We start from the raw sequence: 262,175 nt of genomic DNA, 5'->3' as shown, positions 1-262,175 counted from the left end.
ACCTGGTGTACTGGAGATATTGTTATGTGTGGCATAATTTCGAAATAAACGCATTTTTCTTTCTTTCTTTCTTTTCTGTGCTGCTTCATCAGTGTAAATGGAATCGCAAGGAAAGCTCGAGACGTTTGAGATGTGCGTGGATGCTGCGAATATCAAGGAGGGATCGTGTATGCAATAATACTGTGCTGCAAACAATGGGAAAGCCAACAGAGGTTCTGCAGCAAGTCCAAAGGAGGAAGCTCGAATACCTGGGTCGCATAATGCGAAACTACAAATAAGTATGACGTGCTCAAGCTTATAAGAAAATAAAGGCCTGGCTGTAGACGGATATATATATCTTGGCTCAAGAAAAATTAACCTTAATGATTCTTAAACTTCGATAGGAGATGGTACTATCAGAAGAAGAGATGGGAATATCGGGATAAAAGGTAATCTATGTGCTATTAAAGACAATAATCTAACTCTGTGGCAAATTTCATCCAGAAATTCGCACGTTCAGCATTTCTGATGTGTTTGACTAACAAGCATCCATCCATCCAAACTTTAATAGTATCAGTTAGATTCCATGCTAATCATTTTATTGTTTTACAAACATAATGATGGTATGTACAAATAAATTCAATTTAACAAATGAAATAAAAATCTTTCTAACTATTTGGGTTACAATTTGATCTTAATCTATGTATACAGCCAAACTCTGTTATCAGCATGCAATATCGTTAGGTACAAGTAAAGAGAATACAAAACTAGATGTAAGAAACCTTAGCGAATACGGCATTTTCAATACCTTATCTATTTGTAGGTACTATAATGACCTCTGCCTTCGATCCAGGAGGGTGTGGGTTCGAATCCGGTCCGGGGCATGCACTTCCTAACTTTTCAGTTATGTGCATTTAAAGAAATTAAATATCACGTGTCTCAAACGGTGAAGGAAAACATCGTGAGGAAACCGGCCAGAGAATTTTCTTAATTCTCTTCGTGTGTGAAGTCTGCCAATCCGCATTAGGCCAGCGTGGTGGACTTCTGGCCTAACCCCTCTCATTCTGACAGGAGACTCGAGCTCAGCAGTGAGCCGAATATGGGTTGATAACGACGACGAGAGTATACAATATAATTTGAGAATTCGTTGTCTGAGAGTTTTGCTTTCGAAGTTCTGAGTAAAGAGATTATTTTATAATTTGTAGGGTAGGTAGAAACCTTTCTTTCTAGAAAGAAAACTGCAATATTTAATATCTTACCTAATGTATTAATGGCACAATACCTTTTTTATAATAGAAATTAAAAAAAGTCCTAATTCATTTTGCTTGTAAAACAACGGCTTTGATATCTTTATATCAGCAATATAAACAACCTTTAATGAAAATTCTCCTTTCAACCACAGAACAGCAAAACGCCGTGGATGGTGGCGTCCTTACGTGGTAGTTATCCAGGCATCTTGAAACCTCATAATTGAAAGTAAAACAAATATAGGATAAGCATCAGCCCTAAGCCTCAGGTCGCCAAAGGCGTTAGCTGCGTCCGCGCCTCTCTCTTCGCTCTTTGATCGATCGCCGTACACGACAATTAGTATATCACCTACATGCGAGCTTTATTTCGTTGTGTTTAATTAAGCTGTAAAACAGCTTTTAAAACTTAATCAGGGCACGACGGGTTTGCAATACCACAGAATACAATAATAGTACAAGAAAACATGCTGGAAGAAATATAGGACAGCAAAATAATTCATGAAGTGACACCATAATCATCAGTCTATTTTTAATTAGCCTCTTTCCTTTATTATGGGTAGGATATTTGGAGCTCAGAACGGGGATTTTTGCTACATAGGCTAAATGGATACTGGGTGAGGTATTTGGGTACCGAGGTAAACTGACCACTCTGCTTTTTTATTCCTCCAAAAATGAAATTTTTTAACCTTGAAAAATCATTGTACATTGAACATACGTATTGCACGGAAGCAAACAGTCAAGAGTAGGTTAATAGGGATTAAACTATAACAACAAAATTCCATATCCATAACATATATCTTAGACATATTTTTAACAAGAAAATAGCATAATGTTCTTGTATGAAAAGCAAATAAAGGCTGCAAACTAAAATTCACCCCATCCAAATGTAAACATACAAACAGCATTAGAGGTAAATTGGCCATTTTACTAAAAGCGAACAAACCTCAATTAGGTACAATTGTAACAGTGACGCCGAAGAAATAAATAAGAGTTGCCTCCATTAGACGAGAGTTAATCTCGATGACGGAACACATTACCGGCGGCGGTAATGAGAGGAGCGTGAACTCGGAACAATTTACAAACTCCTAAAGGCATTTGGAAGTACGGATAGGCACCGATTCCGTTGGGTTGGCCCTTGCGCATAATAACTAAACAACACGCTGCCATTGTGACGGATATGCGAGCCTTTTGATTGTTCGGGCGAATTGTGCCGCCGCAACTGCAAACTATGTGCGCATTCGTCAAGATGTAACGGTTCTGTTTGGATTCATTAGGAGGATCCTGTTTATTCGAACTTAGGTTGGTACTATGAGTAAATCATCTTAGAACTGTTGTGACAGAACTCGTTGCGGGATAGTGTTTCAGGCCACGAAGGAGCATAGCTTGCAAGCATAGGTACTTGTGCATAGTACATAATTTTGGGACAGAGTTCTTCCGGAGAAATTCTACCTCTATCTATGCGTATTTCTGTCAGCTAGGTAAGGTAGGTAAGCGCGCTCCAACTTAGACCGCAATCATGCTTACCATCAGGCTTAATTGTAGTCAAGCGCTGGCCTATATTGCATAAAAAAAAAAGCTAGGAATGTTGCTGTGTGTTCCGATCTGTGTATGGTTGTCGATGTATTTACAGGCACTTGAGGCTTAACCACCATGATTGACGGGCAAAGCACTGCATTGTATGATGTGTGCCCAGAATGACCATCATGTTGTTCATCTGCTTGCTCCGCCAATCAGTCTAAAAACACAGCGTAATCTTTATGATTCCTACGTTCGATCCATCAGATATTATCCTCGTTTCAAGTAAGTATATATTATATTAACAAAAAGTAAGAATTAAGTACAACTTGCGTCGGAATTCAAAGTCATACTTCACACACTCCTATAGCTTGGCAACTTCGTTCGTAACATTCTTGATGTTCCGATGAATGAAAAACCCACGACTGATGTACGTCACTTCCCCGCACGCACAATTTCACACCCGCACGCACAATGTTACACAGTCTTTCCACCTGTCGCCCGCATATCATAGGAGTGTTATCAACGAACTTGCCAGACTATAACAGAGTCTTTTTTGTCTAGTTGAAGGGGAATGAGAATATCGGTCATATTTAAAAGATATGGTATGCATTCTTTTAAAAAAATACGATATGGCAACACTTTATAAAATAAAGTGTTCCTTTGAACTGAGGAGGGTAGTTTATCGTTAAATAAATTGTTACGAAAGAAGATAATGGTAACCGTTGCCTCTGGGTGCGATTAGCGATATTATGAGAGCTGTTTTGTTTTGTGGCGCTCTAGTCGGAGTTGTGGTCATAAATACGATGCACTGACACCTCGGTTTCAAAATCTTAACGTCTATTAGAGTTTCCCAAAGACTTGTTGAACCAATAATCATTTTTTTTTTAGTTTCGAACCAATCGTGAGCTTGTTTTTATGCAATGCTTATTTTACGGTGCATACTCGTACGATACTGGTCGGCCATATTTTAACAAAATTTTTAGCTGTTTTTTTGTTTAATGACTTGACTAGAATCACGCCTGATGTTAAGTGACGAGATAGCCCTACATAATAGCGGGTAAACATGGAAGAGATGAGATGTAGCTCTAGAGTCTACTCATATCTATTTGTAACGCGCCATAATATTGCGGTGTTGCATGGCTATTGGAATATGGAATGGTAGCGGTTTTTACCGGCAATATTGAAATTACTATTACGCGTTTAATAATGTTTACATTAAGATACCTAGTTCAAATTTCAAAAGATCTTGTAGTAAATTTTGGCTGACTTGGAATATCTCATGGAATAATATGGCCAACTACTTAATTGGTCCAGCGGTTAGCCAATGAATATCTTGGGTTCAAGTCTTTGATTAAACTATGAGGTAGGTAATTAGCTTTTCTTTCTTCTAAAAAAAATTCGGTAAATTCTCAGCTTCACAGAGCACGTTAGCATCACAGCAGCGTAGTGGATTCAAGTTCCATATGCCTTCCTTTAGAATGAAGGCCTGACCCAGTCGTATTCCGCAAAAATAGGCTAATAATTATGAAGATGATGTAATAAGATTGGCAAACAGTTTGAGAACCTCTGCTCTATAAAGTCGACGTGACCACAACGATAGAAAATTAGCAACATCGCATAGACTTATTTTGAAGTATGGGACGCCGGCGGCGTTGGCCGTGCACTATTGGAACAAAGACCACATCGTCGCAGTGCCGTGACAAATCCCGGGATGCCTCGAGCGGTGTGCATTAGGGCGATCGAAATTAGATACTTCCCTCGCGAGATTTTGATTTATCCCTAATAACCTGCTTTGCATCCCCAGTTAGCGTAATTCGTTCGTCCAACCCAATAATCAGAATCGTGAATAAGTTTGTCATGTCTTAAGAGTTTTATAATGTAAAGAAGAGTTTTGTTAGAAGAATTGCGCTCCGTATCATAAAAGAAATAAAACGGAACTCTCATGTTTACTTTATCGACTGTCTGTCTGTCATTCTGCTTATCTTCCTGTTAAAGCCTTTTATTTTGGGAACTCGGTGAGGTATCTTGCTGAAATTAAAACCAATCTACAGTTCCTTGAAGCTATGAAGAAATGAAACTTTCAAGTTTAAAAAAAACGGCTGTTTGTATTTGTCTGTTTTTTTATGACCGTACACCAATGCGCTGGACTGACTGAGTGAAAACTGCTCTCCATGGTTCAATCCACGAATGTGCTAGGAGAGCTACCCTACGGCAGAAATGGTGACGGCTCGTAAGGATTGTATTGGATTGAAGATTGATTGATCATTCTGTCAAAAGTATAGCGACGAGGAAGAAAACCTTTCGGCTAAGATCAAAAAATCAAAATCAAAAATCATTTATTTCAAGTAGGCTCAGTTTACAAGCACTTTTGACACGTCAGTTGACTATTTGTAAAGATTCTACCACCGGTTCGGAAGGCAGGTTCTGCTGAGAAGATACCGGCAAGAAACTCAACAGTTGCTCTTTTGAAAAAGTCATACAGTATTATAATTTACAATTAATAACAATTACTGTTTACATTTCTTATAGTTTTACTTTCTGTGTGAAGGTGGAAGCTGATCCAACGGCCTCCAAGCATCTTTATCATTAAGGAACTCATCAATGTTGTAGTACCCTCGACTAAGTAAATGTTTTTTAACACATTGCTTAAAGCTATGCATTGGCAGGTCCATCACAGTCTTGGGGATCTTATTATAGAAGAGTACACCCAAACCTACAAAAGATTTTTTTACTCTTTGGAGACGATATGCAGAAATAACTAATTTATGCCCGTGTCTAGTAAGACGTGGGTTTAAATCTCCTTTTCGTGATCGTGATTGTTCCAGATTCTAATAGAGTAATCTGGTGAATATACAACATTTTTAGTTCACTTTTAATTTCTGTATCGTTCTGAAAAGTGGGCCCAGTTTCGAACAGAAATTACCCCGAAAAGGTAACAGAGTCACAGATTGACCGACTTAGTTACTTTCGAATTCGTAACTGCCTCTATGGTCTGGTAAGTCTACGTGAGCTGTTGTATAACTAAATTTCACATACCTAACTTAATCCAGGATTTATTTTTAGTTGGTTTAATTGTTTCCATTTAGCACTGTTCTAGCTTGCAGTATCTAACTAAACACAAGTCCGTGAATTGGACATTTCACTCGCGAGAATTTGATTTATCATCGGTAATTATTACAATAACCTGTTTTGCATCCCCGGCCCTCGGCCCGATAATTCATCCTATTACACCAGGTTCTAAGCGGTGACCGTTCGCTGGCAACGATTGATAATAATCGCTGGCGAAGTATAATGGCGTACACCCACGGGTAATTATTGTTGTGCGGTCGTGAGTTCGTGCACCGGTGGAATGCATCTCCTTCGGGGGTTGCTGTAAACCAACACGGCTCACTCGCCCGCAAATAACTGATCGCCTTCCGCGCTAATGATAGTGCGCCTCGGCCTCTTTAGTCTTAGTCTACGCCAGATTAAATAATTACGTGCAGATTTTAGACTTTCGCAAATTCATCAAGTTAGGGATTAAATTTTCGCGATTCTTCTAACATACACACAGCTTAAAAATATTGCCGGACCGGAAGAGTTTTCTACACATGACCGCCAAACTTCAGATGGAAGAAGGCACCTAATGATGATGGTGAATTCTTCTAAGGTGTTTAAAACATATTTGGTTTGTAATAATTTAAAATTAATGACAGCAAGAAAAGAGATTTTTAACCGACTTAAAAAAAAATGAGGAGGTACTCAATTCGACGCGTATGTTTTTTTTAATGTTTGTTATCTTTAACTTCGACCAACCAATTTTGAAACTTTTTTTTTCAAAGATTTTATTATTAAAGTGGTGTTATTGGAAGAGATGTATCCATCGATGCTAATCTATAGTACTTATAACCTTTTACATTTAATCATCATTATCAGCTAATAGACGTCTACTGTTGGACATAGGCGCCTTATGCACGCCATTGACGATCAATTATTCTCACGTTTCTTCAGCACCCACGACTATAACTGATTGTGTATTGGTCGCTGCGTGCATGACGGTTCGACTTATGAAACGTCTTCGCTGCCGTTTGCGCTGCAGAAACGTGAGAATAATTGACCGTTAATGGCTGACTTTATATGTTCTACCAAACGCCACAGTAACCCGCTTGATGTCAGTCCACCTGGTTCCGGGGGGTCAACCAACACTGCGCTTTACCGGTGCGGGGTCGCCATTTCAGTACCTTGGGACCCCAACGCTCATCGGCTCTTCTAACAACATATGCGTATAATTATAACATCATGATTTATGATAATTTATTTAAGGCCATAGACCCTGTAGTTAAAGTCCAATATGATGTTTTATACCTAGTTGCAATAGATATATTAAAAACGTAGACAATGAAAAAAGTCAATTATTTGCGTAAGCACAGTCAGACAAACAACGACCGTAAATGAAAAAATAATACACCAGTTTTATCTCTGATATCAACAACATAAACATAAAAAATTATACTTGGTAGGTAGGTATACTGCGGGCTTAGTTATTTTTTTACTTGACGGCTTTTGGTTAATTACGCTGTAAAAATTTCTACGAACAACAGTAAAAGTTTTAGCTTTTAGCCGTCAATGTTACAATGAAGTCATTCCTTTGTACAGATCACCTCCCGCCTCGGGGGTTCGTTGCAAAGCGCAGCCAACATCTGAAGTTGCATTGACGTTTGGTCACGGGCCATCTTCGAGGCCTGTCTTAATGTTAGGCCCAGTACACAGTGGCGTAGCTAGGTATCCAAGTCATCGGGTGCAAAAACTCGGTTAAAAAAAAATTCTTTCTCTCTGGCTGAGGATGGTGACCACACCAATGCTAAGTAATCATATGATATACCGACTATGTTACTCTATTGTGAATGGTCTATTTAAAGGCATTGTGGTAGATACAAGCACCTGTCTCTTTGAGTTGATACGACCTTCGGTTTGAAGAGTTACCTCGTGACCTTTTGCCTTCATCATCAATTCAATCAATTTAAAAATTCAAACAGGGTAATATCTAATACAGGGTACCTCAAGTAAGAAATTGAAGTTACATACTTTAACATTTCTTTCTGATAGTGTATTTGCTGAGAAAACGCAACCGCATCACTTGAGGGTATACTAGGTAGGTCTATTTAGAGGGACATTCAGAACGATGGTGTTTGAGAACTGATCAATTCCTATCTCATCATCTATTCAAATCCACACATTAACCACTAGACCAACGATGTCGTTAGCGTGAGATATGAAGGAAATATCTCGTTAGCTATATTAGATATATGGCTGGCGTATGATAAACGCCACTCAAGTCTGCAGCGCGTATGAACGTAGGCAGTGAAAAATATATTCAAAATATCGTTATGGTATGGTTTTTATATATTTCACATTCAAGTATGCACATCCGTATAAGCGCGCTGCAGACTTGATAGCATATTTATTGACCGATGTGTAATGGTTAGTTGAATAAGTCAAGATACTCGTGCCTTGACCAGCCGCGAGTGTGCACTGGCCTTTAATGGGCACTGGCCGACGGGCCCGTTATCCCTCGTAGCTAATGATTGGCCGGCATTAAGTCCCGACTGTTCCGAGCGATTATTGGATCTAACAGATAATTTTATATCGCATTGTCCCGAAGCGCAAAATTTTCTCTTATTATTACAGAGCGCGATCCCTTCGTTGGTATTTCGTGATCTTTTAAAAGGATTAGAGTGAGCACGGTAAATAATTAGAGGCCAGTATACCGCTTATTACCGAACATTCTACTTACATACTACGCCAAAGTTTATATAAAAGTAATAAAAACCTAGATATAAGATTAGTCTTGTAGATATTTGAAAACGGGTTAGGTGATTTGGGTACTATACTTATAGATTAGGTTAGGATAAGGTTTGTGTTTGGTAATCTAAGTATATACGTATTTTTCGTTCTAGCAAAAAAGTCGTTTTTAGGGTTCCGAACGTATGTATAAAAATGGAACCCTTATAAGATCACTCGCGCACATCCGAATGTCCGTCTGTCACAGTCAATTTTCTCCAAATCTACTAAACCAATTTAGTTGTGGTGCACATATAAATTCAGGTGACCCAAACGCAGAGGTGTTAATAAATGAAATCTAAATATGGCTGGCAAGATGGAAAGTTCTAAAAGAAGCTTTTGCAAACTGCATCAAATAAAATAACTTTATATGAGGATCTTAAGTATACCTTTATATTTTTTAAACATATTAGTAACGCAGCCTCGAAAATCTAACCTTTGTACCTAATCTATTATAAAATGGTATTGTACTTTAAATCTTCAGAAAACAACACGATAAATTAATGAAGCACGAAATGTTTTTCCAAAAAAGAAACCAGATATTCATGAAAAAAAAAGAAAATAAACATTATGATTTGTATAGTATTTTGACTTTTATTACGTACTTACAATATAGGCGATCGGCTATCCTTTACCGGTATAACAAACTGCTCACGAGCACGTAATTATCGAAATAAACATCGCATCAAAATGATGTTGAAAGGATAGCGATGAGAAATTACGAATAGAATTATCAAGAGACTCGCTAAGGTCGGGTTCGCACCTCACGAGCGCCGTTCCCGCAGTAATGAGCACTCTAAATCAAACAATGGCATTAAAGTGTCAATACTAACTCGATAACGCCTAGCCGTTTTCTTTTGGTATTGCGGCTATAAATCCGCGCGGTTCAGTTTAGAGGCTGGCGAATAGCGTTTCATTTGTGCATTGTTATTTGACAGCGTGTCTCGCTGTGTTAGCATAGCATTGTGAGTTCAATGTGTCTTCAGTATTCGATATTGCTTATTCGGTCGGTACCATTTTATATACTGCAGCTATACTTAACATCAGGCGAATTTTCAGTTATGACTAATTTGTTGTAAGTCTATGTCATGACAAGTTAGCACTTACTGGCATTTGCTTAAATGACGATGCATAAATTATTATATTTTTATTATATATTATTTGATAACCTCTGTGGCGCAGTGGTATGCGCTGTGGTATGATTTACATGACGGAGATCCTGGGTTCAATCCCCGGCTGGGCCGATTGAGGTTTTCTTAAGTGGTCCAGGTCTGGCTGGGGGGAGGCTTCGGCCGGTGCTAGTTACCACCCTACCGACAAAGACGTACTGCCAAGCGATTTAGCGTTCCGGTACGATGTCGTGTAGAAACCGAAAGGGGTGTGAAATTTCATTCTCCTCCTAACAAGTTAGCCCGCTTCCATCTTCGATTGCATCATCACTTAGGTGAGATTGTAGTCAAGGGCTAACTTGTAAATAATAAAAATAAAAATGTAAACATACGAAATAATTTGTTATTAATTCCTGTCGAAATGCAGTTAAGAACATTTAGTTAGAAGGTAAGAAAGGTATAATAGATATGTTTTTTCTTGTGCCAAGCTGTGTTTGAAACTTTCCTTTAGTTATTGGTCAAATTTATTTATCACGATCATTGTATGAAACCTAATAAAAATATATATCCTATCGCTTCAAAAGTAACTTACCTATTGAACAAAAATAAAACATGTTGAATGCCTGAATAATCGCAAACGAATAAAAAATAGTTACAATGCGTAAGACACAACGGCAGTGATCGGAGAGTTAGATAGAGTCACAAGTAACTAAGTCAATCGTAACGCAAGGGTTGGAGATAAACACGAGCGGGCGTGGGGGTCAGATAAACGCTGCACAATTTGTAACTACACAAGTGCACAACCCCTTCGCACTGGGGTGCGTGATATGTACCTACGTTGTTTGTCTTGGGCTATTCTGTGTGTTCTTTTTGCGTTATTTCTGTTATATTTTCTTAATTTCTTTAATAAATTGTCCTTTCAGTCTTGTAAGTGTCATCATCATCATCATCATCATTATCAGCCGATGGACGTCCACTGTTGGACATAGGCATCTTGTATATCTTGTATAGGCATCTTGTATATTATATATTATATTATATATTGTATATTATACTTCCAAACATCACGGTCTCGAACCACCAGCATGCCACGGCTCCTTGCAGCCCGCTTGATGTCCTCTATCTAGTAGGAGGTCGATCTACACTGCGCTTTCCGGTACGGGGTTACCATTCCAGCACCATGGGACCCCAATGTCCAACGGGTCTTTGAAGTATGTAACTTCTAACTTGTAAGTGTATAACTAATCAATACTTGCATTTTACCAACGACATATAATATTGTATGATTCTATTTACGAATAAAACCACCTTCGTTATAAAGTAGGCTAGTAGGTACTTGGCTAGTACTCGTAACAGACATAAATTAAAAAAACAAAAATACTTTAGCCCCTAGAGGATGAAATGCTTGTTTAGCCCCGCTGTGGAGTGGTAATATGACAGTGTTTTTAAGAAAGAGTAGTGAAAAATCTATTTCCATTTCAAATTTCAGCCAAATCGCTTCAGTAGCCGTTGCACAATGGATTTTTTTTTATTCTTTACAAGTTAGTCCTTGACTACAATCTCACCTGATGGTAAGTGATGACGCAGTCAAAAATGGAAGCGGGCTAACTTGTTAGGAGGAGGATGAAAATCCACACCCCTTTCGGTTTCTACAAGGCGTCGTACAGGAACGCTAAATCGCTTGGCGGTACGTCTTTACCGGTAGGGTGGTAACTAGCCACGGCCGAAGCCTCCCACCAGCCAGACCTGGACAAATTAAGAAAATCTCAATCTGCCCAGCCGGGGATCGAACCCAGGACCTCCGTCTTGTAAATCCACCGCGCATACCACTGCGCCACGAACGCCGTCAAAAGATGAACAAACATACACGCTTACACACAAACTTTTGCATTTATATATTAGTGTAAAGTATGATGTGATAAGAATTCATTACGAGTATACACAGAAGCACTCATTGCTATATTCACTATATATAGTGAAGTTACGTAGTGAGTGTCGGTGTCAAGACGACCTCGCAGGCGGCGTTGCCTCTAATCCTCATTGAGAATGCTGAGTATAAACAGCGGCTCTCATTAATCACCCGCAAACTTTGTCTATTCACCAGACTCCACCTGACTGGGGTATTTTCTTTTAACTTTTAAGCTTTGTTGGAAACTTTTGATGGACTTTGAGTTTTAAGTAAGTTGAATAGTAATATATCTTTGCCGGTAGCGAGCTTGTATTGTGTTATCGTGCGCATTTTATATAGAACAACTTTTAAAACTATTTTCATAATGGTTGTATTCTGTGTGCGAGTTTTATTCTGAAGTTTTGTAAATTGCATACATTATGCACAGTGCACGTGATTTGATCAAGGAACTACTCGCAACTGCAAGAATTCTGACTGAATGTGATTAAACTGCATTTTTAAAGATTCTCTGCTGAACAGTGAACGTGCCCTCAAGTCATATTTTGAAACATTGAGAGCCGTGATAGCCCAGTGGATTCCGGAAGGTGTAACTTTTCAGTTGTGTGCATTTTAAAAAATAAACATCACGTGTCTCGTGAGGAACCCTGCATGTCTTTCAATTCTCTGCGTGTGTGATGTCTGCCAATCCGCATTGGGTCAACGAGATGGACTATTGGCCTAACCCCTCACACTCTGAAAGGAGACTCGAGCTTAGCAGTGAGCCGAATATGAGCCGAATTTGACAAACTACTTCATATAAAGTTGTAAATAGGCCCGTAATTTCTTAGCTGAACGAAGATAGAAGTCTCAACTTATTAGGCTATCACGCAGCTTCATCTTTAGGATCGTAACTTGCCACGCTCTTCCTCCAGAAAATACTGAACTTTATAATACTGAATACACCAACCAGCCTTCCGAACCGGTGGTAGAATCTTTACAAATAGTCAACTGACGTGTCATAAGTGCATGTAAACTGAGCCTACTTGAAATAAATGATTTTTTGATTTGATTTGATGTGATACATCTACAGCGCCTGGAAGCAGTGTGGTGCATCGAAGAAGTTCATAGTATATAAAGTATTAATTCGAATAGCTTAATAATAATTTTATATTTACGATTTCTTTTCGAAACAATTATAACACAATGTATAAATTACGTTTTAAAAATAACAGTTGTACCTACCTATGTTATATTATTACACTTGAATATAATTTTAATTGGAACTTTTCAGCGCTGTTATCAGTTGACTTGTATTATTGAATATTGATTAATTAAAAGGAAAATTTAAAAAATATCAAGTACCTATATATACGAATACAAGCAATTGTAATTTGCTTTTCGTAGAAAATTAAAAAAAATATTTAATGGATCGACAAAAGGAATTTGAGGATTGTCCGGTGGAAATATCAATTTTATAGAGGAAAACACGATAGTTAGGTGGATACTACTTTGAAATTTTGATACCATAGTTATTAATTTAGTTCTTTATCTTAATTGTACAAGTAATATGATTTTCTATTTATTATAGGTACATATATATTTTATACATTAAGAAATAAATACACATCACATTATAAATTCTTATATAAATCACATTATATATCTTTACATCTGTATTTTTTTAAACATATGCTGCTTCTAATTCAATTTAATTCTCTTGAATTTGTTCACATTTTTTATTTTTTATGTTAGATGTGGCGTCACACGGGTCTCAGCTGAAAATCAGCGCTGTGTATTATGCTTGTATATAGTACACGGCATATGCTGAGCTGTACACCCTTTCTTTTTTAAGGGTTACAGACAGACATGCTGTCTTTAGGAAAGGATACTGTTTGTAACTTTTAAATTTGAATAAATTAATTTTCTTTCTTTCTTTCTTTCTAATTTTCTGATTGTATGTTGTAGATTCTAGGTAGGTAGTTTAGCTTACAATCTAGAAATAGATCTGGCTTTTTACCTTGCTGTTTTTCGACTTAGCAAAGAACAAAACCATTAGATAAGGCCCATTTCAATCCAACTCGGAATTAGTTCCACCTTATTGCCAACTTGAGAATTTTTATCACAGCTAAAGCAATCAGAGCGCCAATAATTTCCCTCATAATGACTCTTTGCTCGTAAAATTTGAGCATTGCGCCAAAATGGTGGCACATTAAAATTCTCTCCCCATCGTTATAACGGGAGTTATCGGTTCGGTGCGCGGTTCGGGACATTCTGCATTAGGCCGCCTATGCAATGGGCGGCGGGTTTATTGACCGACACTTTATTGAATGAACAATCTTAGGATAAGAAGCTAAAGTTTTTGTTTGTCATCGAAAGCTGCGGCGAAGGCAATGGGTTGGTTGCGTAACTGTACTAGTCAATGGGAAGGAGTTAGAGCCTCATTAGCTCAACGGTAATGAGACTTGAATGAAACCCGAAAGGAGTACGATCCTCGCCCGTTGAACTCTTAAGACATTCTTATTCTTAGAAAAAGGGGATTATTGGTCATATTAAAAAGTGACATGTCTAATATTTTTTTAAAGAAAACTTTGTGATTATAATGAAAAAATATATTTGGAGCTTTTTGAAGTTAATTTTTCTATTCTTTACATGTAGGTACATTATCTGTATTAAAAGTTTTACTTCCTTTTCCTAACCTAAGTTTTAGGTAGGTAATTTTTAAGGGTTAGGAGGACTTACTTAGGAGTTTTAAGGGTTCAGCTCCTCTACCGACATAAACTTACTTATGTAGTTGTAAGTACTAATGTCTCATGTATTGATAAATGTTTTCATTTAAATCACACTAATATTATAAAGGTTTGTATGTGTTGTAATATTATAAAGGTTGTTGTTGTTGTTTGTTCCTTCTTTACGCTGCGACTTGCAAACCGATTGGCTGAAATTTGGAATGAAAATAGATTTTACTCTGGATGCTACTTTTATCTTTTTATTTGTGATAAACAATTTTCACGCGAACGGAGTCGCGGGCGTCCGCAAGTTATTTATAATATTTAAGCCATTAGATCCCATTTCAATCTTACTCGGAATTAGTTTTACCTTTTTGCTACTAATAAGTTAGCTTTATCGTTTTATTTCTTTTGTGAAAATTACGACCATTAAGAAAACGCTTAAACAGCACGCCTAGCGTGTCGCCGCCCTTATATCACGGAACGGTTCGCCAGCGTTCGTCAGTTTTCTTTTTTAAATCGCGCGTAAGGATTCGGCGTAAATGCGTGAAGGGTTGCTCGTCCCGCCCTCTCGTGCTCCGGCCTTCGCTTGCCAATTTGCGTATTTGATTGTTCTTTGTTTTCGAACCAGCCAGCCAATATGGTAAACAGGCATGTCAAAAAATGCTTCTGTTGTATTGTCGCTTAGTGTAGCCTAGCTGTGAAAAAGTATACGTACCTAAGTTGATACGCAAAATACGTAAATACGAAGATATAAATATGAATACTAAAATCATAAAATATTGTCAGCTATGATTTGCGGATTTGAGACTTGGTCTATTAGGCCTCAACGGGTAATTTAGGGAGCTATATGCTTGGAATATCTGCGTGACTGAAGCAGATATGAGGAGATCCGCATAAGAGCCAAGCTCACCGATTTACGCTCAACGAATTGCGAAGCTCGAACGAGGAACGTAGTTCGAAGAGCCAATGGACTTTGTGATCCTGCAGTGCTGGAATGGAAATCGCGGTGATGGTCGATAAATAATGTTTTATGTGTATATAGTTTTGTTTGAATTTACTCTACCTAAGAATATGACATGTTTTAGACGTTGTTCAAATTCCCTAGATACTGTACTACGCGCATAAAAAGAAAACAACAAAAGTTTCAATCATCTAATACCTAAATAACTCATAAAACAAACAATATATTTTATTATTATGTAAGCCTAACCAACTGCATATAATATCAATTGCAACGTAGTGCGAATGAACCATATCGAATGCATAAAAGTTCAATTTTTATACGAACATCAACATTCGTATTTTATAACCAAAACTGCATTCACAATACGGGGTCCTCACTTGAAATCTGCAAGTATGTCTCATGTATGTAAAATAATGCGGCCGACTCGAGCCTCCCGGGAGGGGTGGGCGACCCCCGCGACTTATTCCGATATAATCAATAACTTAGTGAGATCCCCTTTGCATCCGGCCGTGTGACAGTTCGATCGAACGGGTGATGGCGCGTGCAGACGTTAGACAGAATTGTCTTACGACCAAGATTTCTCTATGCTTTTCGCCCGTTTATAATCCGTGACCGTGGATACGTCGTCCAGGCTATAATAATCTATCTAAAGTTCATTCAGATCCGTTCAGTTATTTAATAAAAAAATAAAAAAGAAATAAAAAGGCCTTTTATTTCCAGTACTAATATACAATTTTGTAAGAATGACATAGTTTTTAAAAATTAGTATGTACTATTTCTCTGGTATTTATTTAAAAAATCGATATATTGCTGGAACCCCCCCGTTCAGTTATTGCATAGTTATAAATAGTGTAACCATAACACGATTTTTGATTCTACCATCATCATCATTAAAACTCATATTCGGCTCTCTGTTGAGCACGATAGTCCTTTCCAAATGAGAGGGGTTAGGCCTTAGTCCACCGCGCTGGCACAATGCGGATTGGCAGACTTCACACACGTATAGAATTAAGAAAATTCTCAGGTATACAGGTTTCCTCACGATGTTTACCTTCACCGAGACACGTGGTGAATTTTCAAAATGCACATAACTGAGAAGTTGGAGATGCATGCCTCGGACCGGATTTGAACCTACGCCAAATCGAAGGCTGAGGTCATATCCACTGCGCTATCACGTGTCTGGTTCTGAGTTTTCGAATAGATACTCGTAATAAGATCATTTCAGAAAATGGGAATATTATTATTATCTATCTTTTGCAGTGTTTTAAAAGAAAATGTATTTACAACACAGCCATTGTAAATGCATTATTTTCATTAATAAAGTTTTGTTTTCAATGTCTCTCTCTAGCTTTATAACTAAGTATAACCACAGAATACCTAATAATCCAAAAAAATATATACTTTTACAGAAGTATGTGTGAATGTGTAATGAAGGACTTTGAATCTGACTAAACTTTTTGTAGGTATTTGCAATTTTGGTAAAATAAAGAATTTAAAAATTGTACCTAAGGCCTAGTTCGGACTACTTTAGTATTTTTGTCGAGTACGAACAATTTTTGTTTTTGCCGCCCAAAAATCGCTCATACTCGACTAAAATACTAAATTAGTCCGAAGTAGGTCTAAGTTTGATTTTGTGTAAATTGTTAAAACTTGTCTGATGTCTGCGCTGACTTTAAGATTATACTCGTAGGTACTTTTTGTGCAAACAGTGCTTGATTAGAGAAAGGTTGCAGATATTTCGATGTTGTCGTTTATTCACGAATGGCCAATTTTACAGAGAGGCAAGCACCTAACCATTAGGCAGAGGATTTTGCTTTGATGTTGCCAATTTTTGTGACGTATGTAGACTAGGGTTATTCAAATGGACGTATGTTTTAAAATTAAGGGAATCGATTTGCTTTCCAATCAATACTGTTTCTAATCTTGATTTATTGATATTTTTAAGTACAAAACTGAATTTAGAATATGTAGGTACATAACAGACCTAGTTTGAATTAAATAAAAATAAATTGTGTAAATTACGTGAAAAAATAATATGCAAAGTCAGTATTGTATTATTCTAAGATATTTTTAGTAAAAAATCTAAGCTATGGAGTTTGGAAGTTGGTGGTAGGTATTATTACACTCCCTCGGTGCCTCGGGGAGCACGTTAAGCTGTCGGTCCCGGATACTGTCATTAACATCTGTTAGTAGCCGTCCATCATTATAAACCCATATATTTGGCTCACTGCTGAGCTCGAGTCTCCTCTCAGAATGAGAGGGGTTAGGCCAATAGTTCACTACGCTGGCCCAATGCGAATTGCCACGCCGCCTTGCAATTGCCGCACAACTAAAAAGTTGGAGGTGCATGCCCCGGACCGGATTCGAACCCACGCTCTCCGGAATCGGATACGGAGGTCATATACACTGGGCAATCACGGCTCTTTCTCAGTAACTCAACGAAAACATTAATAAATACTCATACTCTGATTATTTCTTTTCGGCAGTTCCTTAATCTGGGTAGTTAAAATAATTACCAATTTGAAGGTAGTTATAGAATAGAATAGAAACGCCATCTTACAGGCTCGAACAGGCACGCCGCCGCCATCCACCGACACTGGTTATGCTAGCCACAAACGGTCAATTATTCTCACGTTTCTGTAGCACCCACGACTATAACTGATCGTGTGTTGGTCACTGCGTCCATGACTTGTATAGTATGCTCCGTGGGTACTGCCGTTTGCTTTTCAGAAACGTGGGAATAATTGATCGTCAATGGCCTGCATAAGTACAACGCGGGCTAGTTTCCTATGCAATGTTTCGACTGCAATTCGACAAACAACGTGGACACCACGCGGTATATGTGTAGTTATTGTGACGAAGCAGCTTATATAAGCTATGCTTTATATTCTTGCTTTATATTCTTTACTAGCGGACGGCCTCGGCTTCGTCCGCCTTTAGACTTCTTTAATCCAGTCCAATCGCAAGATCCGTTCTCTGTGGATACCTACTAACTATAAACTACCTCCCTGCCAAATTTTAGCTTTGTATGTTTAAACTACCTCCCTGCCAAATTTTAGCTTTGTATGTTAAGCGGTTTTTGAGATTTCGTGATGATTTTTTTTTCGTCGTGACTTTTTACATTTATATATTACTTACGGTCGCCCGCGACTTCGTTCGCGTGGAATTCAGTTTTTCACAAATCCCGCGGGCACCATGAATTATTCTGGGATGAATAGCCCATGCGTTTATCCAGAGTAGAATCTATTTCCATTCCAAATTTCAGCCAAATCGCATCAGTAGCCGCAGCGTAAAAGAGAAACAAACATACTTACACACTTTCACACTTACGCACTTACACACACACAAACTTGCGCCTTCATAGATAATATTAGTGTGAAGTGAGAAGTGTGATTTTATTGCCTACTATAAATTATACTTACTCTATTTTCTCGATAACTCAGCCAAAATATTCGTAAATATCCCTACTCTACAGTTCCTTAATTAGTAGGTAGATTAATTACCAATTTGAAGGTAGTTATAAAAACCATATCGGCTCGACCGCCGCCGTTAAATCATTATTCGCTAGTTCCCTAAAACATTGCCATAAGGTCGTCCCCGACCGAATCGACCTCGTACTAAGTAAGCGCAGTGTTGGTCGACCCCTCACCAGGTGGACTGACGACATCAAGCGAGTCGTAGGGATTCGCTGGATGCAGGTGGCTCAGTATCATGATGTTTGGAAGTCCCTACAAAAGGCGCCTATGTCCTGCAGTAAACGTCCATCGGCTGATATGATGATGATGATGATGATGGTCGTCAACCCATGGCATAGCATAGCATGGCATTCATCAACCTTCATGTTCCTGTAATTTCACCGGCAACTTTTCAGATCAAAATGCTGATCTTGCATGATGGACCCCAAACTGTCTCTCTCTCACTCTTAAGGTACCTAACTTACTCACTTTCTATTTCACTCACAAATAAGGCTACCCATTGATAAAAGAAGTTGCTAAATCGGTTTAGTTGATCTAGAGATTACCCCTAAAACCTCACAAAGTATATCTTTTTATAATACTTACTATCGGATAACTGTGACTTCGTCCGCGCTTAGACCTCCTTACTCAAGTCTTCTCGCAAAATCCCTTCTTAGCAGACCTGTACTACCTATAAACTACCTCCTTGCCAAATTTCATCTTTGTACGTCATAAGCAGTTTTTGAAATTTCGTGATTGACCTTTTACATTTATATATTATATCTATACTACTATTATAAAGCTGAAGAGTTAGTTTGTTTAATTGAACACGCTAATCTCAGGAACTACTGGTCCGATGTGAAAAATTCTTTCAGTGTTAGATAGCCCATTTATCGAGGAAGGCTATAGGCTATATATTATCCCCGTATTCCTACGGGAACGGGAACCACGCGAGTGAAACCGCACGGCTTCAGCTAGTATAATATAAGATTAGTATAAATACTAGTAGCAAAAATTCTATTTTTCGTAATTTCCGTTTAACATTTATGGTTCACATAAATTTTCTGGAATGAAATGTGTTATTCCAGGGTATAATCTTTCTCCAATATAAATTTCAGGAAAATTGGTTTAGTAGCTGCGGCGTAAAGGAGTAACAAACATATACATACACTTACTCACTAACTCTCGCCTTACAATATTAGTGTAACTAGCGGACGCCAGCGACTTCGTCCGCAATACCAATTATCGTGAATATAATTTGAAAAAAGGCGGATTTTCATAAACAAATTAAATCCCTTTTTAACCTGGTAGAGGTGAAATTTTAAAACACATTTGGTTTTATACTTAATCGATCTTTTTTCTGAAATATAACATACTAGCGGACGCTCGCGACTACGCCCGCGTGAAATTTAGTTTTTCACAAATCCCCCGAGAATCATGGATTTTTTCAGAATGAAAAGTAGCCTATGTGTTAATCCAGAGTAAAATTTATTTCCATTCCAAATTTCAGCTGAATAGTTTCAGTAGTTGGACCGTTAAAGAGTAACAAACATCCAAACAAACATCCATACAAACTTTCGCGTTTATAATATTAATAGGATATTAATAGGAAAATATAGCTGGTTTATATTGTTGAACAAATTTCAACCTTAGGGGTGGATTATTCTGTTATATTTAGATAGGTGTATTGTTTACCTTCCTTACTTTATCAGCCGATAGACGTCCACTGTTGGACATAGGCCTCATGCATGGACCTTCCAGCACAACGGTCTCGAGCTGCCAGCATCCAGCGGCTCACGTGTATTGTTTAATTTTCACAAATATAACTTAAATAATAAATGATATTTCCACAAACTTTTAACCTCTGTTTCACCCTCTTATATTTTCGTGACAAAGAGTAGTCTATGATCTTTAGATTTCTTCTGAAGATCTAACTTATCACTGATTAAAAAAAAACAAGTATCAAAATCAGTGCAGTAGTTTAGTCGTGAAAGTAAACAGACAGGCAAACTTTTTTTTTTATAATATTAATTAACTAAACAAATAGAAATAACTCAGTTGGTGTTAATTTGAAATCCATTCCAATATATTACAGAGTAACAAATCCATTAAAATATTCTTCATTTCCAAAAAATGCAGTGGTTATATTCGATAGAAAAGATCCTCGAAAACTTTTAAATTTTTCTTGTTCTTATATTATTTTATTTTATTAAAGGATATTTTTGACGGCCTCCGTGGCGCAGTAGTATGCGCAGTGGACTTACAAGACGGAGGTCCTGGGTTCGATCCGGGGCTGGACCGATTGAGGTTTTCTTAATTGGTCTAGGTCTGCCTGGTGGGAGGCTTTGGCCGTGGCTAGTTACCACCCTACCGACAAAGACGTACTCCCTAGCGATTTATCGTTCCGGTACGACGTCGTGTAGTAACCGAAAGGGGTGTGGATCTCATCCTCCTCCTAACAAATTAGCCCGATTCCATCTTATTGCATCATCACTTACCATCAGGTGAGATTGTAGTCAAGGGCTAACTTGTAGAGAATAATAAAAAATTGCTATATCTTTGAAATATGAGTATTGACTGATATTCACATTTCTCTTCAATTAATCGGATATTACTGTGTTGTTCAGCAGGCGGGGATCGAACCACGACCCCTCGGGTATAGTTAACAGGGAACTACAATAAATAAAACACAATACTCTGATAAACTAACTTTGAGTTTATTTTTACCATTTACACTTGACAATGTAATCATAATCTGTTGTCGGCTACGGGCGGGTCGTAGCGCCGTAGCACACGTCTACGCGCATCGACCACCAGGCGCAAACTGACATGGCGGGCAAATAAACAGGGCTCCAACAAACATAAACCGCATTAACATCACATGATCTATTACCAAATTCACATAAAATTTTTGTTACACAATACAATTATTAGGAACGGTATAATTTCACTATGAAAGATTTTTCAAAATAATTTAGCATTTATAGGAACTATGATAGACGCGAGTGCTACCTTTCACGATCGGGAACATATATCGCGACCGTTTACATCTAGGGGATGATATATAATTTTCACAATAACATAATTTCGATACACAGATAATAACGCAAGTGTGCGGATATACAATAATATATAAACGAAACAAGCCAGGACAAACGAACCAAACAACCGCCGTGGCAGCCAGCAGCGGAAACAACAGACTAATCCGAATTAATCTTAAATATTAAAATTTGTATTCGGAAAGTATAGTGAAACTCTAGATGCGATAATATTGAAATATACATAGGAACCATGATTCGTTCCGCGGGCTGTCGTCCGCGGAGACACAACTACCGACTCCGTACCGTGGTACGCTAACGCAACTTACGAGTACTGCATACTCCCGAGTACAAACCGACTAAATAAATATCTCCGAGTTACGCGGTGGAGCTTGCGAACGCCTCAACAAACAATAGGGGTCACTTTAATAAATACACTATAATCTTAGTAACGCAATAAACAAAATAATCATGTAGTATAAACGCGCGCCGTCGCGTCGGACTTGCGTGCGCGCGTTGCGTCCCAACCGATACGCTCACTAGTAATGTTCAAATATCGCTTTTACCTTATCCGCCATAATTGTCTTGTTAAGTTGTTGTGAAACAGTATTTTAACTATAATGAAATCCGAGACGGTTTTTATTGACTCGTATACGGTTATTGAATGAACGAGAATGATGAAGTTTTCCGCCAAACTATGTAGTCTGTAGAGTTGTAGCGATCGAGGAACGCATCGCGCGCAAGCACGCCCCATTGCACATAGCATAACAAGGACCGCCGGCAACCGGTGGAATAAAACATTGCACTTCATAAAAGAACAAACTCAATGTTGTAGTAGGATTCGCTCGTAGATAAAATATCGTATTACACTCCACTAGATAAAATGTAAATATGTAAAATATTTTTAATAACGTGATCTGTGCCTTCGAAAATATTAGGGACTCCACGCACACGCTAAAGTGATGAACGTACATGCGAGTGGGCGACCGCAGGCGTCGCGCCGCGCCGCCGCCGCACGTACCCCACGCCTTTACTCACTTACGCCACTACGAATAATCGTTACAATATCAATAAAAATTCAAGAATCACACTTAGTTCCAAAATAAACTCACTTGTATGCGAGGTAGGCTGAGCGCTGGCGCGCAGCCCGAGTTTCGAGTTCGTTCGTTTTGGAAAAGTTTGCTACGACAATATAATTATAATTAACCGTTACCGATAAGCCTACGCGGTGTCGTCGCGTCTCCACGGGCGGCTCTGGCGTGTGCGAGCGAGGGCCCGACGAGATCCGGCACTTCACCCGCAAGAGAGGACGACCGCACTACCTGCCTAACATACGTACCTAACTTCCTCTCACGTTTAAAAAATCATATATACGTATATATATCTTCATACATTTACGATGCATCAGGAACTTCTTACGAGAACGTATCTATGCCTAAAATTAGAACGATTATATGTATGTATTACATAGCTTTAAACAATAATTAAATCGTAATTATCAATATCGATAATATTATATGCCATAAAGATAGGAACTTGTTTACCTGGGAGACGATGTTATAGAATCATTCGCCGGCTCGGCCGCGGCGCTCGAGCGCCGCAACGATAAACGTATATAATAAAACCTGTCTAACGTATGATATGAAGTGCGGCGCGAGTCGCGGCCGAGCGGGCCGTCGCCGCCGCCCCCCAGTGCGCGGCGGCGGCGCGGGAGCCGGCGCGCCAGAAGCGGGCGCGGCTCCCCACATTAACCTACACTTACACGACTACAAGCTTTAAACGTACAACTAGGAGCGCGCAGAGACACTCGTCAACGAAAAGAAGCATTAAGAGCTAATAGTGAACTGTTGCGTTGTTGAACAACGGAGAGAGCGAGGGGCTCTAGTAGTAGTAACTATACATTTCTTAGTTAGGATTAGTGGCCGGCGCTCGCGAGCGGCAGCTCGCCGGGCTGCGGGAAGCGCGGGCCGGGCGCACAGAAGTTGACGTTGGCGTCCTTGGGCGAGGAGTCCTGCGCCGCGCGCGCCGCCAGCAGCGTGATCTGGTTGACGACGTCCTCCATCTCGTGCGACAGCGGCTCGGGCGGCGGCGGCGCGGTACGGCGCGCGTGCGGCTCGCCGTCGGCGTGCCGGCGGTAGTCTGCCGCCGAGCGGAAGCGCTCGCCGGGGCACGTGCGGCACTCCAGCGCGGGCTGCACCACGCGGATGACGCCGCGCGCCGCCTCGCGCCCCGCGTAGCACGCGCGCGCCTGGTGCGCCTGCAGCGGCCCGGCCGAGGGGAACGCCACTTTGCAGTGTTTGCACACGTAGCACAGGTCGAAGTCCGCCTCGCGCGCGCCCGGCGGCGGCTCGCTGGCCGGCGGCGGCAGGCGCAGGGTGGAGGCGCCGGGGTCGGCCGCGATGTGGCGGATCTGCTCCAGCGTGGTCGCCGGCAGCTGGAGCACGCTCGCGCCGTTCCCCGTCTCCACTATTAGCCCTTGCGGTTGCGGCTGCGGCTGCGGCTGGGGCTGCATCATGTTGGGGTTTCCACCTGCAACAACAACGGTCACGTTAACATAGATTCCAATGACACATTAATACACATACCAAAGTTATCATTTCATTTTATTGGTATCTTGTATCGAGATAGCTACTAAACATACGTTATAGTTATAATTGTACAAACAAGTAGTGTGAAGAGTTAGCGCCGAGCGTAAGACGCGCAGTAAATAACAAGGTTGATCCAATTACACACTCGCGCAACCGTGAACTGACATTCTTATTTTAACGTGTACGAGTAGGTGTTTAATCAGTTAATATTTCTGACGTCAATATAATCCTTCATAATATGTCATTCTAGATCGTTGTGTTTGGAGGCCCATGCAAGAGGCCTAAGTCCAGCAGTGGACGTCTATCGGCTGATAAGATAAGGGAAAGATGTCATTTTGTGCAAAAATTATGCCAAATAAATGGATATAATAATTTGCACTCACATAGTTTAAATCAAACTCGTAGAATAGTTGTTGTTTTACATTAATCTATTTCCCAAGTGTAGATTGAGCTCATTCAATAATTTTCATTTTCAAAAGTACCTATTGCATTTATAAACAAAAACTCGCAGAAGAAGCACAATATAAATAGGTAAACATTAGTCAATACGTAACTCAACTTAATCAACTGTCAACAAAGTCAACTTATTACTGGAATAGAAGAATAAGCAGCCAGAAGAGATGTAGAATAGTTATAGTAAGCGACATAGCTTTAGTCCGTATGGTCTGCACTAAAACAACTGAATTATCATCAGAAACTCATCAGCGTATATCAAACCGAAAAGATAACGAACAGGCATCAATCAGTCGTAAGAGTACGTCTCCTAATTTGGGCGTTCCATTGTTTTCCCTTCCCTAACACCAGATAAGAGCAGTTTACCTGCCTGCGACCTATTGAAGATGCGTGATGCGTTCCCAACGAGTCGACCCGCCTCGGTAATTGATTCTGGCTCTGGTTTATGCGTTTTATATTCAAGAATGCATAATATATCTCTCGGATGTCGAATAATCAATAGATTGGTAACTTGACCGGCTAGCAAAGCAACCCTTAGCGGGGACCGAAAATGTTAATTCTCCTTCCTTGTGTTTATTTTTGCAACCGCAAGTTTTGAGATTTCGTTTCTACGATAAAATTGTGTTTATGCCTCAAAGAAAATTCAAGTTAATATACTTATCGGGATAAAACTGGTCTCGAGGACTCTTCGCCGAATGCATTGATTGAAATTCTAAACAGACTGTACCTAATGCGGTACAGTGATGTGAACAAAGTTTTCTTTTTAATAGCTTCGCTGTCGCTTAGCTGTGATTTCAATTGATATTATGTGACGTTAGAAAGTTAATAGTGTTCATCTAACACCTCCGTTCTTCGGCAAGCACGTTGCACAGATCATCAGTCATCATCAACATCTGATAATGATCGTATCGTTAACGAGTCAAACACCACCTTAAGCCTACCTGCCGCCCTAAGTTTAGTCTTTATCAATTACTGGGCCTGTATCCATGTGGAAAATGATTCACTTTCTACAAACGCTAACGCTTCGAAAATTAAAAAATGTGTGTGAATGACATGCGACAGGTCACGTGATTAAGTTGTCGATCGGATCTGTCATTCTTATACATTCTGTTAGTTTTTGAAGGGTTAGCGTTTGTAGAAAGAAAATCGACATGCCTACCTGCCTGGCTTCCTGGTTTCAACTCAACATCATCGGACATATAAAATGAAATTATAACTAATAAAGTCTTAGCCAAATTATCTACCTAAACTAATATTATAAATTCAGTTGTGTTGTAGGGGTAATCTCTGGATCTACTGAAGTGATTTTGAACATTATTTTACCACTAGAATACCACGTTATTTGTGAGTGTCATAGGCTATATTTTATCACCTTATTCGTACGGGAACGTACATAAAAACATATTTGAAATATTACATACGTAATATTTCAAATATTACATATTACGTATACAAATCAACAAATTGTTTGCATAAATATTATATTTTTATATACGCAGACGGTAGTGTAAGCTCCAATTTCAGCCAATTTAATAGCAATGCAGTGGAATCTGTTTGAATAATATTGTGCGAAACGGAGCGTAGCTCTCGAGCGCCTAACAATCGTTCGCTTGATTGAACGATCGTGTTCGCAGTAATGAGCCTTACCTATTGAGATTGTTCGTACTCTGCGTTTAACAATGTTCGTAATGAATCCAACATGTCCAAAAGGATTGAAAATGAACGCCGGGGCGCGGTTGACGTGGATTGAATAGATTTGCATTAACTGGGTCAGTCATAACGATGTGACTAATATGTAACTGTTAAATAACCCTGTTTTTTTGTTTTATAATAATTACTTGAAAAAACAACTTTTATTTTTACCCTCTAATTGGTTTCAATTAATTTTTGTGTGTGTGTATCCAATTTAATTGCATAAAGGAGGTCTTAAAGTAAGCTTAATTTTTCTATTTACGAATATAATATTATCGTCAGTTCACTAGATCTTACGATAAGGCCCTGATAGCCCAGTCAAGGGGAAAGAGTTAATATGATTCCGGAGGGTGTGGGTTCGAATCCGGTCCGGGGCATGCACCTTAACTTTTCAGTAATGTGCATTTTAAGAAATTAAATATCACGTGTCTCAAACGGTGAAGGAAAACCATCGTTAGGAAACCTGTATACCAGAGAATTTTCTTAATTATCTGCGTGTGTGAAGTCTGCCAATTCGCATTGGGCCAGCGTGGTGGACTATTGGCCTATCTCATTCTGAGAGGAGACTTGGTTATGCAGTTAGCCGAATATGGGTTGATAATAACTGATCCCAAACCTCGGTGTGCTTCTGGTGTGGATTGAGACCAGTCGAAGACCTTATTGATATGCCACATAATTCCGTTTACTGTATAATTGGAAGTAAACAACTATTCATCTGGCTCAGAAGGCACAAAGCCGGTTACCACGCTCGCCGTGGCCGCGCTTAATTCGCAACCCTTTCTGCCAATTAGTTTCAAAATATCCACACTATTGTGCTGCTAACACCGCCGCACATCGCACTTAGTATTAAAGATCCCATTTACGAAAATGAACCTTAATGTGTTAAGTTATAAAGCATATTATATAGTGCAGAAGATAGTTAAACGTTGGCGATTTTCCTCGATGCCTAGGTTTAAGTCAAAGGGCTTCTTAATCCAGACTTGTAGGTCGTTACGCGTTATTATAACGCGACTGGAGTCGGCTACTTCTTCGCTCATTTACATCTCATTAAGGACGCTATTATTGGACTAGGGACGCATTATGCACGTTTCGTTTCTGCCTTTCAGCATTCATGCTATTTTCTCGGAATAGATCACAATGCTCGAGTTAAGCGGCTTAAGGTAATCAATTAGGTTTCACGTTTCTCCGTACGTTTTCTTTTTTAATACAAATTAAATTAGCACAAATATAGAAATATATTGTGTATTACATACAATTCGATACACTAAGAGCTGGCAGTTATGCCATTATAATGCTGATTAGTTTGAACGGGTATTCAAAAGAATTTTAGTAATTAACCTGGTTTTTAAATACATATAATATATTTTTTAATATGTTAAATTTTAGAATTGGAATTATCATGCTTGGACTAGAACGCTCAAGTAAAGCTCAGAAAAGGTTGGCAAGAACATATCGGGGCAAAATATATTGTTAATAGGAGCGTAATAAAATACTAGTAGTTTTTTAAAGAAAATATTAGCCAGGTTTTCATAACGCTAAATAGTAACTTTAAGATTTTTAATGTCGCAAATTATCAACAAAGAATGAATTAATAGAATGCACCAATAACTCCTAGACACGAGCGTCTTGTACCACCACTTCCCTACAACTAAAACTAAATAAAAGCTCCATTTATCTCCAATCTTACCGTGAGCTTTCACGACGTACATCCGAATGTCTCAAAAGACGCTTACATTAGCGACATCAATTACTAGGCCCGTCCGTATTCGGCGAGACGAGAGTACGCATCGATGTGGGGACGCGATACCCGAGTGATGGATGGTAATTAAAGTGGATCGCCAAACAAGTGATGGGAAACTATTGACCTGACTAACTGACTGACAGGTTCGGGAGTATCGTTGACTTTGTTTGGTACAAACATTGAGAGTTAATTGATATTTATTCTAATCTATACTAATATTATAAAGCTGAAGAGTTTGTTTGTTTGATTGAACGCGCTAATATCAGGAACTACTGTTCCGATTTGAAAAATTCGTTCTGTGTAGATAGCCTATTAATCGAGGAAGGAGGAGGCTATATATTATCCTCGTACTCCTACGGAAACGAGAATCACGCGGGTGAAACCGCGCGGCGTCAGCTAGTTCGCTTATAAAATTATTAGCCTTCCTCGATAAATGGGCTATCTAACACTAAAATAATTTTTCAAATCGGACTAGTAGTTACTGAGATTAGCGCGTTCAATCAAAAAAACAAACAAACAAACTCTTCAGCGTTATATATTAGTATAGAGTATAGATTCGTATTGGTATGCTTCCAAGTGAAATGCGGGAGTATTTTGATGCCTTTACTGTTTTAAGGAACTACCTCACTGTCTTCCAAGGTCTTAGAGTCATATTCTAGGTCACGCTATGAGAAGCTGAGCTTTTTTTGTCCGAAAAGGCTAATTCTCTAAATATTTAAAAGGTTTGTAATACAGGATCTTCTGAGAACAGACAGCAATAAACTTAACAGTTGCTTTGTTTTAAAAATCAAATATTAATAAAAATGTTAAAAAGCTGACCCTTTGGCCTAGTAATTCGAAAATTGTAGAGTAGCGACTTGGTAAAAATCGATCGGTCGGTTTAGATTTAAATACCCATTATAAATGTACTATTATTCGCAATTATTAAAAGTGTTGGTTAGACAAAATTGTTTTGTCTAACAATCACTTTGAGAAACATTTCTTATATTTCTGAAACACCGATATTTCGTTGTATAGTATTCAGTTCCTTTATTAAGTTGTTTAAAAGTTGTTTTCTATATATTGTATACCGAGCGATTCTTCAATTTCAATCATACTACTTTTTATAAAACTGACATAATATATCACAATTAGGCCCGCGGGTTATATATCTGGCCGTCACCAAAGACGCTTGCATTAGTGACTTCAATTACGTGTCTCGTCCTTATTAGGTAAGACTACCCATTGATGTTGAGTCGATACAATACCGTCATTGATGGATAGTAATTAATGTGGTTCACTAAACAAGTGCTGAGAGTCTCCTAATTGACTGACAGGGTTATTAGTTACACCAAATGTCTGTCGCGCTTTTCTGTGACGACGAACTACTGGGTCTCCTTGACTTAAGCTACTGTTACACATGCTTATTTGAAGCACGAAAACATGCTACTATTAGCATGTTACTACAACTACTATTAGCAGTTGTTACTTATTAGCATGTGTATCGTAACATTGCTAATAATGACCATGCTTACGGTCGGTTATGCTATGCTCGGGCTTGCTCAAGAATCAACAGCCGTGCGATTTATGAGCATGCCACTTGCTGCGCGGGTGGAAGGGGGCGTGCTTTTAGCATTGCTATTCTGTATTATCTTCACCTTCATCTCTCCCTGTCTAAAACGATACTATAGGCAGAGAGTGATAGATACAAATTAACATGTGTAATTGGAATGTTTGCTTTGAGCATGCTTATTCAGGAGCATACTAAAAAATAGCATAAACATGCTCGTATGGAGCATACTTAATAGCACGTTTTTAGCATGCTATTTTAGAGCATGTGTAAAAGTACACTTATACTAGAAGTAAACGTAACATTGATCTCTCGTTTCATCAGGTCCGTTGAAGAATTGATTGCGATAACATGAATGCTTATACATCGCAATCAAAGATGCATACCTTGGGCACAGGAACAAAATATTTATTCATGACCATACAGGTAAATTTTTTTGTATGTGATATTCATGGTGGAAAGGTAGACACCTTCCAAGCAATTTTCCAGGGCTTTGCGCGTCTCTTAACAACTGTGCCTCATGAAAATTGTCCCACAAGGTTATCACTTTGATGTCTTTCTTGTCTTTGTCTATTCTGTAAAAATCGGCTTTGATAATGTGAGTTTTTTTTATTTTATAAGAAGAAAGAATGTAATAATAATAATAATAATAATAATTTATTTATTCATGAGAAAGTACAGAAGGTTTACAGAACTTGCTATAGACATACATACTTTCTACCTTGACAGGTGTATGAATATTAAAAATAATATTATACTAACTAATAATTCCAAAATTCCAATAATTAAATATTCAATCGGTGAACATGGTATAAATAAATAAAAAAATACAAGTACAATTAGCATAATTTGACGAAGCATTCTTAACATCAAATATAAATAATTAATATACTATTAGAATCCATTAAAATTAAACAATGTCAATATAAATGCTATGTCAGGTGTAATGCAACATTAAATCAATCAATGTCATATAATTAAAAAAATGAAGTCAAAAATTAAAAATTAATGTCAGAAATTAAAATTAAAATTGTCAATAATTTATACGAAAATCATAACTGATTATATTTATTGTTGCATTCAGAATTTAAGAAAGAATTTATTTGTAAGGTTGTTATTTAATTTTAGTGGTAGGTCCCAAGGTGCTTGAGTGGCAACCCCGTACTGAAAAGCGCAGTGTTGGGCGACCCCCCACTAGGTGGACCGAGGACATCAAGCGGATCGCAGGAAACCGCTGCATGCTGGCGGCTCGGGACCGTTATGCTTGGAGGTCCATGCAAGATGCCTATGTCCAGCAGTAGACGTCCATCGGCTGATAATGATGATGATGATTATGATGACTTGATATAAACAAATTAGAATTTTGGATTTCGTCTCATATCAGAACACAAGTAATTCAAGTATAAACCAAACATGTAACTCTTAATTCTCTAAACTTAAGAGTTAATTTGCAACAAACGTTCTAGTCAATCGCAGTAAAAGACGTAGGAGCCCACTGTCTCATCAGTGTCGACGCAAGTCCGAGCAATTAGGTTGAAGGAACCAGAAAAGGATTTAGCTGGAATTGGATTTAGTTTGTTCAGATTCGATAAGTTCACGTCTAATTTAAAACATCTAATGGGTTAGCTTCTTCTCTTTTAGGGGAGACGTGGTTCGTGCCCTATACCATACCATATACCTATACCATAGCATACCATACCTACATAATTATAACTAATGCTACAATTAGTAGGTATACTTACCTATACTTGGAAATGAAATGTATTATATGTCTGGTTACATATATACCTATTTTTAATTTGTAATAAACTAAAAGTGTGTAAGTATGTTTGTTCCTCTTTTACGCTGCGGCTACTGAAGCGATTTGGCTGATATTTGGAATGGAAATAGATTTTACTCTGGATTAACACATAGGCTACTTTTGATCCCGGAAAAATCCATAGTTCCCGCGGGGTTTGTGAAAAACTGAATTCCACGCGGACGAAGTCGCGGACGTCTGCTAGTGCAATATAAATTCGAGTTTACGTTGACACGATAGTAACAGAATGAAAATATTGAAAACTCCACTAGGCACATGTGTAACTTGTATATGAACAATACGTAAAGTAGAATGTAGGTATATCGGCGTAGGTAGGTTTGACGGCCTCCGTGGCGCAGTGGTTTGCGCGGTGGATTCACAAAACGGAGGTCCTGGGTTCGATCCCCGGCTGGGCAGATTGAGATTTTCTTAATTTGTCCAGGTCTGGCTGGTGGGAGGCTTCGGTCGTGGCTAGTTACCACCCTACCGGCAAAGACATACCGCCAAGCGATTTAGCGTTCCGGTACGATGCCGTGTAGAAACCGAAAGGGGTGTGGATTTTCATCCTCCTCCTAACAAGTTAGCCTGCTTCCATCTTAGACTGCATCATCACTTACCATAAGGTGAGATTGTAGTCAAGGGCTAACTTGTAAAGAATAAAAAAAAAAAGAAAAAAAAAAGGTAAACGTGGGAGTTAATTCTAATGCAACGTTGTATTGCATTACGGAAATAATTACACTGTTTGAGGATAGTAGCTAATGCCTCACATTAACAGTTAATGCCATTACACCAGTTCAACCGCACGCGGTCACGCCACTGTCTGCAACCATCTTATGTTGCACGAACAAGCTTCATACAAATAGGCTTTCAAAGCTCTTTAGTATTGAGGCTTAATGATAAACATCCTACTTCCTACTAATATTAAAAACGCGAAAGTTTGTATGTTTGTTACTCTTTAACGCCGCAACTACGAAAACGATTTGGCTGAAATTTGGAATGAAAATAGATTTTCTCTCCTACCAATGGAAAGCTACATTATCAGCCAGTAACAATTTTATTCCCGGAAGTACGTTTGTAATTGAATCATAAAAATAAAGTCGTCATTTAAAGTACGCGATCCTACTAGTTTGTACAAAACACTCTACGAGTGAGTTTGACTCGAACTTTCTGATTTTTTTTAAACTAAATAGACTTTTTTTATAAGGATTATTCCTTGCTCGCGCTTGACCATGATCTCACTTGATGGTAAGTGTAAATGTGGCCTAAGGTGCTTTTGTTAGGCTAGATGCTAACAAAAAGCAAGCAAAGTGGTGGAAAGCAATAATAAGGTCTATGTTGAAGCCCCCTTTTTTTTATTCTTTACAAGTTAGCCCTTGACTACAATATCACCTGATGGTAAGTGATGATGTAATCTAAGATGGAAGCGGACTAACTTGTTAGGAGGAGGATGAAAATCCACACTCCTTTCGGTTTGTACACGACATCGTACCGGAACGCTAAATCGCTTGGCAGTACGTCTTTGTCGGTAGGGTGGTAACTAGCCACGGCCGAAGCCTCCCACCAGCTAGACCTGGACCAATTAAGAAAACCTCATTCGGCCCAGCCGGGGATCGAACCCAGGATCTCATTAAATTCACCGCGCATACCACTGCGTCACGGAGGTCGTCAAAAGTGTCGAGAGTGGTGCGGATTTGGTCTTATCAAACCCATTTAAAAAACAAGCAAAGTGGTGGAAAGCAATGATGAGCTCTAGATTGAAGCGTCCTGCTCAGAAGATACCATTACTCCATTCCAAAAGCGCTAATACAAAATTGTGGCAAACACAAAGTGTGTACGAACAATCTAGCACCATCTTTGCATAGTAACCTCTCGTCACGCGAGCATTATACGCACACTGTATCTGTTAATACTATTAGTATTAAGCGGATTGGAATATTTACACGGGTAGTGGGAAGCGAGCGAGCGGCTGAACGACTGACACCTAGGGTTTCCTTCATGTTCCACCGCGCTTCGAGTACAACTATGTTTTACGTAATGTTTGTAGCCATGCATGGGAAGTCTGACATGATATTTAATACTTTAACATCTACCGTTTGTCTGTTCTATCGTGGTGCTTCTAAATCTATAATTCTACTTTGCTTTTATTTATACTAATAGTCGACGATGACGACTCAATCATGAGGGATACCTATAACATGAGAGCCGTGATAGCCCAGTGGATATGACCTCTGCCTCCTATTCCGGAGGGTGTGGGTTCGAATCCGGCCCGGGGCATGCACCTCCAACTTTTCAGTTTAAGAAATTAAATATCACGTGTCTCAAACGGTGAAGGAAAACATCGTGAGGAAACCTGCATACTTGAGAATTTTCCTAATATTCTGCGTGTGTGAAGTTTGCCAATCCGCATTGGGCCAGCGTGGTGGAGTATTGGCCTAACCTTTCTCATTCTAAGAGGAGACTCGAGCTCAGAAGTGAGCCGAATATGGGTTGATAATGATGATGATGATGATGACCTATAACATGTTGAGAGACTGAGCTAGACTGGAGAACTTATAAAAGTTGAATGTTTGTTTCATGCCTCTACAAAGTAATTGTGGAAGAGACCGAGGTGGTATTCAAGGATCTTTAGTTTTTTTGACTAATTGGAGAAGAAAAGGGATAATAATAAATGAGAAACTCAGTCTATATACAAACTCTCGAAATAGTTTAAGTATACCAATTTTAAGATAGACCAAACAGAAATTAAGCACTTGCTTAGTTATGTATATTGTCAACAGCATAAGATTTACAAAGTTACTTAATGTTACGGTATATGATGAGCTATCACAAAAGCAATACACGAACGCACTTCGTTCCCCATAGTAATTTGAGCAACCATTAAGCAATAATTTGATCGAATTTTATATCCATCATGGCACCGCGAGTAGCTCGAAACCTCCATTATCTCAGCTTCCTTCCGACTCCCCGTGGAAATCTCACCGCATTCAAATATTTAATTACTTTGGCTCTCGATCATTTATAAACTCGGGCGGGAGTGCTATCATAAAACGCGCTAATGCCTTATAATTAAAATATTCTCAACAAGCCGTGGCGTAATGGCACCTCCGGCGACGGTTTCCTCCGATGGAAAAAAACGCATAAAAAATTACATTCACCCCAGAGCACTCACCCCTTGTGTCGGGAAAATCGATTAAAAAGAGGAGTCGCGGGTGAAGCGGGGCGGGCGGGGGGAGTTTAATATGTACGAAAAAATGCACGACGCCACGGGAGCGAGGGAGAGCTCCTTGAGTGGGTCTCGAGTTGGCTTCAATTTTTATAATTACGTTCATACGTGAGCGCGGCCGGCGGCCGCACCGCATCGCACCGCGCCGCATCGCGTCTATTCGACAGCCTCCCTCTGTTTAAAACAGTGTGCCTAGTGGGAGTTTTCAATATTTTCATACTGCTACTATCGCGTCAACGTAAACGCTAATTTTTATGGAATTGAAACAGTTGTGCAGTAGTGCCACTAGATGTCGCTTTTTCAATTCCTTAGAAATTCGCGTTTACGTTAACGCGATAGTAACAGTATCAAACTGCCACTAGCCCCTCTGTACACATTGCGTTACGCTACCTAAAATATAATTTTAGACACATTTTTTACGTACTTAATATCACATAAATAAGACTAAAACCCACGCTTTCTTCAAGAATTAAATTGTAGTTAATTTCAACTTGGGTAGCTTTCTCAAATATAATCATGTTCTTGTTAAAATGTTCTCCGCAACTTAATCTAATATCAGAATGATATAACCGAAACTTTTTACATACGTAGCAATCATGTGAGGAGGCAATAGGAGCGGGATAACTGGCTACGGGCCGGAGGACGTTATCTCAGGAGACGGTTTGCAAATGAGCGGGCGACGCACACTAGCGCGCGCACACATACGCTAATCCGCGTCCGTACGTACGTACATTTTATAAATAGATATCGCTTTTTTATCCCGGTACAAGAATACGGGGGGGCGCCACCCGGGGCGGGGGGACCCCTACGGGGGACGTGTTGGATTTCAGATTGCTACGAACTGCAAAAATGAGGGATGAAAGAAATATAGCTTAAAACGCAGATATTTCCCGGCGTCTTAAGGCGCGGGCGGGAAAGGGGAGGTCGGGGTGTGTGTGGAACAAAGTAGAGTGGCGATATTGAACCAAAATGAAATGGTAAACGAACCGTGCGCGTCCGTTCTAATGCGAATTTATAATTTGGACATCGCCCCGGCGCACTCTTTGAATTCCGGGGGTGGGTTGCTGAGGTGGACGTACAAAGACGGAGGATGTGATTTATAAACAGGGGAGCAAAGTTTAGCGCCGGTCAGATTTTTCCTCTGTGAGGTTATTAATGCAAGAGTTTTGTCACAACGAGGAGTGTTTAGGCGTATCCTCATTGCAGGTTAACGCGTATGTCCGCCGACCTAATTGCCGTCGCGCCGTCTAATCGGGATATGCGCCACGCGATAATTGCGACAGATTACTGTTACGCCACAAACACCAGCCACGCAGCGTAGAAACGGCACTTCTTTAAGAAGGTCATTTAAGGTAACTTTGTCATATAACTGCCTATTGTTGAAACTTACAAAGTAAAAAAACAGTTATTGTTCTTTCAAAAACACGTCAAATTGTCAAGTAGTGAAAGAATAAATATTGCACAAGAATTTCGTTTGAAAGACAATAAACGGAGTGTCGCATCTACAGAGTTTTGTTATCTTTGAGTTTATTACCGACACAATTGCGAGTCTTGCTAATTCACTAATGAGTTATGTAGGTGTAGCGCGGGCGACATGAACGTTTTGCTAACAATTGCCTCACATTAGTACTAATCAGACAAAAACTTTACATAGCGAAGCATGACTTCAGAGCTAAATTAGAATTCAATGAGTAAGACCGAGCGGAAGAGAAATCCTCGTAAGAAAACGCAATGTGAGAGGGAAAGTGAAAATTGTGTACGTGAACGGACGAAAAAATATTAAAAATTAATCAAGGATCGAGTCGGGCTGGGGAAGGGAGCACATGTGTCGACAAAAAACCGTCTCCCTCAACAGGGCACGTGCGAAAAGCCGTTACGGCGTCGTCCCGTGCCGAGTTAAAAGTTCTTTCGGACAAACAGAGGATTTGTCACAATTACGGCGGGGCGGCGTGTCCCTACTTGATTAAAACCTAAATCACGTGACGTGTTTACAGCCTAGCCGGAGGTGTTTTCAATTTAGCGACGAAACTGACCATTGGCGTTCCGGACACGTATCGACCTATCTTGGGGCAATCAAGTTTTGAATTTGTTGCGAATCAAATTATTGCCTGATCTAATCGATCTAGCGATCTCAACGGAGCCCCCGGTGGGTTCCGAAGGGTGCAGAGTACACAGTTTACCCAAATGGTCACGTTTTTTAATTATTTTTAAACGTTTCCCAGTAACCCGTGAACGATAGGCACCCCGGCACGGTAACGTTCCAGCAGTAAAAAAGCGAGGTGAAAAGAGATTAACATTTGAATTAATCGGGAGATTAAACATAATGAAAGAAAATCTCATTACGATCCGTATAATGGCGGTGAGAAATATCTCTCCGGGAACGGAAAGAAAAAACGTGCCGCATAAAAGAAAGGCGAGCGCAGAGAAAATTAAAACCTCGAACGGAATTAAAAAATGTTTGAAAAAAAAAATGTAATCGACGCCGGGGTTTTGGGGGAGGGGGAAAGCAAACTGAAGTGAGGGGAGGGGCGTCAAAAGTTCTCAATTAAAGAGCAGCTACGGAAAGTCTTGTTGTAATTAAATTTTTCTCATCTCCTTAAATCAGCTCTTCGCGCCGGACTGACACCGGCCTGTGTAATTTGTAATCGAGACTTGTTAGCTTCCGTTTTTAGTTTAATTTCGTTGACAATTTCGTTTGCCCGCCGGTAATGTATTTAAGTGATCTGTTCGTATATTTCTGTTTGTTTGTACCGTATCGCATACCTATATGTATTTGCATTTTGATTTTACAAGTAATTTGAGTTCATCTATTGATATAATAATTACAACTAACACCATTGATGAGTGCCTTAATGATAAAGATGCTTGGAGGCCGTTGTATCGGCTTCCACCGCACAGGAAGTAAAACTATAAGAAATTGTAAATTATAATATTGTATGATTTTTTTTCAAGAGAGCAACTGTTGAGTTTCTTGCCGGTTTCTTCTCAGCAGAACATGACTTCCGAACCGGTGGTAGAATCTCTACAAATAGTCAACTGACGTATCAAAAGTGCTTGTAAACTGAGCCTACTTGAAACAAATTAATTTTGAATTTTTAATTACTAATATTTTAATATCTTTACTAGTTTTCACTCCAATATTTTCTTATGACCTAGGATGTAATATGTCAACAGGACTTTAGAGACCTTAAGATATACACACTAACCCAAAAAATACTGGTAAACCTATCCTGAACACATCAAAAATTTTACATTCTGGGAATCGAACCCACGGCCATCAATAAGCCAGAGCAACCAACCATTGCTCCAGAAGCTCCACAACTACTTATTAAAAACTGAAAAACCATTAAAAACTTTTTAATAATATGTAAGTATTCGTTTCCAAACGAAGTTTAATTCACTCAAACTCTAAAAGCTAAAGGTTCAAACTGCAAAAGTAGTCTATAAAATTCAAAGAAAATCCCGCATAAATGTAAAGTTATCCCACTTTCACAGTCAACCCTCGCTCCCCGTTTCAACTTTAGACTCCTAATTAATTCCATGGTTGTCCAAGCGACGGAGCGTAATTAAACATTTCGCCTTGTAATTACAGACGCTTAAACTTGTAGGAAGTTGTCGGAAATTGTCGGGAATTGCCAGGAATTGCCGGGAATTGTCGCATTTAAGCGGTCGGTCAGTGGGCAATTAAGCCCGTAGTAGACGATTAAGCAATTAACGAAGTAGGGGCGGACTTTCATTTGGCTCGCCTCTGATTTTCCTTGAGTTTAAAATTTCAGAGGTTTTCCGCACAGACGCCTACGGGGATGTTCTGTTTGTTTTTCTTTGGTATTGTTTCTTTGGGGGTTGAGATTTTGTATTGCGGCTTTGAGCTTTTGATATTGTTTTCTTTCTGGTTTGGAATATTTTATTACTGTTTAATATTTTTGTACACATTATTTTAATTTCTGATTGTATTATTAAGTTATGTTCGGCGTACCATATCCATCATGTAACGTGTCATACCTAACGTCGTGCGCTAGGTTTTAAACTATAGGTTTTGCATAATAAGTATGCATTATCATACAAAATAGAAAATTCCTGCCCCAAGACATAAGGTTCGTTATGAGTCCTGAGGGTAGGCAAGGCATTTTTGGCTGTTTTACGTGCATGGCCGTGTATATTGTTTGACTGTGTGATGATAACTATTATAAGTTGTTTATGATAATAACACTATATTCAGTTGTTTATGAAAGCCGTGACAGCCCAATGAATATAGCCCCTGTCTTTCATTTGAAGGGCGAAGATTCGAATCTAGTCAGGGGCATGCACATTCAACTTTTCAGCATTTTAAGAAAATATCACGTGTCTCAAGCGGTGAAGGAAAACATCGTAAAGAAACCTGCAAACCTGAGAATTTTCTAAATTCTCTCCGTGTGTGAAGTCTCCCAATCCCAAATCCGCATTAGGCTAACGTGGTGGTCTATTAGCCAAACCCCTCACATTCTGCGAGGACACTCATGCTCAACAGTGAGCCGAATATGGGTTGCCAATGATGATGATAATAACCGAAACCGAAGGCTTAAAACGCTTTCTGGACGTAACATCACCAACTTCCCACTGCTGCTAAGAATTTCTTAGAAGAAAAGCTCAAAATTTCAAGATTCGAATCCAAGTCTGGAACCTCATGATTAACAGCTAACCTTTCGCATTCGTCATTGATTTCGTTGATACGAAGATAGACTGGATCTTAACGACAAAGTTTCTCTTGGCCGTTTCGCTTACGGATGTTATGAAGTTTGCCAAAACAGTGTAGTAGGTATATATAGAAAAGGAGACGCTTTCGCTTTTATTCCGCTATGAGTGTACTTATGTCTAGACGATGGAAAAGGATGAATAAAGAAGTCACATGTTTTTGTTTTTTGATGATCGTACAAGTTCAAAAAGACATTTTAACTATTAGGTATGATAGTTTAAATCTCTTTTTGAACTACTGATATAATTATGATATGAAAACTTATTTTTTAGAGTTAACAACTTGAAGATATTATGAAGATGAAGAAATATTATCAAGATGGTTTTATTGAGTTTATTTTACTACTAGCTGACGCTGCGCGGTTTCACCCTCGTGGTTCCCGTTCCCTTGAGAATACGGGTATAATATAAAGCCTATACCTTCTTCAATAAATGGGCTATCTAACACTGAAACAATTTTTCAAATCGAACCAGTAGTTCCTGAGATTAGCGCGTTTAACCAAACAAACTAATAAACTCTTCAGCTTTATAATATTAGTATGATTATACATATGAACATAATTTAGATAAGTTTATAAATATCTACTTTATCCACATTACAAATTCAAATATTGTCAGTTACGTTCTCATGCCTATAAATTCAATGAAGCTATATTTTGATATAGTGATGTATTAAGATAGATGGTACTTTGGAGAATGACGTCATAGGTTAATTTAAGCTTGTGTTTGTTACTTCACAGACTACGTTCTTGCGGCAGCAATGCTCTTGTAAGCTGAAATGAGCATGGCTTAGCATGTCATAGGCTCTACTACATCTAAAGATCAAAAATGAAGACGGTGTACACTAAAGACGTTTAACATATATCTGAAACAAAACGTTATTATTCTGAACCCTTGTTTAACTCAATTATCACCGATTAACCCATTAACACCCTAGCCTGCTAACGCTAACTCAGCGCTATTTATCATCAAAGATAGCTAATGACAGAGCAGAAGGGTTAAGTCATTAATTAAAAGTCGGGATCTCCTTACAAACAAGATATCATCCCTTCAACCCTTTATTAAGTCGAGGTTGCGGTGCGCTTTAATTCAATAAAGCTTTGTAAACAGGCAGAGAAAGGGTTAATTTGCATGTCGGTATTTTCAGTAGGGCTGCCAACTTTACGTACCTAATACTTTAAAACTTTGACAAGGTAACTTCGTCAGCGTGTTCTAGATTAATTGTAAATTAATTTCCTTTAATAATAATAATTGATGGAATAATCACATAACATCGCCCAAAGCAAAGGTACTTTTAATAGAACATGCTAGGAACACATCCTGCAATACATAAACCTTACGTCTATTTGAAGCCTAAGCCTTTTAAGTTAAGCCTTATAGGCTTACCTAAGTGTTGATGGACACAGGACGATATTAACTTGGTAAGTCAATGATTACTACAAAAAAGCAAAATTTGCTCTTTAAATACTATAAAAGTGAAGTAAAAAATACAAAACTTAAGCTTTATCACTTTGTTATGGATCAAGAGTCAGATAAAAATAAATATTACATTTTAATTTTGAAACGGCACGTAATGTGAGGAGGATTCACTCACTACAAGTATAAAGCTCTAGCTACTTGGTTTATCCTGCAACTCTGATGATCAGGTTTTTAAAAATATTCTCATTAAAACATTTTTTTGAATTTTCTTGAAGCAGCAACCCTACTTTGTTGGGTTAACCGAGCCTTCGTTAGGGTTTGCAATTAAGGGGGAAACATGGGAAAGTTGAGGCAGGTCACTGGTGGTAATTAAGGCATTAAAGCGCTCAGCGGTTATTGCTACGATTGTTTTCGTGTAGTAAATAGGGAGGGCTTTTCATTTTATATTCAGATATTGAATGTTGAAGTTTTTTCATTTCTTTCCTTGCCTTTTTTATTCATGATATTATCAAATAACATTTTTTTTATGGTTGTTTGTTGTTTGCTATATTTTTGCTGGTTATCCTTGAACTTTTATATTTAATTTGTATGGATATTTATAATATTTTTTTTATTAAAAATATTAAGAATGTAGTCTCGAGACTTTCGAGTTCAGAAGTATTTAGAAATGTCTTCTTGAGAGGTTCTATTTTTAAATCAATTTGCGATACTATTTTGTCTAAATGGGCTCAGATTTAGTTAGGCTTCGGCATTGGCTATTTACCACACCACTCTACCGACGAAGACGTACCTACCACCAAGCGATTTAGTGTTCCAGTATGATGCCGTGTAGAAACCGAAAGGGGTGTGAATTTTCATCGTCCTCCAAACAAGTTACCCGCTTCCACCTTAGATTGCATCATCACTTACCATCAGGTGAGATTGTAGTTAAGGGCTAACTTAAACGTAAATAATAAAATAAAAGACATCGTTGTTAGGCGTTAACTTGTGAGATGGTTAAAAAAAATAAAAAAAAAACAAGAAAAATAATTATTATATTTTGACTGAATAGGAACGAAAGTCCTGACGTAACTACCAAAAATTTCCTACTTTAAAATTAAATATTAAGCACTCTTGTCAAATAGGGTTATACCATAAACTATAATTATGGTAAAGTTGGTAAAATTAAAAAAAAAAAGTCAAGAACAATAAAAACCTTGGGGCACAAAAAGACAAATGAAGAAATGTTCGGAACACGCGGAGGGCGTGCCCCATGCATCCATAATGTACTAATTTGTTGTTTCTACGGCACGAAATTATAGCGTACCAATTACATTAGTATTAATAAAGCTACTGGAGTATGTTTTTTTTGACGTTTTAATTTTATACTGTCTGTATTTACGTTGGACAGGTTTTAATATATTTCAACTTATCTAGCTTGTTTGATTGAAATATTAACCAGACAAGGATTTACTCGGTATTTTTTTTACTTTTTTGTGGATATTTTGTAATATATTGTAAGTAGTTAAGTAAGTATATCATTATCAATTTTCAGCCCATTTTTAGTAACCCACGTGCAAGACATACTCCTCTCTGTCACTACGAGTACGTACTTATTTTAGAATTTAAACTATCGTGAGTGTAATTCATATTAGCTTCGCAGTTTGGATCGTACCGCGTTGCAAGAACCAGCTCATGACTAAGGGCCCCGTATGGTTTTGAAACTAGTCGGGCATACTCCGACCTAATATCACGTGAGTTTTGGCCGAGTTTCATAATCAATTAGTACTTACTTAGTTTATGAAAGAAGCTTTCTATGGGTTAGAGTTGGATCCTCCACATTGCTTGATGTAGGTTATATATGAATAGTTTTAATTTCATTTATATTATATATCCACTCAATATTCGATATCATTTTTGTATCAACTATTTTAAAATTTAAACTATCGGGAATTTTATCAAGTGTCTGTTTAGATCGTGTCGCGTTGCAAGAACCAGCGCATGACTAAGGGCCCCGTGTGGGTTCGAAACCAATCGAGCATACTCCGTCGTTAATTGATTTGCATCAACTATGTAATACTCGATGTGCATCTCAAATAAATTGTATTAAATATTTCTTAATATATTTTCATAAAGTTACTGCAGTACTACTCACTTAAACGTGGTCCCTAAAGATGTAAATTGTCATTCACACGTATCATTCTAATACAATAAACATGTAAGTATATTGAGAAACTTTTCCATTAACAATAATTGTTAATTTCATGAATAATATAGTTAACACGCTACAAATTTGCTTGAGAGCAATTAGTGCCAGTCGCCAGAAGGCCGATCGGTTGCTGCGAGTTATTAAAATACATATTATTGTGTACTGGAACAAATTATTTCAATTGATTTTATATTGGATGTAATCAAATTAAATTAAACATCAAATCAATTTTAGCATTTGTTTATAAATAATACGTTTTAAACCATGCGAATATTACATTTTTATATACAATATTATAGCTAGCAAACATTTTAATAGTTACAATATTTGTATATTGTTTAGTCAGAAAATCTACCTACTAATATAATAAAAGAGAAAGTTTGTGTGGATGTTTGGATGTTTGTTACGCTTTAACGCCGCTACTACTGAAGCGATTTGGCTAAAATTTGGAATAGAAATGGATTTTGCTCTGGATTAACACATAGACTACTTTTTATCCCGAAAAAATCCATGGTTTCCTGAGATTTGCGAAAACTTATGATATTAATGATATGAATATTTGTTACTCTTTCAGGTCTCGACTACTTAACTGAATTAGCTCAAATTTAATGATTTTTTAATAAAGTGTTTTACCCTTTACCACCCACCTCCTATTTAAAATTAATTACTTTTATGTAATTTACTGTTAGTTTTTTGTTACATATTTTTGTTTTAAGATTTTGCAATAATTTCGATATATATATTATATATACATATATAAGTTGTTTGAGTTATCCTGTTATGGATAAAATTTTCATTTTTGAGTAATATATTTAATGATTTGTATTTTAATTTATATTAAGTAAAATCATCAATTAAAATCAATTAAATTTTTTTTTTATTTATTGTATTTTATAAGTTGTATTTGTTGATTGTAACCGAAGTATAGGTGACAATGAGTTATTTCAGGTTAAAATTAGACATATTGTGTGCTACGTACGCGAATACACGTACAATAAATAAATTGCCATCAACCTAATGTATGCTGACTGGCATTAAATTGTTAAAGAAATACCAATTAGAGTGTGTTATTACAAACGATGTTATTACAAAGCGCAGCTATTATAGCATACCTACATGTGTGTATTATAGCATAGCTACATACGGCGTGAACACTCCTCTTTTTGTTAACATTTCATGGTCCGTTTACCACGAGATACTTTCATTAATTGCTGTAATAAATTAACACTTGTTTCACACATCAATGATATTTACAAAAGAAAGTGATGAAGAACTTCGTTGACGGATTTATTAACATGAATGAATAACTCTATGAAATGATTGATGAAACACCTGCCACTGTCAAATTAGGATTTATCGTAGTATGATAATAATAATCATTTATATCATTGTGTCACATTTATTTAATTCTCCTTTTTTTTTTTAATTTTTTAACAATGTTATACATAAATATACAAAACACTATTAAAAGTTATAAAAAAAAACCCTCCCGCTGCGGGACATTTGAGTGCCCAAGCAACCGGTGGCCAGGGCTCCAGAGTGAGGAACCCATATTAGGCTCACTATTGAGTCTCCTCTCAGAAAGGGTTAAGCCAATAGTCTACCACGCTGGCCCAATGCGGATTGGCAGACTTCACATACCTATTCAGGTTTCCTCACGCTGTTTTCCTTCACCGTTTGGGACACCTGATATTTAATCTCTTAAAATGCACATAACTGAAAAGTTGGAGGTGCATGCCCGAGGCCGGATTCGGACTTACGCCCTTACGAATCGAAGGCAGAGGTCATATCCATTGCGCTATTATGGCTTATAATAATAATTACTAATATTTTTCTATGTGTTTTTTACCTAATTACCAGGGAAGCCAAAAGGGTTGATACTTTAAGGATTTCAGTAGTCTATGTTTGTATGTATGTATGTTTTCATTTACGTATATACCTCTCAGAGAATTGATTCTGGCCCTGGCCATAGACTAGTTGTGATCGGACGTAAGCAAAAAATTTATCCAAAAAACAAAAATAGAATCCCGTACCAATAGATGTAGTAGCGTTCACGGTGGACGTTGTCACGTAATTCAATTGGTTAATACAAAAATATACTGAGAATAATTTGCATTTATATTCCACTTTCCTAAAGCTTTGCCTCAGACACTCTAGTTCTAAAACACAAAAAAATATAATAAACAATGATTTGGACAACGCGTGTGCACGCGTGGGTACAGGGTAGGGCTGGCCGATCGAGCGATGCAATTTTGATTGATTGCGATGCTTAGTGTAGTGTAACCAATCTTATTGAAAACTTTGTATTGTACGCGATCGGAAAGGCCACTGCGATCGACGCTTGCCTTGTCAAATGGTTTAAATTGAAAAAACAGGGGGCAACCCTAAATGGCGACGCGTAACGTCCGTGACATTTTATATTTTGGGGAGTTGTTATATTTTTGCCAAAAAAAAAACCATCGGTGTCGAGTTTTACAATGGATATCGTCGCAAAAAGCTTTTAGAGACTTTGTAATGTTATAGTTTTCTATAACGATAAGTGATGTTTGCGGTTTTAATATAGATACACTAAATTGCTTAATTTACGCCATTTTATCATATAGTAGTACCGTTAACATTTTTAATATTATTATAGTAAGCATCAAATTTTATATCTAAGCATAAATAATTTATATGCAGCATATAAATATTATGATGGTTTGTACAACAAATAACTTTATTTGTCCGCTTAGAGAACAATCTCTAAGTCTATGAAGACAACTTAATTCCAGAAGCACGCCTGGTAAAAATGCGTATTACCGTTGATAGATTTGTGAGTGACCGAAATTGGTTAAAACTTAAAAAATACATAAAATTGGCATTGGAATGGCAATCCGTTTAAGCACAATGTCTTTAGGATAATCTCTTTGCACATAGCTTGTTACGGGTAACCAAAGATCATACAACAGGCCTACCTATGCTATGTCCAGCACTCATACATCCCTGGGTTTTTAAAAAGATTTATAAAGGTACTGAAATTGTTAGCTAGAACTGTTTTTTTGTACAAGTGATAGGTATATAAGGAACTACTACAAGGGTAATTGAAAACATCTAAACAAATACACGCGACTCAATAAACAGTCGATAGTTTTCAATGGATAAAAATAAATTAAATCAATCCTTAGCAAATAGGTATTGCAAACGACACGGGGCGGCGGCTTAAAAGCATGTCAAACTCAACTATCGATGCATTTCCAATTTTAATTGATAGAGGGCTTTTACTAACCAAAGAGGGTTACTATCGATTTTTATACTTCAAACACGATTAATCAGATAGGATTTCACCTCTCAAATTGGTTTAAGAACATCATAGAGACTCTATAAGTAAGGACAAATAAGATATATTCTAAATGATTTAGAATTTTTTACCACACAATAAAAATAGGTAAGTAATAAACAAATTGACATGAGAGGAAAGAAAATATTTATATCAAACATTAAATTTATTAATTAAATAGCGGACCCGGATCTTCGCGTTGACTTATGTGCACTTCTTCCCTACCCCTACCCTACCCGTACACTACCCGTACCTACCCCTACCCTGAAATAATCACAAACAGTCTGCATACAAATTTTTAGCTTTCTACCTTGAAAATTGCGGAATACTCCATACAAACTTACACCCTCTATTAGGGAAGTGGGGGGTTAGAAAGAGACAAAAAGTAGCCTATGTCACTCTCCATCCTTTCAACTATCTCCACTTAAAAAAACTCATCAATTCGTCGCTCCGTTTTGACATGAAAGACGGACAAACAAACAGACAGACACCACTGACGTGCACACCATAGATGCAAAAACGCCCTGCCTACCCTGAGAACTCATTACGAACCTGTATTCCGAAGGGAATTTTCCATTTTGTACTTATAATGCATACCCTAGTTAAAAATTAGTTTGCACGCCACTGACAGACACACACACACACACACACACACACACACTTTCACATTTATAATATTAATATAAAAGATATCTATCGAAAATCACATGTCGCAATCAAATTAATCATTGTGTGAAACATATTCGTGTATGAAACAAAATTTCCTTTTGTGGTTTGGTAGCAAATTATTTTTAACTTTCAACTTGAAAACAGAGGAAAATTAAACAGGGAATACACAAGATTTGCGAAAACAATAATTATAATAGCCGATATTGAAGCATCGCCGCGAGCCCTGCGCCGCTTCACCCCAGCCTCCCCATTATTCTATCTAATCAAAAAGTTTTAAAAGAAAAAATTATACTCGCCTTTATTACGAGTCAACTTTGTTGGGAGGGAGGTATGTTTTAATAACGATTGTGCTAAACAAAGTCACCGCGAGAATGGGACGCTTAAATCTTATTATTGTACGAGACGAGAAAATTATCTCTGGCTTTTTTTGTGGATTTATTTTCAGACAACTTTTTCAGGCGTATTTATTTAGTTACACCGATTCCTCTGATGTATTGTGGGATTTGCATGATTGATTTATTTTAATTTATCAACAGGTATATTTTGTTTTTGGAAAACGGTTTGGCATAGTTTGTAGTAGTAAGGTTACAGTTTGTTTCATATAGGATGGTGCGGGTGACAGTTCGTTTCACTTTTGAAAGTTTGCCGCGATTCGCGATAATAGTCCGTATTATGAACGTCATACAGACTGTCACCGTACCCATGCTATCTATAAAACACTATAGTGTGTCAACTTACGGACTGTTAGAGAAACAGAAACGCATTGTTAAATTATTAGGTGTCACATAATTGTAGACAATAAACGTTTGGAAGATCTTATTAATAACTAACAAATGTACCGCGGTTTCACCCGCGTAAAGTTTTCTTTAGATGCATGGGTACGGTGACAGTCGCTTGTATGACGTTCATAATACGTACTGTTATCGTGAATCGCGGCAAACTTTCAAGAGTGAAACTGTCACCCGAACCATCCTACATGAAACGAACTGTAGTTAACGTTCCCATGAGAATATTAAGAATTTATCAAATGCTTTTTAATTTTAATTGGACACAATGATTGTTTTTTAAATCGTGGCGAAAAATTTAACTATGAAAAAATAAATCTAGGATTTCATTTAATAAATTGTCTCTTAAAGCCTAACTTATTATTAATCTTATATTCAACCCTGTCTGAATTAACCCTGGATTTCTGATCCAAACGAGAAAAGTTCTTTATTACGATTCCAATTAGAATTCTATCTTCGTGTTCTTATTAGAAAAATTTATTCTCTTTCCAACACAAAAGATGCAAGAGGCTTTTTATGCAGCGTTTTAAATTTCACTCAGCCAGCGATCAAAGGCGTCGCGGTGCAAACCATTTCTATATAATTAAAGATAGAAAAATTGGTGCCGAAAAAACGAGGGTTCCAGAGAGGCGAAGACTCCCCAAACAGTTTCTTTACACAACGCTTTTTCCTGTAAATACTCCACTTACCGCCTGTCATTTGAAAATAAACTCAATCGTCCACACGTAAGATACAATTTTCTATGACGTGTGTGGTGAGTACAATATTTTCTGAGGCGGCTTTATTATTGCACACCTTGTATGCGTAAATCAGAGCTTGGGGCGAAATATTTTTTAGAGAGAAAGATGCAATTATATGCAGAGGGTGGAAGCCACTTTCGTAATAACACTGTTTTGCGGATCTCAGCATTTTCTTTCTATTCTTTAGCTTAATCTTATTTATTATATCTCTTTGATATACATCTTAGTTTTTTTTTTAATCTTAATTTGATTGGCCTCTCTTGAACTGCGGCAAGTTTTATATTAGAACGGGTCTTCAAGCAGCTCTTTAGTAAGTAGCGGCGGTGAAAAGTCCGGGTGGACTCCCGCCGGGTTACCTTTTAAAAATCCATACATCGTCGTCATCAACCCATATTCGGCTCACTGCTGAGCTCAAGTCTTCTCTCAGAAAGAGAGGGGTAAGGCCAATAGTCCACCACGCTGGCCCAATGCGGATTGGCAGTCTTCACACACGCAGAGAATTAAGATAATTCTCTGGTATGCAGGTTTCCTCACGATGTTTTCCTTCACCGATTGAGACACGTGATATTTAATTTCTTAAAATGCACACAACTGAAAAGTTGAAGGTTCATGCCCCGGACCAGATTCGAACCCACACCCTCCAGAATCGGAGGCAGATGTCATATCCACTGGGCTATCACAGTTAATTTTTTTTTTTTTTATCCATACATATTAATACATACATATTTATTATATATAAATGTATGGATGTTTGAGAAACCGGAGTTTCTATCAAGCGGAATGAATTTCCTTTTGGGACGGCTTACGTTCGTCAAAATTACTTCCTTCGCCACTGGTAAGTATCGAAGCAAATTTGGCTGGGCAAGGAGAATAACAGAATGAAGAGTGTAAGCATGTCATTAGGTATTCCTTAAACCTACCCCCGGGTCACAAGTCCCGGGCTTAGCACAGAAGTTTTCTCTCTGCTACACAATAACCGAATAAATTAATCTGATACTAATATTACCTATACTTTTTGATGACTGGTTCCATTTTCTGGGCTATGCCAAACATCGCAGGGTATTGTCCTGGTTATTATGGAGATATTGTGATGTGTGGCATAATATTAAAATAAACATCATTTTTCATTCTTTCTCTACACTACCATTAATAATAAGAGGTAAAGTTTGTGGTAACTATTCGAGTAATCTATGGTTCTATTGAAGTTATTTTGATAATTTCTTTTACCACTAGAAAGCCTCATTCTATGTGAGTGTCCTAGGCTATGTTATATCCCAGCTATCTCACGGGAACAGAACCTACGCGGGTGAAACCATGGGACGTTGGCTAGTAAGTTATATTCAACTTTATTGTTGTTAACTCTTAAGCTGACTAACACAGTCAATAAGCAGTGGAAAATTTTGTAACTGCTAGAGTTATTCAAGTTGTCACCCACCAATATCTGAGATTCTAAAGAGTTTTTTTTCAAATAAAAATAAAAATATACGAATATAAACAAAAAGCTAAAAACAGAATCAGTAATCCACGTGGTTGACCACTTGGCCAGCGTAAGGGTAAATTTTTATACCATCCGATCGGATATTGTTTATGTTAAATCGATCCGATATTTTTTTTAATTTACTTTTGTTTCTTATTTTGCTTGTCAATGGTGTCATTTGATAGTGATCGTTACAAAAAACCATAAGCCCACCAACTCACAACAAAACCTACCTACATATAGGCATCTTCTACGCAACAGCGTTCCACCTTAGGCCACATCAACACTTACCATCAGGTGAGATAGTGGTCAAGCGCGAGCTTATTCCATATGAAAAAAAAATGAAAATAGGAACTGCTTGGTAAGTCTGAGCTCCACCAACGCTGCCCGAATGACGAAGGCCTGCGTAGTTAGGTCGTTAAAATAGGCATAGGCATATTTTAATCAATAATGATCATAAATTTATAATGTTGATAAGGTACGAGTAAGTGTAGTAAGCCTAGTAAGCCTCATAAACCAGTCTATCAATGATTTCACACATAAAACTTCTCGTATATCCTTCAAGCCAACGAAACGGAGTAGTTTTGGGTAGAAGAATTTTTTCAAGTTTTTATATCTCTCTATCTATAATATTGTGATAAATAGAGTGATATAGATATTACTTATAGACTCACCCCGTCGTGTTGTGAGAACATCGTTAATGAATAGCGCTACTGTACAATTTTTGCAGGAATCTAACTAGAAAAAATATAAACATAATTTGTAAAACTTCAGATATCGGATCGGTTGACGAAAAAAATTCTTCGATCGTATGATGAGAAAAACATTCAAAATTCAGCGAATTATGTTAAACATTGGGTCAAGGCTCCTACGCTTTCAATGTCGTGTAACGGGACCCGCGAAAAACATCGAATTGTTCACATATGAAAATAACTATAAGTGAGGTTTCTACGAGGTAATCTAGATACTTCTTGGAAGTTACTATATTAACGTTTATTAGATTCAAAGAGCGACGTGCACTATGTTACGAGTGCTTGATTAGTTATAGCTCTTCATTGGTATGATTATCAACCTAATGATGATCCAAAACCACTTAGATTAACCAAAGGCCCAATGATGCAGGTAAATCATACACGGGATCTGTTTTGTACTTAGTTACTTAGAATGTATTTAATCTCGTAGAATGTATTTATACTCGTTTATGAATCCCATTTCTTTCTTGCTTTTGATGTAAGTAATGTACCTCCGTCTGATGACAAGGTATAGGATAAAGTTCTGAAATTACAAAATTATGGCGAGAAATACGGTTGTAAAATATTACCTTTACCTCGACTTAACGTCTAAGAATAATGTCTTCAGTAGGTGTCTCGCATGATTTTTTCAAATCTTCCGCAGGAGTTTTTTCGGATCGCTCGTACCTAACTAGCATAACATAAATATGAATCGTCGTTCAAGGACATGTTACGTGACTACATCGCATCATTTGTGTTGTAGGTGCAAAGGAAAAAGAACACTGACAGGCTAACTGCGCAGTTGACGATTTTCATTAGGTACCTAGTTGTGAATAAGTGGTAATTTGATAGCTACGTCAGAAAGCTCAACTTTGAAAGAATAAATCTTACGTTAAAAAGGCGTCTTGTGAGTTTTACAAACAGATAAACCCCAGAGCAGTTTTGAATTGAAATATTTATCCACTAAAGAATATTGCTGATGAAACGCTGCTATTGAGAAATGAAATTACGAGTACGTGTTATTAATGACTTATAACAATTAAACCTAAAACTCTCTCTCTCACTCAAGATAAATACTTAAGAAAATAAGGGTATTTGTATGGGATATTTTGTTGTTGTAAAGTTGGTGAGCTTTGGAGTAACAGTCTCATTTGATAATATTTATGTATAAGTTTAATAACCAAGTAATACTAAATAAATTGTTATTTTATAGTTCATAGGATGTATTAAGTTCAATAACAATTTAATTTTCTAATGTACAAGTAATAAGGTACATAAATTGAAATAAATGAAAGAATGATTTTCACGATTATTTACAAAAATAACTTTTATCCATCAGCGTTCTTTTTGCATGACAGCTACAATCCTGTATTTATGTTGAATTCAAATTTCTAAGCAGCCATTTAATTTACATTGAATTCAAAATTGGATAAGACAGATGAAAAATTTTATCCTTGTACGTTCTGCAATAGGGAAATATTGATATGGATGATTTAAATTCATGCGTTCTACTGTTGCCAGAACTATATGTAAACTAACGTTTGAATTTTTGTTCGTGGGACCTCGAAACCTGTTACATCTCAAAGCCACCATACTCTAAACTCTTTATCTATGGTAGCTATTATCAGCTTTTATTTTCTAAAGTGTATGGATGGGTGTGATTATGGAATTACCCTTCAGACCTAAACACAGCATTGCTGCTTTAGGTGAAGACATAAGAAAGAAAGGAAGAAAAGAAATTTATTACAGAATTATGCCACACAACTCAATTTGCTTATATTATCATATAATATTGTCATATTATATAAAATGTCAAGACAATATCCTGCGATGTGTGGCATAACCCAATAAAGGTTAAATAAAACCCCATAAGCATTCTTTACTTTAATTATAATTCTGTTCTTGAATCTTTTCTCAGCAGAACCTATCTTTCGAACCGGTGGTAGTCTTTGCTTAAAGTGCTTGACCAAGCATGTATAAACAATATCATTTTAAATATTGGAAAGAAGCAGGCGTTACTTTGCGGAAGTTCATCATGATTATATAATGATTTATTTATTTTGCTATCATCCGCGGAAAGTCGACGAACCCATGCGACAACGTCAGCCAGGTCCAACGTGCAATTGCACGTTGTAGAGTCAACATCTCCGGTTTCGGGGTGAAACGTACGTAGAGAGTATTTTGTCGGACCTGGGTGACGTTGTCGCATGGGTTCGTCGACTTTTCGCGGATGATAGCAAAATAAATAAATCATTATATAATATCATTTTGATATTTTCAATTATATCGATATATATACCGTACAGTAAAAGAAAATGAAAGTCTCTTATAAAAAATATTCTTGTTTGTTTATCATTTTTTGCCGCACCCGTGAGCAGAGGTAGGTACGTGCGGGCCCCCACGCTGTGCTCTTTTACGTCCACAAAACACATTTCCGTAATCACCTTATAAAGGGATTACTATAAATAAAGAGGAAAAAGGAAATTAACCGCATTAGGCGAGGAAAAAATCCAACCCCCTTGCAATATGTGAGCTCCCACTGCTAAAACACTTTATGTACGGACTTACGCGACAATGAAACAATGTTGTATTTATTATATTTACCATTAGCTGTGCCCCGCAGTTTCACCCACGAAGATACTTGTGTATGTGTGTGTTAAAAAGTAGCCAATGTTTTATTTATCTACCTCTATGCCAAATTTTGCTCAGATCCGTTCAGGCGTTGTCGTGAAAATGTATGTAACTTATTTATTTCAATTCTTTTCTTTTCAAGGATTTTTCGCTTTTGATCAAGTAGATATTGACTTATCATTTAATCTTCTGGAATAAAATTGTTTGTAGATAAAAATTAAATGAAAATAAAATGTTCGATGTATTTTAGTAGCTACTTACACACTGACTTTTAGAAAACATTGGGGGATCTGCTAGCAAAAATTGACTATTTACTACTTACACATTGATTTTTCGGAAACATTGGGAGCTGGTTACTACGATGGTTTGCCTCAAATTGTTATGTTTAACAAAGAAGGAATTACATAAATCTAATAACTAGAAAACAAATATCACACAGTGACGACAACAATATACAATATACAAACTGAGCAATACTAATCATTGCAAGCAGGATTTAGTGCAACATTAAGTAAAATGTTAAAATTATCACTAATATACATTACGCAGAAAATGTTCCTGAATTTATTCGACTAGCAACACTTTAACAAGAGTCTACGAAACTTTAAACAAGCTTTTAACTCGAAAACGACGTCATTATATACTAAGGGTTGCTCAGATGAGGCGAAATCCTCAAGGATACATAAAAATATGCAGTAGGCAACCCCTGCGTAGGTTTATACCCGGGAGGCGCAGCGCGTAGGGGATAAAAAAAGAAAATGAGGAGTTATGTTTTCGGTAATAAAGGCCGGACGAGAGAAATCGTTTAAGACGCCGCCAAATGAGATGGAACGAATATATTTGATTATTTTTATGGCGCGGAATGGCGATACGGAACGGTCCGAGTTAATGTCTATTTGTTTTACTAGAATTTTATTTTTTTATATTGTTTACGGTCCGTTATAGGCACCTGTTTAATTCTATGTAATAAGCCTTATGTTCAGTTGAAGGTTTTTATAGGTTTAATATACACAGTCATATTTCTTCTTATTGGAATTTTTCTTTTGGAAATAGATAGCGCTGGTGAGTTTAATTTTTTCAGGGATATTTTTACTCGATTTAAACTACCTATACAAAATGTTTAAAATGGTTACATTAAATTAATGAATTATTATTTTTAATAATGGAGTTAATATTCAAATTAATTGTCTTCAAACGGATAAAAGTTTAGTTTGAGTAAACAATAAATGATTTGTGAATAAAAAAATACCATAACATACATTCGAACAAGAAACGGTCTTCAACCTTCTGTTTAAAAGATAAAAAGTATTTAACATCAAAATTATTTAAAAAATATTGGCCAAACTATTAAGTACTATCAAGGGGCCCGCCCGATTTTCATGTACCTCCAAAGGTACATGAAAATACATTTAATACTTATGTGTGTAGCTGTAAGTATCGTTTTCATATTTGTCTACTTGGCTAACGTACGAAATTGAACTATTGTATTAAGCGTGTTTATAGACTAAGTAGTTTTTCTAATGTAACGCCTACGTGCGTTTGGGTACATTATCGCCTACGGCTTATTTGTGTATGGTGATTTATTTCAATAAGGATTTCAAAGAATTAACTTTCTTATAATGTTTAATGATTCAGTAAATTTATCAACAGAGAAACATATTTACCTACATACAGACGCGAAATATCATTGTCATAATTTTGTCATAAAATAATCTATACTAATATTATAAAGCTGAAGAGTTTGTTTGTTTGTTTGATTGATTGAACGCGCTAATGTCAGGAACTACTGGTCCGATTTAAAAAATTCTTTCAGTGTTAGACAGCCCATTTATCGAGGAAGGCTATAGGCTATATATTATCCCCATATTCCATATACATAGTCCCCAACGGGAACAGGAACCACGCGAGTGAAACTGCGCGGCGTCAGCTAGTCCCTAATAAGAGAACATATAGTGGAGCCGTGATACCCTAGTGGATATGACATCTGCTTTAGCTTTAGAGGGCGTAGGTTCGAATCTTGTCCAGGGCATGCATCTTCAACTTTCTCTTATTTTTGAAATTAAATAATACGTGTTTCAAACGATGAAGGAGACACATCGTGAGAAAACCTACCTGGGATTTATAAGGATGGTCTATTCTTATTGGACTTCCCTTTGAGACTTTAGACCCATGGTCAACAGATACTAAAAAAAAATTCAATGCTATGTTTGACAAATTGATCCATGCGTCAGGTGACCCAAGAGCTGGTGATTATTTGGTCCAAAGGTTAAACCTTGCTATCAAGAGGGGTAATAGTGAACAATTAGATGGTGTGTATTTCTTAGTACCTATTAATATACCTACTGTTAATTCTTAGTTTCAATTTATTTTAATTAATATGTTGTTCTGTAAAATAAAGTTATTCTTGCAAGGTTCTGTACCTACTAATAAATTATTTTTTTCAATATTTTTATTACTTAGCAAACCGATCACCTTAATGATAATAGTTTAAAGTCTGTCGGTTTCTACGTAACATCATACACTTACAATTATCTTGTAAATATAGAGCTAAAGTAAAAAACGAACATGATATTTGACCGTTCTATTAATGTGAGAATTGTATCAGAAGGAATCAATACATCGGTGTCCCCTTTCGATTTATGATTATAATAATTGAGAGACAGTCGTTATTTTTATGGCTTCTGTAAAAAGGGCATGAATCAATGGGACACAAAGCGTAATTTATGTCACTATGGCCACTCGTTTAATTGCTACGAGAAAAAATAAAAAAAATACATATCGACGCAACTTGTGAAGCATCCGCTTTATTGTAGTATTTTTTGCTTTAGCATACTAATACAGTTATTTATCTTGTATTGTCTTTGTATATGTTTATATTTAAGTATATATAGATGGGTATAATAAATATCCTTCCAAAAAAAGTGGTCCGTGAAACGGATCCCAAAACAGCTGTTTGTATATGTTTCAAGCATATCTTTGCCTATTTATTGTTTCAAGCAATTCAAAATATACTAATGGACTGGTTTTTATGCAGCTTGCGGGTATATTTAGATAAACAAGACGTAAGAAAATGGTATCCGATAAGACATAGACGAAACCACGAGTGTACGCATATAAGTATGGGTAAAGTATGAGCTAAACTTCTGGTCCATATTAGTATTGATGATAATGATTATAATATGTAGGTCCTTACTTCTGAAATCTCTTCTTTGGTTATTTAGGAATTACAATTTCAATTTATTAACTCATGCTTTTATGTTTTGAAAACCCTAATTTATTTGTTTTTTAAATGTATGAATAAGTAATCAATGTTAGGTGAGTACTTTTTGTTAGACCCCTTGCATAGACCCCTAGGAATCGATATAGACCACTTTGGGAATTACTGATCTATATCATCTAGTTGGTTTACGAGTATGTATTTTTTGATGAAAATAATATCCGATAACTGAATACGAAATTTCACTCTAAAAGAACTCAGTGGATCGATTTTTAAATGAATTTAAAAACAAAACACTAAATAGATCTTACCAAAAAAAATGTTACGCATACATTCTCATTCTACCCCCACATTCGCACTCTACCCCCACGACACAAATGAAGGGAGGGTACGATGATATAATGCACTTTTTTATTGCTTACTCCGTACCCACATGGAAAAAAAATACTGACTGCGCGTGTATTATACGTACATTTTAACTATTAGGACAAGAAGGGTTCGGGGTTAGACGGACATGGGGTCGCTTGGCTTGGTTAATAAAAAATTCACGTCCATTGAATTTTGCGTGGAGGAAACTTAGAGGGTCATGTGAGATCATAAGATGTTATTCTGAACTTATTTACTGATGTTGCCGTGCGTCCAACATGCTTAGCAATCGTCTAAATTTTGTTGAGTAATTCTAAATACACAAGCAGGTCTAAATATACAAGATGTATGTAATTATTTAAATGTACGTAAGCACGATTTTGAATTAATTATTTAATAAAATATATTTAATTGAAAGGAAAAGTTTAAAAATATTAACAACTACTTAATAGACATATGGAACAACTATATGTAAAGACATTGCTCTTGAATCACATCTAGTTATGAAAACTCCATTAAAATTCGTTAAGTAGTTTAATAGATCTAAACGTAGATATAAGCGACGAGCAAATTTGGTTTAAACTATTATAAGCCTACGCGAAACAAACATAGATTCAATTTTTATATATTGAAATTAGAAAAAAGCATGAGTTGTCAAACTTTCTTTTCGGTTAAAACAAATATTATACATAGACTAAGAGCTCGTGAACTCCAGACCTTCGTCTTTCATTTTAATTGTCCAATTACATAAGCTGAAAGTTAGTAAGCTCATGCTCCTACCATAAGTAAGTAGTATGATATCCACAATTGCCAGATACTTGGCTTCATGACAACCTTCGCTAGAGACCCTTGAAGTTTCAAATTAAGTAGTGTTATTTGAAGGGTTGCCATGAAGCCAAATGTCTGGCAAAACCTGCTACTTCCCAAAGCCACTAATCCAAACTTCATAATTGGCAATCGTACTTTTTATGGTAGGAGCATTAGCTGACAAACTTTCAGATTTACAAAATTACGAAGGTCTGGGGTCACAGGCTCTCCGTCTCTTAGATAAAACGTCACAGACACTGATGAATATATTTAATGTAATGCCTTTTCACCGTTCCTGTCGTCTGTGTTTTATCGCCAGGTAGCCTTCTTGTTTCTAAGAAAAAAAAATATTTATATCTCCTTCTATTAGAAGTCCCATTGTTCGTGCGGGGGCCCGTCAGCACGCGACAAAAGGAACATTAATTATAATATCCGATTAAAAAACGCCATTTAGCCGCGCGAGGCCTCCTTTGTTTGAGATGATTGAATTTGGAATTACCAACATTAGCTATCGTCTAGGGGGAAAAATAACAAAAACTTCCTTATTTGCATACGCAGCGGTCTATTTTTTTTTTTGGTGATCATATTTTTTTTATCTCAGTCATGTCCAGAGCTCGTTCGTATAAATAAATAGGTTTCAAAAAAGCTCGCGTCTTCATCCATTTCATCATTTTTCAAAATTGGAGTAAATTAATTTCTGGGATAGATAATGTCTTTGTCTTTAGGATGCATATAAATAGGTTTCAAAATGAAAGCTCGCAACTTCATCCGCATGGATTTTTCAAAATTGGAGTACCTAAATTAATTTCTAGGATAGATAATGTATTTGTTTTTAGGATGCATATAAATAGGTTTCAAAATGAAAGCTCGCAACTTCATCCGCATGGATTTTTCAAAATTGGAGTACCAAAATTAATTTCTAGGATAGATAATGTCATTGTCTTTAGCATGCAAATCTAAGCCAAATTTTGTCGGTATGTTACTGTGGTACAACCGTAAATAGATAAAAAAAATACTCACTTTCGCATATAAAAGTCAAAGTCCCACAGCTACTTATAGGGATTGCAAGAGGGACACAGACAGTATAATAACAAAAGTAAAACTAAATCTGGCGTAGAATTGATCTAAATTATCCAAGTCTCTTTTGACGACATCTTTAATACCTTAGTTGCAATGCATTTTTATATTAGATTCCCAGATCATGTCAATTTAGGAATCTATGGTTTATATTTTGGTGTCGGCATACGAATACCCATATGAGGAGACTTACCACCAAGTGGCTTAGCAGACAGTACGTATTAACACAGGATACATATTAAGTATATTTTAAGAAATTATATTTAAATTCTTCACGTGTCTCAAACGGTGAAGGAAAACATCGTGAGGAAACCTGCATACCAGAGATTTTTCTTAATTCTCTGCGTGTGTGAAGTCTGCCAACCCGCATTGTTCCAGCATGGTGGACTATTGGCCTAACCCCTCTCATTCTGAGAGGAGATTGGAGCTCAGCAGTGAACCGAATATGGGTTGATAACGAACGAACATATTAAGTCAGTCTGAAATATGTGTTCAATAAACCATACTCCTTTCTACTTATCGCACTACCATCTTAGATTGCATATAAATAAGTATACATAAAAAAGAATTAAAAGGAGGAAACTGTAGATACATTAGTTCATTCGATATTAGATATCGCATTACGTAAGTCCTGCTAAGAGTGTTAAGACAGTGAGTAACATCCTATAAACAACGAAAAACTGCCGAAATATGAGCATCCAATTCCATAAACCACATCGGTAGGAGGAAACGCGAGTTATGCTCGTACGTGCCGGGACATAGTAATTAGATATTACGTTTCCCAACTAATCGTAACTCGCACGGGTGTTGTTTTTAAAGGGAGAGTAAATCACGCGCGCATTTGATACCGACAGCGTAAAAAAAAACACAAAAAGAAACAATATCAGACCGGGGAACAAAAGAAATTATACCGACGCGGATACGTCGCGAAAAAAATCGTTATGATAATAATAAATGGTTAAATAAAAGGCGAAATATAAATGAGAACAATGCCCGCGTTTTACGCATTCGGAAATGATTCGAGGATTGTTTGAGCTTCGTAGATAAACTTTTCGACGGTGCGCGGCCGAGCGGCAGCTGTCGCGAATTTTTGGATTAAATTCGTACGCGCGAAGTACTTTGTTATAATGATCCACTTTATTTTGTTTGTCAGTGCGTAAATATTTTTTTTTCTGGTATTTGTAGCTTGCGTGTACTATTTGTTTAATGTCACTTCTTATTAGTGTACGTTTAAATTTTTCAGATTTTGCTGTTTCGTATATCGTATATAATATTAGTAAAATAATACACATACCATCACATCTTATTCCCATAGGGGAAGCAGAGACCATGTCTTACCATTTGCTACTATCCTTGCATATCTCCCTTGCTTCTTCCATTATAATCAGTCCTTTCATACAAGTTCGTAGCTTTAAGATACTTATGACCTGGTCTTTATTGAGGATGTCCTGGATTTGGTTCACGAACGTTCGCCTTGCCATTCCCGTCCAATATTTCCATTCACACTCACTTTAGTAAGACTTCTTTCTTTCATTGTCTCTGCCCAAACCATTTAATAAGCATACCTTTCTCATGTTGGTTACCTCATCTTTTCTTAGCCCACAACGTTCTTTAATAATCGTGGTTACGAAATTGGCTTTAAAATATGTACAATCTACTATATACATTGTTGATTAAATATTTGCACTTGTTTTTCCACAGTGACTAGTGAATCCGTCAAAATCCTTTGCATGACTCAAGCGTAATCTTGTGATCGATAATAAAAAAGCTTGGCGTAATATTACGTTTTAAAGTTATTGGAAAGTTGCGGTGAGATTAGGTCCAGCGTAATAGAAACGCGGTGTAATGGAGCAACGGTACCGTCATATTTTTATAATAACGCACGCCACAGATGCACTATTAATCTCGTACGATGTGTAGTTATTAAATCTTGGACGAGCGGACGATGTCGTCCGACGTATTATTAATGGAAGTGTATCACGGGAGCCATTAGATACATAATTAACATCGATAGCGGTTAAAAAAAAAGAAAAAAGAAACGATTCGAGTGCTCTAGAGAGGCGAGTCGTCACTCCTCCGACGAATAAAAACGTCATTAAAGATTGATCGCTCGGAGGAAGTATCATTAATATTATTCAATTAATAAAATGTAATTTCGCGAGGTAGAATGCTCACCCCGAGGAGGAAAAGCAATTAGTGGCTAGATTGCGATCCGTCAAAACAACTGCGTCGGCCATAAAGAAAAAACGCCGCGGAGCGTTCATTAAAAAAATAGGAATCCGCTGGGGTGAATAAGTAAAAAGTTTTTTGCATAAGACGGTGGCACCCTCGATTTTTCAAGTTTTTTTTTCTATTCAAAACAAACTATGTGGGTGCTCCGTAAGCGGTTTTCGTCACACTCGCCCGGTATTAGTGTATGCGAAGTTTTTTTTTTAATTGTGCGCGTAATTACTGTTGTTATGGTTTTATGGGAGCGTAATGAGCGGAGTCGCGTGGTGACATTTGCATGTGATCGCGGGGCTTTTTTTTTAATGATACTTTTGTTGATGAAGTTTTTTAACCGTTTTTTCTTCTTGTTTACGGCGTGCGATACGGCTTTATTTGGAGTTTGTGGTTAAACATTTCAGCAGCTACTTGTTTATAGCTATGGGGTGCTGCATTGTTTTTTTTTAAGTGTTCTGAAGTTTAATTTGTGCTTTTTGGTAATTACTTACGCATTTGTTTTGTTTTTTAATTTATGATTGTTTGTTTTCTGATTGTGTTTTCTTCTATTCTTCTTCGCTAGTATTGCTATATGTGTGATAGTTACTATACCTAATAACAATTTCATTTCGTTTTCAAGAAGTAAAGGAGTGTCTATATTCTTACGTGTACCTAATACAAATTAGAAAATGCACTGTTTATCAGCATTTGCAGCGGATTTGGCGTGCTGTACCATAGATCAGATATTCAGAACCATCTATATAGAAATGTCTCACGCTATTCCTGTTCTATATCGATGTTCAGAACGTTATGTAGGTACTTTTATTTGGTAGTCTAGCTACTTGTATCAATCAAATAAATTCGACAATTTGAATCGATAATCGACGATCGACTGACGTGCCGCCATGGCCGATTTGGGTATTAGCAATCATTAAATTGGAAATAACGCTATATCGGCGATACACCGCTTTCTTTTATAAATATCTCTCACGTGATCCCGGTGCCGTGTCGTGTCACGAACCTTACGGAACGATGGAAATATTCAAATGGCGATATAAAAAAGACAAGTTAGGTAGCATTTAAAAACCTTGTTTGTTTAGCGACGAATCGCTTTTAGACATGACACGCAGTGCATCGAGCATCTGAACATACGAACCGAGTTGTCAGTGTAATACTTTCCACCTTTATTACAGTGGCTTAAGAGTTCAGTTTGCTAAGAACTGATTGTAAATTTAAGTTGGCAATGCAACATTACGATATGGAATTGATCTAAAATTCGAAAGTTCTTCAGAATATAATAAGAAGAAAAACTGAAAGAGAATCTTTTCATGGCTTGTAAGCACGTTAATTTTACAAAAGAGTTTAGTATTTCAATGGGAATTCTAGATTTGAATTTTCTGGCTCGTACAATGGGATAGGGTATAGATTTGACTAGAAAATATTTACCGAATTCTAATAAGAATATTTAAGTTGTAACTTCATAACATGAAATAGGCGTCTAACTAAATATTTTACCTTAAACAAATTAAATAGAAAGTGAAGTAAAGTTTGAAAACTACGAACGGTGGTGGGTCAAAGTGCCTGTGACTATAATTTATCATTATGAGGATTGACTTTGACTTTTACATATAAATGTAGAAGTTATTTGGGCAAATCTCCAGGAATAAGAGTTCGATTGAGCATTTGATGGTTCTGTGTTAGGAGGAAAAGAAAAAGTCTAGAGGATTAGGTGGTAAAGAATAGGTCTGAAGAATAGGAAAACAAAAAAGTCTAAATTTCTTATTTGATGAAAAAGTGGTGAAAAAGACACGGCTGGGGTGTTATAACAACAACTAACTCTTCAAATGAAAAGGCATTAATAGTAAAACATTCTTACCTAATAAATAAGAACATCTTTGTATAACTAAATTTAATTTCTTGCAAATAAACGATTCTGATTTTGATTCTTATTCTATACTCGAATAAGCACACAAATTCTGTCAAGAGTGCACGATTAGCAAGAAGATAAAGAGTGAATCTAAGACTTTGATTTGAATCTAACCACTGAAGTATTAAGCTAGAAATAAACAAGACATAGTTAAACAAATTACCAACACGTGCACTACCACCATACCCGTTTATGTCATGCCATTTTATATCAATTCAATGCATTCAATTTAAATATAATAAGAATGCCATATTGAAAAAATTATACCTACATAATCTACATTATGAATATTCATATAAATCAACATTACCCACTGTTAACAATGGAACATTTATCGAAACGCAATTTATTTGCTTGCTTATAGAAATTTGTAACGCATGTTAATATTTTTTTATCACTTTTTTTTTACTGATAGAAATCTAACTCTATTTGTTGTTTTTTTTCTAAAACTGTACGAGTTAGAAAGGGATAGCCAAACATTTGATGGTGCCTTTAAAATGTAATCGATAGATTTTGTCGACGCAATGAAAGTCATTGATAGGTTTTTTAATGGTTTGAAAAAAATAGCGACAATGGCGTGCAGTAGATTCGGAGCTTATTATTTATTGCCGGTCGTAAATTTTCAAAATTAAATCGCCTACAAATCCCGATTTCCTCTTCCCTCTATAATGACTTGTGTGTTATATTATTTTCAATAATTGCTATAAATCAATTTGTAACTCTTTGATAGGAGAAAAAAATTGCCCGTTTGAAATTATAACAATAATTATATGGAACGCTTAACGGATATGTATTATACCTACATCTGTTAAAGTAAAATTACAACATCTTAATATATAAATGCGAAAGGTTGACGTACAAAGATTGAAATAGGCAGGGAGGTAGTTTACAGTTAATAGACACTCGTTAAGAAGGTGTAATGCAAGAGTGCCGGATTAAGGAGGTCTAAGAGCGGACGAAGTCGCGGGGGTCCACTAGTATATAGGAATAGAGTACTTATATATAATATTATTTTTTATCTAACTGAAAAAATCGTATACTAAATTACCACTTTTAACTTTAGCTGAAATTCATTCGTTCCCGGATATTTATCACTCAAAGTATTTCAAAGCAGTTTATAATATTTTATGTTGATATTTACCAATTAGTTATTTAGGAAATGTATCGACCTCTGTGACTCAGTAAACGGGAAACCAATGGGTTCCTAGTTGGTAAATTTAGGAATTCATAATTTTCTTGACTGCTTCAGCCCTCAACCCTGAGGCTTTGAGGCCTATAGCTTGGCAAATTCGTTCATAACACTGCCGATGGTCCGCGCGTGTAGCGATGAATGAAAAACCCACGACTGATGCGCCTCACTTCCCCGCCCACGATTTCACACCCGCGCAGTCTTTCCCCCCGTCGCCCGCATACCATGGGAGTGTCATCAACGAACTTCCCAAGCTATAATGTCTTACTTGAAGATTCAGCATTTATTGTTTTTAAATTAAATGTAGTATCGACGCAATTCTGTCCATTAAATAGTAGCTAATAATATACGAACAGGTATTTGATAAAACGCTACTAAAATAAAAAATAAATCACATTAATTTGTGCAATTTCCTTTATCGCGAACATTATCGCGTACCGTGTATCGGGGACGTTTTGTCATCGGTGTCGATTTTACACTGCGATGGGCAAAGGCAGCTGGATATGGTAACAAATGGCTTCCCGTTTAATCCCCTATTCAGAGATTTTATTGTTTTTTTTTTAATAGAAATAAATTAATTAGGGTGCATTAGACTAGGTTCATCTTCTACAGAATTTGAGCCTAAAGACTGAAATAATAGTTAAAATAGGTACTCAAAATTTTAATTTCTTCTCTCTTTAAGTCTCTCTCTGAGATTTTCAAAATTTTCCAGTTTTTTCACCCGCGTAATTTCCGTTCCCGTAAGGAATACGTGAATAAAGTATACCCTATGTTTATCAGGGATAAGGTATTGATTTTTCAAACCGGTTTAGTAGTTTCAAACAAACAAACGAACAATCAAATCATTCCTCTTTAAATTATAATTATACTTTATTAACCGACTTCAAAAAAGGAGGAGGTTCTCAATTTGGTGCCAACACAGTGATGCACTGAAGTCGATTAAATCATAATGTTTTAGGACAGTTTTTCTCGTGGTTTTTTCAAAAACGGCTTTAATTAATACGTCACTGGCTCGGCACCGCCTTCCAAGTCATTAGAAGGTAGGAAGGTAGGACACAAGATGTATTGTACGCTTTTTAGTTTACTTTTGTTATTTTTGAAGTCGGTTATTTTTTTGTTAAAAAGATTTAATAATATATGTACCTTAATTTTAGGTGTGTCAATTATACACAGTAACATCAAAATATAAACAAATACCTAATATCAAACATTTTTCATTTGCAAGAAATAAAAATACTTTAACAAAACTACATTATACTCAAGTCATGCATATGACCATCACTCCTCGTAATTAATGGACTGCTTTCCTATGCCTAATATTTTTTACATTAAAAAAAAAATACATATTCGTATCGTCCATTGATACAATCCATTGTCCGCGCCCACCCTACGGACCCACCTGTAGTGAATGAGCCGATGCTTACAAAGAAAAATGTAATTTTTTTCTCTATGCTCCTTTTGTCGGTGGCAACACTATATTTCACGAGGAACAATTATCTTTGTCTTTGGCACCTCGGAGCACTGCGGTTACGTTTCTCTAAGGAGTCTTTTGTGTTCCTCGAGATTTTTATAGCCGGCCATTGTTTTTCTTTGTACTGGATAAAGGAAATTGCACAAATTAATGTGATTTATTTTTTATTTTAGTAGCGTTTTATCAAATACCTGTTCGTATATTATTAGCTACTATTTAATGGACAGAATTGCGTCGATACTACATTTAATTTAAAAACAATAAATGCTGAATCTTCAAGTAAGACATTATAGCTTGGGAAGTTCGTTGATGACACTCCCATGGTATGCGGGCGACGGGGGGAAAGACTGCGCGGGTGTGAACCACTAGAGAGCAATGGTGTGCACAAGGTTACAACTACGGTAAGCACTATACTCGTACTTTAACTAAATGAAAAATGTTTTGTCCAATACAGGTTCAACAGAACCCTCAAGGTAGACAGTGTGTTTTTGAATCTATGATGTGCACGCTAGGAGAGCTATAACTTGGCAACTTCGTTCGTAACACTCCCGATGATGCGCGCGGGCCGGGATGAATGAAAATCCCACGACTGATGCTCGTCACTTTTTTTCACACCCGCGCAGTCTTTCCCCCTGTCTCCCGCATATCAAGGGAGTGTTAGTGGGAGTGAACTTGCCAGACTATAGTTTTGGTATTTATGTTATACTATTGAAAGCAATAGATACCTATAGGCACAGGTCTCTCAAGAAGTTTTAATTTCCTTTTCAAAATTTCTGGTTTAACCTCTTTCCATAATATGAAAATGCTGCAAATGAAAATTTCTTAAAAGAAATCATTTCAGCATGGCTAGTGCCTCAATTGGTGACAGAAGGGCTGGCTCATTTTTTGCGTAAAGGATCACCCTGGCTGTCCAGCGCGGAAATGCAGCCTTACCACTATTTCACGTGGGCATGATTTGTATTGTTATTGGGATAAGTTACCTTAAGTTCCTTATTGTATTTTTTCTCAATAAAAAAAAGACGACATCACCACCCGAATTGAACCAATGACCTCGTCATCCCAAGCCAGATACATTTACAATTGGACCATAGAGTTTAGAAAAAAATAAATATAGACACATAATGTCTTATCTTTTTTAGAATTCACCCATACACGTGCCTAGACGTTTGAGCAAACTTTACAAAATTTATTACCACTCGAAATTCTAAAGCTATGCGCCCAGGTAGTTTAGAGAGCTCCGCGAAACAACAAAGGATCTGTTATTGTTCTATCACAAACAAAAAACACTGAAGCCTAATCCAAAAACAAAAGTCGGTTTACGTCACGGCTTTAAAATAAAAGGTGCCGTTCGTCAAGGGATTACGTCCCTTGTGACTAAACCACAATATTGAGCTAGACAAAGCATTCAGGTAGCAATTTCTGTTCAAGAAAATTACCAATTCATCGCTGCTCCTCTAATTGATATCCTCATTTGAATTTAAACCTTAAGCACTTAACATAAAGTCGTCGTTAATAAATTGAAACGGAATTGCGTGTTGGTTAATTTGCACATAGTTGGCAATTTCTTAGAAAAAGCTGCATATGAAATAAGCTCGTATAGCACGATAACTTTGTACAGCCACATTATTACAATGTTAAATGAAAGGTGTTAATCGCCTTTTGTTTTCTATAATCTAAGGCTTCCGATGATAAAAGTCACAGCATACGGAACGGGTTTAGGACTTGGACGGAGCGACGACTGGACGTTATACTCGTATTATGTTAATATCGCAACAGTATAAATTAACTCATTTGACTTGTATTGGCCGTTCACTAAAAAGCCGGCATTGAATGAATTCGTTAAAAAAGAGTTTCTTTGTTTTATAAAAGAACAAAATATTGACCATAACGTTGAACTAGATGACTTAACGTAGCTGGATTGATGATTTTTTGACATTTAGTTATTAGGGTGACCATGCGTTCAAAAAATACACACCTGAAAATAGGATTATTTTTTAACATTTTATATAACATTTAAATCGAAAATTCATCACCAGATCTCAAAAACCGCTAGACGTACAAAGATGAAATTTGGCAGGGATGTAGTTAATAGTCAGTCAGTGGCGTGCACAAGATTTTTAACTAGGGTATGCACTATATGTAAAAATTGGAAAATTTCTTGTCCAACTATGTATTCCGTGGTTTTAGGGTAGGCAGTGCATTTTTGCATCTATGAAGTGCACGCCATTGTTGTTAGTAGACTTCCGCTAAGAACCGAGTTTGATATAGTGCTGGGCTAAGGAACTCTAAGCGCGGATGAAGTCGCGGACATCTGCTAATTTTGTATACAATGGCATTTCTTATCAACTCGTTCCGTCCGACATAAAACATGTTACATATGCAGCGACCTTAAGGAATACTGTACCAGAGAGTTCTCCAAATATTTTATTACTCGTTCGATATCGAAAACGTTTCAAAGCAAACAGATAACTGACCCTTGTCTTTACACCAAATAACCGGATATTGTGAGGCATCGTGAAGGTTCGAAAATAAATAATTACCGTGAGGTTAGATTCCGCGAAGCTATTTGGTTTAGATAAACCGGTGATGTTGGTTCTACATATCGGCGGACAAACTTGGCGACCAATGGCCATAAATAGGAGACTAATGGAAGAATGTGACTTTGTCTATGAAATAGGCTGACAATGATTGTATACTCCGCGCTACGGAATAAGTCCCGTAGACATGGCGCTAATGCCGCTCATTGTCATTATTGTCATTTGTGTAAGGCGCTGTCAATTTTAGTTCAGGTTTTAGCCGCGGGACTTCTTTCGCGGTGCGAAGTTTAGTTGTAATACAATCATCGGTAAAGAATCAAAGAGTCTATGCGATAACTTTTTTCTGATCGAGAATTGCTATAGGTTCCTTAGCGAAACAGAAACGCAATGAGTTAAGATGAGGAGGGTTGAATACAGAAACTGCCTGAGTTGAGCCTAAACAACGTTGATGAACGAATCGTCTTTCTAAAGGTGTGAGACTCGTACCTCAGCTGAAAGACGTTAGAATTGATGGAATTTGAAAGTTGAGTAGTTGAATCCTGAATTTGTGGAGCTAGTTTTAGATAATCTAATAAAAACAACAGGTAAACTATTCAGTTTAGTTGTCAAACAATTTACACTAAACATAACGAATTACTTTGTACAAGTTTTTGAAATATCTATCATCCGAAACGAAACTTTCATCTAGATCTGTTTAGGCAAGATCTATCGTGATAGACTAACAAACATCTGTCCATCCAAAAGTTATATTATAAGGACAGACATGTTTTACATATTTATAATACACAAAGCGTGTATAAAAATTACATTTTTATCTTTGACACGGCGTAAAAATGGTAAGAAACTATTGACGCTCCGGCAAACCGAGATAAAATAAATATTTTTAGGGTGCGCGCGCCCTAAACAAACATATCCGAGATTTGCTGACCGCCGATATACTTTCAATTTATTACCAAATTTCATCACTTATAATACGCCCAGTCAGACCTCGTTCCGTCTTATGTAAAGGGGAAAAGTGTATGTAAATTGGAATTTATATTATGACAGTACCTTCGTTGTTTATGTTTATACATTGGATTTTTTTTTCAAGGAAACATTGTTTGTATCTCAGAATTATCAAATAATGTACAAATTCATATAATACCTACATTCATGAAGCAATTCTTTGTTACATGTACTGATTTATATTTCATTATCTCAAGGTTATGATTTTATTTTTAATTTAAATACTTATTATTTCATGCGTTATATCATAGATAATTGACTATATCTTAGAAATCTTTATCCACATAAAGATAAGTGATTTTCTTTTTAAACCTTCAACTTCATGAACATGAGAAACCTCTCGAGTGTAGGCAAAACAGACCAGTCACTTATTTTTCGCCAACACTCTCCAGTCTCTATCAGTCATCAAAACATCTATTGAATCAATGGTAAGTGATAATTTATATTAATGGACTATCATTTTAATTATCATTTATTGGTCTAATACTTGGAAAAGGTTGACCAAATCCTTTTATAAAAGTTGCAACTATCAGATCAAAACATACCATGGAAAAGTATGAAGCAACTTTACATGTAATTAATATTGGTAAGCGAGGCGCGAGCACGGGCGTTATCTCGAGAATTATCAAAGCCGGCAATATTTCTTCATTAACGACGTGAGCCAGCTCGTCATACTGCAGGACTGTCCGCTGTAAGTACGTGAATTATGGTCGTCTTATTGTATTCACACGTGTGGATTAAATACAAGTAATATAATGTTTTTGAGAACAGTAGGGCATGCCACGTATAAATTTTATGTTTTATATTTAGATTCTGATAATGTATAAAATCATGTTTAATGTCATGTTTTTAAAAATAGTTGTCTGCATTAAAGGTTTCTCAATTAAGCCTATTTTGTAGGTATATTCGATTAGCTAAATCATTTTTAAAATTAGTTTCATAGTTTTCTGGCTTTATTATTGTTTTAAAGCCTTCTACCATGTTTTGCTAGTGTCGATGTACAGACACTTGATTATCATTATTCTGTACCTATAGAGCTTACTTAAAATTTTGGGTTTAAATTGTTGCAAGGTCTTGATTTATTTATATGATTTAATATTTCATTACTCCTCTGTTTGTCACAACAATAAGTATGATAACTGTAATTAACTATTGCCTTTTAATCGAAAACAAAAAATAAAATAATAGAGAGACAATTTATTTTCATCTTTAGTACCTAAATGGCTATTAAATAAATAACTCTTTAAAAGTATTTACGTTAGATGGTTATTCGATGTATTTGGTTTGTTAAACAGTAAATGTTTAGATATTCACTCTTCAATACCTTTGATCCAGGATTTAAGATCCGAGAAGACATAATTTCACACCGGGCACGTATATCGAGATCCGTGAGACTTAACTTTCAATAAGAACTTCCAAGAAACAGAAAACGGTAGCTAACTCATAAACACGGAAAGCGAAACAAATGTACGGTCAAAAGTTGTTTTTTACCAAACAGTAGTCCCAACAGAAACCGTTGGCGATTTATCAAATAATATGACAGCATTCAAAGAACATAATTTTACAGAAATTGAAAAGAGTATTGTGTTTCATAATTAATGAAGCAAAAGGCTTTCTCGGTAACGAAATATCACCGATCTTAGATTCGGATCGTCATTACTTGTCTCTTTGTGCGACATTCTTTGCGCCCAGGTGTTCCAATAATTATACTGCACGGTGCTGGAAGAGGACAAATAGATACAGAATTATACGGTGCAGAAAGAGAGGATACGGCGGCCCTTACGTTGATTGATAACTGTGACAAAAATGCAGCGGATGAAAAATAATAATTATGAAATCTTTTGTTACAACCATATGAGCTTAAACAGGGGTGCGTGTTGGGTTTATTTTTAATTACAGCTTTCATACACCATACCGGATACACTAAATATTATATTTGATTAATAAGTATTACATTTGATTTTTTATAATTACCTACTCTAGTAATTTTATTTTGCGCTTTCGTGCTCAAACCTGCATGAAATTAAATTATAGAAGTATCAAATATATACGTAGGTACTCGTAGGTAAGTTATTTGTTTCTTTTTAATTTTGTTTAAAACAAAACGTTGCGATATACTTTCCTTTACAATAAGTATTCTTACTCAAAATTAACTTAGTGTTAATCAATTAGATTGTTGTATATACACTTACGAAGCGGAGTGTAAGTTTAATTTAAATTAATTATTCGATTAATTTTAATAAAATTTGAAATCGATAGGCAACCCTAATAAGACGCATCGCCGGCTGTGCAGTTTGCATTCAGCGAAGCTGGGTAGACAATGAGCTTCACAGCAAACGCAGGTAGATGCATCGGACCACTTTATATTTATCACTCCACGAAATCTCGTCAACAGCAAACTAGTAACTATATCCATATGTATTAGATGCATAATTTAAAAAATCGATGTTGTCTAATGGAATACAAACATTTGTTGAGGTGTACTTGTATTTTTTCGGTTTTCATTAGCTAAGTTCGCGCTTTACGGATCACGATCGAGGGTTGAGACGTGTCTTATTGTTTCGTCAAATACATGAGAAACTTTGTCAATAAAACTGGGTGGTATTGTTTTTTTTTTTGCGGGTTTATATATCCTTAGATAAATTTTTGCTTAAGTTTACTTTTGCGTTTCGGATATCACATGGACATTTAAAGATGGCTGAATAAGAAGATATTTGGTTCTTCTATGTAATATATTTTTGTTATCCAAAATCTACTATTTTTGAATCGTGTTCATCCTTAGATACATTGTCGGCGAGTACAAAGTCTAACCGGTGGTTATGGTTTGTTTAACAAATGAATGTTAATTATTCCTTTCGCATTGCAGATTTCAAATTACGTCTAACAAAAAAGAAAAGGGCAAGGAAGATTTGCGTTTACCTGAATAATGAAAGTCAATAACCATGTAAGTATTAAGTTCCTTTGAGACGAAAATCCAATTCTAAGATGTTGAATATAATGAGGACTGTAAATGGCTCAAATTCCAAATTAGTATTGAAAGATAACTTCAGTTATCCACGCGTAACCTTGGAGTTGTTTATCTACACGTGGCGAAGGCCTACCAACTAAATTAATTCCACTTGTTTTTCTGAGTAAGGATTGCGCCTTGGATGAGAATTTACACATAACAGACGTACTGCTTTTACATACTAGATTAAGTTCGCATTTTACTGCTATCAATTACGTAGGTATTGATTCATATCATATATTGCTATAATTTTAACAAATGAATGGTTTCAATTGAAGCAAGCAACAAATTCGTAAATATGTTGTATAATCCATGGAGCCTTGAAGAAATGAAGTACCTATTTGGAGTTTATTATGACATGTAGGGCTTAAATGGTTTTTTTAAACAATATTTGCCACATCCTTTAAATATGACCAATTCCTCTAACTAGTCGGAAAAGACTGTGTTAGGAGTGGGCACGATCCCACAAGGATCCCACAACATAAATGTTTTTAAGTTGAAAATACCTACGTTTTAGTTGGGTGGAAAAACGAGTGAAGCTGAAAGAGCATTTAAATTTCCAGATGTTTTTTTTATACCTTAACAAGTTAGTCGTTGACGGCGATTACTTAAGCAGGCTTAAGTATAGTAATAGGACGTTGCATCAACACGTGCTTTTTGAAATCTAATCATCTTTCTACCAAAATAATAAAAATAATGCTTACGGCTTTAAGATTCTCATTATTATCTAAAGTATTTTATTTCAACAATGGCCTATCAAATGTTCGTTACGGTCATTATTTGCAGACATTAATTACATCGCCAGTAGGGTTACCAAGTGTATAAGTTAAATTGGAAAGTCTCGATTTCCTGTTTGCGTGTACTACTGTCACGGAAAGGTTGACAGCGAGATGTTATTTGACTAGACGTTTAAAAGTATTGTGCGGCCTTTAAAATAATGCTTCACGAACGCGAATATATTATTTTTTCGTTTAGTTGCAGTTGTTTTGTATATTTTATCATGAATTTGATATACCATTTATATTTTAGCATGCTAAATTTTCAATTTCGTCGGTCTACATTCATTTTTAGGGAAGGGCAACAAAGAATAACGTTTTTTGTTTTTTATTTTCAAGAAATTGACAGTCGTATATGAGCTGTAAAGACGTCGTTTCTGAACCTTTTTGATTGCGTCAATCTACTTGTACGAGTAAATCGGCGAGTAGAAGAATAGCGAGTGCACAAGTGAGTATCTAAACTAATATTATAAAGCTGAAGAGTTTGTTTGGTTGAACGCGCTAATCTCGAGATCTACTGGTCCGATTTGAAAAATTCTTTTAGTGTTAGATAGCCTATTTATCGAAAAAGGTTATAGGTTACATATTATCCCCGTATTACTACGTGAACGGGACCCACGCGGGTGAAACCGCGCGGCGTTAGCTAGTGTGTTAGTATATTCAAATTCAAATTAATTGTATGATGTATAATTTGTATGTCAGATTGTGGTAAAGTAACCCTTGGTTTTATTTCAAATTCCATAAGAATTATTTTTGTACAGTCCTAAAAAAATTTTGAAAGTTGGAAAACCTACTCACAACCGTTGTTATCTCAACATTCGATCGGTATAGTATAAATCAATTTAATCTAATTAAAAGCATTACATGTTTTTTGTTGCGGCGAAACAAGATGAGGTATTAGGAGATGAATCGTGGAGATTAGGAGGTGAGGCCGAGCCGGGTCACCGATCATATCTCTCTACGTCAAGCCGTCCATCCACTGTCGAGCTGTACTAACTATTGTATTTATACTACGTGGCGGTAATAGAAGAGGCGGGTCCACTGTCTATGTTGATTGGAAATTTTGAACAATGTTACGTGCTTGGGGTTCGAGGATTTGGAATAAGACCCGTGAGACTAATCCGCCGTGATAGCCCAGTGGATATGACCTCTGATTCCGGAGGATGTGGATTCGAATCCGGTCCGGTACATGCATCTCCAACTTTTCACTTGTGTGCATTTTAAGAAATTAAATATCACGTGTCTCAAACGGTGAAAGAAAAACATCGTCGCCTAACCCCTCTCATTCTGAGAGGAGACTCGCGTTTAACAGTGAGCCAATATGGGTTGATATAGAAAAGACCAATCCACTCCTTTGCACGAGTTCAAAATTTACACTTCCCATTCGTAGGTAATCGTAATCCGAAATGGTATACCCATTAGCTGACCCGAACGACCCGACGTCTGGTGGTAAGCACCAAACATCTGGCGAAGACCTACTGCCAAGGGATTTACGAGTAACGTTAAATTAAATACATATTTCTATATATTCGCAAAAAGGGTTCAATTATTAAACAAAAAAAAAAAAATTTATAATCTTATTATAGATGTACGAGTAGATACGTAGCTTTTAAAAGTACACAACCCTCAAAACAAAGCTGAAGGCATCAGAGAGCACCTAATTAAATTAAAGACCCCCTGACCTTCCAAATTGCACTTGGCTCTGGAAAAAACCTCTCGAACCGTTCCACGTGACTCATGCAACATTCATGCCTCTTATTGTATTACGCCAGGGAGCGTATTATGCGATACAAGATGCGATGCCGACGATTCTAGTCGATTTCAGTATTACAAATGAACGTCGTCTAGAAACGAATTGCTAACTAAATCTAGGCGGTTCCGAAATGAATTAATGATTGCTTGGTGCGATGTTGTATGCTGCGCTTCGGGACTAACTTGTTATATTGTATGCGTTTGATTAGTTTACATCTTGCACTATATTCGAACTATCAGATATTATGAGATATTTGAATAATTTTATTGGGTACTGAACAGTGGCGTGCATAATGTTGTTAACTAGGGTAAGCACCGTTTGTAAAAAATGTACAAAATGGAAACTTCCTGCTCCAATACAGGTGTGTTTTGGGTCCTCGGGGTAGGCAGTGCATTTTTGCATCTATGAAGTTTAGCACCTTAAGACGCATTATGCAGCAATTTTTTTTTTAATGAATCAACCACATGTCCCCCATATTACGACAATCAATGGGTACTTTCGGAGTCATGGTAGGCAAACTTTGGAAACTTTTTGACATTTCAACAAAAATCTAGTTTATAGAAAAATTAGAAAACGAAAATTCTAATAGTACCTACCTAGTACCTACTTTAGATAAGTGTGAAATTATAGGTATAAATATACCATTACGTCTAACATCCAGACTATTTACATTTAAACTGGACAGTGAATTATAAAATTAATTTTCCATTTATTCACTAACTAGCTGACGCCGGTCGGATTTACCCGCGTGGTTCCCGTTCCCTTAGGAGTTCGGGGATAATATATATCCTTTAGCCTTCCTCGATAAATGGGCTATCTAACACTGAAAGCATTTTTCAAATCGGACCAGTAGATCCTGAGATTAGCGCGTTCAAACAAACTCTTTAGCTTTATAATATTAGGTATAGATATTAGAAAGTTTTACAAATGCTTTCATATTGTTATCTCTTTCAATCTTTAATAGGTGTTTATGGTTAAAAATATCACATGGTCTTAGTATTTTCATATAGTGCCATTTACCATTTGCTCAAATAATTTGCTGTCGACAAGAACATCGCGTCATAAGCACAACGGTCGACACACACTTGGTTAGCAACACAGCACAGTTAGGGTGGCCGTTCACTGACAATTTTTAGTTGTCCGACTTTTTAATTGTACGTGATTTAATTGGACAGATGTGCAGGCTGTCATCACTATACCTGTTCTATAATCGGCCGACTAAGTCGGCCAACTAAAAGTTGTAAGTGAGCGAGGGCTCTTACGAGTAGCTCGATGCTATTTACACTGTACGGTCTAAGTCTAAGTATTATTTAGTGGACAGGATGCCGGCCTTGCAGCGCGTCTCGCCACGCAGTCTCGGCCGAGTTTACGATCGACCGCCAGCCACTTTTATTGGCTACCTCACATCGGAGCCTCCGCAGCCTCCCATTCACTCCGAGAGAAATATACTTTTTTATTGCTCTGTCACTCTGGTAATTTATTGACAATGAACACACGTGCATTTCTATTAATATTTTATGTTGGTAGGTTATTTTTTTTTACGCAACGTTAGTCAGGGACTGCTGTTAATCTTGCGTCGTTTGTTTTATGTAAGGGTAGGTAATACTCAATTTGTTCTAACCAAATTAATATCTATTAATTCTAGTGGTCCATAATACAAACTCTTTGAGGTAAGTATGCAGGTTGTATATATGTACACCGTTCAAACGAGTGATATTTAATTTCGTAAAACGCACATTGCTATGATGATCACAGACCTCTCACAGACATCACAGACAGAAAATCGAGGTCTGAATTACATTATCGTTTTAATACTCGTGATATAAGAAGTCAATAGATATTTTTTCTAGGTAGGTATATCCTGTATTAATTAATTTTTTTTGTTGCTATTGTTGGCAGCAAATAAATAAATAAAAAAAATAGGTTAAGTGAAATTTCATTTGTAATGTTGCGTTATATGTAAATAATGAACTTTATAAAAAGACAAAAGTAACCGTGTACAATGTGTTCAAAATGTGTGCGTAAATAGATACACTAGAAGATGTAAAGATAATTACTAATTAGCCCTTTAACATGCCATTTACGGTACCTACCAACTAATCAACTACACGCAAGTGTTCATTGAATAAATAAATACTCATTTAAAGTATAATTTTTCACCGTTAATTACCGTTTTTAATGTAAATGATATGACCTGAGCGACAGGAGGCTCGTAAAGCATGGCCCGTCGCCGTAAAAGTCTTGTGCGGTTTTTTTACCGTCTGACGGTCGCGTTTCGAAATTATATTCCCGAATAACGACAGTTCTTTTGCTCTGCGTGGTTTCCACTGGTCGTAAAAATTGAAATCTGCCAAACGACAACTTAGGGTTCAAAAGCGATTTTACCTGTTAGGTATAACAATCGTTAAAGATATTCTCTTCAAGAAAATGTTGAAAAAAAAGCGTTTCAAGCGTTGAAAAAAAAATCAGGCTGTAAGGCGAAAGGTATTTTATATTTTTAATTTTTGTCAGTCAACAAAAAGAAAACATCTTAAACAAAATCTACACAAATAGAATAATCATGAATATATAAAGACTCGGCATATTACTGTTTTATAAGCCACATATTATTTTCAACTGGAGTTGGAAATTTAATTCGAATTGAAACTTATATTTGTAATCGGTCATTTTACTTGCAGTTTGTATATTAATCGTTTACTACGTTTTCGAGTTTTAGCTAGTGACTAACAACAAAGACTAACTGACACAGAGGTCATCGTAGCACCTAAAATCTATATCTATGTATCATCATATCAGCCGATGGACGTCCACTGCAGGACATAGGCCTTTTGTAGGGACTTCCAAACATCACGATACTGAGCCACCTGCATCCAGCGAGGCCCTGCGACTCGCTCGGTGTTTAAGTTTCGCAAGTCGCTGGGACTTGCGAAACACCGAGCGCATTAAAAGTACGATTGAAAATAATCCAGGCTCAAAAGTTTTCGCAAGAGATCTGTCTATTGGACAAAGGTAGCTGACGCGTTTGAAGACCGAGCAGGATATCTATCTATAGCACAAGAATTTTTTTTATGTAGTTAGTGAAAATTCCAAAGCTTACGCGAATCAAATCACGAACCGCAAAGCTTCAAGTAACGTTCGGCACTCCGGTACAGTGGTCAACCGCGCTCCTCATAAATAATGTGAGACAAAGTACAGGCGGCACCGCAGAACACTGCATAATTAACTTTTATATCACTCATGGGTTGGTAGTATTGATGTATAAGGTTGGTAGCATTGCAAAGTCAAAGTCAAGTTGATTATCTACCTAAGCTCAGCCGCAAACATCCAATAATATCATTTAAAATAGGGTAACGTAACCTAATGTTGATTGTACCATTATCTTGTGATAAAGGGAACACCTCGCGCAGGTCTTGTGACCTCGAGTAGGTTTAAGGTATCAATTTAGAATGCATTAACACTCACACTGCACAAAATCACTAACGCGACTGGCAGCGTGACGGTGTCTACGCTGCCTAACAAACAACTGAGCTCAAGTCATCAAAAACCGTCTTATTTAAACAAACACTGATACATCCCCTCTACAATAACATGAATGTTAATACGACCTGTAATCGTGGAACTTGTAACACTTATGTGGTACCTGCTTGTACGTTATATTGTTGTAAGTTATAAGTTATTTTTTGTAAGTTATATTTTGGCAATGTTACAGTATTATTTCCTTACGGGATATAACTTTAGGCAATTTTATGCGTGTGTGGAGACCTAATGATTTATGTACGTCTATTCATCAATTGTACATATAACTGCATAGGTAGATATTACATATATGTATTACGTATTTATATAAATAACATTATGTATTTACGTATTTATATAAATAAAGAGACTCATCGTATAAAGAGTTGAGGTACCTCAAGAATCTCGTGATTGGCCCAACGAAGCAGTTCAGCGATATTGTAACGTGTGGGAATCGAACCTTAGTCTTCTCAACCATAGAGGTGGTGTTAATATGTAGAGTTTATCATGATAATTTATGGATACAAGATACCAATAATTCAATAAAAACTATTACTTAACGATTTATTTACTTACTAAAGAACCTATGTGTGATGGTTGATGCTTACCTGTAAGAAAAGAAATTTATTAGTAAGTATAAAAAAAAATTGTGATTTAGGTACCTAAGTATCTATATAGATAGTAATATCTTTTTTTGTTCAAGACACATTATTAGTTAAGTACATAATACGTTACATTCTACTATCTACTAGATAAAGTTATTATTTATTTAAATGAACGTCAATTGCGTTGATTACGTCCCTAATTATAAAATAATAATCCATGCCAGACATCCATTCAGTCTTTCTAGCTTAAGTAACAAACATACATCATTCTAAAGTTACGACTTTACAGTAACAGTTAAATTAGATTAGTAGTAGTAGTAGATTTATAGGATATCGCAGTGTAAAAAATGTTAACTGTCTCTTTAACAGGCACAAGTGTGACAGTAACGCCGGCCACAGACGGTCGATTATGTATAGATTTTTTCACTGCTTATATCTCTATGCGCGCTGCAGTCAGCCCTGTATACTTGACCGTCTGTGGCCGGCGTTTATGTTTAATTGCACAAAAAACGTCCCAGACGATCGGCTCCAAGAATACCCCGCTATTAGCCCCGCCACTAACACCGGCAGATTACAGAATGCCTACAATACGTACTGCTAGGAAATCTCTATTAGACACGATTAGTCCGTCGGTATGTGTCTCGAACACGTATACTGCATTCCTCAGCTTTTTCAATACATTCTTGTGTTGAGTAAGAAAAAGAAAGCTCTTTCGATTGTATTTATGTTGCATTATTATTCTGTTTTAATAATTAATATTTAATTTCATTGTTTAAAATTTAATTTTTCAAAAGAGCAACTGTTGGTGGTAGAATCTTTACAAATAGTCAACTGACGTGTCAAAAGTGCTTGTAAACTGAGCCTACTTGAAATAAATGAATTTTGAATTTTTGAATTTTGTTTTTTTTGCACGTTTTTTAAAAGTATTTGTCGAAGTTATTTGTGTATAGTAAGATTCTACAAAGCTCACTAACCTACACTAGTCTACGCTTACCTAGAACGTGCCTAGACACTCTTGACTTGAAAATATCCATGGAGTAACCGTTAGGGAAATAGGAAGCTGAAATAACTGCTGAGCTCGAGTCTCCTCTCAGAATAAGAAATGTTAGGCCAATAGTTGGCCACCACGCTGGCCCAATGCGGATTGGCAGATTTCACACACGCAAAAAATTAAGAAAATTCTCTGGTATGCAGGTTTTCTCACGATGTTTTCCTTCACTGTGATATTTAATTTCTTAAAATGCACACAACTGAAAAGTTGGAGGTGCATGCCCCGGACCGGATTCGGATCCAAACCCTCCGGAATCGGAGGCAGTGGGAGATCATATCCACTGGGCTATCACGGCTCTTGAGGACTATTGTCGTACCTAGTCCTAACACAGTCTTTTCTGACTATTTGGAGGTCATATTTAAAAGACTGTATATTTGATGTATATTGATGTATATGCATATGGTATATATTCTTTAATGAAATTAATTAGGTATTATTTCACTTAAAATATTATATTTAATAAGTAACAACTTATATTTTAATATTAATTTACTAAAGTATCTCCCCGTTGGGCTCGCTGTGTATACTGCGGGCATTAAATCAGGACAATCGGGTAAGCGTGATCAATTAGTATCGTTGCTCGTGGTACAGAGAATTGAAACAATTTATGTTCTCCTGGTAAATTGCTTGATTCATACATCTCTTTGGTGTTTCCAAAGGGCAGCGTCTAAACTTTCGAACCTACTCTCTGAGATAAATAGCAGGTAGATAGACATTTAAGATGGCTCAATGCAATAAATATTAGGATTAAAACCTATATTTTACCTAAATATGTCACTGATTAGCGATATGTTAGTTATCGTTGGTATTTTTAAAGAAAAGGAAATAAAAATGTCGTCATCAAGAATCACTATAATTATATAAAAGCCAGGTCATAATACATCACAAAAACTCGAAAACAGCTTGATGTAGAGATATGACGTGTATATATGGTTGATTTACAACACGGAGGTCCTGGGTTCGATTCCTGGCTGGGTCGATTGAGGTTTTCTTAATTGGTCCAGGTCTGGCTGGTGGGAGGCTTCGGCCGTGGCTAGTTACCACCCTACCGGCAAAAACGTACCGCCAAGCGATTTAGCGTTCCAGTACGATTACGTGTAGAAACCGAAAGGAGTGTGGATTTTCATCCTCTTCCTAACAAGTTAGCCTGCTTCCATCTTAGATCGCATCGTCACTTACCATCTGGTGAGATTGTAGTCAAGGGCTAACTTGTAAAGAATAAAAAAAAATATATGAAATTCGGTAGAGTGGTAGTTTATAGTTAGTAGACGTTTGCGAAGAACGGATTTAGCGGAAAGGCCGGCTTAAGGAGGCCTAAGGGCGGACGAAATCGCGAGCTTTCGCTAGTCCTAGAAATATTATAAACGCGAAAGTTTATATGGTTGTTTGTTACTCTTTAACTCCGCTACTACTAAAGCGATTTGTCTGAAATTTATAATGAAAATAGATTTTACTAGCAATTATAGCAATTAACATTTGAAATAACCATTAAAGAAATCAGCTTCATGGTACAAAAAGCACGAAAGAGAAATTAAATGAAAATTAAGAGGGGTTTTACGATTAGGAATGTGGTGAAACTTTAGTAGAAAATCTCGAGAATTCGTTTGACGTGACAATACGTGTCTATGGATTAGCTCTATGGTAATTATTTATTATCGAACAACATTGAATTAAAATTAAGCGATACCGTCATAATTGTTCTTATTTTAGAGAAAATCACGCTATTCGAAGTTGGTAAAAATAAATATATACAATTATATACACATATAATTAAATTCGTCGGAAGATAAAAAATAAATTTATTATTAATAAATAAGTAATTGAATATTTCAAATTTTTTCAAATTTCCATGTCCACAATATCAAACAAAACAGAGCCAAGTGGCAAGACGATTTTCTTTCTACAAACGCTAACGCTTGAAATTAATAAAATATACGAGAATGACATTCACTATCGACAGGTCACGTGATCAAGTTGTCGACCGGATCAGTCATTCCGATACATTTGGTTAGTTTTAGAAGCGTTAGCGTCTGTAGAAAGAGGAACGACGTGCCACATGGCTGAGGATCCAGCAATGGTAGTAGAAAAATAATGAATGTAAAAAAGGATCTCTAACAAAGTATTACTATTGTCTGTGACGTTTATTACTATTGTCTGATTTTGGCTGGTGGGAGGCTTCGGTCGTGGCTAGTTACCACCCTACCGACAAAGACGTACCGCCAAGCGATATAGCGTACCGGTACGATGTCGTGTAGAAACCGAAAGGAGTGTGGATTTTCATTCTTCTCCTAACAAGTTAGCCCGCTGCCATCGTAGATTGCATCATCACTTACCACCAGGTGAGATTGTAGTCAAGGGCTAACTTGTAAAGAAGAATAAAAAAAAATGTGGTCATTGAGAGAAGTTAAGTAAATAGAACGAAACAACATAAAATAATAAGGGGTGTTAATAACAATGTCGGCTCCTTAATTCCGGGAGTCAGGAGTTATGAGCATGGGAACGGTTTAACAAGGCAAACCGATTGAGAGGCGAAGCGTAGAGAAACATCTCACGACGTTGTCTCATTACAAATTATGGACGCATTCTTGTTTCAGCCATTTTAAGCCTAGTGCAGACTGTGTAAGAAAAGTTACTAAAGAAATCGGATAGCGTAGAGATTCATAATGTGATATAAATATTATAAAGAGGTAAACTTTGTAGTATTGTTGGGGGTAATCTCTTTATCAACTGAACCGATTTTAAAAATTATTTTACTATTAAAAAGCCACGTTCTTTGTAACTGTCATAAGCTATATTTTATCCCCATATTGTCACGGGAACGGGAACTATGAAGGTGAAATCGCGGGGCGTCGGTGATATAATTTAACTCAGAAAAGTTCAACGAGCAAATTCAGAAATAGACGCTGTCATTTGTTTACGAAGAATATTTTTGATACTTAGGGTACGACTACGATGCTAGAAAGGTTAATATGCTATGCTAAATAATACGAATGTAAAATATGTAAAACATATAATTTACATATTTTCACTAATTGTCAAAATGTGTCACGTAAACATCGTTGATGGTCAATTATACACGATATTTGAAATTGAAAATTGTGTAGGTAGGTCTACTAGTAATAGAATTCTAGCAAGTTAAAGGCACGTGAAAATCATAATTTTTACATAACATTCATAATTGTTGACGTTACTTACATTCCATATTCTTTGTACTTTTATTCACAGAGATACCAAACAAAAATCTCTCGTTTCTTTTTGCTGCCAAAATGTTGTTTTGATAATTCAATACTCGCAGCAGTTCTCTCTATTCTTTACATAGTCTGTGCTGGCATTTACCTCACTGAACGCAATTAAAATCAGATAATATAACTTTGCAAAAACTGAAGCGGAATAAATGACAAATTGCATGCAATAAAAACATTAATAAATATTTTATTCTATGCAGATACAGTGAATCATTATGTTGTTCGTTGATTTGAAAAAAAGCTTTATTTTCTTTTGTTATAACGCGAGAGCAAATTGCTTGTGTGCCGATGTAATTATAACATTAATCAATAATTTTAATGATATTTTTAAGTGCGATATAATTTAATGTGTGAAATGTAATATGTATGTAGGTATTAGCGTAGTTGCAAAAGTAATTTTTCTTAAGTTATATTTAATTTTAGAAATACAGGAAGCCTTTATCATAATATTTATAAAAGTTGTTCACTTTTAGTTTTTCTATCTCAAGAATTCTCTTTTGTAGATGTACCTAGTAGTAAGTTTGGTTCACCATCATTCGACTGTCACCATCGTTATGGTTCACCATCTTTCGACTGTTCATAATCTCGCGAGATAGATTATAATCTAACGGTATTTACAATTTTACGGTGACATATAATATAACCGTCAGAACAACAGAAACTCGAAATATTTTGAGTGTTAAAGCAGGAACAGTATACCTACTAACAAACCGTTGCTTGGCAACCACTCACTGATAAATTATATTTTTTTTAAACACGTCTGTGCTTGGCTATCACTCTTTCAGTTACACACTACTGTGCTTGTCATAACTCCTCTAATACAGCCAAAGCCATTTTGTCTCACAAAAATAGAAGGACGTCCACTGCAGGACATAGTCCTTTTGTAAGGACTTCCAAACATCACGATCCAAATTTATTCCCGTATTATCACGGGAACGGGAACAACGCTACTGAAACCGCGAAGCACTAGCTAGGTGAATCCGTGAAGTGTCGGCTAGTTGTAAATAAAAATCGCCGTTACTTTTAGATACAGGTATAAGTATTATAAACATTGTAACTGGACTGGAGGACATAAAAAACGTTTACTACAATTAACTGACTAGAGATCGGCCATCCGTTACTATCCAGTACCTACACTCCGTTGACACGCCGTGGCCTCTCAAAACAACCTTTGTACTCTCGTTACCTCCGGAACGACCACCCGATAAGAATAGAGACAGAAATTCCACGAGCGCGCGCCGATTACATTCGTAGGTGAAAATAAAAGATTGTTTATAAAAGCCGAAGAAAACGACATGACAATAGACCACGCTGATGCCCTCGGACAGCGTCGAAGACATTTAGACATCGGCCACCCGCTTAATTCAATCAAATCTCGTATTTACAGCCAATGATTTAGAGTTCATTAATTTGAGGACGTCAAAAAACATGTGACTTTAGTATGATGATTATGAAAAGTGGGGGCGTGATGTGCGAGTGAGATGGCGCGCTACGAGAGAAAGAGAGGCGTGCACCGTGAGGGTCACAAGCGTGATGTCAGGTCAGCCAGTTTTGCACCTCGCCATAACAACGCGGCTCAAATTATTATGGACGTTTGATAAGTGTTGGGAGATTGCCCCGTCTTGGTACTTTATGATGTTAATTAAATGTTTACCTTAGATACAGATGTTAGCTCTTCAAACTGGTTAAATTCAATGCTGACTTTTATTTGTTCCGTTCAATTATATTAGACATGATTGGGCTTTGTCTTATTTAAAATGCGTTGCAATATTAACGTTATCAGAAAAGAATTTCATCTGAAGAACGTTGATTAGATACTAAATATTTTATCATGTTTTTGTGCTGAGAGTGATCCCCGGAATAGGTATAATAAAATAATGTAGGCGGTAATAACGATTTATAGCAATAAAAGCAGTTATGACGTCAGTCAATAAACCGACCAATCTGCGTTTTAAAATAGCTAGATTAAGAGTGAAAGACTACCAGAACCAGGGTACCAGAAGCGGCGAGGATGTACCTTAATGCATCTTAATGTGTATTTTATGATTGTTACACAAGACGCGAACAGTTTTACGTCGCTCTAAGCGATCTCTATCTGAGGTTATTAAATCCTCTGATGTACCGAAACATCAAATTATGAACGAGGGATAAATCAAGAGGGTCGTAAAACGCTTTATATTTTTGTTCTGGTGGTTATTACGATTACTCTTACAAATTGGCCCAGATCTGGTCCCGCGCAAATACGAGTTATGACTTTGTTGCCTTCGATTAGTCGTAAAAATTCTATTTTACCAGGTCACTAAGTGTACGCTCTTGTATTGGTATATGAAGAAGCAGTTTTATGGGTTCGGACTAAATGTTTGATCTTAATTCTTAATTTAATCTAAGACTAGAAACCATAGAAGTTGAGTCAGTAATAATAAAGAGATGTGTAATGAATTGGGATTAGAACAAATTCGGAAATTATCAATACATATTTTGAAATTCTCTGACCTTGAACACCAATCCAATCACCAATTTGATCCAAATGTCAAATAGCAGCATATATAAACTAAGATTTAAGACTTTTTCAAATGCCGACTATTTTTTCCTTTCCTTAACTCTTTTGCTTAGGGGAGACGGGGGAAATTGGAGCCTACTAAGGAAAAAGTTGAATAAAAGGCAAATTTATGGATATTTTAGGATTTTTCTATTAGAAATTAAATCCTTACTTATTTGGCTATCCTTTAATCACAGCTTTAACGTTAGATTATTAGACATTTGGCCACAGATAAACTTTAAACAAAAAAAGAGAATCGCTCCCATTACCCGAATTAGCGGGAAATAAGAGCCTATAAATTTCCATAAGTGTAATGGGAGCTACTTAATTATTAAATCAGTCTCATAAATTTTTATGTTATTCTGAAATGTCACATATTCATATACATTTTGATATAAACGTAAACGTACAACAATTAGGTTTAAAGATCCAAACAAAAAACGCAAATATAATCAACCGGACTGTCAGAACCAGAACATTCTTTATGAGCCCGTTTTCCGCAACCTCTACAACAGTACCACATTTCGTTATTTTTTCCAATGTCGTTAGCTAATAGCACACAAGGTCTCTTCTTCAGAATATTCTGACTCATCGTCGCAAAGATTCTCAAAGTCTTCTTCATCTGACGTATCAGTTTCATCCGCAAAAAGTTTCATTTTTACTCTTTTTTATTTTTTCTTTCTTGTTGGCTGCCATGCTTGTTCCATCCGCCTTTCGCTGAGGGACATTTTCTTTCTTTGTTGCTGGTTGCTCCCTTCTCCTTTGCAATGATTTTAGTTTTACATTTTTCTCTAAACGTTTCTTCTCCTTCTCTTCAAATGCTGTTTTCATTGGTGTGCTAGATAATATTACTGAATGTTTTCTTTGACGCGACATGTAATTCTTAACTTTCTCAAAATCTAATTTTCAGTTGCGGTTTTGGAACAAGCAGATGTTTGGACATTAAAGATTAAAGTAACTGATTGTAGAATTTTAGACGGTTGCTGTGTATCATTTCATAAAATTGGTTCTGTGTAGAGTGATTGTTTTTGAACGTCGTTTATTGTGGACGAGGTCATGGAAAATTTGACATTAGCTGGCTCCAGGAGTATTTTATCATTTGACATAAACGGGATTTTATAAGGGATTGTGTTTGGCGACATGTTTTGGGTACTATTTGTTGTAGATGCTTCCACTTGTAGCTCACTTAGTATAGATGGACTTACAGCATAGTGAATATCAGGGTTTTTTTTGACATCTGCAAAAACATATTATAATGTATATGGGGCAATTGGAGCTACTAAGGGTAATCAGAGCCTAATAAGCTCTGATTACCCGACTACCACCATTTCGAAATAAAATAAAATAATTTATTGGATCTAGCTTGTAATTAAATTATACGCGCAGATATTCAAAATTAATATCATTAGCTATAAAATAAAATAGATTTGATTGTAACAAGTGCATAACTTCACACTTACCTGGCCGATGAAATTTCGTATTTTTTATAAGCGCGGAGTAAAAAATCGACAAGCGGCCGTAGTCACACAACGCGTGGCACTGGCGAGTCTATAACAGTAGAGAAACGCGAACGCAGCATGCCGAAGGTGCCCGAGTGACAACCGAGTGAATACGAGGCCTAGTTTTGTCTCTAGTCGCACCGCTCCAATTACCCTCTGGCTCTCATTACCCTCTGTTCCCCTACAACTTAAGTGTTCTAATACAGATCTATATCCTTCATATTTATATCAACGTACGTACGTGATTCATTATCAACCCATATTCGACTCAGAATGAGAAGGGTTAGGTCAATAGTCCACCACTCTGGCCCAATGTGGATTGGCAAACATCACACACGCAGAGAATTAAGAAAATTCTCTGGTATGCAGGTTTCCTCATGATGTTTTTCCTTAACCGTTTAAAGCACTGCCAACTGAAAAGTTGGAGGTGCATGCCCCAGACCGGATTCGAACCCACACCCTCCGGGATCGGGGGTCATATCACGGCTCACCTACGTGATTATATCGATGTACGTAAATGGTCAACTGATAATGTAAATTCTCGATAAACGCCCACCATACATAATATAAAAGTATTATTCCATCAAGTCAATTACGTTAAAAGATAGGCAGTAGGTACATTTATTCAGCTAATGGTAGACACCTTTACTGTAGATCACGTATCATAAACGCCTTATACATCTAATGAATATTATGAAAGGCGGTATTAGCAAGGGTGCAGCCACGTCTATAATATGATGAATGTTCTCTCGATGACTGGCGCGAAGTCCCGACTTCGAATCCCATTTAACATTTAATGTTTATACGTCATTTCTAAATCGAATAAGTCAATAAATAATAATTTTACAATCCACTACAAAAGATCAAAACGTTTCTGTTTAACTCTACAAAACGTCTGTCTCTGTAGTCTATGGAGTAGAGACGAAATTTCATGTTTATGGTAGACATTTCGTGTTTTATAAAACTTGTCATATTAGTGTGCGAGTCAATGATCTCTAGTGTTTTTTATAAAAATAATGATGGTAAAGATAAACAATAAAATAAAGAACCATCAATTTTAATGCTTCAAGTTTGCGAAGGCATTGTTTGCATTGTAATCAAATGTAAAAAGGTACCTACATACATAGGTACTTTTAAATAAATGTCTGTTCATAAAATGCTTATAATTTAAATTTCAAATCCATCAGAATCATTAAGCATATAACTCAGACAAATTATATGGGGACTTGACTTGCTAGACGTTACCCCTCTGTCAAAGTATAAGATCAACGATCTAACGCGTTAATACGTTAAACACTATTTCTATAGAATCGATGTTTTATTGTTGTAATCGTCTTCGTCTTGTAAAGAGCTCCTTAAAAATGCAAATTTGTGTAGTTTGAAAACGCTCAACAACTTTTACTGTATTCAAATATGATATATTCAAATATGATGAATATACGTTTCATATTTTGTAAGTGAGAAACTGAATTACTATATGAAATTTGTAATTTTCGATTACAAATTTGATATTATCTTAAACAATAGATCAATATCTAAAAAGAATCAATTCTTCAGTCGGAACAACAAATTAACCGATCAAGTTATCGAATATTTTGTGTAACGAGTCTAAGCGATGTGATTGTTAGTCTGTGTAAAATTACACTTTATTGTATTGCTATTTAAATTTGTGTTAGGTGTGTGTAGTGTAACGATACAAAATGTATTTATTGGTGTTAAATATTTTAGTTTACCTCGTCCCTCTCAAAAAAACGACAGACAATTTTGTTGGTGAATTCGGGTGCGATACAGGTCCATATATGTTCGGTCTGAGGAACATAACATTACCATACCGACATAAAAAACGACGAGTCCAACTATTCCTTAAAACACACAAACAATCGGACGCGCCGAGAAAAAAACGTGATCAAAACCCGAACGAGCACAATGACAACTGCATGCTGAATCAATCACAAAAAACGGAATCCGAACAAAAACAACAATTAAAAACTGAACATCGGCTGCCCAAAGAAATATTTAGAATACGACGCTACAAGCATCAATTCATTTTTAGAGATCCCTAGACAGTAACAAATTTTTTTTTACATACCTACGTGGCCTTAAATATGTGACTAGGAGACGCCAGATTTCGGCGATGTAGTTTCCGTTTTCTTCAAAATTAAAGATCTGTTTTAAACTGTAATTCCTTTTATTATTCACATTATTAGGGGTTTCATTTCAAAAATAATTGCATAAAGAAATGATTTTTGTAAATGTAAAAAGAGCCCTAAACATGAACGAATGCCGGTTCAATGCAGATGCTAATAATGTTGAAGAAGACAAAAATGCTATAAGTAACTTAAAAGCTTCAAATAGGCTTTTTTTAACTTTAGTCATCCACTAATTTATTAAATTGTGATGGTAACTACTCTTAAATTCATTGTTTTTACTTCAATTGAAACTGAGAGAACTAACTCGTAGAGGACATCTAAAGAACCTTAGATTCTAAAGTGATATTTCGAGCACTGGTTGTTTTTTTAAAAGGCATTGTATCTAATACCAAATAATTGAAAGAAAAGTTCGCATCCAATCAATCCATCTGCATCGCGGAGGCAATGTTATCGTTGCTCCTATTTGCAAATGTTCAAATCGATATAAAGTGAGTGATTGAGACTGAGCTCCGCGCTATTGACGAAGCGCATTCTATGTAAAATATGAAGACCGGCTACCGGCCGCGATGGCCGATAACTGGCGAGATGGATGCGGTACTTCAACTAGGGGATAAACACTTGAAGCCTGTGTCATGTCAGACATAAATTGCTTAAGATATGCCTTTAAGTTTACTATCTCATTACGATGAATTTATGTTTGCCTCGGTTTACGTATTCTGTTAAAGGAATAAAGCGTATGGGAACTAGTGTGGGACCTCGTATGATTGGTTTGCCTCTGATTTCCCTTAAAAGTCATCTAGAGTGGTGTAATGGTGGTTTTTCGATCAGATGTGAGTAAAATACTAATAGTGAGATTTTCTTACTTTTAAAGTCCTTATAGGTTATTCATCAGGTACAGAACTATTGGCAAGCATATGATTAAATCTTTCAGTATTTTATAAATATATCTAAACCAACGGATTAGGTATCTCAATTGACTATTTTAGTTAACATATATATTATTAGCTTCTTTAATTTTCTCAATAGTTTCCTTGTTCTATATTATTTTTTAATCCAGTTTACCATCTACGAGTAGTTCGCTTTTAATATATAATGACAATGTAGATTATCGTAGTTGTCGTGAAAGTTAGATTACAATTTATTCAAGAACATAAATCATGACATTTTTCATTTTAAAAAGAACATTCTGAAATAATACGCGTACATACTAACATATTTTATATTTCGGCAGCTTATCCTTAACCTTTTGTTTACAAATTTAAACCTTATCACCAAAACTACTAATTGGATTGTAAAATCCTTGCTTGCTGTGTCAAACAGCCAGATTCATGAGAAGTAACATAGGATATTTAAGTTACTCGTATATACGCAAGTGAAAATGAGAAACGCAGCTAGTTTAAATACATATTATAGGGTAGGGTAAGGTATTGATAAAATTGGCGTATGGCAGGGAAGAAGTGCAAATAAGTCGAAGTGAACCTTGACCGGATCTACTAGTAAATAATAACTAAGCAACCAACATTATTTGTGAAACAAAAGCTTTGTATTAGCAGCCGTATCCACAGTAGTTGCATCTCATACATTGGTCATTCCATACATAAAACTGACCGCGATGCCTATATACTGATTGAATTATGGTTGCACCACACTGATTAATGCGACAACCCGCACTGACGTGCTGTTGTCTGGGCGAATCTGCATCGGACAATAAGAGGAAAAGAATAGCAGACCGGAATGTGTAAGTTTGTATCAAGGTTTGACCCTTTACGATTATAATTTACAAATGTTGGTAGGTTGGGATCGTCTATATTAAAATACCTTTGCCCCGCCGTTTCACCTGCATATATACTACAAGCCATTGAACAAAAATTACCTGTGAAATTAACCAACGTGAATAACGCTTACAACTCTGATATAAACAACTTTCTAAGCGTTATTCATGTTGGTTCATTTCACATGTAATTTTTGTTCAAGGGCTTGTAGTCTAATAGATCGGGAAAAAGCTCACGTGTTCTTCCATTTCTGTGTTAATTAACATTCAGATGCGTTATGTTCTGTTGTTTGGTGGTGATTTGACAAAGATACAAGTATAGATTAAATAATATTAACACATAATTTTTTTGTAGTATTGTATTATTGTTTAATTGAATTTTTAAGACAAATAAATGAATTATTGTGTTGATTTAGTTTTTCAGATTGAAGGTAAAACTTATATATACAAGTAGGTTTCGCTCGTTCATTCAATGGTATAAAATCCCACCGTGTATTCACGAGTTGTTTCAATTGTAAGAAGTTAGCTTTGATATTGAAATTAAGAAAATCGATTAAAAATCAAAAATATCAGATTCGATTTTTTAGATAAAATGCGTTTATGAAAAACGGAAAAGGGTTACTAAAATATATTTGCCATTTAATAATCAAATATTTGGAAAATTAAGTATTAGCTTGGAATTACGACAATTTACCTTAAATCATTGAGTAGGTACTATAAACTAAGAATTAAATCTGTAACTCATGGAATATTCAAGACAGTACAAAGTACATTTGTTATAAATTACTTACTTATTATTCATTAGGTTCAAGCATTCTCTGCTCGTTACAAATTCGAGCTTAGCGAGCAATGTAACATACTGCATATTTAAGGCTCTTTCTTAGACCACCCCTTAGCATACAGTGTCTAGGGTATTTTTTGCAGGCTTTGTTTTGAGAGATTGAAGGATTGTATAATCGCATCAATACTTATATAAATAAAATTATAGTGTCTGTGATTTTAAGCTATTTACTCGAAATTAAAATACAATCGAGTTTTTTTTTTTAAATTGTCTGTCTCTCTGTTTGTCGTTTCCGCCGTTTCAAAGGTTGTCACAACCTTTGAAACGGCTGAACCGATTTCAACGGCACTTTCACTGGAAGATAGAGCAGGCTATGCGGCAACATAAGTTATTTTTTAACCCGGAAAAATCCATGGTTACCTCGGGTTTATGCATACCAGAATTTCACGCTGACTTCACTAAATTTTTCAAAATTATTTTAAAAAATTCAGGCGTAAAAGGCGTCTTTTAATCTACAGTAAAATATGACAAAAGACATGTCCCAATTTTGTATGGAGGCTGGGCCTTTATTCCGAATGTCAACTAAGCAGAACAAATTATTTTTATCTTAAAAGAACATAAAATATTGGGCTTAAAACCCAAAATAAAAAAATTTTTGGAACCCACATTTTTTTTAATTAATTAAATAAAATGTATTTTTTTCATTATTACATTGATTAAGAATTTTTATCATGACAACATGCATGTAACTCACACCCTGACAGATTGTCAGTGATCTTCGGGTAGAAGCGTTCGTATATGGCAATTTAAAGTTTTGTATTGTTTAATGCTTCTCTGTCTACGATTTTATAATTAATCAGGAATAGAAACCTTTGTCCTATAAAAATACTTTACATTCTTATCTTATCTTGTAGAAAGATATTGTCCTTTTGCTTTTTCATTGTAATGCTATATTTTGTAGTTACTGAAAACTATTAACAGTGAAGCCGTGATAGCCCAGTGGATATGACCTCTGCCTCCAATTCCGGAGGGTGTGGGTTCGAATCCGATCCGGGGCATGCACCTCCGACTTTTCAGTTGTGTGCATTTTAAGAAATTAAATATCACGTGTCTTAATCGGTGAAGGAAAACATCGTGAGGAAACCTGCATACCAGAGAATTATCTTAATTATCTGAGTGTGTGAAGTCTGCTAATTCGCATTGGGCCAGCGTGGTGGACTATTGACCCCGAAAACTATTAGGTACCTACCTAGGTACCGCGTTCGACACTTCGTAGCTCAATATTAGTAAAGTAGCCCTGATACAATCAGAACAGACAGGCCTGTCTGTATAGAAATGTAACACCTTCGAATATAAATTCAAATGTTTGCAATGTTGATATTGAGACAGTGTGTTTCTTGTGACACGCTCGTTAGTTAAGCCTTTATTTGTATACTAACATCGAATATAGTCAAAGTCAAAATATCTTTATATTCATTAAAGGTTCATTTGAATCTTCAAGATTACATTGTTATAAAAGAAATGTTAGAATGATAGGTTAAAATTACTAATTTTAGAATTTAAACTGTCATGAGTGTTATTCATATTAATTGATAATAAAAACACGGCTAAAACTCACGTAATATAAGGTTGGAGTATGCCCGACTAGTTTCGAACCCACACGGGCCCTTAGTCATGAGCTGGATCTACCAACGCGGCACGATCCAAACTGCGAAGCGGCGGCGTTATTTGATGCTAACTGAGCAAAATTAAGCTTAACCGTAGTAGATATTACCCAATTGACAAAGACTGTTGCTATTTTTTTGATGTTAATTAGTTAGCTAAAGTGATTTTGTAAAAATTAGTGAATGAGCCGCCTGATCAAAGTGAGCCAGCCAACGTTATTTTTCTAACCAATCAATAAAACAGTCATCAATCGTCCAAATTCAGAAGACGTTTTCCTTAAACAAACGAAAATAAATGATTTTTCAAAGGCCAAAAATATAAAACGATAAGAGGATTAGGTGGAACGGAGATGACATTGGAAATTAAGGCTGTTTTCTTTTGTAATTCACCCCCCTCTTGCCCTATGCCACCCTCGGGGGAAACATTTTTAATGTATGTTTTCTGAGGCCTTCTCGAGGGGTGGTTTCGCTTGGACAACTTGTGTGTGTGCACATTCACAGCTGGTTTTGTGTTAGAGTTAACAGTTTAAGTTTTTAATTGTACGGGAAAATAACACTGTAAGTAGATATACTAAAATAAATAAACTTATTAATCGGCACTAACTTTGTAGTCTTATAATACATTCAACAGTCTAATGACTAGAGCTAATCTAGGTGATGTAAACAGTTAGGTATCTATAGTTTAAAGACTAGAGCTAATCTAGATGATGTGAAACAATTAAGTATCTTTAGTCTAAAGACTAGAACTAATCTAGATGATGTGAAACAATTAGGTATATTTAGTCTAAAGACTAGAGCTAATCTAGATGATGTGAAACAGTTAGATACGTATCTTTAGCCTAAATACTAGAGCTAATCTAGATGTTGCGAAACAGTTAAGTTTTTTAGTCTAAAGACTAGAGTCAATCTAGATGATCTGAAAAAGTTAGATAGGTACCTGTCTTTAGCCTAAAGACTAGAGCTAATCTAGATGATCTGAAAAAGTTAGATAGGTACCTGTCTTTAGTCTAAAGACTAGAGCTAATCTAGATGATGTGAAACAGTTAGATACGTATCTTTAGCCTAAATACTAGAGCTAATCTAGATGATGTGAAACAATTAGGTATATTTAGTCTAAAGACTAGAGCTAATCTAGATGATGTGAAACAGTTAGGTATCTTTAATCAGTGTAAATACACGTGATCCTAAAAAATCTTTGATACTAATTGACTACTATGTACCTAACTAAAACAGAACTAAGACCCTTAACGAGACTGGAATGTCTCTACTTAAAAGGCTGCGATGGACACCATAAGTATTAATATAGGTAAGGCAGTAAGATATATTAAGATAACTATGTCGCGGTGACCATAAATGTTGTCATTTCAACACCGAATAATGTGATCATAACTTAGCCGTGTAGCTCAGTCAGGAACAAAAACATCAAATAACTTATTTGACTCGCCGATTTTCTAAACAGCGACCTAACTGCTGCGCTCCAGAAAAGTAAGTAATTAAGTTCTTAAACACCGGACCTTTTTAGTAAGACTTTTGTGTGAACGGTGCCACATACCGAAATATCTCCGCGACGCGTTCCTGCACCCACGGGGTAATTAAAGCGATACGCAAGCAAAAACTCGCATGCGTCTCGCGAGCTCCTCGCTTCACAATCGCCTTTTTGTACTACAGAATTCCGACACGCGGCCGTAGAATACAAAACCTCACAGTACATCGAACGGTTAATATGATCGAGGACCAAAGAGCGATTTCGAACGGTCGATGGACGTTGAAAGACCAATTGTTTTCGTCAGCTCGCAAGTAGCTGCTCCTCTTCATTCGGGCGGTCTGGGCTCGACAAAAACCGCGGGGCGATCGCGAAGCAACGCCATAAATTAGGGCGAGCGGCGAAAGCAGACACCACTCAATACTCGGCGTTAAATAAAAACATTAAGAACTGGTTGAAATAATCGAAGGGAAAAAGCGATATTGGACCGATTTGGTGGCGACAATCGCCTGGGACTCTTCGCGCTTTTGTATTTCGTATTCTTTAGGGAATAAGAAAATAAATTTGGTCAGGGTCCATAGAATTTTACTTGCTCTCAATGTTTATGGTGGTTACGTATAAAATAATGTGTACAATGTCTGTCTGTGGACATCGATCCGGAGGTCGTACCTGTCGATTCTCATTTTAAAAATACAGTGTAAATTGAGAAAAACGATGGGTAAAAAGTGTATGCCTACATGGAAAAGCTGTGTCGTTTATAAATAAGCAACCCATTAGTAGCGAAAAGACGATCTCCGGTGATTCCGATCATGTATTATTTATACAGAATAACAAAACATAAGTACGAAAACAAGACTTTCAATAAGTACACCTTCATAATACATTACTTTATTATATTTTTAACTGAAGATAATGCTAGCCACTCATCATCCGATAAGTCTACATGACGGCAGTACATTCGATAAAACTGATCATGACATCATGCAAATCGCGACCATCATCCTGCATCATGCAGATATCGGATTCAGCGCTGCAGGCACGTGGACTTGGTGGATGGTGAGTGGCTAGCATTACGTCGTCGAAGAACGCTAGCCAGTTCATTTTATTTTTTTTTAATCTGAAATTTTATAAGGATAGCAAGTTTCATAGGTGGAGACCATTAATGAGGTAGTAGGTAGGTACATAAAAAAGGATGATATGGATGATATGATAAGAAATTATGTTGATAATCACAAGATTCTTCACATCGTTGCAACCCTTGAAAATTACTGTTAATGATTAAACTTTAAAGGTCTTAGGGGAAGGTTGTCATTGATCCTGAAGAAAATGTATAATAAAGCACAATAAAAAATGTTTGTGACTCCTGTTTATCAATGTAAAGTTGCTGTCATCTAAAGTGTAAGGTTACTGACAGCTGTCAAAATCATAGTAGCTGATAAACATTGTTGACGTGGTAACAGTGACGTAACAAAGCACCTACTATGACGTAGGCGCGTACAGTGGTAGTAAACGTAACCGTAACGTAGCGTAGGTCCTTGTGTTCAGTGTAAATCGATGAGCTCACCTGTTGGGCGTAAAAATAATCCTTGTCACAATAATAAAGTTTAGATACGCTTTTATGACGTCATTGCTGAATATGGGGTGTGTTACGTTTATAGACTAGTAGACTCCCGCGAACTACATCGAGTACCTACCTACGGATTTTCGTATAACAATCTAATTTCATCGAAATAAGTTAACAGGTTGCTCCAACCTTATTTTAAGCTACTTGCTAAAATAGCATTAAAATCAGTCCATTAGTTATCAAGAACAAAGAAACAAAAAGATAAATCGATGATGTTATTGTACCATACGTACGACTATGTTTAGGAATGGAATCTTATCTAAAATGAGAAAATTGGAACACAACTTTTTCATAGTGTTTCTACATTCAAACTACCACATGAAGCTACTGGAATGTCTCTCAAAAAGTTCAAAGTGTTTATTAAACGCAAGCTTTTGGAAAAGGCTTATTATAGTGTTAATGATTATATTAATGATAAAAAAGCTTGGCCTTAAACTGTAATATACGACTCAGTGTGCTTAGTTTTAAATAAGTTTGTAAAATGGTGGTAAACAAAAAAAAAACCTTGGCTGAGTTTGTTGTGGGCTCTTCTCGGACCAAGGCGCGTTTGGAACTATCGTAACTTTAGTTTTAAGTTTTCGACTATTATTACCAACATTAAATTAAATTAAATTATGACATAACCTTGACCTTTCAAAAGTGCTTGTAAACTAAGACTAATTGAAATAAATTAATTTTGACTTTGACTTTGACTCAAAACTTGCTCTATATTTTTTGAATACACGATTTATAGCTTCTGGATTTATATGCGAAAAACAAAATATAAAGAACCTTTAGAATCCAGCCAAGAATTGAAATTAAAAATGCAATCGCAAATAGAAAATTCAGTCACAAAAGCATAGTGGCAGCGACCAGGAGTGACATACGTAACAGTGAGGTGGAATTAGTATTCGAAAATGCAATTTCAGTGCAGTATTTCAGATGGCGAGAGGTGGGTACGGGGGGGTTGAGTACATATCCATCTTGTTAGGTATGCGCTCGGATGCGCTAGCTTCGGCAAACACAATAAGAGCCTTCTTCCCCCTTCCTTCCCCCGAGGGGGGTACGCTTATGGAAAACTTATTAGAGCGCGGCCCGCCGGGGAATCCTTTTTCCTTCGGTAAATATTTGAGGGAGAAATTAAAATTTGACAGCGCACATTCTCGTCGGCAGTCTATTCTATATGCTCGTATGTGATACGTGAAGCGTAAAATGAAATTTCGATTGAGTTTGGACAGTTAGTCGAGCCTACCTACCTACCTACCTACCTACCTCACCTACCTACTTGGGAGAGGCATACTTAATACTTCAGTAGGCGTGCTCCGTATTAGGGCATAGAGATAATGGCACTGTTTTAAATATTAATGGGGTAATTTCAGCCTTTTTCTTCCGCTAATGTATACATCGGACATGTTTATTGGTGTGCTTTTTATCAATTTGTAGGTAGTTATTGTGATCATAGTTATTAATATGTCTACAACATCACCTTTCACAGTTGCTTGTCAGTGAGATGTTATTATCTTTAGAGTTACTTATTGTTTGTAACCAGTAGATATGTTTGCTTATTTGATGCCTTACTTATGTCGTATATAGCTACGGAAATGCTACTGATGACAGATTGAAAATATTACTGAAATGATAGCTACTTACTTAACTAGCTATTACAATGATAAACATCTAGCTGAAGATTTTTACAGACAATTAAAATACAAATGAAAAATAGCTTAAAACAATGTGGTTTATTTAATATAAAGACGGCCGCGTGGCGCAGTGGGTAGTGACCCTGCTTTCTGCATCCATGGTCGTGGGTTCGATTCCCACAACTGGAAAATATTCGTGTGATGAACATGGGTTTTTTTCCAGTGTCTGTGTGTATTTATACATTATATAAGTATTTATATCAACTATCTTAGTACCCATAACACAAGCTGCTCTGTATGCTTACTTTGGGGCTAGATAGTGATGTGTATTGTTTAAGTATATTTATATTTATATTATTTATATTTAATATGCCTATTATTTCCGTTCACTTCCAATTAGTCGGAAATACTGTCTTAGAAGTGGGTACGTAAAGTGTCTAGCGAGTGGGGTCGAACCCACCCTTTTACCCCTTTTCTCCGATTATATACGTAACCAGTAATAATAAAGAGTACCTATCACAGAAAACAGCGAAATTACAAAACAAACAGCAACATTTAGCCGGTGGAAGCTGAGAGCAAACAATAATTCACACGTAAGGCCAATGTAGTGAAAAATGAGAAAGCAACGGACGTGCGCCGCATACCCACTACCCGCTACCTACCCCTACCTACCCACTACCCGGTACCCTACCCCGTAACAAACGAGAGTTTCCTACCCGCCTATGACTGCCTCTCAAACGTTGCTACTCGCTTTGCTCATGTTTATTGCATTTTTGTACGAGACTCTAAACATACCTACTCAAAGTACAACTGGCATGCCTAATACGTGATACTTACAACAAACCTTACTTAATAGGCCTTGCCTATAAGTACTTCTGTAACATAATATGTATCATAACTGTTATTAAAGTAATTTCATTAAAAGTCTATAGAACTACAGACTCAGGTCTTTATGAGAATAGTTCGACGCTCACCATGCTGTTTCAATACGGGTTGGTGGGATTTATGACTGATGATACCAAAATGGAAGGTCTATCGTATAAAGGTTTTGATTTATATGAACCGACTTCAAAAAAGGAGGAGGGTTTGAATTCAACGGATTCTTTTATTTTTCATGTTTCCTTTAAAATTTAGGTAAGTAGTTCGGAAAATTCGATGTCTTACAATTGAGTTGCCAATGTGATTATAATGTTATACCTGCCTTTTTAAATATTTTTTTTTTATTCTTGACAAGTTAGCCATTGAGTACAATATCACCTGATAAGTGGTAAGTGATGATGCATTCTAAGGTGGAAGCGGGCTAACTTGTTAGGAGGAGAATGAAAATCCACACTCCTTTCGGTTTCTACACGACATCGTACCGGAACGCTAATTCGCTTGGCGGAACGTCTTTGCCGGTAGGGTGGTAACTAGCCACGACCGAAGCCTCCCACCAGCCAGACCTGGACCAATTATTAAGAAAATCTCAATCTGCCCAGCTGGGGATCGAACCCAGGACCTCCGTTTTGAAAATCCACCGCGCATACCACTGCGCCACCGAGGCCGTCAAAATTATTCTATATCTTAAAATTATTATAAATCCCTCTAGTTAGTTCAGACATCCTTACAGATCTAGAAATAGACAGTAATACCTATTTAGATAAGTAAAGGTGTCGAAAGATAAGATAATTAGACGGCATCGTTAATAGATATGTACTTAGATAGAGCCTTTCTATCTACACTTTTCCATTTAGATAGCCTAAATGTGAAAGTAGGGTAATTGCATTACCCTTAGCGAAGGTTTATATAAGGTACGGAGGTAATGTCTTGGCAGTAATTAAAGGAGGGGTGGTGGGGGGTGCGGGGGGTGAGGCTGCGCGGGGCGTGGCCGACGCATGCGCGGTGCGTTTTAATTACGAAAACAAGACTCATCGACGCCTGCCTTCATTAGGGAACCTCTGATAGGTTGCGATTGTTTGGGGTGTGATTGCCAGAGTTTAGGTATTTTGGGGGAAATGTTGCTGGAAAACTCTGTCTTATTGTGTTAACTTAAGAGCTACTAACTATACTTAGGTTATGTAAGTAATTGAAAGTACATACATGGTTGAAAATTAAATTTTTAAGCTCAAACAGTTTCAAGTCCTGGGCTGTGCAGGTATGATTGTCATTAGTGAATCTAGAAGCTTAACTCAAATAGTTACAAGTGATTCAATACCTAACCCAATCTTGAATTCTTCTGTTTGGAGTGACCTACATGCATTTTAAATACCTATGTACCTGCCTCATTAAATAGCCACTGCTGGACTGTTTGACATATTACTTACTATACGAGTATTAAAGAGTTTGAATTAAATAAACTGTTGTCTTAATTGCTTTGCTCATAAAGCAATTTATTCAGCCAACAACAAATACATATTAATAATGAAATTAATTAAAAAAAATAAAAAATTAAATAATTATAACACACCATCCAATTGTTCACCAATAGGCAAGGTACCTAATACGCTGGTGTTGTTACTCATCTGAATGGCAAGACTTATCCTTTGGGCCAAATATGCGCCAGCTCTTTGCAAACAATTTGTCGGACATACAATTAAAAAATTTTTGGTGTCTGATGACCAAGGGCCTAATTGCTTTGCTTGATTATTAAATACCACTTCATGCACCCTGGTTTTCAATTGATGGTTAGATCAATCATAGTAACAACGATCAGAAAAGTTTGGTGGTTAAATTGATCCATGGTAACATCGATCAGAAGAATCGAAACAAAAGGTAAACAGACGCTACAAATATAAGCGCCACGAAAGAAGTCCCACGGCTAAAACCCGAAATTAAATTGCAAATGACAGTAAGACCACCATTACCAAATGACTCCGCGTCTGCGGGACTTGCTTCGTGGCGCGGAGTATAATACTCGCACAACCCAGAACTTGGTAGAACACAGACTATGTATTCCATTCACGGCATAACGAAACTGATATACCTCACAGCCTCTGCACAGAAAGGAGAAATGTCTTGCAACATGTATAAATAGAACGATTTAAATAAAAAATCGTGCCACGCGACGAGGTGAGGCCTCATGTAAATGGGAGCTCCGAAAACATGTCACGTACCGAAGGGTGCATATATTTTTGATTTGTTCTCGGCTAGGCAATTTTTTCGTCTATTCTTCATCTGCGTGCTGGTTCTAATGAAGACAGTCAACCCCCAGTTTGATGTTATTTGAATATATATTTGACGAACTACTTTATGGTAAAGTTGTTGGATGTTTGAATAAGGATCCTTGGGTACTGTAAGTTCACGGTAATAGGGACGGAGTTAAACTGAAACGATCTTAAGTTCGATCCCCGCTTTAAATAGTCACTTGTAGCACTCGTAATTTACAAAAAGGTGTAATTGGGTGCGATACTAAATCTAAATTGCACCAAAATCCCGGGTAAATTAATATTGTTTCTTTATTAGATAGCTAGCGGACGCTGGCGACTTTATCCGTGTGTATTCGCTCATTTTCAAAAAGAAATATGTCCACATTTGTCCAGATTCTGGAAAATTGAGACTGGCTAAACTTTAGTACCTGCTTCTTAGTTAAGTATGTTCGAGTGCTACTTGACAACAACTCTTTAATGTCTTTTACGTCTGTACATGTTAAATATCACATTTAAAAAAAATCAAAAACCTTTTGCAGGAGTGAATATAGAACACCTGTAAAACGTGAGGTGAGCTCAGGTCTTCGAAAAATCAATGTACTTCTATGAAATAATAGGTATAGTAGGTAATAACTCTTACGACATCTTAGGAAAGCCTATAAAAAACTGCACTTGCAACTACCTGTTCAAAACTACGGAAAATAAAAAAGAAAAAATACCCAACAATAAAATTTATTCAGCAAAGACCAAGCAATAACGTTACACACTTCTAACATTTAATAGCTATCGGAACCCAGTTTTCCTTCTTCAATCAAGTGGGGGACAGGAGGCAGGGGGGGGGGGGTGACCGATATACGCGGCCTTCATTTATCTACATGTCGCGCCCGAACCCAAATTATGCTACAAAAGAGATTTCGATCTCACAGAAATGTATCAGGGATGTAATTTTTCTAACGAACGTAGACCCTCGAATAAATTGTCTTAAGACAATTTGAATATTCGTGAAATCTTAGCTTGTTACGTAAAATCTGAAAACCTGAATTCTGATCAAAATTTCAATTAATTATCAACCAAACACATAAGCAATCTTATATTACTTTCGATTAAAAATAATTTTAGTCAGACATCCCCAATACCTACTACATAATTAGTAACTATTTGTTTTAAGAAGTCATCGTAATAATTAGAAGAAGACAAAGTCATCATCATTATTATCATGTCAACCGATAGACGTCCAATACTGAAGTACAATGGCTTTGAGCCGCCTGTAACCAGCGATTCCTTGTGATACGCCTAATTTGACAGTCCACGTGTTAGGGTGTCAACATTGTACATATTTTATCATAAAAAGTCACTGTAAATTTAAAAAGAAATAAGTATAAATGAAAAATAACCACAATCTGTAGTTTTACTATAAAATTTGGCGAGACGTAAAGGTATCGAATTAGACGCAAACGAGATCACAAACAAAAAATATATAGGCAAATGCGTTTTACACAAGAATCGACGATATCTGTGTACAAAATCCTGGCCGTTCCTTTATGTTAATGTCTTATCTAATGTCTGCGCCGACCTTTCTTAGTATTCACAACGCAAAGCCCGTCTAACATGCCTAATGTCCTTTATGTACCTACATAATAAGGAAAAACGGAGGGAAATGGAAAAAAATGTCCATGATTGAACCTCATACCTATGGGAATAAATTTATCGAATCCCACCCTACGCGTTATCTAACAGCTGAATTGGCAATTTTGTCTATATAGGATGAAACGTTATTACAAAAATATCATTTTAAAATTATTATATGCTTAGTTAATTAACTTTTCTTTTTTCTTACTAACTACGATCACGCCAGGCTGAAAGTAATGCAGAAAGTTAAAATGCGCATGTCTGTGCCAATTCCTATCCTATTCCTAATTGAATGAAGGCAAAGGTTATTAGATAGGTCAGCTTAGGTTAAAACTTTTATTACTTTTTAATCCAAACTACCCACACTGAGAAAAATAAGCTACTTACGTAAGGAGCAAATTACTATTTACTAAAGGTACAGCATACGTACAATAATGCCGTATACTTAGTAACGATGCAGCTTACTGAGCCGTTTAAAAGCACCATCATGTTACTTATAGAGCTTCTATACAACATAGTACCGGCTATAAGCGTAGTAGTGTCTGGTTTGCTAAGTATTTTAAGTATGGCGCACCAGGATATTTTTGTCAGTGCATACATATTACTAGTAATTATAAATGCAAAAGTTAGTCTGTATGTCTGTCTGCCTGCCTTTTCACTGCTGAACTAATTTTATATAAGGAACTAATCTCTTTCTTCTCTGAGATCGGGTAACTTGTATCACACTTGGTAAGCTTTGTTGACATTTAAATCTATTAACTGATTAACATATTAAGGCTCAGAAGAAACTACTGAAAATAGCTGAATTATTAGAAAGATTATTGGCAAATTCTAACTTTACCCTGCATTATGTTTGAGTAAAATGAGAGGGGAAATTTGTTTTATTTGTCTGTTTTATTTTCAAGTCTAAATGGTGAGGTTTAAATGGTCAAAGTCGGGGGCATTACTTAGTAAAGGTGCATTTCAATATCCCTCAATAGCGTTTTAAGTTATTGCACCGGGCATAATACATTGACGTTGGGAAATAAGTAGGACTCCTTCTCCACAATGAAATTAATTTCATGTTTCCTCTAGAATTATTTATGAGTTTGAATAAGCAATAAACGTATACCGGTATACCATGTACTTGCATGCGGTCGTTAAGACCGTGGATTTATCTAAAAAGGGAACAAAAAACACATCCCGGGTTAACCCCGCTCGACGTCGTAAAAGAGCCAGTACATCGAGCGACAACACAAAAATACTTTATTTATATGCTAATGTAATTTATAAGTCGCTTAATGTCTCGTGTCTGGTAACGCACGATTCCGTTCCATTCTTTTAGATGTTCCGACCGTGAGCCACGAATTTCAGTTCTGCGGTGTTAAAATTAAGGTGGTTTTTAGGTTGTTGCATGTCGTGTGTGCCGATACGATTATGAATGCGTGGTAGGAGGCATCTCCCTGCCCAGCTTCCTCGGAGGCGGTGGGTGGAAGCCGCTGCGGGAGAATCAATAAAAATACGCGAAGAAAGCGTTGATTATACAACGGGAATTTGGAAGGAAACAGCTCTTTCAATAACTGACTCGGGCTTATCTGTATTCGCTGGATAATGTTCGCTCGGGCGTCGCGGCTCTACGAAATGGATACTCTGGAGCTCTTTGATAAGGAAATAACTTAGTTAAGAAAACCTAAATTAGCTTAGGCAATGCTATAATTAGCAGTTTACTCTTAGTAGTTAAGTTATTGATCTATCTAAATTGTTTTCACTTGGCACCTAAATACTTACGCGTATACTTGTGCTGTCGGATGAACGCAAGATGTTACAGTACCTTTTTAGTACAAAGTTATGTCGTTTGTTTTATAGACACTACCACAAGCATATCATGTTCAACGTTGAGGAGTTATCTAAATATTTCATATTTTTCTCATGTTATGTTAGATGAATATCACGCGAGATTAAAATAGGCTGATGATGACGATGATGATGATGATGATTATGCTGATAAAAAGAACAAAAGAGATACACCAGACAAAGTAGTAGAACGTAGATTCAATATATCGTAACATGATAGCACTGAAAGTAATAAATTGTCATCTATGCAAATTCAGTGAATAGGTAATAACGCTATCAGCTTAAGTCCTGATAAGAGCGAATACTTGATTTTATATAGCAACTTTTTCTTATTCAACGACATACCTATAACTTAACTGAAACTTCATGGAGCTATTCTGTAAAGATGTTTTTATAACTCGACAAATTGAGTTTCGGATACGTTTGTCTATCTGTCTTTACCTTTAGTATCGTGTAAGACAGAGATAGAGAAGAATTCGAAGCTCATATTGTCGAGATATAAAACATATAATGATGTTTTTACAACTCGATAGTGTATAGGCTACAGGTGGGATTTTTGCCAACGCAGTATCGTTCAGAGGGTAGATTCAACTTTGTCTAGTTTGTCATTGCAACTTCTAGTCCGGGATCCGTAGAAAATTTGTTACATCTGATTACTATCAAGTTAATGTTTCGTGAGTAGCTTCATATCGATGTGACGATCAACTTTTTTATTTACGAAAATTCTTGATTCTGGTAGCTAACTGAGTTACCAGGAAATAAAAATTTCTGAGCGTCGGAACGAGATTATGTATCACGCAATTTGTAGGAAATTGTGGCTGTTTAGTTAGGTTTGTGTTGGACTATGGTTAGGCTTAATTTCAATGTGTTGTTTGTTGAATAATAAATAAATAAATAAATAATAAATAAATAAGTTGTTTAACTATTAATTAAGCAACAGTAAAACTGGTTAATTACCTCGTTATTGATACAAGTTGGGAGGATGGTAGTTTTTCGTATCATCGAGATGAAGCTACTCACGAAAAATTTACTTGATAGTAATCAGTTGTACAAAATGTTCTGCGGATCCCTGACTATTCATTAAGTGACACAATAAAATGTTTCTTAGCAAAACTAATATGGTAAATTTAACTGCCTCATTAGTCTATTTGATAAAAAAATCAACAAAGAAAAAGATATTTCAGAAACAATCCAGTTTAGCAAAACTATAATAAATTGAAGAGAATTAATATTAAAGTTGTATTTCCTTCAATTGAAATGATAATCTCCCGTTCTTCACAAGATTATGAATTAATGTAAACGGACAAAATAAATATGAATCACAGATTTTGTAAATGATACCGAAATGTATGTGCGTATAAATCGCTAGCTGTCCGCCCGCTCGAATATATTTCTAAATTGTTTTCTAAATGATGCAATGTTGTAAACGAAATGTGGGATATTATCTTTGTATGTTCATAATGTGTTATTTATTAGTTCTACACTACATTTGTTCTGCGGTTTTGATAATAATTTTCGTCATACAAATAGAAAACTTCATACAAAATATTCAAGCCTGTCTTCTTAAGTATTTTATCACTAGATGACGCTGTGCGGTTTTACCCGCCTGGTTCCCGATCCCGTAGTAATACAGGGATAAAATATAGTATATAGTAGCTTATAGCCTTCCTCAATAAATGGGCTATCTAACACTGAAAGAATTTTTCAAATCGGACCAGTAGTTCCTGAGATTAGCGAGTTCAAACAAACTCTTCAGCTTTATAATATTAGTACTATAGATTTAAGTACCTACTGAAAATTAAAATACCCTATTCTATAGATATCTCGAGAAGGTCGAGTCTTAATTTTGTCTGTGTATGGATTTGATGTTTGGATATGACCTCTGCCTCCGATTCCGGAGGGTGTGGGTTCGAATCCGGTTCGAATCCGGAGGGCATGTACCTCCAACTTTTCAGTTGTGTGCATTTTCAGAAATTAAATACCACATGTCTCAAAATAGTGAAGAATCGTGAGGAACCTGCATACCTGAGAATTTTCCTAATTATTATATAGAGAGACTCGAGCTCAGCAGTGAATATAGGTTGATAATGATGATGAGGATATAAAATTAAAACGCTTTACAAATTACGCATTTCTCGAACGAAAAAGTATATCCATATATCTACATGAATACACGAGGGAAACTATAATGTGTTGCATATATTAGACATTCAAATTAGACGAAAACAATCCGAGCCGACTAGTGATGGACAGTCAATCTCGTATTGTATGGGATTTGCATAAAAATCCGAGGATCGGCTGAATGTTTAAATGCAGATGCTCTGGCTACGATCAGGACAATGATATGAAACAACGCTAAATGTTCGTGGATATATACCATTGATAATTTTAATCTGTATTTATTTGCGGAGAGCTTTTGAATAAAATTAGCGTGTGATGGATGCGCGTCCTTACTGTTGTATAGTATTAAATTAAAGAGAGTAATGTTATTTTAAGAAGTTTGGCAGTACATACAGACAATGGAGTGCAAATTTTAGATGTAAAGAAGCACTGCTCCTCCTGACGATTCATTATGAAACTGTATTGAAGAAGAAACTTTTAACTTTACATGTTCGTTTAATGCATACCCTATTTAAAATCTTATGAACGTCACTACATACAATACTAAGGTGACATGAGAAATTAGTTTAAATTAAAGGAACGTTAGCACAAAAGAAATATACTTATGTATGGATTGGTCAAAAATATTATAATAGTGTGAAATCCTAAGTACCTTGTAGGTACTTAACGAAAGAAGACAAATATAATTATATCATATAGATATTACTTATATTAGGTAGGTATATAAGTAATATCTATATTATTAATATGAAAAATTAAAAATTAAATATTTGATATTTTACCATTTTTATATGAAATGCATCTTATATGCCAATTCATATAACAGAGAAGCATAATATGAAAAACACTAATTTACTTATTACTGGAAAAAATATATAGGTATGCTACGTTTAAAAATGACATACATATTTCATGTTCAGAATAACATACTACTTTTATATTTTGCATTATATACAAATTAACATACCTAAAGGTATATTCATGTGGCTTACATTAACTAATAACTTATGTATCGAGATGCAGAAATCTCGTTTTGTAATATTGTCGGTCTGATGATATCACCAAACTTGATGGTAAAGTCTCTCAAGAGTAAAATGAGATTCGGTCTTAAGGCAAAACGAGACTCAGTCTTAAGATATGCATCAGCATATTATGATAAAGCTGGTGACCAAGATTTGAAACGCCAAAAAATTATAAAGGAAAAAGTGTACATACAGTTGCTTTTGTCAATATATACTACGAGTAATATTATAAAGAGGTAAAGTCTTTGAATCTACTGAACCGATTTTGGAAATTCTTTTACCAATAGAAAGCCACTTTATTTGTTAGTGTTATAAGCTTATTTTTCTCCATATTCATACGGAAACAGGATGTTTGCTAGTGCTGAAGTAAAGAGCTGATTGTCAAATCCGGTTTTTTAATAGAACGCCAATTAAAACACACTTTATTATCGTAAAATTGTAATAGTAGAAGATTTGAATTAAGAGCGACCTACACCAACTATTCATGGGATGAAAATTTAAAAGGGTTTCAAATAAAATTTAGTATTTAAAAAAACTTTAAATACTAAATTTTTTTTATGAAAAATAATTTATGAAGTAGGTAAATTATTTTTCATAAAAAAAATATTTTATGAAAAATAAAAAAATTAAGTGAATTTTTGTCTTATTTATCAAGTTTTAGATACAAATTGTTATGTGATCGAAGGTTCTGTACAAATAAACTTAAATATGTATATATATATATACCTACCAAATATTTTAACCTACAAAAACCTACCAAATATAAAAATACCAATCTTATTTTAAACTTACCCTCATAAGGAGAACGTATTTTAAACGTAGAGTGACTTACCTGCAATAAAAAGAAGTAAATTTTATATGTTTGTTATTAGCGTCGTACAATTTTATTAGCGAATTAGTTTTATTAAAATAATGTTATTACTATTTACCCACATAAGTCCATTATTGTCCGTTTTTATGGCTCTGGTATTGGTTTGGAGGTAAAAATCGCATAAAACTGATCTCGTTTGAATATATTACAAACACGTAAAACCAATGAAATTTTAATCAGCTTTAAGTTTTGACTGCCACAAGTAGGTACCTACGGCGATTTAGGGTTTTCACTTGACGAAGCACAGCATTGCAGCAATTATTACACGAGTCTCCTTTCAGAATGGGGTTAGGCTAATAGGGGTTAGGCTAATAGTCCACCACGCTGGCCCAATGCGGATTGGCAGACTTCACACACGCAGATAATTATGAAAGTTCTCAGGTGTGCAGGTTTACTCGCGATATTTTTCCTTTACCGTTTGAGACACGTGATTTTTAAATTTCTTAAAATGCACACAACTGAAAAGTTGGAGGTCCCCGGACCGGATTCGAACACACACCCTCTGAAATCGAAGGTAGAGGTCATATCCACTGGGCTGTCACGGCTCTTTATATTTTGACTTATAATATCCCCGAATTCCCACGGAAATGGGCACTACGCGGGTAAAACCGCGGGGCGTCGCATCCAACGACGTTATCAAAATTTAAAAAGCAACCGAGCAGCCATTTTGTCGCGTAGATTTGAATATAATTAAATATTCCGCCGCTCGCGTTTATTTATTCGCTAATGTACATCCGATGTACTGCGATAGGAATGCTAATCAATTTCTTGCTAGCTTTTTCACATATATTTTATTCGTACATTATATTTATTAATACGTGACTGTTTTGTTTTATTAGATTCTAAATTGTTTAATTTTGTGAGATATCTCGTAATAGGTACCTATATGTAAGTAGATCTAGTTTCTTCGATTGGTGAGAGAAGGGCTGGATCATTTATGCGCAAATGATCACCCTGACATCGCGGAAATGCAGCCAGTATTGAACTTCAATCCTTTCCACAAATGTTTTGTACAGTTATTAAGATAAATTAGTTCTTATAGTATTCATTCATACTCACTCATTCTTCTATTTTTAATCCGATAATCGAATCAGAAATATATAAAAAAATGTATTAAAAAAATATTACGAGTAGGTAGGTTGCCTAAAACTGCTTTCTAACTGCTCACTAACATAAAAGTTTTTTAATATATTTTTATTATTTAAAACTCAAAAACTTGGCCCTAATGAAAGAATTGTAGCAGAAAACAAAAAACTTTTTTTTTAAATTCTTATCTCTAATAATTCAGAATCTACACGAAGGATTTTCATGTGGTTTTTACAGGTAGATTAACGCCTAGAGTTAAATATAGGCGACTACTGAAGCGATTTGGCTGAAATTTGAAATGGAAATAGATTTTACTCTGGATTAACATATAGGCTCCCGCAGGATTTGTGAAAAACTGAATTCCACGCGGACGAAGTCACGGGCGTCCGCTAGTATAAAATATGCGGCTAAAACTTGCTATTTTTTAAATAATAATGTCGGAGTACGCCCAACTACTTATTTCAGTAGTTTTGTAGTATAATATTAAACTCATTCAAGTATTGTACGGGAACTAAACTCACCATTACGTATAACATATGAACGTAGAACAAAAAGCTGGCAAAATGTCAGTAGACATGCGGCGTAGGCAGCGTGGCGAATCGTAACGACAGCCGGCGAAAGTCCCACGCTGATTTATAGCGCTGATCACTTATTTGATCACTTTATGATGGCGAAGAGTGCCAGGAAAGCTCATAAGGTACGCAAATCGCGAATTAAACCGCTCATAACGGGCAGCGTTATGTATGCGTGACCAAGTGCAGTGCACTTCCCAAGTGCAGCACTTATGCATCTTCATAACGGTAGTGAAATCGCGTAACTGCCGTGATGTGGGGACAATGAGGAAAACAGTCACAGAGGTAAATGACTTCTTAATTTATCTGACAAATATTAGTATGGCGAAACGTGTTGTAGACGGTGAGCAAATTTGGGTATGTACCTATATATTAAGGTGTATTACCTACCTACTGACAGGTGTTAATGTACCTATCATAGACCAGGCGCTCTGAGAAGTTGAGTGTGCGCAGTATTCTGGAGGATTATTTCGTTTTGAATGCAGAAAAGCATGCAGATTATGATTCTGGATGTTGCCAGGATGTTTTTTTTTATACCCTACCCCTTTTAATATCGAGTAAATTTGTTTATTCATTAACAACTTGGTTCAACTCTCTTATAGAAAAATCTCTATTCTTAAGCAGGCTCTTCGAAAATAACGATTCTAAGCTAGTTCTTTGCATTATATAGAAATAATTGCTTATTATTTAAGTCACATTTCTTTATTATACCCTTTTAGTTCTTTAGTTCGATATCTATGAATCACTCATCAAAAGGTGTAATAAACCCATTGATACATGACTCATTTAGGCGTAAAAATAGGCAGATATATATTTTAGCAGTTGGGCCCAGCGTCACGTTCATAATAAGAATAAGTTGATTTAAATAAAATGTCCAAATTAGCATGCAACTGGGCGCCTCGGATCTTTCCATTGTTTTCGCTAAATGACATCAAAGTTGTGTCGGCGAAGTGTATTTAGCATGTGAAATAAAATTGTTGGTCGTTCCTAGAAACGCGCTCCAACAGGTGCGTGGTTGTCTTGCTGTCACATGCCAATGCCTACGTACATTCTTGAGTAATTTACTTGTAAGATATACTCCTATGTAACCAAAAAGGTACAATGTTTTTTTCTGATAGTGTAAGTACCGTAGGCTCTGTAATGGGACTTCAGAGACGTCACCGCGGGTTTTTGACGAGCACAGAAGCATCGCGTGATGGGACCCGAAGGCAAATGCAGAAGAGATGGGCGGATTCTCTAAGGGAACTCCACTGAGCCTCCTAAGGGAACTCCTCTGCGACTCGGACCTTGGCTTAGAGGACTGTTCTGGAGTAAGTCATGAAATTATCATGTCATAATGGTATGTAAGGTATGTAAGTCTGCATGGAGGAAAACGAGACACCGCTACACGTTATGCTCAGTTGCAGAGGCGTAACGGAACAACGAGCAACCTACATTGGTTCCTCAGCGACACTCCATGAGGCTATCGGCGACCTGGGCGGCCTGCTAAGCTTCTGGAACGAGCTGCTGCTCTGGAACGGCTGGATGGAATAAATCCAACGGGAACCTACACCGAAGAACCCACGCACAACGGCCAATCACATGGCTAAGTGCGGAAACGGCCCAGACGAAAGAAGAAGAAGAAGAAAGTTATGTAAGTATGGAGTTTGGACCGTGGTAGTAGCAGGTGTTAAGGTTCTGTCGTTTTATATGGATCAGAATGTAGGACGCTAAAAGGTACGGATAGTAAAAGAATATTATTTCAATATATTGTCACACCAATAACGGTGTTGATGTTACAAGAAAGGGTAAGGAATATGTATAAAAGAGGAAGTCTGAAAGTGGCGCTAATGACAGTAAAGTTGAGAAGTAAAAGGTTAGCTTCGTAGGGACATCTAATGCGGAGTGACGTAAGTCATATTACTAGAAGAATGTGGAAATTGTAAGTGGAAAGACACAAGAGGAGAGGAAGGTCGAAGAGAAAGTTGGAGTGTGTGAAAGAGGACAAGTATGTAAAGAGTATCTATATGATAGGTTGATGATTGATAGAAGCGAATGGAAAAATTGACGTATTTTGCCGAACCCACTTAAGTGGGATAAGGTAAAGGATGATGAGTAGCAGGTTATACGGGTCCAGACCCTAAGTAGTACACACGAAAGTCAGTTAGCCGGTGTAGATAGGTCGTTTCAGATGAAGCAAGCACTTTTATGATACCAAAATCAGCCAGATACAAATGGTAGGTATAGCCAAAGAGATAAGACTTTAAGACATACAGACTTTTTCTCCAACCTATTAGACCAAATAAAATTTTTCAATCAGCCTCATTTAAATCAAAATTCATTTCTTAAACATAAAACAATAATAAATTTCCTGAAACTGCTTGATAAATCAATTATGTTTAACGTGCGTCTTGAGTCCCTTAGACGTCATGATTTAGGATATTACTAGTATAATGAATACTGGATTCAGTATAATGAATATTATTAGTTAACATATTCCAGACCGTCATCAATTTGTTGACTAGATTGCTCAGAACAAATCACCATAATCTAGAACTCGATGAGATATAACACAAGCAGTTATAGATATGTAGCGCTGGGGGAATATCATTAATCATTTATTCAGTAGGTTGAATTTTCAGTAGGTAAAGTGTAAGATGCTGGTAATATATCAGCTTCGGTGTACCTAACACATAACATTGTCTAGCGCGGTTTTTTAATGAATGTATTAAACGTTATGTAACTAAAGGTAGGTGTTATACGAATGTATAGATAAAAACTCCACCAACCTGCAATGGAGGAGACTAGTGGATCAAAGCTTTAAATCCCCTATCCTGTTAAATGGCCATTGAATAAGATTGATGCTAATAGATAAAAGTATAGACGCCCTTGGTTTCGTAAGCTTTCGCGTTTCGCGTGGATTTCGTTATTTTCTTTATGTCACTTTTATAAAACAATAACTGTATGCTTTAAACGCTAAGGATCGGTTTCACCACCTTCTGACAAGTGTCAGATGTTCTAACCGTAAGATTTTTTTGTTACTTTCAAACTTAAAATCAAACAAGTAAGACAGAACTTGTGATATAATTATCCGGCACTTATCAAAGGTGGTAAAACTAGCCTTTATTCTAAACTTATAGTTAGTTACGAGAAGTAAAGTTAGTCTACCTGTGTAAATTACAAAAAATATACGAGAACGATATAAGATCTTACTTAATAATTCAATTTAAATGACACTGAAGGTGCTAAGCAAACGAGTGTTTGACTGAATGATATTTTTCTTATAACGAGTGTCTATAAATAGGCTATAAAAATATATATAAATATAGGTCTTTATAGGTTTATAACTACCAAAATAAAGTAATCTTTATACCTTCCTTATACTAAAAGACATCAGGTATTGGTACATGAAACAAAAGATAAACATAAATGTAAATAAGTTGGATTAGTTAATACATAAGGAAAGGAAATGCCAGATCCTAACCCAGCAAACTTTTTTTTAAATATCAAATTGCAGAACATGTAAATTAAGTAGAAATACTCAATATTAGCCTTCTTAAAGAAGGCTCAAAATCATTCAGCGGGCGATGGAGCGAGCTATGCTTGGGCTTGCTTTATAATGTTTCTCTGCGTGATCGAATCAGAAATGAGGAGATCCGCAGACAAACTAAAGTCACTGATATAGCTCAGCAAGTCGCGAAGCTGAAATGGCAATGGGCAGGCCACATAGTTCGAAGAGCCGATGGACGTTGGTGTCCCAAGGTATACGTAACTATTGCAACACAAACATAACCTCAATTTTAGTTTTAGTACTAACAGTACAATACAGTACAGTAGGTACTATTGGTACTAAAACAAAAATTAAGGTTGTATTTGTACAACGATTGACTTTCAAGGTTTTATGCTTATGATAAGTAGTTAGTAGATTTGTCGGAAGGCTTCGCAAATGTCACCTGATTATTATTTATCGAGTTCAAGAAAAGGTACGAGGACATCACGTCGTGTTCTATAAAAAATATAAAACATGGAATATAGTAAAAAACCAGGGTGATATTAAAATAAACTAGATATGCGTGATATCCGACCGCCATTGGGTGCTAGTAGGGTGTCTACTTCTTAGAAGACTTAGGTAATAATTCTTATCATAATTATCAGCCTCAGACGAAATATATAGATACCTGCATCGCTAGACATTACCCCACTGTCAAAGTACAAAATCAACGATCTAACGCGTAAACTGTATTTTTAACCGACTTCCAAAAAGGAGGAGGTTCTACGTTCGGCTGTAAGTATGTTTTTTTTTATTTTTTATTTTTTTTTAATAAAATTTAAAAGGCTTGAATTAAAATATCACTGGCTTGGCACCGCCTTCAAACTGATCAGAAGGTAGCACAAAAGTAAGATGTTATTTTTTGCTTTTTAGTTTAGGTTAGTTTTTGAGTTGGAAGTCGGTTGAATTTTTTTATTAAAATTTTTTAATATCGATAATTCATTGTTATCCGATTGACGCCACTTTTTGATACTATCTGGTATATTTACATAAATCAGGTCGCGAGGTGCTTTATCCAACTAACTATCTATTTTTCATTCTATAGTATCGTGGTAAACAGAGAGAGAAAGCTAAATTCGAAACTCGCGCTTGCACGAAAAATATCGTTACAGAATAGCCGTGCTGATAGCAGTATCGTTGTGTTCAGTATCCCTACAAATGAAATACGGATTATCAAGTAGTTACGGCTTGTCATTTTCAGGAAGAAAAAATCCAGACTCCTACTGGCTAAAACAGCCCGTCCTGACTCCAAGGCGTTGGTGTTCCTGCTCTTTCTGCCTACCAACAAGCAGCTGCCGCCTTTTTTTTTTTTAATTTATTTTTTTGATAAGATATAACAATTATTTTACATATCGATACTCTCGCCAAACTGTACAGGCAGTTTGTTGGCGAGTTGACGCTCATTATTCTAGTTATTTTTTAAAAGTAATTGTTAAATCTAAAAACCTGGGACGGTAAAATATTTTAAATTTTTTATTTCCTAATTTAGCTTAAATTTTACTCACACGTCCGTACACCGGGTATACCTACGTCAATTTTATTACAAATATTTAGTAAGTTAAGTGCATGTAACGAGACATATCCGTAAAAGTGCCGAGATGTAGTGACACTACTCCGGAGTCACGTTCGGCGGTAATGACAAATTCGCGACCATTGTTATTGCTGAGTGACGATTTTTTTACCTCCAAGGTTTTCATTTTAAGTAACAATGGGAACGTGCCAATAGCATACTTTGCAGGTATTAATTACGAAAAAATATCGCTCCCGGTCGAGTCATAAGTTTTTTTTTTAAAGACAAATGATCGATTTTTGTCAGACGACATCGACAACCGAGTGGATTTTTAGACTCACCCGAGCGCGACATATGATTGTAATGGGCTTTGTGTACAAGCACACAAGTACTCTGATTTTATACTTGGCAGAGGTACTCACAGTGAGTACCTTTGCCAAGTATAAAATACTCAACCAGTACGACAGTTATGGTGAGTGAGTAGTTAAGAGCTAAAAGTCCAAGTCCGACTATTACTGAACCTACCACAGAGACCGTAAAAACTGATGCCTAGTGTTTTAGTCGCTTAGTTAATTTACAATGATCAGCTGTACGTTACAAGTCAGAAGAGAAATATGTGCTTTCTAAACAGGAACACCTATAAGAAGTCCATGATTTGAATAGGCAGGTCACTTTTATCAGGCAAAATAGAAAATACACGGCCTCATGGTCCGAAGAACGCTGAACCTACCGGAGAGTTCATAAAAAACAGAGGCCGAGTGTTTTAGTCGCTTAGTTAATCAATGATTAGGTTTGATTATGTTTACGTTTCAGGTCAGAAGAGAAATCTGCGCTCTGTTATCACGCGGTCGCCCTCGGAGCAACGGATGCGTGTAATTGCGACAATGGAGTAGTAATTAAACGTTTACTTGACGCAACGGTTGTTGGCTTAGAGGCGTGCTGTGGTAGACTGTAATTAGCCACTGCAGACGGACAATGCGTTTATTACGTGGATAATAGTGGACTCACACTGAGTACTCCGTGCGAAAGTAAAGTTGAATACCGCATCGTGCGTCAAAAACAGCATCATTTGTCTTATCAAATATTTGGTTTGTTGTGGGGATCTCAATGATACTTACTTTAATCATGAAAAAAAAATTTCAGATATTCAAGAAGCTAGACAAGATGTCTGATTTAGAGATGTTCTTTGATTGGCTGTATTTAGCCACTGCAGATGGACAATGCATTTTATTACGTGGCAAACTCACATTGAATGCATCTCCCTGCGAAAGTGAAGTATGTACGAAATACGCATCTCAAATGTTTTTTTTTTTTTTTTAAATATTCTCAGACATTCAGGAAGTTAGAAAACATATCTGGCTTAAAGGCGTGCTGTGGTGTGCTGTAGTTAACCACTGCAGACATACAATGCGTTTATTACGTGACTATTAGCTAAGAGTGGACTCACACTAGATAACGTGCTTTGTGAAAATCCTTTTTTGTTGCACACATCTTAGACGGGACGGCCGGACGCCAAGTTTCGGTAATATTGCTTCATACAAAATACATAAAAAATGCAAGATTTTAGTAATAAAAACACACATGCTTTTAAACACAAAAGTGTGTTTATGAGCTTAAAGAATTAATAGACCAGTTATTGGTTCTATAACGGAACTAATTCTACTGGAGCGACTGATTAAGAAGTAATTGCAAGTGAACATTTGAAGTTGGACGCCATTTAACGAATGCCCATTCTACACATTGGCCAGTATCGTGGCGAATGGTTATGACTAATACCTTGGCTAAAGAGATGCTATGGTTTCGTGGCCCAATGTAGCTTGTTCAATCTGACAAATGAGACGACGAAGTGTTTATCCGATAAGCATACGAGTAGATACGATCCAAATAAATTTAACAGCTTCCATTGCGTAATTAACACGCCTTGTACAGAATTTCCGTGCAAGTAAAACGCAATGTGTACAAAAATTTATAGGTGTAGTGGAAAAAATATTAATTATAGAGTCACGAAGTTTTATTAGTAGTCTCATTAAGTGAATAAAGACTGTGTAAACAATAAAGTGATGGTGGAATCACGCGACGCTGACTCGCATTGGAGCGTGTTCTTAGCTTTTGTTACGTAAAGCGAAACGTTGTAAAACGTGCAATTAATTTTGCACGTGCAATTGCGCTGTCCCGTCCATGTGTTTGTGTAATGATAGCTCGTAATGATCGGTTGTCGTCAATCTTTAATTATTTGTAAGTGGTGTTCGTATGTAATTAGAGGATTCTGAGTGGATTGATGAGGAAGATTTTGTTATTTATTTTGTACTAGCTGATGCCCTGTGGTTTTACACGCATAGTTCCTGTTCCCGTGAGAATACAGCCTCAATGATACCGTGGCTTTCTAGTGGTAAAAGAATTTTCGAAATCGGTTCAGTAGATCCAGACTAAAACACCACAAACTTTACCTCTTTATAATATTAGTATAGATTTTACAATTGAACGTCGACAAGTCAATATGAAACAATTTTATAATCTCTATATAATTAGTAGGTAGAAATTTTAGATATCAATCGTTTATTTCATTAGGCTTAGGTTAGGTTAGGTTAGGTTAGGCAGCCTAGCAGTGGATATGACCTCTGCCTCCAATTCCGGAGGGTGTGGGTTCGAATCCGGTCCGGGGCATGCACCTCTAACTTTTTAGTTGTGTAAATTAAAAAAAAAATATCACGTGTCTCAAACGGTAAAGGAAAAACATCGTGAGGAAACCGGCATACCAGAGAATTTTCTTAATTCTCTGCGTGTGTGAAGTCTGCCAATCCGCATTGGGCCAGTGTGGTGGACTATTGGCCTAACCCCTTTCATTCTGAGTGGAGACTCGAACTCAGCAGGGAGCCGAATATGGTTTGATAATGAAGAAATAAATAATAATAATAAGTAATTAAGAAAATAAACAGTAGGTATCTACTTTTTTAGAATTTAAACTATCGTGAGTGTTCAAGTTCAAACTCTCAGTGTAATAATAAAAAGACAGTCCAGTTTAATTAAAACTAAAATTAAAGTTAAGTCTCCATTCAGGGTGACTGCGCTTCGAGAGGTCATGAATAAAGAAACTGAAAGGGGACATTTTGATACACTTATTGAATGTCCCGTTGCTTTAGCAAAATAAAAGAGCCGAATAAAAGAACTGGTTCTTAGGACAAAGGGCCCTCATAATGAGGCCGGGGTATTGTGTGAAGGGCCCTTAAAACCGAGTCCGATATTGCGTCGCCAATATGTTTTTTATAATGGGAGAGTTCGTAAGTTTAACTTTTTTTGTTCTCCAAAGTATAGTTCGAACGCGCATTTTGTGAGAATTCGATTCCTATTCTCTCAAGACTTGGTCGCTAACTATGGGCCTCATAAGAAGGCTCAGAGTCACACAGCGGGCGATGGAACGAGCTATGTTAGGAGTATCTCTGCGTGATCGAATCAGAAATGAGGAGATCCGCAAAAGAACCAAAGTCACCGACATAGGTCAACGAGTTGCGAAGCTGAAGTGGCAATGGGTGGGTGGGGCACATAGTTCGAAGAGCCGATGGACGTTGGGGTCCCAAAGTGCTGGAATGGCGACCCCGCACTAGTAAGCGCAGAGTTGGCCGACCCCGCACCAGGTGGACTGACGTCATCAAGCGAGTCGCAGGGATTCGCTGGATGCAGGTGGCTCAGTGTCGTGATGTTTGGAAGTCCCTACAAAAGATCTATGTCCCGCAGTGGACGTCCATCGGCTGATATGATGATGATGACGATTCCTTTTCTGCTCCTGTAGCCAAGTGGCACGCACTTGACGATTCTCTTTCTACGATCGCTGACGCTTCGAAAACTAGAAAAATGTATGGGAATGACAGATCTTGATCACGTGACCTGTCGATAGCAAATGTCATTTCCAGGGGGGCTGGTATACCGCGTAAGTATAATAAAAGTTTTCAACTTAAATATTGTTTCTTTAGTCTTTTTAAGATCTAGTAGTAAAATTTTCAAGTGAGGCTAAACATGCATATGGTGCAATGGACAATAGAGCTTCGTTGCAGACTAAGACGAAGATAGTTAAATATTACTCTAGTCTAAGACAAGTCAATACTTGTTTGCAATCTCACCTGCTGGCCTATTCACTGATTTGGTCAACCAACCAAATCCAAATCAACCTACTAAAATCATAAAAAACATCAAATCAACTGAGAAAAGTCATCTACTATAATCATCTATGATGACCACGAAGGGTTCTCAGTAAGCACCGGATGATATTCGCGTTAAATTAAAATTTATTCTTCTACACGGCATTACGCAAAGTAACAAGCTTTAACAAGATTTTAGCCTTTACCCAATATACAAAATATAAATTCCTAAATTGACTCAAACAAAATCAAACCCTGAACCACTATGTTCGAAACCACGACCTGCGTCAGAGAGGTCATCAAAAGTAGATTGTATTAGTATGAGAAAACAATCGCACTAATTCCCAATATCCCTTGTCGGCGAGAGCTAGACAGGACTTCCTTATTGCATTAGATCTGGACGGCTCAATCAGATAAGTATCCCGGCCCAATCTCCACTATTTAGCGCGCGCGATGGGCTCAATTAGGACGGAGGATATGCGGGCCCCTAGCCGCGGGACGGCGGGCCGGTAAAATGACGCTTAGCTCACTCATTCACGCATAATAGTATCTTAACCTCGTAACAAATTAATTGTATAATAATATAAGTTGACGCGCGAAATTAAATTTGTCACTATGTACTTCCACGGGAAGCATGGTTTGCCCGGGATAAAATATATGTAGTTATATGTTGCTCAATAGCCTCCTCTGACCAATGAAAGTCCGGACGGAAATGATTAGCCCGGACAAACAGACAGACACAGACAAAACATTTAACGAAGCTTGATTGTGATTTAGTATCGTGTAAATAACTGTAAGCACTTAATAAAAACTCTGCTTCTGTTCTTGAAATCACAGACCGACATTTTAATTTTATTTATAAGTTAACGTGCAACTTTACGTTTTCACACCTAAAGCTATAAACCGATTTTCAAAATTCTTTCACTAAAAAAAGCTAAAGTAAAGAGCGAGCGAGTAGCATGGACAATATCTTATTCGCGTATTCCCAAAGGAACTGCTATACGCTAATTGTCAATAAAGCAGGGTTAGATTAATAATTTTGAGAAGAGAGAAGAAATCAAAGTTAAAATACAAAAGTAAAGTAAAGTATCTTACTTTTGTATTTTCAAGTACTGTACTTTAAAAAAATATTGTCATAACTAGCAACTAAGTTGAATGATATGCCTTATAAGGCACAAATAGGTACGGGAGAAAGGAAGTTGGAGCTTAGACCCACAACACCGAGAAGAGAATGGTAGGTATCTAAATGATTTCAATAACATGTAGGTATTTAAAATATTAGTAGGTGCTTGTGGAGAACATCCTCATGATTAAAAGTAAGAAGATGTTTCAAATTCCTATAAGATACTTATCATTTATTACAAATATCTGTATAGATCTTTATTATTTTAACACGTAATCAGGTACTTAACAATATTTATGTTTATAGGCATTCAGTTAAATTTAACACAAATGAAGGATGCAACATTTTAGCGGCGCGCGGTACTGATTCCCGCTGTTATTAGTGAACAAGTGATTTCAACTGCGCATTAACCGTCCGTTAAAACTTTGTTTGTGATTTACTGTGTTAATATTGAATAATGTACTACTTTGAAGCATTTATTTAATATCTATAGAGTATCTTTAACTGTCGATTGATATTGAAAACAAAGAGTGGGAAAGCTTAAAAACGCCAACTTTTTTACGATTACGACAAAAACAAAGGTTTCGTTTTTATTAGTCCGTGTTAGCTAGTAGTAACATATTACGTTACTACTAGCAGCACCTCGAAAATGGGGTCAACGTGTTACTCACTGATAATGTATCTTTCCATTAGTTGGTAGGCGTGAAAAAATCGTATCGCAGTCAATAGTCAATATTCATTAATTTCAATTAGGCTTTCGACTTTACAAGCACTTTCGAAACGTCAGTTAATAATATTATAAGATAATGATGATAATAAATAATACGAGTAAATCGAAAACTTAAAATTAAATTTACGAGGGTTCCAAAGTCTCAAAGCCCACAACAAACACTGTGCCTATTTTCCATAGAGTGAGAACAAGAAAGAACTAAAGTCACTGACATAGCTCAGCGAATTGCGAAGCTGAAGTGACAATGTGCAGACCTCATAGTTCGACCCGACCCGATGGACGTTGGGGACCTATGGTGCTGGACTGGCGACCTCTAGGTGAACCAAGCACATCAAGCGGGATGCAGGAAGCCGCTGGATGCTGGCGGCTCGAGACCGTTCTATTTGGAAGTCCGTGCAAGAGGCCTATGTCCAGCAGTGGACGTCTACGCTAAGAGCTGACTAAGAGCTGACGCGAAGAGCGTTCGTTGGGGACCCATGGTGCTGGCATGGCGACCTCGCATCGGAAAGCGCAGTGTTGGTTGACCCCCACTAGGTGAACCGAGGACATCAAGCGGGATGCAGGAAGCCGCGGGATGCAGGAAGCCGCTGGATGCTGGCGGCTCGAGACCGTTGTATTTGGAAGTCCATGCAAGAGGCCTAGGTCCAGCAGTGGACGTCCATCGGCTGATAATGATGATGATGATGATGACGACAATAGTCCAACGGGGCGGGGATCTAGTCCAACCACTTTACCGTTAAGCAATTGAGGCTCTAAACTTTAGATACTGCTCTAGAATATTGGTTTTAATTTTTTTTTTACCGTACTAATAAAACCGGAGTATATTATGTGCAGAGATTAAGTTCAAAGTTGGCAATGGCAGCAGAATTCAATGCGTACAGTATTATAAATTACTTTGGCACGTATCCCACAGATAAAGCACGCCTGCGAGCTGGCTCACTTAAAATACAGTGAAGACGTACTATAACTCCATAAATTGTTTAGAGTTTTAAAACAATTGTTGTGCATCTAGAATCTATGGCTGTTAAAAAGCAATATCTATTTAGAATAATATATAATTACTAAGTACCTTCTCGCGTGTAAGTTTTCTACGTTTAAAAGTCACTTGGAAAAAGTATTTTTTTAATGAAAGTTATCTTACGTGTATTGTGTGTACCTTATTACGCATTGTAATAAGCACCAACTATATCATATCATATAGCACCAACCTTAGGTATGTGTTGGTGCTATATGATAAGCATTTATTTCTTTTAAAAGTGTGAGCATATTTTTAATAACCCACTACGTTTTTCGTTTCAGTTTCGACATGCTAGTGCCATATCTATAGTATAAAATGTCGTTGACAGAAGAGGTTGCACCATTGCACGTTGGCAGACAGTGCTTGTTTGAGTATGTTACAATCACTATCTTAATGTTGTAGAGCAACGGAACAAGATCTCTTGGAAGAAAGAAAACCTCAATTTCTCATATTACATCACTAAGTGTCCAGGGCTTGAACTTAGAACCCAAAAGCTTCTATCTTAGTACCAACAACTAAGGCTATACCTACGCTTACCTTATACTGCGGGGCTGAGCTTGCATGCAGTTATGTGGATTTTAAGAAATTAAATATCATTTGTGTCTCAAACGATGAAGAAAAAACATCGTGAGGAAACCTGCATACCTCAGAATTTTCTTAATGCTCTGCGTGTATAGTCTGCCAATCCGCATTTGGCCAACTTGGTGGAATATTGGCCTAGCCCCTCTCATTCTGAGAGGAGATTTGAGCCGAATATGGGTTGATAATTAACGAATGAATGAATGAATTTTGAATATTATTAAAAAAAGCTTGCCTCCTAACAAACTTTTCCTCACACTGTAATGGTAGTCGGGTGCTATTACACTAGAGTGTAAAGTAAAGTTTACAGCCCTATTTAAGGTCAATAGTACCTCATTATTCTCGCTGAGTTCACCTCGCGTAATAATCAAACTGGCTATAATAACAGTGTGACAAAGTAAAAAATCAACGATAACAAACTATAAAAAACTCGGCGCAAATTAGAAAATCGGTAACAAAGTGGCACAATCCTCGCGCGCGGTTAGCGCAAACCGCGTTATACGCTAAGAGCTGACGGGTTTGAGAGAATAGGGATGTAAATATCGCTTTGACTTATGTAGAACTGAGTGCCTTATTAAAACGTATAAATAAAATTGAAGTATCTGTCTGTGATTTGAAAATAACTTTGTTTTTACAAATGATTATAGTTATTTGCACAATACTAAAACTAATTTACCTATGCGTTAGTTAAAGCAGTGGGTTAGCTAACAAAGAGGCCTGCTTTATTTCAAGAGAGGAGAGGTTAAGTCTGGACTGATTCAATGCTGGTTGGAGTTTATCTTAAAGCAATAATGTTTGACTCTAGTAACATTCATGAGAAAATGTTAATTATAATGATCGGGACCGAAGGCTTAGTGTTCTTTGAGACACAGGGGTATATTCGCTAACATCCCAACTTCAGTCTGAGAATGTTTACTAAATATTTCTTAGAATAATGAAAAGCTCATCATTTCTTACTCAGGACTCACTATCTCACAATCCAAAGTTACGTGGGCTAAAAACTGGACTGGTAGGCACAGATCCGCATCTTACATATCGGACGCATCGCAATTAACAGAATTTTTGGATTCGTGCGATCCGTACGATGCGAATTAGTAGATTAGGAGTAGCTAGCCATAAGCCGGCAGTCCCGGTCATTATCATTAACATCATATACCTAGTGAACGTTACAAAATCAAATATCATGACCCTAGCCCTAAGTCCACCAACCCACATTGACGCTACGTGGATAATTTTAACATCATATCCGCTATCCTATGACGAGGGAGTGCACTTCATAGATGTATAATTGCACTGTTTACCCTAAAGACTCATTACAAACTTAGATTGGAGCACGCCTTGGTCAAAGTCCAAATTCATTTATTTCAATTAGGCTTAGTAAACAAGCACTTTTAATCGTTATCAGCTTATTTTAACGTCCTAACTAGGCCAGGACTCCCTCTTTATAGTAGAGGAGATATGGAACTCAGACTCACCACGCTGCTCCAATTCGGGTTGGTGGGATAAATGTTAGGTTATGATTAGGATAATATGGTGATAAGTAAAGTCGAAAACTTGTGCATGTCACTAGGTATTTAATGGGTATAGGCTGATAATTATTGGTGAAATGCTAGCGAGAATTTCCCACTAGCTCGCGGTCCATTACCACGCCCGCGATATTTTCATTGCCACCATAAATACCGTGGAGTGGCGGAATGAAGCAATCTTCGCTTCGACTACCCATTGAGGTTGCAACTTAATTACATTTCACGGTATCCCCCTTCCTTTTAACACTAAAATGTAAGACGTGACATTAATGTGTTAAGTATGCATTGTTCTGGGAAGAATATTCCCGATTTACACTCTTGTCGCGGTCAACGGGGATTTTTTTATTCCATTAAATATATATGCAAGCGAAACTGTGGTCTTCTTCAAAATCGTTTTATTTTTCTTTCAATTTGTGTTTTTACCTTAATACTACCTATCTACTTATTTCATGCCTAACCCTTGTCCATATGTTTTCTGTGCCTAACCTAAGAATACCTTGGTTACTTATAACCAAAAAGTTAAGTATATATGTGTTGAATACTGCAGTGTACAAGTATATTGTCTGTGGTTTTGTATTAATCTATAATTATCATCTGTCAACTTAACTCTCTCTTTTCCTCTCTGTAGTAAGTAGTAACGTCAGAGCCGTTACTACAGTTAGTAGTAGTTAAATAAGAGTTACTGAACTAAAAGGGTTATTAACAGTATAAATAAAAATTTGGCGTATTATATAAATCCTCCAACTGCGAATAAAGAATATTAAGAGACTGCAACAAACACTGTCGTGTAACCTGATATAAGAACTAAATAAAATAAGAAAACCTAAGTACCTTTTACCTAATAGTGTCACCACTTTGTTATAACTTCTTTTACAAAAAAATACAAGGTAGACCGCGTAGTAGATTATCAGCGAATCGAATTGTAGTTATAGTATCAAATGGATTATACAACATTTACCAAATTTAGGTTTTTCAGATCAGCATTTTCTCGGTAATATAAGGTCCCAATGATTCGGTTGACGCAATACAAATTTTCATAGTGAGAAAAGATTATCTGTTGATATTCCGTGAAATAGAATTAGATATAGAGTGAATTGAAAAATTGCCATTTGATTGCACCTATTAACACCGGTGGTAGTTAAATTAGGAAGAATTGGAGTTTTTGTGGTAAAGTTTAGCTCAGAAAAGTTGAAAATAGTAGCACAAACATAACTTAAAGTTTGGTTACTTATCGAAAATGTAGAGAAATCTAGTGAATGTTACTGTGAGGTACACCAAAATATAAGTATAAGTTATAATAATAATAAGAGTGAGTGAATAATAAAACGATAAATAAGTTTGACAAACTTAGTTTTTCATTAAACAATATGACAAACACAGCCGAAAATTATCAAATTGTTTGACAAACAATTTTGGTTTAACAAAAAGGTGCTTAAGGCAATGCCACAAAAATTAACAGCTAGTCTATTCTGCAACGACATTTTTAAAACTCGCAAGTTCGAGTTTCGAATTCACCTCTATCTCTCTCCGTTTAATACGATACTTTAGAATGAGAAAGATAGCGGTGAATTCGGGTCTCGCACTCTCGAGTTATACAGAACACCGTTGGAGAATAGCCGTGCTGATCTCGGAATCAAAGTATACCTACATGTACTACCATTGTCAAGTGTCCCTACATAAGCTCTGAGTTGAGTATCTACACATAATAATTACAATAATGAATAGCAAACAGCAATATGTACCTACCTCCGTCCCCCAAAATGGCTGCCGCGCTTTGGGAGTCAGATTGGTGATTTGCAGCTGCATTATAATCAATTCTGTCTGTCTGTACTTTATATTCCTTGGATATTAAATGAGGTACAAAATCATCACAAATTACCTTAAGATTTGACTGTGAGATGTATTTATGACGTGTCGACGCGAGCAAAATGTTATATTTGATTAATTCATAGTGGAAAAGTTCTGGTTCCCTACGTAGGTACTTGGGCATAGAATGTTCTTCTCGCGATACTCGTGTATCGGTTTGCTTACCAATAAACATTAGAATGACGTCACGTTTCAATTCGGCAGGTCTAGTAGGTAGTCCGGATATAGAGCCTTTGATAGCCTTAAGAAGGCTGTAAGTTCATCATCCCATAGGTACTCCTACCATCAATCTAAAGTATCTAAAACGGTAGACAATTATGGAGTTTGAACCGTGATGGCTTTTAGGTAGTCTGAGCTTTGGAAGGTAACAAGTTTAAGGTAGACGGTATGTTTGGTAGAGTTGTGCAGTTTGATAGGTTCGATGTTTATTAAATTCTTAAAATATTTTAAATTACCTTAAGAAATTTCAAGGCATACTTTTATTATTGAAAATAAATAAATGTTGTTGGGTATATACAGTAAAAGCTCATTATTCGCTGGGGATACGTTCTCTAAATGTGTCGCGAATACAGAAACCGTGAATATGGAATGGTATGGGATATATTATATGGGATTATAAGGGATACGTTCTTGGGTGACAATATAAATAACAAATATATAAAGAAAAAACAATTAATTGAAGTTATTGATTAATTTCTACAATGGCTTGAAGTACCTACTTGTAATTTTTTCTTGCTTGACTGTTTTTAAAAGTTTCTTTAATTCAGAGTGATTTTAAGCAGTGGCATTCTTAAACCATCCATACGCAATTTCGGCAATAGGTATTAACTTAAAGTTAAAGTTTAAATCTGCAGATTTTATATCAGTTTCGTCAGTCAGATCCGCGAATAACGAAATATTTATCCGCGAATATAGGAATTGGGTCGCAATTTTTTAATCCGCGAATAAGGAGCTTTTACTGTACCTAACAAGTAGGTATAACTACCTTGAATTGTACCTTGAAAAACTAACGATGTATCTACCTATGAAGTATACCTACTTCCCACCTAATTTCTAGTTAGGTAAGTTCTAGCAATATCGCTCTGTTACCTAAACCCTGATGGTTAAAATAATAATCACGACTTGAATAATTTGAATAATCTCTAATGAGGCGATCTTTTCTTGACATTAAGGCTGTAGCATACTGAAAGAATTTCTAGATACATTGCTATTTGTATGATGTTATTTATCCAATGAAGATGTAGACATCAACCCATTATTCGGATCACTGCTGAACACGGAAATAATGAGAGAGGTTAGGCACACGTAGAGAATTAAGAAAATTCTCAGGTATGCAGGTTTCCTCACGATGTTTTTCCTTCACCGTTTGAGACATGTGATATTTAATTTATTAAAATGCACTTAACTGAAAGTTGGAGGTGCATGCCCCGGACTGGATTCCAATCTATGCCCTCCGGAATCGGAGGCGGAGATCATATCCACTGGAGTATCAAGGCTCTTTCTCGCTTTATTCAATGTTAGTACATACGAATAAATGTACTTACCTACATACCTACTGTATTTATTGTGTAGGTCATAGATAGACCTTGTTAATTGCTTAACCTACCAAGCCATATTCGAAATATGTCATGAAAAACCATTAATAAATTAAAAGTATTCTAGACAAGTAAGTACCTAAGTAGATTTCAATTCAGTTATTAACCATCCGGTGGGATCGCAGAACGTGAATCGAAAGAATAAATACATAATTATGATATTGTGTCATTTAAATTAATAGGAAAATCATCTTGCTTTCACTGTGTTTCAGGCTTTAATAATAACAAGGTGTCTAGCCTAGCTCGCTGCTTTGTCAACCTGTTATTTTGTAAATAAATGAGCGCTTTGCGGAAGTGCGCCGGTAATGAATGTTCTCTAAACTTTGAAGGCTCTATCGGTGGGGTCGCAAACCTTTTCTTTTATAAGCCAATTAAAAAAAAAATATAGGTTTTTGAAATTTTATATATTTTTTATATTTTAAGAAATTAAATATCACGTGTCTCAATCGGTGAAGGAAAACATCGTGAGGAAACCTGCATACCAGAGAATTTTCTTAATTCTCTGCGTGTGTGTAGTCTGCCAATCCGCATTGGGCCAGCGTGGTGGACTATTGGCCTAACCCCTCTCATTCTGAAAAGAGACTCGAGCTCAGCAGTGAGCCGAATATGGGTTGATGACGATATATTTCCGAAGAATAACTTAACTTTAAGATTAATGTGAGTTTTTCACTGTATTTACTGTATTCACTATATTCGTTCACCACAAACAGAGAAGTATGAAGCTTAAGGTTAAGGGGTTGCATGAGAACTCTGTAAGTGCGAGCCCCGAGGCGATTGCCCTCTTCACCATCCCCTAATCACAAGGGACAATCGTTCTGGTCTTTGAGCGGCTTCGTGCAACAAACAAAGAGAAAAACAATATTTTTTACGTACGTCGGTCTAGATTACACTGCATAACTATCAGCCTATTTTAAAGGCCCATTACAGGACTTTCCTAGGACTAGGACTATATGAAGCTTACAGTCACTACGTTGCTTCTATTTGGATTAGGTTTTGTATTTATTGTAGCCTCAGCTTTTGTATTTTTACAATAGACTAGCTCACGCCGCGCGGTTTCACTCGCGTGGTTGCCGTTCCCGTAGGAATAATTGGCTATCTAACACTGAAAGAATTTTTCAAATAGGACCAGTAGTACCTGAGATTAGCGCGTTCAAGCAAAAAAACTAACAGACAAACTCTTCAGCTTAATAATATTAATATCGATGTAAAGTAGGTACTTACCTACCTAAGCTACAGTGCCTTGGTATGGTTGGTATACCTACGTTTTACGAAGCAAGTAAACGTTTAATTCTGTGTGCCATTAGCATGCGTGCCACAGGTTGGCGTTCCCTGCCGTATCGCAATTACTTTGGTGTGTAATAAAATAAATCAAGCGGTTTTGTTGTTAATTTCTTTACTTACTTTAAAAGAATGTTAACTGTGATTTCACTGTGGGTTTAGTAGATGAGTAGATAACTAACAGACGCTATAACTCGGCTTTGTTTACAAAAATCATAATTTAGCTTTTTTGTTTGTTTGTTACGATTGTAGGCAATAGCGTTAGCGTGTCTTGGATCCCCTGATTGGATTTCTCAAATTACTAATTGAAGAGTACGTAAACATTTCTCAAAAATAAAAAAAAATAAGTATTTGTTTTATTTGCTTGCTTTAAATAAATATGAAAATGACCTAACTTATGTAGGATATTTCCAACTATTGGGCGCATGATTAATATAACCCAAAAAAAAGATTGCTTTTTCACTTTTGTCATTTCTAAAGTGAAACTCTATAGGCAGTTTTTTTATGTATATCTTTTTCAGGTAGCGCCAGATTCAGTGAAATTGTGGATTACCTACATTTTACAAATTTTTGCTTTTACACGTAAGGGGCCCCTGTTGTCCGGGGGCCCCGTATCATTGATACGGCTGATACAACGGTAGCTACGACCCTTACTACTACTACTACTAGCTGATTATAGGTACCCTGCTACTCGGAAACTACTAAACCGATTTGAAAAACGGTTACTTACTCTATAACGCCGCTACTATTGAAGCGATTTGGCTGAAATTTGGAATGGAAATAGATTCTACTCTGGATTAACACGTAGGCTACTTTTTATCCCGAAAAATCCAGGGTTACCCGAGACTTGCGAAAACTGATGATTTTGATGATATGAATGTTTGTTACTCTTTCACGCCTCAACTACTGAACCGAATTAGCTGAAATTTGGTATTAAGATATATTATAGACTGGATTAACACATAGACTACTTTTTATCCCGGAAAAATCCATGGTTCTCGAGGGATTTGTGACAAACTAAATTCCACGCGGAAGAAGTCGCGGGCGTCCGCTAGTAGGCTATATTTTGTCCCCGTATTTCTATGGGAACAGTAATTGCGTGAGTGAAGCCGCGCAGCATCTGCTATTTTCGAAACTCGCACTGGCGAGTTATAGATAGGTACAATAGGTACATCGTTACAGAATAGCTCTCCTGGTAGTGATCGCAACGAAATGCAGTGTCGTGTACTGAGATGCAAAAATGTCCCTACAGCCTACCCTACGTACTTACTCATTACGAACTTGTATTGGAGAAAAAAAAATTTTTTTGGTATAATTTCTACGCGCTTACCCTAGTTAGAAACCTTTTGCACGCCACTGGCTACATGATTTAGATCGTTTATTAACATCTACAGCCAGTTTTCATCAATGAACGGGAATCGCACTACGTTCACACCACAAATCAATTCCGCAAATGGAGACATGACACGTGTTTTTTTTTGCTGCTTCCCTTGATTGCGGTGAGTGAACTATGAATTGGCATTTGTCATTGATCTAATAATCATGCACTGTACGTATGGTCTAAGATCCGGTATTAAAATATATACCCTCATCTGTTATTTGTTAGTGATAAGAAATGAATGCTAGATAATATTCAGTGGCACATTGCAAATGGTTAACTTATGGCCAGAGACATTTTTCATAAAATCTAGGAAACCATAAACTAGATCAAAGGCAACTTAATACAGTTAAATTAAACCTAAAATAAGCTTTCATTTGACATATAAGACGACTAAGTTACTGATGAGGGTATATAAATAACCTAACTCAACCGTATATCTGGCAACGGCAACGCCACAGTTGCAGTGTGAAAGCAGGCAACAGTTACGTTTTCAGTTCTGTTGGTTATATTCTTTAACTAGTGTACGTTATTTTATTATTTAATCGTCATCATCATCATTATCATCAATATCAGCCGATGGACGTCCACTGCTGGACATAGGCCTCTTGCATGGACTTCCAAACAAAACGGTCTCGAGCCGCCAGCATCCAGCGGCTCCCTGCAACCCGCTTGATGTCTTTAATAATATCTATTAATATTTTAATTATTTCATACTATCTGGCCGCAATTTTACTAGACAACCTATTTGCAATTTGTGTCTATGTGAATATTTTCTATCATTTTTTTATTTTCACAAATTAATAACAGATGAGTAAATATTTCTTAGGCCGGATCTCATACTACTCGTAGTAGTATTATTAATATATATACTTGTATACATAAGTAGCTACGTACCTACTTTATTATTTTAGCAGACATTTAGGTATTATCTACGAGTATTTCTCGTGTAACCTGTAACTATTTTACGTTGATGTACCTACCTAATGTTCATATGTTTTGCATAATGTACACTTCAGGTACCTAATGACTTTTGTAAAATAAAGTTTCTTGTGCCTGGGGAGGTTGGCATAGATACTTACTTCTCTACCTACTCGTCTCGTGTATACAGTACAACAAGGGTATACAGTGTAAGTATATACTCTCTTTTTGGGCTTAACTAGATCATCATTATTCGGCACCCATATTCAGCTCACTGTTAAGCATAGGTAAGTTTCCTTTGAGAATAAAAGGAATTAGGCTAATAGTTCACCACGCTAGCCCAATGCGGATTGGCTGACTTCACACACGTAAAGAAACAAGATAAATCTCAGGTATGCAGATTTCCTCACGATGTTTTTCCTTCAACGTTTGAAATACGTGATATTTAATTTCTTAAAATACACATATCTAAAAATTTGGAGGTGTATGCCCCGGACCGGGTGAAATCCTACGCCTTCCGAATCGAAGGCAGAGGTCTTATACACTGGGCTATCGCGGGATTACCTATGTCATAAATGGTTTTTCCAAATCTATACTAATATTATAAAGCTGAAGAGTTTGTTTGTTTGTTTGATTGAACGCGCTAATCTCAGAAAGTACTTATCCGATTTCAAAAATTCTTTCAGTGTTAGATAGCCCATTTATTGAGGAAGGCTATAGGCTATATATTATCCCCGTATTTCTACGGGAACAGGAACCACGCGGGTGAAACAGCGCGGCGTCACCTAGTAAAGTATATGATTTGGTAGACAAATGTAGAGTATGGAAAAATATATTATAGACCCCCCGGGTTTGTGTCTCTTAAACCGTAGAGCCTGAGGTTTGATAATATAATCAAGCTGTAACACGAGTAGGTACCGATGAAGCCGTGAGCCAGTCACGTCGGATCCCTACCCATTACCCGCTCCGAACCGTATCGACAAATAACGACAATTATTGGTACAGGTACGCTCTACAATCTTTTTACAATTTCTCTCTCCGTTATTATATTTCTATTAAGCCTTTTTTTTGTAATCAAACTACTAATGATTCGATTCCATTTCCTAGACGGACGTGCCGTCGCGCGATGTTAATGACACTATGTAATTAGATCCGGATGGTTTGCGGCCGTTGACTCTATGCTCATCTGCTAGAGCTAGACGATAATGGCGAAGTGTCAATTTTACTAAAAATATGATAATTTACAAAGTTTTTGTTGTTGTGAGCTTGGTTGTCGAACAATTGAAAAAGTAAGGGCGATCGCACAGTAAACCGCTTCGAAGAAAGCTTTAGCTGCTGAACAATTGAACTAATGGTGATCGCATACTGGACTGTTTGAAAGGTTAAACGGAATGAGCCTATTAGAAAGAAGGGTTGAAATATGAACTTTAGGGAGTTATAAATGTCTATTAAGTACAGGAGGTTTTAAGGGTCTAGATACTGAATTGTACCAGATGCGTACTACCGCCGTATAAATGACTAGCTAACACTGCGCGGTTTCACCCGCGTAGTTCCCGTTCCCGTAGGAATATGGGGATGCTGTATAGCCTATAGCATTCCTCGATAAATGGGCTATCTAACACTGAAATAATTTTTCAAATCGGACCAGTAGTTCCTGAGATAAGCGCGTTCAATCAAACAAACCATTCAGCTTTATAATATTTAGTATAGATACGGGCCTCCCGAGCTATAGGTGAAATAGAGCTTGTGAAAGCAAAAATTAGTACAATTCAATCCACAACCTCTCTTAATTTGGTGTTTCCCGGAGAAAAAAAACTGCTAAAGAGAATTTTCGAAATTTACTGCTTTACCATTGCCCCCCCCCCCAACTAATTTTGATACAGGGCAAGCTACGTCATTACATACCTACCTACTTATAAAACGTACCTATCTATTTCATTGATATTTTCTTCAAGATATTATGTCTCCTGTCGCCAGCCTTTAGTTTCATGGCAACACTTCGCTAGAGACTCAAGGTTCTCTCTCTTCCTTAACTTTGTTTTTCGCAGGGTTACCGTAAAGCTAAGGGTGGCTGATGGTGGAGAGGTAGGTGTCATTACGCAATATGCAGTGCTTACCTTAGTTAAAAACCTTGCTCACCCCACTGTATCTCATAGGCGAATTTATATCGCAATATTCCTACTAGCAGTCTAATTCATTAACTTTGACGTATGTTGACATATACGAAATTCAGATTCTTTGTAACAAATGTCATCCGGTAGCTACTGACAACCCTTCGTGGATATCATACAGTAGGTAGATAACATTTCTCAGTTGATTTGATGTTTTTTAATAGGTTGTTAATAAAGACCAAATTAGTAAATAGACCAGCAGTACAAAAGCGGATGAAACCACGGGCACAACTAAGTGACAAATAAGTGGCGAGACGAAACAATAAAGTGTTGCGTTACGTTATGTTCAACTTAATTGAATTCATTCAGCTCACCCAAAACTAGTAAATTAACCGTTTCAGTTTCCAATTTTCTTCACGGTTTATTTTGAACGAGCTATTTTCTTTATTAAGAAAAGTTTATGCCAAGAGAATTTAAGACTAAATACAGAAGTCTATTTATTTTACTAGCCTTTATTTTACTAGCCTTATACTTAAATTCAAAATAATTTAGATTCTACCATTCAATTATAGTTTTTAATTGAGAATTCGTATGTCTTTATTGTCAGGTCGGGTAAATTTAGGAAATTATTTTTTCTAAATTTGCTCAGGTCTGGTCTTAAGCATTCACCATGGCTAGTTACCAGCCCACCAGTACAGTACCGCCAGTACGTACGAGTGCGTAAGTAGCGACTTAGCGCTCCGGTATGACGCCGCGTGGAAACCGTGTCTTCCAAGTAAACCTGCTTACCATATTAGATTGCGTCGTTATTTGTCACTCAACATCTGGTAAGATCGTAGTCTCATTGACTAGTCATTGAATAAAAAAGCGTATTTTTCTTTAAAGAATATTATCATGTCTTTTAATCATGACCATTTCTCCTTTCCCATCTAAGCCAAAGTCTGTGCTAAACATAACAACTGGACCTTTCAGTCATGAGTCTAGCCTCTGAGACATAGATCTATAGTTGTTTTTTATTTATTTATTTATTTATTTATTTATTATCATCATAACTTAAAACTAGCCTTACAGGTATCACCTAATTCGCTAGCTTAGTACTATATTATAAATCTAAAACTTATTTCTGCTGCAATCATTGTATGATTTCAACGACGTATTTGGCTGTAAGTATAAGTTACGTTAACTATATACAAAGTAAATGTCTGCCTACTGGAAAGATATAGTTTCATTTCAGCTCCTAGCACGTGTAAATTTTTCATTTTCCAAATTGTTTGGTTTGGTTTTAGTGAAGTGCTTCGATTCGGTTAGGTATTTTTACAGAGCTATTTGTCCATCATATCATCCATCAGACTCGTACTAGACATTGTAACTTGTGTAGGTACAAAAATGCACGCGTTGATGTCTTTTCTAGTCGCTTTTCTATACGCAAGAAATATAGAAAGAGACAAGTCAAATTGTTCATTTTAATAACATTTTACAACTATTTAGGATTATGTAGTTTCTAAGCAAGAACATATATATTTATGTACCTATACCATAAAAAGTTCCATTATGAATAATTAAGTTAGTAATCTAAGAATTCTATATCATAATTAAGATATCTATTTAGATCTAAGAACTTTAAATATTTATACTTCTTATTTTTGAAACAATAACAAATATTAAAAAATTACTTGAAAAAACTTTTATCAAAACGGCTCGACCGATTTTTATGTTTTTTAAAAAGTATTTGGTAGGATTGAGAATAGGCTGTGAAGTATTAATTGTCGACCTTTTATAATCATCATATATACATCTATTTTATAATCACGATTATTGTGATTTTGTGTGACAAATAGGTATGGGAAAAGTAAATTGCATTAGTGTTTAGTCTAATATAAAGTAAATATTTTTAGTTCAATTCCTTCGAGAAATACATAAAAAGCCCAATTTAGAAAATATGCCAACCCTGATCTACTTCAGTCAATGATACACCTACGTAGGTACCTACATTATGGTTAACGCCGTCATGATATCGGATCGATTCGTTAAAAAAACCCTTTTGTCATTTAACAAAAAGAGTTGTTTTCTCGAAAGCACGTCTTATATTATTGTGTTCTACAATGAAATAATTAGTTGGTTCGGTAACGGGAGATTTTTTTAGCAGCATTAGCTTTATTTTTCTTTGTTGGTTGTGTAATTTAATATTTTTTGTAATCTCTCGAATATTGAACGCCCAAAAAAATGTGCGTTTTGTTCAAACTAGAGAATTGTCGATGATAGCTATAATATTACGGTTTTATTATCTACCTAATATATGTAGGTACTTAGTTACTTCATCAGACTCCTGCCCTGATAGCCAAGTGGTTATGACCTCTGCCTCCGATTCCGGAGGGTGTGGGTTCGAATCCGGTCCGGGGAATGCATCACCAACTTTTCAGTTGTGTGCATTTTAAGAAATTAAATATCACGTGTCTCAATCGGTGAAGGAAAACAACGTGAGGAAACCTGCATACCAGAGAATTATCTTAATTCTCTGCGTGTGTGAAGTCTGCCAATCTGCATTAGGCCAGCGTGGTAGACTATTGGCCTAACCCCTCTCATTCTGAGAGGAGACTCGAGCTCAGCAGTGAGCCGAATATGGGTTGATGACGACGATGACGACTCCTTCCCTACTACTGACTTTAGTTTATAAACTTACAAAGGATAGATAGATATTAGAACTACTGGATCACAAGATTAAATAACGCTTTTAAAAGAGCAACTGTCAAGTTATAACTCTTCTCAACATCTTCCGAATCGGTGGTAGAGTCTCTTATTGACGTTACTGAAATGCTTGTTTACTTAGCCGACTTGAAATAAATGAATTTTGGCTTTGATTACCTATAAGTCTGGCTTTAGGCTGACCAAGCCATTTACATGCCTACTTCACCAGCACTGAGAAAGTCGATGCCTCTCGAACTGATATAAGCTAGAAGGCGGTAAATAATAACATCTAAATGCTAAAATTCAGTAATCAGGAAAATGACTAACAAGAAAGACCTATTTAACACATATTTCTGATGCTTGGGGAGTATGTAATAGTACTATTTGTAAGATAAGTAGGTACTCGTTAGTAGGTATAAAGATAATCAAAGTACTTTAAGGTATATAATATTTTTTCTGATTTCGTTAACTTTGTCAAGTAAGTTAAAATTAATAGTATATATCTGCTACTACTAGATCTATATGTGGTATTTATATTTGGTTGTTTGTTGAATATTGTGGTGTTTTTATTTATCACAGAAGTCATAGGTAGATACACTTCATAGATTTATCATCACCATAATTTCATCAGTCAATCAATCAGTCCTACAGATTTCCAATATTCATTAAGTAATAACTTCCTAACTGAGTAATGCTTACCTAGTCTAAATACTTACCACACTCTTGTTATATTGATGGTCACCGATGAGATGGTTCGTCATTTGACACCAGCCACTTAGACAGACATCCTATATGTACCATGTTTTCCGTGAGTTCAGAGTTAATAAAGTATTTATTGGCATTGAAAACATGTTTTAACACATAAATTGGTCATACCTCAGGTGGAGCAAAGTCCTCTTTTCTTATTAGTGTAAAATTATGCTGTGTAGCTCGTGTATGTCATATAATTGGTATGAACTTTTTAAATACAACTTAAATTATTATTAGGATGCTTAGTGCCGTCACGATCGTTCTTCATTTTAAGTTTCTCAAGTTTTTAATATCAAGAAAAAAATATGTAAAAAACTAGCAATCTGTTATTTTCTGCGTAAATAAGTAAAGTCAGAAAAACTAACAATTTAAATGACAGCACCACCCACTGAGTACAGAAAAATGGAATTCAAATAGCTTTTTGTCTTAAGCTCGAGTAAAGTCCTTCAATTTGAAAAGAGTCTACAATAGCTCCTTTGTTTTAACTCCTCAGGCAAGAACAAGGTTAAATATAAAGAGCTTATACAAAGGTAAGAATCAATTCATTAGTTTTTTTTTTCACCTTTCCTGGCTTCGTCTTTCTTACTCATAGCAGGAGATCACCAACAAATAACCAAAGAGCTTTACCCAATTTCTAATATATTTACTAAAAAAAAACAAAAAAATATATACATACAAACTAAGGATAAAGGAACCAAGGAAACAAAACAAAAAAAAACATAACTCAATAATATAAATATTGCATTTATTTCAACGAATTCGGCAAATATAATAACTGTAGATAATAATTATAATAATACTATTCAGTTTACAAGATATCTCATCTCTATCTAGTTCGATGACGATCGTTATCGTCAAACCAAAGATATTTTTCACTGGCTGGCACTGGACATCACTATTAAAAACTATTTCGAAAAATATCATCTGATTAACAGTAAATGCAGATCGCACATAATTAGGTAAACTTAAATAATACAAAATTAAAATAAAGTTATTGGAAGTCGTATTGGAGGCAAATTCAATATCAAGGCTACTGCCAGCTAGTTAGCCGACGCACCGAGGTACATAATCTAAACGAAACAAATAAAAATAATAAAACTCAAGAACAAAAATAAATACAAACATAACAATAAAGCAAAGAAATAATAACAAATAAAATAAGCGATATGCAAATAATTTAATACCTGTGAAATTGTTCAGCGGATCAAATATTTAAAACGTATGGATGACTTCAAAGTGCAGTATTTGCATTTGAAAGGGTCATAGGAAAGTATCTTGGCGTAAGACCGGAGGTGGGTTTCACACAATACATAGCAATGGAAGGCAACACCCGCGGCGCGTGCGTCGATTTGTTCGGCACAGAAGGCAGCACGAGCGGCTTTCCTATGTAGTGCATTTAAATTTGAAGAAAATATTTGCATATCGCCCAACTCCCCAATTTCCAACCGCTCTTATGTAAATGCTTTGGGAGAATATCAAAAACTGCAGCCGGCGACCCCACAAGTTACCCAAGTATTCATTATTATGTAAAATACGACAAACTTTCTATGTTACGTCTGTATTTATTTTTGTTCCCCTCGCAGTAGATATGCGTAGTACACTAATTAGATACAGTTATATCACAAGTTTTTAAGATGCCTCTATGAAACGAACAATATATTTATTTAAATCTATCTATACCACTAAACGCAGTAACCCTACATCGAACAGCGTTTCGGGACAAATTTTACAGCGACCTAACATTAAACTCTAATAGTATACTTTTACATGATCGATTCATTATTTACAGTGGAGCTCTGGGAAATAATTTACAAACACTTGGATCCTACAAGGCACCTTATTTAAATAGTTATAAAGACTTCAGGCTTCGCTTTGACTTTACATACTAACTAAATGTTTTAAATTCTCTATAATATATAAATTTGGTTTTCATTACAATCCTACAACAATCGACAAGTCTCTACAACCTAATAGGAGTTTTAAATATGAACAACTAGGAAGAATAATATTATGCAACAGATTACTAGTACGCTGCGCAGACCTAAGCGATGGTGATTCTCAATGCGACGAATTAAGTATTACATTATTTATATTTTAAAGTGAAACAAAACAATTCATATCGACATTTGCGGAGAGTTTCCGAGAAAGTCTTTTGATTGGCGTAATTTGAATAATTGATTATTCATGTGGAGAGACATGCATGTGCACCAGATCGGTCGCATTAGATATACGACGTCCTTCACGCGTCCTAACTCCTACCATTGTTGTGTTCGTTTGCATTTAAATAGCGGCGGCTCTCAGAGACGCCCACCGGCACGCCTCTCAGTCACCACGACACAACCGACCAACCTATTACTCTCTAGTCTCTACAAAAACTAAAACAAAGTTCAAATACTACTTCCACGATGACTGCCGAAAATTTGTTTCGAAGAAATGTTTATACATCCGTTTTAGTCACGCTATCACCACGCTTCGAGTGGCACTCGGTAATTATTTGCATTGCGAAATAATATTTCAGAGATTGATTGGTTGCGTACGTGTCGTTATTACGAAGCAGCACAAGTTGCGTCCGCAAAAACCGCCCGACGCGCACATTTGACACCGCTAATGTAATCTTAAAGAATTGTCGACATTGAAAATTAACATCACTTAGGCATTGCGCAACGTCATCGCGTAACATCTAAAATTATTTACAAAAGGACTCACTAGTAGGAAAACAGACCAACGACCGTCACGGCACATAATGAGCTTCGCTCTGCAATTGGATTGCTCACGTCAGTTTTCAGAGTAAAACTCCTTCAGAGAGCAAAGCTCGCCGCTGCGAGGTTCTACGTAAGGAAGTCCGTAGTCGCGTAGCACTCGGAAGCACTAAACGACGTGGACCACTGTCAAGTAGTGCACTCACCATTGCCGGCGAGTTGAGGCCGTAGGAACGCGTTGTGCAGCTCGCTTCCGAGCCCGCCCTCCAGCCGCGCCGCCATCTGCATGAGAGCGAGCGTGCTTTCGTCGCCGGCGCCGACGTTGTTCTCAATCCGCGCACGCACGGCCGCGATGTGACCGCGCGTAAACACGTGGTCTTGCACTGAGTACTTGTGACTGTATTTGAAATCACAAACTCTGCAGTCCTCCGGCGGTTGTGCGTCGGAAATCTCTGGTAAGCCAGCAGCCAGACGCGCCTTCTTCTCTTTAGCTCTCGCGTTTTGGAACCACACTTGAACGACTCGCTTCGGTAACCCAATCTCTCTCCCGAGTGACTCGCATTCCGCCATTGTCGGCGTTTTATAGTCGCCGAATAATGACTTCATGATTTTAACTTGAACAGAAGACATTTGAGTACGGAAACGTTTCCCCAGCGGTCTCGGCGTATGTTGCTGGCCCGGTATAGGTGACGTGGGTTCGTCTTCCTCGTAAAACTCCATAGTCTCGGATGCGGTGTCTGAACGTTCATCTGCGTCAGACCCCGGCCGCGACAAATCAACAGGTTTGCTGAGATCTAAAGGTATTTCTGATTTTCCATGTTCTGGTCGCCTCTCAGAGGGTTCGTTTCCACTAGTGCCGTTTTGTTGAGCGGCAGCGTGCGCTTGGAGCTCACTCACGTATCGCTTCATAGACTCCTCACTGTACTGCTTGATAAACTTCTCCATGTCTGAGTGGAAAGGCGGGAAAATAGGGGGCAACATGGGAGCCCCCGCTTGGGAAAAATTTTGCTGTCTGTCACTTTGCTGGGAGCCAAAACTCGGTGTCGATTCTGTGCTCAGTTCTTCATCTGGAAGTGCGTCAACATTAATTTCTCCTCGTGCACACTGGTCGGCATGTTTTGTACTCAAGTGGCTTTCTAGTGCGCTTTTAACTTTAAATAATGCTGGACAGAAAGGACACCGCTTGTTAATGACTTGAGCGTGCGCTCGGAATTGACCTTTTCTTTCCCGGGCTCGGGTATTTTGAAACCAAACTTGTACCACTCTTTTTTTTAATCCTACTTCGCGGGCAATATTTTCCAGCATTTTTCGTGAAGGATTTGATTCTATTTGGTACTTTTGGTATAAATAGTCCAATTGTTCGGGTAAAATGGTAGTTCTTAATCGTTTATCTTTTGGTTGTTCTCCTGTGTCCACATCTTCAAACTCATCAAATTTTCTTTTTGCGACTTGTTGGTTTAATGCTGCTACTAACGGATGGCGTGCTTCTTCATTTGTTAGTGACGCATTTAGTTGTTGTAATTGAGCGTGTTGTTGTAAGATTCCAAAAGGGGAGTCTGGTGGATATGTGGGGAATAAATTTGGGTTCATGATGTGCACTAATTGATGTTCTCGCCATAAGTCGAATCGTGGGAAGACTAGATTGCATTTATCACACTGAAAATTGCCATCTTTTTCCTCTTTGGGATGATGCGTAAGCGGAGTGACAGGTGTATGAGGAGTATGCGGGGCCTGTGGCGCCGGAGAAACGGGGTAGTTGGGGGCTGCAGGCGTGGGTGTTCGAGGTGGTGCCGGTGATACTGGCACATGCGGAACGTGATGTTCTACGGTACTTGAATTTGAATCTTCGCTGCTTAAAGTAGCAGCGACTTGAGCAGCAGCCGCCTGCGCCTGCGCCGATCGTTTCGCATCCTCTTCCTTAAAACAATGAGTCTTCTGATGTCTTATAAGTTCGTAATATCGTTGGAATACCAGTTGACATTTTTTACATTGATAATTCAGTCCGGGTGTTCGCTGAAATCTATTAGCGTCATCCATCGAGCCTGCCGGCGGATCTGCTGCCGGCTGGTTTTCATACACTTTTCTTGCTTTCTGACGCGCGTTTTGAAACCATACAACGATAACCCTCGGGCTTAGCCCCAATAACTTCGACAAGTATTCCAAGTCATCATCTTTTGGATATGCATTGTTTTCAAAAAATTCTTGCAAAACTTTTATTTGATAATCCGTAAATCTAGTTCTGTTGGCGCGTTTGCCAGAAGACCCCGAGCTGTTGGATCCGTTCGAGTTGCCCCCGGAAAGTCCGAAATCGGCCGGTCCTCTGCCAGGACTGAGGCTGCGATTTGGGGTCAAAGGTAGGACGTTCGGGGGCGCGGAGTTTGGGGACGTGAAATTAGGATTTAGCTTGGGTGGCAGCATCGATGGATGCGGAGGCTGAGGTATACTCGTAGCCGGTATTGAATCTAATTGGGACTGTATCAGAGAATTGAGCGACACATGGGTGGGAGTTTGTGGTCGCGAAATATTATGCATAGATTCTGAATTCATTAACGCAGGACTTTGGAGAGGCATTTGAGGAAAAGTATAACTTCTATCTTCTTGATGTCGATCGTCGTAGGAATTGTACTTCTCTTCCATTGTAGGCTCGTCGTTTGGCTCACATTTAACTTCTTGCTGGTTAATTATAGACAAATTGTCCTCAGTTTTTGCTTTTTTTTCAGGCGGTGGTTTGCCCTCGTCCGAGCTTGCAGAAGAGTCTAAAGGTGTAACTTTGGCTTCGCCGGTCTTCTCGTACTCCTCAAGGTTTAGAGTCGTAGATGGAGGGTTGTTGAAGTTGTAAGGTGAATCTTTATTGCGTTGCCGTTCTTTAAATAGCGTGTTCCGGAACCAATGTTTGATGACCTTTGTGGCTAGTCCAGATTGTTTAGCCATCTTCGCAATTGCTTCGTCACTCGGAGAGTTATTAATATCAAAGTGCGAGCGTAGTATTTTCAATTGGTCGTCAGTGATTCGCGTACGAGCTCTTTTCTGACCAGCAGCAGCGTTTGCCTGCAAAAGACATACCATAATTAGTTTCGTTTGTGGTTATTTAAGCAACTGACCCCAAGAAAATGCATAATAATAGCGATTGATAATAAGTATATAATATATAGTAGTAAGATAAAGATAATTAGCAAACAAAATTGTTCGTGGAAAAGTTTTAAATAAAAAAATTACCCGATTATGCGTCTTTTTGTGTGTTGTACAAAAATACAGGCATAAGTACATACATGTCTTACAATAATACAACCTTATAAGTTATTTTAATCGACTGTAAACTGTAAAGTATAACATGATGACGTTAACTTAAAAGGGAGAGTGACGGTTATCGCGAGGTTTCTACACATCATTGTCCACTTGGCTTAATTTTTTTTGTTGAGTGGTCTAGTCAGATTGCACAGATAAGGCACAGCGTACAAAGATGCGCCAATGAGATCGTTATTCATGTCAAATTTGCAATGAGGAGTTTAGATGAGGTTTAACAACTAAATCGATCTCAAAAAATCTTTTACCAGTGGAAAGTTATCAACTAGTAACATGGGCTTTGTTTTATGCCCACATTCCAAATGGAACTGGAAATTAGTATATTTTAAAGTAAATATATGTTACAAAGTGTAAAAAGATTTAACACACCGTGATTCTTTTTCGAGTATTAAAAGTACTCGCAGGTAACTGCGTATAGTAACGATTCTTTGTGAAAATAATAATACGTAGCCCCTAAGACGCCTAACAATGGACCCTCTGTTGGCTTGTACAAACAGATAGGTAAGGCTTATCATACCGTAGATATCCGTATTGCCTTACGATAGAATTTACTTAACACAGACAAAAATAATAATCGAATGTTTTGTATTTATGAAGCAAATATTAAATGCGAGGTAATGCGATAAAAATTCAACTACTCTGTGGCAACAGATAAATAGATATCAATTGAAGCTAATGTGTAGGTATGGGCTTATGTAAATTATTCTGAGTACACATTAAGTTAATAGTTAGAACACGCACAATTTACACACTATGATCAGAAGACGTACGTACTTAGTTCTATTTATATCTTGTTATCAGACCATCTGGGTTACTCGCTATCATCATAGTGTCTTTCGGAGGATAAAGACAACCAAGCCTGTTTGATATTAATTTAACATTGCAATGGTGGATTGTGATGCATTATTGTCAGGCTTAATTTCAATATGTATTAAATAACTTCACATAAAATGTTTTTCAGATAGCATGGGTACGGTGACAGTTCGTTTCACTCTTGAAAGTTTGTCGCGATTTACGATAATAGTACGTATTATGAATGTCATAAGGCAACTGTCACCTATGCTATCTGAAAAACACTTTAGTGAAATAAGTCTTAGCATCATTATCTTATTTGGAACCACTTAACGTCAAACGACTTCAGTGCCTTTAATTTTCCAGAAGAGACTGAGGTAGCAAATACAGCACTAGATCGTAATTAGGGCTTAGTTTGGTGCATACCTACTACGTAGATGCGAAAGTAATTGTCAGTTTTTAAGGGTATTACGCTAACCAATTTCACTTTAGTCTTAATGTTTGTTTATCCAGCTAATCTACGAAACTACTTAACAACTTTCTATGAGGTTTTACAAGTAGATTAGGCTTATTGAAGGTGTCAAGGAACACAAAGCTATTAGTAGGAAAAGAGAATCCAAAATGATGTTCATGTATCGTCAGGTATAAATATTGTAATTTATAATATAATACTATTAAGAGTTTAGTGGTAGTTTTTGGTTAGATACTTATCGTATTCGATTAGTGAATTATAAGATACGAAGAAGTTCATTTATATTACTCCATACTATACTTGTTTATTCAAGTAGTCATACTGACTAACGATAAATTTACAGGTAAATATTGTTCAAGGATTTAAACGAAAAAGATTATCTGAAACTATTTGTACATATTTTATCACACTATCGACTTCGCTTAAAAGTACATCAATTAGTTGGTAAATGCTGAAAGAAAAAATATTACAAGTAGTCCTTGACAATGCAACAACACTTAAATAAGGTAATGTATTTATTGCACAATAATAAGTTTTGATAACAGTGAAATGAACAATATGTATTTAGAGCACATAGACTTAAATAATAAACTAGGGGGTTAATGTTTGTGAAGCAAATTCAATGTCTTACCTGCTGTTGTTGCTGGATCAGCTGTTGTTGTTTCATCTGGGCGTCATGCGCGAAGGGCATGGCGTCGAACGGCGGCGGGGGCAGCATGAGCGAGACCAGCGGCGGCTGCAGGTTCATGGCGGCCAGCGCGCCCATGTTCAGGCCCAGCGGCAACCCCAGCGACAGCATCTGGGCCATCATCGGGTGCAGTTGCCCCAGTTGTTGCTGCAGCTGTAGCATGTTCAACGCAGCCTGCATCTCTTGCACTTGCGCAGCCAATAGAGCTCCGGCTTGTGCTTCGCCCGGACCGTTCGCAGTGTCGTTGAAACTCCCGCTGGTGTCTCGCGGCGACGGGGAACGGTCGCCCTGCGGCGCGGGAGATGCTGCGCGAGGCGAATTAGGAGCTCCAGATTTCCTCTCGTATTCCGATTTGAACTGTTCCGCGAACTGCTCCAAAAACTCCAGAGGAACTTTATCTTTATGCACTTCTTCACAGTGAGTCTTTAAAACAAAAACACTAGAAAACTCTTTGTTGCAATGTTGACACGTAGATTTAGTCTCACTGTCGGGCGGCTTTTCCTCGGGCGGAGGCGGCGGCGGACTCGGCGCTCGAGCCATCTCGCGCTCCTCTTGCAATTTGCGCCGCTGGTTTTCATTGTACTGCATCACGAGGTCAAATCCGAACGTCTCGAGTAGTTGTTTATACATTTGTGAGTTTCTTTTGGGCGGGTTGCCCTTGGCTACCATCTCGTCTATAGCAGCTTGTTCTGCGTCACCGAGCGGCGAGTGCGCCCGCGCATCGCCAAACGGGCATGAAGTAGCGCGATGTGCGTCGAGGAGCTCCCCAGTCGGGAATGACGCGTGGCAGCGCTCGCACGAGGCGCTACCTGCACGAGGGGACCGCGGACTACCTGGGCGAGCGGGGGGTGAGGAACGCGGCCCCCCGCTGCTCGTAGACGAAGGGGATGTATTTTTCGGCGACAACACGTCTTGTAAAATTTTGGCGGGGTCGTTTCTGTCCGGCTGCTCTACTAAAGGACGCGACAAGTCCACGTGGCCCGCGGCGGCGAGCTCTTGCAGTTTGCCCGCTCGCGTTTGATGTAGAACCGACCGCATGTGAATGTCGAGCGTACTGCCTTGCGTGTACGCGACTTTACAGATGTTGCATTTGTATCTCTTGCGATCATCTTCCTCGCTAGACGTACTTTTAGGTGTTAGAGTTAAATTAGAGGGAGCGGTGCCCGCGCCGGGTGATACGGGTGGATTATTGTTATTCTGTTGTTCTTGCATAGCACGTTTTAATTTGTGCAAATGACTAACACTATTGTAATGAACGAGCAATATGTTCTTTTGCGTGAAAGATTCCTTGCAAACGTCACACTTGAAAGGTCTGTTTGGATCGAGATATTTTTCCATGGGATAAGTGAGTTTTTCGCCTTTCCTGTGTAGGAGAGTCTTGTTGTGTGCTGTCAAATACGATTGACGTGTGAAAGCAACTTTGCATCGATGACATTTATATTTCCTGTTGGGGTCATTGTAGGAATCTTCTGCCATTGCTTGTGAATTCAAATAGTCCTCGAGAAACTGCTGATCCTTGTAAATAATTGAATCGTCAGAGTTCTCCGCATCGTTATGTCCGGACTCATCAGCCGCTGTCGCACTCGAGTCGCGGTCTTCCATCTCACAAAGGTCATCTTCTGGAGTTCGTAGCGCCTCTTTGCGTAACAAATCCGCAGTTGCACTGTCTAAAACGACTCCAGGTCCAGCTTGTAATAATGGATTTGTGGCAAGACTTCTTTTAAAAGCTGTTAAATCCTCCTCTGAAAGTTCAGGATGAGATGTTTCAACGTGTTTCTGAAGAGCCACAACAGATCTAAAGCTCCGTCCACACAGCACACATTTCGTAGCATCACGTATCACATGGTATTGCGAATGTAATTGTAATTTTTCAACTGTCTTGAATGCCAAGCTGCATTGATTGCAGCGGTATTTATACACGTGCTTCTCAGAAACTGACATATTCGCAATAGAATTACGAGCATGAGCTTCTCTAAAATGGTTTTGCAAAGCGTGCGCAGAATCAAAATATCGATTACATCCTTTTTTCCAGCAAACGTAACCTGGTCCTTGCGGTGTTTGTTTGAGCTCCAAATGGCCAGATTCATTTTGATGTTGGCATAACTCGTCGACATTACGAAATGTGCGATTACACGTTGAGCATCGTTCCATCTCACCATCGACACTGCCTTCTGAACGAGGTGATGAGATTTCTCTTTCATTCTCTTCTTGTCTCGACTCTTCCCTCTGCGCTTGGGCTCCACCATTTAGCCAATGGCTTTGGTCCACTAGAAGGAGCAGCCGTTGTAGTCCTTCTGAATTAACAGAATGAATCTGCATTACGTGTCTTTCTAGCGCTGGCCTATCTTTGAACGCATCTTGACACAGCGGACAAATGAAATGACGAATGGTGTCACCGTGAACTGAGTTGACATGAGCAGTAAGTCTGTGCTCGCCGTTACAACTAAAGTTGCAATACGGACAAACGTGCGGTCCAGGCGTTTCTTGTTCGTCGTCTTTATCACTACTACTTTGAGATTGCTGTGGGGCGACTTGTTGCGCGTGTTGTTGAAGTTGCTGCTGTTGTTGTTGCTGCACAACTTGTTGCTGGTGTTGTTCTAAAAATCGCATCATTTTCTGCTCTTGCGTTAATTCTGGTTTTTGGTCGATGGGCTCCTTAATATCTGTTGACAAAATAAAACATTTTTGATTCATCATCATTAGTGACAAGCAAAACAGAATGTTTGAATATGTATCCGACAAACCTCTCACTACACAATCTAAACACAGAATGGGACGGTGATCGGTAAACTAAGTTCATATATTACACACAATGTCTACCTACATCTACGTGAGATTTATCTGCAAAAAAGATTATTTTCTATAAATGAAGCTGACTATTGTTCGGTGTAGCGTTTGTTGCTTTTCTGAATTGAAGTTAAAAATAAAATTCTTCTCCTTTTATATTATTAGTAGGACTCGTTTTGTTTGCGACGTCCCGGCAAGACAAAGGTATCGCTCTATCCATCCCGTACGCACACATCCACAGCGGCATTAATGTTAACGTAACAAGTATATTGTAATTTCGCACACAAAGGAGATACAGGACGGGCAAACAATCATTGTTCATTATTACAAAAGGTTTCGAATATTTCGTTTCGCATCGGATCAAATGCATTCGGGTGATCGACATACGTGACGATGAGTGCGAGCGGGATGGGGACACGTAGTGTGTGTGCAATTATTATTTGACCAGGGATATGTCCGCCAGCGTGTGAAAGAAGCTGCCCGCATTGTTTACGCTCAAATAAGGAAGGTGAAAGAAACGACCGATGCGGAGCACATGAGATTCGTTAAGGAAACTTCACAATTAGGTGAATTCTATTAGAATAAATGATTTCGCAAGACCCCTTATAAACGTAAGAATTTGAAAGAGCAGATTTAATTTTTATATAATAATTACATAATAAGTATAAAATTGTAATAGTTTGACTGTTTAAATGTATCTATGCTCGCGAATCACGCAGAAAACATTAATCATAAGAAAGTTCAAGTTATTGTGTTATACGTCTGAATTTTGGTTAAATTTTTGAAAAAGGCTTAATGTATTTGCGACTCACGACTAACAATTAAATAAGGTAACCATTTCACTATTAAAATAACCCAAACAAAACAAAATTTGCATAGCCGAGTAGCTTGGTCATTAGATTCAATTGAAAGTATAAGAAAGAGTTAAGCAAAAAACTCAAAATAAAATCAAAGCAGTTTGTCGCACATATTTCACACAATAATTACACGTAAGTAAGTGGGCATGAGCACATTTTTTTTAACTTAATTAAAACTTGAAATTATCTCACAGTCGGCCGCAGCTGAAACCAGTCGGTCCCCTGTTTGGGAACCTGTTTCATAGTTTTAAGCAGTTAAAACCGTTACATCTAATGAAGGGGAGAGGGATAAGTAAGTACGAGTCAATGTAATAATAATCAAAACAGAACTGACCCTAATATTGGACTGTAGTGACCAGTATGGTCTGCTCTTTTAGAAATTTCCAAGTCTGAAAAGTCTCTTATATTCGACCTTGTGTATAAATCAACAATGTCTTCGTAACAATAATGCATTTAATTACACGCACCATTATATTCTGCAAAATTTAAAACAATAAAAGATTTTAGGAAATTAATTAGTAGTTTAGCTTAGAGATTTTAATAAATTGTACAATTAAGTATTAGTAATTATTGTGATTAGTAATTAATCTAATCCGCGAAAAACTGATGAATCCATTGTCTCTTCAAGTCCTCTTTCAAATCTATTCATCTAAATGTCGTATATTCACTATCATTTGAGGATTTGTACATTTAGATTTTTATATATTCAGAGCTTAATTGTTATTTATAATGTAACACCAAGTTGCCGACCCAAAGTCTGGTAGTAGCGTAGAACAATGGCCAGGTAAAGGGACTGTGTCTGCATAAAATGGCATCTCCAACGCTTTTTGTCAATGGACAAAGGGTCTTTTCTAAGGAAACACCACATCGTTATAGCGTCGTAAAGTAAGTATTGTGCATGAGTTTTGTTTTGCGAGATTTGGGTCAGGATTTTTACAATGTGGCGTCATGGACAACAATGAGATTTTTGAATATTTTATGAGCTTAGGTGTTGTAACTGAAGGATTTGGTAATGATTTCCGTTGCGTATACATTGTTTTAGAGGATTAGACTAAATTAAATACACATACTTACATATATGTATTTCCAATCCATTTTTATAAAAATGAGTTAATAGAATAAAGTTCGTATGAGTTAAGCAGATCTAATTGATAAAAACAGGCGCGTCTGTTATTAAAATTGTAGACCAACTAAACATGGTGTTTTAGGCTAACTAAAGGTAAATCCCGAAATCCTATGCTAATTTTCTGAAGAAATATTCCAAGTAGAAGTAAACAAATTTATTTTTAGGTAAGTATAGCAGTATTCGTTTGACTTGATTGAGGAAATCTATAAATCTATAGATTTGTTTGAATAAATATTAATTCTGAACACAGGATGGTTTGAAGATAAGAATAATTCATCGAATGCACCGTTCAAAGATTTGATTTATTACGTGTTTATCAGTAATTCGTAAAACATAAATAGGGCTTATTAATACTCATAGGTACACCTGCGCAAACAAATGCATATGTAAATATGTAAGTGGATATATTTATCATATTTTAAAGTGAGTTTATTTTTAGACTTGGTTCAGTCGTTAATTTGTGTATCACTAAAATGTTTTTGTATTATTTTAATAAAAAACTGAAATTTTCGCGGCCTAGAGCATTTACAAACATAATTTGAGACGTATTTTATATCAATTTTTTACTTTAGCAAAATGAAGGTGCCATAAAATATAAAGACAGTTTTTTAGTAACATAACAAAATTTTAATAGTCACTTAGCCTACGTATAATGGTGAATGCATACCTACTCATTTGTTGGTAAAGTACTCAATAAGGTGAAAATAAGTAATAAGCATAAACATGAGGGCACAATGGTGCAAAGCGGATTTCTTTCGCTTGTGCATTTCACTGGGAGTTTATCGTATTTCACCGCGGCCATAAAGACGCGACGGGCAATGCGGCCGGCGATGCGGCGACATTGTAAGATGATGTAGCAGCCTCATCACAAGGGGGCAATCATCCTTAATGCGCGACGGCCACATACGTAATGCGAGTCATTGTCCCGCGTGCGGTACTTATGGAAAATTCGCGTTCTCAATTCAAATCTTCTCTCCGTCTCCGTCGCTCGCGGGGCGGAGCCGCCTGCGGCCAATGACGAAGTTCGAATGTGGCGACAACGTGTAAGGCGTTCGTTATTAAAGAAACCTGTTCTAATGTTGCGCGCTTTAAATTAAATTTTGGTCCGTGTGTAATTATCTCATTATTGTTATTACGAATTCCTTGCTAAATGCTCATCGCTTTAAAAGGAGAATGCCTCTCGGATCAGATGCGAGGTCGTGGTCGCGTGAACGCAGCGATAAGGAGCACCTCAACACCGATTACATAAACAGTATTATTTAAAAAACTCTTACGCCAATTAACACCTAACAATCCTACGTTCTTTCACGTGGTCCACGAAAGAAGCTTTGTTTGAAAAAATGCAGTACAACATTGATTAAGGAACGAATCGGATTAAATTGGAAACCGATAGTGACGTTTCGAAATCACATTCATAAGTTGGTTCAGTATTACTATTTTATCGATACGCTGGTAATGGTTTTTGGTTGAATTAATTTTAATGGGATTTTCACGCCTTATAGAATAAAAGTTGCGAAATGTGTTTATCAGAAAAGTAATAAATAAGAAAACGTTTTCCCCATACAATTGGAAATGTTTGAGAGAGAATGTTTAGCGGTTAATAAAAAGAGAATTATTGGATAAGAAGCGCACGCGCATCTAATAGCGTATCGCGAGTTTTTATAGATGCTTTGTAGTTTAGACGTATTTTTTGTAGCAGTATTTTGTTCCCATCTTAGATATCATTAAAACTTGTTACTTAAAGAGACAATGACTCGAGGAAGTTAATTCACAATAATAATAACAATAGGATAGTCACGCTTGGAAAGGCATTAGTGGCAAACGCGAGTAGCAATTTCCTTATTACCACTCTGATAAACATGAAAGGAGACAACAGCGTACCTACTCCATAGTTAAGATGAATTATCATTTGTTTAATTACAAAATTATTTTTGGAAGTTTTACATAAGCTTGATGAAAATTTACAAAAAGATTCCAAGCAAATTTTTTTATAATTAAGAGAAAATCTTTATATCCTCTTATAAAATCTTAACTTAATTAAAAAAAACATAGTTAACAAATAAAATATTATTTAAAATCTACGCTTAAATGCCTCATTATGCACATACTCAGTATTATATATTTCAAAATAGACGCACTTTTGAAAAAAAAAATTAAATCTGTTCGCTGGTTCTGCCACCGGCCGTTACATTTCGATACATACTGATCTACCGAAAAATCAGAAAGGATACTTTAAGAATTTTCTAAAGTAGAGGTTTGTCGGGTATTTTTTTAAACTAACAACTAAAACTTACCATTGTCTTGTTGATCGAATGGGCTCGGTAACTCAGGAGGTTGAGGGATAACTTGAAACAACTCGGCGACATCCGGCGTGGGGTCTTTCCCCTCGGACCGTCGCTGGAGCTGGTGGATTTGTTCCATTTGTAGATGTTTGACCGAGCGCACGTGTTGCAGGAGAGAGAGTCTATGCGGTGCTCCGAAGCCACATAACGCACATCGGTACACTCGAGGCCGTTCCCGCGGTATCCTCGAAGCACAGTCTCTTAAATGTCTCAACAGCAAGGCAGCTGCTTCGTGTCTGGCTCCAGCGGCGTGCAATTGCAGTTTATGTGCTGAATTTGTATAATAATCACAGGCACAGCATCTGACCTGCACTCCACCGACACCCGCGCCACCGGTTCCTACTCCACCACAGAACTTCAGTTTCCATTCATTCCTTGGACCACCTTCTTTGACATGATTGACATGCTGTAGCCTCTGTAGATGTTTGTCAGTTTTGCAATGCAATTGAAAGTTAGCTTTTAAATTAGTTTTGTATGTGCATAATTTACAAACGTAGTGACCGGCTACTAATGCTAATATTTCTTGTTCTCTGATCTTTGTGCGATCTTGTGCGAGATGGTGACCCAACGCTTCCAAGGAGTCTGTTGAAAAGCAGTTGCATATACAGCAGTGGAAAGTTCTTTCTGGTTCTGGATCCGCTGGCTCCGGTGGTGGTTCCATAGCCTCTGGATTTAAGCCGACGTCTAAATGGGCCCCTAATTCAGGAGGCGATGGTCCAGGGCCACCAGTCATAAGTTGAATCATCAGGGCCTGGTTATATGCCATGTCCGCTAAAGCTGCTTCTGGATTCGGTGGAGGAGCATCGGTGCCATGAAAATGTAATAAGCTTTCTAATTGCTGGTGACTTTGCTGTCTATGGTGTAGAGCAGACAATGTTTGCATGTGCTTTACATTTTGCTGAAGGACAAGCATGTTATGTGTGTGCTTCTCTGATGTCATGTGTATCCTTAAATTACGTGCAACATTTGTTTCGTAATTGCAGACATCACATCGAAATGTTGGCTTTGGTTTCTGACCCAACGGCGAATGATGGGGTAGTGGTGGCTTATGTGCCCCAGGTGGAGTATGCTGGGCAGGTGGTAAATTTCCTTCAGATGGGTTGCCACCATTCTGTAGCTCCTGCATATTGTTAAGGTGTTTGTCAGATTGCATATGTATGCTTAGGTTTCCCTTTGTCGTGGTTGAATAATTGCACACTTCGCATCGGTAAGGTTTATATCCACAGGTATAAGTTTCGCCGCGTGCTAACCGTGGATGTGGTTGACCGGCAATACAATAAATACAACTCGTTTCTGCTTCTGGATGTTTCTCCTTCATGTGAATTTCTAAAGTTTCTTGATATTTGTAATGCCAGTTACACTTTGGACATTTCAATGTTTTACAAGAATTTCTGCTATGCATTCCAGCCAAGGGACCGCCTAGTCTTCCTGAATTTAAAATAAGCTCGCATTTTGGACAATCAGCTCCAGAGGGTCGACCTCCAAGATGATCTGGACAGACTCCTATCGTAGTTCCAGAAAGAAAAGCGGGCGGACCTGGTTGAAACGGTGGCGATGAATTAGGGCTACTACGATGTTGTACAGAGGCATTAATTGTGTGCGGGTGTGCGACTGAAATCATGGAATGTTGTGGGATCAATGATTCTGCCATCGATCTAGGTGGCCTCCATGATGGCGGACTTGGTCTTCTATCATCACATGATCCATTGGGTAACATTGTTTCATTTTCTCTGTCTGGCGTCATTACCTCCGGCCGTTTGTCCATAGAAGGACTGGATAATTCTGAAATATTAGCAGGACTGACAGACATTGAAACACGTGGTGGCGCTGCAGCTCCAACGGGTTCTAAAAATGAGACTAGTGGTTCTTTGTCTTTTCCAACACATTGAATAATTGCCGATGCATTTTCTCTTGATAAAGCATCTCTTTCTGTATCAAGTAAAGATAAACTGTGATCCGATTGGGCATGCGCTACAAAAGACTTAGCGTATCCAAAACTCAATTTACAAATAAAACACATAAGTATCGGTTTAACCGGTACGCTAATGGGGCACTCTGGCACTGGAGACGATGGTCTAGGAGCGTCTTTTCCCCCACGAAAACTAAACACTCGATAACTGTGCATCACTGGTGCGTCAGGCCTCGCTCGCGCTCTCTCAGCAGCCAATCGTCCGTACAAAGCACCATACAGAGACGGATTTCTCGATACGTAGAACGCACTGGCAATTTGCGGGAATTCTAGTTGCCTCTCGACCACATTTCGATCTCGACTGTCGACTATGCACCCGGGTTCTATTTTGGGCAAATCAGGCAAACTTGTCTCTCCCTCCGATATTTCTGGATCTTCGATGATGTAGGCAGATCCGTCAGGGTTGTACACGATCTTGCCATCAAAATGTTCAACATCGGAGGAGAGCGGTGGAGAATCTCGACGCGAAGTGAGGTCGACGGCGTCAGGCGCGGCTGGAGGAGACGTGGGCGCCGGAGCGGACGAGGGAGCCGGCGTGGGCGCCGCCGGGGCGGCGGGAGCGTTCCGCGGCTCCTCCTCGGGGCTCATGTCGCCGTCGTCTTCGTCCGGCTCGAGCGCTGCTGAGCTCTGGGGATCGTCGCGCTTGCGGCGCCGCTTGCGCTCCGGAGGCGGGCCGCTAGCGGGGCCGCCGGGCTGCAGCGGCGTGGGCATGGCGCCGGGCGTCAAAGGCCGGCATCACATGCTCTCCTGTAATTTAAAGACTTCAATTAGACCCTTAATTTCTGGAATCGAAGTTTTAAATTTTAAATGTGCTCGTTTTACAAACCATGGATATAGTTTTGTGTTTAAGTATGACGCAATATATATTTTTTCTCACGGACTAGTTTAACTTAATAAACAGATGCGACAATTCAATACGTTTGTAAAGGCCGACCATGTAAACGGAAATAGGTGGAGACGATCTTTTATACTCCACTGATTGTTTGTTTTATTATTTTAACGTAAATTTTGTTAAAACATTTAAAACAATAGTCTATCGAAGTAAAATTAAATTTTTAGATAAACAACAAAACTAAAAAATAAAATATTTTGAAAGTTTAATGAATTTATAGTTCTGAAGAAGCGATCGTTTACGCGGATGAAAACTTATCAAATGAACATATTGAATGATCAAATTAAAATATTTGATAATAAGCGCTTATCTAGCTGGCATTTACGCAAACAACTGTGATCAATTTATCCGAATGACAGCTGTCATCGCTGTCAAAAATGACATTTTCACAATTAAGCAACCAATATTACAGGAACTCGACAAACAGTCATTTTGCGTTTCAAAAGTAAAAAGTATTATACGAATATCTCCCTTAATTCATATAGTATTAGAAACATAAATGAATACACGAAAATAGATAGCGATGTAAGTAGGTAATCTATAGTAAAAATTTGTTAAAAAGCGAGATTAAGCCGTCATCTTTGTTATCTTGCGGGTTATCTAACAAATACATAGTTGTCCGACGAATTCTTACCTACATAACCAAAACTGACAGATTAGGTACATGACTGTTTATTTAATTGACAAAGTATAGATAGTGATACACGAGTAGGTACCTATCACTATCTAAAGTTAAACTAAGTAAATATTGGAATGTCATCTCATGGTAATCACGAGATTTATGAGCTTTATACCTCACTCTTTAAAGAGCAAGAATGTGCTAATGCAGGGATACCTTAGTAGTCTTTAATTTTAACATTTATCAGGTAGGTAGAGGAAGATCACTTCTTAATCGTTCGTTTAATAAAAACTTTATATTTTATATTTTAACCTTTATTTTTTTTATTAATTATACAATGATGATTAACTAGAATTGTAAGTAGGTCAGGTAGTAATAGTAAAGCCATAATATTTCTTCCTAAAGTATAAAAAAACTGAAAACCACTAATTTTTGACATATAGAAAATTGTGCATAATCTTTCGATACATATTTCAAAATGCTACAAAAATATAGTAAGCAATGAAAGTCACGTATAGAAGTCACCATGGACAATCCGCCTTTTAAAATTAACGGTCAAAAACGACTTCCGTCAAAACAACAGGAAAATACGACTACTGTGTTGATATAAAAATGAATACAATAATTAATAAGCTAGATAATAATTAATTTGCAGAATTTAAAACTCATTTTATTAAATATGAGTAATTCGCATATCTCACAATACACTAATCACTGACTAATGAGTGAATAACAGCAGGATGTGTCTCCGATAACTGAATATAGCCATTAAATATAATACCTATTTAAAATAACAAGACAGAACGTTTTTTCAACAAACATTCAAGATCTATACAATTTTGTGATTTTCTCTTTGAAATTTTTTGATACTTAATAGGCATTTCTTTCAATATTTTTAATAGGTACATAAGTAATATAATCTGTTTGTCTTTAAGCTAAGCTTAATTAACATACCAGTGAAAACTTTGCCATTTTTTACAGGTTATTTAGGTAAATTAGGTTTTCTTGTTCTTTAACTCTCTTTTCATCTTATATTTTTAGGGTTGTGAATAAATTAAAAAAATGGGATCATTTATATCATCACTCAGTTGTCAGTCTTACAAAACTTTCGTGGACCAAATAATATCATCATCAGTATTTCAACATGTGAATGTGGCCTAACTGACCGGATGTCCATATTAGATAAACTATGCAAATTTTGATAACTCAATTTTTTTAGCAATTATAAAGAAGAAGACCTTGGAAGATTTTAATTCTCGTTTGGGGCCGCACCCATTTTCTTGTTTACACTCCTAACGGTCAAGTATGGGCTCTTCAAAATGATTAAGCGATAAATTGTTATACGTATTACATGGGAACTTGATAACAATGTTTGTATTGAACCAAGCGACAGTTATTTCATGGTATGAAAGAAATTCGTTGTGGATTGGTAAGATACGGGGTTTAATATTATCATCAGTAGGTACTTATGAGTACTTAAGTATGCCGATGTTATATTATGTCTCGCAGTTTTACTTGCGTGTAATTTAATAAAGAAACCTCTGTTAATATTGACGTTCATAGTTTGTCGCGTCTTTGTATTATCCAATTTCGTCTAGTGGAGAGCTACGCATTGAAAGATCTGATTGTTAAATGAAATCCTTTATAATGTTTAAAGACATAGCTATTACTTGATATAACAAAAGAAGTTCAAATCTTAGAAAATCACTGGATAAATAATTAGTCCAATTTTTGGTTTTAAAATAATTCAAATAAGAGAACAGTGCTTTTTAATAGTTAATGGCACCTTTTATGCAAGATAATGTTCTATTATATTTGTTACTAGCTGACGCCATGCGATTTCACCTATGTGGTTCCCGTTCCTGAAGGAATACGAGGATAATATATAGCCTTCCTCGATAAATGGGCTATCTAACGCTGAAAGAATTTTTCAAATCAGACCAGTAGTTCCTGAGAATAACGCGTTCAATCAAACAAACAAACAATCTCTTCAGCATTATAATATTAGTCTAGATAGGCGATCTTAGCTGTACAATATGTATTATGCATCACTATAAAAAAAGTATATTTACAATCCTCAGTTAACTATAAAGCTTTTATAGATAAGCATTTCAAAAAAAGACGCTCTAGTAGTTTCACTGCAGAAATTCTCGGAGCAGCTACATTAAGTGACATAGTAAAAAGGATTTAATTATACAAGTAATTACTCAGACCAATTATAGAAGGACCTGTATCGCACTCATTGTCACGAACAAAATTGTCTGTCATTTTCTGAGGAAAATGAGCTTAGATTTGGTATATATCTTATACTAAACTAGAAGATTTTGCCCGTTTTTTACACAATTCAATTACACGAAAAGGTATTTTTACGGAGCTCTTTAACCGACGAACACGATTACAACTATTTAACATCGATTCTATAAAAACAGGTTTTTATAATCGCATTAGATCGTTGATCATATACTTTGACATAAAAGTAACGTATAGCGAGGCAGGTCCTATACAATAATTGGTCTGAGAGTAATTATAACGTGCGTCGTCTCTAAAGCTATTTGTAGATCACTCTCGGTGCTAATGTGTGTGCAAATTACAGAAAGAGCCAGTAATTAGAGTCGAGGTGAATGCACCGTAATGGTCATAATCTTGTGACGTTGGTTCCAGGATATAATATATTACTGATATAACTAGTTATTACTGTATGTTTAAAGCTTATATTAAGAGAAATTATTTATTTTTCAGATGAACACGCTCTTATTTTTACTAAGTATACTTTCGTGCACTTAAATTTTAGATAGCAGTATTTAGTGTGTTAGATATTTAAAGTTAATTGCTTGTTTCTGAACGATTATTATTTGCGTCTCGATTTTTAAATAGGGATGGAATACCACGAAAAGTATAAGATTGCTATAATTAATATCTATTTAGTGTTAGATTAAGGATATGATGAGTAATATTGATAGAGCCAATAGAGTCCTTTCCGAAGTAGTTTCTAAAGAATTAAAAGCGAGTCGAGCTTTTTGTTACGAAACTAGTATTTTAATTGCTATTGCAGCAGAGTTCTTTAAACCATAAAACATACCGAAGTTTAATAGGTTCCTAATGTGTAGATATAATTAGAATTGCAACAGGTATTGACATAATTATCTATCTGTAACTATAAAATAAATAAATCAAAATATTCACTATCATAGATCTAGATTTAATATAAATAAAGATTTCTATCAAATAATGACCATAGACTTCATACACATTGGAATAAGTGTACAGCAAAAAATAAATTATTTTTAATAATCAAGTTTTTTTTAAGATGTGTGAGAAAAACACTTAATATGTATTTTAAAAAGCTGGCATTCAACTATGTTCAGGTAATTTGAGCAAAGATTTATCTTATTAGAATATAACAGAAATGTTGTCTTGTTACTTATTGGAATCGTAATTCTTCTCGTAAATCTTAAGAAACTGGAGTTCCCCCGTTTTAGATCTTTGAGCTTAGTCTATTGAGCTTATTTCCTTATGATAAGAATCTAAATTATTCTTACCTGAGACCATCAACATTTCCACTTGAAAAGCACAGCATTACCAATTGCACCAAAAAGGGTGTCCAACTTATTGCTGTATTGTCTAAGAATGTACGCGTGATATAATTTTCAGTGACTTTTCAGAGTGACGTCATTGTATTGCATAAGACGCTAGCATGGCGTGTGAATGTATTAAGGTGCCAGGAAAAAATAATTTACTTATGTTATAATTTTACAACTCATTTAGCAAACTGGTTGATATTGACACCGATTATGCTAAATGTTTGATGAAACACATGTTTAGATTCCCATCACAACAGGCAAAGCAGTATCAATTTGCACTAGGTAAATAACCACCATGACGGCATTAACTAATTTTTCTAACACAAAGTAAAGTAGGTATGTCTGTGTGTGTGAGCGTGAGAATTTGTGAATGTAGTGTGCGAATATGCTGTCACGGTTTCATATGTTTGGTGACGATGTGTAAGTGTAAGGGTGTGTACACACTAGTCGGTTTTATGTGGTAATCGGTAAAAATTGGGACAAATTAGGCGACCTTAATCAGAATCAATATCCGTGCTACTTAAATATAACAAATTACTGAATTCACATGTTTATATATGTACGAGTAAATACATTCTTAATGTTATCGACCTATTCAAACGCCTCCCTCCTTATAGGAGAGGGGATATGGAGCTTAGACCCACTACACTGTTCCAATGCGGGTTGTCGAGTTTACAATAATATAGCGGACGCTGTTTATAATATCGATACTTATTGATAAATAATGTAGAAATAAATTATCATAATTATACTGGTAGGTACAACAATACGCCCTGTGTGGCGACACCATGGGACCCTGCACACTCACACATAGACACGGCCCGCATTAGATTAGCCTCCTACAATTTATACATTATCAAGTCCGTCATAATTAGGGTTGCCACCGACATGAATAATTGCGGATTAAAAAGTTTTTAATCTAGTTAGTTTTTTTAGTCTATTTTTTTTTCTACATAAAAACTAGTTGCAGTTGTCATTTATAACAAAAAAAAACTTTGTGTAAAAGTAATCTAAATTTTCTAAATGCAAATAGCCAATTCAGAAACTGACTGTCTCTTTGGCTGTCGGGATTAGTGTTGTATTAGGATATGACAATTTTACTGTCAAATGTATTAAATTAACTCAATAATGATTGTGTATACATTTGACAGTAAAAATGGCATATCCTTTTCGTAATGCGCCAGGCTTAAGTCAAAGTAAAAAAGTCGAATGTCCTATATTATACTGACGTATGGACACCCTAGTCATAATGAAGATGTGCGCTTTTCATTTCATTAATGAGGCTCCCACAATGTTATTGATAGGAACTAGTGAATGCTGTTTTATTCGATCACTCGATGTTCAATTACGACTAATAACAGTTTATTCGTACGTTTAATCCGGCTTATTATATGGGAATTTTTCAGTAGGTGAATTTACTTACGGATTTTTAAACGACATTGCGAATAAAACGCCGAACCGGTTAGGAAACTAAGGCCCTGTACACATAGGCTCGTGAAAAAATTGAGATGTGAATAAAGGCCAACGCAAACTGTTGTTATTTTTACTAAAGTAAGTAGGTACGTATCTAAATACTAATAACTCATAATAATTAAGTTAATGTTAATAATTAGGACGAAACCTTCAATATAAAAAGTGTAAGAAGATGAAATATTTTATTACACAGATAATAATTAGACGTAGCACCAATTATTCTCCACATCCAAATACCAGCTTAGATTTTTAATTAAAAAATTTTGTACATAAATTATTTATAGTCATGTTGACAGATATAGTTGTCGCAAATGCGTAGTAAAAATAATTATTGGTAAAATTAAACAAAAAAACCAAGCACTAAAGGTAAATTATAATTTATAAGGTCAATATAATGATGAAACCTATACTACAATAAAAGAGTAGACATTAATTAATAGCACATTTTAATGATTAAGTTTATCAGGTGTTTGAACTTTGATGGAACACTTAGAAAACCATTAGCAACAAGATAACATAACGTCTGGAGTTTTTAAAAACTTCAATAAAAATACAAAAAAAAATGTTTGCTTGCTGCTGCGAAGTAAATAGATTTAGCTGATCTGTAAATAGATTTCTTCAATGAACCAAGAAGTATTATGTATTTTTTACATATTCATCGAAACCAAATATATAATCCAGTAAGATTCACAAAGGAAGCCGAGTAACAAGACTGTAAGCGGTAAACTACATCCATATTAATAATCGTCGGTTATTATGCAGGCCCTCATTAAGTCGCCGGTCTCACGAAACCGCAGAACACAGCTAAATAATTACCAGCAACCAGCTTTCTTCACGAAAAGATCGTAAAAGCGCATTAAAGAACATCTACTAAATCTCGCAAGAATTACAATAAGTAGTAAAATTTGTGTTGTTGGACACTAATATGAAAATATCGGAAAAAGATCATTATGGGGAATGAAACTGAGTAAAGATGGAGCAAACGATTTACTTATTACATTAATATGTGGAGGGAACGGTAACTAAAATGTTGAATGTAATAGAGGCAGTATGATTACACGTGGGAAAGTAGATAAAGTATGGCTACTACATGGATAGTACATGGTTAACGTTGTCCAACTGATTCAGTTTAATTTGAGGCTTCATGTATGTATGGTAATGTATCATTTTAGTTCTCAGAATCTTCGAAAGGTTAAACATATTTTTAATCGGAGTTATTAAAAACTATTAAGAATTTAATTCAGATTCTATTTAGGATATTAAATAAAAAATAGTAATATCTTCTAAAACAAAATTACCATAAGGATTCGCAATCGAAGATTAGTCTACAAATTAGCATTCCGTCTCGTCTACACATAATGGTAATCGATCAGACAGAGAAACAAATAAAGAGGTGGACGCAATTTTGCTAGTGACTGTCTATTAGATGTAAATATCAGACATTTTCTTACAAGATCTCAAACAGATAAGTACAGAGAAAGTTGTAATTAAAATCTCTTACACGAAAACAGTGACTTTGCAGAATTGTCAAACGTGTTCTCGTGTAATTACAAACTTTGTAAGTGACGATAACTGTCTGGCAATTAGCGAAGTTTTAATTCAAAATTTTCCGTTGATTCGGTTTTTAATTAAAGGTGAAGTATGACACTAAGTTTGACAAGCCATTGTGTGATAAGTTAATTGGGCGGAGTACAAAATAAAATGAAACTGATTTTGTAAGACGTTACTTTACAGAATCTATTGTTCTAATAGTGATAAGACCTATATGACATTATTTAGTAAAAAAGTAATATTTGTATAATGTTTTATTAAATTAATTAATGACATTTGGTTTACAAGGTTCGTCGTCGTACGATTCTGCAGGTAATCTGGCAGGCGCCACTCGACCTTATATGCTCTTAGGAACCTTCAATTTGCGTCTGTAGGGGAGAGTCGGTTATATCGTACCACTTTTTACTTTAACTTAAATATTTCGACTATGACGAGTGTTACAATCATAAATGGATATGCAAAATAAACTTTCATATTTTACCTTGCTAAGACAGAGAAATCAGTTCCATGCGTTTACTGTAACATCCATAAAAATGCTTTTTTTAAGAGGACTCCCATCGGTACGATTTGGCCGACTAGTCGTTTTAATCGTACCACCAAGTTTTTAAATCGTACCATAGGTGTTTAAGTCGTACCACTAAATTAAAGACAGTTAAAATTTCAACCAAATTATTTATTTTTATCTCTTAGGAAATAAACAAACATAATTAATCCCTATTAGGTAATAGAAACATTATTTTTAACTCTTATGTGTTATAGGAATAACATGATTGTACTTTAATATTGAGATTAATCAACACAACTTTAATAATAATGAGAAAAAATACAGTAATAAACTATATTGATAAAGTAACGTAAGCATATAAACAATTTGTTAATAATGTTATTTGTAATAAAATGATTGTGCATAGTTCCTATTGGAAACAATCATCGCATATGTCTGGATTCGAAGTGCACGTCTCATGGAGCCACCGCTGACACCGAACGCATTTAACCCAATCAACTTTTGGACCCTTTTTATCATAGTAAGAACGATTGCACTTTCCACATATATTTTCGAGATCATCATCGCTGTCATCATCGTCATCTAATTCCATAACAAGTGTTTCATCTGATTCATCGCTAGTGATAGAATAGGATCGTTTTCTCTTATAACTTTTGCATTTTCCCTTGGATATAGCTGAAACCTTATTTTCTTTTTTCACTTTTTGGTATTTCTTTGGTTTGCAAAGTTTTCCTTTCTTTACTTTAACTTTCTTCTGCTTTATTTTCTCTTCTAATTGATTTTTATATGGGCTTGATGTAATTTCAATAGCTTTTTGTATAGTGTTCTTCTTTTTCAATGTATTTTTTGGCAGTGGTGATAAAACTTTTATGGTTTTTTTAATATCAGCGGGCGTAGTTTTCAGTTGAATATTTGTTGTTTTCGACGTTGACGGTTGTGCATATTCAGCGAGAGAAGAAATCAAATGTTCCTTTTCTTTATAGTCCTTTTCGTTATTGCCTTTTCCTTTATTGTAATTTTCTAAGTCATTATTTTCTTCTACCTTTTCTTCTTTCTTTCGGTCATCTTTTTTTTCTAATTCTGTAAAATTGTGTAACACTGATACGCTTTCGTTGCTCGAATTCATTATTTCAGTGCTTAGCAAATTGTCAGCGGCCTCAAACATATGCTCCGGAAAAATATGTCTATTTATGGGCCAAATTCCACTAGCTCTGAATCCACTTACAATATTGCCAATCACTGCTGCTCTTTCGTAGGATTCTCCAAATAATTGAGCAACTTGGTATTGTGTTACTTGTCGCCCAGGATTGGTTCTCAACCATTTTTCTGTGCTTTGGATATAATAAGTACTCAGCGGTTTGAAAAACGAAACGTCAAGAGGCTGAATTCGATTTGTCGTATGACCTGGTAGTCTGTAACAGTATTATTCCATTATCTTTTGCTAAACACAGAGCTTCAAAATTTTTCGAGTGTGTTGTATGTCCATCCATAAGCAGCAAAACTTTGTTTTCAAGTGTGGGCTTCACTATTTTAATAAAGTGCTTTAACCATTCAACAAAGAGCGCAGAGTTAATGTAACCGCTTTCAGAAACAGTAACAATACTGCCTAAAGGAGCACCATTTCCTAGTTCTGGGTTTTGTCTCATCCTTTTAAATATTAACATTGGAGGGATAAATTGGCCAGATACACTAGCGCAGCACACGGCAGTGGTATTGACACCTCGTTCTCCACTCGTAGCGGCGCCAATTTGCTTTTTTCCTTTTAACCCTACAATTTTTTGAGGTTTCTTTTGGACGGTTGAAAATCCACTTTCGTCTACGTTGAAGATATTGGTAGGTTCAATACCATTTTTATCTACAATATTCTCTAATAAATCAAAAAAGTGAAACACATTTTCTTTATTGAATCCTTTAATTCTGTTCAAAGATGTGTTTTCAGGTTGCCGAACACTTAACTGCGGGTGCCTTTTCATAAATTTGTAAAACCATGCTTTGCCAGCCATGCGTTTTTCTTTATTAAAGTTATTCTGAATGTTATGGATTTCAGCAATTTCAAATGCGAGACGTCGAATATCGCTTATTGTTAGGCCAAACATGTGTGTTTCGAGATAGAGAATACCAGAGTTCAGCCAACTTTTTTTCAGTTTCGACATCGAAAATAACCGGTCTCCCTTTTTGGATTTTCGAATCAACAGCAATCTTATTTTTCTTTTTTATATGCCGTAGAATTGTAGGTTTTGGAATGGAATAAGTCTTTGAAATTTTGTTCAAACTTAGTTCCTTGTTTTCATAAGCTACAATAGCTCTTTCCAGGTCCTCCTTATTCCAATTATAATATTTAATTTTAGCTTTAGGCTCCGTCATCTATAACAATATAAATCTATCTATAAAAATATATATCTATAACAATATAAATACAGTCTGTAAAATATAGGTAGGTAGGTACTTGTAGACTAGTCGGCTAATTCGTACCAGTACAATTTACCCAACTGTGAGTGGTACGATTTAGCGAACTAGGTCATTTTTAAAATAAAATCAACAGTCCGACATAACCTCAAAACTTAGACACGCATTAAATAGCACCAATAATCTAATATAAAATTGTAGTAGAATAAAAAAAACTGTGTATCTATATCTTACCCCGTCCACGAGTATTATCCTTATGAATTTACGACAATATTTGCACTAACTTCCGCAAAAAAATGTTTTTTTCACTCACACGCACAGTTGTCAACTCACATCAATTGCAAATGGCGGGTGGCGGGGGTTTGCGAAGGGCCATGATTTGGTGTTGCCAATTTAGAAAAAAATAATCATAAAGTGGGAAATTTAGAAGTGGTACGATTAAAATGGCAGTACGATATAACCAACTCTCCCCTAATTATTGCGGACCCTTCGATACTTATTTCTATTTTTTCCAAGCTTAATTGTTGCCACAGATGACTTTTTTGTCGAACCACCTCAAAGAGAGCGGAAAGGCATCAAACGGAGCGTCGAATTTGGAAATAATTATACATAAATAGTCCCTTGAGCGGCCGATTAAGACAATTTCCGAGGCAAATTGCTGCAGACGAGCATAATAGCACACGCGCTGCGCCGTCATAAATAAATCTGGATTACGTTTCTGTACAAGATTAAGATTGATTCGATCTCGATGCTTTCTGCTATTAATGGTTATGCTGGATAATGCCTCGATCGTGTTAAAATTTTTAAATCATTATATTCCGTTTTTGTGCGTCCGATTTGTGAGATAATTACGGTCGACAAATTGCCGGCCGTCATTAAAAGATAACGGCTGGACGGTATCGGAGTCTCGTACGTAATTAATGATCGATACATGTGAAATAATTAATTAGCGGCCGGGGTCGGATTGGATCCTAAGGCGCCCGAGGCTGCTACACAAAAAACAATGACGTGCGGTTTTTAGCTGCGCCGGCGCCGCTGAAGCCGGCGACATCCGCTCTGTATGTCTATAATTTGGAAGGCCACGAATTACTTTTAAACCTCTTTCCCAGCGATGAGCGTGACGCCGGCTCGCCAGAATGTGTCATTAATGATAATTTGAATGATTGTTATATTTTTCTACGATAATTATCTATAATACTACGAATTTAATCTAAAAACAATTCTGATAATATCGTCGAGTGATGTCCAATCGTTCGGTTGAATCTTGTGACGTGTGATGTTACAATGATTCTGCATTTGGCAATTAAAATTAATACAAACTTATGCTCATTAGAGCAACGTTTGTAAAACTAAAATATGTAGAGAGAATTTACGTCAAATTTTCGTTAAGTATTTTATTGTTATTACTAAACTAGGAACATTATTGTCTTCCCATTGGTACTCAAAAAGTATCTACGCCGATAAAGTCTTGGGCGTCTGCTAGATAAAGTAAGATAGTTAAATCTTGGCATTCCGTGGATTCGCCGCGCGGGTTACGGCCCTTTCATGTGGCAGAACTTAATATCCCAAATGCATTTTACATTTGTGATAAGAGTTGTACTAATGATTTTCGTTCTGAAAAATAGTTCTTTTGCTCCTAATTAACATGACGTCAAATATTAAGTGATATGTACCTCCAAATTACTAACTAACATAGCAGACATAAGGGTACATGCAGCAAGATATATAGGTACTCTAATATCCAAAAATCAAGATAACATTTATTTGCTTAACTACGCCAAGAACTGCGTTATCGGCAATATCTGGCCATCGGTTTCGTGAGCCGATAGCAATTAAAATTCCCACGGATTTACCACAATATTGTAATTTGTAGTTCCGAATCAATAAGAGCTAAGTCGCTATCGGGATGCGTGTGCGCAATTAAAATGAAACCTACAATCAGCCCCAGCGGCCATGTTTGTACACGGACGATGTTAATAGCATTCTGTAATTACATACCAGTATCATGGCATCGTTGCTTCTCGGAAGGCTGATCAAATTAATAGAACCTATTTAGGCGATGCTTTGTTGTAGCAACACTGGGACATTTGAATCAATCATTTAACTACCATGTTCTATCCCAGATTAATCACACTTTTTTAGTGCAGCAACCAGATGGCCCATATTATATGAAGTGGAAAACCATAGTCGGAAGCATGTTGTGTGTGTGTATTGTCCTTCGTCGATCAACCTGAGGCGTGGATTTCCTCTGCAATTACACTGGCAACCATAGTCCTTAAGATCGTATCACAACAACTTTGCATGGAGGTATTCTTCCCCCGTACTCTAAGGAGGACTGCTAGAAGAGAAATGAAAATTAAGAAGTCTAGCAGTCATATTACAAGATCCTTTGGTCTTATAACCATTTCTGTAAGATAATACTTATTGGGCTAACTTGAAAGAGGTAAAAATGTACTGACCATAAGTAGATATCTATGATGACTAAATTCTAATCGGCATCATACCAGAGAGTCATATTAAATAAAGTATGTTTTTGAAGGAAAATCCCAGAAGGTGCCCAGTCATTAAATTCCAAAAAAGTATTTGGAAAATACACTGCTTTATATCCAGTAAGATAGAGAAGAAAATAAAAAAAACATGAAACAAGAGAACTTATACATTGTTAGGTTCACATCATTCATATACCTATATCAAAGTACCCTAAAATGTGTGTAAGTTCTATAGCTAAGCCAAATTTACATGCAAAAATATCTAATAACGCACTCCAGTGTCACAATGTCCCAATATATTCATGTGTTTAGGCACGTACCTTCTCTGCGGAACTAGCACCCCACCTCCCTGTCGCTATACGGGGAAAGAATATCTAAATTCAATTACAAAAAAGGCTTCTCTCCGAGGTGTGCCGCTGCACCCGCGCCTCCTCCGCGAAGGGTGTATAACAACTCAATTTCTCCATATTATTAAGACGATGGGGTAAGTTGGGGTGGCGTGGAGCACAAAAAGAATGCTAATTTAAAATTCCTATTGCCGTGTTTGTATGCGCGCGCGCTTTTATATATATTATCTTTCCCGTAACAAAGGAGAATGCCACCCGTGTACGTAATTTCAATCTAATATTCAATATGAAGACGTAACTTGGTGCTTCTTATGCCATCTTTTATTTTTTTTTACTCCAATCTAAGCGTTATTCATGTATCATGGAAATTTGGAGCGTTATATTGACGTACAGTATGAAGCTTTATTTTTATAACCTACTTATACGAATGATACAAAATTCGAGGACTGCTGAAGTGAAAGCCCCTGGAATTATCTATTTATGTATTGTCTAAAACCAAACCATAAATATAATACTTTTTGGTAAACACAAACACTGAAATAGCTATTTTTTGTTCCGTCTAGATAAAGTTTTCTAATATAAATTATAAAGTTTGACTCATAATTTAGAATTCCGTGAAATAATGCCTGCCTATTTTTTCATTTAGATTTATTAACTTTGAAATAATGCCTTCAAAACGTAGTTTTATTATGCCAGTTAGATGATTAGTTACACCGACCGAATATGCATATAACTGTTCCGTGTATATAATAGGGCTGTCACTTTAAAGGTCTTATCAGATTTATTTATTTATTAAATAACCATATTTATTCGTAATTAATTTTTAAATTAGGTACTCTTTTATCAAAGGAACAAAATGTAAGTACATTTTTGACAATAACTGGCACATACCTATTGAAAAATATTTCTGTCAAAAAAGTACGTAAGAGATTTCAATTAAATTTGAATATTTTTCTAGGGAAAATTAATGGTCCTCATTACGTTCAATTCACATTTTTTTATATACTAAAATATTACCTATAGTCTTTCTAAACAAGTCCCTTTCCCCTCCACGAAATATTATACTAGTAAGCAGGACAATATATTATATTATTTCCCAGTTATGTATATAAAATGAATTAAAAGGACTATGCTTTAAAAAATGCAGTAGCATTTAAGGTAACTAATAAATTAGTAGTGTATTTAAATAAGACCTTTTTAACAACCATATTACCTGTCGTAAAAAACTAACAAAGGACTAAAAAATGCGTTTTTTGCGATGTTTTTTGACAGCCCTGTACAAATTAATCCAGTTACGTCGCGTGATACACACACAAATAGGCATCGAACTAAATAAAATTATTTAGTTTATTGTTTAGAACTTTTAAAACTTTTAAAGTCAAGGATGTCGATAGGTCTTCAATTCCGATATGTCACGATCACGATTTTAAACATCGTGAGAGTAAATTAAGGTAAGGTCATGGATTCTTTTTTTTTGGAGTCAACTCAAGGCAAAACGATTGTTTAAGTTATCCCTTGCGTATTATGACAAAATCAATGATGTGAAGTCTTAAAATAAGAAAGATATGCAGACACAATAGTATATTAGATACTTTTAGGACTTCTACAGGACCGATTTGATAAATTCTTTCACCGACAGAAAGCTACATTATCAAAGAGTAACATAAGCTATATTTTATCTCTATATTCCCATGGGAATGGGAACTACACGAGTGAAACTGCGAGGTTCTGCTAGATAATATAATAGTTAAATAGTATAATTATATAAAGTTGTACCAGCATGTGGGTACTATCGCACCACCATGCAAGGAGCTTGTAATAGGCGAATGAATTACGTCGATACGCGAAGTGTTGTGAAACTGACCTGAATACACCGCAATTTTATACCTACGTACAAATATAATACACAAATTCTAGTATTTTATAAACACTTCAATACCCTAAAAAAGGAGATGCTGTGACTAAGTGACATCATCTTTTGCATCAAAACCCATTAACTGGTTTCCGCATTGGGGAAGCGTTTGGTTCTAAGCTTTGGATCCTCCTCCTTCTTCTACTGGAAATAGGAGGCTTGTATTTTGAGTCCATTAAATACGCTACTGATTCTGCGAAATCCTCGAATGGTGAAATTACTAACACAAATATGTCAGCCACTGACGATCAAATAAACTCACATTACTGCAGCGCTAACGCAGCGCATGTCATGCACATCACGACCAACACACGATCAGTTTTATCGGCTGCCAAGCTGTTAGCGCTGCAGGCATGTGGGGTTATCAGATGGTGAGTGGCTAGCATTAAACGCTTTGCCTGATACGATAAGGACGCAGATGACGTAGGTATTAAAGTGCCACTAGCGACTGACCCCTGTAAGTTCCGTAAAAGTCGTAGGTTTTCCATACTTAAGTGCCTACTTCAGAAGTCTCAAACTTAGAATGGCCATCACCTGGTTGGTTCTCCAACTATTAACCAGGTAGGCATCGTGGTAGTTAGTTAGGAAGGTACTATATCTAGGTTAATAAATTTTAGGGTTAATAAATTGAAGCCAAGCATATTTGTTTGTATATGAATGAATGCTGAACGTAACTAAAGTACCTAACAACGCAATAACTAAATATAATTAGTACGTGTACCCATTTATTGAATAAGAAATATACAAGGTTAACGCTGTAGATAAAGCACATACTACTAGACCAGGTACTAGGAATACATTGGAATGAAACAAAAGGCTATTAAAACACTTCGATGATACTTTGCATAGCAGTGCGTAACTCATAATTGTTTTAAGGATGCAGTGTGTGTCCGATATCGAAACCGATGCATAGTTAATAGTTATGATTGCCTGGTAGGTAGGTTCATACTACTACATTATAAGGATCTTTTTTGCTGTTAACTGCTTTGCGTTAACACTACTGTACCTACAATATTATATCATTATTAAAGCAAATGCATATAAATCAACCTCCTATACTTTCTGTAACCCTGGTATTTTGTTTGACGCTTTTGCGTTACGTGACGATTTTGTTAGTTCTAATATAAGCTAGATGAAAGAACTTGATACAAAGGTGTTTTTTTTTTAAATCAATCAATGAATCTTGGTTTTTTGTATGACGACTAGTTAGTTCTTAACTGCAATTACACCTGGAGTTAGGGGTCGCTACAGATCTACTAAATAAATTTATAGTTATGAATATTATTTAAGTTACTGGTGGCAAGTGCATATAAATCAACCTCCTATACTTTCTGTAACCCTGGTATTTTGTTTGACGCTTTTGCGTTACGTGACGATTTTGTTGGTTCTAGTTAGTGTAAGCCACATGAAAGAACTTGGTAGAAAGGCTATTGACTAGATTATTTTAAATCAATCAATGAATCTTAGGTTTTTTATGACGACTAGTTAGGTTCTTGACTGCAATTACACTTGGAGTTAGGGGTCGCTACAGATCTATTCAATTAATGTATAGGTTTGTATATTATTTAAGTTATGTAATGATGTTCATATGATTAAATCTCAAACTTGTCATAATGTGATAGGTAGCTGGCAATCAACCAGTCACCGCTAAGTATTATTTTTAGTCTTTACCGTGTTCAGAAAGCGTGCACGAACGCTTAACGATAATACCTACTTGGTGACGTGTCTGCTACGCTTGTGCACTCACCATGACAGTATATTCGTTAGCAGGTACAAACAAATGAGTACTATTACTGTTCCACTCCGCACTTCAGCTGCGAAATCGTAAAAGGACGGCGGTACTATGACGAGTGTTGATATCATATGGGACACGCGTTTGGAGTTCCTTCGTAGTATTTTAAATGATTTTTGATATCAAACATAACTTTTCATTTGATAAGTATCACATGAGTGCGACTTTACCTGACTTTAACTTAACTGAAAACAGTTTGGTAGTAGACACATCATGGTTTCTGAGCTCCCATGAAATTACAGGCACTTGAGGCTTTAACGCCTGTGGCTATGGGGAACGGGCAGCTTATAGCAAGCGAGGAGGAATGGAGGCAGTATTCACAGATGCTCAGAGTTATTATAATTAGGAGAGAGCAAAGAGAATGGGCTGAAAAGAAAGAGAGATAAATGAGAAATATAAAGTCAGTAAGAAGAAATGCAAAGCGGTTCTGTACTGACTTACAGATAATAACTAAGTAGGTAACGCTAAATCGCAGATCGCTGATCCAATTAGCTACACTGGAAATATACGAGATTCAGAAAATAGCTAATCTGACCTGAGGATTATAAAAATTGAAATTCTTAAATTAGCCCTACCCAGGGCTAATTTCGAAATCAATATTTACTATATATTTTATAGACGATCGCAATAAAATTTATGAAATTTGTTAGGTAGATATCAGCATTTCATGAAACAGGTGTAAGCAATTTTATGTTGAACGTGCATTCAATAGACATTCTTAAATTCTTCACATAGATACTTTTTAAACACTTTTTGTCTTTTTTATCCTGTATGTCATTAAGCTCTTCTTCTTTGCGTTGGTTAAAAAAATAAAAATTAATATCTTTGTAAACATAGCCGTAACTTGTAATTCATCAGGCACCCACTCCCGAGTATAAAATTATAAACAACAAAAAAAGACCAACGAGATAAAACGACATTGTCGCATGATAAATGATCAGATTTAAATTTAGGACCAAAAGTTAAGGTCCCAGCACCTTATAACGAACGCGACGAGCCCCGTTTATAATTATAATTAATATTCTTACAGAATTAAAGTGGTCGACCGGGTGAAAAAAAATGAGATTCGACGCAAGAATTAATAACAAACAAATGGGCTACCTGCCGGGTTTTTTGTGGGCCCCCACAGGTAAGCCGTGATGATGAGAGGAAATCATATGCAACTGTTTTAGATTTTAAACAATATTGCCAGATTTTGACACGGTTGCACCTTTTTTTTTGCTACCCGGAACGGCGGTTCCATTCATAGAACATGTTTACGTGTAAACAAGGAAAGTTGCCACTACTTGCCAAAAGATGGCGATGCTAACGTACAGTTATTTGCGAAGGCTTTGATCAAACACGCGTAGGTACCTATAAGAAAGGTCGAGCGTCATATTTCTTTTCGGGTGTGACTGTGACTTGTTGGAAAATAAACAAAAAATAAACGGTCAGGTAAGTGTTACAACATCCACAATGTAAGGTTCCGTCGTAATTAAATACATGTTATTAGAACATAAATAGATTGGACTATATGTTATCAGGATTCCTACAGGGCCTTATTTTTACAGGCAATTATTTTTACCATTGCATTTTTTTTGTTTCTATTCAATTTGTATTTTGAAATTACATTTTACGTACTCGTTTCTTTGTCTAGCGCAATGGTAGATTTGAGGCTTTTGGAAATTGCCACACTTCATTTTTCCTTTACTAAGGGACCCTAAAAGCTACATTGGTAACAAGAAACCGGCGATTCGAAATTCGGGACAAAGGAGAGGAACTCTCTAAACGTGATACCATAATGACAAAACAGAAATATGATTTCGATTAAATTGTGCGGGCGAGAGGCATTGATTAGTCCACGTTGTGTGCGAGAGCGAGACAGATTGCTAGTTAATAATAAAAATATTTTATTTGTATAGTGGGGTAAAACACCCCCGCTGTGGGCTGTTTGGTCGGGACGGCATCCATCATCATTATATTAACCGATTTAACACTTTTGAACAGATTCCGATGTCGGTTGGTGGTAAATTTATATTGGGGACAAAAGTGCGGATGAAACACGAGTTTTTAGTTTACGATAAGGGGATCCGATTTTATTAACTCGAAGTAAAGCTCGATGTTCTGTAGGTATTAAAGCGTCGTTTGTTTTCTATATGTCTGTCTGATTGGTTTTAGTCAAATCGAAATTGTAAAGCTGAAGTAAACGTTAAGTTTTTGTAAGATTTTTGTAAACACAAATTACAATGATTTGATAATTGTTATGTAACAGCTTATTATAAGATTTCAAATAAAGCCTATTAAGTAATAGTTCAGATTTAAGTTATTTAGCGTCTCTATAGTTAGTTTAAATCGTAAATCACATTTGCTCATTTACATTTATACTTAAACGCCTTAGTACATTTAATAAGATGACTGTCGCATCTAACACAATTACATTCATAATGTTTTTATTACACACCTGAATGTCATTAATTAAATTAATGACGCTTGCTTTTACACATGTTCTCACTATTGCAAAAAAGTCATGACAATTCTCACAAGCGTGTTTTATATGAAAAGTAATTGATTTAATTAGATCTTTATATTGGTAGCCGTGTTAAGAAACATACTGATTACCGGCCCGGTCCATACAACACCGAGTATGGGCAGGAGGATGATTAATACAAGAGAGGAAACTGGGCCAAACTAATTTTCTAGTCAGTCAACATCGTCTCAACGTGAATCTGTCTTGAGTATTGAATCACCGCGTTCGTATCCTTCCTATTTATCAATATAAATGAACAAATCTGCTTGCTTATTTCTGTTTAGTAATTGAATTCTATTTGGTTTCGGACATCAATGAATTGTACAGTGAAACTTAACAATACGATTGATCTTACTTTATCTTATATAACTGTAAGGACTGTAAGTTTCTCACGTTCAATTGTAATGTTGTTAGAATTATCAACGGCATCATTGACTACTTTCGCAAATATAGAAGTCTTGGTAAAAAGGTTTTCCAATTATACTTGTAGGTACCCAATCATTTAATAAATACATTTTAATTTCTAACTTAGTAAAAGAAAATGATTTATATGAGTCAACATGTCGTTGCAAAAAAATAGCTTTTACAGATAACTGCAAATTCTTCGTGATCAACTGGCACAAAAAGTGCTACTGTTTTTGGTGTTCTGTCTCTAAGCAACTCGCTGTTCGTATATGGTGTGCGTCGGCCATTACTTCATTACATTTTTTATGTCAATTATTATTTTCCATTGCAACATTAATTGACATGTAACTAACTTGTACCTCATTCTTATACCACAAATCTTACCACAAATCTTACCATAGCGAAATTTCCGATAATAATGTTAGTGTGGGCATCGTTTTTTAGTCTTGATTGCCGAGAAACTACCAACAATGTGTTAGAATTACTATATTTTATTCACAGGAGATGAAGAGAATGAACTTCGTCATATAAAAATTACAACGTTACTCAAATAGCAAATAATAAGCATTATTGAAAAAATATACAATTAAAATTCAATTATTAAACGATTAAACCAAACAGATGTATGTGATATCAGTAAAGCTGTTAAAGCCAAAAGTTGCACCGTATTCAGGAAATGTAATTAAATTAAATGATCCATGTCATATTAAAATGGTATGTATTGATATGCAAAGCTGTTTGGTACAGTAGCGGCCGATCCCAGACTCTCCCATGCCGTTGTTCACAAATTTTTGTTCACTAATCAATAAGATTTGACCCTAATACCGATACATTCAGCTAACAATGGAAATTGCCTTCAATGGACCGTTTTGTTTCGACTATGTTACTATTTAGTACAGCAATAGTCAACTAACTAAATACGAGAATGTATTTCACTATCACTACCAACATTGTCAAATATTATGGTACCAACTAGTTTCAACGTAAACTAGTAGATATTGGGTATCCTAAATCGCCACTCTTAATGATGTATTATGAAAGTAATGAGCACAATTACTGCCTTTTCTTTTTTAGATGATCTTAAAGTAAAATTATATCCAAGTCATAAGTAATATTTATCTCTGTGCCTCAGAAAGCTGATTCATAAAACCCTAACATCGTTATTGGTTTTTCCTTAATAGTTTACGGAGATCGGATAACCTGTAAGTTAATACAGGTCAGAAAATTCAGAATAATAAGCTGTCCCAGGTGAAATCCCCCGAACGTTTCCTTTCGCAAACCAAGAGATAGTTGTTGTTACAGCAAATGTTATGGAAAATAGGCGGTAAATCTCGCAATGATAAAAGTTTACGGTCTCAATAAAAAAACCTCAAGTATAGACTCCGAACATATTAGTGTCATATAAAGCCACGAAGGGCATCAATTTCGCAACGTTCGAGTACTAAAGCCAATAATTAAGACGGTGATTAAATCTCGGGATAAAGCTCATTCCGTTAATTACTCCCTAAAGCTACAGGTTCGCCGGCCCCGGTTTTTGCCATCGACATAATTTAATAAGCATATTAACCGGGCCGATGCCATAGATAAGTAACTCGCTTCGGGCGATTCTTGCTATAATACACCGTATAAAGTTTATACATCTACCTAAAGAAATTAGTGTTACTTGAATTATGGATATCTTGTACTTTAGATGTAATTTCCGATAGACTGATTTCTTCTAATTCATTTAAAAATTGTTCTCGAAACGTTCTGTCTAATAATTCAAATGTTTTACACAAGTTTCTAAAAACATTAAGTTGATAAAACAATCTGAAATATTCTAGACGGTTGAAAACCTGCAGACATTAAAGAACTGTTAGTTTCTTTATGCAATCATATCTGTCTTTATGCAAAATAAACTATTGTGGTTTTATTTTAAACGTTAAGTTCAGCATTTGCGATATAAACATCGACGGTGCACACTTATTGTGGGGGTCAAAGAGGAATGACCATGTGAACGTCTAATGAAAAGCAAGAAGATGTTTCTGACTCCAATCACAGTTGTTCAAAACACATTCACATTACAATCAATTTAAGCCCTCACATCGTTCGGTTCGACACTACGTCTGGCCGGCTATCTCTGCGTGTGGCGTCGTATCTGACTCTTTAATAAGGATACTTTGTATGAATCGGTTTTCCTATTACGATGCAAGACTTTACTACCAACTTGCCATTAAGTTTAAATGAATAAAATTCTGCTTCTATTTGTTGCATTTTTAAATACTTAACCAAAGTAAGAATTAAATATGCTTTCTCGAATAAATTCTGAAGATATAAATTTTACTCGAGAACTTGAAGAATCTCAAGCAGGAAACGGAAGAAATAGTAGTGATTGTATAAACCGTAATATCCTGTTCATTAGGATGAGGCAAATCGAGGTGCGTTATGACATCGCCACAAAAGACTTCCATTAGCATCTCATAGGCTTAATTAGACGTCCACGTATCGGGCGGTCGCCCACGCCAGTGCGCGTCCGTCTGTGGCAATCAAATTAGAAGCCGGCAAACAATGCCGCCGACTCGACCGTGCCACCCTACGACAAAACGTTTTCTCGCAATCTTCGATCACAGGATTAAGGGTAAAGTCTCGTCTCGCACGTTTTATCTCCGATTGTTCGCACTTAACGCACACTTTACGCCGAGTGCCCCTCGAGAGGAAATTGAAAGCGATCGCTTTCCCCACTATCTTATCTATAGTGTTACACTAATTAATCGATGTACCGCGACGGTCGTCGTTAGAGGTAAATAATGCCTACATTGAAGCGGGTCGTGATTTATCGGTGTGAATAGACAAAAGTGTCGCGGGCGGAGCGGGCCCGGACAATGCGATGGAATGTCGTCGCGAGCCGGTCGCGAGCGCTCGTGCGGCTCGTGAATGCGGATTATTAATAACTCGCCCGCTCTTCGGGACGACACGGCTTGAGCGACTGCCATCCCACTCGCAGCCTGGAGCATCCACTCCACCTGTGCTATACAACCGAGACTTCACGATTAATTCACGCTTTTTAAATATTGAAGAACTTCATTATTGTTCCGTAGCTTATCCTCTGCTATTATGGAAATTACATTAACAACCTATACGAGTTCCCTGATATTCGTAAATAAGGATATTTCTACCGAATTCGATGATGCATTCGAATATGCACCCCTCGATTTCATCATTCCCGCTCCTGTGTCTGAACAATGCATGACAATAGCATCGGCGCGGATTATAACAAATTCCCCTGATTGTGTGGGTTCATATTTTCGCAACAATAAGACAAAATAGTTATAATGTCACATGTGTGTACATTTTACCGCATTTGGAACTAATTGGGATATTTCATAATACTTCGATTATTGAATGTAACATCTGCTCAATCTATCTCTTTCAGAAAAATACGTTAAACATAATCTATTATAGATGTAAGATATTAAATAAATCGATTCCAAGCTATACTAGGCATAATGTGAGAAAACTTGTTCATAATTATATCTTAATAAACACGTGAATTAGCGTATTATCTCCTAATAATTCTATGCTAATAAAAATGTGGCTTGATGATAGTAAGGAATATTTTAAAACTCAACTTTAATAGGCCAGTTACCGCTATCGAGGTAAATTAGCATAGAAAAGCTCAAAATGCAAACTAAAATAAAATTAATGTCTTATTTTACTACAAACTTACGAGCCTAATACAAGATATTTACATAAATAACAACGCAAGTATGATAAAGAACGAGTTAGGCAAAAAGATTCATTTACTTTTTTAAAAATGTTGAACTGATGGCATTACTAGAGAAAAAAATAATAACACAGGAAAGGGCAAACTATTAGTTGAGGCGTGTTGAAATGAAAATGCAGTATGAAATTACCTTTCACGTTCTGTAGTTATCAGTGAGGCAAATGAGATCAGTTTTTGTCGTCAGTGATAACTATGCAGGCTTGCTGGTCTTACATCGTTCCACAATGTAATACAAAAACGAAATCGTCCCAAATTTTTGGTGTTTCGAGGTGTAAGATAAAGGCATATTTATGGTTCCTTACGATCTTTTTACAATGCAAACGAATAAGGTTTAACGCTCTGAAAGTCACAAACAGCATTTATTTCAAATGTAACATGATTTTTATGCAAACCAAATAAAATTCTGCACTTGATAAAAGGCATCGATAAATTTTATATTTAACATGAACGATAAAACCAATGCAGGTACATATACCTACGCTTTTTTATTGTTTTGTTCCAAAAACATATCTATTTTTACGATACGTAAAAGTAGTTGTGACAAATTAGTCATATCGTGACAGTTGTTTTTTGCTCTCCAGCACATTTTGTGCCACTATAATTTTATCTGAATTCATCACCTTATATTTATTTTGATCGTAGAGCTGCGCTTATATATCGGATACTCGAATATTTTTTTTTGCGTATTTTATCATCAATTTGTAAGAGTCGTGAGCGATTTCATTCGCTGTAATTAGTTTTACCGTTGCGGAGTACTTTACATTTTGAATGGTTTAACTTATTGATTGCCACTTTAAGTGTCGTGATATAGGGCTTGTTTATTTTGAACTTACTTTCTCTACCTAATGTTGATTTAACTAAATGTATATATTTATCAAAATTAAAACAAATGAGTGATTTCATGCGATTTGTAGAATGTGTAAAATGTTTGTTTTCTAATTCAATGTTATTTTTCTTACTGGTTGTGATTGTTTGTATTTCGTTGGTAAATCTAGTACTTGAAATTATATTTAGAAGTCTTCGAGCATTGGTAACATTAACACATTCTAATGCTAATTGTCGTTGTCAAAAGCCACCGTTTCGTGTAACACTTATTAAGAGAAAACGAGGCACCACCGAAATTTAATTATCAACGTTACGATGACACCAAAACGAGCTGTCACAAGACATGGTTACATAAAGAATATGTAATATGAAGAATTGAAGAGTACTTAGTAGTACACTGAAACTTTTTTCGATGTGGTGAATTAGTTTCGATGGATAGACTGGATTTGGCTCTTTATTTACTGTAAAATCTTTAAAACTAGCTTCAATATCAAAATCAAAAGCTGATGGACGTCCACCGCAGACAATCGATTTTTTGTAAGGACTCTAAAGTTCTACTTTTCTGAGCTACCTCTGAGTTTACGGTGCCGGGTCGACGTTTCATTTCATTTCAAAGCATAGAGACTCTCAAGTTGGCAATTTAAAACTTGTAATTAACTGAAAAAGATGTAAACTAGTCTAATATAAATCAATAAACCATAAGCAAAGATGTGGCTATCACAAAATATTTCCAAGTGATTTAAGAAATATGATTATTTCTTGAATCACTTTGACTTGATGTGACTTTATTTATGTCATGATTGATATAAGTAAATTCAGATCACAAAGACAAACTACTGTGACTTTGTTCCCAAATATTCCCTTCTCGAAAATTACTGATCGATCACTATTGGTTAAACCCATTTGTAAAATAACCAATAAGTACAACGAAAAATTATGAAACGGAACATAATTTTGAAGGCCATTTTCACATTGCTATTCCATTCTTAAAGAATAATTATTTTATGTAAATCTTAGTAAATATTGAAGTACAAAGTCCAGTCGTTAACCATTGTTATGAAGGCAAATAATATTATTTTACCATTCAATTGGCAACCACGTGAAACTATCAAATTATGACTTTAACTATTTGAAAATACACTGATCGTGATTGTTAAGTTAATATCCAATCGACCAATAGGATTGTCCTGAAAATTCTACTTGTCTTAATAATAAAAACGTGCAAAGAAATTAACAAGTCCCCGCTAATTTAAACTTTATGTTTGGACCATAAGGTTTATATTTGTGTATCTGAAAACATGCGATAGACGTCAGTCAGCTAATAAGTCAAATAGCTTTTACCAGGTGTCCGATAAATGGAAAACTAGTAATTAAAGTACTTTACTCCGTCGCGACTTAAATGGAATAACGTATAGTTGGTCGTAAGAAATTTAATTAATCTGCCTTCTGACGCAACGAATGGATCGTTTTCTTCCTATTAGTGGCCGAAAGCAGTTTGTTCAATTGATTCGCCGTGTAGCAATAAACAGACAGTCTCTCCTGTGTTTGCGCTAAGAATTTAAAGAGTTAGAGTTTGTAAAGATCAAAGCGACGGATGATTAGCGGATCGCTTGTGGATATTGTTGTTATGTAAGTAGACACTAATGGTGCTGGTACGCATCATAGGTAATTGTGATACACGTTTTAGCACTTCTTTGTGAGCAAGGCCGCAAACATAACCATTTAATTGGGCATACAGTGGCAGTTGAAAAAGAATTAATTCACTTGATCACTGGAAATTGGTTATAATACAATTTTGAAGGTAGCACTATTAAAATAGACGGAGACAATGCGCTTTATATGAGGGTGGGGACGGCTAAAGAAATTATTTACGCTACGCACTATTCTAACGACGTCGCAACAATATAGGTACCTACACATAAAAGAGATGTAGATGACCAAGTAACGATGTAAAGTGAATGGACAACAATAATTACAGCGCGCAGTGGTGCCTTAGTGCGTATCGTCGCCACATTTCTCGAAGTGGAATGAACAAACTCTTTAGATCACATTCCATAGAGGCCATATATTATCGACATTAAACAAAATGTGTTGTGATACAATAATAGATCCAATAAATCCAGTTTAGTGAAGATTCTATTGTAATAAAGAAGGCGATATTTCGAAGACATTAAAGTTCTCCGGGTCGTAATAATTACGGACGACACATTTTAACATTAAGACACCCACGCGTTGTATGTTGTGGCTTTAAACTTGTATAATTTGTGTTAATGCCGTAATATATGAGGCTTCAGGGATCCCTCTCGCCCAGCGAGCCGTACATTCGATCGTTAATAAAATTATCAAAATCTAAACAGGTTTTATGAACGTCGTGAGGTATAAAGAGTCCGTAGTCTCGGACTTATGAATGAGAATGGATTTTGATATTTCTAAGTGTTTTAAGGTCGTAAATAATTTATCTCCGCGTGATATTTCCGTTGGTCGAATTTAAATGTTTGAATTGATCATCGCCGCGACTTGATTGCTACCGGATTTTTTAATCCGCATCACCATAATAAACGTTTTATTTTGTAATTCTGATCGAATATTTCATATGTAAAGAATATTACACGTGAACCTATTACGCGTATTGACCAGTTAGAATGCGCATTGATCAAAATTCATTTAAGCGAATGTTTGGGAGTATCGCGTATTATATTTAACCCGTATCCATACACTGATAGTATAACAAGAATAGCATTCTACATGACCAATGCTGAAAACATTAGATTACCTTTCGTTTTTTCATTCAAATACATATTCGCCGCTAAAACTCACTAATAGGTTAACCCTTTTACCTTTAACTGGAAAATTGCTAAATATGGTTTTGATTAATAATAATGTCTATAGTTTTTTATGAACCAATTTGTAGCATTATTGTAAATTGCTATGTCCTACACTTAAAACAGCACTATCATAAGTAATTATCCCATAGAAGCAGGTAGATACCTACTAAATGTATAAATAGTAAAAAATGGATAGATACCTATAAAAAAAAACAATAGTTAAATATTTTTTTGGGGTTTTGAATTGTCATTCTAATGTTGTGTTTCAATGAAACAATTATGTCATACCTAAAAGACCATTTCATTGTCTTTCAAAATTAATTCACTATGTATTGTCATACGTGATATATGTACAGATTGCTTGTTAAAGTTGATTCAAACACTTTTAAATGGATTGAAAATGAGGTTTTATTATTGACAGTCGAGGTGTCGAAGTTTTCCTTATGATTAAGTTCAACGTTTAATTTAAAATTATCACTCTTTTGTGATAATTTTAATGAAGCTAAACAAATACATTATTTTATTTGTTATTTTAGAAAAACGCAAGATTTTTAACAGATCTAAAACAGGTAGGTAAAAGAGGTAGAGGTCTTTTAGATCTGTTAAAATTCTCTAGAGATTATACTGGCTTGATTTACAATTTAGTCTTTTGACGATTGCAATATATTTGTATGTACAAATAGTAGTAGTAATAGATCCTGATACTATTTCTTTTAATTTTGACTAATTGGCGGACTTATACTTCACAAAATGTAGTTACATTTATTACAACAGTTATTTCAAGTACAGGTAAGTATTGTACAGGTATAGGTACAGTAAGGAACAGTTGTTAATCCAATGTTCCTTACTGTACCTATACCTGTACAATAATTATTCCGAGCACAAGTGGATTTACTTTATGCGGCACACGACGCGACTTGTTAACACACACCCTTCTTCTTTGTAGGTTAACGACTTAGACCCATTTTGCAGATCGATCGAAAGATTTCGGTTAGGTACACTTGAGACTTTTCCTTATTGGCATTCTTTGAGATGTCGATGGTCTTAATTTTAAGCAGAACTATTTAAATCATACATTTTCTTTTACCTTATAAGGCATACCTAATAAAGAATATAAAGGTTTTTCAATAGCACTTGGTTTTTCTGTAAGACTTCGGTTTCAACAAATTATTACTAAAACTCAAAGGAACAATCTAAGACTGATGTGTGTTTCCTTATAAAGCTTTAGGTAAATCTGAATTTTACTATAAAATTAAAAAATATTTAAATATTTTAATTACAAGTTTTCTTTTTTAGTAAATGGTCTCACAGTTATAGGTACAGAAGCAGTTGTTGTCACGATGGTTCATCAGAAAACTCTTTTGTTTTCTTCTAACATTCTTAAGTAAATGCCAACTCCATTACTACCTAATGAAGTACTTAAATGACAATGTGTAACAAATTTTTAACGGTTAATAAGTATGTCTTAAAAAATCCTCTCAGTTGGTGACCCTACGGATATCGGACCATGAAATCGTCGCAGGTTAATTTGTTTGCATTTATTTTGTTTGATCTCAAAAACTGTTTTGACGCGAGGGCCTCGTGTTTTGATAATGAAGCGACGGTTTGGGCGTAAAACCGGTAGCAGTTGCCACCAACGAAGGCGATAATCTATAGCGCTCTACATTGACTCATACAAACAGTAGACGGTACGTCTTTTGGAGATCAAAGTATAATAGGCGCCATTGCAAAATCGTCTTTATGCCGAATGTAATAAGGTTTATAAATTTACATAACAGAGAAGTTGTAGGCGTTCGTACCTACATTGATTAGAAAAAATTGATATCTCTACTTAGAGAAGCTATAGCATATGAAGTAGGTAGAGTATATACCTACTGCATTGACAATACTATTTGTTAGTCTCCAATATTTGTTTCTTCACTATGATTTGTTTAAAACAAAACCTATGTTTAGAAATGCTACGAAATTTGATGAAGTAGATACTACATGTTTATTAAATAAAAAATTTGATGAGATGGTAACGCTAAGAGTAGCTTCTTTAACATAATATTCTTCTTTTTACATAATATTCCTATCAGAATAGAAGGTATACTGAAATCATAATAATAAGCTATCTGTATCAAATGACAGCTGTCTGTATCTATGGATTCTATTACAGAGTTTACACTTATAGTTAGAAGTTTTGTTAAAACAGCAACAGGAAGAAGATTTTCGTCATCACACAAGTTTTCCGTAAACTAACGGCTGTTTTTATTCAATACAAGTTTACTATAACACATATGCTTCGCAACCACATAACACTGTCCTGTTCAACCTTGATAAACAATGACTGGTTTATCAATGAAATAGTAACTGAATATGAATGGCCACCGTTCACGTCGTTGTCTACAACAAACATACGCGTTCGATTCCGAGCATGACAGAACGTTATCAATATTCAGTGCTCATTTTCCTTACAGAAAAGTCAGTAGGTATTACCTATTAGATCCATGACGCCATGACTATATACGTGTTAAGGTAAAATAAGATGTTGTGAGAGAGATGTTAAGTTTTAAGGAAAATAAGTTCAAACAACGTGAATCTGATCCTATAAAGCGCAGGACATCAAACGGGTTGCAGGGATCCGTTGGATGCTGGCGGCTCGAGACTGTTGCTTTTGGAAGTTCATGTAAGAGGCCTATGTCGAGCAGTTGGACGTCTATCGGCTGATAATGATGATGAGTCTGATCCTAGAGAAAATATGGTTGCTGATGACACTTAAGTAGCAACTAAACAATTATTTTTAGAAAATTGTAAAATTTCTTTTTTCAAGACCAAGGTGTTTGTTAGAATTGATAGGTTTTATAAAAACACTTTTTTCTGTGATTGTCTGCGATAGGAAATCTGTACTAGTAAAATAACAAGAATGTGGCTTTGGTATTAATAATGTATTTAAAACAAAAAATGTTAATAAAGATAGGCACATAAAGGCATACTTTACTATCACTAAAATATTGACAACAATTACAATAGAAAATTTGTACCGGTAAATGTCCGTTACATTGTGTTTCAACGACTTGATGCTAAGTCAAAGGAAACTATTGGAAGACTAATGCAAAATCGATGAAGATTCTCAAAACCTCCATTAGACACAGCAAACGTAGCATACGTCGATGAATCAATAGCTGGTATGGGAATGAAATGAGATGGTAACACAGTAATGAGAAATTCATGGCTGTGTAAAACCGGTAGTGGCGTCCGTCACACCGTTACAACGAGCGCAAACATTAGACAGTAAAAAAGGAAAACTTAATCTATGACAATGTAAACTGTTGCTTTGGAGTTAGGTTCCGTATCAATTCATTATTTAGTTTCTGTTTTAGAATCACTTTGTGCATATTACACGTCAATTTTTCTTAGTGTCTGTCCAACTCCTGATGGGTTGCCTGTGAGATCGTTTTTAGCATTTATCCTTTGCATGCTCACATGTATTTTTGTATTAGTTTTCTTTTGTTTTTAATCATTTGTTTTGTGTGCAATAAACTTTTTCTTCATCTTCTTCTACTGCATCGTCACACACCTAGTCTTCGGGATCCAAAATATGAGTAACAAGTATTATCTTTTTCTTATTAGATCTGTAAAAGTGCGTAATATTACAAAATGTATATAAGTTAGATTATAAATATATTATTCTTTATGTACTTTGTAACAAATTTTGAGTTTTAAGTAAGTAATATGCTGAATTGAAATTAAACTGATAAAGAAACAAATGATTTATTTATATTTAATAGATGCTATGAAAGTTTTACTCATAATGAACGCATTTCACGAAGAGAGTACACTCATGAAAAGTTTGATGTGGATCCAGTAACAAATACCTAACCGATTGTGCTTTACGTACTTTGTAGAAAATAATAAAAGTTCTTGTATTAAGTCTGCGTAAGCTATCAATAAAAGTTGTTTAGCCGTCTTGACTTAACTCTACGTCGCCCTTACACGGCACATTCTGATGTGCTCCTACTGATTTCAATCGAAACTGCTTTTAATTAATTTCCTACTAGATTATAGATGCTATATCACTTATTAATATTTGATCATTCGGTCGATGATTCTTAATTTGAAAACAGATTTAAATTTTCGTTCTCATTGATTTCAATTAGTGAGTTTGTCTCACCTATAGGCGATATTTTATTTTTTATGTCAACTCTCGTCCTATTCGAATCCCTTTAGGTCATTACCTTCTTATTCAAAACCCTTTGAACATTATTGTTAATTAAAGTTAATATTTTAACTTCCGTTGTCATACATATTCTAAGGTTCTATAATTGTATGCCATTATGCCACACCTCGATAATATAATATGAAAATTTATATAATCACCATCATTAACATAGCCCAATCAAAATAAATTAAGAATCCGTGACAATATTCAAATGTCGCAACACTCAAGAATCCGAGTCAATTCTTTGTTATCTTCACAATGGTAATTTTGTCCGAGTTAAGCAGCCGGTTATTTCAACATAACTAATTAATAAACATCTTATTACAAAACCTTGAACTTTTGATTACTCAGAAACGGACAATAGAGCTCGTTATTTATATCTACAGCTCAAATACGCGAGTAACAATCAAAGCGACGGACGTATCTCAATAATTAATCGTGGCTTATGATTGATTAAACACATTAAAGCCAAACACGATTCCCATTTAAATATTAAATCTATTAGCCAAGTGACATAATACAGTTTTTATCTACGCTCCTGCATTAGAGTTTACTTTGGGAAACAATAACCTCACGGATTATTTATTCCACATTTGAAATATTGGATGCCATTATAGTGGACATACTTAATTGGTATCCACTGGCCCTTCATTTATTTAAAGTTATTTTAATCGTGAATAATAACAGTAGGTACTTTGCACGTTACTCAAACAAATCGAACGGTTACAATTTGAAAAAGGAATCTGGTTCTGAAGAATGAACATTGTAACCTTTTTTGTTGTTTCGGATAGAAAAAGAATCACCGAATTCCGATCACGTATAGCTACGTACCTACAGATTGGTGTTGTGAATAGGCGGACAAATTAACATGCGTGTAATTCTGTGTGGATACAAGCCACTTGGATATTACACATTTTATAGTAAACGCATTGCTTATTTTAACACATTTGAGACTTGAGAATTTTACGTCAGCATAGGTGATAGATCGACTGATAGGTACAAGTGGCTGCGTCACACCTCAGGGAACTGCTTCTAAGATGCAGCGCTAGGCCGTTGTTTGAAAGTCCCTACAAAAGATATTTGAAAGTCCCTCGTTGACGACCATCGGCTGATATAATATGACTAGCGGACGCCCGCGACGCTCGCCCTTAGACCTCCTTAATCAGGCCCTATCCCGAAATGCGTTCTTAGCGGATACCTACTAACTATAAACTACCTCCCTGCCAAATTTCTCAAGCTCATGAAGCTGTTTTCGAGTGAATGATGATGATCTAGGTACTTTGCAAAGATAGATTCATATGTTATTTTTAAGGTATAGGTATTAGGTACAATGCCTCAACTTCAGATTCGTTTTTGTTGACATATATAGGTATTTTTGTTCATATATATACAAATTATTAGGTACCTAATAACAATACAATTGAGTATATTCCCAAGTAGCACTTACTTCAAAGTCTACATTGTATTTGTTTTGTTTATGTAAAAAGTCATAATCGATTAGTACCAGCCTGCTTGTGATGTAAATCCAAACTGGTAGAGAGTGCTTAAAATCGCAAACCCTAGATGACAGTGTGGGTCGGCATAATGAAGTGCAATTTAGCTACTGCAAAAGGGAATGTATGCGAGCAAATGAACTCGCACTCGACAATATTTGTTAACGTAACAAGGTAAACGGGGATATTTATCGTCACGATGTTTTCAAGTGGGCAACCCTTTACCGCGATGTGCCACGCGGGCTCCACAAACACGCACTAGTGATGCGTAACGCAAACATCGATATTTGCTCGGCGACTGCAAACACTGACGCTCGATATTTGAACAACACAAGCTAATGGCGTTGAGGACAACTTGTTTGCGGGCGACAGATTCACACGATCGCTACGCTACTGTAATTAACGTGACTTTTGGATATTACATTACTGTCATAAACTTTAAACTTCGTAGTTCAGGATACAAAAGTATGGCACTTATTCATTTTTCAAGTTTTAAAAACGTACACAAACTTTTCATTTTTAAATATCCTCAAAACCATACATTTGGAGACCTTAAAGCCCTATTTCAAACTTAGGTGTATTCAAATTACAATGGCCATAATAAACGCATAAACGTGACCACGTATCCAAAATAAAATGAAAAAAAGGAGTGAAAAGCCATAACTTCATTTTGGATTCAGTTTTGTTCCCTCTCGCTCGGCTCGCAGCAGGGGGCGCCATCGTTCTCACCTCACGATGCGAGTGGTAGCCGGCCTTTAATAAGTATCGATAAAATATGAATATACATATAAATATTTTCGATACTTACGCCGTGAATGCACCACCAATATATTATTAAACGTTTGTACGATATTTACAGAACTCACTGATGTTCTATCGACATGCATGTCTCGAAGCTTTCTAGAGACTTAAAGAAATAATGTTGTATTGTACTTATTGAGGAGATTTTAATGAATATTTGTTCTATTTTTGTATGACAAGTTTCCTCGTTCTTTACTGCGATATCCCCAGATGCTAAGTAGACAGGGTATCTGTCTGATAATATGACGAAGTAGACCATCAATATTTCATTCTGTCGACAGTTTTGTAACTAGCCTTAACTAAAGTCCGCCAAAAAAAAATCATAAAAATGTAGAGCTTTTATTTACAATCTCTCTTTACATTAAATTCATGCATCTTATGTAGTTGTATTTAGTTCAAGTAGGTATTGAAAACTGCATTTAGGTATTTAACTAGACTTTCCGCTAATTTTCTCTCTTATCGAAATATCTTATCGTCGTTAGCGCGATTTAATTAAAAATCTCTAGTTTCAATGAACATTACAGGTAGGTGCCTATCTAATTAATACTTATCTAAACAGAGATCAGAAACGGGTTTAGCAATTCAATTTGTACCGATAGCTATTCGTTGTTGGATCGATAGCGGTAAAGTGTCGTACAACACTAATTAATCTTTCGATTGGTGTTTCATAGATTTAAATTAAATTAATTAATTTAGATTTTGTTTACTTCAATGTTTATAGGTTTTAGCGTTTCGTAATTATCATCTTCCATTTCATAATTTAACAAAATGAGAATTTAGGATTGAATTAATAAGCGTCCTGTTTCGTCAGTGTCGTTAAAATTTTCGTATGTTTATTTTATATTTATTATAGTTCAGTTATTGTATATGTTTAGTGTGTCCCCACCCTAAGCACGTTACATTTAACGAACAAAGTGGGAAAAATTTATGAAAATTAAATGTCATTCCGTAACAAAGGCCGATCATGTGCTATTGATGTAAAGCCCAGTTCACACGATACGATCGGCCGCTTTCGTGGGACACGAAATTGTGTTTTTTCAACACCAATTACGTAACTAAATGTGATGGAAAACAAAATCGTCGTCCAAACGAGCAGTAGTAAATACGAATCAAATTGTTATACGTTATTTTTGTGTGGATAAGACTTTTGTTGACATTTTTACTTTGACATATATCTGCGTATTGACCTTGAATAATGATCGGTCTCGCAGCATACATAATATACCTAGGTACCTATACTAATAAATATAAAGCGTCATTACTTTGACATTATTTAAGTGATGAGTGAAATAAAACAAAATTTATGAAAGTAAAAGAAGATCTGACATTTATTGCACTGTCAGGTGTTTTGAGTCACAATTGTTAATGTTGTGTTTAATTTAAAATGTTTATTTTTTTATATCAAATTCTATTATACGTAGAACAAAATATACTCGCACGTAGAAAGTATATATAATACGGTTTTACAGTCATCATCATCATCATCATCATCATTAACAACCGATGGACGTCCACTGGTGGACATAGGCCTATGTTTTACAGTACCTACATATATTCTATGGATATGACCTCGGCCTCCGATTCCGGAGGGTGTGGGTCCGAATCCGGTCGGGGCATGCACCTCCAACTTTTCAGTTGTGTGCATTTTAAGAAATTATATATTACGTGTCTCAAACGGTGAAGGAAAACATCATAAGGAAACCTGCATACCAGAGAATTTTCTTAATTCTCTGTGTTTGTGAAGTCAGCCAATCCGCATTGGGCCAGCGTGGTGGACAATTGGCCTAATCCCTCTCATTCTGAGAGGAGACTCAAGCTCAGCAGTGAGCCGTATATGGGTTGATAACGATGACGACATAGAATATACAGATACCTGATGCTACTGTATAAATAAAGCATCACAGTTGGTAAGTTTCTAACTGTAATACTCAGGTTTACCTACCACATTATTATCGTTTAGTGATAAAATTCCACAACAGATCATTTGAAAATATAACTTTCATAGTTGACAATGTTTAAAAGTACAAAACAACTAACAGTCTCGATTAAAATACGTAATTAACTTTACAAAAAAAGGCATCCCAATGCACAATGGCGGCGCAACACGTAGGTAGGTATAGAAAACGTAGCTGTGTCCACTTTTCTTACGACCGTAATCAAAACGTGATTGTCGCGCATTCCCAAAAAACTTTACTTAATTGTGTTGGGGCGATGATGATATAAACAGTAATTACCTCGACGACCAAAAATGTTATTAAAATACGCTTAACCGACACGCTTCGTGTATTCTCCGAGAGACGAGCAGGAATTTAAAAAGAAACCCGCACTCATGTTATAATGTAAGGTGACGATAGAAATTAGAGGCGTTTATGAAAATGATATTCTATTTTTTTCGTTTATTACTACTTTAAATACAGTAAGTCGAGCATTATAGCTAGCTAGCTACATTTTGTATTAAATATTCACCTGCGAACATGGGCTTTGTCGTCGCTATTATTGTTTTTAATGGCATACTGTATTTTTGATCGACTTTTTTAAACTTCAAGTTTTACAGCCATTAAAATTACTTAAGTAAATAAAATCAGTAAGTCCATAAATTAGTCCCATATCGATTAAAGAACCAGACTCCAGGTATACGATTATAGATTGACAGCTCGAACTTTTTACATGTACAAAGAATTTACAAAATTGGAACGGAGGTGAGACTAATTTGCAATTTAAGGATCCAACTCGAATTTCAAATTAAAGGTGTTAAATATAAATACGATAAGAATTTATAGATTAATAATTTGTAAGGTCTACATTATCGTAACGTGGACAAAAATACGAAAGAAAAAAAAAGATAAAGACCAAAACATGCAAAACTAAATTCAGACCGTAATATTATTAAAGTGAATGGGGGCCATTGAGAGATTTTAATGCAGTCCCCTGATCGCAAATCCGAAATCGTTAGTATTGGTATTAAAATATATTATACGAGAGTTTTAATGGTCATTAAAAGCCACACCTGTTCTGAGCAAGAAGCGTTTGAGGCGGTGCACTTTCGAGAATAATTATTAATAATTATTATGTAAAATTTTCGCGGCAGTCTCCGCCCGGGGGCGCTATTGTCTTAAGGTAATTTTTATTGGGCCTCAGATCCATGGACAATGGTGGCCGCGGGGTTAATTCTGTGCTTCGGATGCGAGCTTAGCTCGACGATGTGCAAACCCTTTTTGCGTTTATTGTGAATGGTGCACATGAATAACATGCACCACTAAAATTTCGACATATATTTTTAGTGACCCTGTGAGTGATATTTAAAAAGAAAACGAAAAAAATATGTCAAAGTAAAGTATTTTGCGCTTTGACTTATAATATTTTTTTTATAAATTTTTAACAGTTTTCAGCAACCATTTAAGGGAATCAAGATACCTGGGAATTTAGTACGAAATTACTCATGCTCAATGTCTTTGAACTAAACTCAGATGAAAATGGGAGTGTAAGTATGTCAGTTTATCCATTTTTTTTTAAAGGATGATAAATCTGTGTGTGTGAAATAGATTAATCTAAATTATTTGCTTTTCATCATCATGATCATCAACCAATTTTAATTGCTCACTACTGGACTCACGCTTTTTCTTCTGTAGGATGGCAACATTGACCTAACTAAAGATACACTGTTGCAACATAAAACTCGTTCTCGTCTACCTATTTTTTTTAAATACAGCACCGAATTAATATGACCATGCAATACCTATTATTTGCCCATAAGTAATTAAATAATAAAGTCCGATACAGATAAACAACATGAAAAACACCGACAACGAACTAATCCAGTCTGATTTACAATTACACGTAATTATAGGCCTTAACTATTAATTGCCTGCAATATTAATTATCACAAAGCGAAAATTCCGAAGATATGTGGGCAAATTAAACTGATTATTTTTTATACATAAAATAAATTGCGTTGTAAAATATTATTACACGGCACGTCGATTTTATTAGCGAATTTTGCTAGCTCACAGCCGCGACTTCATTTTTTATAAGTTTTAATATATTTTTTCGTGGGCATCTCTACTGATCTCACTGTGCTACAGAGATCAAGAATTAATTCTGCACCGAGACAATACGACCGTAATTTAGTATTCAATTAAAAAAATGTTTAGTAGTGTTAGTAGGTAGGTACTAATTACATTTTTTAACGTTAAGTAGTTTTTTTACGTAGGTACAATGTCAAAATTCATTAGTCATTTAGTGTAATCGTTCAATTTATCAAATGCAATTAGGTTGTGAATAATTAAACAAAAGCTGAATTTTAACAATTTAAATACTTGTCTACATACTTATTAGTATAAAATTTAACAGGTCATAAAATTAAATTTATTGTTGGTTTTGTAATCGCGAGCAATAAAATTATAATATTAATATTAATTGGCTCTCCAAGGACATTCATGCTATAAAATTTTCCGAAATTAATAAGTATCGTAATGTATAAACTATGTGTATACTACCTACAAAACTATGTATTTAGTTTGAAGAATAGCTATATACAATATGAATAGTTACATTGCTAAGAGTGTTAAATTCTAATGAAAATTTTCAGAACATGGAAACCATAGAGCTTTTAAAATGACAATGTATGTCCAATTATTATATAGTAAGCGATAAAATCGACAATGAAGTCAACGCTTCCATTAGTCGCTAAACAAAGTTATTAATGAACATGTCACTTTAGTCGAGATTGAATTAGCATGAACTGTGTTCTCGACACCTTGGTTATACATAGAGCAAACAGTAGTACTACGTCACATTTGTTTCCAACGCGACAAAGAGCTATTCTCGGTGCCTTTAAAAACTCAACCGCATCTGCAACCAAACTTAATTAAACTGACACTTGGAATTCATAATACAATTATTCACGCGCAATCGACTTGTACGCTGCAGTCTAGTGATGTAGCCAATTTGTATTGTCGTTATTCGACTACGAGACGACTACGTTTATTCTGACTTACGTAAATCTTCCTGCCTATATACTTTATTTTGTACGTTTAGTATTGTACGCACGAGTATTTCGGCTAATTTTAGTTATTAAGAAGAATGTTTTCTAGAATTCGTAGAATGTTTTTAATTTCATAACAAATCAAGTTTTTGCAATTTCGTATCATTCGTAAAATAGGTACTACTTTCAAGTTATAGTAAGATTTTAGCACAAACAACATCACTCGCCCATTTACTGGAACCAAGCTTTTAGAGAAATTAAAGAGTTTAATTATATTGTGAGATATAAAAAAAACATCAATAGGCAAATTTACTTATGTATTTACATGTTTTAGTGTTGTTCCTGGATACTAATCAAAACACTAAATATTTATCAGTGTTCCATTCTCCTAAAGTATTCGAATTTTAGGTACGTAATGTAATCATCTGATTAAAGTGTAATCGAATTTTATGCGGATAATCGATATTGGTAACATCACTAGAGCATTCTACATAACGCTTTGCGGAAAATAGTCCACTGTCTTCGGACTTGTTTAAAGGAAGTTTATAAATAAGGATAATATTAACATAAACAATGAAATCGAGCCTCTTAATTCTGCATTCTTATTCCTTTTCTGTATATAATAGAGCTGTTACAGCTGCTTGTTTCAACGATCCGAAATATTTTCTTTTAGTAGACTTTGGGTCGCATCCATTTAGTTCTTTATTTATATAACATGACTAGCTGACGCCGCGCGGTTTTACCCGCGTGGTTCTCGTTTCCGTAAGAATACGGGGATAATATATAGCCTATAGCCTTCCTCAATAAATGGGCTATCTAACACTGAAATAATTTACCAGTAGTTCCTTAGATTAGCGCGTTCAATCAAACAAACAAACTCTTCAGCTTTATAATATTAGTATAGATTTATAACACGAACAGGGTATATGAATAGCTTCTTTCATTTAAAATAAAAAAGTATTGCGTTCGGGAAATACCTGTATTTAAAACACCTAAAAATATATATTGAGGTCTTAAATTAAGGAATGTCAGATACGAGTAGGTACTTACTAGGTATGCTAAATTACTACTTTTTTCTTTTACATACTAGTTCCTATTTAATTATATTTTTATTTATATTGTTAACATAATTTACTCCCTACTCATAAGGTATTTTAGTTAATTTGATGGTAGGTGAGCAAAATTTAACGCATTTGAGATAAAGACGTATGCAGGCTGCAAGCAATTAGCATACTATCATCAGAACAGTAAGTATTCACTATTATAACACTATTATAAATTATATATTTACAGTTTTAAATTCAAATCAGATAGTTAGCAAAGACTATGAAACAATTGAACTAACGGTTACACCTTTTCTTCGTGTTGGTTATATTCCCATAATTGTCATGCAATGACCGCTTATCGCCATAGTGCGGTATCGATTATTTAATAGCAAATATTGATAACGTTTTGGGAGTTATCTACTATCACTAATTATTCTAAGATAACCCGCTATTACGGCAGTGAAGTGCCTTGACAATGTGTCCACTTGGCTAATCTGGATATATGTAGGTTACTTTTCAAATAAAAAATGTTAATGGATACTGGGCGTTTTGTAAAATGAAAATTTTACTTAAGAATGCTGAACTACCTACTAAGATTTTTTAATAGTAAGAGTTAACTTGATGGCTCACCTGATGTTATGTGGAAAACCATGGCTTATAATGGAGCAAAACTTCATGCATCAGCTAATACTCTTTGAAGGAATACCCTGTACACGTCAATATGAGGCACAGATATGGCAGAGGCACATGATGTGTGCACATTTAATTTCGCCGGCAACCATACTTCAAATTGAAACACAGCAATATTGGTTGCCAGCTAAAATAAACATGGCGGTGAGGTGGTACTTTCCCTAATAAGCTTTAATAAGACTATGACATATATCTATCTAAATTTTGGTTAGGGAAAATATCAAGATACCTACGTATTATCTGTTATAACAGTTTTATAGGTTCCGGCTTAAGCATCTAATTGGTGCACTATAAGTAGGTAGGTTCGAGAATATTATAAAAACAGTAGATTAGATTATATGGGAAATCTTTTAATTGCACTAGGTGTTAAATGTGTTTGGTCATACACAAAATGTATTTTTTTTAATGTATCTACAAACATTCATTAACTAATGTTATCTAATAACTTTGAATTAATGATAATAAAATACTTCTGCAATAACACTCTAGGTTCAGTAAGTTAAATTAGCATTCATAGTTAATTTTTATCAGATAAATGAATTCAAAGTTATCATAGCCAGTAGTAAGTAACATTTTGCTTTGTAACGCATGCGGTTGCTGCGGTAATATGAGATCAGCTTTACATCATATTTTAAGGATTGGCAAAATAATCACACATTTAGGGAATAATTTCTTTTTAATAACTACCTCCACTATAACCCACTTACCGTGACTTTGCTGTCTATCATTGAATGTAACTTCCTTTGGGAGATATTACAGGACAAACAAACATACTAGTCCACAAAAATCTCAAGAAGTTTCGTCGGCAATAGGCGGCTACAAAGGAAGCAATTAATGGGATTAGAGGCAATTAGTATCTACTTAACGTTTACTGTAATTATAAAAACGCCGATAGGTATTTATCTGAAAGATATAAGCAATATAAGGGGGATTATACGCGGCACATTATCTTTATTAATTTTTTGTTTTATAATTATATTGTATCTTTTATGATTTTATAATTATATTGTACCGAGCCATTATTATTGTTATAGGTAAGTAATTATATTGTGACGTAGGTACATTTACCTAATCTTACGGAATATACTCACCTTTTATTTCTTATAATACTTTATCAAAAATATTTTTAATCAATCTTACGTTTTAATAATTTTGTTTTTTACCTATCATCTAATATAGAAAATCAGTGATTCAAGGATTGAATCCAGGATCTCTCAGTTTGTAAAGAAACACATCAAAAAGTAAATTTAAAAACAAATAGATAAGTAGGTACGTAAGTATATAAAAAATAGACAAAATAATTTGAAGTAATCCTATCTGGGTAAATAATGAATGATAAATATCTTAATAAGATTATACCAAACTACTCATAAGATACTTATTTATATTATCAGGTTTAAAAATGAAAAATATAAAATTCTCTTTGCTCAATTATTTTATTGTTTTAAAGCTTTTGAGGCACACAAATGCTAATGTAAGAGTATTTAATCATAAAATCCTAGACATAAAAAGTAAGTAATAAGTATTTATTTTTAAGTCTAACAACAAAACAAACTATCACACATTATTTTAAGTAAGTAGATATTAAATGAGTGTATTAGCACATTTTATTGCAAATTTTAAAATTATAAACTAGTTTAAGTACCTACTTAGTGTGAAATTGCATTCACCTCTTAAGATTAATTTGTATCTAACTACAGCACACTTGATGTTAAGTGGAATCATAGAGTTTCACCTTAGGCAGGCACGAGCAATATCACCAATAACTTCACTCAAGAATGGAGTATGATTCCGCTATTCGATGTAATAACGCCTATAACAAGTTTTATTAGAACTTTTTTCCAATGGGATGCCAAAAATAAAATGTACGAAGTTACAACAACGAAGTGTAACAGCGAAGTTGCTATAGAAATCAGCGATGTGACATCGCTGCAAACTTTGCAGAATGCAGGGGCTGGAATCGAATCATTGACGTCTTAATAATAGACTCACAATCAGCGACCAAAAAACGTCCTCACTAAATGAGTAACTTTTGGGTGGACTTTTAGGTGATGAGTGCCAACGAATCATTTTCATTCGTCGAAGGTTTAATTTGCTCTGAATTTGGGGTTTTATTGGATAGTGCTTTAATATTGAACTTTAAGCAAAGGTTAAGATTAACTCGTAATTTCCATTAACTATTCTAAAACTGTCAAAACACACAGGTGAACAGTTTTTAATTGAAATTTTCTAAATGATTTTGTCTCTATCTTTATTAACATCTCGATCGAACCCATATTTGTCTAAAATTAAAGTGTGAAATAGATATTGTATATATTAAATTATTTTGTTAATAATTTTGAGTAAATATTTTTATAATTTGTTGTTTAAAGATACCTATTTAAATAATTTAAGTATATCAATTGTTTAGAAGTTAAGAAAATGCAAGTAGGTAAATGAAAATAAAGATAGAAAAATAAAAAGCAATTATACTTACATACCTATAGTCTATATAATAAATAAGGCGTAAATCTCTACGACATCAACATGTAATGGCTCCAAGATTCACATTTGCCGCGAGCACTTTTCAATAACCAAAATATTATTATTTAAGATTCGTGTAGCCGTTACGGAATCGTAAATTTATTTTACGCCACCTAAAGCGAGCAAGCCGACAAATTGGTAATAGATCGACACGATTTTAGATTTATGATCTCATCTAGTTCGTTTTACTCTTATTTTTAGGGATTAATCAAAAAGTGGTGAATAAATATCATGACCTAACAAATGAACTAACTAAAAATGGCTATGTACCTAGTTAGTCTGTACGCCGTAGAAGTAGGTACGAGCGGATTACCAGCAAAATCTCTCTATAACTTGCTTAAAGACCTTGGCCTCTCTAGAAGTGCAGCTAGTTCTATATTAGAACGAGTATCCAAAGCTGCTCTAATAGGATCTTACCAAATTTGGACAGGTAGGGAGAACAACACGAGCAGAGAAGGGGAGTGTTGATCGATTGTCAAGGAATTCCTTAACCCTACATCCAGTAGTCACAAGTCCTGGACTTTGCTTGGTGTTTTTCTCTCTACCACGCGATGGACCCGGCACCTGCACGGTGAATCCATGGAATGCTAACATATTCGTCTCAAAAGTATATCTGCGTCAAATTGTCTTTTGTATTTTAACACAGAACAACAAATATACCTACTCGTAGATACGAAATATTGGGAAGTTTCCAAACATTTATGGTAATAACTTATAATATTTAGTCTTCTTACTTACTTGTAGCGAATTTCTTTTATAGTTTATTCTTATAATCATATTTTTAATACCTGTATCGTTAATAAATGTTTATTAGGCATTTCATCGTACTTCTATGTAAGAATTATAATATTTACCAGCGTGCTATATTTAAATTTAAAATAATTTATTTTTAAGTTAACATTAGTGAGTAGTGACTCTACCGTCAGCCCCTTCATTCTGTAAAGTTATAGCGATGGTGATACCTACTCGTATCCATGGCAACTTCGTTGTTAGGCGAAAATTACATCGACGAGTAGAAAATAACAGAATCCCCAGTTCTGAAAGTATATTCATACGAGAGCCGGTAAGTAACGCACGTAAAGCTGTTGTTATTTTAAAAGTAGCTGCTGCTATAAGTTAATGCTATTAAACCCACTAAAGACTTTTTATACTAAAATTGTATTTTTTTTAATTTATCGTATCGTAGACTTTTTAATGAAAAAACAGTTTATAAGTCAGCCTGTCTAATTGTCCATAGAATTTAAATTAACATAAACTAAATTTTCATTATTAAGTGTAGTTATAAAAATTGCAAAGAGCAAAAAACAGTTAATTAATGACCAATATCATTATTTGCGGTATAATTAATGAAACACCAGTCGATGTTATTACAAAATTACTGGCTGCTAAAATTCCATGGTCCCTCATACTTGCGGAGTTATTAATATTGGCAAATAGCAAAAACTTCAACTTTATTGACTACATGTTCAGTGGCATAATTAATTTAACACCAGCCGATGTTATCACAATGGCGAATAGCATGAAGTTGTTTTTGTCAATAGTTATAGAAGCCTGCGAGAGTCAGACATACTTATCTCATTTTATGAAGGTTGAAAGTTTGCTAGCCTTTGCCCTAACCATAGGTAGTCATTTACGGAGTTTGAGCCGTGGTGGCTTTAGGGTCTAGTATAAAACGTAGGTATATTTAACGGCAATTGTCCAAGTATAAAACGTATTTTTTTGATATTTTTTACAGGATATAGAAAGAAAAAGAAAATTATTTTTATTCGGTCATTTAAACTTCAAACTAAGCTAAGCTACAAAAATTGCAAAAAGAAAATTATTTTTATTCGGTCATTTGAACTTTAAACTAAGCTAAGCTACAAAAATTGCAAAAAGAAAATTATTTTTATTCGGTCATTTAAACTTCAAACTAAGCTAAGCTACAAAAATTGCAGATATTGAAAAAGCTTACTGACCAAATAAAGGACTCCCACTCAGCGTAAATCTGCAGCTAGCTGCAGCGCTGTTTTTAGTGGAAGCGTTAAAAAGGATACCTACTTATCATGAGGAATTACGGCTCCAGTCGTTAAATCTTTAGATTTACCTTTAAAAAAAACTTAAACGATGTTTTTGAAGTGTTCGGCAGCCAAGCTAGTGACATAGTGATATAGTTGAGGACATAATGTCTCTCCTACTATGACCAGGAAATTGGAAAAAAAATACGCTGTATTAAAATACTTGGACGTTTGAAACCTTTTATATTCCAAAGTCACAGTCCAAATGCTATACATAATTGGCTACCATACTCACCTATGTTAGGTGCATAGACTGACGAACTTTCAGCGTTCTTAAAATGAGGTATGTGTTGCCACCGCAGGCTCTTGGTCCATTAAGTGCGCGAGTTGAAATCGATCGTCGAAAGAATAGCATCGGCCCGGCAAGTTCGACGGCTGGCCTTGGCGGAACCAGTTCGTCTCGTCCGAAACACCTCGGGGCAATTATTCAATAAAACAAAAGCATCTCCCCACCTTTACGTCACATCGAGAAATGCTGTCAGATTAATTTCGGTTTAATTAGCGAATTTCACCTGCTTCACCTCTGAATATGGTGAACTCACCTGTTTTGTGTGAATCGTCAAAGATTTTTGTACGTTTGTAATATGTAATTAGTAAGTGACAGTGGTCTTTCGAAGTAGCATTTTTGTGCTATTTTCGCCGCAATAAAAAAAAGAATAATAATATTATTTTGTTACTAGTTACTTTGCAATTGCACGTTGTAAAGTCAACTTCTCCTAAGGATGCTCCGGTTTCGGAGTGAAACGTACGTAGAAAGTATTTTTTCGGACCTAGGTGACTTTGTCGCATGGGTTCGTCGGCTTTTCGCGGATGATAGAAAAATAAATAAATTATTTTAAATTCATGATGTACTCCCGCAAAGTAACGCCTGCTTCTATCCATCTACTATTTCGTCAACGATTACTTAACTATGAAAAAAAATATGCATAGTAATTAATTTTGTAGAATCACAAGGTCGATTTGTGTACATATTATCTAATTGTACAATCAATTTGTATTTGTGTTTACCCGCGAAATATAGCATGAGCATACGTAAGCGTTATTGTCGACATGACAACAACAAAACTCGTTATTATTCGGTATCGCAATATTATGTTATTTATTAGTCATTCAATTTAAATTATTAAAAATACTAAAAACCATATTTGGTTTGTCTGTACATACCTAGGTGTAGTTTGAAAAAGCCGTATTACCTACATTGCATGCTATTTTAACCGCCTTATTCCTACTTTATTGATCTCCTAATGGTCTTTCTCTCCTTTCCCTTCTATCTACGAATTGGATAGCAAATTATATCTGGAGATACCCTCATCACACATAACATATAGTTCTAGTACCTACTTCATACTCACATTTTGAGTATGAAGTAGGTACTAGAACTATAGAAGATTTTTTTTATTTTTTTTTATTTTTATTGTTTACAAGTTGTTAGCCCTTGACTACAATCTCACCTGATGGTAAGTGATGATGCAATCAAAGATGTAAGCGGGCTAACTTGTAAGGAGGAGGATAAATATCCACACCCTTTTCGGTTTCTACGCGACATCGTACCGGAAATGCTAAATCGCTTGGCGGTACGTCTTTACCGGTAGGGTGGTTAACTAGCCACGGCCAAAGCCTCCCACCAGCTAGACCTGTACCAAATTAAGAAAACCTCAATAGGCCCAGCCGTGGATCGCACCCAGGACCTCCGTCTTGTAAATTCACCGCGCATACAACTGCGCCATGGAGGCCGTCAAAATTTCTTGTAAGGTTTTATTTCAAAAACAAGCTTTTGACACAAGACACTAAGGACAGGCACACTTCATTAACTTAACTCCTATTCTTATTAAAATTAGTAAAATACATAATATAAAGGAAACTCCGCAATTACCCTTGGAAATGTATTATTAGGAACCAGTAAAGTAGAACATACAATCAGTTACAAATAACCCTCCAAGCGGTACAATCTAAGGCTCTATACAGACACGTGTGTCACGAAACGGGTCCCATTATCAAGCGTTCCTACAAAAGAAACCTTCTGGCACGAGTCTGAAAAATAAACCACGAAATTTGATATGGCACAGGGCATTAGAGACGCCTCTCCGAGACTTCAACCATTGTGACTCCTAGGCGCGAGCCATACGAAATATTTCAAATGCAAATCGTGCTTACGCCATGAATGTAATAGTTCTTCGTGTCCCGCGCACGCGTCGCATACACCGGAAACAAATTATCATACCCTTATATGTGTATGAAAAAGAAAAAACTTATTGATGTTACCGGGCACAGATAAATTGAGCTAAACGAGAAAATGGAACCAGTGTGTGGACTGTAATCGTTTGAACACACAACCGTCGTCGGTGCCAACAATATAAATACCTATTTTGTCAAAACCGTTAGAATTATTATCTCCATACAAATTTTCTTATCCTTGACAGATGATTTCTAAACGTTAGTAAGCGTTACATGTTATTCACAATTTTAAATAAACGGTATTTTTTTTATTTAAATAACAGTTTTGTAGAACAAACATCAATGGATTTCGTAACAGTCGCCGTCAGTTGACGTCGAAATTTCGGTAATCGATTCCCTCAGCGCCATGTTTGTTGACATTTGCGTACAGTGCGACCGTTGTTGGACGAGAATTTATGATCTTACATGTGAATTTGAAAAAAGAATGTACGAACTTAGAACATTTATAAGTAGCCGATGCAGGTGACACGCGCCGTTCTAACGGTTACATGAATTTGAATTTGGAACTCATTGATAATTCTTTTTCAGCTTTATTTTTTCTCGTAGAGATGGCAAATGTATTACATCGTACAGCCAAACTCATTTATAATGCGAATTGTTTTGTCGGTTAAGTTGTGTGACCTCACAGTCGACCTATCCTGTTAGTGTTATAAAAACTTCTTGTAGAACACGCTTATAAGTTTCAGAGGTTTGTATCGAGATCGAACGAGTAGAGAGTCGTTGCGTATAATAATGCAATGTATCTAGGTGAAGTGCCGATGCCCTCAGGTCACCGACTTTAGGCATTATCAAGTAGGTATTTTGAATAAATACGCTATTTACGGTAGACATCTTTGCAGATGCCTATCTAATATCAAATATAAATTTAAATAAAATATCCTTTTTATATTGAGTAAATTATTCATATCTAAGTAAGTATAGTAAGTTTTTTTTTTTTTTTTTGGAGAAAGGTACTAACTAACTATACCAATTTTTATTTACAAAGATACCTATCTCTATTTTTTATTTATTAATAAACAAGTATTATAAGAAATTGAGTTTGACCCTAAATAGGTATGTCAATATAAAAAAAAGACAATAAAATTTTTAAAACTGCTGGATTGCATTGCAAAATAAGTTAATAAGAAAGCTTTTAGATTAATTAGGTACCAATGTTATTTCATTTGGAATCTTACTATAAATACGTTGTTCCGAAGACAAATAGGTACTAAAAAGTGTTATCTTCCTATCTTTGGTCCATCTCAACGAGCCGTCACGATGGTCCTTATCTGTGAAGTGTCTGTGCCGCACATTTCCCAGGCCGATAAACTCGGTTCCACTACCGGCCAATAGATGGCGTTGTGTGTCGCGGCAAAACACATCACGTGAAATACTTTAATAAAAACTTTATCATTTTTTAGCTTTTACATTGCTTTTAAATACCTATACTAAATAAAAAAACACTATTAAAAATTTATATTAGTTAATTAGGGCTCTAAAGTAAAAACCTCACTTTTTGTTGATTCATTACTGACTTAGCTTTAATTTGTATTATTATATTTCAGTATTTTTATAGTTAAAAATAAACAATTTAAAAATAATAAATTTAACACCTACTTACGTACCTACCTAGTTTCCCAGGCAATTATTATTATATCGGTGTCAGAACAAATTTATGTTAAATTAAAATATCTGTTAATTTATTATTAGATAGGTAGGTACCTAATCTGTTTATCAATTCAAAACACATCTTGTTAAACTTTATTAACTATTTTACATAAAATAAATTGTTTCATGAATGAATTTACAGCTTATGTGGGACAAATATGTCCCAATATGTTTTTTATTACATTTTAACGATATTTTTTCATAGTCTGTTAAAAACTTATATCCTACTCGTAGGTACCTATGTACCCAACCCTTTGTATGAGTGGGTATGGCAATAATACAATGAGCGGACATCGAATCCAAGACATTAAGCTCAACTTACGCTAACGAAAAAACCAAGTTTAGTTCATTTTAAGCTTTAAATTTATTTATGCTAAACAATCTAAATAAGACTCACACTTGTCACTTTCTTAACTTTTAAAAACTCTAATTATAAAACGGACGAAAGGGATATGAAGTACCATTTAATGTGAAAGAAAATCCACTTGTTAACGATAGGAAACTGTATTTTAAAATCCTACAAGAATACCGCTATCTTGTGTAAAAAGGGAATCATGAGCTTAAAAGTTGTAGAGCGAGCTATAGCCGCAACTTCACTCACGTGAATTTCAGTTTTTCTCAAATTCTACGTTAACTAGGTTTGGGTTTTTCCAAGAAAAATCCCGTGTCTATCCATCTATTCCAAATTGTAGTTAAATATTCAGCCAGATTCAAAAGTAGCAGCTTGAATCAAACAACATACACACACAAAATCTTTCACCTTAATGTGTAACAATATTCTTTATTTCTAACAAAATACTTAGTAAAAATCATAATCAAAATTCGTTATTTTCAAGTGAGCTTAGGGAAACTTTTGAAATGTGTTTGCCTATTTGACTCTACCACAGTTACGAAAGGCAGTTTCTGCTGAGAAGAACCAGAAATAAAGAATAATAACTCTACAGTTGCTCTTTTAAAATCATAATTCTTTGCAAATAGTATGGGAAGTAAATCGATTTTCATACCGTCGGTGGAGCTATTGTGTTATTCGCACCAGCCCATGCGCCTACGCAGTTATATCAATTATAGTCTGCTCTGTAATAAATTAAATATTGTTTGATCACTGATACGGATCTGAGGTCGTTTTGATTAATGACTATATCTGTCCCGAATATCGTCTGGCCGATATCGGGACGGGTCGGCGTGATCTCGCAAGATGGCCGCCCCGTTGCGCGGGGAATGCGCGCGCGCAAGGCGTTTGTATTAAAAAAGTAAAATTCTAAATTCGAACAATAGGATTTTTTTTAGTAAACAAAACCTTGAAAATACCACATATAAAATAACTACGTGCAGAATTTAAGTTTATTTAACCATATCGCATCAATTTATAAAAAAAAATCCAAAAAATTATGTTATTTTGTTGAGTTATTTAATTTAATAACGTGCCCAGAGGAAATATTATCAGAAATAATTAAATAAATTTGAAGTGAATATTAAACGTTTCTCACTAACACCCTCTAAAATTAAGATTAAAAATATGTAAAAATGCATATCTACTTTAGGTGGGTATTTATATCCCTATGAGAAGACGGTGCAGTTACCTCAAGCCTTACCATTGGTTATTTCAACAGAGCTTTACTTACACTACCTACTATAAGCACGTTTTCATTTTATTCATCATTTAAGTTAGGTTCATACCTATCTATATCTACTTATTTTATTACACTAGTGAGAAATTGTGAAACAGGAATAAAATTGATACCAAAAATATAATTAGTACCTATATGAATATAATGCGAAAGCCATAGTTTTGGACTATTAGGTCAACGAAAGTCACATAAATTTCTTAATGTGGGCCCTTAATTACGAATACGAAAAAGACAAGGTTTACTGTATTTTAAGCATGTGAGTTAAATTAATTAATTGTTAATGCTTTGTTAATGCTTTGAATGCAAAATATGTTAATTTGAAAAGGTTTCATTTCAAACAAGTTGTAACTTTGTTATACCGTCAATCTATCACTTTACTTGAGATAGGGTCAGATGACCGATTGATGAACACTTGTACAGTTATTGTAGGTATGTTTTATTATTATACAGAATAGGGATGGGCAGTTTTTTAAATAGTATAATAAATAAGAGTATGCTATAGTAAAGCATTTTCGTAGAAGTAACAGGGTATCTGAGATTATTACTTTAGGAGCTACAGGGATTTAAAGGGCATACTCGTATTTCCGGCGCAGCCACGGTTAAAAACGCTCTATAGTAAACGCACGAAAGAATGACATCGTCGATGCGTGAAATCGTTAGATTTGTATGGGCGTTCACACAAAATTACAAACATCTTTGTTATTTGTGCATTTATGTTTATACTTCATTTGATGAAAAATCTTGAATGCTTGAAGCTAAAAATGTAGGTATGATTATTCATCTAATTACGTTAATAGATTTTTGATTAATTTAATATTTTTTAATCTTAAGTAAAACATCCCGACAATTCATGTTTTTATGGATTAATTTTGCCTTGTTTAAGTATCTACCCAAATGTCTCATAAGAACCAATATATTCAAACCTAGTCATCATCCCTATTGTCTGTGGTAATTGTCATTGTGAAAACTGTAGCAAAATTGTACCTACATTAATATAGGTACTTAAATCCAAGAGTGTAGTTGCAGGAGGAGGGAGGAGCAAGTTGACAATACTAAGAAGGTTGAGAATATTAATTTGTATTGTAGGTAGAGTTAAGAGCATGCAGCTATAAACTACCTAAAGCACTATAGGTACCTCTATAACGATTGTTATTTGCAATGCAAGTCGACTGAACGGCCTTAGGACTTTGGTTGTTTTGCATTTGGCTGCATTTTTTTATATCTAAGTGGGCAGCTAAACCCCACTGCCCACCCTTATATTCTATTTTCTTGAAGAATTAGCTCCTAACAAGATAAATGATTTTGACCGTTAAAAAGTCTTAGAGGACAGTTTGAGAGAGCACTGTTCTTAATTTCCATTTTTGTCTATGCTTTGATTATTATTGACGTTTGGTTGAAAAAAGAATACTGTACAGAGCTGGCGCGATAAAATACCTATAAATATTTTCATTTATGTTCCTATTATTATGATGAAGCTTTTTAATGTGATTCCTTGTAAGATCTCATGAAGGTCGCATGCTGCAGGGAGTTTTTTTATAGAGAGGTAAGTAGTGTTTTTAAAATTAGTCATAAGAAAATCATTAGGTGTAAATTAACAGTGCTAATAGCCGGAAAACCCTGAAATTATACTTAATCATATAACAAATTAATTACGGTCTACATTATTTTTTCAAGGTAATGCCCCTTATTTAGAAAATCGACATAAAACCAATGATAATATTTATTTACTTAAGAACATAAATAACATAAATTAAATATGTAATTATACTTTAATATCATATCTACTTAATAATTAACTATTAATAGTGTATTAGTCTATGTTATTAATGCTAAAAAACCGGAAATTATCTGGAAATGTCTAGATAATAGTACCCACAAATCGCCTACTTTGGCATGGCATTTGTTTTTTAAGTAAGTCTAATAATTTTAAATAAGATGATTATAATTTTGAAAAAACATGAAGTAGGTACCTAATTAATATAATGTTGTGTATAGTTTGTAAAACTAAGTATTATTTTTATTTTTAAAAAATTCCGAAGAATTAGATGCCGACTTCGAAACTTAAGGAAAAAAAAGGTAAAGAATCTAGTTTATCTAGAAGTCTACGTACCTACGAGAAGATCTTTCCTACTGGAACCTTTACCTTATTATCGTGTTTTATATCTTTCCTATTTAATTAATTATGTAGGTACTTATATGTAGGTACTTAAAGTTATAAACGCATAGGCAGGCTGCATTTTTCCCAAAAAAAAACTGAACTTCACGCAACAAAGTCGCGGGCATTCGCTAGTATTTAATAAATATAAATCTAATAAGAACATGGATTTATTTATGTTCATATAACTGATTTCATTTTAACTGCAAGTAGGTAGTTAACAATCGCATGTGTTTCCAATATAAAAAATATCGATTCCATTTCAAAATTAAAATCTTATTACGACTTGCTATAAAAATAAATTCTATTAAATTTTTATGGGCTTTGTATGTTTACAACATGGGATCCCTAAAAATTATTTGGAACTGCTAAAAATCGCTTGGTTTTAAATTTTATGCTGATTAGCGTGTGCCAAATTAATGTTTTGCGACGGTCGTTTGGACCTTGCGTCTCGTAAAAAGATTCCCTTCGCATAAATATCAAGCTAACTTTGCAATAAAATAACATAAACATCACCTAATTCACTTCAAATTATCCGTTTTATAGTTGATACCGAGTTGAGATAATTTATTTGAATAACTTCTTATTGAATATTAGATTCACGCTACATGAGAATTTTGTGTGATTTATGTGTGTACAAAACTCTCTTTTTTAATTAATTCTTCATATTCATACAGCAGCGGTAACTAAGATTTATTAATTCCCATTTGATTATTAATTCATGTAGAGTTGAGATAATTTATCTGAATAACTTCTTATAGAAAGTATTTACGCTATAAATCTTGGGTTATTTGGGATAAGACTGTAAAACACTCGTAAATTTTACATACACTTCATACACATGAAGCGGCGGTAACTAAGTTTTAGTTGATTATTTATTATTTCACATTAATAATTGGTTGATGTAGAGTTGAGCTAATTTATTTGAACAACATTTATTTCAAGTTGAATCAACTTTACGCAACATGAGAATATTGTGTGATTTGATTTCTAATAGGATTCTAACACTCTTCCATTTTTTTTTGTAAGTAGGTAATATCTACTTAACTTGTTGGTTTTAATGAGAAATTTAGAATTAATCACTAATTAGAAGATATTTTTCTTGGAATTTAAAATACTTGAAAATTTTGTTGCGTTTCCGAAATTAAAAAAGAAATAAAAATTCGCTTATTGGTACACTAATAATGTTGTATTCTATTCAACCAAAAATATAAAGATGTGTGGATTTTAGAGATTAGTTAAAACTCTACACCCGATTGTTTTGTTGAAATTTAAAATACGTTGTCAGATAATTTGGTTCCCGCACTTATCAAAACAAATCCGCGGTCGGTATTCCTTGAACTTGAACAAGATTTGATGGTAAAGTTTCACTAATAAGATCTAAAACTGGCATCTCATACTCTATCTCCGTGAAAAGTGTGAGTCTCGTTAAAAAAATAATGAAATGTAAATAATAATAACCTGTGAGCATCGCCTGCGGAACACCGCTAAGCACGTATTTGCGGCATAACAGGCAGCCACTAGCACTTGTCCAATATTCGTATAACTCAAACAACACTTGGGTGATCAGTCAAAACACAAAAACGGGCACGATAACACTGAACTGTTAATGAGGAACTGGTGTTGATGAGCTTGTATCGTTCGGGTTGTAGGGCGGACGCGCGCGACGTAACACTGTCGACGGTCGCCGGCACACTGCGCGGCCGGTCGCGGCTGCCCCCCGCTCTGCGCCGCCGCCCCCCGCGCGAGAGGGCGGGGCCCGAGCGAGGCGAGGCGAGCTTAATTACGCTTAGCGGGCGAAGCGGGACGGCGATAGAGTGGGCGCGAGCTATTAGCGCGCGGAGAGCGGGACGACGCTCGTCTTAAGTATTTTGTATAAGTAATGAGGGGCGCGCGGGGGTGAGACGCGGCGGGGGAGCCAGGCGCATCTCCCGCCAATCTTTAATGTTGATTACGTCCGCCGCCGCCTCTGCGCCTCGCTCATTAACGCGGCCACGCCTCGGCGTTAATTACTTCAAGTAATTGCGGATCCGACAACAATTGCTTTTTACGCGGATTCCGCGATACGAGATTTCTTCTCGGCTCGTTGCTCTGATGGCCGGAGACCCTTAATTGGTCAGTTTGTGTAATAAAAAATAATTATTATTTTTGTAATTTGCATGGCAGGTTGTAGGTTTCGTATTTATTGTTTCTCCTCTAGTTACTTAAATAACATGGTCCTGTGAACAATCACCATCTCGTTATGTAGAAACAATAAGGCAATCTCTTTAGATAGGTAGGTATCTACCAAAAAGAAAACAAACTCAATCAAGGACAAAAAGATTAGTACTTTTGTCCTGCTAGATACCTATTAGGTACCAACCTCCAACCTGACTACTAAACTTACCTACCATTTAGGATCAGCATCACTTTTACCAGTAGGTATCTAGGTACATCTAGGTGGCTTATTTAGGTACTAGGTAGCTACCTAGATACCTAAGTCAAATAGGTACTGACTAAGTCACTTTACCATGAGGTAAGCAAGAAGCTTATTAGAATCGAACTAAACTCGAGAAGTTCTAAGTCCAAACTCATTCCCTTTGGACTATTGTGGTATCTAAGGAGTTTCGGCGGGAAAATCGTAGGAATCACAATGTAGCGTTTATTTTCCTAAATTTGTTGCATTTCATAGTTTTATTGCCTAATTTAGAATGCATTTTATTAAATATAGGTACCCTACCCTAGTTCTGTAAAGGTGCACAAGTGAAATGGAGCTTGAAGAGCATTATAAGCAAATAAAAATTATTACTTGACGACTGACTAAATGTATTGCGAAGCCAAGGAATTTTCCATTTTACAGTTTGTACTTATGTAATACCTGCCTTAATTAAAAAAAAATGCATATGGGCTGAGAAATTATCAGCTTTTATTAAATTATAGGTAGGTACAGGTCTGCTCATTTATTTATTTATTTATTTATCTATTTATTTATTTATTTGTAACGTCAACAATGACAGCAGAAAACATTATATATAAGTGAGTTACAAAATTCTTGAACTACTGCAGCCATCTTTTACAGGCATTCACAACACTGCAGAGTCCGGTTAAAAACTTAAAGTAAAAGATTAATCATAGACTCTCGCTCTACCAAAACGTAGTGCAGTGAAAAAACGCTGAGTTAGCGTAATTCTGACGCGACGATAACTTAGCTTATACAAATAATAAAAAAAATTGGGGTTGGTTCTATCAAGATATACACAATGGAAATGTTATGGGCCCTTGGTGTTAGTCACACTGCCCATTTCTCAAAGAAACGTTAAATTGTTATCTGTATTAATAATAATATTAGATAAAAAGAGGTAAAGTTTCCGAGGTTGTAGGGGTAATTTTTGGATCTACTGAACCAATTTTGAAAATTCTTTTACCAATAGAAAGCCGAGTGTCCATCCCCTTTATCCCCGTGTTCCAAAGGGAACGGGAACTACGCGGGTGAAACCGAGGGCGTCTGCTATTTAGGTAGATACTTATTAAGACCTACTGCCAGTCCATTCATACAACACATTTCTCCGGAGTCTAGACTAAGCAACTTTAGGACTGCTTTGGCTGGTGGAAGGCTTCGGCCGTAGCTAGTTACCACCCTACTGGCGAAAGACGTACCGCCAAGCGATTTAGTATTCCGGTAAGATGCCGTGTAGAAACCGAATCATCACTTACTATCAGGGGAGATTGTAGTCAAGGGCTAACTTGTAAAGAATAAAAAAATAAAATGAAAAATTTTAGCTTACTCTACAGGTTCTATTATGTACCTAGATTAACGTATGTTAATCAGTCTAAGGGTAGCTAACCTAAGGCTGACGCAACAATGACTCACCTTAAATAATGAATGGCATATAAGATACCTACGAGTACCTAGGGTCTAACAAGATATTCATAAAATCGGGAGTAATTTTTGCTACACGTCATATGCCTTTGGTATATCCTCATCTTCTATTAAGTAGGTACCTACTTACTGTCAGGTGTCAGTCCATCCACAAAATTCTACCTACAGACTGAGCGACGCTAGTGATAATACGCTGAGTTCACGTTAGTTCGGCTCATGCGACGATAAATTAGCGTGGTGAAGCACTTGCAAGTTATACAAAACATATAGTTATCTATAGTTACAGAATAATACCTATTACAGATGTTAAAGGCGTTGCATTATTTATGTACCTACCTACCTATCTGCGATGCATTTTTTAATCATCCAGATAGCACGCGATATAGCATAGGCAATCATCAGCCTATTTTAAAAGCTTTAAAGCATAGCATGAGTTGAGCACCTGGTCAACGGTTCCAACTGAAAACCAGCGCTGCATGCTCTTTTTATTTAAAGAGTATGTACCTAGTTTGTACATTATGCTGAGTTTGAGCCCTTTATTGGGTTATGCCACACATCGCAGGATCTTGTCCTGTCATATTATTTAATATGATAATATTATATGATATTATGAGCAAATTGTGTTGTGTGGCATACCTAATGCTGTAATAAAGATTTTTTCTTTCTTTTCTTTCTTCTTTCTTTTCAGATACGAGTTACGACCCAAGCTCCCCAAGCAGAGGCCCAACACTGGCAAATGCAGAATGGCGGACTTATATACTCAGGTAGGTATCTATCTAATGTTTACGAAGTAACGCAAAGATTACGAAGGTATAGGCATATATATCTGGCAAGTTCGTTGATGACACTCCCATGATATGCGGGCGACGGAGGGAAAGATTGCGCGGGTTGTGTAATCGTGCGTGTGGGAAGTGAGGTGCATCAGTCGTGGGTTTTTCATTCATCGCTACACGCCCCCCGGCCTGCGCGAACGAACGAGCGAAGTTGCCAAGCTATAGTTAGGTAGTATCTGAATATGTAAATGAACACTTATTTATTTCTAGTAGGTACAGGCATATCTAAGACATGATTGACATTTTCCATCAAAAATTACCAGTACAAAAACCGATTGATATAAGTAGGTATTTTTTTATTTAATATTATTTATCGTATTTATCTTCTACTCAAGTAGGCAGGTACATAGACTCTGTGTACAGCCAATTAAGTTCCTAATATATTCCATAATCAATTAACCAGTGGCACAGACAAGAAAATACAGCAGCTGCGAATCAATTAAAATTGTAGGTGGGTAATTTATACCATATTTGGGTAGATAGGTACGAATATATGACCTACTTGGTGCTTAGGTAGCTATAACTACCCTATTATCGGTATCGTGGACATGGAAAAGTGGTTTTTTGACCCTCGGGAGTAAGCAGAACTTTTTATCTACTTACATAATTATATGAAAGGCACCTATTTAATACTTTTGCCTACATACATACGCTTGACTTAGGACCGACTGACGGACAATAATAATGGATGAATGGACTAAATTTGACCACTCTTGCCCTAATAGGGCAAATTACCTAATTAATAAAAAAATATTACTGGTTGTATGCAAAGACCAAATAATGAAAAACAAAAACTAAATAGGTAGGTATACGAAATGCATTTTAATAAACACGAGCATGTATATTAAAAATAATTACCTGCCTAGATAGTAGTAACCTAACATCGAAAAAATTTTAATAATTAAAAAAAAACCATTGATTGTGTAATTTGCGTATTTGCGTGACCGTGTGTGGCTGGCGTAAGAAGTTAATAGGGTAACACCTAACAGTAGTTCTTCTGCTTCTTTGAACTCTGAAACTACTCGTAGTCATTGTTTGATTTGAATTTTGATGAAACCTTTGTTTGATTTTAGTATCTAATTGACTATTACTTTATGTAATATTATAGGTACCTACAATTAATAATAAAATGGTGCGTAGCAGTTACTTATTACGAAAGTAGATATTAGGCATGTATGACATGTTAAAGTAAACTGGTCTCCTTATCTTATGATAATATCTAATTTAATACATTATACCTAAGTAGAGTATGCTCTAGAAGACAATTACCTACAGGTACTAGTCGTAAATAGGTAGGTTCCTAGGTAGTAAGTAAAAATTAAAATCAATAATTACTTCAACTGTGGCTAATTTCTTCGATTGGTAACAGAAGGGCTGGTTAATTTTCTGCGCAAAGGTTCAGCCTGGCAGTCCAGCGTGAAAATGCAGCCAGTATTCTTGCCACTATTTCACGATAGGCATGATTTATTGATTTATAATATAGTTATTAGGATAAGAAAGCTCAAGTTCTTATTGTATTAGGTATATAAAGGTAGCTGAAAACGACTTTTATTACCATAAATTTCTGATATCTTCGGATTAGCTTATCCAATCTTTATCGTAGGTACTTAGCTAAGAAAAGCGTAGGGTAAATTAATCTGTATAAGAGATACAATGCCACAGCTATTGTTTAAGATACAATACCTACGAGTAGTAGAGTGTAGTAGTAGTGTACACAGTACACACAAATGCACAGACACACGGTAAACCTACATGTCAAGGGTTAAATAAAATTAAAGACAGACACCTATCTACTACAAGAGCAAAAAGGCGGTAGCAATAAATAAGCAAATAAATAAATATGCGCCCACACACGACGCGTGCGCAAAAAATATACGACACCAACGCCATCTGTTAGCGAATGCCATTGTTCAAATATACTTCTGTGTATGTAGAATTATAAAAAAGGATTGAGGTTCAAATGTTAGGGTTAATGGATACTTGCCTACAAACTAAAATTGATAATGTTGGAGATTTAAGAAAGTAAGCACTTTTCATTTAATTATCATTTTTAATGAAACACTACAAGGTCTTCGTCCTTGTAAATTTGGGGTTTAGGGTTCATTTACACGAGCGGTAATTGCTACCGATGACTGTAGTCGACGGCGTCTCGGCGGCAGCCAACAGCAGTCGACTGCCATCGCCTGCTGCCGAGACGTCACTGACTGCCGACTGCCGTTGGCTGCCGCCGAGACGTCACTGACTGCAGTCGGCAGCAGCTGCTGCACGTGTAAACGAACACTAGATCTGGTGAGCCCACCACGTTAAACCAACATGGGTTGGCGAGATTTGATTCTATAACGATCACCATCAGACAGACCAGGGCTAATGTCTTAACGTGATTTCTGTGGCACAGGGTGTAGGTATTTTTAATCCTACACAAGAGTGAGTAGGCATCTCCTAGGCGCGCTCCAACTTAGATCGTATAACTACTTTCCAACAGGCATACCTAATTGTAGTCAAGCGAGAGCATATCTTTAATTAAAAAAACACAACTAATACAAGCTCTACTAAAGGTAGATTTACCCTATCCGGCCCATGATTAAGATTACATAAAGAAATGAATAGTCAATGCGAAGTAGATAGTTCATAATATAATATTTTTGACAAATTTTAAATTTTTCTAGGTATCGTCTTGGCGTTTAGTACTTAGTTTATGAAATTCCTACTTACTACTTATAAACCTATTCTATTCCCTATTAAACCCTGGCTGAGTTTGTTGTGGGCTCTTCGAGGACCAAGGCGCGTTTGAAACCATCGTAACTTTTATTTTATGTTTTCAACAATTATTATCACCATTTTCTAATAATATTTATACCTGACGTTTCGAAAGTGCTTGTAAACTAAACCTGCTTATTTGAAATAAATAAACTTTGACTTTATCTTAATTTTTCGAGATTTTTTTTGGGAACATACCTACCTATAGATATAGCCTAGGCTCTACTATAAATAGGCTTCATTTCAAGTAAGCAGCCAACTGAGTATATTAATTACTTCTTATCTTATAACATCAGTAAATGACAGTTGTGAAATACCTAACCAGCTCGTTCAATTTATTATACATTGACATACTTAGTTTACCCCAGTTAACGCAAAAATTAGTATTACAAAGTATTGCCTACGTATTATGCGATTACTATCTGAGCTAAGTAAGTACAAATTACACGATATTCAAGAACTTATATGAAAACCAACATATTCGTTATATTAGATATGTTAACCTAGATGGCTTAAGAAATTTTCCGTTTTTATCATAACACTAGTTGACGTCGCGCGGTTTTACCCTTGTGGTTTCCGTTCCCGTAGGAATACGGGTATAATACATAGCCTATAGCCTTCCTCGATAAATTTTCTATCTAACACAGAAAGAATTTTTCAAATCGGACCAGTAGTTCCTGAGATTAGCAAACAAACAAACTCTTCAGCTTTATAATATTAGTATAGACTTCGATGGTATAAGTACCTTACAATACGATTACCTCGCAGAAGCCTATTCTTGTTTTAAATATGTAAGTTATAGGTTAGAATTAGGAAACAGACTTCTGATGATCATGTTTTGAAGGCCTCCGTGGCGCAGTGGTATGCGTGGTGGATTTACAAGACGGAGGCCCTGGGTTCGATCCCCTGCTGGGTCGATTGAGCTTTTATAATTTTTTTTTATTCTTTACAAGTTAGCCCTTGACTACAATCTCACCTGATGGTAAGTGATGATGCAGTCTAAGATGGAAGCGGGCTAACTTGTTAGGAGGATGATGAAAATCCACACTCCTTTCGGTTTCTACACGACATCGTACCGGAATGCTTAATCGCTTGGCGGTACGTCTTTGTCGGTAGGGTGGTAACTAGCCACGGCCGAAGCCTCCCACCAGCCAGACCTGGACCAATTAAGAAAACCTCAATCGGCCCAGCCGGGGATCGAACCCAGGACCTCCGTTTTGTAAATCCACCGCGCATACCACTGCACCACGGAGGCCGTCGAAATGGTCCGGCTCCGGCTGGTGGGAGGCTTCAGTCGTGGCTAGTTACCGCCCTGCCGGTAAAGACGTACCGCCAAGGGATTTAGTGTTCCGGTAGGATGTCGTGTAGAAACCTAAAGGGGTGTGCATTTTATCATACTCATAGCAAGTTAGCCCGCTTCCATCTTAGATTGCATCATCACTTACCATCAGATGAGATTGTAGTCAAGGGCTAACTTGTAAATAATAATATTAAAAAAAAGGATAATAGCAAACACTTGATAGTTATCACTCTATTCTACAGTAAAATACTAAATAGCTAAGGTCTCCCTTTTTATCGCAGAGGGTATCAAAAGCTTAGACCCACAAAACTACTACAATTCGGATGTTAATAAAGAATCATTAGGTATATTATCGTTTATAACACATTTGCTCGTAAAGTATCTGTTATTTCAACAATTTTGACATTGTAATGTATCTCATTAAGCACATGTGCCGTAATGTAAAGTAAAATGCACTTGTGCTGTAATGTAATATAAAACCTTTATCAACAGTCTAAAAACGAACGGTACTTTTTTAAACCTTAGCAAAAAGTTTTTATGTGTAGGTATGGCTATAACACTTTCCACCTGTTCGAATCACCAACTGATCATTCCAAAATCAAATAAAATGCTACGTAACAGCTTGGTAACTTGTACCAACCAAACAGTTGTTCCAAATTTAAAATAAATAAGACACCAGCTACCAACCTAACAGGCGTTCTAAATTTGAAAAAAAAAATAAGGAAAATATTCGCGCGTCGCGTTGACCCGTCTACTTAACAAAGCAGTGCGGCCGTTGACCCAACCAACCCCTGACCTTGGAGTATCGTAAACCGTACCGCGTGATGTAACCGTGACTTTACGCTCGTGTGTCGTAGACATAGCGCTGTTTGACGTTGAACTGAACAGTGAACACCCTGTATATAGACTGTAATTTTTTTATTTACTTTTTAGGGTTCCGTAACTCAAAGAAAAAAACGGAACCCCTAAGAGATTATTTTGTTGACTATTGAATAAATATTTAGTCTCAATAGCTCAACGGTAAGAACGGTCGGACTCATCACCGAGGGGTGGTGGTTCGATTCCCGCCCCGTTGGTCTATAGTCGCACGCACTAATACAGTCTTTTCCGATTAGTTAGAGGGGAATACAAATATTGGTCATATTTAAAAAGATATGGCAAATTTTCTTTTTTTTAAATAAGGGTTTTGACAGACTCCCTTTCGGCTATGTATTCAGTAAAAAACGCATATTTCAACACTCTTATGGGAACCAAACTCATAGGGTTGACCTTAAACTATGTTTGGCAAGTAAGGTAGTAACATCGTTATAACTATACCACAAAAGGAATCTCAAAACTGTAATTTGTAATTTAATCTTATAAAACAAGAGTCTGAAATTCTAAAAAAAAACAGCGTACGGAACTCCCGGTAGGCCTGTCTAACTCGCACTTGTCCGGTTTATAATTTTTACCTGACTACGACACGTCTTGAATTGAATGTTACTGTCTTTCATGTTGTCTTTCATACATTCCTCTTACATTTATGCCAGAAATCAAAATGTTTAGTTTTAAAAATTAATGTAACACACAAATTCAAGTACGTATAACTTATAATAATAATTGAGGTATAAATTAATTATTAAACTATCTTCACGTCTCGTCACTAGTCACTTCACTATTTCTTTTCTAAACTCTTAACTAGCGTCTACCGCCCCCTATTCGTTAATTGCGAAACTATGAGCTCGCAAGTAATGAACCACCCGCGAAAGGAAAACTTGAGAAAATCTCCCTCGCAGTCACGTGTGTTACCAACGTGTGGTCCGACTTAGATACGAACCATTTCTAAGCGCACCATATGTGCTGCCATCTCTTAGCGAATAGAAGAATTAGGTTTATGCGTTATTTTACGAGTGAATCGTAACATTATTGCAGTTATTGTTATGGTTACGTGGTTGAACTTTCTTGGCATTCTTACCAAAACTATCTTGTTTGTGGTGATAACTGGGTGTTACTCGTACTTTGTGGGGTTACCTGTAACAAGAATAAAGGATTCTTTAGAAATTGTTACTTAGATACACTTTAAGTAGGTACGTTGTTTTATTTATAGCAAAAAGCACTTTTTCATTAGGTATTAAAAAATCAACGTAAATTGTACTTGTACGTAAGTATTCTAACATATTCACTAACTTTGACATAATTAATTTGTTAGCCACCTAAATATTAACAACAACCAAATTTTTCGTATTCCTTAAAGCCCATTATTAACGAAAATCACAATGTCAACTGTGCACTACTCCACTATGATATCCACGAAGGGTTGTCAGTAGCCACCGGGTGTCAGTTTTTACATATAACCTCATTTTTTACCAGCAGGCTCATTCACTAATGTATGTTAATTGACATAAACGAAATTGAGATTCTATGTCACAAAAGGCATCCTCATATGGTGCCTACCTACTGTCAACCTATGGATACATAGATACATAGATGACATTTTTCAGCTGATTTGATGTTTATTTTAATAAAGGTCAAAATAGTTAATAGCAGTAAGCATTGAATAAATAGTAAGTATAAAATCATGTGACTTAAGAATTACTAACAATAGCTATTTGATAAATATCATATTAAGTTTCCAATTTAATTTTTCTTTATTATACTTCAATTTGTAGTGTCAGTGAATCCAAAATGGCAGCGATTGCGTCATATTGGTAGTACTGCTTTTTAGTGTTGCCAATTCAAAATTAAACATCACTGATTGGAAGATTTTGACGTGGTACAAATTACGAGCTGATCCGATTTACGCAACTCGACTTTGAAATGAAATGAAATGAACTTTATTTGCCATAATACACTTAAATATACAAGATGGTCATGCAAATATAAAGTCATAGTGTATTGCCATATAAATGGCGCGCAAATTTTACAATATATATATAATTGTTTGAGTATATATTACTTACCCACAATCATACAATTGTTTTAATTACGAAATACAATTTAAATTTGAAATAAACATAAAATTATACATGTCAAAACGAAAGTCTACGTCGGAGTACATAAAACATGATAAATAATAATTAAAAAAAAAAAAAACATTTACATCTAGTAGAAAGATGTAGGTAACTGTATAACATATGATAATGCAAAAATGTAATTTAAAAATAGTCCGGGAAGGGTGACACCGCATTTGCGATATTCGATATCGTTCGGGTGACATTTTCGCAAAATCGATAGCGCCCCTTATTGGTACCGAAATGATTGAACATCCTTATCGCGACATTTTTCTAATGGCGCCCGTGTCTGAGACCCTTTTTCTCTTTTAGGGAGATTACACACCCGAACGCAATTTGTCATATTTAACCGCGTGACGTATTCCTCTACGCCGAATTTTCTTTGTAAAATCGTACAGTAAACGGCATTAGTCTATAAACACTTGTTCTTTTGCTGATATAGTAATACTCGATAAATTAGATTCATCATTCTCAACCCATATTCGGCTCACTGCTGAGCTCAAGTCTCAGAATGAGGGTTAGGCCAATAGTCCACTACGCTGGCCCAATGCGGGTTGGCAGACTTCACACACGTAGAGAATTAAGAAAATTCTCTGGTATGCAGGTTTCCTCACGATGTTTTTCCTTCACCGTTTGAGACACGTGATATTTAAAATGCACACAACTGAAAAGTTGTGTGCATTTTAAATATCCACCCTCCGGAATCGGAGGCAGAGGTCATATCCACTGGGCTATCACGGCTCTATAAATTAGATTAACGGATGTCTTTTGTTTCAAAGAATGACCCAAAAATTATTTTTGGTAGATTAAATTTCTTCCGCGTGAAATTTGGTAGTGTTTAGGTACAAATACCTCTGCAACCGTATATATTTTTTCGAGATAAAAAGCCTATATGTTAATTCAAGAGACAACTTATTGTCATTCAAAATTCAAACCATTATTCATCACGCAAAAACTACTGAATCAGTAGTTTTTGCGTGAAATCGTAGTAAACATCTTTCGCGTTTATTATCTATCGGATGTGTATTTTGAAGAAGAAGTTGTTGTAATCGAGTTCTGTTACAGTGAAATAAATAAATAGCAGGTGGTTGCTAAACATGATCTATGTAGGACATCATATCGAGTAATTTTCATTAATAATATGTTTGTTTTAAATGTTACACATAAAATGTTACAAATAGGTGAAGACTATTCAATTTGCATTGAAATTTGCATGCTTTGAATTTATTGTTTAATGGCAATCCTTATTTAGACATAATATCGGCAATAATAATTTGGTATTTTGTTAATGTGTATAAAATAATATAAATATTTAAGTAATATCAATATTTTAAATATTTAAAGTATATAGTCAAGGTGAAATGTATACCTACCTAGATATAGAAGAAAGAACTATATATATTATTATTATAACACTGTAAAATATTGGAGCTCTAAATAAGAATTAATATAAAGATAAATACATATAAATACATAAATAAAGCAAAAACTGAATCGAAATATTTTGAACATAAACATTTTTTGTTGAATTAAGATGCAAGACGCTATTTTATAACCCACACGAATGCAATTACGAATACAAATACGAATACAACCACAAAATTAACAGCAAAAGTAACCTTGAAAGTAATAAAGAGTGCAACAGTGAAATCAAATGCAAAATCAACAGCGAACTCAACAGCGAATGCAACTGCAACTGCAACTGTGAATACAACTGCGAAAGCAATCCTGGTCACATCGATGTGTTCGTTGCGTAAGAGGTAATAGTGAAGGTTCCAGATCAAGTAAAAAATAAATAAGTCACGATAAGAATAAGTGACAACAGAACACTCAACATCAATGCATAATTACGACAACTCAATCAATCGAGGACCAAAACGACGATTAATATCGTACATCCAAAAATGAAGCAGCTAAGAAGAATTTAGAAAAGTTTGTAGGCTTCCTAAAACCCCTTTTCTTTTTCATGTCGCGAGCTAACGACAATACGAAATCAATACCAACACCATCGATGCGAAAATCGTGAATAGCGATTGACGCACACACGTGCTCGCTGTGTATGTGTGCGTGAGTCCAAATAATATGCAAGCTTCGATCGTGTGAGGCGAAGACTTTTAGTAGAGTGACCATGTTAAGATTATTTTCGTACGAGCAAAAACTGTAGGATACATTTTTTTTTCTTTCTTATTATTTTCTAAATCTCAAGATTGATTCAATAAAAACCTGCTTGCATATTAACATTAGCTTTGACGTATTCATAACTATTTAATATTATTACGAAAACCTAAATATTTTACTGTAATTGTACATCTAATAGGTTCCAATCAAAGTAGTTCCTTAACAAATTTTCTTGTTGATTAAATTTAAGAATTTTACGATACGATATGTATGAGATTTGCAGTCCTGTGGCACCTGGCAATCTTTAAATCGTAAAATTATTTTTTGATGACGTAGAATACCGCATACAAGGATTATTAGTATACTGAAATAAACCTCTTTACACATTTTTATAGGAATAAATTATTGTTATTAAGTAGGTATAAAAAGAATCATCGTACCTACAGAATTTGAGCATGATAGAACAGGTAGGTAACATAATAACCTATAAACTAATAAGTTTATCCCATATAATTTTGAATAAGAATAATTTCATTCAACATGTGTCTAAAAAGAATTCTATACCTTACAAATATCAAAACAATAATTCAAGTTGTCCTGTTTTATATTCTAAAAGCTTGGTCAACGTAAAAATTGGTAAAAAGAAAACGCATTAACACATATAGATGAGTAGTCACACGCACGCACACACTCACACAGCCACCACCACCCTTTAGAGGCCCCACTCCCCGGAGGCTTTTGATAAGGAAATGCAGACATTTGAAGAAAAGCTAAGTATCGAATAAGCATTCAGACGTAGAGTGGCGGTGTTTAGGAAAGGATATCATAATCGACACGCGGGCGGAAAGTGTTTTATTATTATATAGGTTGTATCTTTTTAATTATTATGCGAATTTGTTCGTAGTATTGAGGTTTGTTTATTAAATGAAGACCATATTCATACTATAATAAGAGTGTTACATATATACATTACCGCCGTGATAGCTCAGTGGAATGACCTGTGCCTCCAGTTCGAAGGGTGTAGGTTCGAATCCCAGTTCATGCACCTCCAACTTTTCTGTTGGGTGCATTCTAAGAAATTTAATATCACGTGTCTCAAACGATGATGGAAAACATCGTGAGGAAACCTGCATACCAGAGAGTTTTCTAAATTCTCTGTGTGTGTGAAGTCTGCCAATCCGCATTGGGCCAGCGTGGTGGACTATATTGGCCTAACCCCTCTCATTCTGAGGAGACTCGTGCTCAACAGTGAGCCGAATATAGGTTGCTAATGATGATGATTTATACATTAAACAAAATTACCAACATATTATAGAATTATACCAAAAGTTGCTTATACTCGTTATTATAAAATAAAGAATATAATTATAAAATAAACTTTCTGTACTAATGGATTTTCGGCACTATTCATAATAATTATTCAACTTGTGAAAAATGACTCGTTTTCATCAGCTAGCTAGTACAGACAAAAATGAGAAAAGGCTAATTTTCCCCATAAAGCTTAACTTACTATTTTATCCCCTATCTGGTACTCTACAATTTGAGTATTTATGACAAAGAGATGTAAAAAACAATTTAGATTCATATATAGAATATAATTAAGATTTTTACTAAGACAAAAGTATATTAAGGATATCGTTTTCTCATTCTACAGCTTCAGTGTTCTCCGTATAAAACAATGACGTCATAAAACAGTACCCTAAACCAAACGCCGGTTTCAGAATAAAGAGCGAGCGACAACTCGCTCCCCCAATTACCAAGTGGTTTACATTCCACTGAAAAGCGTTAAACTCTCCGAGATCCGCTAATAATGAACTTCCCCTACTAATTACAAACGCTTTTAATTGCTGCAAATGGCCACCTGTTGCTATCTTCTGTCTCGTTTGCACGACACCCGTCTTTGTCGGATGCTGTGAACAGTCCCGTATCCGGATATCAGGGTTGCTGAATTTGAGTTTCCTGTTCAGTGGAGCATTATCCGGCAATCTTACTTTTTTTCAGTTTATTAAGGAAAACAGACATTTTACTTAATATTAAACTTATCTCGATTTATATTAATAGCCTAGGATTCGTGGAACATTTATACAATTGATTACTATCAAGCTAATTTTCCGTGAGTATCTTCATCTTGATGAGACGCACAACTTTTTTATTTACGAAAATTCTAAATTCTGGTAGCTAACTGGGTTGGCAGGTAATAAAAAATTCTGAGCGTCAGAACGAGATAATGTACCACGAAATTTGTAGGACAATTTGTAGCTGTTAAGTTGTATAACTATTAATTAAGCAACAGTAAAAAAACAGCTGGTTAGTGACAACTTTTAATAACCTAGTATTAATTCATGCCGTTTAAATCATAAAGATTTAGGATTTTCAGACCGTTCTTTCAGAAACGGCTTGAATTAACACATCACTAATTTGGTACCGCCTTCTAACTGAGAAGGTAGCATATACGATGTTATTTTCGCTTTTTAGTTTAGTAAAAACATTTTTATAATTTTGAAGTCGGTTGTATTTTTGTATTAAAATTTTTTCAACTACATTTTCAATTGAAAAAAAACTGCAGGTACCTTCACAGATTTCCGTTAATGACAACTAAGTAGGAACGTACGTATAGCACCTACTATATTTTGAATGGTGGCAACCCTACCCAATACCCGGGTATAATTGTCAGAAAATTCAATTTTGAAACAACCTAATTGGGGCCAAATGAAATTTTCACGAACCCCCGATCCTTTGTTCGAACGCCTTCGCCCGTGATTCAATTGCTTGATGAAATAATGAATTAATTGTATTTACTCGCTTTTTTCGGGACAATTGTATAAATTGTGATAAAAATTTATATATTTTTTTACATTTTCCTGTAACTAATAAACAAAATAAAATTAAATCCAGTAATAGACCGTCCGTGTCCCTCACCTCGTATGACCGGAGCTCTCTCAAATCTAGAGTGGAAAGGCATTTACTAAGTTGATTTAGTTGTTAGAGTGATTGCTTTCTATCAGGTATTTCAAGCCTCAATGGCTCAGTGGTATAGGGACCGGACACATCACTGAAGGTCGAGGGGTAGTGGTTTGATCCCATCCGCAATATATCCGCATCCCAATAGCGGTAGTCGTATCCACTCTTAATACAGTCTTTTCTGACTAGTTACAGGGGAATAGGAATATGACTCACAATATTTAAAAGATATGGCAAATATTCTTTTAAAATAAAAAAATTACAAGCGTAAGCTTTACCAAACATTAAAAAAACTGGCTTAATGATGAAAATGAATTTTTTAAGCTATTTTAATTGTAAAATATTATGATCAAAGCTTTCAATAATGAAATTGTATGGGGAATTCATTGTTTGAGACTTCATAAAAGTTCTTTCGAAGTAAGAAAGTTATCAAAAATATTACATGTATTCTAATTGTCTACGTTCGTCAAATGTGGGTCATCACGAATGTTACTGTAATTTCAAATCATGATCATAGCAAACACATCCAAACCGACTCAGAGTAAACCACAGAGGTCACACACATAAATGGCACTCGGCACAAAACAGAAAAATAATTTATTTCTAATTATATAGGTTAGCGTGTAAGTGTATTAAAATTGTGGCAATCTATCACAGAGCGCTGTATCTAAACGCAATCAACTACACCACTTATATTTTATAATAGTACAAAATTGCTCTCAGCGAAGCGAACGAAATTATCGGCCCATTATCAAATGGAACCCCTTTCTTTAATTACCTGCACATAATGTTTGTTTGTTTGTAGGTTTCCACCCAAGTCATTACAGTAATAACTGCGAGCCTCAATTTTGAGATAGCTAGCAATGATTAACGTTGATTAGTCGTAATTTGATATCATAACGTACACTCTAATATAATTAGATGTTTTTCCGGGTTATTATTGTGTTTTTATTAATTGTTTTATGTATTTCGTTTGTAATTAAAAGTATTTTATTTTCTTTTATTTAATTATTTATTATAAATAAAAAATGTGATAGATCGCTGATTCTTGATCGCATTCATAATAATAAAAAAATAATAAGACACGTTCCTTTTTTTCTCTCAATTTAAATTTACATATTTTCTTTAGTACTTCTTTCATTTACTAATTTTCTCTTAATTATGTATTGTAATTTTTAAAATTCTATCAACTTCCAATGTCATCGTAGATTTGTTTTATCCTTGGAGTTTTCGATTTGATAATTATTTTGATAATTATCAGTAAAAATAAAAAAACTGCACTATTTAAGATGGAGCATGAAATATTCAAGTGAAATGCTCAACGAAGTTCTTATTTAATTTAATTTTATTTGTTAGAAAGCTTGAATATATAACATGTTACCTTAGTTAATAATTTGGCGTCATTATCAAAACAATCTATGAAATCGGTTAAGGTAAATGTCGACATAGATAAAATTATCTATAATAAGCAATATATCCAAATATATTAGCATCACAAGTAACTTATGTTAATTTAGAACAAAAATATCTCGTTTATCGATTGACCTTAACTCATTGGTATTAAATATTAGATTTGGTATTTTCCCATAAAAATGTTATCTCTTAATGAAGACCTATAAACTTGGAAGGCATCGATACATTGTCTTGATTAATTAATTATTGATTAAAAATCGTGTCTGACCGGTCTCACACTGAGTCTAACAAAAATCGTTGAGAGATTAACATAAAAATTTTAATTGCTTTGCGGTCGTCATTAATACGGTGGACAACGCGCCGAATTAAACACTGCAAACAATTCTAACCTTTATGGTTTACTCCATAAGTGTCATTAGCCTGTTTCCATTTAATTAGGATATGTGTACAGTCATCAAACTATTATCATGTTAATTATTTTCTTAATTTGCCAAGGAATATTTGTTTTTCTAATCTTGAGTGTTTATTGCCAATAATTGTAGATATTAGCTGTCAATATATGGTTACGTCGATTTTGAGAATTCGTTATTCAGCTACCTGTGGAGATTAATCTCATTAAAACAATGGCATTGGCTCAAAAAAGCTTGATTTATATTTACCAAGACATTTAATTTTTACTTATGCGTCAATGACATCTCCTTTTAGCTAGATGTTGTATTAAACAGATTTAAATGAAATTAATGTTTTTAAATTATTGAGTTATTGTAATTTGTCTGTATTTTAATCGTCGTCGTTATGTTTGTTATCGTTGTAGTTATTTTGGTCATCTTATCGCATGATGTTAACATTCCCATAAAAATGTACATGACTTTATGCACCTTAATAGAAGACGTTTATCCAATAAGTCAATTCACACTGGTTATTTCTTTGCTATGACACCGAACGACGACTCAAATTTGGTTACTTCAAGTAGGCTGTCGGCAATAAGCTTCGCTATATATGCAGTTGTTCGACAAATATGTTTACTATATTAATTAATTCATCCTAAATTTCATCAATTTACCAGATACATGTATGTATTGCAGACAAATCGTTTTTAAAAACTGATGACAATTACTTTTTAGAAAAATTGGTCACTTTGATCACCAAAGAAATACTGACAATCTCCATCGACTGTTTGCTGAACTTTTGCGTGTTTATGATTTCTAATAATTTGATCATCATACCACTAGTTTTATAGAAGCAAATTAATGTTTTGTGATCTGACCTATGCCACCCATTAAGGGTGTGTCAGCTCACATCATATCTCTAAAATATATTAGTATCTAGTAATTATAATAAAATATTAATTTTAAGTCCATCTATTATAATAATAATCTATAAATTCCGGTTGAATTGTTAGCAAACATTCCAATTCAAATGTAGATTATATATTTAAATTAGCAATTTTATCTGTCGCTTTAAGTGCTTAATTGTTTTTATGATAAAACATTAACAAAGAGCCAAACGGAAATTTCCAAATGTTAATTTTTCCTCAATGGTCTACAATAATTATTACTTATATTTATTTTATTTAAAATAAAGCCAACATATACATCTTCTACTGGAAAAAGATTGAGAGGACTCTTTTTCCATTATGAAAAAGTTGTAACGAAAGACGGATGCTAACTAATGAACCAACCTAACCTTAAAGACAAATCGACAGTTTGTATAGTGTTCCGGTAAGTTAATGACGAATATAACATTTATGCAAGGTATAATTCTATTACCAACTCTACTAAATCAATATAAACTGAGCTCATAGACTTTGATTTCAGCTACAAAACAATACTTGTTTACTGTTTGTTACTCAATTTTATTTCGTTTGTAATTATAGTTCTATAAACGACAAGACTAGACAGGTAACCTGTTACGGTTCGAAAATAAGCTGCATCATTGCAGTCTCTCACTTTACTAAGATAAATGCATACCACGTCTAAGTCCAAAACTCACAGATTTAGGTATTTTTAATGCAATGGTTGCCGATTGAGGTAACGAACACAACATGCAAAACAAACTTTCTACTTTAAGTTCTAAATAACAGAAATTTGATGATCATCCAGTGACATGATATCACGACGTTCGACAAAAGCATAGCTATTATCGTCAAATAAACACGACTTCTGACTTACATTCCACTCGTAATTTGTGATCGAAGATACCTAGGGTATGCCTACATCGTTTCGCTCGAATAATGCCCAGCAAGGGGCGAAATTACACGCATGGAATGTTACACTGCGATTTTTTTACACCAGTTAATAGCAGTTGAACATGAAAATAGGTGTAATCGTTGCACTAAGTAATGCGTTTACCTACAAACCTCCTGACAGCCGATGACACTGCACGGTATAAGGTTGTGAGATTTAATAACAGAATGTTTAACGTGAACGCAACCGGTCATCATGGCAACATTAATGGGTAGGGTTATAATGTTGATAATGAATAGTTGAGCCTGGATATGTTGCTGTACTGTAATTTAATGAAACGTCTTGAAGGGCCCGTTCATATAAAACTGTGCGTAATATTTCTGCAGTCAAAGTATACATGACCTTAATTCGTACAATATTAGTGCTAAAGGGGTCGGAAGTTTAACTTGGGGGGCAGCAAAGCTCATCCATTGATTGATTTATGCAATAGTGTTGAAAATTTTGGAAGAGGAAGAGGCACAGATTAAAAAAATATGGAAGAAAAGCATTTAGCAGGAAAAAATATTTTTGATAAAATTACATTTACATGGTATGTAGACAGATTGCATTTACACAACAAACACGAAATTGGCGCCAAAAATAAAATTATATTCCAATGTCGTAGATTACTCTCAGCCCAGTTTGGAAGGTCATTTCAATTTCAAATCCAGCAGCTGCCGATAATCCCGAATCTAAGGCGATGTTGATATTTATTTACGTCTCGTTATACGGCCACAAATAAAATAAAGCGTTTATTAGGATTCGCGTTTTGGTTAGGTTCGGAGAGTGGCCATTGTTTTTGGGCTGCCATCAATCAGCCATAGTTCGGAGACAGGGGCCCGGGGGGACCGGAATAACGGTTATTGAAATGAGACGGCCCCCGCTTTTTTCCGAAATTTAAATTTTGATAAGGCGAGTCCCTGTTTTGCTCTAACCCGGGTTCGGGCCACGTTTGGCAAGGGTGGCGGGTTTTTGTTTCGATTTGCTGTCTGTCCGTGGTGCTAACGTTAAATTTATTATTTTGCCGGAGCTTGCCCGGCGACCGTCGATTGTTTCCTTTTAACGCCTCACGTTTTATGCGCGATATCAGGTTTGACATTGTGTTAGATGCTGGCCGAGACAAAGTTGTACTGTTATACTCCGTTTGTGATCTTGTTTAGCTAGTTTTATTTATAGATGCTCTTAAAGTTCAACGATACTTAAGAATAGAACGTTTGATTCTGTTTAATTTGTTGGAATCTAACTTCTTTATGAATTCCGTTCGGATGTAAGCAATTTAGCGTGGTCATTATTAAAAATTATAGAGATAATAGCGATGCCATGCTCTTTCATGAGCAAAAAGAATGCAGTGATAGCAATATTCGGCGTTTTTCTCTCATTTCAATTCACTCTACATCAGTAAAAGTGCCTCAACACAATTCCAAATATTCGGTAATTCCGTTTTCGCCGGGGACGGACCACGCTGCCCGAATACATTATAGCGTGGCCGAATAAAAACGGAATTAACGTATATCCAAAATAACAAACTGGATGTTTTTTTTTGTTGTCATGTAAAAATATAAAATTCCTTAAATCGGTGCTCAGTGGAAAACGTGGTGCACACTCATTGACACCTACGCTCATATTTGGCCCTCCGAAAAGCCTATTATTCTCGTCTCATCGATATTCATGGTACGTGAGAGTTGTAAAAAGTAATAAAACACCATTTTTATATCTCGTGTTTAGACGCTGGCCGAGAGGTGATAAGAAAACCTGTACTCAATACTGGAGGACCGGATATCGGAGACCATTCACAAAAAACACACACACACTCGCAACTTCGTGTGTGTGTGTGGACGCTAACGGAGTCACTTCGGTTCATTCATAAAGTTAAGCTTTTACAAACAAAATATGATACACGGCATTTTTGGTGTTGATACTCTTTTTTACTTACATTCTACGATCAAGATTACATATTTCATTTATAGAATGGTATAGCGTTTGAGAGTTCAACTTCATTTATGTTCTTTTTCTTACTTTTTATTTTTTTTTATAATTATGTATAAATATGAAAATGCCTTCACTGTTTATTTTCTCTTCATTTGAATTATGGACCTATATGTAGTAAAATATCTAAATTAGAAAATGTTTGTTTTACAAATCTATTTGTTCTCTACCAGTAGGTAGATTTATGATAATAAAAACAAAATAAGTAGGTAAGTAACGAATTAAAATATAGACTGTTTCATGTATTACAGGAATTGAAAATATAAAAAGCAAATTATATTAATTTTTATATAAATAATCATACAAAACTTCCTTTTTATTGTAATCTAAACGGTTTTTATTATATAGTATGTTTATGCTTTTGATCAGAACTTGTTAGGGATAAAAAATAATGTCTGTTATAAATATTATCAAAATAACTTTAAGCATATATTAGTGACTTGATATATCCACGTGTATTCACATTTCGTAATATCCAGTTTTATAAAAGAAACTTTCTATATCCTATTTATATTTTCCTTATATAACTTTTGAATTAAAGTTGTGTATTTGAAGGAATATTCGATTGCATATAACGTTTCCAAGCATCTAATTTAGATCAGGTAGATTCACATTTCGAAATTCACTCACTCACTTTTATAAAAGAAAGTTTCCTTATTATATTTATAAGTAGGTACCTAGATATATTTTCTTCATAAAACTTTAAAATTAATTTATATAGGTATTTCTAAGATCATTCAATTGCTTATTATAATGCTTTTAGGCATCTAATTTTGAAAATTATTAAAACTTTAAATATAGATGATAATACTTTAGTACTAAAATAAATTATAAAAGTAATGTGTGTGAAATTCAGTAAACTTTTTATCACGCTCCAAATTTACAATGAAATGAGAAAGTAAGTAAAAGATATTAATGAATTAGTAATAAGTAAGTAAACAATGAATTCTTAACACAATTTATACACAATGTAAAAACTAAAGGATGTATTAACTCACAAAAAAGGCCCATCTCCATCATATTTGTGACAAGACGAATTGAGGTAATAAAGTGTTGGGCTACCACATCATTTTATCGATAATAGCGGATCACGCCTACATACGAATTAATTAACACGTGCGTGATGTTTTCATAGAACGAGTTCTCGATATTGATGCCAATGGTCCGGTGAAATGGAACGGAACAATAAAGACAACAGTCGACGTTTTTTATGACTCTGGATTAATCTCCAATGAGTCATATAGTCTACTTGATTATGTAGTATATAGGGTTGTAAAAATAGGTGGATTTGTAGAGCGGTGAACCAAGAAATCTGCTGTGCAATTTAAAAACAGAGCAAACGACATGAATACTTTACAGGATATCTAAAGAACGAGTAGATACACCTGTGATATTTTGTCAGTTTGTGACTGGCAAAGTTGTAGAATGAGTCGAAATTTCTTGATGCAGTTATTTGCGGAAATAAAAAATATTTGAGGCTTGTTTTGAATTGTACAGCAGCAATGGTTTTTTTAGTGATAATTGACAGACCGATCAGCAGGCCAATTTATTAACGATGACGTTTGTTAGTGGACATATATACAAAATTCACTAACTAGCCATTTTTAGTAATTATTAAGTCGCATGATTTTGTATTCTGACAAACCTTCGTGGATATCAAACTCGTAAAGTAGTTAGATGACATTTCCGAGTTGACATTGGGATTTTTGTTAACAATGAGCTTTACGGAATACGAACAACGGTAGTTATTGATTTGATGTTAATTCGTACTCGTAACTTACATCAAAGTTATGATGTGAACCCATTGAGGGCGCGTAAACGTCATAAAGGAATACCGATATGCATTACTAACGATGTAATATCTATTGTACAACCACTACAAACATTAGCAGCATCAACCTACTGATCACAGATTACTAAGTGGAACACTATCGCCTAAAAACAGAGAAGCACTTCAGAGCGTGCAAGGCACATTTCTCAGGTAACTTTCCGACCTGGGGCCGTGACTAGGTATTAAGCCTCATGTGCCCTCTAGTATGGAACACAGCATGCTGGCTTTGCTCTATTTGGGACTCCAATACCGCTTAGTTAATCTCTTGATTGTAGGGTGGTTATAGGAACACTTTCAACACTTTAACTTTATCAGGTGGCGCCAAAGTGGTTTCAACTTTACTCTTTTTTTTAGGCTAAGTGCAAAGATGAATGAAACCAGTTTACAGTTACAAAGATAATATGAGAAAAAGAAATCGAGGGACATAACGTTTTACAGCAAAAATTTTACGACTGGCTTAAAATGACATCATTTGACATCAAATAATTTTCGTACAACCGACGACTGGTGATTGGGTATCATGAGTATAATACGCTGTTTTTGTCCTTGATAAGAAAAGTTAAGGGTCAAATTTCCGTGAGGCATATCGTATTCGATTGTATGTTGCCTTTGAGAAGTGTACGTCGTAAAGCGGAAACGAGATTATCACGATTGAAAATGGAACCTGATCCCCTACATCGTGTGCCAGATATTGTCAAAAACCTCGACATCGACATAGGTAGTAAAATTTTTTTTTCAATTAAAATATCAAAGCAGATTGTAATTTCACACCTATCGTAAAACTAAATTACAAATATTAATTTTTTGAATTTAAATGATAAATAAAGGTTACAGCTCATTAGAGCCAAACAGCACACGATCTGTCCTCCTGCGGTTAGTATTTTTGTTGTCATCTTCTAAAGTCGTGGCCTGTACGTCTAAGATTTTCTTTAATATATTGTTACAACGGATGCATAGCATCCGTCGAATGCTCGCGCAGTGCAGAAGATATAAACTACATGATCGTAGCGCTTGGATGGTGGGATTGCTGCACAAGCATAGTGTCGCTAGCACAGTGAAGTGAAGGTTTAATGAAGCAATATTGTTCGTTAGTCGAAGGCTCTCGTTTATGGACTCTCTTTTGAAGGCTCCTTAAAATTAATCAAAATATACTTTACACAATAACTTTAAAGAATGCATTCAAACTATTCCACCCATCATCTCAATCAATTAACTGGTGACAACCTCGTAACCAGATGCGGTAAGTTGCTCAGATATATTAATTTATTTATAAATAAAGGTAAAAACCAAAAAAAAAATGTAAACCTAATAAAACACAAGGTTTAAGTAATCAACTTGTTTTATGCTGCGAAAACTGTATTACTAAACAGTAGTGTCATTTGAGTAGTCGAATAAACTCATTCACTGGCGATCTAATCCCGAGAACAGCGGTAAGCGTATAAATTACACGATCGCTCGGCTGCAATGGACGACGACGCTTAATCCGTTTCGTACACACCTTATACAGTAATACTTAATTATTATTAGGTACAGCTTTTTTTGGCTTTATCATTGAAGGTTTATGCCAATAGAAAGACCACGCTGGGCATGCGGGTTGGTCATTCGCAGTCCTAGACTTCTCGCACTAGTTGGGGTCCCAGGGTGCTGGAATGGCAACCCCACCCCGGAAAGCGCAGTGTTGGTCGACCCCCCGCTAGGTGGACCGAAGACATCAAGCGGGTCACAGGGGGCCGCAGGATGCTTGCGGCTCGAGACCGTTTTGTTTGGAAGTCCATGCAAGAGGTCAATATCCAGCAGTTCCATCAGTTAGACGTCCATCTGATAATGATGATGATGATGATGATGATGACAGGGTTTTTTTACTTTACACACTACTGTATGTTCTTTGCCTATTATGATTATTTTATGATTTAAAAAAAAAGTTAAGCGTTACAAACTTATTGCATTTCATTACAAACTTATTGGATTCATGATACTTCGAAAAGAAAATTACATCAAATACATAATATCTGATATTTCCTTTCGAAAGGTGACATTCAGATATTAATTGTAAGGCTTACAAAGTCAATATGGTTTTCCCAGCTGCTACTGCGTCAAATGAGCAGTAGTAGGTATCTATAAAAGTTTTAACTGAAGCCCTAACAGAATAAAGTATCCATATAAACTCGTTCACTATCAAATAACAACTAGTGAATTACTTTGCAAGACATTAATGGGAAATAAAAAACTAAGCTACAAAAGACAAGACAATGATCTCAACGTTACGAATCTATTAAACTCGCAAACTGATTATCTATTCCAGAAAGTGCAATATGTATTATTATATATCTTTTATTCTATTGCAACTTACACTATTTAATTTAACGGTATTAAATACCTTTCAACTTTTCACTTTGCAACAGGTTTACGTGAAATAAAGAAAAATTTACTGTTGACACAAAAAGACGAGAGCAATAATGCAATGAAGTTATTCAGATTTCAGCCATAAAGTGATGTCTATTTCACTTCGCAATATATCCCTTCTTTCTTTGTCGCTGCGCTCTTGACAGAGCGGTCGTGGTCTTTAGGACGTGTTGGAGGCAGATGTAATACGCCTCACGAGCATTCGCCACTTCTCCCTTTGTGTAGTGAGTCGCGTACATTCATGCAAGGGACCGCCTACAGCAGATTTAATCTGGTCGGTCCATCGCATGGGTGACCTTCCGCGTGGCCTAGTTCCCTCCACCTTCCCTTACACAACAAGGCGTTCGATACAATCATTCCCTCGCCGTGTCCAAAAAACTGAAGAATGCGACTGTGTACTAATGTCGAGAGACGTTGTTTTATGTCGAGTTCTTGGAGTATAGAGACGTTAGTGCGGAACTCAGTCCAGGAGATTCCCAGCATTCGTCTCCAACACCACATCTCGAGAGCATCAATCTTTTTTTTATCGAATATATCCCTTAGTCCACTACAAATAAACACCATTTGCAATGGACACTAGCCAAAGATCGTAAGTAACCTTGAATCTGTTTACTTTGCAAGAGGTTTACGTGAAATAAAAAAAAAAAACAATGTCTCGTCATACAACAGATGAGAACAGAGATGTCAACGCAACGATACTATTAACGGCCGTTTTCAATAATCTACAACAGATTACGGATAGATAGCTATCCTCGATTATCAGTTACAGTCAAACTATTTTTACAGTCAGTAGGTTATTGAAAAGCAGATCAGAACAGAAAGATATATTTCCTTAACTTTAGTAAGCGAAATGGCGGATAAACCCGCAAAGTGATATGATATATCGATGTCTTTTTCATTTCTCAATGTGAATTGCAAATCAACAAACACACTGCAAAAGCCAAGTAGATGAACGTAAGAATAATTCTCAACTTTTCTCTTTGCGTTTACGTGAAATAAAAAAAAACAATCTCTAGCATTACAAAAGACGAGAACAATGATCTCAACGCAACGATTCTATTAAACTTGTAAAGTGATATATATCTATTCTGCAAAGTGAAATATATCTATCCCTTAGTCGGGGCGGGACATGCGCGCGCGCACTACAAATTACAATCAACACGGACATGTCTACACGTGGAGAGCGCTATCAATTCGCGGATATACAGCTAAATGTTTATTTTATACTCGGGTAATTTCTCTATTAACCTCCCACGCTATCGGGGTATATTTTACTATACGCATTGGAAAGATATCGGCTTACTTGCTTTTGTAGTCTTTGTAAGCACTGTTTTGAAGCTTTTCCGTTTTTGCGTGCAGAGTGCTAAAACTTCTTTACTAGTACCATATCTATCTAAATAGCCCATTGGAAAACATCGTGAAAAAACCTGCACACTTGAGAATTTTCTTAATTGTTTACTATGTTATGTCTGCTAATCTGTATTTGGCCAGCGTTGACTATTGGCCTAACCCCTCCTTCTGAGAGGAGACTCGTGTAGCAGTGAGCCTAATATGGGTTGACAATGATGACGATGATGATGAACGATCACTATTATATGATGATTATAACGAACAAGATCGATCATTGGACGTTTGAACGAAATTCTATGAAGCGTGAGGTAGGTACCTGACACAACCAACTTCGCAACTTCGGGCTACTACTGAGAATTTCTTAGAAGAAAGAAAATACGAATGAATGAATATTCCTTTCACAAATTAATATCTAGAACTTTCTGACTTCATAGGACTTCATTGTTCTATCATAGGGCTGTTTAAGTATAGCAGAAAACTGCGCTCCTATACGTTGTTGATGTAGGTAGGTACCTATTATAGGCATCGGTTCCTTCCATCTTCTGTTTTCTTTACCACCTACAACATGAGTGTCTTCTACGTAAGCGCGTTCTACCATATGCTGCATCATCATAGGATATTTTTTTATAAAGAAAAAAGTTGAATGAAAAGAACATTGGTAGACCATCACTATTAACGATCCATGTTGGGCTCACTGTTGAGCACGAGTCTCCTCTCAGAATGGCCAAATGCGGATTTGCAGACTTTACCTCGCACGTAGAGTATCAAGAAAATTTTCAGATATGCAGGTTTCCTCACAATGTTCTTCCTTCACCATTAGAGACACAATATGATATTTAATTTCATATACACAAAACTGAAAATTTGGAGGTGCATAGTAGACTTTAGTCACCTTTAATAATAACACATGGAGTTTATATTGTACGAGTAAATACATTCATTTAAACGAGTACGACATATCGGACCAATAAAACCACTTTCCTGACCTGACAAAAATTTTATGTAAGTAGGTATTTAATTTTTTTTTATATGGCTCGTTGGTATTTTCATTCAGTCTTTTGGAAATTGGGTTTATTGTTAAGTAAGAAATATGTTTTTTACGGAAACCAGTAGGCGAGTTCAACGCCCCCGTATATGATTCAAAAAATAAAGATGGATAACGAAAACACGGTTATGGGATGACATCATTTGTATGTACAAAAGCAGGACTAATATTTGACACCTCTAAAATTTTCGTTTGTTTAATATTTGTATAAGGACACGTATTAATAAATTTTAAAGCATTTTGAAATGTTTGTGTATTAATAAAAACATTTATATGCCACCTTGCCTCAGTTAATCGTACGTGACACTTGAGATATTAAGTTGTGTCAACTTGTTGGCTTCATTTATATGCATTTGATGTACAAATACATATATATTACATTCAATTACAAGATAAAGATTAAAAATAAAACAATTAGCGCTAAGGATAACAATTAACACACCAAGAAAAATATCTTGTTCCTATTAGATATTGTATGAAGTTGTTATCATATTTATGTAAATATCTATTCAAAATTGAATTATGATAATGTACTGGCAACATTAACCTACATTATTCCTCCATATATTCTACTCGTACATTAAATGTAGGCAACATTTAATGTAGACCAAAGTAGATCTAGTGTGGAAGGGTAGCAGTAATTAACCCAAAATCTCTAATCATTGTCTAGACAGAATCATAAAAGTTGGCCTCTTATAAAATATATTCACTTCACCGGAATCTATCAAACATGCTTCTGTACAATCTCTTAATAAATTAAGTCTTTCTAAGTAGTGTTCTTGTAACTTGAAGTAACGTATCTCTAGTATATTTTATAATAGAGATAATATTAATTCTAGTTTCGAACCCATACGAGGCCCTTTGTCATGAGCTGGTTCTTGCAACGCAGCACGATCCAAACTGCGAAGCAGCGGAGCGCGCCGCCGCTCGCAGCGCGCGTTGGGCTGAGGGGTGGGAAGTGAAGGTTCCTTACACTCTCCGACGATTCGAATGTCATCTTGATTGAATCAGTCTTCTTTTATGCCATCCGCGTTTGCAAAAACGTTAGAGGCGCGAGACCTTTAGTTTTAACTAATTAATCGTAATTTCAATCATAATCAATAGAAAAAACTGACGGACACTAAATACTGGCTATTATACTCGAGTGCTCAGTTAATACTACAAGTCTAGGTATAGCAAGGGTTAAGGTACCTAAGTACATTTTCATTTGTTCAGCTCGTAAGACATTATGTTGAACTATACGGCTGGTACACAAATGAATCAGGAGTGTTCGCTGTTCGCGTAGACACAGCTATTCGTGTCCGAGCATCAGCCGGCACTATCTGGCATTCAAACTATTTTAATGGAATTTCTAAGCAAATCGTTGCAGGGATTTCATTTCGTATAACATCATGGTTCAATTGTTGATGATATTATTACGATACATATTTTTGTTGTGTATGGTGTCCATTGATTTATATATATCATAACATTCTACTATGCTGGATTAAATGAAATAGAATAGTCGATGAGACAAAATGTGTTTTTTTCCTTTCATTAAAAATTCAGTGTTTTTTTCAACCAGACCAATTTAAGAATCTACTTCATCCTTTAATTACAGCTTCTATGAAATTCTGATCCAGGATTGTGAACGATAATAATAGGATTAGAAAAAAAATTACCTACCTAAGTTTAACTTTATAAACTAAAAATAAATTGAACGATCTGAAGTAAGAGCTAAAAAAATGTATGGATAAACTGCATTTCTTGGTTTAAGGTCATAACACTTATATATTTTTAGGCTTTTATTATGCATAGTTCGAAGAGCCGATGGATGTTGGTCCCAAAGTGTTGGAATGGCGACGCCGCACTAGTAAGCGCAGTGTTGGTTGACCCCCCACCAAGTGGACCGATCAACCGAGTCGCAGGGATTCACTGGATGCAGGTGGCTCAGTATCGTGATGTTTGGAAGTCCCTACAAAATGCCTATGTCCTGCAGTGGACGTCCATCGGCTGATATGATGATGATGATGATGATTATTCAAAAATAAATACAACGTTGTTTTTAAAACAAAGGTATGCGCAAGACTAGTATACAATTAAAACACTGTAAACTATTGTAAAACAAATAACTAAATGGTTACGTATACTGTAATAATAAATAAGAACATTAGACACAAGCAATAAATAATGTAACGTAATAGTTAATAATAAACTTATTAAATGCCTATAAACCGCATTAAACAACGAATGAATAAATAATACGAGTAGGTATGTATAAAATAGACATATGTACTTATAATAGTGTAGGTCAGTGACCTCATGATGAGCTTGAGCGACATCTCAAGAGTCTGTATCTACATCTAGCATGGCTAATGGATTACGAACTATTTACTATGAAGGTTACTTGAAAATGTGTACCTAATTAACTATTCGATATACGTGACAAGGTTTGTATATTTGGTTTGTATATTCGGTTACGAATTATGAGGGTTCAAAGCATGGGAGGATATAACACTGTTGGGGTTTTTTACTGTAAGAAATCAACAGATCTCTCCTTGAGATGATTTGAAGCTTAGACAAGACAGTGTTCCAAGCATCACGCTTCAACATGAGTTCGACCGCTTGGAATGATAATGTTAGAGATTCTGTAATGAATACTATCAGACGTTTGTTAATGATGATGATGATGATGATGATGAAGATGAAAACCGAATTTAACTGTTTATCCTTTGAAGCCAGGATACTTTTTGCTCCCTCTTGGGCTAACCTTATCTACGAAGTCGGCAATTTTTTTAATATTAAGAGGCTAGTCAATCGCGTTAGGTCATTGCTGCTTCAGGACAACACTGCACAACCGACTGCTACTTTAGTAAAGGGATCAATGAACTATCTTTATGACGGCAAAAGTGCATAGATGGTATATACTTTGATTAAATAAAAATATATTATATTAAAAAAATCGACTATATGTTGCTCCCTTACTATGTAATATATTTTTTACGGTATATATAATAACCGTAAAAAAAAAATTCAAACTTGGTTAAGAAATGACGAAGTTCTGAGGTAACAAACACAAAAAAAAACATACGCGTCGAATTGAGAACCTCCTCCTTTTTTTGAAGTCGGTTCAAAAGATATATAACATGCCAAAGCTGTCTGTCAAGTGGGCTTTTAAATTTTCATTTATATATATTTAATTAAATACAATGTTATGGAATCATTCGTCATCAACCCATATTCGGCTCACTGCTGAGCTCGAGTCTCCTCTCAGAATGAGAGGGGTTAGGCCAATAGTCCACCACGCTGGCCCAATGCGGATTGGCAGACTACACACACGCAGAGAATTAAGAAAATTCTCTGGTATGCAGGTTTCCTCACGATGTTTTCCTTCACCGATTGAGACACGTGATATTTAATTTCTTAAAATGCACACAACTGAAAAGTTGGAGGTGCATGCCCCGGACCGGATTCGAACCCACACCCTCCGGAATCGGAGGCAGAATGGAATGGAATCATTGCAATATATTTATAGAGGTACCTAAAGCGTTCAATCTCCCTGGCCGTAGAATATCAACTGATTTATAATCAGGCTGTCGATCCGTGAGCGCCTACGCGCCTCGCTATAATAGTTAGCACTACATGTATTATTTATGGTAAGAAGCTTTCATGTGGATTATGGAGATCGTGTGTCAACAATGATCGTATTTTTTAGATTTGGATCTCTTTTTATGATCCAAAGAATAAATGCGTGTACAACGCGCTTAATGGTGTGCCTTCTTTTTTTTAATTTCATTATTGGCTTATGGTTGAGTGTGCCACGGAGATGTCAAAGAGTTTTTATTTTTTACTAGCGGACGCTCGCGACTTCGTCCGCGTGGAAATCAATGTAAACTTTCAAGCCAATAAAGTGGTGAAATAGCACCACTTTAGGGGTTGAATTTTAGTGATTTATGTACAAATTTTTAAATTTTTTTTTTTCAAAATATCTTCAATGTACAGAATGTACAAAATGTACAGAATTCGTATTATAAATATAGATTCTAGATGGCGCTGGCTTCCTTTATCCACGCTGACGTTTGTTGTTACAAATGGTATAAGTAAAATCTCAAATTGCGAATAAACGTATGGAAATCGACCAGTTCTATTATAAGTATTGATTTATTGTTTCTAAATAATGGTGAAGTTATTTGGAATATACATACAAATAAAGAGTCTATAAAAATTGTAAAAAATTAGTTGATTTAGGAGATAAAATAATATAATAATCATTATGATTTTTGTTTGTTATTAGACTGCTTGACACAATAAAGCCACGACTAAATACGATATTAACATGCGGTTTACATTTGTACCTATGTACATACGTATGATTAGATTAGAGCAAAACATATTAATGTTCCGTTGAGATCAGACGTAACAAAAAAAATATCGGACAACAGCTGGTTATTCCAGGATTTAATTTTTATTTATGGTTTTTTTTGGTCTGTACATCGACTGTATTGTTGGAAATTCATTATATCAATCTTAGTTTCAGGGAGGGGGGAGGGGGGTAAAACTACACGAGAAGTAGTAACATCTCACTGACAAAATACAATGACACGAAAAAAAACGCCTCGAAGGTTCGCGCTTAAAAAAAACATACCTTTGTACTATGAAATACTTTTAATATCTGGTACAGTACAGAATATTCTCTGACCCGTAGTCTCTAATTACAAAACCAACTTTCACATAATCATAATGACCGACTGACATTCTTGCAATTTCACTCGCTCATCTATATCGTATTTGCAAACAGATGGCTCTACCTTTGATTGCTTTAGAATTACGAGTTCCGTAACGTACATCACCCTTAGTGCGAGTTTGCGTGACTGGAAAGTTTTCGATGATGTTGATCGTTTTGGTAACACTCACACGGGATAACTCTAACTTAACATAATATCTGACATTGGGTTACTGAAGTGACTTCATACATCTGGAACCAGTCCTGGTCGCGTATGGATTTGTACAATAAGATATAATTAGTAGGTACAATACATTAATCTATCCATGGGATTACCAACGCTTGACAGCGCTTTCAAATAATCTTCGAATAAAATCATCTCCGATTTCTATAAAAGTTTGCTAATTTTTACTCTTAAAAATCAGGTATGATTTTTATGCTGAATAGACAGTTGCACTTGTTTAGAAGATACTTTAACCTTATTTGGAAGATGCATATTTAGACTAGTTAGTTGTGAGAATCAGAAAACACAATCCTTGGAAAGTCATTCAAGATGCGATTAGAGAAAAAAGATACAAGACGTGAAGATGATACGTTTTATTCTGTTGTTAAGTCATCGAAAGCCTCGAAAATATTATAGATTTAGAGATTTTCCATCTCGCGCTAGGGGCACTGATTATAATTGCGCGGACAGGAACATCTGATTTGCGTGACCAATCCGCGCCCGTAATGACGCGCCTACCAGTTACCACGCACTGCGAAATGAAGCCTAACGAATGTATCAAAACACAGGTACAATACCGTGAACCGGTCCATACACTGCTCGTTTTATATACCCCCGCATAAGTCACAATAAATATTGACGCGCAATGAAATGTTAACAACCCCTTTTAAGTAGTTTCTTTTTGTGGTGCCTCGAATCGAATGTGCACTTTCGCACTTAATCGAGAAATATGGCCCGCGCTCTTATGCCATTATTTATTACCTTCGGCCTCCGAGCGAGGGATTAAGAAGCGCGATTCATATTGCTCTCATTAGTGCGAATTGATTAGGTAGGTGTAAGCTTTCACGAGCGATGCTGTAATTTTTTACATAAGCTTACAACTATAGTAACATTTTGTTTAAGTAAACCTTGTTTACGAAACGTAGGACATCTATGACAAAAAATAGGTACATTATAACACAATAGATACAAGAAGAAAGTTTTATTATTGTCAGTGTGGTTCTTTATATCTCTACTGCAATAATAAAAATAAACTTATTAATTAATTTGTGTTATGAAACAAAATTGAATTTTCGAGTTGATGATAGGTAATTATAACATGTTACTCGTAATAGTTATCTACAATGATATTTTGCAATTTATACGAAAAATAGCATATACGGCGAAGTCATCATGATCATCATCATTATCAGCCGATGGACGTCCACTGCTGGACATAGGCTTCTTGCATGGACTTCCAAACAAAACGGTCTTGAGCCGCCAGCGGCTCCCTGCAACACGCTTGATGTCTTCGGTCCACCAAGTGAAGTAGTATTGGTGATTAGTCCAGAACATCAACCGTTGAGCTATTGATGTTTAAGGCATCCCGCGGACTAGGTGGCCACGATCATGACTTGTTTTTGGACGTGGTTGCAAAAACTGCGACTAGAATTGCGACTCCTACTCGTATCAAGAACGGTCTTGTTTGGCTGCTGCAGTTGTTATTCATTATTGGTCGCAACGACCAGTCCCATCTGCGGACAGTTGGCCAGTGCAATCAATTGCGGTGTTCAAATGGTTTCTATTTTTATTGAGTAACAAAAGGTAAGTTAGCTTCTTCTTCTTTGTCGCTGCGCTTTTGACAGAGCGGTCGTGGTATTTAGGACGTGTTGGAGGCAGATGTAATACGCCTCACGAGCATTCGCCACTTCTCCCTTTGTGTAGTGAGTCGCGTACATTCATGCAAGGGACCGCCTACAGCAGATTTTATCTGATCGGTCCATCGCATGGGTGACCTTCCGCGGGGCCTAGTTCCCTCCACCTTCCCTTCCCTAATCGTTATTAGGATAAGTTAGCTTAACTTATCCTAATAACAATTATACAAATAATGCCCATGTGGATGGGTTCTTCAAATAACGTGATCGTTGCGGCCACTGATTTTGGTTATGGCCGCCTAGTATGCGAGGTCCTTAAGCTACTGATCTTGCTGTAAAACAATACACAACCGCGCAATATAGAAGAAGCTGTCTAGAGTAATTAACGTGTCTCTATAAGTTTTTCTACATCGACCTAAAAAACCCCGCCCAATATAGTGTTGTCCGTACAATTTATACGTCCAAAAGTGCAGGAAGACACCCGGAACAAACACGATTGAAAAAGTTCGCGTGCCGGCCCACACGGCTCATTAAATTAATTACCCCCGAGCCAGTTTCACAAACACCCCCTTACAAACAATACAGGCATATTTAAAAGATAAGCGGCGGACGATTTATGGCGTGCATTTCTTTTGTCAGCTTTGAAATTGTACTCGCATAAGTTAGCCGAGATTAAAGTAATCGAACTTATAAATTTTGTCGCCTCACCTTTATAAGGCGAATGCGGTGTCGACGCGAACTTTGTTCAAATTAATGGTGCACATTATCAGATCGGGCCTCGTACATGGCGTTTATGCGGAGATAATTTTGTGCGCGGAATTTTTTAATTCTTTCACGCTCCGTGATGCTCTCGGCGTAGGCGCTAAGATCATGTACGGCGACGTAGATAATGTTATATCTTACCTTTTTGCTTGCGCTCGTGAGCCGTTAAAATGAGTTAGAACGAGCTAAACACAAATAACATTCTGCCAATATAAGAAAACTTTTTTTTTATCCTTTACATAGCCCTTGACTACAATCTCACCTGATGGTAAGAGATGATGCAATCTAAGATGGAAGCGGGCTAACTTGTTAGGAGGACGATGAAAATCCACACCCCTTTTCGGTTTCTACACGACATCGTGCCGGAACGCTAAATCGCTTGGCGGTACGCCTTTGAAGCCTCTTAAGAAAACCTCTATGGGCCCAGCCGGGAATCGAACCCAGGACCTCCATCTTCTAAATCCACCGCGCATACCACCGTGCTACGGAGGTCGTCGACCTAACTAACACGGTCTGCAGCTTTAACATTAGTATCTAGATTTTAAAGAGAGTCTACTATCAGAAAAGTCATATATGTAGCTGGTAGATATTCCAATAGGTTAAATAGAAGAGAAAACATTGCACTTTTAGGGACATCAAAACACATAAAACATCTATCAACATCTGATGATGATGATGATGATGATCTGTGATCTGAACACGTTTTTATACCTTTATTTACATATCTTACGAATTCTACATTTGCTGTAGTACTCAAAAGTTATAGTATTTTATTAGAATCTACTCGTACTTTTAAATATGTAACTTTATGTTACATATTTAAAAGTACGAGTAGATTTAACTTTATGTAAGTAAATATAAATAAACTCCTTTAAAAAGGATAACGTATTATCCCAGTGGACATAACCTCTGCCTTCGATTCCGGAGGGTGTGGGTTCGAATCCGGTCCTGGGCATGCACCTCCAACTTTTCAGTTGTGCGCATTTTAAGAAATTAAATATCACGTGTCTCAAACGGTGAAGGAATACATCGTGAAGAAACCTGCATGCCAGGGAATTTTCTCAATTCTCTGCGTGTGTTAAGTATACCAAACAGCATTGGGCCAGCGTGGTGGACTATTGGCCTAACCCCTCTCATTCTGAGAGGAGACTCGAGCTCAGCAGAGAGCCGAATATGGGACTTCTCGTGAAGGTATCCATGAGGATCCACGTAAAAAAAAGAAGAAATCTCAACCAAATACTTCTCGTTGTAGCTCACTCAAAAATAGCCCATAAGTACATAATATGATGCAATAATGTGTGTTTTCTATAAAACTAACACTAACTACACAGGTGGACGATACAAACAATGTCGTAGGTTTTAAAACCTCCGGACACTAATTAAGAAGCTAAACAACCTTCAATAGCCATGAAATTCCTTATACGAGCGGTGGATAAACCAATTTAAGGCACTCTAAAACTAAGGCACATTGAGGCGTGCGCGCAGTCGACTTAGTAATTTTATCGTCAAATAAAACTGTTACATGTTAACTTACGAGATATTTATTTACTAGTAGTGTGTTTATACGTCTTAGATAGAAAATGTTTCTATCTAAGACGTATAAACACCTAATACGATAAGGTTAATGAACCTAATACGACTTTTGATATTACACTGACGCTTCATATAAATTTAATATGAAACACGGCTAAAAATCACGTCAGAGTATGCCTGACTAGTTTCAAACGCATACGGGACCCTTAGTCATGAGCTGGTTCTTGCAACGTGGCACGATCCAGAACAAACTAAAATTAGTCACTCCGACGTATCACGTTGTTTCATAATAATATAATGTATTTTATTTTTTGTGGCTTGTGGAAGTTTAATAAATACTTTGTCTTGTAACTAAAGGTATAAGTGTTTCCCAAGCATGTACCTAGTCTGAAAAGTTCACAATAAAACTTAAAACCATGAAAATCAGATCAGAATCAGCTCAAGGCAAGTGAGCTTCAACTTAGCCAAGAAGACCATTAGGCATGATCGCAGTCAATCGGAAGTCTATTTAGTACCTATATAACCCAGCATATGAGGAGATCCGCAGAAGAACCAAAGTCACCGACATAGCTCAACGAGTTGCAAAGCTGTAGCGGCAATGAGCGGGGCACATAGTTTGAAGAGCCGATGGACGTTGGGGTCCCAAGGTGCTAGAATGGCGATCCCGCACTAGGAAGCGCAGTGTTGGTTGACCCCTCACCAGGTGGAACTGCGACATCTAGCGAGTCGCAAGAATTCGCTGGATGCAGGTGACTCGGTATCGTGATGTTTTGAAGTCCCTACAAAAGGCCTATGTAATGCAGTGGACGTCCATCGGCTGATATGATGATGATAAAACACAGTTATTCTTTTAATTATCACATCATTTCAATAATCCTGCAAATCGAATCAATTCGATAAAATATTCAAAATTTCAAAATCATACCCAATTGATGTAATAAATATTAGGTACCTACAGGAATTTCGGATCTTTATATTCATAAATGTTTGAATTTATTTTGTACTTAAAATTGTCCCTTTCCGCCAACAAAGTCACTGGAAATAATAAAAAATAAACAAAAGAAAAATGCATTTGTTGTTTCAATACGTTTAAAGAAATATCCCAACAGCAGAATTACAAATTGCGGTCCTTAAAGTCGATGTTAAACAGAAATGAATAATTAGCCGAGTTATCAAGGGCCTTTGTCTTAATTATTACACCATTATAAAGTGTGGGCACTCCCCTTGGCGACCCTTAAGCAATGATACCGACTAATATGAGGGGCAAAAAACTTGCAAGACAAGGCGAAGTATTAATTAATTCTAGTCGACATCGAGTTTATTAAACGATTCATTTCCATTTAACAGATTTTTTGCAAAAATAAGGGCAACTGAGCGTGACCGACAATTTGTCTATTTAACAATAAGACTTGTTACATTATGTAAAACACACTTACGTACATATTAATAAATGCTCTTTTCATTGAAAATAAAGTAAAGCATTTAAAGTACCTAAGTATTTATTAGTGTAAACCTATGTTTTTAATGATTCTATGTAATTCTAATACACTTATCGCACATATAGTCATTAAAGAAATACGTTTACTTTAACGTAACTCATTCTTAAGACATTTTGTTAAAAATAATTTTCTTCTCAGAATAACAAACTATCATCACTAACAACCCATATCCAGCTTGAACTCCAGAATGAATGAAAGAACTGTCAACTCCTCTCAGAATGAAAGAGGAGCTATCAGTCCACTACGCTGTCCCAACGCGGATTGGCAGACTTCACACACGTAGAGAATTAATAAAATCTCAGGTATGCAAACTGAAAAACTTGATATTTAATTTTTTAAATGGCACAACTGAAAAGAATGTATCCTGGACTGGATTCAAACCTACGGCTTCCAAATTAAAGGCCATCACATATCCACTAGGCTATCACGACTTTTTATTAAGAGCAAGCTTGTAAAAATAATAAGTAAACTTACTGAGATACATGCCCGCGGTTTCATGGGACGTGGGACGTGCGTCTGTAGTTGCCCTAAGCTTTCTTGTATTTCAAGACAAAAGGGAAATGGGGAATGCAAATGTTTTTCTCGCGGTTTAATTTGAATTAATTAACGAGTTTAATGACGCAAAACTTTTTCATCGCCCCGTCCGGTCGTTTTGTAACATTGTTGGTGAAAGTTGTCAAGGAAATGCTTTTTTCTCCATCTGTCGGATTTTTTCTTTTCTTTCCTTTTTAATTCGTCCCGCTTTTGTTTGCGACGGAGTTGGTTCGCGAATTGTTTGGATTTTATTCGCGTAATTAACGAAGTTTGTTTGCTTTGGATTAGTTACTCGATTCTATTTTTTGATAGGAATCTAGGGCAATGTTGTTTAAATTTCTTTTCCTTCTTAACACTAGTTTTTAGAATTCATTTAATAATTAATAATAATGAAACTGGTAGGTATTTTATTTTATTTCATCATTAATTCACATCATTATCAACCCATATTCGGCTTACTGCTGAGCTCGAGTCTCCTCTCAGAATGAGAGTGGCTAAGCCAAATAGTCTACCACGCTGGCTCAATGCAGATTGTCAGCCTTCACACACGCAGAGAATTAAGAAAATTCTCAGGTATGGTTTCCTCACGATATTTTTCTTAGGTGATATTTAATTTTTCAAAATGCACATATCTAACTAGAAAGTTGGAGGTGCATTTATTTTATTTATATTTCGCTTTTTGATTATGTTACAAATAAACGATAATGTAGCTCTAGGAACGCTTGTTCAAAGTTACTATTCAGTTGTTATCTAAAGTAAATTTTGGATTAGAGGGATAAAAGTTCCAGATTGAATGCATTGTTTTGTTCATGAAGGTTTACGTGTACTTTCTGTGGTTTTGATGTTACAAATTTACTCTATATGAATCATTCGCCAAGGATTTTGATGCAAGAAAGAGATTAAAAATTGCAGGAGAGACTAAGCATTCATAAATTAAATTTTCTAACTGAATCTTATCCCTGTAATCCGTCGTCTTCATAATCCATTCATACCCGTTCATTATACTTCCTTCGTAATGAAGACGTCTTTATCAAAGGCGTGGCAAAAGAATATTAATGATAAATCCCGTCAAAGACCACCCCCAATTACATCGCCCGAAATTAAACAGTCTTTAAAAATATTCAAAGAAAAATACCCCCAGCCACCGATAAATTACATCAAGCAAAGGGTTAAAGAATAAAAAATGAGATACCGCTTGTCCTATAATAATTTAACCCGTTTAGCGCAGTCCAAGTAATAAAGATTAAAAAGTTTATTTTTTAACACTTTCGGTGCTAATGAGGGGGCGTTGGAAACAATTTGAAGGATTACCTTCTAAAAGCTTCCGTCAGGTTTTTAATTGAGACTTTTTTGTGGGCCGAAATGCTTTTAGCCCCTTTGAGGCTCGCGCCTTGCTTTTTATGCCCACCGGTAATCTATTAATGAACGAAAATACTTTGATTTTTTTGTTTCAACGATAACGTAACACCAAAAGTATGACATTAAAAAATTGCAAATGACATTGTCTGTACGTAAAATCCGTATACATATTAATATTTTAAATGCGAAAGTAAGTCTGTCTGTTACCTTTTTACAGCTAAACCACTGAACAGTTATGGAAGAAATTTTGTACCTATATAGAAATAAATTGAGTCTTGAAGTAGCATATAGTCAAATAAAGTCAAAGTTCATTTAATTCAAATAGGCTTAGTTTACAAGCTCTTTCGAAACGTAACGTAATAATATTAAACTTATGATAATGGTGATAATAAGTATTCGAAAACTTAAAATTAAAGTTACGAGGGTTCCACACTAGTCTTTACATATATTTACCCATAACTTGCTTGGCAACTTCGTTCGCAGTGGCGTGCATAAGGTTGTCGATCAGGGTATGCATAAGTAATAAAATTAAGCAAACTAGAAAAATCTGTATTTAACAAGCACTAAGAAGACTCTTAGGGTATGCAGTACTTTGATGCATGTATGAAGTGCACGCCATTGTTCGTTCATAACACTTCCGATGTACCGCGCGGGATTTTATGTCTACCACTAAAGCCTAACCAACTCCTCTCATTCTGAGATGAGACATGCTCAACAGTGAGTCGATTAAGAGCCTCAATAGCTCAACGGTAAGAGCGGTCGGATTCATCACTTAGGGGTGGTGGTTCGATCTCCGTCCCGTTGGTCTGTTGTCGTACCCACTCCTAGTACAGTTTTTCACGACTTTCACTCCTAGTATCTTTCACGAGGGGAATGAAAATATTAGTCATATTTAAACGATATGACAAATATACTTTTAAAAAAAAAAAAATATTATGAGTTGGTACCTACCACACTGATAGTGACAGCTAGGGGATTTGAAAGAATTGAGAAAATTTTTATTAAATTAAAAACATATTACATATTAACTATGATTTAAATACTCTAAGTTCGATGAACCAATCAAGAGAAATAATTAAAAAAGGAAAACTAAAAGAATTATGAAAATTAAAGAATTATGAATTAGTCATATTCATTGTCACCTAACCTAACCTAACTAGCTGGCTTATTCACTATGTTTGACGTAGCTAGTTAAAATATACGAAATTGAGATTTTATGTAAAAATGTCTTATAGCGGTGCTTACTAAGTGGTGGTGCACAATAGTGCATACATAGTAGGTCAATGACGTTTTTTTCAATTGATTTATATTTTAATAGGTTTAAGTAATTTCGTCGAAATGATCTAAAAATCGATTTATAACTAAACTAATGTTAAAAAAGTATGTAGATCGGCGATTGATTAGTTACATTTTATAAGTAAAATAACCTACCTACTCGTTTGTTATAACTGCCAATCGATTAGGTAATGATAACTCCTCTCAGAGGCGATTAAACGCAGGACCAAACCTAGGACGAATTCAGAGTAGTAGGTATAAGGATATATAATTTAAATAATTTTGATAGATTCCCAAATTTTTATGAAAGAAGAAGTCTCGAAACCATGCCACAGCACTAAGAAGGAAATCCGTCAGTATATTTTGGCTGTGATGTATTATCATACCAATGCGTGTAGTTTCGGCACGCCGCCGGTATTCCACCAACAAAATACAGTAAGAAGCGTACAACAATCACAGCGAACGACCCCGTATTCAAAAATAAACCGTATAGCATTCCAAAATAGGCGCTGTAATCGTTTGAACATTCAAAATTTATCTGACCGACCGCCGTTGAACATAAAAAGCATAACTCTAATCTCGAATAAGACATTACGAGAATACCAATGCATACGCGAAAAATCGATCGCACCGTCTTAAATTCCTCACCCTTTTCGAGGGGGCTCCCCCAAAAAAACGAAAGAATAAAAGAGGGAAAAAATCTAAATCGTCTCATATCTCCCCCCCTCCGTCCCCCGGACACCTCCGACGTCAAGCGCCCTCCTTATTTCGTATGCGAGTTCCTCCGGCAATCATTATAAGGATATCGATTAGACCCACGTCTCTAACCTGCCCATATATTCGTGAAACAGTTCTGTTTGCATAGGATTTCTGCTGTAGGTCATGCCGACCTCGCGGGCGTATCTCGCTCAGGTTCAAAGAAGCTCTACTGGTTTTTATAATTAAGGATATCTTTTTCAATGATCCACAACTGTTCACAGACCTTGCCTATGTGATTGATCGGGATTTAGACCCACAACGCTTGACTACGGCTCGGTTCATTATAAATTGTTGGGTGGTTAATGGATATTAATGACTTACATAATTATATTGTAAGATTAAGAACTTTCCAACTCCTATGATTTTTTTGCAAAGAATACATATCCCAATAATCTTATTTTTACCTTATGATTTGTAGTCAAATAGATTATATCAACTTGACCGGTAAGGCAGTCTATAGTTTTAATTTTTAATAATACTCAAATAGGCAATAATCGTTACCTCTACATATCGTCGGTCTAGATGTTATAGCTAGTGCAAACTGACGAACTTTATAAGACAGACGAGAAACATCTTCTAGATATCACTAAAAGTCGTTTTATGCGACCAAAAACGTTTTTTAATGTACGTACTACAAGATATTTACGGGCTACCACCGGAAAAGCTGTTTGAAGCTTTCTGGATCATAATAAAAATTTTAATAAAAAAAATACAACCGACTTCAAAACTTAAAAACGAACCCACTAAACTAAAAAGCGAAAAATAACATCACAATATGTTCTACCTGCTGATCAGTATGAAGGCGGTGCTAAGCCGGCGATGTATTAATTCAAGCCATGTGAGAATACCTTATAGATTTAGATTTTGCAGACAGTGTTGTTTTATGTGGTCCTGTCAGAAATGGCATGGATACCATGATAGCAGACATACATATCAATCAAACTTATAACTCCCCTCTTTTTGCGTTGAGGGTTAAAAAGGTGCAAATAGTGCGAAGTGAGTACATTAACAGTAGAAATTGTACATAATAACAACACATTTGCAAAATTGCCTTTGTAAGCATAAGAGAACGTAAAAAGGGCACAGTCAACAAGCGAGGACGGACGACGCATAAGTACATGCAAATCGTTCCAGTTAAACTATTTCGGAAGGTAAACACAGGAGAGGGGTTGGGAGCCACGTGTTCTGACGAGATTAAAAATGCTGGACGTAGGGTCAAGATGGAGTCTGAGAGAAACCGCTTCCCTATGTAAATAGAATGGTAATGTTTGAATTGGGATTCGATGCAGGATTATCGATATGTCTTGATGGTATTAGAGGGTAGTTTTAACAAAAAGTTCGATTTTTAATAGAATTAATCATTACTTAGGAAGGCAATGATACTCGTACATCACACTAATAATGTAATTATTTTTTTCACATAATTTATTATTATTTAAGAAATACATATTGGTAAAGGGAAACGTTTGTGTGTAGGGAAAAGGAAACTAATTTTGGATTTGGAATTCGATTAAATTTGACGTGACAGTGGATATACCCTGGACTAATACATAGGTATCTTTATCCCAAAACGGAATTTCACGCAAACAGAACTAAGAAGTCAATAAATAGTTAATAAAAGTTCTAGATTTAAAATTTTTAAGTTATTTTAGGGTCACTCAAAGAACCTCACGAAAGTGTAGGCTGAATATTAAGATGTCAACTTTGCACAAAGTTATTAATAATATAAATTTTACGATATAAAATATTCATATCTCCAAGACGGCTAATTCCATTCGGCTGAATCTAATAAATCCAACCGCTGAGCGGAATATCTTAAGGCCGTCTCATTACTTGGCATTAGACGGCGCGCGGCCACGCAAATCTTGGCATCCCTTCGTCCGTACTAAGAACCCCCAATTTCTTTCATTACTTACCTCCGTAGTTACATCCCGAGACAATGGCAAGACGACGACAAGAAAAAATATAATAATTTCAAGTGGAATAACGCTGAAAATCTTTTCACGGGGAGAAAGAATTATTGTTGTTTTGCAAGCGCTCTCAGGGACAAAATGCACCATCCTTGTTACGCCATTGTTCGGTGTTACGAGCTTTATTCATTTTTACTTGGCTCAACTTGAATGCTTATTAATTTAAGACCGTGATAAGCCCGAATTCTTTTGAATGAAGCAAGGAATTGTCTGCCCATTGTTGGCTATTTTACATTCTATTGAGTCGCTCTATATGCAGAGTTTAGGCGGAATTTTAAAGTAACCTCCGAAATGGGCCTCTTTATAAGCGGCTAACAGACGCGAGCGCTAGCGGTATCGTTCCAAAAACGTCGACATTTTAGAAATTTACGCTACTGAATATTTTGGGTTCACCAAATTTGAGACTAATAAATCAACATTCAAGCTTGAAGATTTAAATGACGTGACTGCTTATGAAATTACTGTTTTTTTGGATGTGCTTTAAGTCAACTTCAATTCCGAGTAAACCTTTGCATTGGATATTTTTTACGGGACTGTCAGGGTTGAAATTGCTTTATAGGTATAATAAAACGTTCACAGAACCGTGCTTACCTTTTAAAATTATCACTAATAACATCTATTTGTTTATGAAGGTCAAACAAGGTCATATTTTACGTGTGATAATAATCCTTAGATTAAAAATGTATCGATAGTCTCAAAGTTTTATTAAAATGATGTGAATTCACAAGTAGGTACCAGGTACCGTATTCACTTCGTACAGAGAACCACCCGTACCGGATACGTAGTTAAAATATTATGTCCTACATAAATATATCGCAATCATCTAAAATGCCTTGCGGTTGTCGTGACTGCAGAGCACCTACCTACGGTTAACTCTGGCCTACGAAAGATGTATTATAATAACTGTACACGTATGAACTTCATGCCTATTCCATGCCAAACAATAAATGCACGTGCTATACATCACATCGAGCGCTTTATGGTAATCGAAATATGCCCAAATATGTTGTTAAGAGGGCAGGAAAGTACCAGCTAACATGCAAGGATGAGCTTCCATATTTCGCGGGCTGCCCGTAACGAAGCCTAACTTCCGAAGTAGCGTGCATGTAGATATTTTTAAGGCGTCTATAAACATTCCGACGTCTGTCGCAAAGTGACTCGTGGCTCGTAATAAAGTCATTCGTGTAAAAGCGGTCGGAGTTTCTTAAATCACGATTCCACAAAGCCTCGGTAAGGCGGTCCCCCAGTGGGGCGAGTCAAGAGTGATTACGAATTTTAATTATTTTTTTAAGCCGGTGGCGAAGAGGTGATGTTTCCCGGCGCGGGCTTATGCAAACAATCGACTCGCACTTGGAATTAATCCGACTCCGGTTTTTTCTTTCGCGACAAGGAATTAACAAGCAAAGAAGTCATTAAGTCAGAAGATATTTGAGAGTTTCCTTTTAATTGCGGCTTCCTCGACGTCCCGCGTTCTAATTGGTTCGTGTCGACGGATTGGACAAATTGAATTTCGTGAAACATTTTTAAGACGATTCGTAATTTGTTTACGGCAGTGCTCGACTTGTTTTGTGATAATTAAAATTTTTAACTCCTGAACTTTTCGATTTGGTCGCTTAAATAAAAATGCGGTTAGAATTTTTGTACAAGTTATTTCATTAAACACCTCAAAGTTGGTTTAGGTTCTAACGATTAAGCTTCTGCTTGTTTATATCAAATACATGCATATTATTTATAAGAAATAGCGGAAATTAAATATACTGAGATTGAAAAAGACACTTTTTATATATCGTCATGTAATTAAATTTTATGACCAATATTTTCACAAAATTTATAATAGATCAACCCTATAGTTCAGTTATCTGTTAACTAAAATTTAATTAAAAGATCCAATTTTCCATCATTTCACATCATCATAATCTTCATTTTTGGGCATTTATTAATTCATTTTTGGGCACAAGTCGCTTGGTTGCTAGGTTTAAAGGTAGGTATACACTAACAATTAATATAAACTTTTTAGTTACAAATTAACCCAGACGAGATGCGTAGAGTAAATTTGTTACCACTCATACAATCAAAAGCACCTATATCTTTATTATCAACCTTTTACAGTCCAGGTCCAAGCCTCTCTTCTTATATGATACTAGCGGACGCCCGCGACTTCGTCCGCGTGAAACTCAATGTAAACTTTCAACTACCCCTATCCTACCCCTACCCCTACCCTACTCCTACCTACCCCTACCCTACTTTTCTGGTTGATTTTTTACACCTTGTGTCCGAAAAACCTAAATATCTTACGGAACCCTATTTTTTTCCAAAATAAAATTTAGCCTATGTTACTTGTGGATAATGTAGCTTTCGAATGGTGAAAGAATTTTTAAAATCGGTCCAGTAGTTTTTGAGCCTATTCATTACAAACAAACAAACAAACAAACTTACAAACATACAAACAAAGTTTTCCTCTTTATAATATTAGTATACCTAGATGTAAGAGTATTATTAATCAAAATAAAAACTATTTACAAGCATTGTGTCCAACAAAACCTGCTTACTAATAAAGTAATGGCGCCGGGGAGGCAATCAAAAATGTTTACTGACAACTTTTTAAATAGCTTCAACAAGCCATACGACATGGGCAATTTCCATTTTTTATCACTTACATATCACTAGAGTAGTCAGTGAAGTCACGACATTTAAGTGCATAAGCTACGCCATTATCCAATTATTTCTAACCTTTCAGTTGTTTCAGTAATTACATCAAGTTTAAACGTGCACATGACAGTAAGTGATCGTACAATGGATGCACTAATTAATTATTTCTGCTTTGCGTGCAATAGGCCACTAATTGTCTGTGTGTTATGACGTGGCGTTCGATTACAGAAAGGTTTTAAATTTTTATTTAGTACTAGCAGACGCCCCGCGGTTTTACCCGCGTAGTTCGCGTTCCCATGAAAATATGGAGATAAAATATGCTTGTGACACTCACAAATAACATGGCTTTCTATTGGTAAATAATTTTTAGAATCGGTCAATTAGATCCAGAGATTACCTCCTACAACCTCACAAACTGTACCTCTTTATAATAGGTATTAGTACAGAGGTAAATAGTTTCTAAGTTACTTGTACTATTTACTAAGACCAAAATGAAATTTGAAAGTGAGATTAAAGAACATATTATATCAATACAAACTATGGCTAAAACTTTTCAAACCGCCTTTTAAAAAGTTAGTAAAATTTCATTATGCAACCCATGTAAATATTGGTATCTTACCAATACGAGAATATGTTATAAGTTGCTAATGTATTAATATTATGTAGGTACTTCCTTGTTCTTTTCCCAAAAAAAAAACATCGAGCAAAGCTTGGTGTCCAGATATTTTTGTTGCATTAAACTTGATTTCAGAGTTTACCGGCAACATTTTTCCTGTGTTAAATTTTAATGACTGATTTATTCATAGAATGTACAAACAACCCAAAAGCAAAGGGTTCAACTATTAAGGCGGATGAAGCCGCGGCTACAAGCTAGTTTACACTAACGACGGCTCTCATTACCGCTAAGTCTTTCAAATAAGATCCATTCATAGAATATTTGCCAATTGAAATTGAAATCTGATTTTCTCCCCCGCCCGTTGAATTGAGCCCTAGTGATTAAAAGTATACGAAAAAAATACAAATAATAAAATTACAATATCGCTAACGACGCCCGCCGTCTCCCCAGAATCCTTTTGTATTTTTCGAGGAATAAATTAAGGCCTAGGAAGGGAAAGAAAGCCACCGGCCCGCAAACAGGGACTAACGATTTCACGTTGTTCAACCCCGCCGTTCAATTTAGACTAAACACACCGGCGACATGTCGCTAGACAAAAAGTTTAACTCAGCAATTATTATACTTAAATATTTTTCTTAAGAATATTTGCCATATCTTTTAAATATGACAATTTCGTTTTAGTACTAATAGGAGCCGTGATAGCCCAGTGGATATAACCTCTACCTTCGGTTCCGGAGGGTGTGGGAGGGTTAGTTGAAAACTGGATTACTGCAAAAGAATTAAAAAGGTTTATTGGCAGACATTAATGACCTAAAAACAACGTAATTTTTTTTTGTAAAAATATCTGATTTAATTAGGTATAGTTAGCGAAATCACGAGGTTTATTCTAGTTTTTAAAGACTGTGTCTGAAGCGGTATATTTTAAGAAAAGTTGAGCGCAGAGAAACGACAGAATGTTTCGATAGGTACAAAATCTTATCGTAGCTAGCCACTTAATTAGTGAAATTAGTGAAAATATTTAACTGACTTAGCGAGACTCATTATAAGTAATAATAAGTCTACAATAAATTTCGTCCCTCAAATAGCAACGAACTCTATTAGTTATATATATTATTATAATATTTGCGTTACGCTAACCCTTCATTTAAGGCTTTTTGTTGAGGTAGTATGTATGTAGACTGTAGAGGAGTAGATAAGGTTGTACCTAAGTAGAAAAGGGTGCCAAACATCAGATGCAAATAAAGTAACTAAACAGTTTAACTGACCTTTTCTATTTGAAATCTTTTGGTATTACTTTTTTCCATTGCTTTACTCATAGTCAACGTGGGTCTTTAAAGTGAAGACTCATCAAAACGGACGAGGTATCTGTCAAAATAATGTGGGCTGTGAGCAAAAATATCAGCCTATATTTACAGCCCATTGCAGGACCAGGCCTCCGTCTTTATAGGAGAGTGAATATAAAGCTTAGACCCATCACGCTGCCCTAATGGGTGTTGGCGGGCTTAGTGTGATAATGTTTGATTTTGTAACGATCAATATTAAATATTAACAATAATAACTGGGACCTACAGCTACAACTTTCCTGACTGAATTTTTTCTGAAAATTCATAGTCCGACCGATCGACCGAGACCAGTGATAGCCAGTGGATGTGATAGCCAGTACTTCCGATTCCGGAGGGCGTAGGTTCGAATCCGGTCCGGGGCATTCACGTCCAACTTCTCATTTGTGTGCATTTTAAGAAATTAAATATCACGTGTCTCAAACGGTGAAGGAAAAACATCGTGAGGAAACTGCATACCTGAGAATTTTCTTAATTGTCTATGTGTGTGAAGTCTGCCAATCGGCATTGGGCAAGCGTTTCATTCTGAAAGGAGACTCGTGCTCAACAGTGACCCGAATATAGGTTGATAATGATGATGATGACAGTCCGACCTTGGCCTCGATCCCAGGATGTCGGATCAGAAACCACATAAGCTAACCACTAAGCCAAAGAGGTAGTCAAGTAGAGTTTGTGTATCTATTTTCCGCGTTATAATATTTATACGAATGTTGTGTAGCCGAATGAAAAATTGCCCTATTTTGAGGATGGATGACGCGAATTAAGAAAGCAATTACTCATCGGGGCACACGGGGGGGGAATGTTAATAAGACAGTGTATGAGAGCTGTTTTCCCGTCAGCTCTCAATGGATGTCCATGAATGCGTAATTAAGATGGAAATTTTCATATTACACAGCTCTTTATACTCGTAGCTTCTGTTTTGGCAGTCATTGGTCATATGACGTTGGTTCCAGTAAGATCTCCCTTACCTACCTTAACGCTTTACGAATTCTATTTTCAAAAACTGTTCTATTTTCAAAATCTCTTGACTTAACACAGATTTAATGAAACCCTCAGACCAACTATTGTATAGGACCTGCCTCGCTAAATGTTACTTTTCTGTCAAAGTATATGATCAATGATCTAATGCGATTATAAAAGCTGTCTCTATAGAATCGATGTTAAATAGTTGTAATCGTGTTCGTCGGTTAAAAAGCTCCGTAAAAATACTTTTATGTGTAGTTGAATGTGTAAAAAAAAGACAAAAACTTTTAGTTTAGTATAAGATATATGCCAAATCTAAGATCGTTTTCCTCGTAAAATGACAGACAATTTTGTTTGTGACTATGAGTGCGATACAGGTCCTTATATAATTGGCCTGAGATGAAACCGTTTCCTGATTGTAGTGTAGCGTAACGTACCTATGTATCATTTTTAAACTAATGGTTTTAGTTGATAGACCAAAATCTAAATATCTTTTACATTCCATCGGTTCCAACAAAGTACCTATACCAAGTTTTGAGCCCAAAAACTACCACTACGTACTTCCTAATATTTATTTTTCATGAATCTATCGCTCGATGGTAAAATCGATGGTGGTATGGTTACAAGTGTGTATATTTCTAAAAAGGTCAAATGACCCATAATTTCTTGCCGCGGGTATGTAGGTACTCTATACCTAATTAGGGAATTCCACTTAATCTACTGTAATAGAAAAAAGATCGGAGTAGGTCCTTGTAAAAGGATGATTAAAAATACCGAATACCATCCTTCCTGAGTACATCTTTATTGAACTTTAATCTAAGGGTACAAGTCAATAAAGTGCGCGACAAAGACATCCCACGGCCCCGATACGGGTCGTAATTAAGCCGATACGTGTTAATTATCACGACGCTCCTATGGTACAGATATCTTTTTCTTCTTTTTTTTTTTATTCTTTACAAGTTAGCCCTTGACTACAATTTCACCTGATGGTAAGTAATGATGCAATCTGAAGAGTGCTAACTTGTTAGAAGGATGAAAATCCACACCCCTTTTCGGTTTCTACACGACATCGTACTGGAACGATAAATAGATTGCATCATCACTTACGATCAGCTGAGATTGTAGTCAAGGGCTGACATGTAAAGAATAAAAAAAAAGAAACCGAAAGGGTTAGATTTTCATCCTCCTCCTAACAAGTTAGCCCACTTCCATCTGAGATAGCACATCACACTATCATTTTCTTGGCAAAATAGATCATTGCGTGTCAAAACTATTTTATATGTTTATATGTTATCGTATAAGCACTTTGAGATGTCTATCAATAGTTAGCTCTGCAACTACTCCTATATAAACTTGATCATTAGTTAACGAACGACATCAAAACTAATAAATACTCAACGATTGAAGACGAAGATTACAATTTGTTTGTTCCCAATACCGAAGATTTAACAGGCGCCAGCCAAATTAAGGTAAGTAAAGTTGGAATACTTAGAAGAAACAAAACTCCCATAATCTTATTAGACCGCAGACGCAGCGTCTAATCCAACCCATCAGCTAATTAAGCCAAGTTGATTTTCTCAAAAAGTTTCAACTTGGTCGGAAGTAATTTCACGCCAGCATTAGCGAGGGCCGAACTTCACACTTAGCTCTCTCGGTAAACACTCATGACGTTTCCTAATTAACGGACGCAATTAGTGGTCGCTCGATGGACCGGGGGAGAGATGGGGAGTGATAAGTGACCCGGAGTTGAGAAAATTCGAGTGCTAGTGGAAAAAACGCGAGGTGTTATATTTCTTCATCCGTCTCTTGTGTTTAACTGTGAATTACGTTGTCGTTTGTCTTGTGAAAGTTGTGTAATGTATATAAACATAAGTACTTATTAACAGTTGAGGAATTAAAATATACAGTTTTATACATTCTTAAACAAATGTAGGTATTGCGTACTTAGGTAGGCAATAGGAAGAAACGTACTTTAGGTTGATTGATGGTTGAAGTTCAAGGTCAAAAAAGTACATTTATAAGGTTAGGATCGGAATATTTACCACAATAAAAAAAATATTTTGGTACTTTTCGCTAAAAACTTAGGTACGTACAGCGGCAGCTGTAACTAACTAACGACGTTCTACTTAGACACTGAGACTGTATTTATAGAGTTGTTGATTCGGCAAAACTTTACTGTGAAGGTTTTGAATAGTTTGTTAGTTATTATAACCATTTTATTATATAAATCGCATTTAACGCAAAGGTAATTGTGATTAGGTAAATGATTGATTATTATTGATTGGTCAATGTGATCTTTATGTAATGTTGTGAAGCAGATATAGGTGTAAATAAAATTTTAAGGTTATGTTGCTTAAATGCATCTAATATCTTCAGAGATGTAATTACATCTGTATTAAGTATGTAGAACTTGATTAAAACTTCGACTATACCAGACATCTCATGTATTTTCCGTCTGCTCTATATTATGTTGGACCCGATTCTGCGTTAGTTTGCTAAAGTTTCACTAGTGGTTAGTCGTTTTGGTAAATACTCTTGACGTGTCCTAATTGTCGGACTCAATTAGCGGGCCATGTGCTGGATGAGAAGTTGTTGGGAATTGGGCAAACTCAAGAGCTCTCCAGCACACACGAGTATGCTTGCGTCTTTACTTCGAGTCGTCTTTACTACTTACTACTTTACTTTACTAAGGAAAACAGTCTATTTTGAAATTATATTAAACTTAATCAATATTAGTCTAAATAATAAAATTAAGATACTTTATCGTGTTAAGTTTTATATTTTCGTCGATTTCGTTGGCTTAATTTTCGGAATATTGCTTTATACTCTAATAAGAAACGAGTAATGACATTTTTTCCTTGAAAATTAGTTCTTTGTTTTAGAAGTACTTACTTTCTCAAAAGGTCTGCTAAATTATTCAATTGGTAGTTATTAGACTTCTACTCCTAAATTTTCATAACAACATTTTAAATTATAAAATACTAGCAGACGCCCGCGACATCGTCCGCGTGGAATTTAGATTTCACAAATCCCTAGGGAACCATGGATTTTTCCGGGATAAAAGTAGCCTATGTGTTAATCCATGATATAATATATCTCAATACCAAATTTCAGCTAATGCGGTTTAGTATTCGAGGCGTGAAAGAGTAACAAACATTCATATCATCAAAATCATCAGTTTTCGCGAAACTCGGGACACCATGCATGTTTCCGGGATGAAAAGTAATGTGTTATTTTTTTTTTTTTTATTCTTTACAAGCTAGCCCTTGACTACAATCTCACCTGATGGTAAGTGATGATGTAGTCTAAGATGGAAGCGGGCTAACTTGTTAGGAGGAGGATGAAAATCCACACCCCTTTCGGTTTCTACACGGCATCGTACCGGAACGCTAAATCGCTTGGCGGTACGTCTTTGCCGGTAGGGTGGTAAGGGTTAATCCGGAGTAAAATCTATTTCCATTCCAAATTTCAGCCAAATCGTTCCAGTAGTCGCAGCGTAAAAGAGGAACAAACATACTTACACACTTACACACAAACTTTCACCTTTATA

At 36.1% G+C, this 262,175-nt stretch overlaps 1 protein-coding gene across 1 annotated transcript; it reads right to left on the bottom strand.

Annotated features, from left to right (window-relative positions):
* Positions 1-21,405: 21,405 nt before the first annotated feature.
* LOC112046569 (zinc finger homeobox protein 4) lies at positions 21,406-209,443 on the bottom strand. The gene is made up of 5 exons (XM_052885692.1): positions 209,198-209,443; positions 152,369-155,132; positions 145,248-147,967; positions 140,256-143,097; positions 21,406-24,276 (listed from the first exon to the last, which is right to left on the bottom strand). Exons 2-5 carry the CDS (start codon positions 155,094-155,096, stop codon positions 23,663-23,665), a joined length of 8,904 nt encoding a protein of 2,967 aa, XP_052741652.1. The 5' UTR covers positions 155,097-155,132; positions 209,198-209,443; the 3' UTR covers positions 21,406-23,662.
* Positions 209,444-262,175: the final 52,732 nt, after the last annotated feature.

Source organism: Bicyclus anynana, chromosome 15 (genome assembly GCF_947172395.1).
Source record: "Bicyclus anynana chromosome 15, ilBicAnyn1.1, whole genome shotgun sequence".
Lineage (NCBI taxonomy): Eukaryota > Metazoa > Arthropoda > Insecta > Lepidoptera > Nymphalidae > Bicyclus > Bicyclus anynana.
This window is presented reverse-complemented; position numbering and strand designations above follow the sequence as displayed.

Bases quoted from the DNA above. Each gene is read 5' to 3' on its own strand.
- LOC112046569 (XM_052885692.1), bottom strand. From the start codon at position 155,096: ATGCCCACGCCGCTGCAGCCCGGCGGCCCCGCTAGCGGCCCGCCTCCG. The intron at 143,098-145,247 runs GTAAGACATTGA...TGTCTTTTGCAG, and splicing joins TGATCCAGCAACAACAGCAG to GCAAACGCTGCTGCTGGTCA. The intron at 24,277-140,255 runs GTGAGTGCACTA...TTGTTGTTGCAG, and splicing joins GCCTCAACTCGCCGGCAATG to GTGGAAACCCCAACATGATG.